General features: G+C 39.5%; 4 protein-coding genes across 5 annotated transcripts; 3 read left to right on the top strand and 1 right to left on the bottom strand.

Annotated features, from left to right (window-relative positions):
* Window positions 1–15,627: 15,627 nt before the first annotated feature.
* Window positions 15,628–29,170, top strand: LOC108666677. Of its 2 annotated transcripts, none has more exons than XM_018153596.2 (3): window positions 15,628–15,662; window positions 26,817–26,848; window positions 27,209–29,170. In XM_018153596.2, the coding sequence occupies exons 1-3, from the start codon at window positions 15,637–15,639 to the stop codon at window positions 28,930–28,932; spliced, it is 1,782 nt and encodes a 593-aa protein (XP_018009085.1). In that variant the 5' UTR covers window positions 15,628–15,636; the 3' UTR covers window positions 28,933–29,170. The 2 variants fall into 2 exon arrangements, with proteins under 2 accessions (XP_018009085.1, XP_018009084.1); XM_018153595.2 differs by lacking the exon at window positions 15,628–15,662 and adding an exon at window positions 18,316–18,480.
* A 27,508-nt stretch (window positions 29,171–56,678) lies between these two features.
* LOC108666668 lies at window positions 56,679–122,276 on the top strand. Its single transcript, XM_047883128.1, has 19 exons — window positions 56,679–56,845; window positions 71,929–72,107; window positions 87,330–87,498; window positions 88,038–88,171; window positions 90,517–90,738; window positions 91,389–91,901; window positions 96,541–96,801; window positions 98,597–98,666; window positions 99,464–99,726; window positions 100,138–100,374; window positions 100,627–100,830; window positions 101,286–101,497; window positions 102,389–102,523; window positions 103,179–103,335; window positions 104,127–104,340; window positions 105,297–105,394; window positions 105,724–105,846; window positions 110,184–110,428; window positions 119,485–122,276. Exons 2-19 carry the CDS (start codon window positions 71,939–71,941, stop codon window positions 120,076–120,078), a joined length of 4,020 nt encoding a protein of 1,339 aa, XP_047739084.1. The 5' UTR covers window positions 56,679–56,845; window positions 71,929–71,938; the 3' UTR covers window positions 120,079–122,276.
* A 3,911-nt stretch (window positions 122,277–126,187) lies between these two features.
* Window positions 126,188–265,039, top strand: LOC108666666 (putative neural-cadherin 2). Its single transcript, XM_047883127.1, has 29 exons — window positions 126,188–126,300; window positions 165,634–165,707; window positions 197,221–197,340; window positions 201,709–201,827; window positions 219,504–219,677; window positions 220,121–220,876; window positions 225,350–225,527; window positions 226,190–226,423; window positions 227,742–227,905; window positions 240,984–241,340; window positions 244,260–244,436; window positions 245,011–245,199; window positions 248,208–248,421; window positions 249,821–250,065; window positions 250,939–251,108; window positions 251,366–251,519; window positions 251,814–252,032; window positions 252,370–253,145; window positions 253,415–253,832; window positions 254,085–254,660; window positions 254,950–255,044; window positions 255,441–255,596; window positions 258,224–258,412; window positions 259,156–259,646; window positions 260,561–260,750; window positions 261,245–261,354; window positions 261,821–261,949; window positions 263,628–263,849; window positions 264,762–265,039. Exons 2-29 carry the CDS (start codon window positions 165,650–165,652, stop codon window positions 264,968–264,970), a joined length of 7,089 nt encoding a protein of 2,362 aa, XP_047739083.1. The 5' UTR covers window positions 126,188–126,300; window positions 165,634–165,649; the 3' UTR covers window positions 264,971–265,039.
* Window positions 265,040–274,383: 9,344 nt separating this feature from the next.
* Window positions 274,384–276,124, bottom strand: LOC108666665 (the record flags this gene model as incomplete). The annotated part of the gene is made up of 4 exons (XM_018153583.2): window positions 274,384–274,572; window positions 274,978–275,241; window positions 275,483–275,734; window positions 275,984–276,124. Coding segments are annotated over 4 exons (665 nt in total), but the record flags the coding sequence as incomplete, so codon positions are not given.
* Window positions 276,125–276,406: the final 282 nt, after the last annotated feature.

The raw sequence follows: 276,406 nt of genomic DNA, 5'->3' as shown, positions 1-276,406 counted from the left end.
GCTGTGTGTGGTGCTGTGTGTGGTGCTGTGTGTGGTGTTGTGTGTGGTGTTGTGTGTGGTGCTGTGGTGCTGTGTGTGGTGGTGGATTGTACTTGGAGGATCACTACCTCCTTCAAATTATCGATTTCTCGCACCTCCTAAAATATTTACAGTACGTACGATTGCTCTGAAGATTTCACATAAATAACAGATTCGGTGAATTTACTTCATACTATACCGGTACTATCTTCACAATAGAAATTTATTTTACCACTTTTCTCAACGTTTTTTTTCCGTTGACATCCGAATAAATGTCATCTTTGTCATATAAATGACTTAGCATTTACCCCAATGTATCTTATATTATTATTTATTACGATGAAGGCTTGTATTGGAACCAAATATCCGATCCGTTGCCTCCTTCATGTAATATTAAAGACCAGCCCGGGCACGGTGTCACGGGTGCCGGGAGATAAGTGTCACGCATGGATACGTTGATGCCAAGCACGGACACGTGTCATATTGATTAATACAAGCGCATGTTACGTGATAATTGATGACAAACGTAGAGATGCATCTATTTGATTGTTATACCAAACGATGAAATATTTTTTCGTGATATGTCTGATGCGAATAATGTCTTTGAATAATCGAATTAGCGATTTTTCGTTGGTATGGTTAACATGACACAAGTATTATCAAGCCTAATAAAATTGATAACAAACAAGGCAGTGAGACTCACCTGTACGAAGGCGCTGGTGCGTTTTTTTTAAGTTTCTCTTCAGCGTTATAACCTCGATGGCGTAACTCAAACTCTCATAAGAACAAAGTCTGCCACTCTTATGGAAAAAGCTATGAAAATAGCCACTCTCACTGCACCACTCTTCGTTTGCAACTCGTATTAACGAATCACTAAGTTTTCTATCTAATTCTTATAATGTTCCAAATTTTCACTAGGATCACGTAGCGCTTTTCTATCACCACTTCCAGGTTACTGCTCTAGCTTGGTCTACTCTTAGTTGAAAGTCTTCCATGAAACTCTTGGTTGGAACTCTTAGTTGAAACTCTTAGTTGAAAGCCTTCGTTGAAACTCTTGGTTGGAACTCTTAGTTGAAACTCTTAGTTGAAAGTCTTCGATGAAACTTTTGGTTGGAACTCTTAGTTGAAGCTCTTAGTTGAAAGCCTTCGTTGAAACTCTTGGTTGGAACTCTTAGTTGAAACTCTTAGTTGAAAGCCTTCGTTGAAACTCTTGGTTGGAACTCTTAGTTGAAGCTCTTAGTTGAAAGCCTTCGTTGAAACTCTTGGTTGGAACTCTTAGTTGAAACTCTTAATTGAAAGCCTTCGTTGAAACTCTTGGTTGGAACTCTTTTATTTGAAACTCTTAGTTGAAAGCCTTCGTTGAAACTCTTGGTTGGAACTCTTAGTTGAAGCTCTTAGTTGAAAGCCTTCGTTGAAACTCTTGGTTGGAACTCTTAGTTGAGACTCTTAGTTAAACTCTTAGTTGAAACTCTTGGTTGAAACTCTTACATGAAACTTTTATTTGAAATTCTTAGTTGAAACTCTTAGTTGAAACTCTTAGTTGAAACTCTTAGTTGAAACTCTTAGTTAAAATTCTTATTTGAAATTCTTAGTTTTAACTCTTAGTTGAAACTCTTAGTTAAAACTCTTATTTGAAATTCTTAGTTCTAACTCTTAGTTGAAAACGGCGCTTGAAAGTTTCAGTAAGTAAAGCAGTTGTTTTGGTCAGAAAGGGAATCTGCAAAGAGGCACGGACATAACAGATCAGATCATTGAAAAGCTTAAAAATCATTTGGATTAAAAACATCTGAAAAGAAATTATTTAAAAAAATGACGAAAAGACGAAGGCAAACAGTATTAGGACAAAAACTTTAGAACAAATAAGATTTCCAGCTGAAGGAATGGTATTCATAGTAAAAGACTTTTATAAGATTTTAAAATTAGCACGAAAATCCAAATTGATCAACAAAAGGAACTCGTAAAGGAGTTAGCGAACATCCTGACAGCGTGGGAGAGTGAATGTGTAGGACAAAACTTGCTAGGTATTCACTTTGCTAAATAATTCAAAATAGTGATGAATGCACAAAATATATTGACGATAATCAAGCAATTTGCGGAAGGAATTCAGGAGATTATCTGAATAAAATCATTTTAACCATAAAAAATTAGGCGAGGTAAAGGTGTCGTCCGTCGCTCATACGTACACGACTGGACAAGCGAACGTGAGGAGAAATTTGAAACGTTTGGAAATAATTTGATGAATAACACAGCATCACATTCATTTCATCAGCCACACGAAGCATCACATTTATTACTTCAGCGCCATAGAGCATCACATTTATTTAATCAGCCCCATCACATATATTGCATCAGCCATATGAAGCATCACATTCATTTCTTCAGTCACACAGAGAATCACATTTATTTCATCAGCGACACGAAGCATCACATTTATTTCATCAGCGACACGAAGCATCACATTTATTTCATCAGCGACACGAAGCATCACATACATTTAATCAGCGACACGAAGCATCACATTTATTTCTTCAGCTCCATAGAGCATCACATTTATTTCATCAGCTACACGAAACATTACATTTATTCCATCACCTTAGCAAAAAGACCGAGGCTTCTATTTTCACGGGAAATGCCGAACGGTTTCCGATGGCGTGATAAAATCCGATAAAAATCAAAAGACGCCGCATGATATTTCTATGTTTGTTCGTTGTCAAATAATGCTTTCGTGGAGATCGGGATAAAAAAATGCAAGGCTATGTTCCTTGAACCTAATGTTTTCAAACACACGATAAACATTAAATTGTTCCTTATCGGTGCTTGCATTTGTGTATTGTTCAAAACTAGAGGCTGCTGCACACTGCAAATGTTTTGATAACATGAATCAGTCTTGCTGTGACGCTAGTCTTACCAACATGTATCAGTCTTACAGTGCCATGTGTGATATGTCTTACTTGAATTATTTTTATTCTATTTGTCGTGAAGTTAAGGTGAAGAGAGGACAGCATTTATATGCCCATGACATCCAGCATGCATAGAGCTTTTCAGGCTTCTTATAATATATGAAAAGTACGTAAAACCTAGACTGTGCAAAATAATCTTCGGTGGCGCCTTTTACATAAAAATTGTTGAATGTGGTCATTTTGAGAATGCATGAGAATGCAATAATTGCTACTTAGAATTAACTGCCAAATATCATCAGCCTCGAGAGAAAATGACAGTTTTGGATAAATTTTGTCGAGCTACAGTTTAGTGACAGTTTTATTCATGATTGAACCTGCAACTTAATGAGCTACAGTTTAGTGACAGTTTTATTCATGATTGAACCTGCAACTTAATGAGCTACAGTTTAGTGACAGTTTTATTCATGATTGAACCTGCAACTTGACGAGATTGCATGGGTCTCTGTTGCAGCTTTATAGCCTGTTTTTCAAATCGTAAAAATGATTGCGCAACGGCTAAATGAATAATTTTTTTTACTCGTTTACACGAGCATTAAATTAAATTCCTTTTTGAGAAATTTCTTCATTGCAAAATAAGTTATGTTTTTTTTTATTTGAGAATTTACACATAATTTAATAAATATTCAGGGCGAAAATAGCATATAAATCTGTTTAACAATAGTATAGAAAGATTTTAAAATATTTATGACATGCACAGAGCTAAGCGTCATGCTCTGTAGCAATAAAATATGAAACAGGAAGGGTTGCAAGTTCTTCTCCAATTGCAGCTTGAACTATCCGTCTGATACCGACATAAAAAAAGTAGTATAAAAAACAGACAAATAATATCACATTTGTTTGCATTGTTTCAATCAAACTGCATAACACCGATTCACAATAAATGCTTCCAAGGCACTATAAACTTCAGATTTTTCTTTATCCTTGCTTTTTCAACAGAACTTAACTTCACAAGTTCGAACAGTCACTTTTTAAGTTTTCTTGCCTTCAAAATACTAAATTGTGTTCCAATTGGCTGCATCTCAATTGATCTGCATTCATGCGGTTTTTTTCAAGTTACAAAGTGTGTTGACATACATACTGACATACATATACACACATACTTTGTATACGCCTTTTAAGTACACTCGCATAAATCCAACCATTTTAAACTTTTTATGAACAAAATGTGTAAGGCAATACGCGACCAATGTGCCTACGAGACAGGTAATTTTTCAGAATTTTTATAATTTTTCCTTGAATTTTGTAATATTTTACGAGTAATTTCAACGATTTACGATGCATGAGCTCCCCAGTTAGTTGTCTAACAAATTTTGCATGAAAGAAATAATTCTTTATCGAATAATAAGACATACGTGAAACTGAATTTTTTTTGGTGGAACAATTAATCATATAAGATGATTGACACTCGATTACCCGCCATGATCGCATAATTCACAATCATGGATGACAACACTTAAAAACTCTCGATAATCATTAAACTTACGACCATTGAAGAACTTACGATCAACGTAGGACTTACTACCATCGAAAAGCAATTCGTGAGTGAAGCGACCTCACATGGCTGCCCGGGGCATGGCTGCCCATACATGCACGGCAAGGCGTTGTCGGACCATCACGGGCCGTCGGTCCGATCAGTTCTGCGCCACCCAAAAAGAGTGGACACGAATTGGCCATTCTGGAAGGGACCTCTAGGAACAACCACCATGCAATATGGCGGGAACTCGTAAAGAGAAGACAATGCGGCGGCAACCCGCAAAGAGAAGACAATGCGGTGGCAACCCGCAAAGAGAAGACAATGCGGCGGCAACCCGCAAAGAGAAGACAATGCGGCGGCGGCAACCCACCGAACTGTAACACGACTTCGGCGGCTACAGCTGACACAAGCCTCGCTTGCAGTGACTCTAAGCGATATTACGGACGACGCAAAGGTCTTATATAGACGGAAGCCCCAGTCCCCTACCCTCCCTACCTGAATAAAAAAATACCAGAAGCACGCAAGCAGTTCTTACATGGGACTGAGCCACAGTAGGACTGCAGATGCTGCTACTGCAAGCAGTTCTTACATGGGACTGAGCCACAGTAGGACTGCAGATGCTGTGACTGCAAGCAGTTCTTACATGGGACTGAGCCACAGTAGGACTGCAGATGCTGCGACTGCAAGCAGTTCTTACATGGGACTGAGCCACAGTAGGACTGCAGATGCTGCGACTGCAAGCAGTTCTTCCGTGGGACTGAGCCACAGTAGGACTGCAGATGCTGCGACTGCAAGCAGTTCTTCCGTGGGACTGAGCCACAGTAGGACTGCAGATGCTGCGACTGCAAGCAGTTCTTCCGTGGGACTGAGCCACAGTAGGACTGCAGATGCTGCGACTGCAAGCAGTTCTTCCGTGGGACTGAGCCACAGTAGGACTGCAGGTGCTGCGACTGCAAGCAGTTCTTCCGTGGGACTGGGCCACAGTAGGACTGCATATGCTGTGACTGCAAGCAGTTCTTCCGTGGGACTGGGCCACAGTAGGACTGCATATGCTGCGACTGCAAATGACAACTAATCAAAGGGTTCAATTGATCAAATGAATTACAAGTGATTTTGAATGCCTTATCAGATATTCATCAGTTGGACCAGCTGGATGTCCTCAATGCGACAAGCTGATGTCCTCAATGCGGACAGCTGATGTCCTCAGTGCGACAAGCTGATGTCCTCAGTGCGACAAGCTGATGTCCTCAGCGCGACAAGATGATGCCCTCAGTGCGACAAGCTTATTTGCGGCAAGCTGATGTCCTCAGTGCGGCAAGCTGATGTCCTCAGTGCGGCAAGCTGATGTCCTCAGTGCGGCAAGCTGATGTCCTCAGTGCGGCATGCAGACAAACGACGCCATTGCTTCCGTTTTATTTTTAATTTTAGTTGTACATAAGTGGACGATCAGAGACCGCACTCGCTTTCAGATTTCGAGACCAACGTTTTCTTAAACCTCTCCCCCCTCTCCCCTCCAGCGCTGCAGGCTCTGCACGCAGTCCAGCTCCCTCATTCCGTTCATCCCTGACGTAAATTTTCCCTTCACACCTGCACTCCCCTCACCCCTGCACTCCCCTCATTCCCCTAGCAGAGGGACGCTCGACCTTGACAGGCTGAGGGGTGCCTGTAGCTCCAAACTCGTCATTAATGATCGCAAGTGTTACGATGATCGTAAGTGTTACGATGATCGTAAGTGTTACGATGATCGTAAGTGTTACAATGCTAGTAAGTGTTCCGATTGTTACGATGATCGTAAGTGTTACGACAATAGTAAGTGTTACGATGATCATACACGATTCTATAAATTCTATTATTATTCGATAATTTCTTTTAAATTATTATCATGACAATTTTTTTGTCATAATTTATCTCAATATTTCTGCAAAAAATTATTCATTCTAATCACATTTAATAATGAATTTGCCGTAGAAATTACTATCAAAAGTAACGTAACTCCCGGAAGCCGTTGAAGTTACGGTCGTCGCACTTGTGACAACAACTTGCGATCCCTGTAAATACCCGCGAATTTGTACGTTAATTTACAAAATGTTTACAATTTCGTTCAATCATGAAACAATGTCCAATCAGGAAACAATGTCCAATTATGAGTTATTCGCAATTAAAATATATTTTAAATTGGGATAAATTTCCTAACGTGCACTATTTACGTTTTTTATTTATCGTTTCATCCATTCGCTATTGCCTTCAAATTATTTTGTAATTTTGCAATACGGATTTTAGCTCGCCACCAGGTGAAGGCTTCACGTAAATCATTGCTTCATAAAAAAAACTAGCAAATCATGAAAAAAAGTTAGAAATGTTTCATCGGCATAAAACCGTTTTGTCTATTTTGGTAAAATTGAAATTCATATTTTATTAAATATTGTTCACAAAAATTATAGAAAAATGTGACGGGAGAAAAGACGCAAATTGCTTTAAATATCCCAAGAATATTAGTCAACAATTTCAGTTCTCAACATGAATGTGGGCCACGAACCCTGTTAAAATTTGTCGTCTACCAGCCGTCAGCCGCCAGTGTTTTTTTCATAGGCATAATGTAAGATAGTGTTACCATAAATACAGAAACGATATATAATTTGATATACAAGAAATAAAGAGCAAAATAAGCGCATTAATTTCGGCTCGAGACAGAGAGCTTGCAATCACGAGACCGAGGGGAGAAGGCAGGGCAGGAGGGGGAGAGGGGAGTGCTTGGCAACAGGGGACTTCGACCCCTCTTCCTGCCGCCCCCCATTCAAGCCTCCTCCATCCCCTTCCATCCCCTTCCATTTCCACATTGGGAAGGGAGGGGAGCTGCAGGGAGCGCATGTCTAGCATAATGAACTGATGCTTGACTCCGAGAATCGCACTTGAATGGTAAACTCTAAATTCAATAAAGCTGTCCTAGCGAGACATGGCGTAGACGGGGCTGGACCTCAGATCTTCGTTTCGGTGGTCTTAAATTGTACGAGGGCCGTAAATTCCAGTTGAAGTTTTGCCTTGTGATAGAGGGACAGATAAGAAAAGACCATGTTTCTCATTGAGCCACGTCGTAACCTGTCCTCAACAGGACATTGTCGTAGCCTGCATTCAACAGGACTTTGTCGTAACCTGCCCTCAACAGGACTTTGTCGTAACCTGCCCTCAACAGGGCTTTGTCGTAACCTGCCCTCAACAGGGCTTTGTCGTAACCTTCACTCAACAGGGCTTTGTCGTAACCTGCCCTCAAGAGGGCTTTGTCGTAACCTGCCCTAAACAGGGCTTTGTCTCAAGAGGGCTTTGTCGTAACCTGCCCTAAACAGGGCTTTGTCGTAACCTGCCCTCAAGAGGGCTTTGTCGTAACCTGCTCTCAAGAGGGCTTTGTCGTAACCTGCCCTAAACAGGGCCATGTCATAATCTGCTCATAACGAAGCCATATCGTGACTTTCCCTCAACATCGGAATGTTGTAACTTGCAACCTCTCAACAGCTAGTGCCATGTTTTTTTTGGTGTAATGCCACAACATGCCCAGCCGAGCTGCCGGTTGGGATCTTGTTGCAGTAGTTTCCGGTCTTTATACGACTGAAAATTCTTCTCAATAATTCCTCAATTTCTTATCATATATTGAAACATTTATTGCGTACGTCTGTGGATGTTAACCCCTATGACACAATAGATTTGATTGGTGACTGAATTGAGGGCGGTTAAAAGTTTGCTCCGGTTTGCATGGAGTGAACGTTTTTACGTACGCTTTTTAGCGCATTTTCTCATTTATGGGAAAAATGCATTATTGTGCTCGCCAAGTCCGTCCGTCCGTCTGTCTGTTTGTCCGTCCGTCCGTGACCTCAAATTTTCGTCGACGAGAAAATGCGCTCTTTGTCACTCACTGCAGTGAGTACTGAGTTATATTTTTTGCTAGCTAATGATGATGGTATTTGCCTAGAACTTTAAATCACTAGATGATATTCTATTATTTTTTGTATTTATTATTCAACTTTACAAAGTGTGGGTGGGGCCTTAATATTAATAATATAATAATAATATAATAATATAATAATGATAATTATTATGCCTCGCATAATAATTTCAATTCCGTTTTTCAGATATAGTATAATAAATGAAAATAACGGCACTTTTAACTCTCAAAGACCAGTCCGACTTATGTTTTATATTTAAATTTGATATTATATTGGCCAAGTTCTTCTATTATGTCGTTTCAGTTTCCGTTTGATCAATGAACTTCGCCTTCACCTTGATATGTGAATTGAGACTATAACTGTGAGAAAACTATATATATGCACATATATATAGATCAGTAACAGCAGTACAGCAGCAGCACGAAAGCTTCAGTTTGCGCATTGCAATAAGACTTACCGACTAACGGCTAATACCAATTTGGTCTAGGCGCGATAAAGGAAGAAATAAGATATGGAAGAAATAAACGCACATATCAACAATCGCTTGTGTATAATAAATATGTTGCTGGCGTTATAAGTATTAAGTTCATCGTATATGTTAACCCACCCATCATCATGAAAGAACCTCAATATAATACGTACGGTGTTCGAATCATTGAAAGATTTAAGTTGGTACACATTTTTCCGTTCCGCCGTTTGGATATCAAATTTGAATGCGAAACTGAATTGACAATTATTGCACGGAATATTCATACTTCGATAATTAATCTAGCTTCTGAATACTCATATCGACGGCACGTGTCATGAGTAAGTGCGAATAAATTAGATGACATGCCTGCGAATTAACTCATCTTCATGCACGCAAACTTTGTTAATAACAGATACGGTTTATTATGTAAAAGCTGTGCCCTGCCCTGAGCGGTTCATGGCTGGCCGACCATAAAACGGCTTTAATTATTGTATCTTGAACACCTGGAGTTACTCATGTCAACATGTATTGACCTCTCAGGTAGGAATAGCATAGAGACGCACAGAACTCTGACCGTTTGCTGGCGTGGTCATGAGTCGTGCGTAATTGATACGAAGTCGTGACAGTGCGTTGCGCTTACGGTGCGTTTGCGTACCCCGCACTTACTGCGCGTCTGCGTACGCCGCGAGTAAAAAATATTCATATTTAATGCGTATATCGCTAATTTATTATCCACATATATCCTGTATGAAGCCCAGCAGCACCCACAACACGTATAACATTACGCTATTTATCCAATAGAGCTGTAAGGCAAAACAGCTCATAGCCTTCAGTGCAGGATTTCTTTTAACATTTCTTTTTTTAACGTAACTTTAAGAAGAAATTTAAGATCTCGTTGCTCTGAGGAACGTACGTGAGGCACAGCACAACATGGCGTTGATTGTTGGACAATAAATTGCATTTTGCCGAGGTTTTATTGACGCTGAACTTGCCCTGCCCTTTTGAGTGTTTTTAAATGAACTGAACACCCTGACACTTGAGACACGTCTGGTGTATGAAACACTCCTGGTGTATGCAACACTTCGCATGGTGTATGCAACACTTCGCATGGTGTATGCAACACTTCACATGGTGTATGCAACACTCCTGGTGTATGCAACACTTCACATGGTGTATACAACACTCCTGGTGTATGCAACACTTCACATGGTGCATGCAACACTTCACATGGTGTATGCAACACTTCACATGGTGTATGCAACACTTCACATGGCGTATGCTACACTTCGCATGGTGTATGCAACACTTCACATGGTGTATGCAACACTGCCGGTATATGCAACACTTCACATGGTGTATGCAACACTTCTGGTGTTAACACTTCACATGGTGTATGCAACACTTCACATGGTGTATGCAACACTTCACATGGTGTATGCAACACTTCGCATGGTGTATGCAACACTTCACACTGTTACACGGCCTGCGTGTAACAGGCCGTGTAGCAGGTCGTGTAGCAGGCCGTGTAGCAGGCCAGGCCCCCGGTAACCAAGACGTCCGCAGTTCTGTTGCTAACGGCTCCTGTGACGCCAACAATCGCGCCCAAACAAGTCGCCCTCAGCGCCCGCGTCTCACAGGGAGACAATTTACCCTCGTTTTTGTATTCGTTTTGTTATAGAAAATATCTTTGTTTTGTTATAGAAAATATCTTTGTTTTGTTATAGAAAATATCTAATTTGTGGAGTCCAAACGTGGATCCTGGTGCAGGTTCCTGTCAAATGTTGCTTTCAAAGATTCCTACGCCGTTTGTAAATTTTGATGTTCGAAATTGATTTAAAAGTTCATAATAGATAAATAAAATCATTGTTAATTGAGATCGTCGTTCGAAGAAATTCATGAACTAAACTATCGATGCAGCTGAATTAGGGACATCATGTAAACAAAGAACTTAAAATTTTCCAATAACTATAGCCCTTGAATTCTCCAAGGGGAACTAACTATCGTCTTCGAGTATCAAGGAACTAAGTAGCATCTTCAAGGCAACCAATATAAACCAATATGCCTGAGTATAATTATTTATTTATTATTTTCAGCGAAAAGCCACGCATACCAAGGCGATGCTGCTATCAAATTTCCTACAAAATATCAAATATCTGACAATTTGGTCAATATTTCAGCAAAAATTGCCGCAAATCACAAGCATCGATGATTTTATTATCATCGTAGGACACATGCTGGTTGAAGATCCCACTTTCTTCGTAGGACTTGACACTACACTATTTATAATAGAGATTTAATTATTTATTTAATTTAACTATCAGTTTTGATTAAAATATTATGTATAACTAAATAATTTAATTTAACATTAATTATTTAATTTAATTGAGTAATGAAAATCCACGATAAAATCTAAGCCACTATTTCATCACTGCACCGGCCACACTCCCAATGAAGCTGGCAACTGAACGCTTCTCAGATGCAGGCTGGCAGTAACTGAAAGCTCATTTAGATATCCTACTCATTTCGGTCTTCTAGTTGTACTTGAACAATGAACAGTCGTGCAATAGTGCAGAATTTTTAATATACAAGCAATGTCCTTCTATGAGCCATTCACTCATTAGTCAACTCGTTCACCATTCATTCAGTTACTAACTCGCTCGCCACTGACTCATTCAATAAATCGTTCAACATCCACTTATTTCTTTACTCGTTCGCCTTTCAGTCATTATTTTACTCGTTCGCCATTGACTCATTTACTAAAAAGTTCACAATCGACTCATTCATCATTATTTCGATTGAAATTTCAGTAATCGCTGCTATCCCGAAGGTTGCTGTCGTAGAGACGTCAAGCAACGCTTCAGAATATTACAAATTTAAGCCAATAATTTGTACGTGACTTAATGCGCTCGAACGAGTCGCGTTCAAGTCAAACGAGCCTCAGCAACACATGCCCCGCCCCACGACCAATCACCGGCCAGGGATTTAAACTGACGTTGTTACAGCCGAGGTGGAGGCGTTGGGAAGTCGTGGGGGGACTCGTTGCGCGGGTCAAAGGTCGTCATAAGTTCTTAAAACATCACTGAATTCCTTAACTAATGGCAATACGTGGAACCGAGTGTATAGAAGAGCAATCTAGAAACAATTATTGCATTCTCAACTTACCTTTTAAGCTACGAGCGTTCTGCGGGATAAATGTGCATCACAATAGACTCGATGCTAAACCTCAGACATTATTCATTTTTCTGGCGGCCAGAACGCGGGTGAGGGGAGTCCCAGCATTGTCCCTACGTGTCGTTGGTTACAGCCCCTAAGTCGCCGACGTCGCTTCGATGTTTCGTTGCCATGCAGATCCTAACTCAAAGCTTGCTCTGTGTCAACACAAAACTCTCTGCCGAGAGCGGTCGTTGTGCACAAGATTTTCCTCTAGACTCTCTTCAAATTTTAACGAATTTTGTTTCCTCACTTTCAGGTACAGGCTGCTAGCACTTGAGGCAACTTAAGCTCCTCGTTATTAAATTCGCAATCAGATTTTTGGCGCGTAACCGAAGTGTTCGCAAGAATTGAGCAGCTTGACAACAGCAGCGGCTGCGAGTTTGTGGTGCTATTCAAACCCCAATAATTCCTCCACCGTCGCACTTGAGTTCTTTTAACTCTAACTAGAATGTTGAACTTGCTAAGCAATTATATATTTTAGATATTTGGGCGAGATTTTTTTCACCATTACCTCGAAAAAATCGTGCTATTGTTATTCAGGTTTAGCTTTTGTTTGTCATTGTGAAAACATTTCAGTTCTTAAGAGATCCAAAGTTTAAGATAAATATTTCATAAAATTTTTATCTATTTCAAGCGTACCGTACCAGCAACAATCTAAAGAAAATAACCTCGAAGGTCAGCATTTCCGACATTTATCGAGCTTCTTCGTTTTTCTTTTGTATGGACCCGTTACCCATAAGTCTGCAAATAATGATTTCAAATACTAAGAAGTATTCTAATATTCAGGATTCAACGCGCATTTACCTGTTTTGCATCATTTAAATTCTTCATCGTACCTTAGATAAAAAGCATTTTGATATTAGTTTCTGATAAATATAGATCCGTTATATATTCACTTGTAAGGGTAACGTCCAGAGAGGCCTCGAAAAAAGATAGTTCGGATAAGTGTCAGTTCGGTTGCTATCGGTCGCTATTACGTACAGGAATAATCAGACGTTATCAAATAGGGATGAAAATTAGAATCGATTGTGTATTTTTCTAAGCCGTGACACCCTTGTGGAGATGAGGATGAAATAATCCTTCCTAATCCAAATCGAATAACATAGAAATTTTACTTTTTATAAGCACTGTGGACAAAATCTTGCCTCCATTCAAAAGTCTGTACAATTTATACCGCGCATAATATGAATGAGTTTCAGTTGAGTAAACTGAAACGACCATCAGAGTCATCAAAATTTGAATTAATCATTCAATATATTACATTAAATATAATTAAATTTGAATTTATCAATTTGATTAAGAAACGAGTATTCCTTTCTTAAATCTGGAGGCCATAAATTTCTGAAATTTCAATGATAATTAATTTATTTGCTTCTGTCAGTCATCGAAATCTCGGGCTTGAGGATTCAGCTTGCGTTCTTGACGAGCACACTGTCACCTTTTGGTACACTGCTGCAATTTGCTCCTGTTAATTATTTTCGTTGCAATATTCATAGCGACATTAAATCAGAAGCGAAGGGGAGATAGCTGGGTTCATTCTTGGCTTGTCACGACAAGATTAGAACGCCCAGGAAGCAATTTGGACTGAAGAAACCTGCCCAGAGACAGCAGAGCAGCCCGCGCTTGTGGCAACATCGGTGGCCTGGCAACAGATCCAATCAGGGCGCGCAAATGAGGTGTGAGATGAACATGACTGATAGAATACACGGCACGCAAGCCCGACGTTTCCAATTCTTTTCTGATCTGATGTTCATAATTTTATGCCTGAGCTGCCATGCATTGTTCTTTCCCGCGGCAAGTTAATGCGGTAAAAAACACTCATGAGATCGATGGTTTGTACAATGGTTTGCAGAAAACTAGACCATACCAAGCCATCGAATTCATAGTTAATATGTTTCGATATTCAAAAATCTTAAGTTGGAGTCAAATGATCATTATCAAGTGTCATTTCTCTGTTGCTTGACATGCTATATATCTTTTTTAGGTTAAAAGTAATCTTTTACGCATCCGTCCCACCATAATTTAAACTCATTTTTCGAATCATCTGATCATGTCAATTAATTTTGTTAATATTTAGAAAATTGTTAATATGAATGAACCGGTCTAATTTCTTCTAAGTGAAGAAAGAATTCTCGTAAGTTAATTTTATACAAGGATTTTTAATGGTTTCAAGCTAATTTTAACATAAATCATGCACCCAGCGTTGAACAGTTGAATTTCTCCGATGATAGGTCGTATTTAAGTTTAAATTTTCATGTAATCATTAACCAATCATTTATTGGTTGAAAACAGTTAGGTCACTACTGGGCAAAGGAATACATTGATTCCTATAATCCACGGGAAAAATTATCACGCCCTGAATTGTGTAATTACTTGGACAACAATAGCAGGCGGTTTTAATCAATGTGTCAATTCTGAATCGGCTCATGTATCTATGAAATTAACTTTCAGTCGATAAGTTCCACAAGAAGCATGTAATGATAATCTTCATGGCATTCGCTGTCGTTAATGATACAATGATTCACAGGTGTGCCATGATACTAAAATGACTCTGTGTTTGTATATTTCTTGCGTTTACACTTACAAACAATATTGAAGAGAAATAAAAATTTCATGCTTAATTTTATCACGAGGAAGCTTTGCAATGACTAGTTAGTTGCACGGTAAGTGGAACATGTTACAAATTATCGCCTTCTACTCCATTAACGAATGATTCTTTTCCTGTTACTTGATTTCATCAGATTGTGATATAACGAGATAACCCTGGCATTCATGTCTAACAACCCAACAGATCCTGAGTGCCCATAAAAGAGACGATCGCTCCGCAATAAATTTCAGTCCTCGTCTGGACACCGGACGAGTTGGTTGTAGGAGCTTTCGCGTCCAGGTAAGGCAGGGGTTCACTCACCCCGCACTAGGCAGAACTTAGGGTGAAATAGAATAAATAGACCTTGATGATAGTTGATCATAATCTCGCGCGCTGGATTTGTGATATCTACTGCTATATCACTAGCTTGATGCAAATATATCCATTGAAATAAAAAAGGATAGTTTAGGACTTTCATTCCAATATAATAAATAGGCCTGCTCATTGATGACCTTTTCCAAATTCCACACTGCAATTTTGCATAGCCTTGTATGTATTTCAAGAAAGTTTGATTTGGATCTTTGTGATTGGTACCAAATATTTATAAATAATATTTTTAACAATCTCTAATGGTCACTTTAATAATCATTATTACTACTTTGAGTCCCATTCTATTGGTATTACAATCTTTATTATTATAATCTTTATTATTGATAAATTATATTGTCACTTTAATAATCTTAATTACCACCTTGAGTCCCATTCTATGGGTGAGTTAACTTTCATTAAAAATAATAATATTAAATAATAAACAATAATATAATTATAAAATTATATTAAATTATAATGATAAACGATAAATAAATTATGATAAATTATGTTAATTAATCGTAATTTTGTAATCGTTGAGCAGGAATCTTGTTCCGTGCCGCGGCTCTGCGACCTCCAGCATGCGCGCGCTGCCGAGCTGCCGTCGCTGGATGGCGTCCGCCGTCAAGGCGATTTGGTAAGCCATTAATTACGCCTATACTTTTACTAATAATTAGAAAAATTAAAATCAAGATTTTTCAGTTAATCGGAAACTCTTATAATAATAATAATTGGAAAAATTAAAAATAAAATCGAAATTTTCAGTTATTCGAAAACTCTTAAATTTTCGTGGAATGTTGAAATTAATTTTCAGTGAAATTTCTAACGTCAATTCGCGTTGTTTCCTTAATGACAAATTCGCGTTTCTCTACTATAAAGAAATGTGATAGAAAAATTATGAAGTTTTTGCGTAGATAATTTCAAATTTCTCGGTGATAGTCAAGCTCTAAACTTTATTATTTATTAGGTTGCGGATACATAACATATGAACGCTTCTTTAAAGGATTAATCAGTATTCATATAATGTCGGACCGCACTTCGAATTTTGCGTCAAATCTTACATATAAGTTCTAATATTTTTAAAAATATATACCGCATGCATTGTAACTTAATGTTGAATCTAAACCTTTTGCATAAAATATTTTCTTGTTTTAAAAATGTTAAAATTGCCCCCTGTCGTAATTTGTTTGGTGTTTTCTTGTATCGTCATTTGTTTTAAAAATATTGCAATTTTTAAAATATCTATATACATGACAATTTTCGTAAGATATTTAGCTCAAGTTTTAAAATTCGGTTAAATGCCGAGTCACAATAAAGAAATTTCCGAATTCTAAACAATTTTTTATTAATTTTAAATATTGAACCTCGACTTTTGCTTCTTTCAAATGGCTGAACCGCAATTTTTCTTAAATGTTAATTTAAAGATGAACATGAATTTGTGTTCTCCGTTAAAGGTGACCTCTTAATTCCCATTTTTTTTTAATTTTGAACTTCTATTAAATTTTTAGTTACGTGTTAAAATAAATTTTTCATTATATGCTGAATGCAGGACGTAAATCTTCATTACTATTTAAATCTTGAATTCCATCTAATTACAAATCCAGTAAATGTTGAACCCCATTTCCAAATAAATAATTATTTTCGAACAATTGATTTTTATTTCATAAATTTATTTTAAATTAATTTAAAATAAATAATGATTTTCGAACAATTGACTTTTATTTCATAAATTTAATTTAAAATTGACTCTACGCTAAATTTTGAACTTCGATTTACATTCATGAACATAGATTTAAAGTCCATGATAAAATAGAAATCTTTATTTTCATTTAAGCTAAATTTGGACACTCAATACTCATGTTTCGTTTCATAATGATTAACAATTTTTATTTTATTTGTTTTAGAGAGATTTAATACATTCTTTAAAACTTCCTAAATGTAAAACTTGAACTTTTAAATTTTCGCCTCAAGTTCAACATCTAAATTTTTTATTGATTTCTAAATAAGTGAACTTACACTTGTTGTTTTCTGTCAACTATTAAACTGTGGATATATGTACATATGCCCAACAACAACTCTTCTAACTTTCGCTAGATGTCTTGCTTCAACTTCTAGATTTTTGTTTGGTTCCAAAACTCAACTCTTCAATTTTCGCCAGCTATATTTATATTCAAAGATTCAATTTTCACTAGATGCCAAAATTCAACTAATTTTTGGCTGGATGTTTAATTTCATTTTTCACCTTTCGATGGATACCTAACTTCAACTTCTCAAAGTTCGCTAGCTTTCGAACTTAACTATCAAACTTTCGTTAGAAGTCCAAATTCGTTTATTTATTTTCCTTAATTAAAATGTTCAACTTCAAGCATTCAACTTCACATGTGTCTATTCTCAATCATTTAACCATCGCAGGATGTCATAATTCGGTTATTAAACTTTCGTTAAGTGCCTAATTTCGATTTTTCGACCTTTGCTTGATGGGTAGCTTCAATTTGGGTAGAATTTTCAGACACTGAAATTTTCAGACTAACTTCAATTTTTTTCAGGCTAACTTCAATTTTCAGACACTGAATTTACATTAATTATCGGTTTCCGTCACGAGTTTTTGATTAACGCTCAGTCTCGATATGTTTTTTTTTGTGGTACGTTTTGATCATAAATTTTCATTTTTAATTGAAAATTCATTCTCAATACTAATTTTTTTCGGTTGATGTCGAAACTTTTTTGTTTGTACTCGTCTAATTTAAAATTTACTTCTAAGTGTAGCGCATTGTCCATAGTATATCATTCAACAACTATTACAAGAGATACAGCTGAAATATTGCGAATTCTGAACCCTGTCTAAATTTCATGTCTTGCATTGAGTGTAAAATTGGGTAGAAGGTTTTATATATCAAAATTGGGGAGGTTAAGATATGAATGGCTCTACCCCCATTTGTTTTGTGTTTTGTTGTATCGTCATTTGCTTGTTTTTGCCAATTGTTTTTGATGTCATGTTAATTGGTTTTGAATATACCAAGCCGTATAAGATAAAAAAAAAATTATTGATCTTCTTGATATTGTTCAACTTTATTTTATTAACCGTTTTTCGCGGTGGCGTGAAAGACGGCAGCGTAAAGTAAAATAGTAAATTTGTATAGTAAATTGCGTAAGTATTCGTACTTTAAGGCGAGTCAATAGTTAGTAACGAGTGCTGCCCCTGAACGAGCGGGAGTTTTTAAAGCATTTTACCCGTCCGCTGGTGCGGCCTAGGATGGACCGGCCCTTGCCCTGTCAGTCGCAGTCGAGTTGCGAAGTGGTGTGGATGTCGATGCGCTAGTCGTCCAGCTATCACACAACTGAAACTTCCGTATCTCTTACATCACTCAAGTTATTCAGCGTGTTTAAACGAATATTAAATAATACAACATGGAACTACTGTCACCACCTCACACTCCTGATTCTCCAAAAGCAAGGTTCGTATTTGTATTACAGATTTAGGCGGGAGTAGGTCAGCCTTGACGTTGACTTGAATAATAATTACCGGTAAAAAATTAACCCGTGAATTCCTGCCGCTTGCGGTCTTTCTTTCGCTGTCATGGTCAACTGTATTTTTATGTAGTATTCTCAATTTACAGTACAGAGTTCTTGCTGACTGATTACATCGTGCAGCCTTGGACATTATCGATACCGTTCAAGTGCTTGCGTGTGAAGCAGAGTGCTTGTAGCACATACTGATTGCTTGCTAGCGGCAGCAACTTGGCAGGCTTCTGCGTGCCGCTGCAACTAACTTCTCGTGCTTGCATGTTGCTCGTGCCTCAGCTTAAATATTTATTGGGGCACGCGATCGCCAGCGTTTGTGCGCTGCTTAAAACTTTGTTTGAGTTTGTAGTTAATCTTTTTGTGAGTTTTATTCATATGACTAAGCGTCTGTCGGTCTGTGTCTTGAGCCGTAAGGCATGCGGTGGTTTGTTTTCTATTCAAAGTTGTTGAAGTGCTGCTCAAGAGGTTATTTGGTTACCAACACTAGAACAAATCCACGTTGTATTTCCAAGTACTTTTTTTGTTGTTGTAATCGCCAATGATTACATTGTGGAATTGTGGTAATGCTCCTAGAAATTCAAAATTTATTAACTCTCCATGCAATGCTCCTGATGACATGCAAAATTTATGTTGGAGGAATTTGCTGCTTAGTTCGGAGATGTGGAGGTGTTTGGAAATTTGTCCTCAAGTTGTAGCTTATTCAAGTCCTATTGTTCTAGTAATATTACAATCGAGCTTAGAAGTATTATAAAAATATTTCTAAAGGAACGCGTTTGCACTATCTTTCAAATTTCTTTTGTTCACAACTCTCACTGTCTGTCATCTGCTTCATCTGATTTATACGTTCTGTGTGATTGCATTCCGCATAGTCATTCATAATTGGCATTGCTGCGTGCTTTAGTATTGCTTCTTGCTTTAGTATTGCTTCATGCTTTAGTATTGCTTCGTGCTTTAGTATTGCTGATCTGTATTGTCCTCGCACCAAATTATTGGGTTGGCGGCCGTTGGCCGAAATCAATTCCTGCAAGCTTGATCCACATTGCATTGATGGAGAAGCCATCAATCTTCCACATTAGCACTTTCTGTTTTAGAAAGTCTAGTCTGCTGTCCTGGGGTAATTGCTGAGTTGCAGTCGCCATGCATGGCAGAGTTGCGATCACCTCAGAACTTACGATCATCTCGAGAACTTTGAGACACTGAGTTTAGACGTCGTACATTTTGTGACACTGAGCTCCCATGCAGATACTTATAAGAGTTGAGACGTCGTACATTTTGTGACACTGAGTTCCCAGATACTCATATGAGTTGAGACGTCGCACATTTTGTGACACTGAGCTCCCATGCAGATACTTATAAGAGTTGAGACGTCGTACATTTTGTGATACTGAGCTCCCAGATACTCGTACGAGCAGAGACGTCGTATATTCGATGTAGAATACTGGTTTGACACAGCGATGGCTGTCGTGAAACTCTAATTTGCATTTATCGTGGCACTTTGGACACAATCCTTTTGCTAAATACGATGACAGGGTTAGTCGTGGATGGTACCGAGGTTTTTAGTCGCTGTGATTCACACGGTTTAGCTACGGCATCCGCAGCTCACGGAGCTATACTTCACATTCCCACTTCTTTACTATACGACATGAAAATAAAAAATTGCCGCAATTGCCCAAGCCTAGCATTAATTTCGCCAACTACCGGTCCACTCCAGTATCAATTTATTGTGAATCATCGAGTCAATTTGTGAAACTTGAAGTTGCAAAGATCAAACCATCGGCCCACTCGAGGTGTGCAGTAGCGATTTATCTGACGCCTTCGATTGATAGGTTAATGACATTTTTGGTGACTAACTTCATGGCTACTCCATCGATACTCGACGCTATTATTCGACATAGAGCACAGAGAGCAAACCAATATAAACGTAAAGTACTGAATATTTGTTCTTTTTTAGTCTACAATATTTTTTTTCTGGATTATTGAAATTCTTGCTTGAGTGTGGCACCCTGTGACAGAAAACTCACTTGGTTCTATTTATCCGGAAAATTAAATAAATAACTACATTTTTCGGTCTCAGCTTGTGCAATTATAATGGCGATTGCACCAAAAAATCTCGTATGTGTTCCACGTTTTTGCTCAGCTGCCCAAGGGCTCTGCACGCACACGAGCTAGGTTCTTCCCAAGAGCATTTCCCCAACTGAATCGTTCCCATAATCAGTTCAGTGTAGCAATAAAGACACATTGTTTCGTGCTAATTAAACACTTGGTACATCGTGTCGCCGTGTAGAGGCATGAACAAAAAAACGTCACTTTCACTCATGAAATCAACAATAACACATTCAAGTATATCGGTGAAAATCATGCTAGAATAATGTGGTCTTCTGCAGATCGATTAGCAATCATAAAGTAGGGAACGATAAACATGATGAGATAATGAGAAGATGAAAGCCATTGTCTGTGTTAACAATTACTATGTATATTTGGTAAATGCTATTCCGAGCGCAAAGCAGGTGTTTGCACGGCTGCTTGCCGTGACCTAGCTTGCAAGTATCTTCGGTGATAACATTAATGATGTACTGATAACATAAATGATGTACTGCAGTGGCGTCGTTAGGCCTATGTTAGGTGGCTTCAGCCTCCCTGAAGTTTTCTTGAACCCCCTATACAAATTGATATTTATTCGTAATTTTTTTACAATGAAATATGTAAGAATTCAGTATAATAAAGTCTGAATATAAATTTAAATAAATAATTGTACAATCGGTAATTATTAACTTATACATGATCATAAATCTTAGGGGCCTTAGTCCTCCTGTCCTTAGTGCACTAGCATCACTTATTGCTAGTGCACTGCGTTGCTCATCATGAAACGTTACTACCCTCCTCATCCCCTCACATCATCAACCAAGAAGTGATACATATTTAATTTCCTTGCTTCTAACTCTTTTGTCTAGTTTAATAGTGAAAAGAATTTAATTACTAGTACTATTTACTAGTAATAATTACTAGTGCTATTTACTAATAATAATTACTAGTAATGAGAGTTTTTTGTCACTAGTTTACTAGTAACGTCAAGTTTACTTATGAGTTCGCAATCGAGCGATCTTTGTTGGGCGACTCCGATCAAGCAGTGAATTCTTGATCGCCAAGGTCATCTGCCTGCGTCGATTTTTTTCCGTTGTAAAATGTTAAATCTTGATCGTATATCAGAGATCTAAAGATTTGTTGAATAGATCGTTCTCGATCGTGCGATTCATTTCACAGATCGTGATCGATTGTATTTTATAGCTAATGATCTATAGTATGATTTATTATAGAAATTTTGATCGATCGTTTCATAGATCGTTTCACGATTAATTTCATCGTGTAACATAACGTGCTTCAGTACATTAATGTCATGCTTCAGTACATTGATGTCATGCTTCAGTACATTGATGTCATGCTTCAGTACATTNGATGTCATGTTACAGTACATTGATGTCATGTTACAGTACATTGATGCCATGCTTCAGTACATTGATGTCATGTCACAGTACATTGATGTCATGTTAGAGTACAGTGTAGCATGAGCTGTAGCAGTGATGTACCCTTCCGCTGCCACTCTACGTCTCGTTTGTAATTGGATTCGGTCGCTCGTCTCGAACTACCTCGCTTCTTATATATATTCAATTCGTAATTTTTCCCATGTTTGCTTCTGTCTTAAGCTACTCAATTAATTGATGATAGGCCGAAATTTTGTTCAGTCAGCTTCCATAAAATTAATTTCAAGTGCCATGATCACAGTTATGACATCTGGGACATTAATCTCGTTCAGAATTTCCACCTTCAGCTAGTTAATCTAATATAGCAGCTGCGTTCTACGTTAAGCATAATTGAACTGCGATTTTTAATATCCAATTAAACATCCGTTTCTTAATATTAGAATGTAGCGAATGGCCATAGTGCTTTTTCACAAATTTGTAACAGTCATTTCAATTGTCTCGTGAATTAAATAATTCGTTATATAATGATGGCATTACTGGGATCATTAGTGCATTGATGGGATCGGATCCCCCATTAAAATATCCTGCTATTCTAATGACATTCACAATGTTTATTGTTATTAACGACGGGCAGTTTACCGCTCGTGTATTTCGTACCACACATAAAACACATGGTACATCGCATCGTCGTGTGGACGCTAGCCAACTCGTCTAGACACCTTATATCATGCCAAACTTCCACCTCAAATCACGCATAAATATTGCACTTGAATCTAGCCAATTAATCAGGACGTCGGTGTCGTTTGATTTCGCCCATATTGCAGAGCTCGTGCATCCCTTGTATCCTGACTTGGCAGATAATGATTGTTCGTTGTTCATGTTTCTCCATCACGCTTCTCGTCTTTGCCTCTTCCGGGTACGGTGACTTTGCGGAACTGAAGCAAGGAAGAGATTAATAATTAACAGAAATTTTTAAACATTTCAATTTTCTAATTAATAAAAATTAAGTATCGATTTTCAGCTCGTCACACTTTTGGATAAAATGTTGTATTCTTTTCCGAGTAATTTGGAAATTTTTTGTTCCTACGATCTTCTTGATGGAGAACTTATATTTGAAGTTCTTGATCAATTATATTTGACTCGTAATAACGAGAGGCAATATTATGGAACCTTCTTGAACATGCAATATTCCAGAGATCAACCAAAAAATTTGTTTATTCTTCTCACAACAGAAGATCAAACCTGCAAATTTTTTCGCGAGGTTATTATCTCCACGTATTTCATACGTTTTATTCTACATCTCCTTCTATTTCCAATACCACATTTCTCCGTATAATATTTTCCACCCGTATGTTTAATGGCGCAAGTTCCTGTGGAAAAATTTAAATCTCTGCTTTGCAGCGACCACTGACTGATTGAATCATGTACCCTGATTACCTTTTATGGTATGGATGCTTGTGCTCCAGGCTCGTTATAAAAACTCGAAAAACCAGTTTGTGGACGCGTCAAAATAATGCAAGGCACACGCGACCCAAGGTTATGTCCACAGTTGAAGTCTATTTTAGCTCTCACTTCATAACTGTGAAGGAGACCATGGAAATAATTCAAGTTTTTCTTCCTAAAAAGTGAAGTATGATTGTTGAAGGCCAAACTTTCAATCTATTTATTTGCAATAAAACTTTACCCAATTTGTTTGAGACTTGATAAGTATATGCATGATTGTTAGGCAAAATTTATGATGATTGAAGTAAATTAGTCACATGACATGTGCTTGCAAGAATTTTCTGTAATTTTTTCATGTTACAGCTTATATTATATACCGAAATGAGGTAATAAAATGTTGGAAGTTAACTCGAATGCAGTGCTTAACATTGCAATCTTGAATGCTGGTCGATAAAATAATATCGATTCTTAAATTTTTCCTTTATATTTCACGCACATAACCTTTTTCGTTATTAAAACTGTCACGGGAAAACCAATGAAATGCTCGCAATTCCATCATGTGGGAAATACTCGAAACTTTTTCGAAAGAGTTTCGAAATAACTGGGAAATTTTCCCCTTGGTAATGACTGCTCGAAACTCTTCTCAATGTTAACAGAATGCAAGAAATTTTTCGGTATATCATAATAGTTTTAGAACTATCCCTCATCAGACTGGGAAGGTCGATATATTATTTCCTGCGGTAATGGAATACTCAGTAAGACTTCTCTATTAGTAATCTAAAGACGACCATACAACATTTATTATTGGGGCTTTCTGATACCATAACTTGCAACACCAATTCTGAAGATCATAACAATAACAAGGAACCCTATATATCAGGCTGCATGAAATTCCACAAAGCCTGTTGCGTTACCGTAGAACAGCGTGAGTGCTGGTCAGTCTCTGCATTGTCGTCTCCGTAACGACTTTCGTTGCAGACAGGTCGTCTCTGTAACGACGACTTGCGTTACCGACAAGTCGTCTCTGCAACGACTTACGTTGCGGACAAGTCGCGTCAAAATGTTGCTAGCTTCCCCACTTAATTGCCTCCTCAACCACCCTCGCGTCTCGATCACTAAAATCGACCACTCGGACTTCGTTTATTGATACATCCGCCTTACTGCCGCAAGATAGTTAACGGCAAATTCTTCCAATGGAATTAATAATAATCATTACCATTTTTTGATGATTTTTGATAATTTTTAACCCACTTCTGGGGTTAAAATATGTTTTCAACTTTTTGATCGATTGAAATTTTAATACCTGTAACTCATCATGCCATAATTTTAGGCTTAAAATTTATTTAGCAGATGAATTAGCTGCTGGCCACGCTATCCTACTTACGACTTTCATTGTTTATCACACTTTAAAATTTCTCCACTGGATGGCAATTAAACATTCTCAAAAAAAACTTTATTATACATATAATATATTATAAAACCTGAATAACCTTTATTTATCATAATTTTTCATTTTCCGGATTGGTATTCTTTCCAGAGGACTGCGTAAATTTAATTTATTTTTTTTTCATACAAACACGCAATCCATTTTATACAACACTTCTCTTTAACTTCACTTCTTGTCTGTTTGTTTGTTTGTCTGTCTGTCTGTCTGCTACAAATCTTGTAATCGAAATTTAATACATTTCTACTTATCCTATCGATCTGAAATTTTGAACACTTGTGTAAAGTTGGAGACAATGCATGAATCAAATGTCAAAATAAATTATTTTAAAAATTAAAAAAAAATTCAAAATTAAAAAAATTGAAAAAATAATTTTGTCAGCTCCAAATCTTATAACTGATATTTGACACACTTTTACCTGTCTAATTGATCTGAAATTTTGCACACTTGTGTGAAGTCAGAGGCAATGCATGAATCAATTAACAGAATAAATATTTTTGAAAAAATGTATATATTAAAAAAATTATATATATATTAAAAAAATTGAAAAGTTAATTTTTTTAATTTTTGAAAATTAGATGAGAAATTCATTATACATTTGTAAGATTGGAGATACTGGATTCTTTTTAAGTGTTGTCTTTAAAAAGTAATTTTTAACGTATATTATTATCAAACAAAATGCAGTCCTATAGAATATATTTTAAAAACAAATTTGTTCCACTATTCGTTAAAATGTTCAGAAATCGTCAAAAGAAATGGGCTAGTTTGAGGTTCACTTTACACATAACAAACTCATTGTTTTTGCGTTATGCTTAATAATTCAAATATAACTTTTCAGACAATTGTTGAGGAATATGTAAAGTGTTTTGTATGAGTATCTTTTGTAAGCTGATAGTGATACGTAAAGCCTACGGCTGCTTTGGGCATACGTGGCTCGAGTGATGCAAGATCTCGCTCATATCAAGATTGTTTTTCAACTTTTGAGAAAGTTTTTCAATTTTATATTTTTATCTTGGGACCTTCTCACAAATATGAGCAACTAAGTTGGACTTTGAATTTGTTCATATTAATTTTTTTCCGAATTCGCATTCATAGGTTCAAAGGAAGACACTTTGATAGAACATTTATTGATGCAATTCCATCCGCTGGTTTGCCAACGAAATTGAGCGAAATGTTACATCACGAAGACACATTGTAAAGAAAGTTGCGATGCAAGTCTACAATAACTTGATGCTTTCTGTAGCCAAAAGAATCCTTTAATGTGATCTGCACATTCCCAGTCAGTTACTCAGCCTTCAATTAATCTCAAGAAGCGTCGCATGTCAAGCAAATGGCCTGCAAAATTAACGTGCCCTCCATAATGGTGCCGGTGATCGCTCTGAACCGGACAGATAAATGGCTTATTTTATGACCATTTATTTCCTGGGTAAAATAGAATCTTAACCAGAAATACAAAGCTTGGGTTTTCAAAGCATGAAAGTGAGCGAAAATACAAGATTTCTGGCGAGCAGTATTTCTCCCTGCGTTAACTGCACATGAAAAAGGAGTCGCGTAAAGAGAGTAGACTTGCTTGCAGTGGCATGCATTTAAATTTATGAGGTTAAGATGGTGATCAGCAGTAGTCAATCCTGACGAAAGCTTATTCTTTAATGTTACTTCAATTTTGTACTCCTTTTACGTTTTTTTTAGTTAACACTGTTTTCAAAATATTTTATTTTTCCCATTGTACTACAAGACAGGATTTGTCCATTCTGAATGCACACTCGGAGAAAGACAACTGGTCCACTTCTTATCAAATCCTGCTATAATATGCAAAAGTTAAAACGCATCAAATGAGTACTCATTGCCGCGCGAATTGTAAATAATGGCCCTTAATTTAACGGTTCTCATTTTTCTTGCGCAGGAGAGATGTCAAAGGCTTCTTGTCATCTAATAGTGAGTACTTCATATGTATGCTGAATATTTTGTTAATTTTTTCTCTGATCGTAATCAACACTACTATACAAATTATTTAATATATTTGGGAACCGTAGTCGGAATCTTTCAAAATTGTTTATGTATGTAATCATCGTGCTGCACGGTAAATAATATTGAAAATAATACGATCGTCATGAACTACAACCATTGTTTCCTAATGCCATAAGCAGGCTCATTTATTACACTGTACGTAGTTACGTTTGAAGAAGTATCTTTTTCATTTCTCCTGCTTATTAATTAGTAACTTTTTCTATTTTAAGTGTGAGTGTGAAAATTTACATCGTCCATAATTAATGGTCATGCCTCTACCTTCCGCAGGTTGTCTGAGTGGGTCATGTCTCGTACCCCTTAAGAAGCGTAAGCACGTGCTGGCGAACTCCTACGACGATGCCCCATCACAAACGTGCCCAACTATGACACCGTCACCTAACTCACCCGCTCTTTTACCAAGTTGTAATTCACCTCCTCTAACTCCCCCTACTAGTGAAAAAACTCATCCATACTCCATCCCACGTACAAGTGTCCCCTCTGTTTTGTCAGAGGGAAGCATTCAACACTGCAGCACCAGACTTGATTATGGTCCTGATAGTGGAAGGGGCGAGCTTCGAACACCGTTGCAGGGTAGTCGGAATATCCCTGAGTACATACCGAATTTGGAGGATTTACCTAAGGACTGTACAACTAAGTATTCGAGCCATCGAATTCTGCATCACGTTCAGCCTATTCAAGATAGCGCTGTTAATCTGACTAATTATCCATTGAGCCCGAATCCTTGTGGATATGGAGGAAACTCTCTTCTTGATCGACATGACACGGAATTTTATAGATATCAAGATGCCTACAACTCGGTGAGTATTGAAATCGGTCGGCGATGCCAAGAAGACCGTAATCCTTCATGTTTCATAAACGACGCAAGTAGTTCCTCGTACATAACTTTAGAGCGTCACAACGTTACTGGTTTCACTTCAAGCGAATATCAATTGCCCATTCAGGACGCCGCACGAGATGAATTAGGACGTAAGATCATGCCACATATCTCAAGTTTTGATCATAATTCAGGTCAAAGCAAAATCAAAAGTGGATTTTCTTCGGTTCCGGCAAGGTCTCCTATGCTAGGACCATGTTACATAGAGCTCGACCTAACAAATGACGGCCATGGAGAACAAGTTCATCAGCAAGATTATTCTCATCAAAGACCGAGCAGTGGCCCACTGTCCCCTCCCAGTCTCTCAACACACTCTTCTCATAACGAGTATGTAGACGATCAGAGACGACATCATGCCACCTACTCTGCAGCCGATACACGAACCCCTGAGTATACCGAGTCGAGTGCAACCTCATACCAAGCACCTCAACGGATTCATCATATGTCAGCAGATGATGGTCGAATCTCCAAAACACCTGTTGCAACTACTCAAGCTTCGCTCAACTATTCTGATAGTCTGAAGAACTCCATGTCATCTAAAATGTTGTCCCAAAAGCCAGGAGAGTCAAATGGGACAAAGAAACCCAAGAAGAATAAGTTTTGCTACTTCATTGCCGGTAAGCCTTTGGAGGACATAACATCAGGTCCTATACCTCAAGGCACGCCTGCCTCTGACGCAGAAACCAACTTTAAAGTTCACTCCACAAACGTTGCCGAGTTATCGGAAGTCTTCAATGAATTAGATTCTTGTGATCGACACTATTGCCATGCCCGCATGGCGGTCACCAAAGACACGTCAATAAGTCCCGAGAATTCTAGAGACGATGTCTCCCCCAACGTGGCCAGTCCAGGAGAAAAGTCCCTGAATGCTGCTCAGTACATGCCACATATCAAAGATTCGACATTTTCCGCTACTGCCAGGAAAAAGAAGCCGCGTTGCAGTCTGTGTCTGAATCACAACAAGTCTGTCGACTTGAGGGGACACAAAGATGTTTGCGAGTTCCGAAACTGTACTTGTGATTATTGTATAATTACAAAAAAACGAAGAGAGGCTTACAAAATCCAACAGAATCTCAACAGAAGGCAAGACAGGGAACGTCAAAACTTTGAAAGATAGAGGGAAAACAACATTCATCTCCTTGAGTCTGAACATTTAGTGCGAGGCGCGGTCTTATTTCGCTGACAACACTCGGGGTTTTTTTCATTCATTATAAATTGATGAGCTCGTGACATTGAGGTTCTGTTTTTCTCTCTTATGATACATGTACTAGAGGAGTTGAAATTCAGGAAATGAAAGTTGCAAATCACTTTATGTTGAGTATTTACTACATTAATTGCTTGCTAACTTCATTTGAAAGCGGATGGTTTGAATACCTCATTTCGTTTTGAAAATATTCGTCCTTTTTTGTTTTAGAGGCATGCAGTGATCATTTCTCATGCTCTTGCATTATATCTGTATGATTGTTCTTCACAGATAACCCACCGTCCTTGCTCTCATAAGTAGAAGGTATTTTCCAGGCATGTAGCACAAATTTGTACCAGTTGCATGAAATCAGTTAATAACTGTTGGAGATTAGTTCCGTGTGAGTTGTAGCACAATAGAGCTACCATTTTATTTGTAACGACCTCAGGAATGGTAACTATTGTTATTTACCTGATGAAAACTACTGTTAATATTTACATCTCTGACTAAAATAGGTTTTGGAATAAATTTTTTTATTCACGGTTAAAAATTAGTTAAAACTGCTATTATCCCAAATGAATTTACTAATTTTCTTTTGTTTTGCTGGCTTATCTATTTCCTGATTGGAAGGATACTAAAAAGGATATCCCAACTGAACGATAAAGCGTGAGATTAATAATTGAGGTCAAAGGCCTTGTTATATCGATGACAAAGCTAGAACTGATTTGGAAGATGACACTGGGAGCGTGCTTTGGCACATCCCTCGTCTCTAAAAGCAATAACGCTTGCACGCTGAAGCTCAAGCAAAGCACGCGTGATGTTATAGTGTTGTATCTAGTGGTAGAAATTTAACCGTTGGAATTGATTTTTGGAGAGACACCTTGAGAAAGGATTTTTTGCTAAAAATTACTTATAGATCTACTTTTCCGCAACGAGTACATTTAAGAAACGGATTTCGGTCATTGCGCCTGCACGAAAAAAGGAACCCTTCCGTATATTCCTGCGCTAACTTTAAGTCGCTCCTTCAGAAACTGTGTGAAAAATGAGTGAGATATCGTCGAAATAGCAGTGCAATTTTTGGGTATTGCTGACCCTTTTAGTTTGGGCAAAAGGGCGAATCAGTGCTACGTGGAGTGTGTCCTTGTTTTGACAGTATGGCTCATATAGTTTTCTGAATGCGCTCTTTGGACATGATATTCCCTTGAGTTATTTAGTCTTCTAATTTTAATCCGTTGAGTATTGTTGCGCTAATAAATTTAATATTGTTTATTATACTTACAAGCCCGTGATCCCGGCTCAGGCAGAATGCTCGAGTGCCTCCTGCCCCTGTAGCGCTCTGTACAGTGGAATAATTTTTGGATGAAGTTCATGAAAATTTGATTTTCTCTGTTGGTATTTTGGCTAGAGTTAATCGTTTGAATTGTGTAATGGATTTTATTTACCATTTATATTCAGAATTTCCTGTTACAATTTGAATTTCTGCTTCGTCTTACTTATTAAAAAGCGTAACGTTGAGCTGATATATTAGATTTGTTCCCCATTGTGGATCAAAGCCCGTAATTTAGAAGTTTATACTGTAATATATTTATGCTTCGTATTATTTCCGTTTAATTGTGAATTAGAGTGTGTGTCTGTGTACCATTTTTCATAATTTTTGTATGTGGTTGCGTACATACCTATGCATTTGATAGTACATTTGTAAGTGCAATACACGCCTATAGAATATTAATCATTATTCACAGAACCTCAACTTGTAATTTTAAACTACTAAAATTTTTCGGGTGTGTGAACTGAAACTAAAAACTATTTGAATGAGGTGGCTTTGTTATCTGCTGTATTGCTTATCTTTGTTATCATTATTTGATGGTGTTCAAAATATCTCGAGCTTGATTATCATGATAATTTTGAGGATAAACGCTTAGATTTCTCATTAGAGACAACCTTTTTTATTCATTTTTTGGAATTTTTCAATTGTGCGATTCATGCTACATAAATGAATTCTTGTAATTTAGCAAGAAAAGTTTGTTCATCCTAAGGTTTCATATTCCTGAATCATGAAATGCTGTTGATACCTGATCTGTAAATTTTCTCGTAGAAAAATCTTAATTAGATCAGATTTTGATGCCGGTAAGAATACCATTCGTGAGGGCATACACCTTCACCGGCAACGCTGTCAAGATGGTTGTGATTAGAGCATAAGCAAACGGCTGTCCTGGCTTCGTGGTTGAGGTGCATATACACGGGAAAGTTTTAGACGATAGTTCCAGCGATGAATACTTTCTCTTTATAGTTTTGCCGGTGTCATTCGAGTTGACGAGGAACGTATTAGCTAAACAATATTTTTGCCTCTACAAGCACCAGTAAGTAGTATTTTTGCTTCTACAGTTTTCATTAGAATTGAAGACGTAGAAGAAAATCGAACGTGACATTAAAGGCGAGTTTGGAGAGGCTTTTGATGAAGTGGTTGGTGAAATTGTTGCAACTCTAGCTGAGCATATGATAATTATAATCATTCTCGATAAACGTATAAGTGAAAGACTGGATAGTACAGAGAGATAATTTCGAGCTTCATTGACTTCCGTTAACGCACGGAGATACACAGATGCCCACAGAGCGGCAGTTCCAGCCTATCAAAGGCCGCTTGCTGGTGCAAAGCTCAAACTATTTTGACTGCAAGCGCCTGCTCCTTGCTACTTTCCTTCAAAAAAAGAAATTAGCCTAATATTCGAAGTGCGTAGAATTTGCCCCTATTACTATCGGTTAGAACTTTCCCGTGTACAAGCACCTGACTGCAGTGTCCGGTTCAGTTGTTGCCGAACCTGTAACTCGTCGTTAGCAGGATCGTTGCTTAGAATTACCTTCATCGAGAAAATCTTTTTAGAAATATTCTAGCTCAACTGTCAGCGATGTTCTCTTCCTCTGAAATCGTAAATTAATGTATGGTAGCAACTGTAGTTTCGAGAACTTTGAGTACCTATAGTAAACACTGTATATGTATAAAAAAAATAATAGGGGCAGATAAGTAGTTTGGTGTTTACTTTGAACTTCTTTGCAACGAACTGTAAATTGATGTAATGTAAACAACATAAGAACAACATCTACGCTGTACTGATGCTGAACTTATTAATATGTGCGAGGAATATTTCATGTAGCATTCAACATGTATGTTGCAGATGATTTCATGCCAAGATGGTTTGAAATAATGAAGACCTTCGGAATTTCTGAGAAATTTATGTTCTTAGGAATTGATTTATTTCGTGTGAACTATACGCTTCTGTAAGCTCTCATAACAACTAAGTTTGCTTCTACGCTTGACCATTTTTTTCATCATTCGAAACCTGAAACATACCACTAATATAGCAACCAAACATTTACGCATGTAATTTCTTATCGCTCCGCATCCAGGCGCTTTTCGTATTTTTTACATTTTATTTAAAGTCACGATTGTGTTTCTGACCCAAATAATTGGATGGAACTACCTCGATTAATTATTTGTCAAAATTTTCATTTTTGAATCGATGAATTTCTCATGTCAATGAAAGCCCGTGTTAATAATCGTGTTGTTGAAGAAGCTTATAATGTAGTAGATTGGTTGAGACATTATTAGCTTAATTGAAATTATAGTAAATTAGTGGTGTTGTTCTTTGTCTACAACGAATTTAAATCCTGAGTTCCGTCGGCGCCGCCGTTTCTGTTTTTACGCTAATAATAATTAAATGCTAGAAATGGAAATGATTTAAATCCACTAAAATGAGTAATCCCACGGAAAATGAGTAATCCCACAGAAGCTGAGTAATCATACTGGAAATATAATTAATTTTAAATCCTCTCCTTGGGTGATGATCGCACATGTATGTCAATAGTCAATTCAAAGTTATTGTGCTTTTGATCGAAAAAGTGTAATAGATTTTTATACATCAAACCATAGATTTCGCACCGATCAGTTTCTAGTCTCATTCAAATTATCTTCTATTTTGTGTCAGATGTCAATTTTCGCGGTCACATTGATTAGCTCCAGTTCAGTATGTTATTCGTTATTACTCTTATAATTTGAAGACTATCTCATAAGTTCTCGTTTTTATTTAGTACCTGTAACTACCTTCTAGTTGGAATTAACAAGTACTCGTAACTATCGAGCACTATGAACTACCGCTTCATCTGGCAGGACGTTTCTATAAAGCGTCCATGTCTTTTTATTACAGGCAATGTTCAGTTAGACTTTTTCTATGCAATTGCCGTGAACTGGTAACGTAGGTAATTTGTATAGAATAACCATGTAGTTAAGCAGATAGTTCTAAGTTGTGTTAAAGATTTATATTTTACTTATTAAGTTTTCCTCTGATCTTAAATCGGAAATTAATAGCTGTCTTGTGATTATTTTTCAACATTCTTTCTTATGGCCTGAAAAATTTGTTTGAGAAATAATTTTTAAGTCGTTTTTCTGATGAACTTAAGGATTTATTTTCACTAACCATCGTTTGCGTAAAACTTGGCTAAAATCTAAGGCCAACAAAAATTTTTACGCACTGATATAAATAAAAAATTTTGCTTACTCCTGCGCGAATAATATCCAGTTCAGCTTTGCATGGCTTGGTAGCACAAGATTATGATTATTGCTTTCGTATGCCAGTAGTAGGTTAACGTGTAATTCTAGGCGAACACTCCAGTGAAGTCTTGTTGAAGGTTGACATGACACTGCCATTTTGTTTCTTGCACTCCTCTTGTGTTGGTTAAAGTAAAAAAATTACAAATTTCAGCGTCTACTTTGTTTCCTTCATTTTTGATCTTCGTATTTGGCGAATTGCTACTATACTCTACAATATTCAGGCAGGAAAACATTGCATTTTCTTGAAAATTTTATATTGCTGCGACTGATATAAGTGAAATAAAAATCGCGTATTTTTGAAGCTAGAACAATTAGAGCAAATTAAAGACTTGATTACGAACTGTTCGTTTTTCTGGACCTTTAAAAATTGCGTTTTTTAAGCAACAACAATTAGAGCCAATTAAAGGCTTGATTACAAACTGTTCATTTTTTAACCATTTTTTTTGAAGCTACAACAATTAAGGCTAATTAAATACTTGATTACGAACTGTTCGTTTTTCTGGATAATGTAGCCTCAATTAACGATGACTTTGTTGAACGTTTCCACTTATGCTCCGGTGAACCAAGACTGGAATCTGCTTCCAGAGTCAAAATATCTCAATTTGTTTAATGTTCGTTGATTCATTGATGATTATAGGCTCACAGTCAACAAAAATGATGATAACAGATGACAGCTGTCATGAAGGTCATTGTCAGTGTGACTGCGCGTCACTATTGACATTTAAGAGGAGCGTGTCGGTCAAAATCGAAAATTTTGGCTTTTCTGGTTTTTAGGCTCATCATTTAAAAGTCCAGGTACTGCGCACTTCAAGACCAAAGTCATGCTTGTGCGTTCATTATTTCGCTCACGACCTGCTTTTCTGCAAGCACAAAATTCTGGAAATGAACACAAATGATTGGAATTTTTGAATTCCTATCTCTCGGAATATTTCTCTTTCATCTCTCTCATTATTCTTGCTGCTAAACGACAACAATGAGCCATTGTGTTTATGATGACATCCTCGTTTACGAGTGATAGGCTTTTGCAAAGCCGGATATCCAGAGCCATGCAGTGGATAAAATCTATACCTTCAATGGTCACAAGGTTTCGGTTTTTGAACTCTCCTGAAAACTTGAAAATTTTTTTTTACTGCTGATACTCATATGATTTTCAAGTTGCAGCATTGAGAGATATACCATTCGATTCGTAAAAAAATTTTCTAGAGTTCATCCGGTCATTTTTTCGATTTCTTTTTTGTTTTGATTTTTTGATAAAAGAAGTGGGGAGAGGTCAAAATCGAAAATAAATAAGAAAATAAAACAACTAAAAAATTTGAAAAAATTACCGGATTATCTTTAGATATGGTCTTTACGCATCGAATGATATATCCCTCAATGTTGTAGCTTGAAAATCCTAGGAGGAGACCGATTTTTGCTGTACCCCATTTTTTGCCGTTTTCTATGAATTTCACGTTTTCTCTAATTTTTTAGAAGAATTTCCATGAAAAAAGTCATTGATTCCTATTTTACATATGTGTAAAAAATTCCATAATGATCCGTCTGTAAATAAAATTTTTTTAACGATATGCTCTCCTTAAAACAAGTCCCTGGCTTAGTGGGGATCAATTTTGTGTAAATCAAGAATCAGTGAAAGATTCCTATCACCTTTCTTCAGTGGCCAATGATTGGAGTAACACCGAGCAAAATTTATAGCTTAAAAATAAGTAATCTATAGGCAGCAAAAGAATTTCAAAATAGTGCAATTGACGAGCATTTACAAGTTGAATAAAAAATTATTAAATTTCACATATTTTGCACAATTATTCGTTATTTAGATATAATTTAAAAAAAAAATCGAATTTAGCTCATATGTTTCTCAATTTAGGCCGTCAACTTCATATATATTACATGTTTCATCGCTGAACACAAGTTGCATTATAAATAAAGCAATATTTTGTAAGGAGCTTCATGTTACTACTGGTACGGATAGGAGTAAACACTTTAATTGCAATTCAACACTCTTGACCCCCTCACAGACCTGAGTGTCGTTTGACTCTCAGTAGAGAGTTTCTTATGAGAACCTGCTGCTGTTGTAGTTATGAGGCACTTGCTGCCACTGCGTTTATGAGGTACTTTCTGCCACTGCTGATATTGGGCACTTGCTGCAACTGCTGTTGTTGTTATGAGGCTCTTAACATAACATAACATGAGGCATAACAGCATAACTGCTGTTATGCGATGTATATGAGGCTCTTGCTACAACTGCTGTTATGAGAAACTCGCTGCAACTGTTGTTATGAGGCACTTGCTGCCGCTGCTGTTATGAGGCATTTGCTGTAACTGCTGTTATGAGGCACTTGCTGCCACTGCTGTTATGAAGCACTTGCTGCAACTGCTGTTATGAGGTACTCGCTGCAATTGCTGTTATGAGGCATTTGCTGCAACTGCTGTTATGAGGCACTTGCTGCCACTGCTGTTATGAAGCACTTGCTGCAACTGCTGTTATGAGGCACTTGCTGCAACTGCTGTTATGAGGCACTTGCTGCAACTGCTGTTATGAGGCACTTGCTGCAACTGCTGTTATGAGGCACTTGCTGCAACTGCTGTTATGAGGCACTTGCTGCAACTGCTGTTATGAGGTACTCGCTGCAATTGCTGTTATGAGGCATTTGCTGCAACTGCTGTTATGAGGCACTCGCTACAACTGCTGTTTTGAGGCACCTGCTACAACTGCTGTTTTGAGGCACCTGCTACAACTGCTGTTTTGAGGCACCCGCTACAACTGCTGTTATGAGGCACTCGCTACAACTGCTGTTTTGAGGCACCTGCTACAACTGCTGTTTTGAGGCACCTGCTACAACTGCTGTTTTGAGGCACCTGCTACAACTGCTGTTTTGAGGCACCTGCTACAACTGCTGTTTTGAGGCACCTGCTACAACTGCTGTTTTGAGGCACCTGCTACAACTGCTGTTTTGAGGCACCTGCTACAACTGCTGTTTTGAGGCACCTGCTACAACTGCTGTTTTGAGGCACCTGCTACAACTGCTGTTTTGAGGCACCTGCTACAACTGCTGTTTTGAGGCACCTGCTACAACTGCTGTTTTGAGGCACCTGCTACAACTGCTGTTTTGAGGCACCTGCTACAACTGCTGTTTTGAGGCACCTGCTACAACTGCTGTTTTGAGGCACCTGCTACAACTGCTGTTTTGAGGCACCTGCTACAACTGCTGTTTTGAGGCACCTGCTACAACTGCTGTTTTGAGGCACCTGCTACAACTGCTGTTTTGAGGCACCTGCTACAACTGCTGTTTTGAGGCACCTGCTACAACTGCTGTTTTGAGGCACTTGCAGCAGTTGCTGTTCATCAACACTCACTGTAATAAGTTTCCACTGTCCGGTGTCAATAAGGCGTGAATCAGCATTCGAAGGCTTTTCATATATAACATAATTACGTTGTGGTGGCAGGTTTCCGTTAGGGAATGTTGGCTTATCGCCGTATTTTAGATACCTGGCCACCTTGCCGATTTCGACCAGTATTTTCCCAATTGGTCTTGGGATTCGAACCCCCAATTCACTGCACTAATCTAGATTATCATAACCACCCGACTACCCCGACCTCATGTCTCTATATGGGCCCAGATTAGATGGCTATGACCCGCAACGTTTGTACATAGGTGCCAACATTATGTAAAATCATGTTACTGATTATGTTATCATGGTTAGTTTTGAGTTCAAGGTTCAATATGGCCCCCAATGTTTTGTTTCGGTGACCGTTCACTGCAGATTGTTGTTACATCTACTCAATTGAAGGACAAGAAGAACGCGATAGAAATATAATTACAAAATAAATAAGTAAATATGAATAAGTAAAGTCGCTGTAATATCAATTGAATTTTTCTATCAAGTATATAATGCACAATATAATATGCGCAACAATAATTATTTGGGACCGTGCGTCTAAGTTTTCAGAGATGGGTTCATTTTTGCCCATTTTTTGAATTTTGATTGGCCACCGAGGCCATCGTGAAACCTAAGGCTTGAAAAGGGTTCTTCTCTGAATAATTCAAATCCCTGACACGAATCTGTGACTGCAGTCTGCTGACGTTCTACCAACGTCTTCTATGAGACAGCCCGACCAACGTACCAGGCTCTGTGGTAAACAATTTAGCACAAACACCAGACACACCCAGCGTCACTGGTCACAACCTAGCAGCACCCCGCTATCCTGGTTAACCCCACACATCCCCCGTTATTGCCCTGCATTATTAAGCATATATCTTTTTTGCATCAGCTTCCTCCAATCATCAATGTTTGCTCCCCAGCAACACCCAGCATCCCCCAGCTGCTCCCCAGCAACACCCAGCGTCCCCGGCTGCTCCCCAGCAACACCCAGTGTNCTGTTGCACGTCACTCTTCTTTGTCAGAAGTTTGCTGCCGCACGTCACTCCTCTTTGTCAGAAGTTTGCTGTTGCACGTCACTCTTCTTTGTCAGAAGTTTGCTGTTGCACGTCACTCCTCTTTGTCAGGAGTTTGCTGCCGCACGTCATTCCTCTTTGTCAGAAGTTTGCAGCTACACGTCATTTTTATTCTTTGAGAGTTAACTGCTTCGTCTCGATTCTGTTTGTCAGAAATTGACTTCAGCTGAAACTTTATCATGCACTTTCACACATACATTCTCGATCATCTCAATGTGTGTACGATGTGTGTACAATGTGCGTAATTTGTACAAAGTGTAAACTTTGCGTGTACTTTGCTTCAAGTTTACTAATGACAGTCGAAAACTAGTGAAGTTTTCGTGAAGGAAATTATTGTTCTGTCTGGACGAGTGCTAAGTGTTGTCAAACTGAGGCTCAAACTTTCGACCACTCGCAGTGTCAAGTGGCGGCCTTGACACTTCGAGATTTCGAGGCCTTCAATTATGATTTCTGGTAAATTGTAAGGCCCTGAATTAAATTGTATCCTCCTAAGTCAAAATTAATTACTTTCTACCGACAACTTTTGAGTATTTTTCTTGACTCCTGAGTTTTGAGTCATTTATTATATTTATATTTCATTTTGAGTGATAAAATAATATCCTCGCTATAACTATATGCAGCTACACAATTTTCTCGTGCCAGACAATGATTAACATTAAATATGATGGCCTTTGTAGGTTTGCCCGAATTCCGCGTCCGCCCGTCTCGCGTATATGTAGATATGTCCGACCTTCAAATGTTTAATTCTTCTTTCATCTTTAACCTCCTGCATTACAGTCCATTGAGCGCTCAGCCTCTCTTTCACTCCCCAACCACACAAGTCCCCCCTCACAATCCTCCTCTCTGCCCCTCCCGATGGGGTAGCTTCGTATAGCAACAACGACGCCTGTGCAACGCATCGAAATTCAGAGCAAACTTCTGCCTGAGTTTCACCTCCGACCGGCAAAAAGTCAGGCTGATAAAAGCGTAGTCTTTTTTGCTTTGGTACGGATTTCTGAGTGAATTAGCTCACTCATAATATTTATTTAATAATATATTTATATTTAATATATTGCATATGTTAAACATAAATATTTAGTATATTTCTATGTACAAAAATTATATATTTTCAAGGGGAATTTCCGAAGCTTTTTCCTAAGTTTGAAAAATACGTAAACTTTTCTCTAAAGTTTATATTTTTTATTCTGTGTTTTGGATTGAATTGCAACTTGCAAAAATCAATTAATGATCTTCGCCTTCGAGAAGCCCGGCCAAAAATGTGAATGACGTGTTACTTAATACGCACGATTTAGTTATCAGAATTTTTATAAATTTCTACGGACGATATAACTAGTTGAATGGCTTATAACATTGTTATACGCCATATGTGAGATTTTACATTTAGATTTTGATATGTAAATAACAACAACATTTCTATTTCACCGCATGTGACAAGCTTCTGGATGAATGTTGCACGTCACACTGTTAATCCTGCTACAATGTTTCTCGTAGTGATTTTACTCATCGTCTGATTTCATTAATGAAAAATGCAACGAACATTCGATTCACCTTTTTTATAGTTGTGAGGTCAGACATTATGTTCGCCAGTATTTAATGTCATTCATTTTCATTCCATTACATTAACAATTGTTGGTTCCACGGGGACAATTTCTCCTGCATTATGGTAATATTAGGCGAACTTTTAAGCCCCATGCATGTATTGTTTCATAAGAAGAGCCTGCATTCATAAGAATTGTTAATTGTGATATTTATGATCATGCAGTAATATTTTCTTGGATCGTTATTCATTTATTTATTTTAACAAATTATTTTTCAACCGCAGAGGCTGGTCGAAAATATCTACGGTAATTGAGACGAATATTTAACTACACAAACAATGACAATCCGAAATTAATTTTTTTATGCACATCGCTGACGATGTAAGAAGAAAAAAATCATTATAAGCAAAACCAGCACACTAAGTTCTTGTTTGAGTGATCAATCAAATTTATTTCGTTATCGCATATTGATTCTATCCTTGTTGCCGATATGGGTCATATGACATTTTGGTCCTACCAAACCCGACATGAATAAATTCAACCGTTTAGACTCTAGCGGATGAAACTCCTTTAGCGAGTCTCCTAGAATTGGACTGCATTTGGAATTGGATTCTAATCTGTATAATCATTCTCGACGCGCTTCAATTACTGGTAATTATCACCAGATTAATCACTATTATTAATCGCTCATGCTTTTCTTGACTATTATACATACTCCTATGATACAGGCAGCTCGGTCTGTCTGTCCTTCTTTTCTGCCCTGACTTTTTTTTGTCTCTGTTCTTCAGTAGCTTTATCTCTGCTCTACAACTGCTCAATCTCCCGCGTTGCTTTTGCATTGTCGTTGTTTGATCGTTCTACACTTATTCTTCCTTGCCATGGCCTTTATTTCATCCTAGCGTTATTTAACTTATCCCTACGAATGTTCTATCACATGCTCTACCACAGTTACACATCTGCCCTGAAACTGCCCCAAGTCTGCCCTACCAAAGCTGTATCTTGTCTATACAAATGTTATATCTCTTCTTCACCTGTTTAACTCTCTTTATCTATCTATTTCGTTCATACAACTGCTTTATCTTTTTTCCCTAACATTTGTTCCACTTCTGTCATACAATTGCACTAGCTTTCCCTTAAAACTACTCAATTCCTGCCTAACAACTTCTCTATCCTTCCCTACCAACTGCTCCATCTTTTTAGCGCTTTTTCTCATTTATGGGAAAATACACTATTGTGCTCGCCATGTCCGTCTGTCCGTCCATCTGTCTGTCCGTCCGTCTGTCTGTCCGTCCGTGACCTCAAGTTTTCGTCGACGAGAAAATGCGCGCTCTGTCACTCACTGCTGTGAGTACTGAGTTATATTTTTTCTACCACTGCTCGACTGCAATCCTGCCACTGATTCGTCGTTGGCTAAACCAGCCTTACCTTTCTTTATCTAATATTATACTACACCAAAATTGCTTACGTTATGCTTGAAGCTTTGAATTTAGCGTATTTAACATTTTAATATTCCATATTTGCCGACTTCTCCTCAGCTGATCGCATATTTGCCCTTTTATAGGTTTCTAATTCATTCTTTGATTAATTTTTGGCAAGCCACATGCTTTACCATCTCGTACTTCCGTATATCATTTTCGCCGACCGTATCTCTATCTCTAAAAAATATAACTCAGTACTCACTGCAGTGAGTGACAGAGAGCGCATTTTCTCGTCGACGCAAACGTGAAATCACGGACGGACAGACGGACAAACGGACGAACGGACATGACGAGCATAATAGCGCCTTTTTCCATAAATGAGAAAATGCGCTAAAAATATAAAAAATACCAATCTTTTGGATGCAAATAATTTGACAGTCTGAAAATTAGTAACCTCATGTTTGGTAGTTTTAGAATTACAAATCTCTTATTTGACAGTCTCATAATTTGTTTTCACATGCTTGAGTCTCATGATATAGCTCTCATGTTTGGGTGTCTCAAATAATACTAAAATAATGTTTGACAGTCCCATAATTTGGAATATCAATTACGACAGTCTCATTATTAAAAACTTTTCTATTAACAATCTTATATATTATTAATTCATGTTTTAATTAAAATACATTAATATAAGTAATTATTTACTTTAATTTAATTAATTAATTTAAATCAAATGTATCATAATTACTCATCTCATACTTAACTGTCTCATGTTATTTAATCTCAAATTTGACATTCTTTTAATTACTAATCTCATGTTTGACAGAATGGAACTTGCTTATCTGGTGTTTAGGAGGCTCGTCATAAATAATATCGAGCTCAACAGGCTCAGAACTACTGGTATATTTTTTGGCTGTCTTATAATTGAAAATCCTATGTTTGGTAGTTTATTATTACGAATCTCATGCGATGTGTATAACAAATTATGATTTCACGAAATGAGAAAAAATATCAAGTAATTCACACAAACGGTCGTTGAAAGCATTTTCAGTTTCTTCAGAAAAATATGGGAAATTACTAATAATTTTTCTTGGGTTTATTTTATTAATTAACTTTAGATTTCCTTTGCTTTACTTCAATGGTTAACTAAAGATTTCCTTTGCTTTAATTTATTAATAATTCTGGGATTTCGTTGGCTCTAATATATTAATTAACTGGTGATTTTAGCATTTTATTGATACTGAAACCGATGGTACTAATTAAATAATGATTCGGAAACATATTAACTTTAGCAAATGATACTATAACTAATCTAAAGTCTCACAGTCTAAGTATATCTCTAAGTCTCAGAATATTTATTCTCACGACTCATGGTCTCATAATCACTCAACTCATGCTGTATGGTCTACAATTGCATATGCTAGCTCCGAAACTATCCACCATATCCACGCGTATCCACCATTCTCCGATATGTTCCCTCTATCCCGCCTCTCAAAAATATTTCAACCATAAAGGGAATTCAAGTCTATCTTAACACCCAACGTTATAACAGAGCATAATTTCAACCTCATTATATTCTATCATAGTACAGTCGTCGCTATTTCTCGTGTAATTTACAACCGCCTCACCAGTTCAAGCAACTCGTGCAGACACAGCAACAGACGTCGTCGTAATTCATTTTGCTTTCGAGGTCGAACGCTGCGACTTTTTTTCACCAATGTTTGTTCTGCCTCCGGCAAGCGCTCCAGCTGACTGCATCGACCAGCTGTTGCTGGGCGAGTGGTCTTCCCCTTCGCTCCTCCCCCACTTAACCTCCCCCATCTTACGTGGGTTTTAATCATCCCCCTCCATGAGAGGGGGGAGGCTGGCTGGGTGTTCCGGTGATCCTTCCACCCACATCCCTCAGGCGCCTCTGTTTCAGTACCTCATTAAGAAATGATCGCCAGCTGTGCTTTTGCAGGAATAATATTTTACGGGTTATTCCAGCATGAAATGCTATAAATGTTTATAAATATTCAGCCAATAAAAATACGAGTTTTGATATTCGAAATTATTCTGGAATTAATGAACGAAATTTTTTAGGAACTGAGGAGAAGATTTCTGAATGTGTCCCCAAAAACTATGCTATCATGAATAAAAAACTGCGCATTGTAAATTTCAAATGTTTTCTTCAGTATATAAAACCAATTAAACAGCTATATGAGAAAACAACACGAGTTTTCCAGGCTGAGTTAAACTTAAACCTATTTTTACTTCCCAGAAAACCCATCATGAAAATCGTCCAGACCTGAAATTTATTAGTAACCTTATGAAGATTCAGAAAGATTTCTTCGTGCAATGCATTAATTATTCGGCAGATATTCGCCGACTATCATTTCTTATATTAAAACAGCTCCAAGTTCTTACATTTATTATGAGATAAAACCGTGCAATTTTGGGATAATGCCATAAAATAAACTATCTCATATACAATCCCCGCCCATGCATGTCTCATAATATAAGCCTGTATTATTTATCCATGTTTGGTACATTAGTCTGCACGGCGAGTAAAGTAACTTCTCGTTTCCATGTACATTATTGAGATATTTTCCAGCCTTGGTTGGGTCTGTTGCCATGCGTGCTTTGACCCCGAAACTGTTACTCAACTCACGCTCCGTTCACATCGCTTGTTCATCGATAGCTAAACCCTAAAATGAAGAATGATTATTCAGCATTCATCATTCATTTCACAACAATATAATATTTCAAATGGCCAAGAATTACTTTTAGTTCATAAGTAACTGTGATTTTCTTCAAGAAGAAAATTAGGTAAACCAACGTTTCTAGCAGTCATTGTTGCCACGCAAGCCGCTCAAGCGGCGGTGAAATAAACGTAGCGGAACAGAGCTGTAATTTATTCACAACCCAACAAGATATTGGGTCAAACTTAGCCTTGAGTTGCAGTTGTGTTGCGAGGGAAGAACTGATGAATTTGAGCTACTTAACGGGCCAAAGTTCTCGTTAAAGTTTACCTCATTATATAAGTTTGTCATGGAATTAACTATAAAAATAAATTTATTATGCTTTTAGTTTATTAGAAAATGCGCTTGATGGAGCTATTTGAAACGCTTCCTAAGTAAAATAACTTCGCTGATGAACTCCAAAGATAAAATTATATTATTAAAGTAATTTAGATAAACTCTCTAGCTTGTTGTCATGCGAAACAGACATCATCCCTTATTATTAGTTACCTTGCGTATTTTAAATGAAGACGGTAATGCCGATAACAATCGATGCACATATTTCCGACGACATCATTAGATGTGTAGTTTAAGACAGTGAAGTTTAAATAATCTTTGTTTAAATCCTTTGCTTCCGCTCTAAAACCGACGAAATTAATTAACCAAAATGCTAGAGGGACGAGGTTGTTATCTTTAAGAGACATTTTCCGGCGAAATCCAGATTGCCTGCGATTGTTGCTATGCTGGATCCTGAACTTCCGAATTCTTTAAAAAAACGCACCCGGGGTAATAAGTCGTGTCACCATCGTGAGTTTGTTTTTCAGTTCAATGATGAGTTTGGGTTCGAAAATGGCTACGATAATCGTAATATTTTACGATGCTGCCCAAATCCTATCTCACCAATGCATTTAGCTAACCGAGCAAAAAGCGATTATTTGCGTAAATTTACAATTTACTGGTCATCATAATACAGAATTATAGAATTTGTAATTGTAATTAGGAATTCTTATTCCTATTCAAAATTTCATAGGAATTCTTATTCCCATTCTAAATTCGCATAGGAATTTTTATTCCTTATTCGAAATATTTACATAATTTGTTTTTTTAAATGACCGAGAATATCGAGTGCACGTGCAGATGAAACTTTGCGTTGCGGTGAAAAATGTCGAAAAGTATCAAATTGTGAAGAAATGTCTGGCAAAATACCTTGGATGATTTTTCTGGAAGATTTTGGGAGGGGGTGTTCCAGCCTGTGCTTGTTGCCAGGCAGACAGACAGGGGCGCTCGACTCACCCCTCACACCCCTCACCTCACCCCTCACCCCTTTCACACCGGCCCTCGCAAGCACAAAGAGAGCGTGAGGGCAAGGTCAACGAGAACGAGCCCTCGTGAGTGGGTGGAGCATAACCTGCTTCCTGGGGAAGAGGGGAAACCGAGGGATGTTTTATGAGGGGAGCAGACAGGGGTTGTCTCATCGGATTGTGTCTTTAATTGCCGATGTCTTAAATTCGATGTTGACTTTTCTTCTATTTATTTTGCGGCTTGCTAGTTAACATGAAATGAATTAAAACGAAGAAGCACAAGACACGATATAATTTAAACTTTAAATGAAGTGGAATTTGTAATGTATTTTTATTGCTCGTCGCATCTCTCAGAATAGAAATTTGTGGAAAGACCAGCAGTTGATTTCGTATAACAAAGAAAAAATACTAAATCTAAATCTTCCATTAATGCATTCGAATATCAATAAAAACCGTAGAAACTTATCACAAGAAAGCGCTTGACGATAAATGGGTCGCCGTTTATGGTGAAAAGCCGGCGCCTTCGTATCTAACGGAAGCAGAAAACTCGTACATTAACGAGGAGGTCGAATAATGAGGGCCATGCGGGGTATTTACGACCAGGCGCTTGGAGACAGCGGCCGGCGCACGAAAATTACCCAGACAGCCAAAACGAACGAGAATCATGCGTCAGACGCCCGTGCGATGTACGACCAAATTACGGGAGAACGAACACGCAATGTATCCGGGGCAAGAAATGAACAAGAATCTGAAACAGATAAATAACTGAACCCTGTATTTGTGGCTTGCTCAATGCAGCAGTTGAAAGGTTTTTGTGAAGAAGGATTTGAAATAGATTATAAAATAGTGGCTGTAAATAAATTTTTAAAATGTCAAGAAAATTGGTTACTATGCGCAAATCGTTTAAAATCATAAATTCTTGCTTGAATCTAAACGAGTTTTGATCAACAATATTGGCTAAAAATTCCCATATAGAATGCAAGATGAAATATTATATTGTAATATTCAAGCTGCGGTATCGTATCTACGTTATTGGATCAACTACAGCCTGCACTCGGCATAGAAAGGAAAAAATCCAGCCCTCACATAGTCTGTCTTCTTGCAATTCGCCGCCAGTGACGGAACAAAATGGACAAGTCTACGATGGAAATTCGAATAAAGTATCGTCTGCCGAGCAACATTTCTCGTGTTAAAATCCACCATCAGATTGCTCTTGATGAGCAGCAAGATCTATTTGCGAGCTGTCCTGATGCCAACGAAATTTCCTAATCTATTTCGGACTGGCAGAAGGATCAAGAAAAAGTTCACTAGTCATGCTAAAAAGTTCAGGAGTAACTACGGAAAATTGATGCTGTGTCGAACAAATTATTTCGACAACTGGACGAGTATAATCAGTTATGGGGAGAAGACTACGTAAATAAAAAACTTTGTCCGGAGGCTGAATCGCTTTCGAAAAGCTTTCATGCAGCACTGACCATGCCAATGAAATTAAAAAAAGTTATAGGCGAATGTGTAGAGAAACTTGAACGAAGATCATAGCATGCAGTGCAAAACATCGCGCCTTTGCATTACGAAATGCTGTCCAGAAACAATGAGAACGCAACCTCGACTTCAAACGCGACGTGCTTCGACGCGTTCACGTCAACGTTACAGTAAGAGGAACTACTCACCGACAAGATACTGAGCGACGCTATCAAACGAATCCTGGAAGTTTTCTCAGAAAAAGAAGCATTGTCTGTAAAAGGAAATTTCAGCCGCAATACACCTTTGTATGAAGCATGAGCAATATATTAATTACAAAGAAAATCTGTAAATTAACCGACGAGTGGGTTGCATCTGTTTTTCCGGCCAACTACAAAATTGGGAATCATTTTTAGCTAGTAAATGCAATTTGAAATTTGTCCCCTAAATAAATTTGATTGACGTCGCCAAAAAATTGTTGAGACGCATTGAACGTACAGAAAAACTCAGGGATATTTTATCTGATTTGGTGCAATGTTTTTCATGAAAAGAAAGCTATCTCGAGTTTTGTCAAATGGCAGCGCAGAATAAATAAATTTATATTAAAGCATTAAATATAAATTCTGCTTTCAGGCTGATCAAAACGTAGACTAAGCCATAAATTCTTATAAAATTTGAATCTAGGGTTTGATTGGTGTAAAATAATAATTGACAATATGACGGCAATCGATTCTCCAATCATGATGGTATGCCTCGTAATGTGGGACGTTTTTTATCCGGTCTCCGTAGAAAATAAAATCATTCTAGGATAGACTATATTCTTTATTCGTTGGCATGGTCACTTTGATGAGTGGTATAAATTGATGGTTAAATACGTATATGTGTCTGGTCTGCAAAATATTGGTTTCTATTTATCTAATTACTACAATAAACAATTGGATAGTTGTATTACAAGGCCGAGGTAGTTCAGTTGATGAAATAATGAAATGTATTGTATGTATTTAGTTTGAATTAAATTGCGTTAAGTTCAATGTGGTTCGTTTGATTCAAACTTTCAGTGCATTATTTTCTCATGAAATATTCAAGATAAAGCTTTATGAAATTATTTGTATATATTATAAAAGTTCATCTATGCATTGAAAACTAAAATTTCTCAGGCAATAATTTTCTCACTTATCAATTCTTCGTATACCATATATTTACTTGTAGTAACTTCCAAAATTTTGAAGGCTGGCGGAATGCAAACAAATTTTTAAAATATTGCTGACAGATTGAACATAAAAAACGAATATAGGCGGACGATTAATACATGCACCGGCGACTGGACATTTTGTCTGTAGTGAACGACCTGTATTTGTCTACACCTGCTGCTATTCCTACACCAGTTTCGCTATTTCGATCGTGAATTTCTGTCACAAAATTCTATGCAGGGCAGTCCTATATTGTGCAGGACCCTCCGATACATGATCAAACATATAAAATAAGATCTATGCAATGAATCGTTTCTTATTATCTTTGGTCACCGTTTCGTAGGCGATAACCTACTGCGGTAATTTAGCAAGTATGTAGCAAAAAAAATAACGCTAATTTTAGTTGGTTCTATTTAGTGCATGATAGCCATTTGAAAAAAACAATGAATTCATCAAAAAAATTAAAATGTTAGCCAAGAAACTTTCTTCAACTGACGTTGCCAATAAATGCACATAATAAAAACAAGAAATGAATAATATTTTTAAATTATTGCAATTACGATCCGCCTGCTAATAATTTTGGCATGGGCGTATCATCCTTCATGAGGTGATGTCGTTGACTGCTTTAATGCAAGCCGGCCGATGACGGCTGCCGCTATCGACACCGCATCGCCAGTCTCCTGCGCGGCGATCCATACGCGCACGCCGAACAATCGACCTGCGGCTTCCGTTGTGTACATTTGTTGCGCATGCGTAACCGCGCATTGCGTAGAGCCTGCGTTACGAAGCCTAAACAGAGGATGAACATTGAGCACTCCAGCGGCCAGCACTGAACTTCCGACAGTCATTATCGCGATTATATATAATTATCATTACTTATTGTCCGGTTCGCGTGGTTTTGAGTAATGAAGGATTATCATTATACATGTTATAATGGTTGGCTTTATTAAATAAAGCATGCTTAGATGCAACTTTGGTGTGTTAATTTTCTATTGAAAAGCTGATTAAATTCTCACGGAAACTATCAATTAAAATTTTCAAACAGATGGTAGTTGTTTTGAAAAGATTTTTGCAAAAAAATAGCCAACGATGCCAAAATAAATAAATCTTTTACCTACTTCTCAAAGGTCGAGCCTACAATTTTTAAATCGATTTCGGACACCGATACATGGCACAGCTTGGCGTGAAGGCGCACAGCAGATGGAGGAGGATGGGCAAGTAGATTCCCTGAACGATAAGTCCCCGGATCTTCGACCAGTTTGGTGCAGAAGTTACACGAAGTAGTTACAATGAACGCTGATTTACACAGCGCACAATTATTGTAATCACTCTCCAGAGAGGACATTATCTAACCATGAATAACATCCTTTTATCTTTATAGCTGAAAAAAGAACCAATATTAAAATTATAATCATTTTTTTATAATTATTGAATAACAATGCATACAAAATTTGAGCCCATAAATGATAAAATTCCTTTCTATCTCCCAAATATTTATTGGACGGTATATTTTGAACGTGGTTTTTATTGAAAATCTCACGCAAAAATTATTTTCACCTTGCCCGTGCCTACTTTCCTGGAAGCTTCGAATGCTAAGTTATTGCAGTGTTGGAAGGGCAGCCACAGCAAATTTTTCACAGTCCCGTCATTCAAGTTGGGGCTTGGTTCACGGAAGACGTAAAGTTTATGCAATTTTAACTGTAGCACCGTGTAAGACAACGAGTCCATGCTGTACGATATGCGTGCTTGCAGTTGGTTCACGCTGCTCGAAAGCTGGCATTTCAGTCAATAATGAAGTGCACTGGCCGAAACCGAGGTCGATGGCCGGCGTTAAGATCCTTGCATCGATCGCCTGGTATAAAGAAGGGTTGAAATGAAGGGCTACATACCGAACTAAATCGATAGTCTAACCATTTATGCTTTTAATATTCCTATATAGATGTCATACAAGATATAGATATAGAATATAACTATATGTATATGTATATAGTTGTACATTCAGTATACCGTTCAATTTATTAACGTTGTTTTGCAGTTCGTAACTTACTTTAAAATGTTTTTTCTTGCTACGAATTTTTAATAATAAGTTATAATAATCGCGAGCAAACTTTCAGTATCAACAAATATGATTAAATGTGTCAGAGAAAGCTGTTTCTGACGCTACGAACAACGTATAACTTGCAACATCGTTCATTCTTAAACTACCACGATACATATTGCGAGCTAAAACCACCGATGTTGCGGACATAAACCGACTCAACCACAACATTTGAACCAAGTATCATCGAAAGATATCCTACATTTGCAGAACTCTGACTGAGTTAACGCAGTAAGTAGGCATTAGTAATTGAGTATTGCGTATGGCAGTACAAGAACGTCTTGGCACGCGCCATGCATGCATCACCAGCCTTTTTGTGCGCCTTGGTCGATGAGCGTAAAACTTTTTACTGTCATCAGAACTATCATGTATATCATTCAGATTAGAACTTAGTAACTTTCCAGCCATGTTATAACATCCTTCTTCAAATTAATTTCTGAACATTATTTCTCCGCAAATTTACCTACAGCGCTAGACGTTTTAATTTTTTTCTGTAAATCCCGATTAGTTTTAGACGATTTTTAATTTCAGTGACAGAAGACAGAAAAAAAGTTTAGTTTGGAATTGGGCTTCATAACTGAAAAAAAGGTGTATGCACTCTGTAGGTTTTGTGGGTTAATTCAATTAGATTTTGCTCAAATTTCATGTTTAAAGGTATAAATCACAGAAATTGTTCCATTAGGTGCACGACATTCACACCACGTTCACACGTTACGTACTCTAGATTAAGTATCGCTAAGTGCTAAAATTTCAAACATAATCTAATTTCAATGACGGTGTTAGTTATCAACTGTTAGAGCAATCCGATACCAGTTAACTGATCAAATGCAATCGGCAATTTTGTGATGTTCCGTTCCAGAATTTCCCTTCTGTAATAGTGATCAAATGTGAACAGATACAAAAATTCGAACGGAAAATTTAAAGAAAATTACCGAGAAGATTCTTACACTTGTACTTCATTAACGCATGTAATTAATTTACCTCTAGCAGCAAACGATATTAATATGAAATTTTAAGTACAAATTTTGAAGTCGCTGCAACTATTATTGCTTTTTAACATTCTTAGGTAATCGTCTCCAATATCTCGTGTATAGAAGCGATGTATGGCTACGTCTTATCCATGGTCGGCAATCTATGAGGTACAAATCCATATTTGCAATTTTTTAACCAATCTTTGCTTGACGAAGAGCTAGCCTAGCTTATATATTGTGTTCCAGTAGTGTATTGAAATACGGAAACAATTTTTTTTATCATTGAAGCTGGATTTATTCCGCTGGCGAAATGATGTTACATAATACCCAACTTATTGGTACGGTTCAGGTATTTAATTATGAATTAATTGCTAGCTCTAGTAACTTAACGAATTCTTGCTCATCGATTGGACCGACGTCTTTTTCTGCCGAACAAAGACATCGTAAAAAACATTCCTCCTGCACGTACCAGTATTGCATGATCTCATGGATCATCCAATACTTTTGTCTTACTTTGTTGATGCAATTACATTTTCATGCACGAAATGTTGCCTTTGTCTGTGCCCCATCTTTAGAATTATTCAAATGAATGGGCCGTTATAGTGACTGTACAATGTATGTAAATTAGGTTTTCTTATATATTGTGTGTTGGTTTGTGACCATATGTATTATGCATGTAGTTCATGGCTCGACCAATACTCTCAATTCTTAGTTGAGCAGTGGATGTGAAACTTGATTTGTAAAATTAATTTTCAATTTATGAATCAACTACATTGATTAGCCGCCAGCTTTGTTAGAAAATTATCGTTGCCTGAATATGAGTTAGAATATTAATCTCGCATATTGATATGTTGATTTACATGTTCTCTTAAATACCGTTCAAATGATGAAAATAAGATGAATAGGAGTACCTAAAATATCATCTTATGTAAGAGTTAACAATCGAAAGTTGACATTCCTATATAGCGTGTCATACACTTACTCTCAAAACCTGCGGCTGCAGGTTCCTACACCTGCTGCTGCACGTACCTACACCTGCTGCTGCAGGTTCCTACACCTGCTGCTACAGGTTCCCACACATGATGCTGCAGGTTCCTACACCTGCTGCTGCAGGTTACCACACATGATGCTGCAGGTTCCTACACCTGCTGCTGCAGGTTACCACACATGATGCTGCAGGTTCCTACACCTGCTGCTGCAGGTTACCACACATGATGCTGCAGGTTCCTACACCTGCTGCTACAGGTTCCTACACCTGCCGCAGCAGGTTCCTACTCTGCTACAGGTTCGTACACCTGCTACAGGTTCCTACACCTGCTGCAGGTTCCTACACCTGCTGCAGGTGCTGCTGTGGCGTAGTCCAGAATCGACGTCAGTAGATTTCACACAAATGGAAGCAATCTACCGTAATTTCATAAGTACTAAATTTTTAAACCAAGTTTTCGCAGGGTAGAAAAACAATAGATCTAAAGAAGACGCTAATTAACGAGAGAAGTCACACGTGTGTTTCTTAACAGTTAATATTGCAGAGTTCAGAAGACGATCTGTAATAATGCAACAGCCACGCTCGCGCGCAGTGCTCGGTATTGATTTATAAGGCCTCGATTCGAGGACCACTTTAACTCCTCGAAGTTGCTCTGTACTCGGAGAAAAATGTCACATACTTACTCAATAAATAATGTCACCCGTTTGCTTGAATCGGAAATTCACTAAAAACTTGCAAAGAAATTCCACAAAGATTCATACTATCTTAGTAGCAAAAATTTCGGAGTGCAGCTCCATCGTCAGTTCGAAAATTATGGAACATAGATAAATCAGTAATGAGTACAGTCAAGATAACTCGAGAAGCAATTCATTTCTACTATATTTCTATCCATTATTTGGCCATATTTACTACCATGCATTTGAGCAATAATCAATCGACTAAAGTGAGTCAGGACGACTCATTTCGTTGAGGGCAAGGCCAGGCTTTGAAAACCTCTTTCGACGGTAATAAATTCACAAGGATCATAAACTTAAGTTCCACGTTATTGACTAGCTAGTTAAATCAATAGCGGAAAATTATTATTCGGCCAATTAATTGAGTCAATTCGCACACAATTACTGAAACTTTATAGCGTCGGGATACGCTTTGAATGTCCACCAATTTTATTTTCTCGGCATTTTCTCCAATGCAAATTTACCAATTAATAATTTTAGTTTTTTCTTTTAGTACAATGAGCCTTTTCAGTTCCTAATTCAGTTCAGAGGGGTAAGGTATATGCTTCCTGTGATTCAGTTGAGTTCTGGATTCATTTCTATTGCTGAATCAGTTGTATTCAACTCAGCCTGTCACTTCAATGAACTGATTCAGTTCCATCATCCATTCAATTCAAGACAAAATGCATCGCATAATTTCAGTCGTCACTAACACCACTCACGAATAAAAGCAAAAAACCAAAACACTAGCTCTACAACTCCCAAACTAATGGATTATTCATACGGAACAATTTTAATGTTTAAATCATGCATGATTCTTCCATGAATACCTCATCTGACTCCGCTTATACTCAGCTTGCTTTGAATGATACATGACTGCCTGAGAATATTGAGCCTTCTGTTTCTGCAGCAAGGATTCGTTGGGTGCAGGGTCATGCACGACATGAATCGTTGGGTGCAGGGTCGTTCACAAGAATCGTTGGGTGCAGGGTCGTGCACGACAGGAATCGTTGGGTGCAGGGTCGTGCACGACATGAATCGTTGGGTGCAGGGTCGTTCACAAGAATCGTTGGGTGCAGGGTCGTGCACGACAGGAATCGTTGGGTGCAGGGTCGTGCACGACATGANTCTGTCTCTTATACACATCTAGATGTGTATAAGAGACAGGTGCAGGGTCATGCACGACAGGAATCGTTGGGTGCAGGGTCGTGCACGACAGGAATCGTTGGCTGCAGGGTCGTGCACGACAGGAATCGCTTCGTAAATTGCAAATTCGTTCGTTCGATCTTCATGATTCATGGATGAGACAAGAAGTCTCTATTATGCTGCATGTGAGTAATGCAACGAGAAGATTATGCTGAAAAGTTTATTGATCACAATGATGGTAGGGAATCTGCCACTCGAACACGTCATATTTCAGTCTGGGCCCAAGGCGTTCATGGAAAAAAATATTGTATCGTGAAGGAATTGCCTTGATATGACATTATTGGATTTCGAATGCAACCATCGACCCTTGTTAATATCACTTCACCAATCAGTTAAGATTAAAGGGGTGAGTGTGAGAGGGAGTATGAGGGGAGCGTGTGAGGGAGAGTGTGAGGAGGAGTGTGAGGAGGAGTGCGAGGAGAAGTGTGGAGGGGGAGTGTGAGGAGTGAGTGTAAAAGAAGAGTGTGAGGGGAGTGTGAGAGAAGAATGTGAGGAATGAGTGTGTGGAGAGAGTGTGAGGAGTGAGTGTGAGGAGTGAGTGTGAGAGGAGAGTGTGACTGTAATAACAGTTAACTCATCAGGAACCCACGTCATTCGGTACCAGGGCGATTACTCATCAGCGAAGACTCATCGACTACATATTACTCTTACAGGTCTGGCAGTCCAGCTTGCGTCAACAGCCTGACATCACAAAAACTTTATTGTTCTGAGCAAAATGTATACGATTTGATTGTTTCTTCTTTATTTTTTTAAAGGAATTTTCATTAATGACAACGGTTCCCAGTAGTATATGTATTGGCTTGCCGATAGTTTTTGTACCGGCTTCAAAAATTTTCTGGTACATGCCGGAAAGGAGGTATCGGAGTCAATTTTTAAGTACCTATACACAGTATTGGTATTTCTGAGGATGCAACTTTCCGGTGATGGTGTCATTATCAGCTTGGAGATGATATTGATAGTGGTAGAAAGTATGGGTTACAAGTCAACAGTGATAGTGGGTTATAAGTATCCTATGTCATTTAATCGAATGTAATTCACTCAGAACTATGAAGACGATGCGATAGTTTGTCTGCTTTTGGACATAGCGATGCGATCTGTTGCTACTTCGTTGCTAAGTATAAGTATATCGTGGTTTGAAAATATTAGTAATAAATTATAAATTTTGGAAATTATTTGGATTGAGCTAAATGTAATTTAGCACTGACAGAAATCCTATGACTTTGATTTGTTACTAGCGCGAAAAATGTCGTCATTGAACGCGTAAGGTTATATGCAGCAAGTGCTTATGGCAGGCTTGTGCTCCTAGAGTTCTGCTCGTTATTTTGGATTGGTTAAATAGACGGTTCGTTTCATAATAAATTTAAAAAAGGTCATACAATAGCTTGGTGAAATGACATGGCTTCACCAAAAATCTAGATGTGTTACCCAAATGCTCAAAATAAATGCATATTAAGCATGAAACGTTGAGAATAATTCGAGTTTTTTTTAGTTATCGAAGCGGTTTTTTTACCAGAAAATTCTCCATAATGAGAAATTTTCATACCGTGAACAATGCTGGCTTACCAATAATAGACCCAACGGAACTTATTGTAAAAATTAAAGAACTATGTTACTTCATATTACCATTGCTGTTATATTTTTGTTTGTGATGCAGTCACGATCCTGGAAGGGTAATGTCACGTCTAGGATAACGCGAAGCCTATAAAGATTTTTCTGTCCAGGAAGGTGATTCGTTACCTCGTAGACGTCATTCAATTGATCCATAAATATGAGGTCACGATTGTGATAATTGCTGCCCATGTCGTCGAGCCGTGGAGCGCAGCCTTGGTGCACCAGAGATAAATTTGTGCCATGGCAATTTGGGCTCATGTTATGGAACCCAATAAAGATTTTTTTCATGTATCGGGTTTGGTTGTTTAATTAAATTTTACCTTTAATCAATTTCAGATGGTAATTAATGAATCAGAATGTACGAATATATTTCCTAAATTTGTCTGGTAAAAATTGAATTGTATTTAAAATGTGCCGAAAATAGTTACAGATGAAGTTAGTTAAACAATAGTAATTGACTAATTGTTTACCCAATTAGCCAATTACGTTTCTCCCTTAAACCCCATTGATCGGATAACGAACTTTTCTTTGGTCATTGACTCGTACTGTAGGTTTTTGTGGCGGTTTCTTGGGACATGAGACCAGTTTGGTCGTCCTAAATAAGCCTTGACGTCGTCCAGCATCTGGCAGCCATTCAACCGACTAACGAACACACGCAAGCAACTCAAAGTTCTTACCTTTATGCGACTGGTACGCACGAATAACGAACATACGCAAGCAACTCTAAGTTCTTACCTTCATGCGACTGGTACGCATGACTAAAGAACACACACAAGCAACTCTAAAGTTCTTACCTTTGCGTTCTTACCTTACTGGAACGCACGACTAACGAACACACGCAAGCAACTCTAAAGTTCTTTCTTACCTTCATGCGACTGGCACGCACGACTAACGAACATACGCAAGCAACTCTAAGTTCTTACCTTCATGCGACTGGCACGCACGACTAACGAACACACGCAAGCAACTCTAAGTTCTTACTTTTATGGACTGGAACGCACGACTAACGAACACACGCAAGCAACTCTAAGTTCTTACCTTCATGCGACTGGTACGCACGACTAACGAACACACGCAAGCAACTCTAAGTTCTTACCTTTGGCTTTATGCGACTGGTACGCACGACTAACGAACACACGCAAGCAACTCTAGTTTTGCCTTCATGAGACTGGTACGCACGACTAACGAACTAAGTTCTTACCTTCTTGCGACTGGTACGATGACTATAAACGAACACACGCAAGCAACTCTAAGTTCTTTCCTTCATGCGACTGGTACGCACGAATAACGAACATACGCAAGCATTTCTAAGTTCTTACCTTCAAGCGACTGACGCACAAATAAGACACTCGGAACTTCCAGGGAGCGTTCCACGTACACGTACAGGTTCAGTCAGTGTGTTGGAGAACGTCGTGCGGTGAAGTGTGTGACGATCTGAAGTGTGCAGTGCCGCAGGCCTCAACTGTTCCCAACAAGCTGTCAATAATAGAGAATTCGTGAAAAAGCTTTATGTAAAACATGTTTGAATAGTGTTTTCCTACAGCTTCCAGAAATCCTTCTACTCTACTTCATCAGGTAAATATTCCCGAACTGCCAAATATCTCCGGCATTGCTGGCTCCCGACAGGCTCCATGCTGAACTACCGCTTTCAAATTGACAAAAAATACCCCATTATTCGTGGATTTCTCTTACACAGCCTCAAATCATTTAAGTTATTTCAAAATTGTACTATTAAATAATTTTATTGGAAATTTTGGTGTAGTTCACGTTATTTTTATTCGAACATTTACGATAGCTATTCGGACCGTGGCTCAGTATCGGCACAGGGAAGCGTTGAAATTTCTGAAGGTGACGTAGCCGCCTAAGCTTACGGACAAGAAGGACTTATGATCCGCGGCTCACTGGTCATATTGCCGCAGCTATTTTCAGCTGCGGGACTTTTCTACTTATCTCAATTGTTTCGCTTTTGTTACCTCTTCAGACCCTGAAAGCGAAATACTGAAGTACAGGGTTACGCTAAATGCAGATAAGGAGTAACAATTATGCTTGGAAGAATATAAACGCGTTTTATTAATCAATGTGAAAACATCAAATAACAATTAATGTTCTTATAATTTCTAAGCTTGAATCTTCTGACCAATCAAAATCCCGATCATCAATTATACTCGCCTGCCGCGCTACTCATGCCCGAACATTCATCGTGTACACTGGGTCCTGATGAGAATGCCGCTAGTGAGCTCTGGGCAGCGTGCGACCTTGATTCTAGCCTCCAAGAATGTCGTCGTACGGGAACGCACGTATTGTATGAACGCATGGGTGCGGAGTGCGTACGCACAAAAAATGTAGAAACAAACCCCACGCCCGCCCAAAAAAAGGGTATGTAAAATTATTTTAAAAACTTTTTCGTTTAACTTTGACTTTTCCCTATTAATTGTATTTGGTCTCCGGAACATTTTCGATGAAGTTATGATGAATTTGCTTGGTGTTTTTTTTCGCTTTCAAATTATTAATGAACTAGCCATTTCAGTTGACTAACCATTTTTTTCGCTTTAAAATTCTAGGTGAACTTGCCATTTCAGTTGAATAATCATATAAATAACTTCCGGCAAGCGCAAGAGTTATGTCACGAATATTTGTCTCGTTATGTCACGAATGAGAACGAACATACGTTACCCGCATAAATAAAAAAGAATAAATTATGATAAAAATAATAAAAATTCCGCAATGATTGCAATAAATGCCCCTGTGGGCTGTGGTTCATACAGTAATTGATATATTCCTAAACCCTTATGTTATTTTCAAATTCCCTAATGATATTAAAACGATCATCGGTTCCAAATAGTATCGCTTGCATGAATGAACGAATGACGCTACGCATGTCAAGCTTAAAATTCCCATTCCATTTATTAAAACTTGAGATCTTCACGCGTGTTCTGCCAAGACGCGTGTGCTGCCAAGACGCGTGTGCTGCCAAGACGCGTGTGCTGCCAAGACGCGTGTGCTGCCAAGACGCGTGTGCTGCCAAGACGCGTGTGCTGCCAAGATGCTGTCAAGCGTGCATGCTGTTAAGTGCTGATGATCGTGAATGGCAGGCGAAGGAAGGTTCATCCTCGCTGCATCCTCCACCGCTCCTATCATGGAAGCATCCTTCTGACGCGGAAGGCTGTTACCTTCCCCTTACTCCGACCCCTCCAGGTTATATATTACAAGTTGTGGCCGTTTTTTGCACAAACTTGTGAAAAAAATCTTCCAAGACGAGATTTGAGTTTTTTCCTGAATAAAATTAGTTTCGTGCTTTTGCTGCACTCAAGCAGAAGAATTTGGATTCTGTCCCTTTCATAAAAAGATTAAAAGGCATCTCTGACCATAGTACTAATAGAAATAGAATAGAAATTTCGACTTACTTATTATTGTTATGATTAAAATATGCGAGTATAGCATTATAATTTAAGTATAAGATTGGAGTATCTTCCCTTTGAGGTCCTCTTAGCAATATTGTTTGAACACAACACGCGTGGTCATACTATCATATCTGTGGTCATACTATCATAAATAGTTGGTAGTTTAAAACTCCATTAGTCAAACACCGACGGCTTTTCAAGCTAAATCCAGCATCACAGACGAGAAGCCGGCCGCTATTACGTGCCCTGAAGCGACTTTTGATGGTTCGCTCCCCTATACACATTGGACCAGCCTGCGGCCTTCATACCCAGCCCTCGATCGAGGACGTGATGGTTGCTTGCCAAATCTGGCTTGGTGCGAAGGAGTCAGGATTTTGTCAAGGTTGAGATGACGATCTTGAGACTGACTTGCAAATTACTCTTTATATTCATTGCCTTTCGTAAAAAATCTTGAAGGATAATCTGTAATTTTAATATCATGCTTCTAGTAATTTTCATCCAAATCAAACATTTAATTGCGACCAAAATTGTTCGATTTTGCCTTCTGCAGGAAATATGTATATATCATCTCAGATTCATATTTTTTATCAACTCCCTAAAATCAGTTTATATCATAGCTTTTCCTGATGGAATATGTATTAATTTTTCAATTTGAATGTATAGTCATTTGCTCATAGTTTGCGTACATAGAAATGCTAGCATTTAGAGATGTAGCTGCGCCGAATTTAGACGTAGCTTTGCCGCCCAGCTGCGCCTCGAAAGAGTGTTTATTTCTGCTACGCTGCAGGTGTTTTTGCGGCTGTCTATGTACTGACTATGTATTGTTAGATAGACCTCAATGCAGCTTATTCAGGTGGATCTAAAATAAGCCCGAAGATAAACTTGAAAACTGAGGAATTATTAATTTTCGATCAAACAGCTTTTTTGGTTGATGTTTACATGTTTACTTCCTCCAAGATGATTTTTGATTAGTTGGTTCTCCATATTAAGTAACAGAACGCTTAACTTAGTTGTAAATTTTAATTAATTTTCCTTATTCCTTCCGTAGTTGGCAGTGTAACCCCTGCTCCATTTTGGCAATGCCGATAAAAAGTATACTTCAAGCTCGTAGATTCAGTATCGTTCCACGGCAGGTTCATTGTTAGATACTTCGATTTAATACGCCGTATGTAACTGTTCATATATGTAGGTATTGATCTTACCTAATTCCACGCTGCTAACTCATGTTACCGTCAGTAGACAATGATACGAAAAACATCATTCAAAATTAACCTTCGTGAAATCACGCTTAAGGAGAAATAGCCTGCGTCCTATTCCTGCCAAATTTCCAGATTAATTTTTTGAATCACAAGCTTCTTGAAACCTACAATAATTGTAGGTTTCGAATCACAAGCTTCTTGAAACCTACAATTAAAGGGAAACTTTAGTAATAAATGTTCAACCCCATCACTAATTTAGTCTTAAATTTTCCGGCTCGCATCTGTGATAAGAAAACTTTCCCGTATACATGTAATACGAAAACTTCTGGTATCTATGATACAAAAATTTCCCGGTATCTGTGATTACAGAAATTTTTTACGTGTACGTACCCGGTGAAGTTGCAGGATTTCCGTTGATGTTCCAGGAATGATGCGGTGCATGACGTGGCGGCAAAGCTGCATTATTAAACTGGTAACGCTGATCGTACGTTTCGTAATGCTTGTGCATCCGCGTTGCACGGTGACGGCGGAGATGGCTTGGAAGTTGAACGGGAAACGTTGGATGAATGTACAGCATTGGTAAAGCATACATTCGGATGAATGTACAGCATTGAAGCACTAACAACTACTCTAAATTGAAAAAATATGATTTCGTCCTCACGCATTTTAATTAAGAGCTAAAACTTGGCTTTGCGAGCCAACATTTACTGTTGAATTAATAATCGCCCTAAATTTTGATGGGAAATTGCTAATAAATACCATTCAGATTATTTGTTCAATCAATATATACTGCTGACGAATAGTTATCATTCATTCATTGAATGTTATAATGTCGTTTAACTATGTCAGCTAAAAGAGCCAACTCATAACGCTTGTTGATAACAGGTAATGATGTCTTTTTATTATGCTTAATTATTAATAAGATCTTTTTAGCGCATTTTCTCATTTATGGAAAAAAGGCGCTATTGTGCTCGTCATGTACGTCCGTCTGTCTGTCCGTGACTTCACGTTTTCGTCGACGAGAAAATGCGCTCTCTGTCACTCACTGCAGTGAGTACTGAGTTATATTTTTTAACTATGAGCAAAGCCCGTGCAGTGCAGCTGGCGCTCGTTTATGAAGCTCTTGGAATGTTTAACAAATATCAAGCGTTGCGCAAGTTGTCGTCCGTATTTAGTCACTTCCAGAATGTAGTAAAACAATGGTGCTTGCTTGCCAAGTATTTTTGTTCTATCAAGGCAAGCATCTTGCTCTTTGTATAGCTTTTCTGAACTACTTGTATGTTTCTTTCTATTAGTGCATAAAAGATGGAGCTCTTTTATACCGTAATGTGAGTTGCATCGCTAATGGATCTCTACATCTTGAAGGTAAATACACTAGCAATGAATAATTGTCTCTGCAGAATACTTGCAGTAAGAATATGAAGCTATCGATATATACTGGATCGTCAAATTCGCAACATTATAAGTTTGTAACTAATGATGGTTCAATTTTTGCGTGTACGATTATAATTATTCGCACTGGACCGGATGGCATATCCAATGACGTTTATAAGCCGAAACAAAATATTTATTCGATGTATCAATAAGTTAGGCGTTGCGAGGTGAGGCTGGTGTTAATTCGACACCATCACCTTGTATGGAATACCATATATACGTTTTTTAGATTTTTGGGCGTGGTAAATCCTTGAAATTATTGTCATTTAATGTCAATTCTCGTCATGATTATCCTTACGCTAGAGTATTTACATAATTTTGATCGCCTTACTACATGCCGTTAAGAAAAATGTCGACGAGGCAAGCTCGTTTCTGTTAATTATTGTTGTTAAGCGACATTGGTTTTATTTGGGAAGCTACACCCCGATTTGTAAGGTGGGATCCGGTTGTAGCGCGGAAGGGGGGGGGTTGGGGAGGGGGTTAGGCTTGTGTTCCCAACCGCGTAACCTGGAGTTTGGATTGCAGCACGGAGATAAGTTGTAATGTGATGCCCTTGTATTAAACGATTTCGTTAGGTATGCTACATATAAACTGGAACATATCGACGTAGCAGTTGAAAATTAGCTGCTTAATTATCAGTTGGAAAATAGCTTAGTATCAGTCGGTAATGATCAGAAAGGCTAGGAAGTACACCAACATTTTAAGTGGATCACGAATTTAAGACGCTCTCTATACGAACTACAACGGAAAAATTCGCTGCGTTATAGTCATGTTTACGATTATAAATAAGGGAAACTCATTTAATTGGTCTTTGCGTTTACAACACTAAAGTTCTGAGTCTTAAAATGAGATTAGGAAGGTTCGTTTCAGGCGCTTACTGATTCTTATGGTAAATGAGCGAACGTTGTGCTTGGTAAGCTTTGTATGATTAGCAGCGCCGCTGGACGCAATATTTATGATGCGCGAGCGCCGTCAATACTAGAAATTTCATTGTTTTGGCCGTATATCCCAGACAATTCATTGAATCTGTATGTAATTCAATAAGAAAAAAGGTATTGTGTTTTTGTGGCACTAAATTTTATACCATTTTCGAGTCAACTCATCTTTTTAAAGTTAAAATAATTACTTTTCAGTCTAGCAAATAAAAACTGAGGTGGTTGCGCTTAGGTAAAAAAGAACGGATGTGGTTTCGTGCAACTGACGTTGCTAGTGTGACGTCACGCATGTTCATGCGGAACGTTATACTCGTCACGCTTGCGTTATTCGTGCTATATTCAGCCGTGAATAACCTTGTTCAATGAGACCGTGTGCTTGACGCCGGATACGGTTTAGTTTCACATTTTTGTGATGGATTTTGTCCTCATTTTATTGTGTATGTATATTATGATCGTTGCTGCCGGTTTTAGGCGAGGTTACTCTTTGTGAGTTGACCGCTGTCCTTCGAACCGCTCACGGCTGTGCAATATCCCTAACAAAATTTAGAGTCGCCCCAGCTTCTGGTAATCCAAATCAGAAGCTGGCGCGTCTGTAAATTTTCACTGTGTAACAAAATTTAGAGTCGCCCCAGCTTCTGGTAATCCAAATCAGAAGCTGCTGCGTCTGTACGGTACATTTTCACTGGGAAGCGCTTGTGCCGATGTGCCAGGGCTGTACTATGGTGAATCTGCTGTTCCCATTAATAAAGGTGCCGTGCTGGTGCTATGAAGTTGCTTTTGGTACTGTGCTAGTGCTGTAACGGTGCTTATGGTGCTACTGTGCGTTTTTTTGCAAGTGGTTCCGGTGCTGTACGTGCATACCGTAGGCAAGAAATTATGATATTGTGGAATTGTTTTCGTTGCTGTGTAATTGGTTGTGTTACTAAAGCATTTTTTAGCTGTGCATGCGCTATGCAATTGTTTTTTTTCCTGATCGTAAGGTGTGCAAGTGGTCCTGTTGCTGCGAGTGTGTTGCATGAATGTTAATGGTGCTGTACAATTTATGCTGTCCTTGTCGGTACATTTTTGTAGTGCCTTTCGTGATGTAATACGCGGAAATTTTCAGACCATGGCATGAGCAGTTCCTGTTTTTAATTATATTGCTCCCACTACACATGCCGAACATATCGCAATAGTAGCTGGTGATGGTATCGCACGTATTTTGCGAATTTATGGATTGGAATACACATAGTATTCTGTACACATGCCCCTAGTCAGAATCAAGTACAATACCAACGATACTATATCGTCTATGTCTCGCAGTGACATTACTTAGTTCTTAATAAAAGAAGACACTGAGACGATACGTGCGGTATTGTCTTGGTGCCTTCAGTTACCGCAGCTGGCAAAAATGACTGCACTCCAGCTCAGCACGATTTATCGTCCTCGTATCGCCAGCTATCGCACTGATGCAATAAGTGTCCATCGATTGTTATGACCTCAGGATAAACTGCGGCAAGCTGTTAATTTAAGCTCGTGCTTTTGAACGCGGAACGAGCGGACCTTTCCAGAAAATCAATGACGTTCATAGACACTCTTTGATGTTCTCAGAACGCACTGACGTTCTCATGAATGCCCTTGCGTTCCCAGAAACACATTAACGTTCCTACAGGTTCTAAAAAATGCACGGTTTTAAGGAACCCACCGAAATTGCGAGAGACGCGCTTAAGTTCTCTTTGACAAGCTGACGTACTAAATGATGTGCTGATGTAGCCATGAACCCGATGACGTTTACAAAAATGCTGCGAATTTCTCAGGAACGCGAAAACGTTCACAGAAACCCGATATGTTCCCACGTTTGCGCTGATATTCCAAAGAGTGCGCTGACGTTTCATGTACGGCCTTGACATTTTCCGGAAATCTTTGATGTTTTCGAAACGAGCTGACGTTCTATTGAGTATGATGGCGTTCCCAAAAACTTACTGAAGATCCCTTCCAGGAATGTGCAGGCGTTCCCAGAGAGACGCTGGGTTTCCGTGGGTCGTGCTGACATTTCAAAAACCGCGCTGACAATCCCGTTCCTTTGATTTCGCTGCCGTCACGTGGAATGCGCTCCAATTCCTGCGATTGCTCTGCCGTCTCATGAAATGCGCTGCCTTCTCAATTTAGGAATGCGTTCCTATTCCTAAAATTGCTCTGCCGGCGCATGGAATGCGCTCCAATTCCTATGATTGCTCTGCCGTCTCATGGAATGCGTTCCTATTCCTAAAATTGCTCTGCCGGCGCATGGAATGCACTGCCTTCTCAATTTAGGAATGCGTTCCTATTCCCACTATTGCGCTGTCGTCTCGTGGAATGCTGGCTGCAGCAAAACTGTTGATTGTTTTCGCGGCGTCAGGACAAGTCAGTTGTTGTCTGCGGCGTCCGCCCTTCGTTTGTTTGTTTCCTGACCTCCGTGAACCTCAGCCAGTTACGCTGAACCTTGCGATGTGTGAGCCGTTAACCTGGCATGAGGTAACCTGTTACCGTCCATGAGGACAAGTTGGTGACCTGTTACCGTCCATGAGGACAAGTTGGTGACCTGATACCGTCCATGAGGACAAGTTGGTGACCTGATACCGCCCATGAGGACAAGTTGGTGACCTGATACCGCCCATGAGGACAAGTTGGTGACCTGATACCGTCCATGAGGACAAGTTGGTGACCTGTTACCGCTCATGACGACAAGTTTGTAATCTGTCATCGTTCATAAGGACAACTTGAACTGTTGCCGAAAAGCGAACTTTGATTCTCAATATGAATTCGTAATTCTTGAAAACAGAATTTTTTACTCTATCGGGAATTCTGGCGCATTATTTCTGGGAATTTATTTTTATTATTTATTCTGGCGCATTATTATCGGGAATATTTTGAAGGTTGGCTAATTTGTTAACTTTATTAATAAGTGGCGAGCGGGACCGCCCCTCGGCACCAGTCGAATCCGGAAACAATCGCCTGTCGAATTTTTTTGGTAACGGCGAGGTAATCTCTTCCGCTTCGTACACCCGGAGAAATGAGTGCGACTTTGTCCAATTAGCGATGCACTTTTTGCCTTTGCGGGTGTCATCTTGATTTATTTTGAACTAGAAAAATGGCAGATCAGTTCTACACGTAGAATGTGTGTCAGTACTTGGACAGTATAGTGTGACCTATATATTTTTCTGAATGTGACCGTGAACTGAGATATTGTTCTCATTTTACAGCGATTCCATTGCATTGAAAGCCGTGCCGGAATGTTGATCTACTCTTGATAAATCAATCTTAGTTTGAGTTTGTTTTCTCCTCGTGTTCAATCCTGTTCATGAATTTCTGGAGTATTAACTCTTTCATGCACGTAATTTTTCTTCATAATTGTCGGAAAATGCAAATGTTTGCAATATGATGAATTTCTGGAGTATTAACTCTCTCTTGTAGAGATCATTTATAATCTTCCTTCATAATTCCCCGAAAATATAAATGTTTGCAATAAATGTTTACAAATATATGCAGCTCAACCATACATTTGTGAGATAATTGCCTAAAAGACTTTAAGAAGACCTTTTCGAGTCAAGTTTTTGAACTTGAACACAACTTCGTTCGACAGTTAACATATAAGGAACTTGGCCGTGTGCCCCCCTCCCCCCGCCCCCCGGCAAAGCAACTGGAGCTTGTCTGCTGCGAAGGCCGGCGGAGATACTCGCACACCGTGAGCGTGACTGGCACACCGCTGATACTTTAACGATCCTTCCCATGTTAATTAAACGATTCATGTTACTTTAACGAATCTAATAACATAGATAATAAAATTGACGACAAATAAAGAACCAGTGGAACGGGCAATTTCGAGCAGCAATTTCTAGAATGAATGCGTAATTACTTGCGTTCCTAAGAACAAGAAGCAGCGCGGTAATTTGCCGTCACTGTCGCCTGCTCGTTAAATGCTCGGTCGAATGGCGACAGCGGCGCAAGGCCGTGACTTCGGCGTCACTGCGTGAGTTTGTTGACCTTTAGTTCGGCGTATACGCCTACATACGTGACTATAAACCATGCCGGCGTGCGTATACGCGATGCCGGTGTGCGTATACGCGATACCGGCGTGCGTATACGCGATACTGGCGTGCCTATACGTGATGCCGGCGTGCGTACATCCAAGAACAATGTGCACTATTGCTATTCCGACGTGCGTTATCTCACGTATATATGCGCATGTGTACAAACGACGTGCGTACTCGTAAGAACGACGTGCGTGCGCGCGATGGTGACGTGCCCGTACGTTGCGTGCGGGGTCACGCGAGATGCGTATTGGTCGCGCGTGCCAACGACACGCGCGCTTGTCACGCGTTTTCATCCTCCAGCACCAGAACCTTGTCTTCTTCTTCTTAATTTAAGCCTTTTTTACGTGTCATTCTTTCATTCACTCTCTTACGCTGGCCTATCTTGTTACGAATATACCTACAATTATTTTGTGGTCAAAGATACTTGCAGATAAGAGACACATTTGTAGGCTGGAGACATTAGAATATTCTGGGGACTTGCTAACACGCAATACTTGCATTTTCCAAATAGAGTTTGGCGGTTCGAGATTCTAGGTGATTCGAGTTATAGTATTTGATATTAATCGATGAGACTGATCAATATTAGTGACTTAAGAGAATGGCGACCCAGTCGGCTGTCAGAGACTGACGAGTCTGTCTGCAGTCAGAGATTGGCGAATCAATCGACAGTCAAAGACTGGCGAATCAGTCGGCAGTCAGAGACTAGCGAATCAGTCAGCAGTCAGAGACTAGCGAATCAGTCCGCAGTCAGAGACTAGCGAATCAGTCGGCAGTCAGAGACTAGCGAATCAATCGGCAGTCAGAGACTGGCGAATCAGTCGGCAGTCAGTGACTGGCGAATCAGTCGGCAGTCAGAGACTAGCGAATCAGTCGGCAGTCAGAGACTAGCGAATCAGTCCGCAGTCAGAGACTGGCGAATCCTGTCTCTTATACACATCTAGATGTGTATAAGAGACAGGTATAACTGATGCCAGATGATGCACTGTATATTGAATACTCGATGATTTATCTGCATTTCTTCACAATACTTAATGACATCTGTGCGCACGAGAATAATTTTCGATGTCGATATTGAGAAGTCAATCATACATCGTTTCTCTTTTCAGTACCTATGGCCTTTCTGTTGAGTTGTACAACAATAAATAATCTGTCTGTACATAGGACACAAAATTTGATGGCCTCTGTGTACACCAATACAATACAGACTATACAGGCCACCCTTGTGTACCAGGAATGAAAGAAACTGTACCTGCCATCCTAGGTTGTTTGTTTGCAACCACGACACCATACATGAAAACCTCTCTGTATGTTTTGCTTGAATTTTACCCACATATTGCTACAATAATTTATATTTGTTTCTATTGCAGCGCTCTCTAGGAGAGTATAAGAGCCAATTAAACACAGCGTCGTCGCCAAGGGGGTGTACCAAGGCTATTACCAATTAAATTCTAATTTAAAATATCTTGTATCTAACATAAAGATATCTGATCTAAATTGTATATGAGATCTTTGCAGCAATAGCAGCAAGTCTTGTTGTAGCCCGAGCGTATATCATTGCAGAACGCTTACTTCATGGACTTGGAAGTCAACATATGAAGAATTAAAGTGCGTAGAGAGTGAAAGTCGAAGATAATAAATGCATTACCAAAGCATCGAAGTTGCGTACTAAGTGGCTGTCGAAGGTAGGAAATGTGTTATTATTGCAGCGTATGCCTTGATTGCCGCAGCGCACGTGATGTGAGCTGAACACATCGTTGGTTTTGAGGTTGAGGCGATGTGTACAAGAGGGGAGAGGATGTGTTCGTTGGAGGGATGTAAAATGTTGGTTGTGATGTGATGGGGGTGATGGTGCACGAAGTGGTCTAATATATGCATTCCGCACCTTCCAGAACTCCGTCCGCGGTCCTTAATTATGCTGCCGGCGATGCTGCTGCTGCTGTCACTGCTGCTGCTGCCAGTGCTGCTGCTGCCATTGCTGCTGCTGTCAGTACAGATACCAGTACTGATATTAATGCTACTTCTGACAGCATTCCAATTTCAACTAGTCACAGCTTCCACGTCTACTAAGTCAATTTGTACGCGTTCGATCTGGCAGCACTATCCCCAATTCAAATTTGATCGAGCTCTACTTTAATTTTTATAGTTAGTCAAGTATTTCTTTATTACTCTGTGAATTCTGTTAAGAGCATATGCATTTCGTCCTTTTTTGTCGACGAGACGAGAAGCTCTGTACGTAAATAATAAGTCCTGTACCTAGTAATCGATGTGTTCTATCTTCTAAAAAATATTGTGACAAAATGAGTTCCAATCTTCTATTAACATCAAATAAATTGCAATCAACCGGTGACAACAGTTTGTTAGTAGCGTTGTAGTTCATTTATGATTGATAGACGATACTTATGCATGAATCGTTAGATGCGGCAGGCTCGTATGCGAAATGTTAATGACAGAGACTGAAATTATCATATAAATTAATTATCTAACCATGTCTGTACTCGGCCTCTAAAAGCAATTTGGTGATCACACTCTGCAAACACTGGCAATGGCAACGTCTCTTAAGCTCACTGGTCATTACAAGTAAGGGCGGCTTTAGTTTCCGTCAGTACATGACTGCCACAACTGACCCCGTTTACAAGCACATTGGAACTCGTATAGGTATGAATTAGACGCGATAGTTTGAAGTACATCATATATTATAATAATATATATAAATGTACATTATGAAGGAAAGGCTTAAAGCTGCAAAATTATTCTGGCAGCCATACATCGCCTACGCTGACCATGGATGTAACTGCAATGATGTGTGACCTAAGCAGCCAAATGTCGCTATATCTTTCCATTTGACCCCATCGTCGCTCATTGAAAATCGATTATTTAATTTTTTATGCTTAATCCGCACGTTTTGAATGCCTTGTTTTGTCTCTTATCGCTCTGGAATGTTTTTATCTGTCTCGTACCACAATAGATTGTCTGGTAAAGAAATTCCTCACCTATCGCTGGTATTTCAGTCCAGACCCCGGCCACGATAGCTGAAATCCACGACTGGGAATTAGCCGTCTGATAGTGGTACTTATATAAGTATTTGTATCGTGATTGTTTGGTAATTTTCCATTGTTCTAAATGTCTTCAAACTATTCTCACATGCTCACTGCTGTTGGAGTTCCGCGGGTTGTTTAAATCGATCGGCTCTCTAAAAAATTAGCGAAACGGCGAAGATACGCGAAAAATTCATCAAACGGCGAAGATACGCGAATAATTCATCAAACGGCGAAGATACGCGAATATTCAGCCCAATACAGCGAGGCATTATATATACTGTATTGTTAGGTAACGACTCGTCTTTTGTCTTTCATGTAAAGATAAATGATATCCACGACACAATTTATAAAGTTCTGGGTGCAACCGTTTTCCCTATTTATAACGTTATTTCGAGAAATAAAGTGGGTAGATATCGCATTTTTTTCTCCGGACATTTCACTGCTTGTCTCGTTGTCCCGGGCTCATACTTCCAAAAAAAGTTAAGAGATCGTAAGTTCATCAACCAATCATTGACGGCCTTTCAAGCAAAATCCACCAATCATAGACAAGAAGGCCATACTTTCAAAACTCGCTAAATCAACGTAAGTACTTGCGCTTTATTTTCTTGTCTATGATTGGTGGATTTTGCTTGAAAGGCCGTCAATAATGAAAATGATTCCGAGACGCATGAGTTCAACGTCTCGGCACGTCACACGGACCGACTTACAGTGCTGGTAAGTATATCCGTTTTCTAGAGCGGTCCATAGATTGCTATATGTCTCTGATCAATGTTGCGTGGCGAGCTCCTATTTCATTGGATGATAGTCACGTTTAACGCTACGGAGATCGCCGTAATATCATCGTAACTGGATATGGACATCATCCACTGGGTTCTCGATCTGACCGGTTTCCGGTCTCAAGGTTGACTTCATACTCACGTCAACTGATTGCGATTCTTAACCTTGCATTGCTTGCCCGCATTGTCTATCACTTTTGGAGGGGGATTGAGTTCGATATATTGTAAGTTCATCGGAATGTGCTTGGTATTGAAAGTACGTTAGAGTTTTGGAATTTAAGAAGGTTATTCTCTTATGGCTTAGCGATATGCATTGCCGTATATATTGGAGAAGGATTTTAATTTTTTTGCAATTTGAACATATTCATACATGTGCCAACATAGAATTGTAAATCTTGTAAGAATTATGACAAAACCCCAAGGCTTTTTCACTTGGCCCAAGCAGCCAAACTCGCAGTCGCCCCGGAATATGAAAGTGCAGGAAACTTCTCATAGTTTCCTCGAAATTTTAACGAACGCATTGTTCGACTGAGAAGGTCAATGTCACTATTTATATTGAAAAAAAATCGAGTTTTTGTTTCAGTTTTCAGCCAAGAATTTCCTGAGAGTTGGTTAGCGATGTTTTATCTATCTAGCCTTTGTACCGAATGGCTTCGCGAAGTCATTCAGTTTTGTTGCGGTGTGGATGTTTCTTTTAAAGATTCAATCTATCTCGAAATGTCTAATAAATAATTATTGCCGAAGCATGAATATTAACCGAGATGAAGAATAAAAATAACGCCATTGTGCGCGAATGATTACTTACGATAGAAGTTTAGCTGTCCGGCAATGCAGATATAGAGCGGATGTTATTATATCTTCACGATTCCAAAGGCAAGAAAAATCTCAATTTCAGCTTGCCTTGGAAGAGCTGATTGAAAAAATGCAAAAAGTATTTCCTACCACAAGAAAGCATTGGTATTGTTCGCCAACATTTTTCGCAGTTTACGGATAAATTTTCAAAAGTTTCCCCATATGTAAGATGGTTTTTAATGAGTTATTGGAATGGAATTGAACTAAATAAAGAAAGAACGATCAAACTCAAATTAAATGAAAAATATGTTGAATACAAATTATTTTACTAAAATTGAACAAAAATTTGAATCAAATTTGGGACTAAATATTAAATTCGCATTGCAAACGGAGGTTATAAAATATTTTGGAGCTAAAAATTGTATGCTCTACGAATCTCTCTTTCCTCTCTAACTACTCTTCTAAAAATGTTTCTAGAGGGTCCTATGGCCTTCTCCTTTTTCCTTCGCATTCCTAGATATGGGTGGTCGAAAGTGCCGCGTAATTGAAGTATGATTTACAGTGGGGGGAAATAAATATTCGTACACTTGAAAAATCGTATTTTAATGTATGTAAGTACACAAACTTAACAGGAAAAGTGATTTAAATTATGTATAGAGACGCAAAGTATTCAAAAATACTATCAAAAGAAATTAAATCTCAATGCAACAAAAAACAATGCAATCTCTATACATAATATAAATCACTTCTCCTGTTCAGTTTGTGTACTTACATACATTGAAATACGATTTTTCAAGTGTACGAATATTTATTTCCCCCCACTGTAAGTCTTCAAATATCCTTTTTAGCGCATTTTCTCATTCATGGAAAAAAGGCGCTATTGTGCTCGCCATATCTGTCTGTCTGTCCGTCCGTGACTTCACGTTTTCGTCGACGAGAAAATGCGCTCTCTGTCACTCACTGCAGGGAGTACTGAGTTATATTTTTTATGGTCTACCCTTTTAAAGAATATTTTCTCTCCCCTCCCTCAGAAGCTGCCATATGGCTGGGCTGGCCCCCAGGGGTGCTGGGGGGTCGTGGGTGCTGCTGATGGCGGCGACCCTGGGGGTGTGCACGGCCCACGTCGCCCTCACCTTCCCTCCTGCCAGGGACTACGACCTCGACTTCCTGGATAACAGCCGCACGCAGGGCCCCTGTGGCATGCCCAAGGGTGAGTGGGGCATGCACAAGGGTGAGTGTGGCATGGTGAGTGTGGCATGCCCAAGGGTGAGTGGGGCATGTAATAGACGGAACACGTCCAACGTTACATCCGACGACGACTCGGAGACGGAGGACGACGAAGGCGGCGCATCAGCGTGACCTTGGACTACGACGTCCTAAACTCATCATAAGGTCATAAGGTCATGCCCAAGGGTGAGTGTGGCATGTTGAGTGTGGCATGGTGGGTGTGGCATGCCCAAGGGTGAGTGTGGCATGGTGAGTGTGGCATGCCCAAGGGTGAGTAGGGCATGATGAGTGTGATGCCCAAGGGTGAGTGTGGCATGCCCAAGGGTGAGTGTGGCATGAGCAAGGGTGAGTATGGCGTGCCCAAGGGTGAGTGTGGCATGAGCAAGGGTGAGTGTGGCGTGCCCAAGGGTGAGTGTGGCGTGCCCAAGGGTGAGTTTGGCATGCCCAAGGGTGAGTGTGGCATGCCCAAGGGTGAGTGTGGCATGCCCAAAGGTGAATGTGGCATGCCAATGGGTGAGTGGGGCATGCCCAAAGGTGAATGTGGCATGCCAATGGGTGAGTGACGTGCGTCTTATCATAATAACTGGGCAGACCTTCTGTTTATAGAGATACCTTGACTTCATTGTGTTCTCTGTGAACTGTGTTTTGTGTTTCGTATGTGTGTTCTGTCATCTGTGTGTCTTGTGTAAGCTGTGTATCTTCTAAATACTACGTGTCTATGGTGTATAATGATCTCTTTCCATCTAGCTCGTCTATCATAAGATCTATTAGAAATCATGTGTTTGTTGCATAATGTATATCGTGTACGATACCATCATGCATTACTTATTTCTGTGTTACTGGTAATCATTATGTGTGTCCATGGTGTATCTATAATAAATTATCAAGGCGGCATTTCTTTATTTTGTATTATAGGTCACCTTTTACTGATTCGCAAATGAAGATTAATACGGGTGTCTCTGATTGGTCAATAGCATATTGCTTTTAAAGTCATATATATAATTCATAGTGTTAAAGGCACGTGTGGATTATATTTGGAGGTTTTTAAAATAATACTGATGGTCTGCATCTTATCTAATATTATTGCGAAGCACCTTATAACAAAATATCGTTGTTGCGTTAATGAAAATAGCTGCGTTTTCTCTCAGCTCATTTGACTCACTCTCAGCTCACTTGACTCACTCTCAGCTCACTTGACTCACTCTCAGCTCACTTGACTCACTCTCAGCTCACTTGACTCACTCTCAGTGTGCTTACGAACGCGTGGCTTACGAACGCGTGGCTTACGAACGTGTGTGCTTACGAACGCGTGTGCTTACGAACGCGGGTGCTTACGAACGCGGGTGCTTACGAACGTGTATGCTTACGAACGTGTATGCTTACGAACGCGTGTGATCACGAACGTGTTTGCGTAACAGTGCAACGGGAACGAAGAGCGGCGCTCAATGCAGATGGTGTCCTGAATTCAACTCGCTGACACATTTACAGCAGCCTAATTCCACAAGAACGTAGTTCAATATAAAATGCAAATTTATTTTTTATTTTTTTATTGCTATTATGCAGCAGCATGATATTTTGAGTAAGAATCTACGCTTGCTTGAAAATTTCCGAAGATTGTACACCTGTAAAAAACAAAAACCTTAATTGCACGGGAAGACTTAATGATAACTGCAAGCTGATCGATACGCTGGTATATATACGCATCCTGACGGTACGGAATTTGACGCATTTCAACGCACAAGCAACGCTGTCTATCACACGCCGCTGACGCAACATCACGACGTAATCCAGCGACGTTCTCACACGTACGATAATGCACGTTAGTTGCAGAGCATCGCAAGAATGTCTCGCGTGTCTAGTAATTGTCGTCTCACGTACACGCCTTGAACTACCAAAGTGTTCATTTGTAGACTTTCTTACTATCACAAGTCGCTCTCTCTATTGCTATGCCTCAGCGACTCTAAGAGAAATAGACGTTGTGTGCGCCTATTGCATTTCATTTTATTAGATCTGTTATAATTTATTATATATTTTTATATTGTAGCTTTCATGCTCAATGTATTAGTTTCTAGTTTTTTATACCTATTGCATTTCCTTCTATAATTAGTAGATATGTTATATTGTATTATATTTTTCTATTGGAGTTTTCATGCTCAATGTATTAGTTTCTAATTTTTTATGCCTATTGCATTTCCTTCTATATTAGATGTGTTATAGTGTATATCATATCGTATATCTTCCTATTGTAGCTTTCATGCTCACTGTATTAATTTCTAGTTTTTTTTATACCTATTGCATTTCCTTCTACATTAGATCTGTTATAGTGTATATCATATCGTATATCTTCCTATTGTAGTTTCATGCTCACTGTATTAGTTTCTAACTTTTTACAGATGAATTGAGAAGACGAATGGAGCGCTGCTCTGTATAAGTAAATCATTACTGGGCTTTCATCCATCTAGATTTCATTTAATATGACATACAATATAAAGGTGATCGAGGGCGTTAGTATTCAGAAGATAGGTTTCTAATTTTGAGTCTTTACCACAACACTGATTTCGTGGGTTTATGTTCATCGAATCGCGAATTAAAATCTCTGTTATGTCCTGATTTTATTTGTAATTAGTTAATTCGACCGGCTTTGTTCGGGCTTCCTTATCTCCAATCCCTTGCTTCTTCCCTTTCCTTCCATCATTACCTCCTTTCCTTCAATCCTTACCTCGCTTTCCTCCCTTTCCTTTAATCCTTTCATCCTTATCCGCTAATCCATTCTTATTCTCTCACTTTTCTGCCATCATAATACTTTTTTAACTTGATCGCCTATAATCAAGGAAAGTTGAATATGATCCATTCTAACCCCATTTTGGAAGCTGCAGCCACTAATATTACATTAGTAGCTGCATTTAATGCCAAGAAACTCGGCATTAATTTTAATATAACAATTTTGAATGGCCGTTTGCTATGCCTGGTGGTGGCATGTATAGGAAGTTAGGAACCAGCACAATCCCGCTAATGGCTGACGATTATTTATCAGAAGGAAATAAACTTAATAATAATAATATAGCGGTTTCAGCGTTTAATAGGCCGTAGGCCTGTCGCCAATTCTTAACATCGCAGAACATTCACAGCATTTTGCGGTCTCGAACTCACAAATCACTGCTACAATTCTGCTGTGCTTAACCGCCCGGCCTCCTTGCCGATTCTGACCAGAAACTGGCGCACAGAGCTGGGATCGAACCCGCACCTCTCTGCTCCAATCTTGGTACTCTGAACTTTAACCACTGGGCCACCCTGCCCTAAACTTCTCAGATATTAAGACCTCATTCTGAATCCAGTCATCCTTAATCCCATAATCTCTAATCCCATTGTTAATTTTCAAAGTAATGTGCTGTCTATAATAGAGAGATCCTTCAGAGCCCTGATTCAGCGTAGAATTTTAATTTTACTTGAAAGCGAAACAATTAGAATGTATGTATGAGAAAAGTAAAAATACATAAAATTAAAAAAAATTAGAATCTCACTTTTCTTCTCTTGTCTGTTATGCCTCATAATTCCACAATAAAATTTAAAATTTTAGATATTGTTGTACCTCGGCACGATAATTATTGCGGATACGAACGTAAATACCACTTCTCTATATACTCAAGGGGCCAGGCTTTACACAAACTCGCCAAAAAACGTCCACAAATGTATTATACGGTAGTTGCTTCAGTCTTATATTCTACTTATTTCTTTATTTACTTATTCATTTAATGAATATTTGGCTGTTGCCATTACGTTCCTAGTCAAAACTTTTCGACTCTTCTTGTTTGATCGAGTCATCCTTTTTTTCCTCGATCCACTTTTATCTGCTGTAGGATTTATTCCGAATTTATTTACGAATAAGAAGTGGGACGGTTAGTTCTTGCGCCGTAGTGAACGATGACAAGTTAATTAACCATTGATGCAGGATTAACTAGATAACCATGGAAGCAACTGATCAGTTGCTGCAACTGCCATGTCATGCGTACGATCCCTGGCTGGGACATGAAGCTGGCTTGGCCTTGTCCTCTTCACACTAGGCCCTGTGTCTTTCACTCTAAGCCGCATCACTTTCGTTCCGACGAACCCTGTCCACTTCACTTCTCCACAGGGTGTCATTATCACTCCTCCGATCCCTATCCCTTTTAACCCTTCGGACCATATAGTCTTTTTCACTACTCCAGGTCTTCGCATTCGTTCCTTCAGGCCTTCTCTTCACTCCTACAGGCCTTACTCTTCACTCCTACGGGCCTTCCCCTTCACTCCTACAGGCCTTCCCCTTCACTCCTACATGCAGGCCTTCTCTTCACTCTTACAGGCCTTCCCTTCAGTCCTGCAGGCCTTACCCTTCACGCCTCCAGGCATAACCCTTCACTCCTCCAGGCCTTCCCCTTCACTCCTACCGGTCTTCCCTTCAGTTCTGCAGGCCTTACCCTTCACTCCTCCAGGCTTACCCTTCGCTCCTTCAGGCCTTTCTCTTTACTCATCCAGGACTTTCCCTTCACTCCTTTATGCCTTACCCTTTAATGCTCAAGGCCTTCCCATTCTCATTTTCAAGGCATGTCCTCTTCATTTTGCTGTGCTGTATTATATAGTATGCTTCAAGACCTGTGTGTGGTGAAGTTGAGTATGTGGACTTCGCAGTGTTTGTTCGTGTTTATCGATTAAGTTTACTGTCTGTGTGTTTTGTATGGTTGCAGTGCGCGCTCTGAGCTGTGCTCGCAATGTTTGTTGTTATTCTGAACATTGAGGTCTCAAACAAAGGTGTTGCTTGCTTCTACCTGGTGATAGTGGAGATGAGCCACACGATTAGAAATTATGCTGTAAGTTGGCTCTCGAAATTCCACTGTAAGTTAGCTCATGAAATTCTCTAGGATAACACTCCCAATCGGCTTCATCGGCAAAGTAATGAACAGCTTTGGTTCCGTCATGGAAAGGGATACTTCCTGCTGATATTAGACTCGGGTTTCTGCTCTGATGATTGCTATGGTATTTTGCATAGTTTTTATCCTGTGACGTGTCCCGGCCCTTAATGTATCATCATAAATTTGGAGTTCAGACTGGTTTTCATGTTCGTCGTGGACATTCGGGTACACTTCTCCTGTCTTCTGCAGTGAATACAGTACCTTACCTACTGCTTCAGCCTACCTCTTGTAGTTCAACTCTTTCATCCCGCTGTTCCTAGACTTGAAGGCTTCCTGGTTCGCTTTCAATTGCACCCACCGTGAATGGTCTGCAATGCACCAACCGTGAATGGGGTCCATAGCTGGCAGCAGTATACTCGCGGAGTAGGTGCACGGAGGCGCTATAGAGCGTTCGCCCACTATAGAGTGCGTCTATAGAACATCAGCTTCACGTCCTTGTTGGGAATGTACGCAATATTATCATCTGTCGCAAGCTACTTGCACCTATTGAAGCTATTTGGTCACAAAACGTGACCTCGGTGCTCATCATCAATCCGAGGCTGCGAACGAGTTGGTCCTCAATTACTGCGCAGTCTGAGGTCAGGTACCACATTGGATAATCTGATAATCATCCACCTATGCCTCGCTACCATTAGCAAGAAGAAGGCAACCGCATTGTGCATCAGCAGCCCCCACTGAGAGCAGTAGTTCTGTTCGAATGCTCTCCGGGACCTGGCGGCGAGGACGACCAGCCTGCCAGGAGTTCAGGCCGGCGGAAAACTGAAGAGATAGCGTTGCCTGGGACAGCGACTTCTAAAACTACTAAGAAAAAAGACAACGGGCTGTTGCTGATGTACGTGTTTTAGCTCTGTGCATTTGGTTATCGTTACCGTGTGAGCTGTGTGCGTTGGTTGTCGTTTGTGTGTTTGTTGCTATGTATATTTTTACAATGTACATTTGTTGTTATGTATGTTAGTTGCTATGTATGTTTATAGCTATGTATTTTTGTAGCTATGTATGTTTGTTGCTATGTATGTTTGTAGCTATGTAGGTTTGCAGCTATATATGTTTGTAACTATGTATTTTTGTTGTTGTGTGATGTGTGCCTTCCTTGCAGTGAGCTGTGTGTTGGCTGTTGTGTGCTGTGTAGTGTAATTGCATCACTGCAGGAGAGCAGATGCGCTGTTGTCCTTGGCGATGCAACCTCTCGCTGGGAGAACTTCCTTCACTTCTCCCCCCCCCCTTCCTTGCTCCTCCAGCCCCTCTTCCTCCACTCCCTTCTTCTTCAGCCCAACCCTCCCCCCCAACTTGCTGATTGAATATAGCTAGAAGGCGTGATATAATTTTGCTGGGAGATATGGATGAATATTGCTGCGAGATATGGATGAATATTGCTGAGAGATATGCATGAATATTGCTGGGAGATATGGCATAATTTTCTGTAATACAGGGCTGAATGGTGATGAAGAAAAGGCAGTCGTTAGTGGAATTGATTGCTGCATACTCCTGACATACATACAGCTGAAATGGGATTGAATACATTGCTATTAGGCAAAACTCAACGATTTTTGAATTATTCACTAACTTATAAATGTTATAATGAATAACTGGACCAATACTGACGTCATGATACTGTCGAATGATGTCAGCTGTACACTCCGTCAAGAGGTTGTGTGATTACACACAGCGCGTGTATGTATGGCACTTGTATACAACACATGTGCATGTGTGAGACAAACAGTTACAAAGGCTCTGGTATGACACAATTCGGCGTGTGAAGTAGTGTGTCACAGCAACGTCTTGCACGTAGCAGAAATGACGCTCAATAACAATGTGTTTCGTTGCGTTGTCTGTTGTCACGAAATGCTCGCTGTTTAATTTGCACCTCGTCTCTGTTGTATCCTGGTCGTCCAAGTAGAATATACGCTGTATAATTCTGTTTGTATAAACATAAGCTGTGTAATTCGTACTTCGTCTCTGTTGCATTGTCCCTGTAAGTTCAATAATTTTTAAAGAGCTCGGAGTTTGTTTGCAATCATCTATACCAGTTAAGCTCAGTATCAAACCGTTTTGTCTCAACAAGAGAATTTACATGCAATCTACAACCAACCAAGCAATTATCACTCTAGGTTTATCATTTTTATTAATTCTTGCAACTTACGATCACCGTAGCCAGTATTCGAGTATGCAGTCCCTCTCCTTTCTTACAGGCATTCAGTCGTCGGTAGATTCAATAAAATATATCATTTTCATTGTGCAACCAATGGGCATTTGCCAAAATGTTTTAGTTTTCATTTAAATCACATGACATGACTTTTACCAATATTTTGTTTTCTATAATATATTTATTATTTAACAAGCGATTATAGTGATTATACTGTTGCCAAAAATAGTGTGATTGCAGTATAAGCGAATGGCATTGACCCTATCATTATATTCACTATTCACGTGAGTGGGCCTCCCCTTATCATTATATTCACTATTCACGTGAGTGGGCCTNTGGGCCTTCCCATATCATTATATTCATTATTTATGTGAGTAGGCCTCACCCTATCATTATATTCACTATTATGAGCATTTAACTCCTGGAAGGCGCAGCGTCAACGCGCCACGCGCTGCGCTCGCATGTTTTAAAATAATGACCGCGTTAAATATTGAGCACATTCAATGACAGAGTTGTGCTTAAAAACGTTCATGTGCTAGAATTCAATGCAATATTATTTGATTAATAGCTTTTAATTTCTTTTAAATTGAAGTTCATATGATGTGCTCCCAGTGAATTTTCAGTGAAATTTAATGGGTTCGGTTCTTGGATCACCTCCGCAATTTGGCTCAATATTCAGGAATTTTTCACCAAGGCTGCACAAATGTACAAAGTTGTCTTCACGCGAGTTATTAACCGCGGCATGAGGCACGGCGGCTTTCTTAAGTTCAACATCTAAGTTTGAATTGAAATAACTGTTCGTCGAAATAGACGACCTAAATAATATTAAACTTCTCTGGTCCACAAGTTTAGATTAACTTACTATTGAGTTCTCAGTTAAGATTGACCACCTAGTAAGGCTTGTTAGAAATCAACGTCGCATCATCGTCGGCCAAACCTTGTCCTCCTAAAATCAGTTTTCATTCAAATTAAACCTCACACGCGGCCATAACGAACTGGTATATTGATTCTCCAAGTCCCAATTTGTAATTTAGTGAAGACCAATTGACAGTATTAATTGCGTTAAACTTGAACAAGATTTAGATGTTTGTATTATCGTATTTTACTTGATCGGCGAGCTGAGAAATAAAGTATGACGCTTCACAGTCAAGCTGCTCCTTCTCAATTGCTCCTGCTGTTGAAATAACTAATCAGATGCAAGCTTGAATAATTCAATACTACAGACCACGCCACGACCATCTGGCTCTCTTGCAGACTTTCCGCCATGACATGCAGTCTGGCTCTCCTACAGACTATGCCAAAAGCATCTACCTTGAAATATGCAAACGGATACCAGGTGAACCGTGCAGACGATCATGACGTGAACCGTGCAGACGATCATGACATGAACCATGCAGACAATCATGACGTGAACCATGCAGACGATCATGACGTGAACCGTGCAGACAATCATGACGTGAACCGTGCTCGCACGTGAAGGGTCATGACAACTCATCATATCACATGACAAGGTTGCTGGAAACGACTCTATAGAAAACAATGCACATTAACAACCGCAAAAATTTGTCGGAAATGGAAAGTTTAAGCTCGAGCTCTGCTGCAACAAAAATATGGTATTTTATCGTCGATTGCCTCTCGGGGTCGGATGTTGCGTGACCGTTGATTGTTGACCAGACGGTGCACTGTTGATAAGGATTGCGCAGCGTTGATAAGGAATGCGGAACGTTGATGAGGAATGCGCAGCGTTGAAAAGGGATGCGTAGCGTTGATAATTCTGGCCAAGCTTTACGCCCAAACTTGACTATGATGAACTTGGGTGATCTCGGTCTCTGCTCTCACGCGTTAATTATTTTTTATAGGCGCAAAAAGTGACCGATTAAGCGCGTTATGTAATAGAAAGTATTGCGATTAGCTCGTGAACGAAAACTTTCGGATGCTTCTTAAATTTTAGGAGTTTAATTAAAAAAAATAAGATTTGATCAATGGTAAGAGTTCAATAGCGAGAGATTTCGGTTATGTATGTTGTCATATATCTTTAATAATCTTTAATAATAGGGTCTGTATAGCTTGAACTGCTCAAATCTTATTGTAGGAATTAAAGTAAACCTGCTTGAATTTTTGGCCTCAATGGTTCAATGACCGTTGCAGTGATTGCTTCTAAGGACATCGTACAGCCTAAAAGGCTGCGGTAGTTTGTTAGGGAAGGCAACCCCTGCCATTTTCGTCTGCAATAAGTGGATACCCGCGATCCCAATTCGTCGGTTCAGGTTAATTTGTAAGAGGGATGTTTACTCAGAAGGAGAGAAAGTGCATTTAACATCTTAGGTCTAGTTGAACTAACGAACCAAGTTTAAATTCTATATTCATTTCATGTTCTATTGGAATAAAATTATGATTAAGTCGAACGCCTTCAGAGTTCAGAATGAGTAAAGTTAAACCATAGAACTGATTTCTTACGCTGCATACGTGCGACCTGCGTCTATATTGAATGTCTCGCTGTCTGAGCTCAATAGTATTGAGTTCACTTCGTTATAACACCAGCTGTGATCAACCAAACTGCGCACCATCTGTCGGTTAGAACTACCGACAACAGAAGCCCAACTCTCTTTCCAGTGACCGCTTGACGAAGCTAAAAAATGGAATTTCAAGATGCGCATGGTTGAGGTGAAACCCCGTAACCGCGCTGCGACAACTCTCCCTATGAATGCATGTTGGGAACCTCGGGGTGCTGGCGTCCGCCGTAGGAATAGCATATAAGTGCTGGGACTGTTTGCCCCCTGCCGAGGTTATCAGGACCGAGGTATTGCAAGTGTTTGTGGTGGTCCCGCTTGAGTGACCAGGAAGGATGTGCGATGGAAACGAAAGTCCCAAACGTCAACTAGAGAAGTCCCAAACGTCAACTATTGAAAATTTATGTGTAAAGTTACCGTTTAAGCGTTTGCTGCGATATAAAGTTAATGTATACTTGTTTCATTCGTTTCATCGATGTAATTTTACTATGAATTTATTCTCAATACTATTGAAGCTTTGCCAAGACAATAACGCTTGAGCTAAATACGCGAACTCTTGTTTACCGATTCGGGTAAAGTTGATGATAATAATTAATATTTTCTTGCCTCGTATTCGTAATTCCATTTAATTCGAACGCATGGCATGGAGAAAGCAAATGGATGCTTAGTGGAGTAGCCATAGGCTGGTGGCCACTAGGAGGCTGACCGACCACTCGTGAGAGTGGAGTAGCCATGAGGCTGGTGGCCACTAGGAGGCTGACCGACCACTCGTGAGAGTGGAGTAACCATAGGCTGGTGGCCACTAGGAGGCTGACCGACCACTCGTGAGCTGTCTCTTATACACATCTAGATGTGTATAAGAGACAGGCCATAGGCTGGTGGCCACTAGGAGGCTGACCGACCACTCGTGAGAGTGGAGTAGCCATAAGCTGGTGGCCACTATAGGAGGCTGACCGACCACTCGTGTGAGCGAGTTACAGAAGTATTTCGATCTGACCATTGTGAACGCTTAATGAGAATGATGAGGTTGATAAGAATGATACAGATGAAGAGAGTGATATGGATGATAATGTATATGAAACGCATGAAGAGGATGAGATAGAGTCCGACAATGTAAGTAATAGTGGTGATGCGGATTAAAAATAATATGATGAACACCAATGATGGGAATAATCTGAATTAGAAGTATGATTTGGATGATACAGATAAGTGAGATACTATGGGCAATGCAACGATAATGATATAGTGATGGATATAGATTATTATGGATGACATAGTAGATGATTATGGCAATATAAGTGATACAGATGAGAAAGTGTTTCTATTACGATAATTAACGCAGCATTTCGACGTTTTACGGTGCATGCCGCTTTAATAACGGCGTCATAACGACGTGTGACAGCGCATTTTCCCACGCACTCCGTCTTGCCTGCGTCGCGTGCTGTTTACTGTTGTGCTTGTGCTGTTTACTGTTGTGCTTGTGTTGTTTACTGTTGTGCTTGTGCTGTTTACTGTTGTGCTTGTGCTGTTTACTGTTGTGCTTGTGCTGTTTACTGTTGTGCTTGTGCTGTTTACTGTTGTGCTTGCTCTGTTTACTGTTGTGCTTGCTCTGTTTACTGTTGTTCTCGCTCTGTTTACTGCTGTGCTTGCTCTGTTTACTGTTGTGCTTAATTTGTTTACTGTTATGTTGGCTTCATTTACTGTTGTGATATTGTGAAACTAATGTGTCGTTTACTGCCTTATTTTCTAACCTGTTCACGTTGCTGTTAATTATTGTTTACGCTTCCCTCGTTTGGAAAAAGACGATTAAAAAGCTAAGCGTGAAATTTAAACAAAGACAAATAATTCTTTACGACAGGAGATACTCGCAAGTTAATTGATTAACCTGACATGAATAAGGACGAGGACAATAATAATTATAATAGTTATACGATAGACAACCAATAATAGTGACGCAAGTACGGAAACTAAGATTATGAGCTTACGAGTTACTAGATAAGCCGGTGAGTCCAGACCCTAGAAAGAAATGCGAATTTAGAATTAGAGCATCAGAAGTATGGCCCCTGGGGCCATACTTACAAAACTCGCTAAGTGAACGTAAGTACTTGCGCTCTATTTTCTTGTCTATGATTGGTGGATTTTGCTTGAAAGGCCGTCAATGATTGACTGATGAACTTACGATCTCTTAAATTTTTTTGAAAGTATAGGCACAGCTTGACCGCGGACTACGAAGTCCTAAACTCATCATTAGAAAAACAACTAGCAATTATTGCGGATTATCCGCAATAATTGTATATTCTATTCTATTTAGCCCAAATTCTATCTAGTATATAGAGATACCGGTACTATATTCTATCGATCTAGATAGTATATTCTATCTATTTAGCACAGCAGTAAATAATGGGACAAGACTTTATTGCTCTCGTATCACGTCTCGAAGATCGCCTTCCCAGAATGGGACGAAATAATCAACATATCTTCTTATAAACTGGGCACGTAAGTGAGTAAGATACAAATAAAGTTATCTTTTAAAAAAGGTTGAACTATTCCCTGACCGTTCTGAAATTTTAATTTACCTGTATTATTTAGAATATATGCTATTATTACTACGAAATTCAGCTGTTTTTAAATCGTTATTTTTCACTCGTTATAGTGTGCCAGCCGTCTTTAGAAATGCCACACCAGCTTTAAAAGTTGTCACCTACTTTAATTCTCTACCGGGCGTTGTAAAAATGTATTTAATATGGACGTTTAGTGATGTTTTTGAACAATTCGCAATTCTCATATCGTCCGCACTGTAAGTTATGCTCGGGTTACAGCTGCTTAAGTTGTAAGTGCAATTCACGTGATCGATTGTCTTCAAGTCGTGGAAGTAAACACGAAATTCGGAACGTGTCCTTGTAGTGCGTGCAGCAGTGCGTGCATGTATTGAGTTAGTGCCTGTATTGCCTCAGTGCGTGTAGCAATGCGTGTATTGAGTTAGTATGTATTAGTTAGACTCTCTGGCTTCGTTAGTTATTGTATGTTTATTTGTTACTGTATGTCTTCGTATGTATGTTTTATTTGATTATATGTGATCGTTTGTTAGTGTGCGTGTTCATGTGTGTACGTGTCTGCATGCGTGCATGTGTTTTCTCGTGTTGGTGTTTGAATGTTAGTGAAAATACGATAGTATGGAAGCTACAACCTTGCCCTCTGCGATCTCGCCTGTCAATGCAGTCATTATACATATGAGATTGTTATACATATACAAGAAGTTTATTAGATCGTGCAGGAATGCCAAGCAAGGATGTATAGGGAGGCATGATTGCATGTACTTGCTGATCGAGCTCAGCCTTGCTTGCCCTTTACGCCCGTGATCTTGTCACCCGTGTGGAAATCTAGAGCTTTCTTCTCTTACCACTACGTACTCCCCCAACTCTCATTACTCTTACTTTCTTCAGTTTTATTGGCAATATCAATTACAATGATGCGTTATCAATTAAATAATAACTCTATGTATGCCTATAAACTAAATTCGAAATAATATATTATATTCAGTATTCGTAGAACATATATGTATGTTCTACGAGTATGTACCGGTATGTCATATGTATGCCATGTATTAACGGAGCCGTTTCAGACTGGGGCCATACTTTTAACTCGCAAGTTAACATAAATACTTACGCTCTATTTTCTTGTCTAAGATTGGTGGATTTTGCTTGAAAGGGCGTCAATGATTGGCTGATGAACTTACGATCTCTTAACTATTTTTGAAAGTATGGGCCCTGCGAGCATCAGTGCGCATGCAGTGGCGTGCCACATGGAAGCGTTCTTGGTCCTATTTTGTTCGTCGCTTTTATAAACGATCTACCAGAAGCAGTGTCCAGCGTGTGCCATGTATGCCGACGACACAAAAGTTTATTATACAGTGAAGAATGCGTCAAATAAAGCGCAATTACAAGATGATCTTGACAGCTTAGTTAACTGGGCTGATACGTGGCAGCTGCGGTTTAATGCTGACAAGTGTAAAGTACTTCACCTCGGGAAGAACAATGAACAGCAAGATTACAGTATGAGAAGACATGGTTGCAACGAGAGAATAATGATTGAAAAGTCTAGTGTGGAAAAAGATCTCGGAGTTTACGTCGACAACGAGCTGAAAATTTCTAAGCATGTTGAAACGCAAGCTAACACATCCAACAAACTTCTTGGACTAATCAGACGCTCATACGAGTTCCTAGAAGCAGAAGCGATGAAGCAGTTGTTTGTTGCCGTCGTGCGCCCTAATCTAGAGTTTGGAAACGTTGTGTGGTCACCGAGATTTGAAAAGGACAGAAATTTAGTAGAGAGTGTTCAAAGTCGTGCAACAAGGATAATTCCGGGCATGAAGGGCAAGTCATATGAAGGAAGATTGAAGATTATGAAGCTTCCAAGCCTCAGTTATCGACGTCTGCGTGGGGACCTCATTGAAGCATACAAGTATACTCATGGTCTATACAAGGTCCCAGAAGGATTACTAGAATTTGAAACAAGAACCAACACCAGAGGCCACAACTATAAACTAAAAAAAATACTGCGCTGCAGCTTCTCCACGCGACAAAATTTCTTCTCGCTTCGAATCACCGACTTGTGGAACGGCCTTTCCGATTACGTCGTTGGCGCTCCAAGTATGAACGCGTTCAAGAACAGACTAGATAAAGCTATGAAGAAATATATATTTAGACTTGAAGTGCCTGGCACCATATCGAACCCGGTGGAAGACTAGTATATATTTCAAACTATCGTCAGGCCTGAAAAGATCCGGTCAAATGACACGATTTTAGATCTTCTGTGAAGAAGGCATGAAAAGTAAAAGAATCGGCAACAGGCCATATCAGGCATAGGTACTCTTCAGCGCCGGCATCACTATGTTATGTTATGTAGTTGAGAAAGAATCTTTTAAACGCGCTAATTCTTCGTTTGCTTTGTGTAAACAAACGAGAAAGTTTGAAAATCAATTCTTTACAACGACGTTCACCCTAGCTAATTCATGGATTCGGTAGAAATTATATCTAAACTTGATTTGGTGCTGAAAACATGTAATTATACATTAACTGACGGCTCTGGCATGCACAAGCTTCTTCAACTTTTTTGCCTAACGTACGATGTTGTGAATATTATATGAGAATGTGTCAAGCAGGGTTCTCGTTTAGAAATATTTTGAGCGTTTGTGCCATCAGAAAATAAAGAAAATACCGTTCATTCTTTTACTGTGCGATTACAGGTTTTGCCCAGTAAAAGACAGTTTTCCATACTGCATGATGCCGGATTTTTAATTCATTGGGTGACCGCATGGCCTTTGATCATTTATGAACAATCGTTTATTAATGGGTTCGTTTCAGGATTAAAATTCATTAAGTAAATCGTTACTTCTCTGAATAAATGCTCTTATTATATTTAATGTTTGTTGTTTTGACCCACACTCTTCAAGCAAAAGGCATGTGTTCAGAAGGGGTCTAACAGAAGGGTCTATTTGCAGGCAACAAGACCACCATGCTGGTCCAGGGGTCTAACTGAACGGTCTGTTTGCAGGCAACAAGACCACCATGCTGGTGCAGGGGTCTAACTGAACGGTCTGTTTGCAGGCAACAAGACCACCATGCTGGTGCAGGGGTCTACATTCGACGTGACGTGGCATCTGGCATACCCTCATCAAGGGGGCTACCGCATCGAGCTGCTAGACCAGCAGCAGCGCGTCGTCGCAGACCTCACCAACAGCGACGGCGAGACCCTGCTAGTCCAGGGAGACCCTACGTGAGTCCAAGGCTTTGGCATGTTACGAAAATTTTAAATTTTGTTCGATATTTTTTTACCTTTTTTGCTTTCGTCCATACGATTTAAGATAATTATTATATTACCATTATTGGCTCCTGAAAGAATATTGTAATGCCTTTATTGGCTCTGGAAATGGATTAAATGGCAACTTTATGCATTTGTTGTCTTGCAAAAACTGACGTGTGAAAAATTATCATTAAATTCGCAATAATTTGAAGTTAAGAAAAAGTGTTCGTTCTGTGTTTGTGTGAAAAATGAAGCACTTGATTGCTTACGTCAACTCTATGACACACCTAGTCCCATGACACACCTAGTCCCATGACACACCTAGCCCCATGACACACCTAGCCCCACGACACACCTAGCCCCACGTCAGCTTCTGATTTGGATTACCAGAAGCTGGGGCGACTCTAAATTTTGTTAGGGTTGACACACCTAGTCCCATGACACACCTAGTCCCATAGTCCCACGACACATCATGCCCCATACGCCGCCTTCATCACGGCCGTATACCGCAGGGCGCAGACACAGCGCGTGACGCTGCCCCAGGACACGCTGTGCAGCGGCTGCGTGCTGCGTCTGCTGCGGCAAGCGGCCGAGTGGGGGCCGCGGTACCAGTTCTGGTCCTGCGCTGATGTTGACATCGTCAAGCGTGGGTATTAGGGGTAGGGTAGGGTATTAGGGGTATTTAAATATAAATACCCTATTAGGAGTAGGGTATTAGGGGTAGGGTATAAGGGGTAGGGTATAAGGGGTCGGGTATTAGGGTATTTAAATATAAATACCCTATTAGAGGTACAGTATTAAGGGTATTTGAATGTAAATACCCTATTAGGGGTAGGATATAAGGGGTCGGGTATTAGGGGTAAGATTTTAGGGGTAGGGTATTAGGGGTATTTAAATAAAAATGACCTATTAGGGGGAGGGTATTAGGAGTAGGGAGGCTGATCAAGGGGTAAATATGAGGAAGGTGGGTGGTGAAATGGGAAGGTAATGATGATAGTTGAGAGAGGAGGGCGATGGTTAGGAGGGAAGATGAATTAAAAATGTGGTAATTCAGTGACACTAGTAGGGCTGGAAGCGAGATTGTCGTTGGTTTCAATTTGTTTCTTTTTAGTCTATGGTCTTGTAATAAATTTTGAAATCTCCTCTAGATTATAAAGGCTCTAGAATTGTCCATGTAGACATGATTTACTTCATGTTGATGCTGAATGTGCTATCATCAGGCATCATCGAATAACTTGAGGCAGCGTTTCTTGATACGCGATGATGCTGTAAAACATTCCATATGACAATCATTATGGCTGTCATGACTGCATACTTATTATGCTGACGCTCTGTCAACCTAACACAAACTCGCTTACTCGAACTCTACTCGTTTTCTTTCTTATCGCTCATTTTAACCAACATTTCTTCATATTCATTCATTCAACATGGGTGTTGGTAAAATGATGTTAAAGGCTATCTATATCTTAAAGGCTATATATATTCTTACAGGCTATATCTGTAATTGATCTATATAATTGATCACCTGCCTGTTCGAATATTGCAGGCTGAGGACGACAGCCATCACGTTAATCAAAAGCATTAACCTCTACTTGAACTTTACCCTCTACTTGAACTTTAACCTCTTGAACTTTAACCTCTACTTGAACTTTTACCTCTACTTGAACTTTTACCTCTACTTGAGCTTTAACCTCTACCCAAACTTTAGCTTCTACTTGAACTTTAACCTCTACTTGAACTCTAACCTCTACTTGAACTTAGTACATGCCAAATCAACCAACATTTTATTTAAATATAATAACTTCATAAATTGTTCAGCCATTCGTTTGTAACGAACTCGTTCTCTTTCATGCTGCCTACAGGCGATAATTCTTCCCAAGAACAATCCAGTGAGTAACAGGAGTGTTTAATGTAAATAATTTTGTTTACTTTAAACTTCACGGTGACCAGTTTTTTCAACGCACCATCAGTCATTTAGAATGAATATGTATAGAATATTTCCACCTATACATGACACAAATACAAATATTTGCTGATGATAAGTGCCCGACGACTGCCAATAGTCGCCAATTTCAACGAAACCGTTTAAACAACTTGTTTTTTCAACATTTTCATTCTAACAAATTTGAGAAAAAACTCGGTCATATAATCACAAACTAACGCTGGGCCTCGGTCATAATGCCGAGTCATCCACCGAGCTAGAATTAATGGTCAAAATTAGGCGCGTTGATTCGTTGATATTAACGTACCTACTCGTAGATTAAATACCGTAGGCGTTGCGAGTAAAAAACCTAGGTGCATCTGTTCGTTTAAATCTCGCTTTCACTGCTGTATAAAATTTGATTGTCAATTTATAGAAATTTAAAATAAAATTGTCGATTTCATTTGTCGTTGGAATGAGAGCAAAGCTGTCGAACACAAACCTAGCTTTTAAACCTGCTCTGGAGCCATCGTCTATATACTCTCGATATGCAATTAAAGTATCCTCTACAATTGGCCTGAGAAAATTTACGAAATGCGCTCATCTTTTTTTCGATTATTAACACTATCTCGTACCACTGTACCAAGGAGAAAATTCATTAAAAATATAATTAGTTTGCCCACATTATAATCTAACCGTAAAATTCCAGCCAAGAAAACAAAAAAAAAAAATTGTAAATTTTGTAGGCGTTTTGACCTAGTATATAACATAACGCATTTCAACTTGTTTACTTCCTTTTCAGCAATATTAACTTGTTTAACTTTTGTAAAAGAATTTCAACTTGTTTTGGCTTACTACAGGCCGCTTAATGCGATATCATAACGCAATTTCAACTTGTATTGGCTTACTACAGGCCGCTTAATGCGATATCATAAAGCAATTTCAACTTGTTTTGGCTTGCTACAGGCCGCTTAATGCGATATCATAACGCAATTTTAACTTGTATTGCTTGCTGCAGGCCGCTTAATGCGATATCATAACGCAATTTCAACTTGTATTGCTTGCTACAGGCCGCTTAATGCGAGAGAAGTGCAGCAAGAACGGCATCTACATGGTGGACAAGTGCCGCTGTAACCCAGGCTACTACGGCGCCTCTTGCCAGTACTACAACGAGTGCGAGACTGACGCAGACTGTGGTACTTATGGCAAATGTGTTGACATCGACGCTACTTCCTATCCCAAGAAGCAGTGCTACTGTCAACAGGGCCGCTTCGGCAGCAAGTGCAGTAAATGTGAGTCATGAGTGCAGTAAATGTGAGTCACGAGTGCAGTAAATGTGAGTCATGAGTGCAGTAAATGTGAGTCACGGGACTCTGGGTGAATACACGAGTAATATGTTCAATGTTACCCATGTTCAATATTATACAATAATATGTTCAATAATAATATGTTGTTAATATATTCAATATTACCCAATAATATGTTCATGGGTAATATGTTCAAGGAGTGACACATTTTCTGCACAGACCAATTGTTCTTTATCTGGCCAAACAGGGTAAGCATGACCCACAGAAAAGTAATAAGTTTTTCGCTATTATGACAAAGCCTCGCCCATTTTTGTGAGTGATATGTTAGGTATCATAATCATTATCCTGATGATTTGTGAACGTTGTTCAGGAGTACTCGACGTTCTTGACGCTATTTTTAATTAACATTTCTTCATCTTCAATTGTTCATTTAAGTCAAGATAGGATTTTGATTGAAAAATGTTATAAAAAATTACTCGATATATTTCATCCTGTAAACCTCATTTACTTACTAAGACATTTTTCATTTCGCTGCCTCAGAATACTATAAATTACTGGCCGGTTAACATGGGTGCGTCCTCATGCGTCCTTCACATTATTTTGATACCTGACTGAAACAGTTTACATTTTTCCAGCCTCGCTTCTGCGCCAGGCGAACCAAGTTAACCTGAACATGTTCGTAAAGAAAGAACTTGGCCCTCGGCTGGTGATGTACTATCGCTTCGTCAAGAACCCTGACCAGACGGACCAGATAGAGGTAGCACTGGTAGGTAATGGTACCTCGTACATAGCAGTGGGCTGGAGACCTAGCAGTGTTACCACCACATGCCGACAATTCCCTTACATCGCTGGGGATGTTGGGGGGACCATGTGGAAGCAGCAGGACGCCGCGCTGTTGGATGCGATACAGAAGAAGAAAAACGAAACGTCTACTAAATCTGGACCAGCAACTGCTCCTGAACCCGAACCCGAGTCGGAAAGTGAACCCGAACCCGAAAGTGAACCTGCGTCCGGCACTACTAGTCAGCCGGAACCCGAACCTGAGCCTACCAGTAGTCCGAAAGAACCGAAACCAGAACCGACCACGGGAACCACGACTGAACGCGCGACTCAGGGCGACGTCACCGAGAAACCCCGCAGCCTGTCAGGTATGTGCCTCTTCCCCTTAACTTCCCCGCTACTTCCCCTTGACTTTCCCGCGACTTTCCCGCGACCTCCCCGCGACTTTCCCGCGACTTTCCTGCGACTTTCCCGCGACCTCCCCGCGACTTTCCCGCGACTTTCCTGCGACTTTCCCGCGACCTCCCCGCGACTTCCCCGCGACTTTCTCTTGACTTCCCCGCGACTTCCCCGCGTATGTTAGTACTTGAGGCTTGCATGTCACGGGCGTGGGGATTAGGCTGGTAATACTTTAATGTGCATGTGCTCTCTTTATATCAGCTACACTCCTCATAAACCCTAGTGTGGTCACCAGTTTCGCTGCTACCTTATTGAAGTCGCAGTAACTGTCATTGAAGTAACTTTGATCGTGGTAAATATTATTGCAGTAATTAAAGGACCTGGCTTTAAATTTGGTATCAGTGGAAAACATTGCACTAATTAATAGGTTCTGTCGGTATGGTGTCCATTTTTGCTCTAAGTAAATTTGCCGGCTTCTTAACCAACCTTAACCCATGCTCTCATAATCCATCATATAAATCTAATGTTAAGGTTATTTATACATGGAATTAAGCGTGCGTATTCAATAAAAAAATGCATTTATCTCATAAAACAATTTGTATGCACACAGTTCCTATTATGTTTGTAGCATCTAAGCTTGTTGACGATTACAATACTGTTAAGGTATAGCCATCAGATTTGAACGTGTGTATTATACTCATACGCACTATATTTGAACATATGTACTGCATAACTATGTTAATCTATAGCTGATACAAAAGCCAGCTGTCTTAGTTGAGTAACCATCTCTTCAATGCCCGAATTCGCAAGTTACAAGCCAAGTCTTCGTTAATGCTTCAATTATTGTTTGTAATTATTACAATTATTGCGCATTGTAATATAGCTTCATTATGCGGGATGTGGACGCCTCATCGCGTAGATGTTGCCAACGCCAGGTGGATCTGACGAAGAGTTACGCAAAAATTGTCATCAAATCTTTCTTATTTATTGACTTCGTATGGAAGATGTTATTTCCAAAGGATGTTTTCAGCTCAAACCATATACCGTACACGTGAAAAACATTATTTATGGTTTTATGGTTCCGTTTAAGCAGCCATGCTGAGGTTAACTTGACATTCTTGCTGCAATTTTCGCCCCTAACTGAGGCGTCTGTGAGCCTCTGTGGCCACAATTAGAATGTCCACCAACTTCCCGCAACCCGAACACCCACTAACTTACCGCAACCAATAGAATTTCCACCAAATCCACACATCCCGTTCAACGACCTACCCAGGATTTGAAACAACTCAGCGTCCTTCCATCCCTAGACCTCCTGCGTCCTTCCATCCTCTGACCTCCTGCGTCCTTCCATCCTCTGACCTCATGCGTCCTTCCATCCTCTGACCTCCTGCGTCCTTCCATCCTCTGTCCTCCTGCGTCCTTCCATCCTCTGACCTCATGCGTCCTTCCATCCTCTGACATCCTACGTCCTTCCATCCTCTGACCTCCTGCGTCTTCCATCCTCTGACCTCCTGCGTCCTTCCATCCTCTGTCCTCCTGCGTCCTTCCATCCTCTGACCTCATGCGTCCTTCCATCCTCTGACATCCTGCGTCCTTCCATCCTCTGACCTCCTGCGTCTTCCATCCTCTGACCTGCGTCCTTCCATCCTCTGACCTCCTGCGTCCTTCCATCCTCTGACCTCCTGCGTCCTTCCATCCTCTGACCTCCTGCGTCCTTCCATCCTCTGAACCATTGCGTACAACATTTCTGTCACGTAGAGAAGTCCTATGGATGCTCACGATGTTTTAATTTTGGTCGACAAGCGATGTAATGGTCATGGCGAAATACTATGACCTGCCCTGATAACTTTTGTCTATATTTTCTTATGTAACAATTTGGGATATTCATGATAGTTACAGCAGCTCCTGCATACGTTTGGCTGCTGCTTGTTGTGTTCTCAGTTAACAACGCCACGAACTCATGTCCCCATCTCTCCGGCATTTGCCTCTGTTCTCCAGCTGTTAGTTCTGCCTATGCCTTCCTGTTAGTTCTGCATATGCTTTCCTGTTAGTTCTGCCTATTTTTCCTTGTTAGTTCTGTTCCTGACTCCTTGTTAGTTCTGTCCTTGTATCCCTATTCTATCATATCTACATTTTTCAATTCTATACAATCCCTATCTCTCCATCAGCCGCTAGTCCTATTCTTCATCAGTTTTGTCCTAGCAGTTCTAGTTCTGGCATCATGCTTCATCACTGAACATGCTATGGAGAACAGCGCTGTGCACGAGCGAGCGTTACTTCCAGGTTCTCGCATGTACTGTAATATTTTTCTCGCGCTTTATGAGGCGCATGCTCCATCTTAACTTTTTTCTCTAATGTAGTTTTACTGCCTGGCCGCCCACAGAAGAAAAACTCATTTATTCGAGAACTTTTCTCGGGGTGGAACATTATACCCACATTTTAGATAGAATTGGGTATTCTTTTTCCTTCATTGTATTTCTAATTATAACCCTTTTCTGTATTCTACTTTTTTATCATTCTCAACAAGCACTTAATGTCAACTGCAACACATAGCAATGCCTAAATTTCACACCATCGTAACGTAAATATACTTTAATCACCCATATGCCTCTGCACTGAAGTACTTACGTTGTTACTGTCATCTAATTTATTTCATTGCCACATTTCTATCATGACAACCTGTATAAGAATTTTTAAAATATTTTTAAATTTTTATAACATTTTTGAAAGTTTTTGAGGCCTGAATCAAGTTAATTAGATGACGCTCCCTTAAGTAACCAGCCTATATATATACAGTAATTTTGGGTTTAAGCGTGCTAGCTTTGATGACCACAGCTTCTGTTAAAACTAATAAATGTTTCCATCTTAGTCCAAATAAGCTATATCAAGCACTTCAAAGCAGAGATCATCCCAACAGAGGAATATTACAGACTCCAGGACCAGATGAGAGACCAGCAGAGGCGCTGAAGGCCGACCCGGATATTTCCACAACATGTTGCACTGAACGTTCTACTCGTAGAGGTTTTGGGAAGTGGAACAAGTCCCGGCAGGCTGGAAGGAGGGACATCTCGTAAAAAATTTCAAAAATGGAGACTTCAGCCAATGCGGGAATTACATAGGCATCACTTTTGTCCAAGTGGCGATCAGGGTTCTCAAAAAGGGCGAACTGAATGTCCCAACGGAATTTATGATTCGGGACCGCCTGGCAAGCTTCCGACAAGACCAATTTTTTAAAGGCCAAGCGACTCTTCAGATCATCGTAGAACAGTCCATCGAGTGGAACTAGCCTCTATACGTCAATTCTGTAGACCACGTGAAGGGATTCGGCATGCAGTGTGGACCGAGAGACGCTGCGTGTGGGAACTGCTGTGACACTATACCGCATCTCAAGGAAAATCGTCAACCTCATGCGTAACTCATATGACAGACTGAGATGCCGAATATTGCGTGAAGGGACAGAGAATAAGAAGCTTTGAGATGAAGGCGAAGGTCAGGCCCAATTGTAAGCTTTCACTTTTTCTTCATGATCGCAGAAATTCAGTGGAAACAATTGGCTTGTCAGACGATACTTGAATAATGTTGATACTTGGATTTTTGGTCCGAATTCATCTGCGACCGGCCTGGGACCAACTATATTACTGTATAGATGTGATTTTAATCCAAATTTTGCATACTGCCGCATTTTCATAAATTCAATAATATTCAAACTTCAGACAATTCTTCGCCGCGTTTTCTTCCGCCTTTTCATTACCGTCACCATCCTTTTTCACTTTCTGTCGCTGCTTCAATTGTCCCAGTTGAATTCGAGAAAGACATTTTCAACTTTTCTGCAGCGATTTTTGTGCCTTCTTGCCAACTTCCTACCCTCAAGTTCTATAAGAAGCGCACAAGTTTACACTAATTCTACCTTTTTTTACATCCGCTGCTTGTACCACAGCTGCGACTGGACCCCAAGCTGCTTCTACTGCTGCCACTAGACGTAGTAGCGAACCTTCTTCGCTTCTTTCCCCTAATCCTGAATTCACTGCTGTGGCTCCTATGATTCCTCCTTTCTTTACGATCACATCCCAGACAAAAATGACGAGTACTCTGACGTCTGCTGGAACTCCTATGACATCTTCTGGTACTTCTCAGATGTATCCTATCACCACTCCGACATCTTCTAGCACTCCTATAACGTTTTATAACACCTCTTTGACGTCTTCTAGCACCCCTATGACGTCCTCTAGCACTCCTATAATGTCTTCTAGTGCCTCTATAGCGCCTTCTAGTGCTCCTACAGCGTCTTCTAGTACTCTTTTGATGTCATCCACCACATATCTATCCACCACCTCTTCAACATCTTCGACTACGACAACCACTAATCCTGCTTTGACCAGCGATGGGACTACTTCTACCACACCCACTACAACACCTACAACCACACCCGCTACAACACCTACAACCACACCCACTACAACACCGACAACCACACCCACTACAACCACTACAACACCTACAACAACTCCCACTACAACTCTACAACCACACCCACTACAACACCTACAACCACACCCACTACAACACCTACATCTACTACTACTTCTCTCCCTATCACATCAACTACAGCGGGGGTGTCTACCTCCTCTTCGTCGTCTACCAGACTGCCCTCGACGTATTCTACAACTACCAGCACGCCTACAACAACGACGTATTCTACATCTACCAGTACACCTACAACAACAACGTATTCTACCTCTACCAGGCAGCCCACAACTACATATAGCACATCTACAACCACGCCTTATACCACTACTTCTACTACCGCGTTCCCTACAACCAGCACATCAACATCGTCTACAACAACCGAGCGTAGGAGACAGAATAAAGGTGAGGAGCTTCGACCCACGTCTTTCTCTGAGTGACGTCGGACCTCAAGCTTGATAGCTACTGGCTCGTGATTATTTTAGTATTTTTATAAATTTTATGCTTTTGTGACAAATCCGTCAGAAGATTGATCAATAAATGTGCTTATGTTTTAATATTGTATTATCACTGTTCACGCAATTGATGTTCAAAAACTTGCATAATCTAATCTAATGGCAGGACGCTATTATAGTAGAGAAAGACGTCCTGTAGTCTCGTCTGATTGGTACTGTTATGAATGTCTGTTATTTTTTAATTTAATAAAAGCGCTTCCTTTTGTTGTATTTATTCGAGCTGCTATAGATGCCTACCTGCCATGTATTTATTTTTACGTCGAGTGTCTGCATGGAACGTTAATTAATTAAATGTATAATATTGAGTTCATTTATTTCTCACCGCTATCATTCACGCAATTTAATTCGATGACACCCTGTAAAGTTAGAAATTTTCTTACGTAGATTTGAAATATACGTAATGTTCTTACGTAGATTTGAAATATACGTAATGTTCTTGAGTAGATTTGAAATGTACGTAATGTTCTTGAGTAGATCTGAAATCTACGTAATGTTCTTACGTAGATTTGAAATATACGTAATGTTCTTGAGTAGATTTGAAATATACGTAATGTTCTTGAGTAGATCTGAAATCTACGTAATGTTCTTACGTAGATTTGAAATCTACGTAAGTTCTTAAGTAGATTGGAAATATACGAAATTTTCTTACGTAGATCTGAAATCTACCTAATGTTCTTACGTAGATTTCTAAAGCCTATCCTGGTACTCAAAGAAATGAGTGAGACTGTCCCAAAAGCGATGCACCTTTTGCCTTGTGTCAGTCATCCCGATCGAAGTACGTCTCACTGCTGCGTCCGCCCTCTGGTGTAAGAAAGTGTTTCACTAGTTGCACAATATAAACCATACATTTTTATGAGGGATGAGTCAGTCAACGTGTTTTGTTATTTTAATTATTTTCTTTTTGTTTTCGTATTTTTAATTAATTTGTTATTATTTATTTGCTGTGCTACTTTATGTTACGTCACGCGCCATATATGATGGCTTGTCTGCCACTTTACGATGTACAATTTTTAGACCGTTAGTTCACTTGTTAATATGATTGGTAATAAATTGATCCATTTTATTAAGTTCTATTGTGATACATTCTTCTATTTCTTATTTCTTTAGATTGCGTTTTTGCAATGTACACGAATTGGGACATTTTTCGTTTGCCGCATTACCGGTTTTAATTTTGTTTTAATGTAGGATTTGTATTTTTATTTGTTCGAACATTTCTTTGTGGTTATTTTTGTTGTGCATTACATAAGAAATGATTTAATGACGTACAATTTAATAAACAATTAACTCCTCGCATTATCCTGCTCACTCACGTACAGTATCCTATCCCTGTACACGGTCCTATATTAACTCCATTTTGCTCACTTCTTCTCCATGCTTTCTTTTCTTGCTTGTTGCTCCTGTTTTTGTTAGCATGTTCAAAACTTGTATGCGCTTTATTGCACAATTTTTGCTGTGTTTTCTCTGCCTGTCTTGAGTGATTAATCAATTAGAAAACTTTTAAAAGTCTGTAATATTTTATTGGTTCACATTTTCAAGGATTTTGACTCGGCAACAGGCAAGTCGGTCTTGATTGAATTATTTCTGAATTACTATATTATTTTTCCTATTAAGTATATTATAGGTATTATTTCATGACATATTTTTCATAAAATAAAAAATAACTTTATGGTTGCCGCCATGTACAGACCGCCTGTCAGGGCTGCTGGTGCCCAACAACAGAGGCAGGAGGAGTGTCATCCAGCAACGCAGGCTGTCGTGAGTACATCTCGTATTTGTATTAATGATACTATAATGCATTTAGATAATTACTGACACCTTCGATTAATTCATTCGATCGTTTCCAATGTGCATAGTAAGTTATTTATACCTCCAATTGATCCGTTCATTTATAATGCGTATAACAAATTGATTGCTTCTACGTATAGCGTATAGAAAATATTGATATTTTCATTCAATCCTTTCATTTATAATCCTTATTGGTTATTTAAACGTTGAAATAATCCATTCATTTTTATATTCTTTCAAATTTTCAATTAACACATTTATTCATAATGTGTGTTGGAAATTATTGAAAGCTTCGAAATATACATTAATTATCCGTAGATAAATTCATTATCCGTTTAAACATAAAAATCCTTGGCTAGTGAACGACTGCCGACCGGATTGGTACTCATACTCGGTTCATTCTAATAAATATTATGTCACTTGAGAATTTTAAATATGTCTTTTCATCAGGCATGTTAGCATATTGCAATGTGAATATATTGGAACATACATAAAAAAATCCATTCAATTAGAGTGCACGGATTAGCATGAAGAGAAGTTTAGACAAAATTAGTCCCCGTGTTGCATGCATGGGGTTCTTACATGACGTTAATTGGTAAATTGTATTGTTGGTACTTTTAAACTCGCGTTATTACAAAACAAAAGTCGTATTACAGATGCTGGTGTTTAATAAAAAGCATATGAATGAAAGGCTCTCCTCGGAATATTAATGTTTATAAATCTTTCCGTGAATTTTCTGTTACGATTCTATGAATTATTTTGAGCAGACGAAGCAGGCGGTTCGCAGTCCCGCTACTCAAGTCGGGCGGCAACGAAACTGTCTCCGGGGAAGTGGTTACCTCCACTCAAGCAGAGCCTGAGCCTGAATCAAAGGCTGAACCTGGATCGAAGGCTGAACCCAATGCCAAGGCTGAGCCTGAGCCTGAAGCCGAGGCTGAGCCAAAGTCTGAGGCTGACTCTAAAGCTGAGCCTGAGCCTGAAGCTGAACCCAAAGCTTCAGCCGAGATCGGCGCTAATGCCAAGATGGATAGTAAGTGTCTCTTTCTTATTTTGATCTCTCACTCTCAGTAATTATCTCTATTTGTTTTATCTTGGAACCACATTTCGGCTTGCTTTCTATATCCTTGAAAATCGTAATTTTAAAAGAACCAAAGGAAATTTCTAAAAGAACTAATTAATGTCAAGTTTATTTCTTCTTAAAATTAAAATAAAAATTGCTCGTGCTCTAATACCGATGATAGTGTTCGAAGAACTTTACATAAGGGGTGATGTTCATAAATTCAACTTGTGTGATTATACTAACAAATTTAGAATATGGGCAAATTTGAAACTCTACATTATTCATGAAAATCATGAATACCTCCGTGGTATTGAAATGGTATCTGAGTAATGCCGTGGTATCCCCATGACATTACTCAGTACCATCCCTACACATCCCCAGGGTTGTCAGGAGATACCCCGTGGGTGCCGCGGGATGCGGGACTGCACGCTATGGACTGCACCGACATCGTGGTGGGTACCGCACACGGTAACAGTTACCGTGTCATGGATTACTACACCAGGGACCGGTCTACTCCCCGGCCCGACTCCTTTTGGGGAGGAGAAGACAGCATCACGGCGGCCCTGGGCTGGGAGCAGGACGGCGTCACCACCATCGTCTTCCGCAAGCCTGTCCTGGGTACGATAGATACTAATGCTGGTAGTGTAATAATATTTATATCATCATCTATTATTTTTAATTACCTTACTTTTACGTCAAGCCCGTGTGAATAATGTAACATTTATATCACTATCTATTATTTTTAATTACATTTGTTTTACGTCAAGCCCGTTACTGCTAGCAGATCTTAAAGTAACATTTATATCATCACCTATTATTTTTAATTGCTGGGATGTATTTATTACGACTCACCCCTCACCCCACCTGCAGCCACACACCCCAGCGACCAGGCCATAGAGAAGGGCCCCATGCACGTGATCTGGGCCCTGGGCCAGGAGCCGGGACGCTACGTACACAGCCCCCCGTCAGGTCTCGAGAAGGGGGCGCCCTCCGTCCCCGACTTCTACAGGAGGGATGAACTCAAGTACCACGGCCGGGGTGACCAGAGGGGCACGCTCACCATGGAACTCCTGGGTACGTTGTAGGGGTACTTGATGGGGTACTAGAATGAACCCCCACAACGTACCCTTTCTAGTACCCATTCTAGTACCCCCACAGTTATAGTTCTCTGAGGATACTAGAAGGGGTACGTTATGGGGTACTAAATGGGTACTTGATGGGGTAGGTTATAGGGGTACCTAAAGGGGCACGTTGTTGGGGTACTAGATGGGGTACGTAATGGGGGTACTAGAATGGGTACTTGATGGGGTAGGTTATAGGGGTACCTAAAGGGGCACGTTGTTGGGGTACGTAAAGGGGTACGTTATGGGCGTACTTGATGGGGTAGGTTGTGGGGGTACCTGAAGGGGTACGTTATGCGGGTACTGGAAGGGGCACGTTATTGACGGATGGCTTGTAACTCATCCACAAACAAAATCTCTCAATCATACAACAATTTTAAAATTATTAACCACCTCTAAATCCTCCAGGGGATACAGCCTCCCGCGCCCCCGGGGCCCAGACCGTGGACTGGTGTGGGGGACAGTTCGGGTCCCCCGCGGGGTGCTCGGTGCGGGACAACACCTGCAAGTACCACGCGCGGTGGGAGTACCTGGAGGGGGAGGACCTGGTGCGGTACTCCGTCACGTCCTCGGCCCCCCAACGCTGGACCGGCATCGGCTTCAGCGACAACACCAAGATGGTAGATAACTGGTAGATGAAGGTAGATAACTGGGTGGTAGATGAGGATAGATAACTGCACGGTAGATGAGGGTAGATAACTGGACGGTAGATGAGGGTAGATAACTGGTAGATGAGGGTAGATAACTGGTAGATGAGGGTAGATAACTGGATGGTAGATGAGGTGGACGGTAGATGAGGGTAGGTAACTGGACGGTTGATGAGGGTAGATAACTGGGTGGTAGATGAGGGTAGACAACTGGGTGGTAGATGAGGGTAGATAACTGCACGGTAGATGAGGGTAGATAACTGGATGATATATGAGGGTAGATAACTGGATGATATATGAGCTGTCTCTTATACACATCTAGATGTGTATAAGAGACAGGGGTAGCCAAGTNTATTAACACAACACGATAATTTCTCGCCCAAGTTACATCGTCGCCATATTTTTTTATAACAATGCATCAGTCACGAGCATTCAAGAGAGCGAGTCATAAGCTCCTGCTTTCAGCCTGTATTCTTGCCGTGTTGTTAATTTCACATTTAGAAAATAGTTTATTATAATGAACGCTATATAATGTGCTTTTATTAACAACTATTTATAATGTAGGATTGTCAGTGACCACTAATTCTTTTCAATGTGCGCTTTGGTTCTATCTTTTGATCAATACCTTGGTATATAAACTTTTTATGGTTTCTTTGGCCTTATCATCTTCCTATTCCTTTGTCCCTTCACTCACGAATTTTATTACCCTGACCTGATCACTTTCTCTTTGTATTTTCCAAACGCTATTGTATTCCACTAACATTTCTCCCCTCATTTTCTTCCCTCTTTACCCTCACGCTCTCGCTCCTCCCAATTCGGTCTCCGGTGACCCACCACCGCGTCGTGGACACCCCACACCCCCAGCAGATTTCCCCCAGCCACGGGTCAGGACCCCAGTTCCCCGTGACTTACGCCACTCAGTACGGGTCATCCCCGTCCTTCGGGAAGCTGTCCATCTCCTCGCACGGGTCCTCGTCGGGCCCGGACAACATGACCCAAGTTGATGGCCCCACAGAACATTTCCTCAGAGAAGGACATGCTTTACTTATACAAAAATGAATAACATTTATTCTTTTCGTAGTGAATGTTATGTGTTTATTACTTGTAAACTCTTTTGATTTTGTGTTGATGAATATTGCTAATCGTTACATTTCATTTGAAAGTTCGTTTAATCCAAAGTCTTGTTTTCGATTTATAAATTTTTGGGTCACGACACCTTTTCAATAATGTCTAAAAATGTATAAGTTCTACTTTAATGTGCATTTTAAATAACTCTCCGAAACTAACGTATCATACTAACAGACGTTTTACACTACTGGGACAAGATGTGTATAAGAGACAGTCTTTGTACTGGTGACACTTATCTTCGTCTCCGTGCTCACTTATCTTTGTACTGGTGACACTTATCTTCGTCTCCGTGCTCACTTATCTCTGTACTGGTGACACTTATCTTCGTCTCCGTGCTCACTTATCTATGTCTTGGTTACACGTATCTTCGTCTCCGTGCTCACTTATCTATGTCTTGGTTACACGTATCTTCGTCTCCTATTTTACGATTAATACTGCTAAGCGCAAAGCAAAACATGACTCATGAGTATCATCAATGCACGTGTGCTAACAACGTACCCTAACTCACACGTATCTCGTGCCCCAGGACCTAGCGTTCAGCGACAGCACGTGCCTGTACCTCGTATACCCTGTAGGAGGAGGACCTTTCGTCGCCAAGAGCAAGCTCCTCAAGAAACACGACGCGACGCCGCTCTTCTCCACCGAGCGCGTCTGTATTAGGTCCTGCAAGCCGAAGGGCGCAGGTATGTGATTACTGATGTAAATGTAAATATTCTCATGCAAATGTAAATATTTTATTTAAATGTATGAATATTCTGAAGCAAATGTAAATATTACTGATGCAAATGCATGAATATGCTCTAACATACTTTTTTGAGAGAGTAAATATTATTATCTTATAATATCTCACCTTGTATCAGCAGAGAGTAAACCTTATTGTAAGGGTATTTGTATCCCGCTATTAAATGAGCCACGTTATCAAGCGCGTCAATTATGTAATTGTGAACATAGCAAATGTGCGCGCGAAGGCCGTAGGCCTCCGACTTGGTCGCGCTGATTTGAACCATAGCTGATAATTCCTTTTGAGGCTCTCTTCCATCTCAGACCTTTACGATTTTGATCCATTGTACAATTTTGTAGACAAATTTTGGATATCTCCGCCTACAAGATTGATTTGCACCTTGTAATACAGTTTTCGAAATTTTCCAATCAGAAGCACTGATTTCCATCGCTTGACTTACCTTGAGATTAAGCCGAGCCAAGTAGCGAATGCCAAACGGACCTACTGCGAAGCCCAGGTTCTTTTGAGCACTATCATCGTTTATCATTTATCATCGTTTTTTTTTGTTGTTGTTGCATTTTTCAGGACAAATTTTTGTTAATGTCCTTAGGTAATTAAATGCTGAACGCAGCTGATAAATTGTGATGTCTGTAATGTATAATGTCTGTAACGTGTGATGTCTGTAACATCTGATGTCTATAATGTTTATTGTCTGTAATGTGTATTGTCTATAATATCTGTTTTATACGTCAGGAGACTTGGCTGGTACTGGTATCGTGTATACTACCACACCACGACCACCGCAGCTGCAGTACGAGGTTGACGTACTCCTGACGGGGTACCACAACTTCAGGGTTCCTGGTCAGGAAACTGAGAACTTTAGGACGCTGGCTAAAGATATAAAGGGCAAGATCATTGACAGCTTCCAGAAGCTGCAAGGATTCCAGGAAATGGATATTGCATCATTGTGAGAATTGATTGATATATTGAAAATTTATGTTGGTGATGTGCGTGGACTAGACTTTTCCATTTTTATTTCTTTTGCAACAAATATGAAAATTTATTTTAGTGATGTCCGTTGAATAAATTTTTTATTTTTATTTCTTATGCAACAAATATAGATTTAAGCGATAAGAAACTTCTCCACCGATCATAAAATCTTGAACTCAAGTGAAATACTGGTACATCTTGAATGCCTAACATCATTTTTTTGAGTAATCACAATATGTGTCTCGGTAGTCTTGCTGCACGGTAAAATGGTTGCAAGGCTTCAAGATTTGGGTAGGTCGAGTGTTATTTATTTATTATCCAATTATTTATAACTATAACTAATTTTGACACACTCACGATCTATGGAGGCTCGGGGCTGTCCCTTATATTTACGGATGTAGCGGCACATAAAATAATAAAATATTGCGCTCTTGAATGAATAATATATAATAATATATAATAATGAATAATATTTTAATGGCAGCGCAAATGACTGTTGATTTCTTTTGAGTTAGAGATATTTCTTCAGAACAATATATAATAGTTAGAGAATAATATACCTCTGCACATCTTCGTGTATATTTTGTGTGAGAAGATTAGGTTTTATAGTTGATGTTTTAATTACAATTAGGTTTTACAGTTCAATAGATTAAGGGTTCTTTATCGGAAATAATAACTTTACTCTTTTATTAGCAAAAGAAATAACTCAGTTTGCAATAATAACTCTGTTTAGCGTATTACATCTTATTATTAGTAAAATTATTTTTTTACGAAGCCACATTATTTTGATATGCATTATTTGTTGAAAATTTGTCATCATGGTATGCACCAATTCCTCGCTGCGCCAACCATTAACTTGGTTAATTCCGGTACCATTGACTCAATTAACTGCTCAACCATTAAACTTGGTGGCTGAAATGGTGCCTATTTCAGGACGCCAATGGCTAATGGGACTGTGAAGGCTGAGATCAAGTTGCTGCTCGACAAGAATGAGCACATGAAGGGGGGCGACCTCAAACCTCTTGTTGAAGGTGGGTCGTAGTTTACGTCCACCCTGAACTCAAAGGTGGAAAAAATAGGATTTTCTGTTATGATTTGCTCTATATTATTTCTAAGTATCTATAGGTTTTCATTTTCTAGACTTTTAAGATGTCACTTCATCAGGGTCTTAGTGAACCGCTTAAAATTGCCTGCCGTTTTTGTCCGCGCCATGAACTGCTTTAAGGTCAAGTTTCGGCGAGAGTTTTGCCGCTATTTATTAAGTTGGCCAAAAACATTAATACAGATTTTTTAGCATAGCAATAACTTATCTATCATTAATTCAATTAGCTTAATAATCATAAATTTTTAAACGTTGCAGACGAAACGAGCGGCAATGCGAAGGCGTCGAAGGTCTACGAGATCATCCACCGCGCCGTGGCTAACGGAACCCTCGGCGACCTGCCTGTAGACCCGAGCTACCTGCGCGTCAACCAGCTCCTAGGTACCAATCTACTCCCCCACCAGGTTCCTCTTCCCCCTAATTCCCCAGCTATGGGCCCGGTCACTGACAAGGATGATGAACCGGGTTCCCGACCGGTGAACCCGGTCTCTGGTACTGACAAGGATTACGAACCGGGTTCCCGACCAGCGAACCCGGTCTCTGGTACTGAAAAGGATTACGAACCGGGTTCCCGACCAGTGAACCCGGTCTCTGGTACTGACAAGGATGAAAAACCGGGTTCCCGACCAGTGAACTCAGTCTTTGGTATTGACAAGGATGAAAAATCAGTTCAACGTCCGGTGAACCCGGTCTCTGGTACTGACAAGGATTACGAACCGGGTTCCCGACCAATGAATCCGGTCTCTGGTACTGACAAGAATGACGAACTAGTTCCACGACCAGTAACCACAACTGTAGCAGGATCGTCGACGGTGATTCGCTCGGACATGGCCGGCGTTCCGACTGTGCCATCATTTGCAGCGTCCTCTCCTTCAGGTCTTTACAACAACCTCAAAGTGGACTTCAACCAAGCAAGCAGCCCGAGAACAAATTTAAAAAGTTCTGCTGGTTCTGCCTACCCCTTTATTGTTAACAATCCTTTCCCCAGCAAAGTTCAACCGGTCGGACCTTCACTGGGAAACTCTCCCAGCCGGACCAGCTTCCAGTACGAACCGGCGCCCCAAGCTGAGCCAGGACCTCGTCTTCAGCAATCCCCTTTCCAGTTTCCTGGCAATTCAGACGATTCCTCGAATGCTGGTACCACGAACGCCTCCAATCTTCTCCCCACGTACCAACGGACTAAGGGTACCACAGGTACACTTGAAGACACGAGGTACAACAAGCCCGTCTTCTGGGGCACCCAGCCAGGCAGGAACTGAAGATGGAAGACTTTCTATCTAAATATATATGTTATCTTTCAACTTCCTATAACCTACAGTTATAGAAAGTTTTAGATTCAAGTCCATTGGTATTGTTAAGTACCATTTAGACTGATGGTAGTCATGGTACTCCTCTTCCTAATCCAACATCACTAGCAATCATCGCAATCACTTCGGGCTTGAATTCGGATTTTGGCAACGTTTCGTAGCAAAATTGATCATGTTCAGCTTGCCCAATAAGATCGGCTGGAATTGCACGCAAATATATTGGATGCTAGTGTGAAAGCGGGCGTTACTCATAAAAGCGTTATAATAAATATACGTTATGCTATCACCAATTAATTTTTTGAATAGCGGCATTATTACTCATTGCCGACATTATTTCAGAATATTGAGATATTGAAAGGATTCCTATTTTTTGAGCGTTTAAATTGAATACTTTTCTTTTTTATTGAATTTGACTGCGATATGAAGACAAGTTAGAAACGAATTAAGTTGAGACGTCACAAATGTTTGTACTAAATAAGAAATTGAACTGTGTTTCAATTTCTTTATTTACTGCCTTTTATCCTTACTCCCGTTTCTTTTTAAATTATAAGAATCCTTACAAAATATTCTTGGGAATAATCAACTACGTTTTTCAATTAAATTTGCGTTGGTATCTAATGACAGTGCACCCAGCACACCTAATGTCAGGGTGGCTCGGATACCACATTCATTTGTATGTTGCACACCACAATTTTTGGTCATCATCTAACTCAGTTTCCTGTGTGTTTGTGTATGATGTTCGTGAATTAGTGCATCTCACACTAACCCTCTTAAAAGTGCCGAGGAATGTGAAGTAATGGGACTGTTTTTCTTAGTCTTTTCCTTAACATTTTGTAGATGTCGCTTAATTCGACTATTCTCTTTTAAACTGAAGAAATTATGTTCATCAATGGTCTTATTTTATGCTCTTTATTATCAACTTTTTTATATTTCATGTTCAATAAATCTTCTTTCGCTTACCTTTTGTTTGGAATTGGTCTACGTTTTTACTAAGCTCTTAAAATGCTAACTAACTTGATGTTCGTTTTGGTGCATCATTGTTTGAATATCCGTTATCTTGATACAAATTACAGCAGTAATTTTCCCTCAGTTCAGTCATGCTGGTAAACATTCAAGCTGCTCGCCCTGCCATGTTCTGCTCCTCCAACCAACATTCATTGCATTTCAGCAATCAAATCTCAATGCCTTTTATTCAATCGTTTCACTTGGAATAAAAAAATTTGGAAATGTAGAAAATTTCTAATTTTTTCATGTGTTGAAGATTCTCTGGACGTTGAAACGGTCGTTAAAGTCCCAGACATTTGCATTCCTGCGTACCCATTATCAAGAAGGTACGTTAACTCGTGTATACCTCACCAGAACTCGGGTATTTTGTGGCCGACTGTGGTTCTTCTGCTACCTCTTTTTTTCTTCATTTCTCCCACCATCTTTGAAATTTATCATATTCTGTAATTTATATTAGATTTATACCTAATCTACAAACAACATGTGAGCGAGCGAATGTCGTTTTTTTATTTCTAAATTAACTATTTATTTTATTTTAATGTTATGACTTGAGTTTGTGTGAATATTATTACGCATTTGTTTTTGCCACGGATTGACTGGCTAGTTCATGCTGGCTTCAACTGTACACATAGTATAATCAACGCTGCACCATAAGGATGATGTCACTACGCATTCCCGGCATGCAGCACCGCTTATTTTTTAAGTTACAATCTACGCTGGCCTCTGATGGCGATCACTCGGCAATCCCAAAGCCCATTTGCTTGCTGGAGCCATCAGTCAGCTTGCCCAATGATATCTTCCGAGATCGTAAAATATTAGATAATGTTGAAAGCAGTAATGATCGTCCGAGACCATATGAGTGCAAGTCGAGGTTTCACGTTAATGATTTAGTGGATTAACTTGCGACTCGGACGTTACTAATCTCCCCCTCCCTCTTCCTATAGTTAGAAACTAGTGTCGGCGATGGTCGACCACTATAACCCCCTCTGAACCACCTAGCGTTTGAACGTGTGTCACCACTCTCATAAGGTCCCTGTAAGCAGGTTTTACTTTTAGACTGCATCAACGCTCGCATTTTTCACCCTCAAGGCAATTGACGTTGAAACAACGTTGATTACGAATTGAATCCGTTTTAAACTTTAATCCAACGTTATTCGAGCATCTGATGCCTGTTGGGCGCTCGATCCTTGCTTTGTTCCGCCTTGTACATAATCGCAAATTCCAAGCACTGCGGCAGGCTCAGTTTGCTTTGGTTTGACGTCGTGGTAAACGGACGCTGCCTGACAAAAATACTGAAAGACATTTTTCTTCTGAAGTGACTTCTTCTCAATGAAATTATATCTCCGAACCGATGATTTGTAGAGGTTTTTGAGCCTTAATATAAACATATCAAACTGCTAGCGTCCTCTACTCTTACGTGCCATGAAAATAAAATATCATGAAAATTAAGCTTGACTAGCCTCTAAATTCATTGATCGATTGTCTGTCAGCTTTATGAATCTTAGATCTTCTCGAATAGTTTTATTACCATGTTCATATCTAAACTAAATTTTTTATACGTTGTGGAAAGTGTGTATCAACTCGTTGATATTATTGAGAACGTAGGTTCTTGTTCTATTGCATGGTTGTTGTGCTCCGAAATGAAGTGACTTCTGCTCTGAAAGAAAGAAGCAAATATTTATCAAGTTCAAATTATGTTATTGAAAATCAAATGCTCCGGACTGCATTCATTGCCCATGTTTTTTGTGTCACTTTTTTTCCTGAACCGACATTGCCATAGCAGTGTTTGCTGATGCCGCCCCTATATAGGAGCTACAGGAACTAAGTTCTCATCGCCAAGGGGTTCTGCGTGAACCCTATGTTGAACCATACGCCTGAACCCTATGTTGAACCCTACGCCTGAACCTTATGTTGAACCTTGCGCGTGAACTATGTATCGAACCCTTACTTACTCTCCCTGACCTATAGTGACTGCAGCCCTAGCTAAGCTTCAGCACAATCCTTACGCTCTCTGTCGCTTAATATTATTGATGCTTATGTATAAATGCTGCATAAAACTTTACCTGACTGCGTCAAACCATGTGATTGGCCTTAGCATTACCCTGATATTTATTCTCAAGCCCCAATTGACCCCAGTGATCAGCCCTGGCCCTTGTCCCCTAACCCCATCACACTAGTCATCCCTGACTTGTCCCTTATCACACCCCGGTCACTCCTAACCATTATCCCAAATAATCCCCATCACACCAATGCCATCGCGAAGCGTTATTTTCACGTTTCATATCCCCTTGAATCTGGTCCTCTGACCACTCCCTGCTTCCCCCTAACCCTAGATACTCCCCGGTCACCCCTGACCCTAACCACACCCCGGTCACCCCTAACCCTAATCCCTGTCATGGGCCGCAGTGTCAAGCCCGTCGCGTCAGACGGACTCCGGTCGGTCAGAGGCGGAACCCAGCGTCAGCGTCGCCGGCATCAGCGGCGGCGGCGGCGGCGGCGGGATGACGGCGGCCCAGTTCTTGGAGAATAACAAGACGTGGATCATCGTCGGGGTGGTGTGTATCCTCATCATCCTCGCCATCATCCAAGCCATCGTCACCATCACCAGGATAAAGAAGAGGCGGGGTGGCAACCCGGCCCCTAAGAGCAAGGTGAGTGTTGCCCTAACAAAATTTAGAGTCGCCCCAGCTTCCGGTAATCCAAATCAGAAGCTGCCGCGTCTGTAAATTTTCACTGAGTGTTTACTATAGGACTGCATTACAAGTGCTTCACTGAATGCTTTACCATACTATGGATCTTGGTATGGGTTTTAGAATAAATTAAATGCTACTGTGGTCGACATGCGGTCTTTTACCTTAATTTAAATCGATACGCGGAGCAACCTCGGAACTCGCTTCGCCTGATGTTTTATTCTATTCCATATTACACGCAAACAAATGTTTATGTACCGTCGATATCACATCAAGAATTGATATAAGAATTCGCGGCAGACGGTATGAACGTTTTAACTCTTCAGACGAGTAACATAACAACCGCAGCGAACTTGTATATAAACAATATATATGTGTAAGGCGTGCGTTTGTAAATATGTGTGTTCATACACGCACGTATAAATATGTGTGTTTATACATGCGGCTACCGGGATGTTTGCTTCATACATTTTACGTGAACGCAAATAAGCTGTGGCTGCCGTGACCTCATCCTTGATGTATCTACGAATCCAAAGTTAATTCTTCTCATCATTGAATCATATACTTAGAGAAATGAAATAAAAAATACATAATATATACAATTTGTGCAAATAATTATGCATTTTTTGCCGGTGTCCCCGTGATCCTAACCTAGTTTGGCCTGACAATAGGGCGGATTAGTGCAACATTCTTTCATTTCACGTGCTGTATGTTGGTAAGAAAGTGCGTCAATATTTTGACAATGTGACGCATTCATTTTTCTTACAGGTTTTATGATTATAATATGTGTAATATTGTATTGTGTGTAATATTGTATTGTGTGTGTTTGTACAACAAAGTTGTTCATGCAGCACACAACACAGGTCCAGAGTGTGATGATCACTTCACACTACACTGACATGACCATTCAGCAATTGTCTGTTCCTGCTATGTCCGAAACACGTACCAAGGATACTACGGATTGCAGTAAAAATGCTCAACCGAAGAATGATATGTTGCTCTCAAATCGCCGCTAGTTTGATTTTGAAAAAGACAGTCAAATGCATTGTTTAATACATTTATTTTCATGGAAAAACTAATTTTACATATTTAAATAGTAAAATAATGGATCAATCATTCTAACTTCCAAGTTAATGATCATTAGATAGTTTTCATACTTGACTGTAGCTCTCCTATTTATTTTCTGCTTACAAGATCTTGTCTCCACTATACTTACGTTCGCCTTTCAACCTCGTTATCTTGACTTTCTGGAAGACATTTCTCCTGCCCGACGTTGTTGTCGACCGCTCTGTGAAAATATTTTAATGTATTCATAATAATAATATATACGAATATATTTAATATATCCATACATATTAATATATTTTAATACATATAATTTTATGGTATTCCTGCGGTATTGAAAAAATCATCATGGTAAGCGTACTTTAACTAAGTGTTAATCAGCTAATGTATGTAAAAGATATTTATTAGTTTAGTTATAATTCAATCATATAGATAGCCAAACCTGCGTTCTTATAAATACCCGCTACAAATGTTAATTGAATTCTATTTGTTTCTAGTCTCTAGAATTTGTTGGACAAGTTTCTAGAGCCGTAATTTCTGTGCAGGTTGAACCGTCAAGTAGGCAGGCTGACGCAATGTCATCATTAGCAGCATTTTAGGCCCGTACAGTTCCAGGTGATTGTCTTGTCTCGTTATTTGTGGCGCTTTGCTACTGCACACTCAACGTCGCTACCTGTTCCTGCTAGATGATATATAGGTGCTAGTACATGCTTGTCATATGACACATGCGCCTCTGATTGTCATATGACAGATGCGCCTCTGCTTGTCATTTGTCACATGAGCCTCTGCTGGTAATTTGTCACATGAGCCTCTGCTTGTCATTTGTCACACGCGCCTCTGATTGTCATTTGTCACATGAGCCTCTGCTTGTCATTTGCAACATAAGCTTCTGCTTGTCATTTGTCACTTGTCACGCGCGCCTCTGCTTGTCATTTCCCGCATGTTCACTTCATTCGTCATTTGCTTCGTTGGTCAAAGTATTTTCGTGAACCCTACTGTTAGTGGAGTGGGTGGAAATTTAAAACATCTACACCACTGTCACATTTCAGTCTCATGCACTCTTGCCAGACTTCATTCCTAAGCTTAATTATTTGAACTCTATCAATTCGCGAATGTGACAGGTTCCAGACGAATACCTGTTTGCCAGACTTCATTCATCGCGCTCGCGTCAATTTCATGCATCACGCTTGTGTCAAACTTCATTCATTGCACGTGTGCCTGATTTCAGCCATATGCGCCATTCATGTATTAGATATTTTATTCATTGCCAGTGAGTTGCATTAGATTAGAGCCACGTGTATGCCAAATTTCATTCATGGGTCGTGAGCAAGATTTCGGTTGTCCGCATAAAGCATTTTGGTAGAAATCCATGTGCGCGTCACATTGCACTCATCGATGTACCTACAAGATTTCACTCATCCGTGTGCATGTCAAATTTCACTCATCTGCGTATGTCAGATTTCACTCATCCACTCATGGCATGCACACTCATCCGTGTGCATGTCAGATCTCAGTCTCCTAGCGCATGTGCATTAACAAATCAAGCGTCTAACGGCCAAATAGATAGCATGTAGTGTTCTGTAAGTCGTACTCGATTTGTTGTCTTCATGGTGTTCGTAGTGGATTAAAGCGTCGCAAGACCAAGTGTCCTGCAGTTCCCTGTTAAAGCTCCTTAATATCATGCAACTTTTCACTGATCAACGTACCAGTTATCCTGCACCATGCAGATCCACTGAAATTGATGCAATTAGAGAACGATCATTGAGGTAACTCATAACTTCATGAAATACAAAATTTACATATCACGTCTACTTCAGTGGCAGGTAGCGACGTAGAGTGTGCCACTGGCTCGTAGATTGTGTGCCAGCGTCCCCTAGTTAGTTAATTTTTCAAGTATTTGAGTTGTTCAACTGTGGGTAAAATTTACTCGAATGATGGCTGCCAATGTGTTGCTTTTTTTAAATTCCTCTCGAGCTTTAGAAATGTTTCAATCAATCGAGTTCCAAAGTTGTTTGCTTGTCCATGAACTAACTTCCCACCAACCCTCCCTCTTCGACTAATTAGCTGTTCAACAGACACCTCAACACAACTACCCAGCAGTCCTGATATATGGCGAGCGATCACATCATCACCTTAACCTCCCCTTGCGTGTCGTTAACTGGGAACTATAAATTTCGTTCTCGTTGCCCGTTAGAAGTGGGAAGATTTCGGGCCCATTTTTTTGCTCCCTTCCATTTGCTTGTTAATTTTTATTTATTAGTACTTAATACCGCTATAACTCCTCGGAAAATATGCGTGAATTTTTTTACAACTTCCATCATGAAATATCAGCCTTTGCCTTTAATTTGAACCCTGTTTCGTTAAAACGTTTTGCATCCAGATAGAAACAAGCTTGAATTAACTACAGAAGTATTATAAATTTGTTTGTCAATTTATTACAAGGGCCTAAATTGCCCGAATGTGGTTGGACATAAGACTATCTGGCTACACTTTGCTGCCGCCCAATTGTTGTTCAACTTTTATGGCCGTTGTCACTGCCGCGCGACGACTAAAGCGGTTCATGATCGTCGATCGGGTGAATTCCGGGAAAAGCGGCCGATCGCCTTAGCCACGCCTTTAATCGCCCCTCCCATCCTTCCGTCGCCGCTGACATGACGTTAATTCTTAACTGCAAATGACAGAAACGATATTCTATTTGAAAATGTTTTTAGCCTTGCCGGACATTGTTTTTACACCCCGTGCTTGCTATTTTCTATTGTGTTTTTTTTTTAATTTTCAAATAAGTTTGTGGGAGACTCAATATTTGATGGGCTGTATACAAATAATATAACGCTTCATATTGCTATATTCTGTCAGAGGAAATAAATTAGCATTTATTGTATTCCATGGAGAGCCGCTGAATAATTTCTCGGTGGCACTGCAATGAGATTTGTGGCGTCTGAAATACAGAAAGAATCCTGCCCCAGCGCCGTCTTGAGACGCGCGCTTTGTCTGTGTTGATTGAGTTGCCGTGGTGTGTGTGTACTGACAGGGTTTGATGTCTCCACACAGATTACAATGTGTGCACACAGCGGCGCAATTCGTGCGCATAAGGCGTGATGTGTACGCTTTAGGCGCGATTTTTTGCACACATGGCAGAATTTATAAACTTATAGGGTGCAATGTGTGCACATATACGGTGCAATGTGTCCACACAGAGTGCAATGTGCACTCACAATGCGTGCACACAGGGCGCGATGTGTGCATGTTTGGTGCAGTGTGTGCACCCAGGACGCCATTTTGAACACAATATTCATTTTCAGAGGCGATACGACATGAAAAATAAAACCTATACTGCCACTCCAAAATGTTAGACGAAACACTTCACGTGTGCTGCTCGCCCAAAAAATTACTTTCAGCTTTCTTTCGACTTCCCGATAGCCAACGGTCCTCTAACCCATCCTCAGCCCCTGTGTGGCGGAGAAAAGTTGCGTGTATAACATTCACACAAGCAATACACGCTGATGGTACACGAACACTTGTGTGGTCGTGTGTAATTTCGCACTGTCGTGTGCCACAACAATGCTAATGTAGCACAAGGAAGATCGTGACAAACGTACCGTCCAGCCGAGATGCAGTCTTATTATTATTTATTTTTGTTCAGCAGAAAGATCTGGATATCAGTCTTGTCTCTTTTCTGAAAGATTTATTCGATTCACGTTGAATCTGTTAGTGGTCCACGGCAATATAATATCGTATGATGGCGAATAAAGTAGTCTGATGACGTATGAAGTACGCAGTAGAATTGCCTATGAAGGATTATGGCTTGGACCAAGCATTGAATATCTGAGCCAAATGATGAATGTGAAGTCTTGGCATTTATTATTCGTACCTTTAGTGCACATCTAACATTCCAGACGATGAATGAAAATGTAGACGGTAATAAAATAATGATAGATCCGGATAAGTTATTACTAAATGGCTGGAATTAAATGACTAATCGTTGTTGCTAACAATTAAATTAATCGCTGATGGCAAGCGGTAATCGTAGAAGCTGACTTGTTTATTGTAGACTGTAATAAATTATAAGTAAATGCGTACAAGTTGATTATGAACGAGATGCAATTATAGTAGACGCGCTGTAATTGATCGAGGAAAAGAAATGATAACTCAAATGAAGATGGTGTGGTTGAACACAGTGCGTGGCGGTTGAACACTGTGCGTGATGGTTGAACACAGTGCGTGATGGTTGAACACAGTGCGTGATGGTTGAACACAGTGCGTGATGGTTGAACACAGTGCGTGATGGTTGAACACATTTTGTGGTGGTTGGACACTGTGTGTGAAGTAGCGTGTGGTGTGGGGCATAATCAAACGCGTGAAAAGACCACACTGGGGATGATCGTCTCCTCTAAAGTTTTATTAATGGAAAAATAGTTTTAATGCCAGCTAATAATCAAACTAAAGTGAGTTATTTACTTGGAAAAATTGAATTAAGTGCCAAAGAATTAGGATAAACTGACGCTACTATCGAGCGACAACTGCATGTATATATGAACCTTTAATGAGTACATACACATTATATATAGGGATAGCGTGTATAGAGATGGCTTGTATAGATTGAGCGTGTATAGAGTTAGCGTATAGCGTATATAGAGTTAGCGTGTATAGAGTTAGCGTATAGCGTATATATAGATAGCATGTATAGAGTTAGAGTGCATAGAGTTAGCGTGCAGAGGTCCAGTATATGTGCAGTATATGTCACCGCGATGATGGTGGAGCGTCCGCTTCTATCTTTTCACTGCTCATGTGCTGCATGCTCTAATGTTATTCCTACGGAGATGAAAGTTCTTGTGATGCACGCCTAAGCTCAGCCGACGCGGCTTAAGGCAGTTTGTTCATTAGCTGGAAAATTATTTTTAAATGTTAGTTTGTATGGTAAAAACCATCAGGCTTTGATACCGTCTTTTCAAACTCGCCACTTTAAACTGATTTTGACTGCAAACTAATGATTTTTTTCTCGTTACAGTTACACTGTTGCCATATTAACACAACACGATAATTTCTCGCCCAAGTTACATCGTCGCCATATTTTTTTATAACAATGCATCAGTCACGAGCATTCAAGAGAGCGAGTCATAAGCTCCTGCTTTCAGCCTGTATTCTTGCCGTGTTGTTAATTTCACATTTAGAAAATAGTTTATTATAATGAACGCTATATAATGTGCTTTTATTAACAACTATTTATAATGTAGGATTGTCAGTGACCACTAATTCTTTTCAATGTGCGCTTTGGTTCTATCTTTTGATCAATACCTTGGTATATAAACTTTTTATGGTTTCTTTGGCCTTATCATCTTCCTATTCCTTTGTCCCTTCACTCACGAATTTTATTACCCTGACCTGATCACTTTCTCTTTGTATTTTCCAAACGCTATTGTATTCCACTAACATTTCTCCCCTCATTTTCTTCCCTCTTTACCCTCACGCTCTCGCTCCTCCCAATTCGGTCTCCGGTGACCCACCACCGCGTCGTGGACACCCCACACCCCCAGCAGATTTCCCCCAGCCACGGGTCAGGACCCCAGTTCCCCGTGACTTACGCCACTCAGTACGGGTCATCCCCGTCCTTCGGGAAGCTGTCCATCTCCTCGCACGGGTCCTCGTCGGGCCCGGACAACATGACCCAAGTTGATGGCCCCACAGAACATTTCCTCAGAGAAGGACATGCTTTACTTATACAAAAATGAATAACATTTATTCTTTTCGTAGTGAATGTTATGTGTTTATTACTTGTAAACTCTTTTGATTTTGTGTTGATGAATATTGCTAATCGTTACATTTCATTTGAAAGTTCGTTTAATCCAAAGTCTTGTTTTCGATTTATAAATTTTTGGGTCACGACACCTTTTCAATAATGTCTAAAAATGTATAAGTTCTACTTTAATGTGCATTTTAAATAACTCTCCGAAACTAACGTATCATACTAACAGACGTTTTACACTACTGGGACATGAATAACATTGCCGGGGCATTAATCGTGTGAATGAGAGTATTCAATGATGAACTTATTGATCAGTTGTTTCTGATTGAGAAAATAATTTGATTATCTTCAAAGAAAGTCTTGCCTGCACATGACATAAGCGTACTGACATAGCTGCTTCCATGCACTATTTTACCACATAAATACCATATCTACCTTTAAGCGTCTACTTCGAACCTACGTCTAGTGAAGGCAGTTAAGTTATAGTGCTCACTTATAGCGGTGTAACATAATCCTTAGCTTCTGGTAACTAGTGCGGGGTGTTTAGGGAAGTTATAATCGCGTGTTATTTATAAAAGAACAATCACTAAGTTGTACAAAATATGTATAAGTATTACTATTATCCTCAAATCATAGCTTGCAATTAATTGCATAGACCATCTATTGCTAATATGTATGTACACATTATTTGTAAGACAGAAAATAACGCTTCGTAATTCTATGATTTGAGACCAAGTCACTAATATTGGGACGGTGGGACCAAGCTGGAATTGCATTAGTTGCAAATTAAAATTGCACTTTAGAGTTGCAAATTAAAGCTCGTGGTTAAGTTAAGTAGTTTTTGTTGTTGTCGCAATTATTGTATCTATTATTGACGAGCGATCGTAAATAAGATATTAAATTATTGAACTTTACTTCATTCATGCTGTCTTGGGATGCTTTAGAAGGTGAGTAATTGTGGGTAATTCTCGTTCGTTCATTTACAAAGTTTTCCGATATTTGAATAGAATGCGAATTGTTTTATCTCTAATCTACATGATGTGAATTTCGCTCCTGAATCATGTTATGAACTGAATCATGATGTGAATTTCGCATGTTAAGCAGCTTTCGCTGCTTAACATGCATGAAGTTTTTTGTAACAAATTCGAACCTTAGCAAGCATATCGCTGGAGCAATGCCGCTATTTCCTGTAGCACTGGAGAAAACGAACGCTGATTCTATCTGTGTCTTAAATATCACTGGAAAGGCATTGTCATGAATTATTATAAATTTTCCGTTGCTGATCATCCATTACATGAGTTAGTTGATTAACGATTCATAGAATAACCGATTCTATACACATAGACTTACTATATTTACGCTATATGCGCTATGAGACTTACTATACTTGAGAATATTATAGACAAAGTTCTACATGTAAGAAATTTAATTGTGTGCATGTGTATGTCTTGATTATTAATGTATTTGAAGTAGGTATTACCTTGAGTATTTTTATTATCGCATCTGCAGTGCATTAAGCCTTTTACTGACGAAATCTGGTAAATTTTTTGGCACGCTTATGTCTCCGTATGGCCGCTGATGGTTCTGCTCTGATTTTGAACTGAGCAGACGTGTCAATTATTGTTACCTGACAAATATATTAATTCTACTCCACCTTAATCGGGATTAATTCGGCAGTAGTGGCTTGGAATTTTAATTCAAGTGGCCCGAATTTTGTGTGGTCTGTCTGATTTTTGTGTCTTTTGAGACTTTTGTTTTCTAATTAATTTTTTGCAGTGTATAATTTTTTTATTAGTATCCTCGTCTTCATTTGCTTTGGACTCACTTTTTGTTCCCTTATTTATTTAATTCTTTATTTCCTTGTCATTTATAACTTCGTAGAACAATACTTTATTATGTGTGAGGTATTCCTTGTCTCTTTTCTGCACCGTATTTTTCATTTAATTACATGTGACTTTTTATATTCATCTTGAAAGCAGTTATCAATTTTCCCTTCGTCTTAGAATTATTCCGCCTCATTCCCGAGCTTTAGTGTTTTAAAACTGTAAAGAAAATTAAATTAAAGTAAAATTTTCACGCGTCTTTCGTATATAAAGTTTTAAAACTGGAAAGAAAACTACGTACAAGTAAAATTTTCGCGTGTCATCCATGTATGAATTATACCTCGAGCCAATATCATGTTATACATCGCATTTTCTTTATTGCGCAGGGTCCCTTGATCACCAACTCTGGCTTCAAGGACTACAGTCGCGGCAACCTCAACTACGCTTATGAGAATTTCGAAACTGAAGAAAACGGCCTCAACGGCCGCAGAATTTCTGGCAACGGCACCTCAGGGGGCCGGGGATACAACGGCCGCTCAAACGGGGGGCCTCATCCCTATCCGGGGCGTGGGGGAAGCCCTATGCGTGAAACCCGCGAGAACCACAACCACCACAACAACACAAACGGTTACCACGACACATACTCCAGCAACAACCGCTCGCACAAGTCCAGTCATGGTGGTAACATGCCCCTGCAGCACTACACTGCACCTGCCAGCAACACGGCCCTCTCAGACACACGGTCCCTACAGCGGCCTCGTCAGGGCCCAGTCCCACGGGACCGCGGGTGGTCTACCAGCGGGACGCAAGACCCTAGGACCACGTACTCCCTGCCCCGGGGTGCCCACGCTGCCCCTGGTGCTGGGTATGACCGTAACCCCATGGCTGAGAATACCCCCGACTTCTATTACCTTCCATCGCAGCGCAAATACTCGGGGGAGGTCGTAAGGGTCTACGTAGATTACAACAAAGCCAAGTAGGCTAAAACGCGATCATTTATTCGATTCTATATCAAATTTCCGTGCGAGTCTCATTAAGGAATACTTCTCTGGGCTATTGTAACAAGGAATACTTCTCTGGGATATTGTAACATAATTATATTTGAAGTGCAATACAATTTTTAACAAGTGGTACCATCAGGACCCTTCTTCGGTTGAGTGATTATCGTGACTAATATCGAACAGCGTTTAAAAATGAGTCGGTAACGTTAAAAGTGTTTTGCATTATAGGTCAGCTATGAGCTAACCAAGTACCAACGTATGGCAATGCCATTTAATTATGTGCCAGCGCTGCGCTTGGCTCAAAATAATCCACTTGTAAATGGGTTCTCAGCAATTATTTCAGTTCGCTGACAACATCTTACCTAATGATATACCGGCCCAGAGTCTCTCAAGCGTCCGTCCGTACAGTAGTTTATAATCGTAATCTAATCAAGTAGGTTTTAGACATTTACGTCTCTGCTCAAGATAAGTGCGCTTATTGTACCATTTTCTAGCCAACTAAAATGCGTCCAACTGCTGCGATAGACATCCGTATCTCGCGTGCCCGTATCTCGTTATGACGCGTCTAAAGGTTAATTATTACTTTGTTTTCATGATAATCATTGAAACTGCTGTGAATTTCCCCTCTAATTGAAGGATCAACGGTTGAAAACCCAGTCGATCAGCAAATGATATTAAAATTATTGACCATAAAATGATATTAAGAAAGAAAGCAAATTTTAGCCGCCAAGCGAAATGATAATTTCGTGCAATGGAAAGGCTGCTGTGAGAAGCCTGCACCACTGACTAGAACAGGTGAAGTATTTATATCGTCAAATCGGAGTGCTGCTTTATTATTCAAAGCTGTTGTAATATTAAATGTAAAGTAATGAATAGGTCCTTAACGACTTAGCTGTAAAACTGACTTGCTTATTATTATTTCGAGGAATTTACGTAGCAATGTTTTTACTAAATGAATTCAGCGTTAATCGTGGGAGGTGTAGCAGCGTTAATTGTGGCAAGTGAAGCAGCGGTAATTGTGGCAAATATAACAACGTTTGCAATAGCCCCCTGTAAGCCCGCGCACTGGGGATGTATGATGAAAATCATATTTTTTTTAAATCAGTAGTTTTCAATCCTTAATTATAGACAATTTCCCTTCAGTACACTAACTAGTGTATTGCCTGAAGCTCCCAGAGAACTTCATCCATTACTCAGATCCCTGAGGCTATTCACTGGCGATGATGAGGACCTCAAGTGCGTAAGTTGACATTCGTTACGCATCATGAGTCTGCGACACTACCTTATTGAAAATTATGGTCGCACCTGCGCCGAACTTATATAGCAACGGTTTTTGCATTGGTAGTTACTCTTGCGTGGATAAAATCGTGATTATAAACTCGTCGATTCGTTAAAAAGAATAGCTTGTTGTCCATTAATTCTCGTGGAACTTGTCCATTTGTCAAAAATCCGCACGAAAATAATTGAAATGGATGGAATGAGGATTGTTTTTTGAACTTATTTACATCGCTTTGAATTTATTCGACTCAATGATATGGAAACTTTTGGAATAAAATTGTACATAATAAGTTTTTCTACAAAATTTTTAATGGGAATAACATTAATTAAGCGTAGCAAGCAAGGGGTCAGAGAAGCGTTAAGTTGTTCGAGGGGAGACGAGGGTAGAACAACGATTGTTCAGAAAATACGCTTGAATCCGTCCGGTGCATGTATTCTATTGTTCAGTTCTGTATATCATTCGCTATCTGTTATTATATTTAGAATTCTGCCTTCATTATTTTATCAGTCTTTAGTGACGTAAGATTGTGAATAAATAGCTTTTGAGTCTTGCTTTGTGATTATTGATCAGCAATTAGAGCTGTGCAATAATTGTTTCATGACCTTTGCTACGTGATTATTGTTTGGTAATTATTGCATGGTGATTATTGTTCAGTGAATATTGTCTGCTAATGATTGCTTAATGATCATTGCTGAATAATTTTTGCCTCGCCATTTTTACCTGTTGATTTTGTTGAATGGCCATTGCTCTTCGATTTTTGTATGGTGATTTCGACACAATTTGCCCCAAAAAGAAGAATTAGGAGAGCACGAATAATGATAAGCTGGATAATTATGCAAGTCTCTTAGGTCAATGCTGTAAAATATATATTTAAATCTAAATAAATGTTTTTTTTCAATCTCTGCCGTCACCCTTGTTCATATGTCTTTTATTGTTACTAAAAATCTATAGAGAAACCAAAGGATTTGCATGCGCGTCCTTCAGTATCGTAAAATTTCATTCTGGGTTGGAAACGTGTGTCGTTTGGGATGGCGAACTTTTTTTTTCGTAGAGGATTGCAGAAATTCCTCTGCGGTTTTTAAAATGGATAGGATAGCAAACATTTCGCATTGAGCAAACTTTTAGTAAGAAATTTCAAACGTGTCGATAGGCACGATAGATAAGGCATCAATGAAGATGAGAAAGTTGTCAATTTTCTTAATTGTTTTTCGTGGACTTGCATTATAGGAAAGTTTCAATTTGCTGCTCACTGATTCGTATTGTATGCTTTTCCTTCCGAAAAGGCGATTAGATGTAGACCTGACGATACTCGTACTTCCATACGTTATCCCAAGCTAACGCCACGTATTCATTGGGATTTATTAATGCAATTTATTGCGCTTGATGATTGTACATAAAAATGAGATAGACTGCATTTATCACAATAGTAATGATTGGCTAATTACAGTTATGTTATTTTCATTAAGTTATATGCTAGCTAAGTGCCGTAAAGCACGAAATAAAATTCTGGTCTGTTATATATTAATGCCTGGATCCTTGAAGCTGCGGTAGCGGTAGTATATTTTCGTTGGAGTCATTAGTTTGCTTCGAAGATTATTCACAGAAAATATTCGTTATTCTAGCTAAGTCATCGAGCGTCGTTATTCCTCCACAATTTAGTGAAGTAATTTATAACGAGTCCAAGAGGACAAATTAATTGCTCGTTAATATCTCATTATTAGCGCTTATCGAGAGTACGTAAAAAATTAATAGTTTACCGCGTGGAAGGTGATATGTGATATTTATAGTTATTTTATTAATCCCATGGAAGATTTTTCTGAACTCGTGACTAATTATCGCGGGCGGTTTATCGACGGCCAAACATCGGCCAAGCTTACCTTGACATGTACGGTGCCCTGTAGATTGACATAATTGATATATAGTCAATTGCAAACCCGTCTTTTTTGTCTGCTTCCAAACTTCGTACAGGATGCCTGCATGTAATGGTGATCTCTGCTAAAATCAAATTATAAAGTTGTCCACATGAAGATTGCGCTTTCGTTTTCGCATCAGCGTAGATACACACTGCCTATTTATGTATTACGTAATTAAAATGATGAAATAATCATACTCTAGGTGCTAGTAAAGTTATATTCAATTTTCCAGTATAAATGAATATATTGCGACTTACATGGAAACCAATCCGAAGATCCTCGAACTTATGGCATGCTGATCAGGGTTCAAAAACCAAGGTCAGGTTCCAAAGACAATGAAGAGTGTAGTGGAAGAAAAAAGAACTTAAAACGACATAAATATGAAGAGGTAATACAGCAATAAGATACCTCGCTAACAATTCCGCCTGTAGCTGAGCGCCCATTGCTTGAAATTATCACGGCTATCTTGCCCTTAATTGTGCTCTCTCGTATCAATAAACTGCATGGTTAGACGCATCTCCTATGTCTCTGTCGTCGCAAGGTGCATGCCCAATGGTTACATACCTTGGGCTCGAGCGCGTAATGCGAATGAAAATACTTGTCGTTTCATTTCGAAAGAATTTAATTTGCTCTGCTAAGAAACCATCATTAACTTCGGTCATTTTCGTTTTGCTTGTCAATGAAAAAGTAAATATTGAAAATTACCGCCATCAGTGGGTGCTGGCACTTGAGCGCCAATCATTTGTTTTGACCCCACAGTAAACATTACAATCATCTTGATTTTTCATTAGCATAAATAATTTTGTATTTTCTCAAGAATTATATACGAAAAGTCAAACATATACAGAGAAGTTTCATTGAAATTTCGAGCTTCTCCGGACTCATTCTTACTCACAACTTCAGCTCATTGGGTAGAGGTTCTTGTTTTCTCGTTTGATTTAAAATTTTTTTATAGTTTAATACTCAAAAAAGATGCCCCGATAAACATTCGTATGAAAGTTTAATCCAAAACACAATTAGTACAACGTCTCAACATTCGGTAATGTTGAGACGGTAATTAGAGATTGGCGAATTATTTCAATAATATTTCATGAAATACGAACTAAAGGAAATCCACAATTCGAAAAACGCCAAGAGTCTGGGCAAAAATTGAAGAAGAGGTTCCTTGCAATGCTTCCTTCAAATGCTTGCAGCGTTCAGGGGAGCTGCAAGTAATCAAACAATCCACAAGGGCTCGAGTCTCCCCGAGTTGCTGAACCGTTGCTTTTCAGGATACACGCAGAACTGTAACAAGTTTAAATTTTAGAGTCTGGCTATATCCTAGTAAAGTTCTTTCACCCACAATATTATAGTTGGCCACTGAAAATTAATCATGTGAAATGGAGTAGGAAAAAGTATTGGAATTGTTACTCTTAACTTCAATGCTGGGGGACTTTGATAAGCAATAAATTTGGAGGACATGAAAAAGGACATGAAAATTAGGCTAAAATCGTACAAATTTTACTTAGAGGCGAGCGTTTCTTTGCATGATACATCCTGCGGCTGGTCTCTTTACAAAACTTGAAAGGCTCCAGCATAGAACCGTTAAGAAACGAGATCGATCGAGGAGGTGTTCGACAGATTTGCTGGTCAGCTTTACTACGTTGGAATAGGAGATTCAGGGTCAATATATTAAATGATAAATATTTTTATTTGATCGTTTTGCGACATCGCCTCAATACTGTGAACGCGTGTTTTTGTAACGAGTATTTTTCAATCGGCCTGGGACATAACTCAAATAAATTTTGTATTGTTTTATTCCGAGTTGATACTCGATCTTCAAAAAACGATTCTACGCATTAAGTGACAGCAGCAAAATCAAATTTAAATTTGATTTTTGTAATTACTGCATGCAAGTGACGCATTCATATATTGGTCAAACGAATAATTTTTTCAAGTGATCGCTTATACTTTAACCGGAATGATTATCCCGAAAATAGTCGGTTTCGTTATATAAGAAATAACGCCGTTGAATTAATTTAATTGGTTAATCTTAAACAATTTTACTTCGCTTTTACTGCGTTTTCCGGGGCCCCAATAACATGTTCAACAATATATCGTTGGAAAGCTGTTATGCAATCTGTGCAAGTAACAAAGCATTTTATCAAACTTTAATGCATGATCAGGAGCATCTTTAAAAATAATGACACCCACTTTTTCTTTATATTGAATGAGAAAACATTAACGTCAATTTTTGTGTTGTGGTTTAACCCAAAGGATTGTGCAGACAAGCAAACACAAATTATTTGTACGCGTTTGAAATCGATGGGTTTTCTCAAAGAGAAAGAAAGACAAATGAATTTGAGTTGTGTTCGTCTTAATAAAACCTTAGAAAATTTTGTTCACCGAGCGCGCATTGGTTTGACAATTATGAATGAATTTCGGTGCATATAAGATCCAAAATGCGATCTATGTTCAAAATGTTAACAACAAATAAGAAATTAGCAGCATTGTAGAGAAGACGGCTTCAACAATTGAACCTAGACTTTAGAAACGCCAATGAAATTTAGCTGAATTGATGGGGCAAAGTTCTCTCGCAAGATGTTATGCATGAAAAACGTCACAATGAGACATTCTGCATGATTGATCTGCCCGATCTTCATTATTTTTAAATGCAGACACGCAGTAAATGCGGAAATCTCACCTGGGCGAACGTCACACCGAACTGTTCCTTATGATTGGTCTCTTAGAATAAACTTCATCAATTCAGGTTCAACGCAAAAATAACAAATACTGTTAATAGTATCTACTGGATATTGCTTAATTTTGCTGCTTCGTTGAGGAAATAAAGTTCAAAATTTCGACTGCATTCAGTAATTTCGTGATGCCATGACATTCATTGTGCCGGTGGCCGGCGTGCAAGAAGGATGTGTGTGCAGTGTGTGTCTTAGCCGATCGAGCTCGCCGCGCGATCTCCTTACGGCTTAACCTGTGCTGGAGGCGTTTCTCCGAACACATTTTGACACTTCGGTGAGTAAATAAGTTTTTTCTACTTTTTAGTCACCGTTTATTACAACATCGACCATTATTGTAACTAATTGCAGGCGCACTAGTTTGAAAATTCCGATTTTCCTACGCTACGCGATTGTCGCTTCAGTTCAGACAAATTAGACATCAACATCTTACTTCATCGTCGAGCAATTAAACGCTATGTTATTTTTATGAAGGAAACTTGTTGCGTTAATTGTGAAAATGTTTGAGTTTCTCTTGTAGATCGACCAGCACCCAAAACTCTGTTGGTGTAATCTTATTTACCGCGCGATTATAGAATCCCGTAATCCCGATTGCATAGTTTGAGCTGAAACGTTGAAATTTACGGATATTTAATAGCTGACGCTGGCGAAAGTCAGCTTTCAGTGTGATAAATTATATCAACAGTATTTTGTTGATCAATTCACTAATTTCCCTTCACTAATATTGAACTGCATATAGTTTCAATGCCGCAACCAGGAACGTGAAGAATTAGAAAATTCAAAGGCTCATTTTCACATCTACTTCCACGCTCCCACCATTTCTCTAATTTTAATTCTGCAGTTCACCCAGGCCGCAATTTAAGAATTGAATTACAAGGCAGTCCTGCTTCACGATGGGTTCTGCTCAAGCGAGGTTCAGTGGCGCGTGTCATCAAACTAAATAAATGTCTTAGGTGTGATCCGCAGCTTAGCTCGTCCTAAATCACTCAAAGCCGCCGCCTCGGGTGCCTTCTTTGATCAGAAGCGCCTTCCTCATCCAATTGCTGTGCGGCTCTGCCAGTGAACCTCAACTTGCCCGGTGACAGAGCACGGCCCCTGATTATCTCCTTTAATCTTCATAGCGTGCAAACCTTGCCAAATTCATCGTACTACTTGCTGGAAGCTGAACCGTTCGCGGACTATGAAGTCATTATTGGCAATTTTTTTTGCAAGCTATCTAGCCTCATTGAGGATTTTAGTCTTACTGGTTGCATTAGTTTGCTTCAACCGCAAGCTGACCAAGAATTTAAGCAGACTAATTTAGTTCACCAAGAAACGGACTAGCAAATTTAGCAACGACACCGCTGCGGCATTGAATCTAATCCATGAGACTCTTATTCATTAATCGTTCATGTCACTTTCACTACCCTCATGAAAATCGGAGGGCATTGATCTTCGTGACGAGTAGAAGCCAATACTCCACTTTCGAAGACAGGAATTTTTATTTGAATAGCACTTTCTTAAGAATTTCCTAATGCTATTTATATCGATAACTGTATATTGGCCGCGTCAATCTATGCATAAGAACAGTTCAGGGGGTCTGCAGCCTGTGCGGTTAGGATTAAGCCGTACCATGTTTAACTTCCCTTGGTAACATGACTGCGCCGACAAGCTTTATCTTCAGTTTAGTACAAGTACTTACCGAAATTTATAATCTAGAAACGCGGCCAATCCTGTTAACTTTCTAGACTACACTGATTGTCCTGCTGTCCCGCACACAGACATCGGCAACTTACGTGGTTTACTTGCATTTTATTTCTGGTCGTCCAATGTAAGATAATGTGTAATATTAGCTAATATATTTTATAGAAGTGTTTTATAAATGTGAGAGTGAATAACGTGCAGCAAACTAGAACGGAAGAACGCAGAATCGGTTTTACTGCGCAAACATTCTGGAGTGAGTTGTTTCAAACTAGTATGCCTTATCCTGGTGTGGCTGGTGACGTGGTGTAGCTGGTGACGTAGTGTAGCTGGTGACGTGGTGTAGCTGGTGACGTGTTGTAGCTGGTGACGTGTTGTAGCTGGTGACGTGTTGTAGCTGGTGACGTGCTATTTAAAAACCTAATACTATTATTGAGAGCCTTCTCGGTTGTTGTAAATTCTGATCCTAACAGGGAGGTTTCATGCCGGGTGCAGACCGATTTATTCAATATCACCAATTTATTTTCCAACAAGAATTGGTACCATTCATGCTAAATTTCTTGTTCATGTCTTAGCTGAAAACGCGCGAACAACGAAGTCTAGCTAAGATTACTGCGTTTTCTTTTTATTCAGCGCTAGACAATTGTGAACTACTTCCTGCTCTAATTCTTTAATATTATTCGAATTTCTTCGTATCCACATTATAATCCAGTGTTTCGAGTTTTCTATAAATCGCATTGTATCCAGCGACTTATTTCTATAAGCATTTAGTTCAAATGAGGGAAATGAAGTGCATCCAGTGACCCCACCCTTCTTGCTATTGAATTTTTTGGTTTAATTCTGACAATAACAGCCGCTGACACTGGAAAACACATCCTATTTAATACGTACGTTCCGTAGAACAGCCGCCAGAATAAAGAACGACATGCTCGTAGCTGTCTGATTTGACTTCGTGAAGTAGAACCTTATTAGTAGAAAGAGAGCCGCTGGCTTACGTGGTTAGAGTCATGGGCAGCACCTGTAAAAAAATTGGTCCGCAGCCAAATTTTTTTCGGATTAAAACACACGAACAGCTATCGTTTCAGCACACTGGTGCCCACTTCAGAACTTCCAAACTCCTCTTAACTAAGAAATGCAATGCTTCGATAATAGTGATGCAGGGCTTCGATAATGGAGGAAATGTTCACGTTAAATAAATATCATTATATTTAAATGGTCTTAGCAAGTACCTTATTGGCTCTATTGGGGCTTTTTTTCTGGGCCAAAGAGCGAGTCTACTTAAATTTGATCGTCAATTACACAACTTCAAGTTCGTCACTAACCACTGACTTCTTTAGCTACCATTAAGCCTGCTGAACGAAGTACTAAAGCCTTCGCCGAACAGGCGGTCTTTGAGAAGAGTTCGAAATTAGTAAAAAAAACTCCATCTCCATCCCGAGCAATTGGAGATAGATATACGTGGGAGTTGAACTTCCACAACAGAGAAGTAAGTTGGGATGACGGATATCAAATTTGACTGGAATAAAAGTTGGACGAAATAGTTCTGCATTTGAGACACAGAGCCCGAGCGTTCGTTGCATACTGCAATGAAAAGGAACTGCCTGCGTCCGCTTATTATTTTCTCGGCAAAAATGATAAATTGATGAATTCATCATTTGATGAATTATTTTCTTTTAACAGTGTTAATTTCGATAGATTTAGTAAATTATTTTCATTTAGGTGTTATTTTCTGTTTATTTTTTTTTTTCTTTTCTTAATAGTGTACATTTCGAAGCCTTAGTGAATTTTGTTCTTTTAATAGTGTTATTTTTGCTTGACTTGGTGAATTATTTTCTTTTAATAGTACAAAGCTTGTTTTCCGAAGATTTGGCTTCATGTGTTAGATCGAAACGTGACTGAATTCGACATTTTTTCACGAGTTTTGATGGAGAATTTAAATTTAAAGAAATTCTAAAAAATTCATGTCTTCATTAAGAATATTCTGGAGGCAGCTCCGTCGTCGGTTCAAGCGTACTCGAATAAAAAGAATAAATTGATACGATTGAAATGAACAGGCGTTACAAACTGAATTTATCAATTATACACAGCTCAATGAGCAACTATTATATTCATAACTCTAGATACAGTATATAAGAAATAAAGGCGGCATTCAAAATAAGTTCCGGTTTAAAAGTATAAGAATTACGTAAAATAAGATATTTAGAGAGTAAAAAAAATGTAAATTGACGATAAAACCCGCTTGCCGGAAACGCCGTTGTGGTAGCTATAATTTTAAAGTTACTATCGAATACACGGAGGCTTCATTTCTCTTAGTGAATACGTACAAACAAATGAGGGGGATGCGCTAGTGAATATCCAGTTCGTTAACTCCCCCTTTGTGCTCCGCCAGTCCAGCATAGAAATTGCGTGATGTCATCACAAATAGTGCTGCTGTGTATTGCAGTTAACTGTATATTTATTTACTGGAGGCGATCGTCAAGGGAAAAGTTCATTTATATATGAAAGGACCGCCTTGAAAAAGGTACAAACCATGCATGAAGATGGACATTTGGAAGGTATTTCATGAATATATTTTTCAACAATTTCTCAATTTATCAATTATGTAAATAAAAAGGAATCAACGTTCCATTTATTACCCTCGAGAACAACTTGTTTGTGTCATCTAGACGCAAATTTTAACTATGGCTTTTTTTAACACTAGCTGTGACGGAAACCTATTTAGAGGAAAGAAATTGCACAAAAATCTTAATTCAGAATGCAAAGCACGAAATGAAGGGCTCATCCCAATCACGTAATTAATGCTTGAAAGCAATTCCCCTTGGAACGATATAAACAGAAGCGAAGAACAGGTAAGCATGAATTTTTGAAAAACAGACGTCGCTAAACGGTCATAAAATTTAGTAACTTGCTATCGAGAAATTGCCATAAAATTGTAAACTCGAGCTTAACAGTAAAGTTGCTTTTGTGAAGAAAACTTGGGTAATCCAAGACACAGGATAAATAGAGCTCAAAATAAGATTTTTTGCTAGGATAATCAGTTGTGTTGTTTACTGCATCCTGCATCCCAAATATCGATGCATTGCGGTTCTTAATCAAATGGTCTTGGGCAGTTGTCAACTGCACCCCGCTTTGCTGAAAACTGTCGAGTTCGTACCAAAACAGAATCAAATGCGGGAAAGTTTTTGCCATAGGTTCCGTCTAGGACTTTCCAACCACGTAAATCCGCCGCTCTCTCTTCACTTTCGGCTCTTCTTCTCGAACCCGAATCATTCAGCCACGCGAGTGTCGTTCCTTAATTTATTGTGGCGGCGGTCTCAGTATTTGGTTCGTTTCAATGTCTACTTTGGTAATAGTAAACTGCGCACCGGTGTGCAGAAGTGGCTGCTAATCTGGTGTTGAAAGAGTAGGAGGAATTATGAGCTTTCGTCCTCGTTGATCCGCGTATGTTTAATGTTATTTTAAGTTTTTTATTAAATCAATTGGAACGTTAGTGGTATAGGTCAAGATTGCAACCGATGTCAATTACAAATTTATTTGTTATTGCACTTTGGAAGTAGTTGACGCTATTTGTTATTTTTTTACCGCAAATACATTCATGTAACGAATGACATTGACTTATGTGTGCAAGTAATTTCTAGAATAAGCACAGATTCTTCTAAATGTTTTTTTTTCGTTTAATTAGCTGTGTGCGTATTTAGTTAAGCGTATATTATATTAATCTCTTAGAATGTATACTTTTTACATTATAATTTATTGAATTAACTTGTCAAATTTTATCGAATTTTAGTTTTTCTTTTATATCTATTCTTCTTCTATTATTTCATTTCGTATAATTTTATCAAATTTAGTTCGTTGCACGCTTATCAAATTTTAGTTCTTCGAATAAATTTGTGTTTAGGTTTCGGAAACACTTCGAGTGTTTCTGGGACGTTTATCCAAATTTATTATTACAACATTCATTTTTTGCTTAGATTATTCAATTTTGACTCATAAATAGAAGAATATCGGATCCGTTTCAGTGAAAGCTTGGCGGATTGGGTCTGAAGGCTTTAATTTAAATATCCATCGTAATTTTTTATCACAAATGTTCATCCTAATAAATGGTTTTTGATCTAAAATAACTGAGAACGCGGGTGAGCTAAACGAACAGCGCCAAAAAATGCCCAGCTTTTCCCTGCTTTGGTTCTGTCGACAAACATGCCCGAATTATGCAATCAGAAATGCAAACTTTACCCGCCGCGAATTTTTTGTTGAAAGTTTTTGGCAGAACGCAAATAGACTTTGACTTGAAAGCGACACCGAATTGGCGACTTCAATTTGATCAATTGGGAGAAAATATGTAATGCATAGGACATGATACTTGACTGTTCGCTTTAATGCCTCTATTGGAACTGATCCTTAACTTTACCTCTGAATCGCCTTCTTAAAACTGTCCTTCAACTACATATCTGATCAATTTCTTGCAGGGGTGCGCCGGATTAACATGGGTTCAAATGTACGGGTCGCTTATTAATAAATATCAAATTTATTACAGGCTGAAATATTTCAGTGTGTAACTACTGTAATTATTCGAGTGATACCAAAACCATTATCTGCTCAAGTTACCTGACCAATTAGATGCAAGAAAAGTATTGGCGAATGTTAATATACAGTGGGGGGAAATAAATATTCGTACACTTGAAAAATCGTATTTTAATGTATGTAAGTACACAAACTGAACAGGAGAAGTGATTTATATTATGTATAGAGGCGCATTGTATTCAAAAATAGCATCAATAGAAATTAAATCTCAATGCAACAAAAATTAATGCAACATGTTAACTTCTTCGGGTGAAAAAAGTATTCGTACAAAACAATAAATCCGCATTCTTTTAATTTAATACTTGGTTGAATACCCTTTATTCAGCTCAACAGATACCAGTCTATTTCTATACGTCTCGACCAATGATTTGCAGATGCTGACTTTTGAGATTTAATTTCTTTTGATAGTATTGTTGAATACTATGCGTCTCTATACATAATTTAAATCACTTTTCCTGTTAAGTTTGTGTACTTACATACATTAAAATACGATTTTTCAAGTGTACGAATATTTATTTCCCCCCACTGTATCCGTAAAAAATCGGCTATAAAAATTATGATCCGTGATATTGATAAATTCTAATTTTCCATATACTGTAGTCTGAAAAAATGAACTGCCGCACGATATCAATTAAGAAATCGAAGATTTAAACTGTTCTAGTTTAGTAATGCATTAGCTTTGCCTCTCAGCAGCAACATTTTAGGATTACTATTGGTATAGCTATTGGTGTTCAAATGCTGGTATATTTAGTTAACCTGAAGAGGGTCCTATAAAATAAAATTCCGCAGCCGGATCTGATCGCCGCAAACGTCCCTATTTTATCAAGTCCCTTTTCTACTTCAAATCGATTAGGAGTAGGAAGTGGACTTAAAGCCCACTTCCTACTTCAAGACTTGCAGTGCTCCCGTTAGCAAGGCCTAAACAAGTTCACAAAAAATTAAACTTCATGCCGTTCACCATAAATTTTAAGTTTGCAGTCTCGCGCGACATTTTTTCGTCCAAGTAAGTCATTTATATTTTTACCAGTGCGAGTGCCACCGATTTTTTTTCTTCGTCAAACTTGGGACTGAGTTTTGAAATAAATTCCATGAATTTTTAGGTACACTAGCCATTTCTTGGACAGGACGTTGCCAGTTTCAGTGAAGCTCTCAAAAAATTCTAGAGTTTTCGAGTCCTTGTTTTTTCGTATTTGTTATCGAATCTAAAGTTTTTTGCAGAGCCTAAAAGTATGAGCTCATGACTGACGTAATGAGATGCAATGTTATAGGCCCTAGAAATAGTCAATTTAATTATTGGTGGGCATACGAATATTTACTATACGAATATTTACTTTTTCTGCCTCAAACATACAGAGGAATGAAATATTCACGTATGTAAACTATGAAGAAGAATATCTTCATTATTTAAAATGTATGGTAGGTAAATCTTAAAACACTAATCACTGTTACAATGAAAGCACTAGGCATTATATTGATGCTGATGCTATAGGTAACTATAGTTGCCTATAACGTTCTGATTCAAAGTCAACAAGGCCAATGTTAAGTTAATTTTAATCATGTTTAGGTTGCTACATTGTAATGCAGACGTTATCACGCGTAACTAGTTGATTACATAGAATAGAATAGAAGTGTCGGCACTGAAGAAATAGGCCCATGGACTGTTGCCGATTCTTGAATTTTTCGTGACTTGATTCACAAGGGATCCGGCCTTTGGAACCCGATCTTTCCATAACTGACGATTGATTGAGATAGCTGCTGGACTTATTGCCTGGTCCGTAATTTGCTAGGCATTTTAAGACCGAACATATGCTCCTGCATTATAGCTTCGTCTAGTCTGTTCTTGCAGGCGTTCATATACTCGGAGCGTCAACGATGCTATCAGGGAGGCTGTTCCACATGTCGGTGACTCGAAGCGAGAAGAAAATGTTGTACTATCATACGCTAGATCACATGTTCCATTGAAGATACGATCACATGTACTTTCGCATCCACGATCACATTTACGTTCGCATGTCAGATCAGATGACCGATCCGTTCTTGAATATCGGAACACAACCTGGTAGAGCAGCTCGTGCTAGTCGCTGCCCTCTCCCACAAACTGAGTGGATCTTTAGCCGACATTTTGTATGCTCCAGTTAAATTGTTTCGAGTCCTTTAACATTTAAATTTAAAGATTTTAATTTGCTCTAGCCTCAAAATCAATAGTGTGTTTTCTATGGGCACTGATACATGTACACTTGTACAGTTCCAATTTTTTATACTGTGTCCCTGTAGAGCAATTTTATTTAGTTGTTAGGTTTTCCCTCGTCACAGTTTTGCTGAAAGTGGAAGCTTTTAGTGGATTGAAGGTGGTTTCAGAGCATCGGTCTTGTCGAGCTTTGATATCAAGAATGCAGGGGTGGATAGCATCCATGAAACGGCTGCAAGTTCTTGACGGAAGGAAGAGCTATTAAATTTCGGAAAAATTTTGAACTATATTTTGTAGTTTTTAGTCAATTGACTTTTCGAATGATCTCTCAGCTATCAGCGAAGTGATCACTAGTTTAAAATAATGTATATTTTTGAAAGAGTTTGCTAGTTCGTGTTTGCTACATTGAAACTACATATTTATTTTGCTCGATCATCTCTATCTTCTTCCTATTTCGAGTAATAATTTTTTCTTAGTTTAAATAGAGATTACCTGTTGATTTTTCCAGGTGTATTGAGATTTAAAATTTATTATGGTATGTAACATTTGCGATATTCATAGTAACACGCATAGACAATCAAAATATCCGAGAAGAATCAGGATATGGCTTTGTCACTGACCGTTTTCTCCGAACATCTGGTTTTAGCTAAAGAATCGAGATTTCACGCAAATTCAGCCAGCGGAAGTCATTTGCCATGTCGATGTTATATTTGTTTTGATATTTGCTTCCAGTCGTTGTGATGCCTTGGTTGAATAATTCTTATGCTGATCATTTACGGTACCAACGTTTAGTGAGAAGTTGATTGGCAACTACGAATCACGAGTGACATCAAATGAGCTGGCCCAAATGAGGGCGGATGCGCGATAATCAGAGGCGGCGATCCATTGTGGCCTGGGACTGCTACGTCCGAAACAAATACTAAGGATACTAAGAAGTCGGTACTCATATCCTCGTAAGAGTTCAGCAACTTCTCCGTACAGGCTAAGTAATCTTGCACGCTAGTATTAAAAAGGTAGCACCAACAAGCTGGAAAGCCACCCATTTTATCAGTTTCCTTAACGTTAGAGGGTGTCTCAAAAATCGATATCCACACAGTGGATAAGTATCGGAAGGCATAAACTTTTGTGTTCAATGCCTTCACGAAATTCATCATCAAGTTGAGCTTGCTTTTAATGAGTATGTATTACGCACCTTATTCTTGTTCATGTACGAACTTTTCTCATTGACGGGGGCCAAAACAATCGTCCAATGCACACTGAACTGTAATTGAGACCCACAGGTCTGCATGCCCCAAATTTGAAGCCAGTATTCCCCCAATTATAAGGGGAGCGTCTGGGTCAAATTTTATCTCGGTTATTTACAGACGGATCGATTCGAAATTGGGTACACGTATGTAAAACGGTATTCTAAGACTTTTTTTCGTGTGAATTTTTCGAAAAAATTAAATAAAACGAAAAATTCTTGGAAAACGGCCAAAAAGAGGGTACTTTAGAAATCCTATCTCCTCCTAGGATTTTTAAGCTACAGCATCGAAACGCATATCATTCGATGCGTAAAGACCATATCTAAAAACTTCACTTGGCGGTTTTTTTGTGGAGCACAAAAACATTTTTGTGGGTGTGGGAGCATTTTTTCCGATATTTTTCGATTTTCCCCCCGCCCTCCCCCACTTTTGCAAAATAAAATCCGAACTATAACGAAATTTCAAAGACGACTAAATGACGTTTGTAGATATTTCTATTCCAAATCGAATGGTATATGTCTCATTGATGTAGCTTTAAAACTCTAGGAGATAGGTTTGCCGTGAGAGAAGTTTTCAGCTTTGGCAACTTTTCAATAGAGCCAAAAAACCGCTGCGCGGCGGTTACCGAAAGTAAGCGTCAACTCACTTCAAAGTCAGTCATCGGTGCATAGAGCCACTAAATGAACACCATCCCGCGTGCTGTCTGTGAGGTTACTGAGCTCTAGCCGAGTGGAGAGCACATTTTATCGTTAATTTCCCCCTTTGGAATTACTGAAGGCCCCAACCCCCTTCCCTCCTTTCGGGATCTGTCGTGAACGCATAAATCAACGTACAGAGATGGTTCTAGTACCGTTTGATGCGGCAGAAAGTATGCTTTAAGATGAGTATAAGAACCGGAAAATTTCATAATTGGCCGCATAACGTCAGACGATCCCCTTTATGGTACCCGGCCGGGTAATTTCCGCCTTAACTTTACTGAAGAGGCCCGGACACCTCCCCCCCCCCTTACGGGATCTGTCGCGAATGCATAAATCAACGTATAGAGATGGTTCTAGTACTGTCCGATGCGTAAGAAAGTAAGCTTTAAGATGAGCCTAAAAACCGGAAAAGCCGAAATTTCGACCTTTGTACCCAGACGCTCCCCTTAAAAAGGAATGCGTATTGTGTGCTGAACTCATTTTGTGTTGGTGTGGAATATTAAAATAATAATGTTATTACTTATTAAAGGTGTATAATAACTAATTTGGTGTTATTATTAGTATATTTTGTGTGTTTTATGAAGTTGGAAAGTATAATTTGAAAATCAATCTCTGAGTTTGAAATCTACAATCGCGGTACGATAAATAATGAGATCAACTTGACCTTTTTCGTGAATGTAGCCGCGGACAAATTTGAATTACTGTACAGGCAGACCCTGACCCTGAGAAGAATTTTAAATCTTGATTTTGTAATATAATTACTTTCGAAAAGTTCTATGAATTAATTGACAAGTCTCACCCACTTGGGCCAATTTCTGCCTTGTTTGCAGCGTTGTTGCCTGACCTAATGGGCAATTTTCTAATGGAAATGCAGCCACAGGAGCAGCAATGAGCGTCCGCTTGCGGTCAATTAATGAGCAAACTTTACCTAAGCCGTGATTAAAAACGCTAATCTTTGCTAAGATTGGTGCTGCGTTTTGCTTATTTTTGCTGCTGAAACGGAATTATTGTGCTGAATTTTGTGAGGTCTTGGTAAAATTCTATTGAAAATAATTTTTTTATTAAATAATCTTTTGTATTTGCGTTGAACTTTTTTTTGCCTCAAGTTGACGTACAACTGTTCTGAAAAACGGCGGAAAAACGCATGCAGGAATCAAATTAGTGAATGAAGCGAGCTCTCAAAATGTAGACAAAATTAATTAATCTCTGTAGTTAACAAAGCTATTGGCACAAGGTTCTTGTTCCCAAAGCCAACAGCAAGTATTATTTCTTTTAATTTGAGTTCAATCCTAGATTTTATTTCAGTTTCCTAAACAAATTTTATTTCAAGCCTAATATGTCCTGCCGTGTTTTTTGCCTTATTCACTTTAGCGACGGTGACTCGGTAATCGGCTCGATCTTGATTTTTCATGTTCATTCATGGCGATGCATATTTTAAGCGAAAATGAAACTATATTAGTGATTCTTGATAAATCACATGAATTTAAAAATATGAACGATCTTTCAATTGTACACATGTACAATTAACTTGTAAAGGAACCTTGTGCAGAAAAGATGAATTATTTGTATGAATGAGAGATAGGCCAAATGAAACCCTGGTCCTCGCGCTCATTAACACAAATTATTTACCCAACTTAATCAGTGAAAATTTGTGAGGCCGCTTTTAATTTCTGAGCAACTGATTGTGTTAAATTTATTTCATGCCATTATCGAGGCTCCATCCGTCTCTGTCAAAAAGAATTCCAAGTAGTGAAAGTTTTCACAAAAACTGTCTGTTTATAAGCACCCCGATTTCAAATTGAAGCTGAACCAGGTCTGGCCAATGAATGGCTTTTGAAGTGCTGCGGGCAAATCGTTAATTTTTCGACACAGTTAGCATGCTTGGTATTTCACAACTTTCACCGCGCGGTTCCAATTCAGGAATTTATACTTTGGAAGCAAATACTCTGATTGGTCCTCGGCTGTAAAAGCGTAACATTTCTTCCAAATCAATATCCTGGCTAATTGAAACTGGTTAATTTTTTCCTCGATATTTTCAGGGAATCGGAAGCTCATTACGATTGCGATCATTGGGCGGTATAAGATGAGGGAAAAGGATCGCTTCTTGAGTACATGTCTTCGTAAATGGGACTTTTTTAATGGAAAGTGTCACTCAAATAGAGTACTCGATGAGTCTTCGTATTAATACTCGCCAGAAAATGTTAAATTTTTTATTTTATTGGTAAGTAAGCTCTTGAATTATATGGCAGTCGCATTTCCAGTTGATTATATGATATCGAAATTATGTTTGATTCACCACCACTTTTATGGCCTGTGCTGTAGGATATTATCTAGTCAAGCCATCGGCTTTTATACGTTTGCATGAATAATTAGCATCTTTTATCTATGCAAAGTTCAATAACATGGATTTACAAGGTGAAAATGCAAGCAGAAAATACCAGTTTTTACTTGTAGTCACATTTACAATCTCTTAATTGTTCTTGAACGGAAATGAAATGCGAACTGATTTTTAAAACTACGTAATGTAAGGAATTCGTTTCTGTGATTGTGTAGGTTGTTCAGAAAGAGAACATTTTCCCTATTTTGTAGCGGTTTCTGTAAGTAAATCATTCGAAAGTTGAGTACAAAGAGAGTGCAAGTCGAAGCTTTAAATGGATAACATTGAAGAACATAGAGACGCGCATCAAAGTTAACAAAAGAGAGCACACCAAAGTTAGTGCTTCAACCCAGCATTACGAGCCGCCAGTCATGGATTCGAAAAGAATTTTTTCCCTGGCGAACACAGCGTCAAGGAAAATACTACGAGGACTCAGATGAGTTGTTGTTTCCTCCTCTTCACACCAAGCCGGAATTGACGACATTTAATGAAAGCGTTGCACAAAAATGCTTGTGCCCTACGGACGACACTTGTGTCCCCATGTTAAGTGCTGCCAAGCTCGAAGAGTTCGAAAGCTGATGCAGTAAATATACAAGGGATTTTAGAGAGCGTATCCATCATACCTATCGCACGTAAACGTAGATAGTGATTATATGGAACTCGATTTTTCCGCCGTTAATTAAATTAGCGGAATAGTCTCCTCGACTGAATTGTGCCGATTTGTGGTGCCATTCAACACAGTAGCTTTCACTAACCCAATTCAGGGGCCTTACTTTGAATAGCATTTTATTTTCGCTACTCCTAAAAATTCCTGACTTTATTGCCGATTATCTTCAATTTATGTCAATCTCTTTCATTCTCTTATAATTTTGCGTGAAAAGTAAGCATTTTTTATCCATGCGAAGTTCAATAGTTCTGCTTGCCTCTTAACAAGGTAATCATCATTATTCCTTAATTCCTGCCATTGCCCTACCATTTCTGCCATTGGATTTTCTTTCTACCATTGCATTCATGTCTGCCTTCCTTGGTTTCATTCCATTTAATTTAAGTCATTTTATTTGATTTCTACCTTCCTAACCCATTTGTGTCATTTTTTAATATCTGCAATATAATTTAACTTTTGATATTCATTTCATTGCACGAGGCGCATGTAATCACTTCAACATGCCGGTATTCCGTTTATTTGTTAACAAATAAGCCGTGCGACGTTATTGCACAAAATAGCCGAGCTAGAATTCTTTTAATTGCCCAACTTTCCTGAAATGTTCAAATGTCGACACAATATCCCAAGAAAATTTTAACTTGAAGCGGCGATGCCTAAAACGGCCTCGATCGTTTAACTGCAATTAATTTACTTTCTCTTGCGAATAAAATGTTCCTAAATTTTTAGAGCGTAATTTGACTTGCTGATGTGATGCATGAGTCAGAAATTACTTCCCAGTTCACTGAATGTGCTTGAATTTATACAAGCGCTTACATCTCGGGTCGCTAGCGTCGGCTGTACGGCGGCCTCTTGTTGGCGTGCCGAAATACGTGTTAGATATTTTTAATAGGAAATGCTTATGTACACGCAATGTTTGGAGTCCATTTTAACGAGCTTCACGTGTGAGCAATTACAAACTGGTGTTCGAAAATTCGTCGTGCGTCAACGCTAAAATTATGTTTCAAAAGCTTCTTTGTTGTTTTTTGATTTATGAGCCGAGTTTTGGAAATGAACTAGCTTGTTTTTTTTTTGCATTTTATTTTTGTTTATCTGTTGGCTAACGCTTCAAAAATGTTCAAGGACAACGTAGATTTGAAGAGACCCTTGATATTTCCATTGATCGTCCAGATTACAAGAAATGAGTGAAGTCTAAATTGGATACGCCCAACAGAAATTACAAGACGCCCATATCATTAAAATTCACGAATCAGTAATGAAGTTTTAAACAAATTTATCCGTTTATCCCTTATTTTATAATCAATCCCGGATGACTAAGGGTCATTTGCCTAAGATCCATCAAGCTCCTTTGCGAGGCCCGTTCCAAATACACTGGGGGAGAATCAATGCAAATAAGAAGTTTTAATAAATATATTATAGAATGATTTAAAGTGATACAGTGAACTTCAAGTGTTCCAACATACATCAAAAAATATCGCATGTATTATAAATTCGGATAAAGTATAGTATTGAAGCGAGTAAATCGTTAGATAATACTTTATCTTTATTGTTATATTCCTCATATAGTTCCATTAATAGCGCCATATTTTTCCGCTCTCTTCGGCATGTCAGAATTCATTACTGATATTACAAAAAACGCATCAATTGAGCATCGAACGGAGCCAATTGTTATGGAGCGCAGCCTGTTATAAGCTCCTTACCAGCAACCTGTTACAAGTTTCTTATCAGCAGCCTGTTATATGTTATAAGCACCTTATATACCAGCAGCCTATAATAAGCTTCTAACCAGCAGCCTGTTATAATCCCCTTACCAGCAGCCTGTTATAAGCCCCTTACCAGCAGCCTGTTATAAGCCCCTTACCAGCAGCCTGTTATAAGCCCCTTACCAGCAGCCTGATGAAAGCTCGTTACCAGCAGCCTGTTATAAGCCCCTTACCAGCAGCATTTTATAAGCTCCTTACCAGCACTGAACGCAGTTTCCCGGTGGCCCGAAAGGCAGCGTTTAATGGTATAAAACACGACACATGTCTGGTACTAAGCGATAATCTTTACTGTGGCTAAACGAACCAAATTACTATATAGCAATAATCGAACCCAAATATGGCACTATACGATCCTATTTATCGGAACTATACGAACCCTATCACTGGCACTAAACACAGCCCATCACTGTCATTAAACGAGACCAATTACTGACTATTAATTGAAGAAATATGTTTTCCTTATGTTCGCGTCCCATATCAGCGTCGCTTCTTTGTTCCGTTCGTACCAGGAGTGCCATCGACGGAGTGGGTTTTACTGATGCCGTCCTTAAGCAACATTTTTACTGCCACCGTTTACCTGCGATGAAGATTGTGAGCCAGCATCAGCAAAATTGCTCGTAAAATTTTAGAACAATGAAAAATTCATATTTATCTGCTCAAGAATTCAAATCTGCAATTGAGACATAAAAAGACACCTCGCTAAGACACTTTTTTACAGCTCTGATGGCTTATCTTCGCCCATAAAAATAACAGTAAGAAAGAAGGCATCGAGAGCATTTGCATACTTGCTCAGTGTTTGGAATTGTCAGCGGCAGAGGACGCGGCCGCGATGTCGCTTCCGACCTCGGCAGGAACAATGAACAAGATTATAGTGTGAAAAGACATGGTTGCAACGAGAGAGCAATGATTGAAAAGTCTGCCATGGAAAAAGATTTGCGAGTTTATGTAAAGAGGAGTTGAACTTTTCTAGTCATATTGAAAAACAAGTTGAATAATCCAATAAACAGCTTGGTCTGATTAGACGCTCATACGAGTTCCTAGATGCCAAAACGATGAAGGTATTGTTTGTCGCTGTCATGCGCCCGAATATGAAGTTAGAAACACCATGTGGCATTTTAGTCGGGAGTGTTCAAAGACGTGCAACAAGGATAATGCCAGGTTTTCGAAGGGCAAGTACGTCTTATGAAGAAAGATAATAGATTATGAAACTTCCAAGTCTCGGTTATCGATTCCTGCGTGGTGACCTTATTGGAATGGACAAGTACAGGGTCATCAATATTTAGCGTTACATTGTTTTTCAAAATCAATACACTCGCAAAACAGTCGAATGTGTCGTATGGAACCATGTCGACTGTTCTCCGGAAGGACGGCCTAAAGTTGTCCCCATTCAAGCATGTAAAAAAAACAACTGTCTGCTCAAGTTGTTGACAAACGCCTCCAAAGATCCAAGATTCTTCTTTCCCGCATTCATGATGGCACGCTGCCAAACCTCGTTTTCAGTGATGAGAAGATATTCAATGTTGAACACCACTTCAACTCCCAAAATGATCGAATTTGGTCGAAGAATGGGACGAAGGATCCCGTGTGGTGACTAGGAAGCAATGCCCGACCTCAGTGATGGTCTGGGCAGCCGTAACAGAGTCCTCAAGGAGTCCCCTCTTTTTTGTTGACAAAGGGGTGAAATTGAATCAGAAGAACTATCGAGATGCCATCCTTGTTGGTGCATTGTTGCCCTGGGCACGAAAGCACTTCAAAAACGTCCCTGGTCGTTCCAGCAGGACTCTGCACCATCCCATGGGGCCAAATCGACTCAGGAGTGGCTGTCCGAGAATGTTCCCCCACTACATTACCAAATATGAATGGCCCCCATCGTCACCCGATCTCAATCCTCTGGATTTTGGGATCTGGTCATACCTTGAGAACAAGTCCACCATAGCCGTTTGGACGCCCTAGAGGTCAAACTGCTGAAGGAGTGGGCCAAAATCCCGCAGAGTGTCATTCGTGACTCGTGTAAGGCTTTCTCTAAGCGTCTACAACTCGTTATTGATGCAGATGGTGGACATGTTGAATGAAATTGTGGGAATTGTATCTCTGAACGTCTGCCTACATAAATACATTTTCAAACATTCACAATTGTGTTTCATTTCGTAGTTCTAACCACTCAAAGTTGTAACGCTAAATATTCATGACCCTGTATAATCACGGCATATACAAGGTCCCAGGAGCATTACCAAAATTTGAAACAAGAACCAACACCAGGAGCGACAGTTATAAGCTAAATAATATACGTTTAAAAATTACTTTTTAAAGACAACACTTCTGAAGAATCCAGTGTCTCCAATGTTAAAGATGTAAAATGAATTTCTCATTTTATTTCCGAATATTAAAAATATAATTTTTCATTGTTTGTATATACAATTTTTGTTCTCAAAATTATTTATTCTATCAATTGATTCACGCATTGCCTCCGACTTCACACAATTCTGCAAAATTTCAGATCAATTGGACAGGTAAAAGTGTGTCAAACATCAGTTATAAGATTTGTAGCTTACAAAATTATTTGTTGAATTTTTTTAATATTGAAAAAAAATTTTATTATTTAAATAATTTATTTTGTCATTTGATTCATGCATTGTCTCCAGCTTTACGCAAGTGTGCAAAATTTCAGATCGATAGGATAAGTAGAAGTGTGTTAAATTTCGATTATAAGATTTGTAGCAGACAGACAAAAAGACACACACAAACAAGAAGTGATGTTAAAGAAAAGTGTTGTAAAAAAAAACATTTTTCCCGCTTCGAGTCACCGGCATGTGGAACAGCCTCACTGATGATATTGTTGACATTCCGAGTATGAACGCGTTGGAGAATAAACTAGACTATCTATGCAATGCAAAAGTATATGTTCGGTTTTGAAATGCCTAGCAAACTACGGAACTAGGAAAAGTCCAATGATTATGTAAACCAACGTCAGTTGAGAATATTTTGTCATAAGGCCAGTTTTTAAATCAGTGAATCAGTCACTTTAAATCAGTCACGAAAAGTACAAGAATCGGCGACAGGCCTAATCAGGCCTATTTCTTCAACGCCGAAGTTGTTATGCGATGCCTTTAATGAAAAGGCAATACGCTGTCGATAACACTCAGTTTGAAACAAAATCAGTAACTTTGATGCGTTTTCATGAACTGATTTGTCAGCTGGCGTAGTGTTTAGTGACAAAACTGGCCGCCTGATTAACAAAGTGGCGTCTATTATTATTAATTTGCATTTTGCACTCGAAGTTGCGACGAGGGTTTCTTCTCAATTTACTTTAGATTCGGTTCATTGCTAACGTACCGCCGAGTAGGAGGAGGAGTCTTTTCAAGCTCAGCATCGTTTAAAGTCTGATATATTCCTGGAGAAATATTTATTTTTATTTTGCATTTTCTTTGGTTTAGTCGTCAGAATTTCAGTTTGGCCTCGCTGTGTCTGAACACTAAGCAAACCATTATTTCTGAAGCATCACATTCAGGTGTTTTTGCGCTGCCGGGAAATTGCATGGCTGCATAACATAACGCTTGTCTCATGGAATCGACGGGCGTTGTTCCCGTCTCGGCGATCCCGTTGCAATCACCTAAATTAGCTCCGTAAATTTAATCCAAATTTAGTGGCGCCCATTCTTTACTTAGCAGGTGAGAGATTCTCGGGGGAATGGCCGGCCTCGATGGTTTTATAACTTCGATTTCACCATCAGAAAAAGATCACAAGTTTGATGGCGAATGATTCTTTGAACACAGGAAGTTCGGCCTGAGAAATGATTATAGTTGTGGAGCTTTAGTGTTTTCCACAATATAAATTTGACAGTCCAAAATTATTTAATTTCGTAATTTTATCATATTCTTAGAGCTTCTAATTTTCTAGAGCATTACAATTGTGGAGTGTAAGTTATTTTTCTTAGAATTAACGAAAGCGGCTGAATTTGTCTGGTTTCAGACGCTCAAGCTCTGAATCAAGCATTTTCTTCATCTTGATGTTGAAAAATTTCTCTAATTTTATTACTTATCCATATTAGCTCGAGTCCATTTTAATATTACAGAAACGTCAGTATTTATCTAAACCATATAGTGTTATCAGTGTGACGTAAACTTAATGCAACAAAGCAATTCAGCTTAAACCTTGTGAACCGTCAAATTTATTTCTAATTTATCGAATTTACATTAAACTATTTTAAGGTAAACAAAATACTATTCATTCCAAATCTTGTTCATACTGACTCTCTTTTGCAAGGGGCGTAATATTCACGGAGCAGCGCAGCTCTGCTTTAGAGAACGGGAACAGATGATTCATCACATGATGATGCATGATTGTACTAGTGTGAACGCCAGCGCTTTGCTCAGCGCTAGAGTGCCAACGCGCTTTGAGTTGTAGCGACGCTTGGTAGCTCTAGCAGCCGTAACACTAAAGGTGATTATTTATTGAAGAAAAGTGGTTACCCCAATGGCTCGACGAAAAACTCCACATCGAACTAAAAATATATACATATAATAGCATGAGCATGCCCCGGGATAAAGTATTCGATCAATAAAAACAGCGTAAAAGTTTTACGATCGCACAAGTATGGGCTCCTTTCCTTGCTGCTGTTGCCAGGCCATCACTGTTGTTTTGAAGGCATCAGGTCGGTGGCAGCAGCGGCCTCCTAGGTGAGTGAGTTCCATAACCTGGTACCGGAAGGGAAGAATGAATGGCGGTATACATCAGTTCTTGCGTGCGGCACTATGAGCTTCTGATGGTGACCTCTGGTGGTTCTGACAGCGGGCTGAAGCCTACCAGGTGGGACGTTCATGTCCACCAGCTTATGCATGAATTTTACATCATGTTGTCTCTGCACGCTACTTTTCTCTGCACGATCGGCTCGAAGCCTAATTTTGTTACCACTGGTGAAGCACTTGACTGTGGGCTGAAGTCTCCGATGAAACGTCTTAGGGAGATGCGCTGGACAGGCTCCAGTGAAGACACAAAGCCATGTTGGTGTGGGTCCCACACGCACGATCGTATTCCAGGATCGATGCGTATTCCTGCTCTTATAACAGTGGGTCTGGACGTTCGTGGTGCATCCCTTCAGATTTCGGTGGGTGAAGGCGCTTATCTTTGTGGCCTTTGCTTCGACAGACCACACATGGTTCACCTAACGCAAGTTGTTTGTGATGGTAGTACTGAGGTGTTTGGCGTCCTCGAAGGATCCCAGGGCATGGCCGTGCAGGATATAGCTGGAGAGTATCGGGAACCTCTTTCTTGTTACTGTAAGGAGATGGCACTTCTAGACTTTGAACGCGATCTGCCAAGTGAGTTTCCAGACTTCCAGCTTGTTGAGGTCATCCTGCACGAGAGCAACGTCGTGTGGTTTAGTAATGTGGAAGTAAAGAAGGGTGTCGTCTGCAGAGTCCGACCTTTACTTGGATTCCGTCACATAAGATTCCGGCCCATTTGGTGACTGACGTCCGCTGGGCTTGCTTTCAATTGGCAGTAACGAACTCCTGTGAACAGTGACTTGTTAAAAAGGGCCGCCAATTCAGGTGCCAGTTCAGCGGCCGTCTCTCTGAGAAGTCGAAATTGGATCTTGTCTGGGCCGGCGGCTTTCCTGGAGTTCAGACGGGAAAGGAGTTTCCCGACTCCAGTTGTGGCCACAGAAGTGTCTGGAATGTTTGGGTGCGGGCTGTGGCCCAGGGTTGGCAAGCGTGAGAGATCTTCTTTGGCGAAGGCATTACAAAATTGATCGTCGAGGATGCCCGCTTTTGCCCTACCGCCGCCGTACATCAGTCCGTCTCGCTTCAGTGGCGCGCCGCCCATCGTGTCGCATCGCTTGCTCATGACAAGACCCCAGAGGTTGCTACTTTCGTCCTATTCCACAGAGCGCTTGACATACTGCTGGTTGCACTGTCTCTTGTGGCGACGTGCTTCTTTCTTCAAATCTTTGAAGCGCTCGAAGTCTTCTTCCCTGTTAGTTGACTTTGCCTATCTCCAAGCCCTGTAATTGCGACGAGAAATCCTTGTAATGACGGGGTAATGTCGTGAACGCGTTTAGAGGACACGACGCGAATGCTCTTCTAGTCCCACAACGCTAAGGCAATTGCAATTGATAGAACGACTCCCAACAATCATGTCATTTGCTGCGTCTAAATCATTCTCGATGTTTCGTCTTGATTGTACGTATCTATATTGCGTCCGGATATTACTTCTCGATATTGCGTTCTGATATTGCGTGCGACGCTCCGAACGCTCCAGGTTTGCCCTCGGACTCCAATCTTGTGATTGCAGCGGAAATTTTCCGGCTGCTCAATTGACTGTCAGGGTTCACTGTAACTGAACATTTTGCTGGCTTTGAGTCTGTGCGTTTGCTCTCAATTTACTGCCACCTTCTTAAACTTCAGAGAAATTCGATTACGCGTTCTTGCAAATTTGCTACGTCAGGGCCAGATCGTTATTGTTGTATCTTTTGTAACTATGCAAACTTATTCACATATTATTAATTACTGATAGTTTTCACTATACTCAGGGTTTTATGATCATGGAGCAAGAGTCCTATCTTATATAGGACCTTGACTGAATATGAAGATTTATTCTAGAAAATCAAGTAATAATAATAAGTTCGCTAATAGTAATAATAAATAATAGTGACAAATAATAATAATAAATAATAAGTTCACTATGTCTCTACGAAGCATGAAACAAATTAGTATATTCTCAAAAGACGCATTCTATTTAATATTACTCGTATATATGTTAAATCTTTACATGAACTACCTTAATTACAAAATTTCAACAACTTCATATTTACTTGAGATGTTGCAGTTCTGAACGATATTTCAAATATCCTTGAAAATTGAACTTCTCTAACACTAATAATAAAATGAAACGTCAAATGAAACTTTATCGGCAAAACGATGAATTTTAGGTATCCGATCGTTTTTTATCTCCATTGCTGGAATCATTGATGATCTCAATAAACTGAACGGCTATTGTAACCCTTAATTCTTGCTGAGGTTGCATCCTCAGATGATCTTTATAATTGACTCATAAACGACAATTAACTTGAAAAATCCTATCTAGATTAGAATTTCCTGCTTTGTAGACACGCGCTGATGGAAATTTGTTGTAGCAATGAGAAGTCAACCTATGATCGAAGTCGAACACTCGGCTTTCTTCTCCCTACCCTCCTCACTTTAAATATAATAATTCACCAGACTACCTTATTAATTTCAAAGATAAATTTATTGAATTATGAACATTTTATTGCGAAATAAGAGCCGTGTTATGCGCTGCTAAATCTGTCATTGGCCGTTCATCAGTGTGCAGCAGCGCTTTAGCGTATATGATGTTAATTAATACGTTTGTGTTGTATCGTACATGATATTAATTAAAGGCATATGTATGCTAACTCATATGATGTTAATTTAAACGGTCTAGCATTCAGCACTGCCCAGCAGGCGTTGGAGAGAGAGCATTTGCCGCATTGTTTTCATTTGTAGCCTAATTTTTATTTATTTTGTGCCTCTGGATAAAAAAGTCGTAATTTTCATTATTAATAAACAAAGTTGAATTCTTAACTGTTTTGATGGTTATTCAATTAAAAATGTTCTCGTATATTATGTGCATTCTGTTTTGAATTTCACGAAAAGATTTAGAGGAATCGGGAAAACAATTAAACATATTTCAGTGAGAAATTAATGTTTTTTGTTTCATGTTTAATCAAACCTTGAAGCGTCCTCTCAGATTGCCTGTCTTGTCAGACAAGGATTGAACTGTAACCTCTAGGCTAAGTTTCTTCATACATGGTTTAGCTTGTAAATTCTATCATAATCAAAAGTGTCTCAGTTTTCCTTTCCTCAGTTCATGTCTTAAAATTTGAGCTGATCATAACAGCCTTGAGCTGATGATAACAATCGGCAAGTGATTATGACAATCTTAAGCTAATGATAACAATCTTGAGCTGATGATAACAATCTTGAGCTGATGATAACAATCTTGAGCTGATGATAACAATCTTGAGCTGATGATAACAATCTTGAGCTGATGATAACAACCTCGAGCTGATGATAACAACCTCGAGCTGATAACAATCTTGAGCTAATGACGACAATCTTGCGCTGCTGATGACAATCTTGAGCTGATGATAACAATCTTGAGCTAAGGATGACAATCTTGAGCTGATGAGACAATCTTGAGCTGATCATAACAGCCTTGAGCTGATGATAACAATCGGCAAGTGATTATGACAATCTTAAGCTAATAACAATCTTGAGCTGATGATAACAATCTTGAGCTGATGATGACAATCTTGAGCTGATGATGACAATCTTAAGCTGATGATAACAATCTTGAGCTGATGATGACAATCTTGCGCTGATGGTACGTATTGTGAGCTGGCTGCTTGAATAAAGCCGTTGGTTATCCTGCTTTGAATTGAGCGCTGCTTTTGAATTGAGTTATGTTGCGCGGGTTGGCAATCTTGTTCCCCACAGAAATGTTCGAGTTGAATTTCGCTCCCTGTTGACAAATAAGATTTGCATTCACCAGCAAACTCACGACGTGCTGCTCCTGCAGCTAGCTCAGCCTCATAGCCTCGCCCCGACACTGAGAATTTGAAAAGGAAGCTGTGAATTTTGAGAATAAAATTCAAAAAGCGAACAGTAACATGAGTCACATCAAAAGGTAAATGGTCATGAATGTGAATAATTTAAATGTGGTTTGATAGGCAATTTATAGAGAAAGCCGGCCAAAAGTCCACTGCCACATACAGAATTGTAAACAGATATGTACAGGCTCCACATTTAATTGTATTGGTGATCACTGCACGCGCCTGCCTGCGTGCCACGCGTCCACTCATGCCGGTCACTGTACGCACCTGCATGCGTGATACATTCCCACTCAACAATTGATGATGGAATGCTTCAGCCGCTGAAATGCTTCAGCCGCACTTCATCATGCATGCTAACACCTCCCGACTATCCCCGCCTTTGTAAGACTTGCGCTTTTTGGCTTCTGCTATCCAGTTCACTTTGCTTGTGTCACTTGGCCTTTCTGCAGTGAAATATTAATTTGTACAGTTTATATTCAGCTATGAAGAACTATGCAATTGACTTTAAAATTTAATAATTTGTTTATTTCATATCAGTATAACACGCCTCAATATATGATGAGATCCATCATGAAATAGTATATTTGGCGATGGTAATGTATAACAAACTCATTATAATAAAATGAAGGTTTGGTCGTCCATTGTTGTCTTGATCATTATTGGTGATACTTTAATGTCATGTTAGCTGTACTTTTTACATCATTCCAAGACTATATTATGGAGTCGACAAAAAAAGCGTTGTAATCGACCTGCATTTTGATTATTCTGTTCGTGTTTCACTCTTGTCTTTAGTAACTTTTTTGTCGTCAATATCTTTTGTCTCTAAGCACCACCATTCATTCTGTCAAAATATTCTAAAATGGAAATTCTTAGTAGATTTGTAATATTTTCAATGAAAAATTTTCGGAGTACAGCTCTATTATCAGTTCCCAAATAAAGTAATAAAAGTATTTTCACTTGATACCACTGAGTTTGCACGGTAAGGATTAAAAGCTTGAAAGGCAAAGTAATCTTAGAAACAATCCCTAAACCATTCGAACCTACTAGAAAGTTCAGTCAGAGAATATATCAATCGAATATTATTTAAGGGTCTACATTTCTCAAATCTGGAGCTCCATAGCCGGAAGTAAAGTTTCAAAATGCCTTTCGGATGCCGGTATGTAGCACTTCTCAGTGTTTAAGCGCACAAATGAATGAATAGGCTGCACAATTAGGTTTCCAGTACGGGCAGGGCGGCCCAGTGGTTACAGTTCAAAGAACCAAAATTGGAGCTGGGAGTTTCGGGTTCGATCCCAGCTGAGTGCGAAAGTTCTGGTATAAAGTTGGCGAGGTGGCTGGGCGGTTAAGCATAATGGATATTGGAACAGTGAGCTGCATGTTCGAGACCCACAACATGGTGTGAATATTCTATGATGTTATGAATAGGCGACAGGTCTAACTGCCTAATCAACGCTGACACTTCTTAACCATAACATGAATCCTACTCCCGTGTTCAGCAAATCTTATTCATACGTTGGAGAAATCTTTCAATATAGAAGCATTTGAATTATTAAAATTTTATTATTTTCGTACGTATAACAATTGCGGTTCGAAAATGAGTCGAGACAAATCTGTTTCGTGCTCATCAATAATTCATGTCACCAGAAACCGTTGCAGGGGTTCATGCCTCCACAAACCGTTGCAGGGGTTCATGCCTCCACAAACCGTTGCAGGGGTTCATGCCACCAGAAACCGTTGCAGAGGGACTCAGGACCGACGACTCTCCCTCGAGTGATGAGCTCAAAAGTCTGTGATGCCAAGGCTCCCCTTTGAGATCGTTCGTTTATCAGGCAGGCACAGGTTAGGTACACTGGCTTTTGTTATCATCCCTATCAAGAATTATCTCCGTATTAGTGCCGTCTGAACTTCGGCCGTCCTTAAACCGCCTGTAATTTTCAGTTTGTCCACCTCCTTTGAAGTCCTGCTTCGTAAGGCTTTGTGTCGCTACCAAGGATCGCTCATCGCTTCCTGTCGATTGATGGCTTCAAAGCCAGAAATTAAACTACTGTCTAAGCTTTGCTAACGTCTGTTCTCATCTCACTGAATTAGAATATTAGCGTTAATTTTGGAAACATCGGTATCGCTAAGAATTTTTTGGGGGTATATATACGTGAAATATAAGAGTACCAATGGATTTTATAAGATTTTTATATTGTTTCAGGAAACTGTGTTCCTCTGTGCGCTCTCTTTGAGCGCAACTTGTGTTCTTTCCATGAGGAACATTGAATTCTTTTGAATTCTTAAATGTCGAGTTGATTATTCAAGCAAGCAAGATAACACTTAATGAAGTCTTCGTAGCAATATAATCGTTGATTATTAAATAGTTGGCGCCAGCTTCTGAATTGGTTTTATTCATTGAGTTAGGTCATCGCCGCACTCGATTCAATTTTTTTATAAATCATTTGTATTCTTTCACTTATTTGGAGCAGACGTGAAGAATCTCCTTCTACATTGCAAGTGAATGTGATGCATTTATGGTTTTATTGAAAGATAAGATCTACCAGTAGGTAATTTCTCGTTCATGGCTCTAAGTCACTTCTGATGCAATTTCGTTTACAAGCGCCATGTACTAGGCCGTAGTTTCACGATCCAACACAGAGAAAGGCTCTGGAGTTGAGACGTGGTTTCACTGCCGATGTGAGCTAAGGGAACACACGGGATTTATTACTGTGCTTATAATTTGTTTTCTAATATTATAGTTTTTATGAATCATTTTTATTATGCCTTTCTTCACGATCATTAGTCTAATGTTTCTAAAATATTTATTTTTAGGTGAGCCCCAGCAATATTACGGCGAAGTTTTAAATTAGGGTTCATTCACAACATATTGCAGATTTTTCAAACTTAGAAAAAATTTATCAAAACTGCGCGTGCGGTACTCGCGATAAAGTCATTTATGAAGTCTCCCGTTCCTTTCTGCATTATTCAGTCGATATTATTTCATATTACTTCTATCTTCCTCTCTTCTTCTTCCTTTTCCTCATATCTTCATGTTTCACGACACGAAGTTTCACGACACGAAGTTTCACGACGCGAAGTTTCACGACACGAAGTTTCACGACACGAAGTTTCACGACACGAAGTTTCACGACACGAAAGTTTCACGACACGAAAGTTTCACGACACGAAAGTTTTACGACACGAAAGTTTCACGACACGAAAGTTTCACGACACGTATGTCGACACAGTCGAATATGTCGACACAGTCGAATATGTCAACTCAGTCGAATATGTCGATTCAGTTGAATATGTCGACTCAGTCGACATATTCATACCGACTTATCAGTCGACATATATGTAAATACATGAATTGGTGAGAAAAGGACGAACTTAAAATTTAATTCTGACGGAGGTAATTCACAGTGCAAAATCGCTTCCGATTACTCACTGCTATTATTTTCATGCCACTACCGAGTTTCAAATCGTAGAAGAACATAAAAAAAAATTTATTTTACATGCGGAGTAATTTGAATATTTGTATTAAATTTTGAAATTAATGTAATTTTCACCTCGTCAATACTGATTTCAATGTTAGTGCGTCAATAAATCAATTATGTAACAGCTGGATTTGATGAAAAAAATTTAATATTCTGTGAAAGATTGTACTTCGGTCAGACTAGGTTCTTAAAGATTGGGTTATTTATCATCTTATGTTATGAAGTATAAAAACTTTATATCATGATAAATATCTTGGTTTTATATTTATTTAAATGCATGCATTCGTTTTACTAATTTAAATGACTATATACCTAAGGTTGCCGCCATTCACCCTTTCCTAAAGCCATGGGCATGGCCAAAAATTTTCTTATATATTCAAGCGTTGCCCTGTTTTTTTCACTAGATTTTGGTCGCCGGTGTCAGGTTGGCTTTATGGCTTGAATTTTATGGTCTATTGATTATTTAAACCCGTGATGACATTGGACGATATTCTAACGCTGCGTGGCTCGTCCATTGTTGCGCGGATGACGGCTGATGATTTAGTGAGCAAATACAGTAAATTCCGAAAACAAATTTAAAAACCATTTAATATTACTAATTACGCAAATAATGAAACCTTTTGAACTGTTAGAATCGGCAAAAAATAAAAAATCTGTTCTTGATAATACCGCGCTGTTTATTCCGTTACATTAGTTCACGATTGTGGGAAATATTTGTGTAGTTAATTATTCAACTTTCTCTCTTATGAAGATTTATAAGTCAACCTTCTTGTTTTTTCTACTCCATCTCTTCTAAGTTCTACTATTCCCTTTCTACTAAAATAATTAATAATTCATCAAAAACTATTTCATTTATTCCGAGATGAGGAATTTTTATCTCTTCTCATATATATTCATAAACGTTGTTGGCAATGCGCATCAGCGTACGTCGGAATTATATCTTGTAACTACGCACTATATCAGATTGGCCGAACAACAAGGGACGAGTTATCGTTCCGGGAACTGCTTGCCTGTCCACCTCATTCATCTGCTGGCCTTCACGCTGAACGATGCTATTTACTTGGTTACGAAAGCGATTTTAGGATTTTTACTTTCCCTTTGAGGTTTTTGATTTGATGATTTTGGAATCTTTGAATATTTTTTATTGTGAAACTTTGACCAAATAACACGTATAGTTTGAATCCATGTTAAAATTTTAGCCTGATAAGTTATTTTAATCGTCGTTTACGAATTCCGATTAATTTCTTGCTATGAAATATGTAATGGGCTGTATACATCCATTTGCATCTTTCTAAAAAATTTTTGCACTTGACTAAAAACTGAACATTAACCAGTGCATTACCGACAGCAGATGTGGCAAAGACAATTTGCTCCTGAATAATAAAAATCTTTTTTTTTGCGCAGAAGCGTGCAACAATCGATAATTTTTACATGAGCTGCCGAGTTATTCTTTCATTTTCTCCTAGTGAAGTTTTCTAATGCAGGAGAAGAAGGCTAGAATGAAATTAACATTAATTTCTAACAATATTATTAACAAAAATAAGTCTTGCCAAGCAGCGAAACAGCAGCTACCGAGATGGATATGGAACCACTGATGTCTTGAGAAGATAATTGAACTCGCTTTATTTGATGGTTGGTGGACTAAAAGACTAAAAGTTTCTTCAAAGCGTTACCAAACGTCGTGAAAAATCGACGCAACACGACTTTTGAACGCAATGGTAAAAACACAATAATCACAAGGAAAACATAGACATTTTATCTTGTGGAATTAGGATGACGCATGCGTAACTGCGTGTATGCACGGTTCTCGTTTCGTCACTTCCACAAGACTCCGTCGTTTCGTCACTTCCACAACACTCCTTCATTTCGTCACTTCCACAACACTCCATTTCGTCACTTCCACAAGACTCCGTCGTTTCGTCACTTCCACAACACTCCTTCATTTCGGCACTTCCATAACACTCCATTTCGTCACTTCCACTACACTCCGTCACAGCTATTCGCTCACAAAATCGAGTGGACATATCGAAAACGACAGCACTTATTTTCAAAATCCTGTGGTCCTCAAGCCAATAAGTCGTCCCTCTTACTAAACTCCTCGCAGTTTTCGAGTGAAGCTTAGTTCGACGTTCCAGGAATCGTATAGGGAAGTGTGTGGTGATCCAGCTTCTGGCCATTCCAATTTAGCGCTCCCAGCAAGCGTGACGCCACCAAATGGATAGAAGCCACTCGGTCGCCCGAAGCGGCCACTAAGAACATATCAAGTTAGGCAGCCGTCTATCTATATAAGATCTGAACAATCATAGCTGTTATCCTCAATCAGATGGCGGATTCTACGTCACGCCAGCCATCGCTCAGATTAGTCAGAGGCAGACGCCGCATTAGAAGCATCCAATAATACCTCGAAGCAATACCAATAATACCTCGCTTCTCGATTGCCTCGAGAAGCCATGTAATTATACCTCGTTACCTCGTTATTTCAACGATGAACACGTCAAGCATGGTTCACCCGTGAATCATGAAATTTACGTGAATATTGAACAGGAAAAACCACCAACCTGGTTTTCTAGAACAGAATTTGTAACCTCAGCTAATGGACCAAACCTCCAGCTATCGTCAAATTGCAATACAAAGTTAGAGCACGTGAAATTGCTGTAGATTCGTCCAGTGAACGTGCGAATTAAAAACTTTACCATCATCAAGCCTTTGATGACATTTGATCTCTTTAATAATAATTTGCCCGATATTTCATCAAGTATTTGTTTTGGATAGTTGACATTTTTCATGTCGCCCGCCCAAATAAGTTGATACACAATTTACACTTTTTCACTTTTACCCGAAATAAAAGACTCCTAAATTGTCACTAGTTACAAATGAAATCACTAGTGAAAATCACTAGTTACATATGAATATATTCAACAGTATACACTTCTGTTCGACATGTGTAGGCTATCTATCTCATTTTCCTTTCTATGGAATTCAAAGTTTTTTCATGTCGACAAATTCCAATTGTTTCCAAAAAACCGACCTATAAATATATAAAAATATAAGCAACAGAATACGTAACTTTTAGCCCTTTTGCCTGACAAGAAAATTCGATAAGTGAGCAATCATGAAGAAAATTTTGAAGGCACGTAAGTAAAAAATTTTATTCTAGTCGAAAAGTTTTCATTTTTTTCCCGGCTATTTACGCGTGGTAATTTTAAGCTCGCTACTCGCGCGCTGACGCTGTAAACTTGTCTCGCTAACTCGACGTCTCAAATTGCTGCTCGCTTTTTGCACGCCATTTATCAAGCACGTCGAACACCGGATACTCGTTCACTGTCAACACAGCCTCGCATAAACCCATCTGCAGCCTTAAACAAATTCAGCCACTACAGCCTAACCGAAACTCAGCCTCAACAGCCTCTCTAACAAACTCAGCAACTACGGCCTCACACAAATTCAGCCTCAACAGCCTCACACAAATTCAGCCTTTCAGCTGCCTCAAACAAATTCAGCCTTTACAGCCTCAAACAAATTCAGCCTTTACAGCCTCAAACAAATTCAGCCTTTACAGCCTCAACAAAATTTAGCCTTTACAGCTTCAGATAAATTTAGCCTCCTCACTAAAGCTCAGCTCCTACAGCCTCACATACACTCAGCTTTCACAGCCTCACACACATCAGCCTCTACAGCCTCAAAAACGTAGCCTCTATAACCTAACTCACATCATCCTCTCCAGTCTGAATGATGAAGCCTCACACAAACTCAGCCTCAGCTGCCACACATAAACTCTGCTTGTAACCTCACGCCCACTCAGCCTTCAACCTCACACGCATTCTGCGTCTCCAGCTTCACAAAAATTCAGCCTTTACAACTTCAGCCAAATTTCGAGAAGCAGATGAAGTGACACTGCGACTAAAAAGGTTCTTAATCGTATATTTCTGAGGTCCATAATTCATATCACAAAAGTTGTAACTATCCTACATATCGTTTATGTATACGTTGATTTACCTAATTCTTTGCGTCCTAGATTCAAGTATAGAAGCAAACGAGAATTTAATGCTGCAGGGAGACGTGCGTTCTAGAACTAATCACTAATAATTCCTCCATATTTAATTTGCCAAGTCCTAGCAGGACTTAGAACTTCAATACAAGCTGTCAACAATAGCTTGCTCACCACTGACCTTTGATGGACACCGATAATCCTTTAAAGATTAATTCAGGAAGTCTTACATCATTAACCGCAGATCTTTGTAGAGAAAACTGTCATATAAATTGAACAGAAATCGCATAATGTTTTTATTACAACACTTTTCTTTAACTTCTCTTCTTGTTGTTTGTCTGTCTGCTATAAATCTTAAAATCGATATTTAACACCCTTCTACCAATCCAATCGATCTGAAATTTTGCACACTTGCGTAAAGTCAGAGACAATGCTTGAAGTAAGTGACAGAATCAATAATTTGGAAATAAAAAAATTCAATAGTAAAGGAGATTTTAAAAATATTTCTTTTATATATGAAAATAAAATAAGAAATTCATTGTACAAGTGTAACAAAGGAGACACCGGCCTTTTTGGAACTGTTGTCTTTAAAAAGTAATTTTTAAACGCATATTATTGATAGTGATATAGTTAGATTCGTAAGTAACGAGATACCGGCTGCTTGATAGTAATCATCCGTAATAACCGTAGTGGTAATAACCAATTTATAACCGCAACAATCTTGTTTCTTAGTGGAGGATACTTGTGACTTTATTATTCGTATTTTGTGTTATTCTAACTGCATCTACTTCTCGATAGTGTGTTGTAGCCGATTCTTATTCGTAATATTCGTGATAGTCTCTTAACTACGATTTTATTAGAGAAAAAATTCAGCAGGATAGTCAGCTATTCACGTCTTTTCGGGCCGCCGTGCATGAGGCACTTTAGAAGCTAGGTTATTTATTGCATAAGTCATCCGAATTTTTAAAGTATCAGAAGCCCGTCTCAGTTGTCTAATGGGCAAAAAATAATAGAAATTTTGCGTCTGAATCTTGAAACTTCGAAGATTTTTAATGATAATTTAAGCTCCGCTTCCAGTGCTTTTCATCAAACTTTCGGGAATTCCTAAGTTGATCACGACTTCAAATCTGGACTTCTTGGACGTCGCATTTCGGAAATAAGGAGCTCTGTATGAAGCTGAATATTATTTAAATATTTTCTATCAAAGTTTAGAATATGGTGAGAAAATGTGTGAAAGAGTCCTTTGTCTCAAATTCTTGATTTATTTTTCATTAAGACAGAAATTTGTTTCTAAATTATATCGTATTTGGCTGCACACCTTGGGATATTCTATTGGATTTACATTGACTTTTCTATTATGGCCAAGGTTGGCACGCAACTCATTACTGCCTTTACCTCATTACTGCCCTTACCTCATTACTGCACTTACCTCTTTACCGCCCTTACCTCATTACTGCCCTTACCTCATTACTGCACTTACCTCATTACGGCCCTTACCTCATTACCGCCCTTACCTCATTACTGCACTTACCTCATTACTGCCTCACCTCATTACTGCACTTACCTCATTACTGCCCTTACCTCATTACTGCCCTTACCTCATTACGGCCCTTACCTCATTACTGCCCTTACCTCATTACGGCCCTTACCTCATTACGGCCCTTACCTCATTACTGCTCACACCTCATTACTTACCTCATTACCGCTCACACCTCATTACTTACCTTATTACCGCTCACAACTCATTACTTACCTTATTACCGCTCACAACTCATTACTTACCTCATTACCGCTCACGCAATTTTTGCGCCTGTAACCGTGTAACAAACTCATTAACATTCCTTTTTGCTTAATTTGGTCTTCTTTATACGCTTAGTTTTTTTAACTTAAAGCATATCTTCCTGCTACTTCAGTAGACGTGTTACTTGAGATAGTGGATCTAATGGTTTAATAATGGATGTACATTATTCTTTATAGCATAATGACGTATTGTTTTTTAATTAGTGCTGCAAATAAATGAAATAACGCTCAATTACATTAGCACAGGGCGGAGGTTACTTTTCTCAGGCATTAAAAGATGTGATCACGACTGGAATAAATAATCGTTTAATGAATGCGTATGGTGACCTCGATGAACCACTCCCACATTGTTGTTGCGTCCTGCGTTTGATTAGTTAATGGAGTCTGCGTGTATAATTCAACTCCTGCCAAACTCTTCGCGCAACGTTTAATATCCTGCCTTCCTGTGTGCAGAATCAAGTTGAAGTCTGTAGTGTTTATTCAGATTCAATTATCACAAGTTCCATTATTCTGCTCCAGTGATGCAAGCCTAGCAGTTGGCAAATTTATTCAAATTAACAACTGTCCCTGATGTTTATTAAGTTGCAAGCTGATTTTTTCAAGTGTTCGAAACGAAATATTTCATAGAATATAGAAATTTACTTTCTAAGGAAATTTTTTGTAAACGGCTAATTTTGTTGCACTAGTATTTGCAAAAGAAGCTTGGAGGTGGCGCTAATATTTTGTAAATATCAAAAAAGACAAAATTATGATTGTAAGATGCCTCGATAAAAGTATCACAGCTAGGGAAAAGCCATCAATCGGCAACGTAAAAAATGTAGGAACAAAGGAAGTGTAAATGAATCTAGATGAATGGTTAGAATTATCTATAAATGATGAATTACAACAAATTCATTTATGTAGCATCCCGTTCTACCAAAAAAAATACGGTTCAGGCTACTTGAAAATCTGCACAGTAGTCTCTATGCGCCTGAATACGGAAGTAGATGAAAATTTTTTCAGACGGCAAGACGGATGTGAGCTGTCATTAAATACTTAAATGGAACGAAGTCTGGAGGAGTGTGAGCATCACTGGTCGCTCGAAATGTCTAATATTAACCATAATATTATGACTTATTGAATGAGGATATCGTGTATAATCGCGTTCAACATGCTTTCATGAGTTATCCTCTTGATGCAGCAAATCAGAAAGTTTAACGATAATACGCTCTTTATTTAGTAATTTAAGTATTGATATCCTCCATGTAAATTTTCTCTTTTCATTCATCGTACTTTTTAGCGCATTTTCTCATTTATGAAAAAAATGCAATATTGAGCTCGCCATGTCCGTCTTTCCGTCCGTCTGTCTATCCGTCCGTGACATCATGTTTTCGTCGACGAGAAAATGCGCTCTCTGTCACTCGATGCAGTGAGTACTGAGTTATATTTTTTTACAGTTCTTGAAGTTATGATGGACTTTTCCAATGATAATATAATGAACTTAGGTAGCATTTTCTCTGCTTTTAAAATCTTGATGAAACGTAATATTGCAGTTGCTTTCAAGAAAGTTAAGTAAAATTTATCCCCTTGACGCTAATTAGAATGTCGTCTGTAATTGCTTTGAAAATAATAGAAATGTAATAGTATTTCTTGTAAATAATTTAAAAATAATTGCGTTAAATGTGATGGCGAACATTTATTGTATAGTGTTGCACCCAAACCTCATCTAGGTTGCTTACGAAATAGATTATCGATTGCATCGCATGGAAAGCAACAAGATGCCCTGTTCAGTTGTGCATTAAAGGAAAGTTTTTTTAGCCCAATATTTTAATACCTTTTTCTAAAGTTTCAAATACTTACAGAAATTTTAGTCTGCAGACGCGCTTCTGTGGGGCGAAAAATAAACGAGTGTTTTAAGTGGTTTTTGCCAGGCTCATTAGTCGAACGATAACGAGCGGGCGTTCTAGACCCCGATGTGAGTTTGGACAGATGCAAACGAAGTTTCCGGAGTGTATACATCACCTGAATTCTTTGAGCTCCTTCGACTGCAGTTCATGAAGTCATTGCCTTTCATTACATTAGAGTTACACCGTTCTGGAGCAACCTCGATATCTGGTTACATTATTCACGCCGAATCTGAACGCGCATGTCGACGCTTCTTAAAACCTTTAACTCCAGAATAGGATCCTGTAACTCCGGTTAATTTTACCTCACAATGTAGAATTGGAGAAGCGTCAGTAGATTGTGGTTGTAATTTCGTCATCTGGGAACCATAATCACACTGATTCGTTGCCCAGAATTATTTTTTTTCTCTGATGAAAATATCAACATTATTTACGCCCATATCTAAAAAAATTACACCATTGCATCAACGCATGCATATCGTAGATTTTTATTGGTTCCTCGGTACATCTAGTGCCTACATTCGCTCTAAAGCAACCATATCTCCTCAACATCAGTATTGTTTTACCTACTAGCAAAATTTTATCTTAGATGACAAACAACGTTTCCCACTTGGTAAAGGAGCTTTTAGAATCAATCGCTAAGCTCTAGCGCTGATGAATTATCCGATATTAATTTCCATACTGGCGTGAAATTGACTGCCTCCATCAGAGGAGAAACGGCAAGACTTATTGGTCGCTGAGAACCGCTTAGAACTTCACTGCTCAAAGACAGGTTCATTTAACTTCCTGACTATCCGTATTCTTTCAATATTTCAGTCTTCATTAGTTGCAGCTGTGGAGAGTTTGGTCCTTTGCTACGTGCAGTTTATTGCGCAAGCTTATTATAGTCTGAGAAGTCAGTACTTACGTTTTTTATTAATAATGAGCCGATTTCTGATTTCTTTCCCTACCAACAGCAAGTTGCCGGATATTAGACGCCCTTTCGCTTTACTTTTTGCCCAACTGCTTATCAGTAAACATTGGCTCGGGCAAAACATTTCCCTCGTTATATGACCTACGGAGAAGGCTGCCTTCGCTAAAAACTGCCCGCCTCTACTTGGGCGATTAAATGGTTTTCCGCACGCCCGAAAACCTCGAAAAGCGCTTAACCGTTAATTTCGAATTTAACGTTTTTTTTATTTTTGGGGTCGTATTTCAAGTAATGTTTCTCAAAAATTCTTTATTGTGGTGTAAATTTTTAAAATTTTCTTGTCGAGACATGTTGCTTCTCGGTATTCAATTTGAAGTTCATATGTTAATTATAAAGCAATTAAAGACTTGGCATAGACGCTGAGGATACTACACTGGTTTTACTTCTGCAAAAACCCTCGTCTCAGCCGCCCTCACACTCTACACGCACATAAGCTTGTCCTCGCGCTAAGCGCAGCATCATGCGAGGCCTATAGCTATATCGCACGCCTAAGGCCGTCCAGCTCTGATTTGATATATGCAATATTCATATGTCAGTGGTTATATATCATTCACATTGAAATTTGAGAATATAATTCGATTTCAACAGCTTCCTTACATTTTTTTCATTTCTGAGCCCTATAGCGTTGATAGTGGGATGAATGAGGAGACTGCAGTCACAACCCTAACTAGTCACTGGTAATAGCGACATTAGTATCTAGTACACTAGTAGGTTTAGTCCAACAGTGTAATATGGGCATAAACATTTATTGGGATAGAACCAATAATTATTAATACAGCAGCTTTTACCGACATCTTTCCGTTGATTGAATTAGGAGCTTGGAGAGAGGGGAGAAGAAGGCTCACCTTCTATTGTGGAGGTGACGTTGCCGTTTGTCATGTAGAAGATTAAGGCTCCTGTAAACAATATATAACTTCATATTCCGGATTAAGTAAATAACTTTATTGCAAAACACACTTCTCATTGCTTCCTCCAACCTCTGGTGAGTCGTTGATCCGGAATGCTAACTATATTTATATTGCAATTATTGGAGCCGCGTCTGAGGCTCGCCTGCACCTCGTAAGTCTTTGCGGCTAACACACCTTGTGAGGTATATTAGCTTCGCCTGCTATATATGCTTCCCTCGCACTCTTGTATGAGTATAACGTGTAAGGTGTATTGGTTTCGCCTGCTGCTTTCCTCGCAGGCTGTAGGGTAAAGCTCGTATTGCATCATCTTTCATGTGATTTTACTCGAAATTCATTCATTATTTCGAAGTTGTTCGGCGCCATTTTAGTTTATGCTTTTCCATCTTTTCAGATGAAAAGTCAGTTTGGCCAGCACGTGGATTGCACGTACTATAGTGGATGGATTTGTGCAATACAGTGATTTTAATTGAAGACTATCAGTGACCAAATGTCTCTATTCGATCATGCAGGTTGAGTTGGTGTGTCGGTGACCTCCACAACGTTAGTCTGCGTATAACTTGTGGAATGTGTAACATGATCGCGTCCTCGTACACTTATCAACGTGTAAGCTCAGTATCCTACACTCGCTCGTATTTAGTATCGCTGGTGCGCAAGTTAGCTCAGCCGTCGTAACTTTGCTCATCCATCCCAGCCTTAGGGGCTGTCGCCCGTGGGAGACTCGCGTGTAAGTGATCAGGATTAGTGAAACATATCCTCTGGCGCAGCAATGATGTCATGGTTATAACACTGTTGGTCAATGAAAATATCTGTTGGTTAGAGGCAGTCTCTGTGTTGTTCATTAACAACATCTCTGTTGGTTAAACTCTTTATTTCTAGTAGGGGTATTATTGGCTCGTGATTTTCATGCTTTGAGAGAACTTCGTTGCAGTACATCGATAGTGGTTTTTACTTTCTCGTTTGGGTGAATGACTGATCATATTTTCAAATGTTTATCTATAATACCTGATTATGCTTTGCCACAATAATGTAAAATAACTTGGGGGGGGGGGTAACACCTCCCAATTCTATATAAAGTAACTGATTATTGTTGCCCACACTTATCTATATTAACTGATTATACTTTTCCACATTCATCGAGAATAACATGTTACAGCTTCAAAAGTTGCTTACATTGTGACTATCATTTTTTATATTTTTGGCTTATGAGTTTGGTTGGTTTGAACGCATGTTCAATACCTCGGTTCCTTCACTGTTCTCAGTCCAGCATTACTCAGTCGAATATCCATACAAATAAACTTAATTGCACGCTTATTTCGTTGCTATATTCGCTAACAATCCATAGGCCGAGCTCTAATCGTATTTCCCTTTTAACGTTCCTTGAGAGCGCGGCGAAATCTTGGAGATTTTTAACAATTCTAGGCAGTCATTTCCATCTTGCCTTTACTCTAGACTTCTTAGCTGTCATGACTTGCCAATTGATTAACTGGATTAGTTGTAACGATAGAAATTACAATTGATTACTTATTACCTATTGAAGTACTAAAATGTTAGTATAAAATTATAGGAGCTAATAGCCTTTATCAACGCACGATTATTCAAAAATTAGACACAAGCACATTTGTTTGATGGGAAACCTTTTTGTTTTTCTCAAGTCAACAACGAATTATCGATTATGTCCCTGCTAATAGTCGTAGCGTATTCCTTATCATATTCACAACCTCGACAAGTTACCGATGGTGAAGCATGGTTGCGGTGCTTCACATTGTCAAGGCAAACGGAGACGAATGCTCTGCTGTTGTCAGTTGTCAGCCACTCAGCGTCTCCACTTTAATAGCCTCATCCTTGAGCTGAACTCAATCCTGTGGTCCAGTGAACCATTCCAATCTTGATGCATGTCCTCAATAAATTCTCTATAATTGAAGTGATGTTCAACTGCTTATTTAGTGGACGTAGGTCGTAAAAAATTCAACTTTTACGTGTAGTTAAACTTAATTTAAATTTGATTTACGTCTAATTCATTCATTGAATAATTTATTCAGAAGAAAGTAAATGCGTCCACGTAATGGAAAAAATGTGAAGAAGCTCGATCTTCTTGTCCTCTATTCCGTCCAGATAACTTCTCCGTCGATGCGTTCAATTCAGGATAATTCATTGCATCATAAGTTTCAAGATTTAATATAATTTACATTCACACAGTTCGGATTTATTTTATTCTGTTTTATAATGAATTAGATCTGAATTTATTTAGAATATCTTTGTTCTAATGATTACCTCATACGCAGCAGACTATAATTTACTGGAAAGAACAACCAATACCTTAAATTGAACTTGACCTGCATTCTACCTGACCTTCATTCATACTGGCCTTCCTTCCTAGTGGCCTTCATTCCTAGTGACCTTCATTCCTAGTGGCCTTCATTCCTAGTGGCCTTCATTCCTAGTGGCCTTCATTCCTAGTGGCCTTCATTCCTTGTGGCCTTCTTCCCTAGTGACCTTCATTCCTAGTGATCTTCGATCCTAGTTATGAAGGTTTATCATTTTCATCTACATTAATTGTCTACGATTCTCATGCAACTAATTTTATCTTGAACTTTATTGAAAGTCACTTCAGTCATTCGCTTCTATTTATTTATTTGTTTTTTTTTTCTATATTCGTTTCTGAGTATTTGAAAAAGGATTTATATATAATTATTAGTAATGATTTGTGAGAGGTAACTTTTAACCCCATTCTATCACACGTAACCAATGTCTTACCATACCTGTATTCTGTTCGTCTTCTCAGGTGACAACGGACCAAGATGGCCGCGAACTTCTTGGTACCGCTCTTGATACCGCTGGGCGAGGAGCTCTTTAACGGTGAGAAACTTCGGAACTTTTAAAATTAAGTATAAAATAGCCTGGGCTTTTGAAATATTTGAACATTCGGCCATTATACAGTATATGAACGGATCATCCCCACACTCAGGTATGGAATATATCTATTCATTACTTATCTATTTCTAGAGCTGGTGATTTCGGCTGCATGAATCCTCTCCTATATCTAATCGTTAACAGAAGTGCGCGGAATGTTCTTCTTTTAGAAAATAATTTTTGAATGCAGGAAACTTTAAAAATAGAAACAATTTTCCTTCTATTAACTTTATCTGAACATTATAACAGCTGCGAATTGAAAATGCGCCACTGAGCCAAAACCAAGCAGTGGCAAAGCACCGCATCTTTGGTCCTTAGCCGATGTGCAGGGAATGCCTCTAGTCAAACTATGCAACATCTCCTTCCAAGACTTCCACTATACCATGCCCTAAAACCAACACTCCTCAAAATTCATAGTGCCTCCCTTTCCCAAAATTCCCAATAAGTATGAAGCTTTCTGGTGCCACATACATGTTTAATGTTAAAATTCCTATCCGGTTGACACGAGAACCTTTATCAGTTATGAGATTTTACGATTCGAATCTTCTTTGAGATATTCAAGATCGAATTCTTCTTGTTACATGCGTGTCTTTTTAGCGCATTTTCTCATTTATGAAAAAATGCACTATTGTGCTCGCCATGTCCCTCTGTCTGTCCGTCCGTGACTTTATGTTTTCGTCGACGAGAAAATGCGCTCTCTGCCACTCAGTGCAATGAGTACTGAGTTACATTTTTTGTGTCATTATCTGGAAAATTTAGTTGTTCTTAATATAATTGATGCCAAAAATGAAGTATTTCTATAGTTTCACTCACTTGAAATCCACGATAGAAACTCGGCGAAAGTTTGTATCTACGGTGAAAGTTGACCGTAGCAGAATAACTGGAAGTCGGAGCAAAGTTTTGGTACAATCGTCGCTCAAAAATCATTGGGAATTCGACTTCCGGCACGTGTTGAAATTAGTCTGTTGCTTTACTAGGTTTATACTTTATTTACTTTGCATTTTAATTTTTAAATCTTCCGCTCTAATAGCGTATTTTATTAGTATATATTTTTTAACAAGTTTGGTTCGATAAGTGTACTTTTCGTTAGTAAGCGCTCCGTGGCAGTTGCAACGGAGTAACATCGACAACCGCGGTAGCGTCGTCGATTGAATTCATCTGCGCTCAGTTTCGTCTGGTTGGTGATCTGCACTGTAGAATAATTTTTTATCGTTACTTTTTTTATTAGAAGTAGCAGTATCTTTATGATGCTCACATGAGTAACATGACCATCGCTCCATCCGATATTCGTATCATTTTGAAATATCGCTGTACCCCCTCGAATTCATTTTCTATGGGTTGCGTTTTACCTATTCACTATGGCGGACTGTTTAATAAAATATTTTGAGGCTTCAGAGGTTCTTGAGTGCACGGACCTGGGTAGCTGTTGTTGTTGTAATTGCCCATCCTGGTAGTGGCGACTAGGGAAGGGGGGTGATAGGTCAGTTTTTCCGGGCACTCGGTGCCACTGGTAGTTCTACGACCATCACTGGCTCGCTGACCCGCCAGAACCATTTTGATTGCATTACACAACACCCTGGACAAGCCAGGTACTCATTTATTAACCAGAGTTGGATGAATGGCTGAGTTGACCATGAGCTGAGCTTCCCGGCAGAACTTGCCTCAGTGGGACTCGAACCCGGGCGCTGGGTGCGAGAGACTGAGTCTCTCACCACTGCACCACCACAGCTTTGGGTAGCTCGATCAAGGGTGCTGCAATTACAAAGATTGAACGAGATTTTTTTAATTCTTTCATGAGACGAACTTTCGTCTTACAAACAAATTGCCATGTTGAACTGATAATTAGTTCTTGGAGACAAATAATCACTGACAGTCTAGTGTGTGGCCAATTAGAGACTCATTCTGCTGCTCTGCAAGTTGAATTGCTGACAGCAAACGTGACCTCAGACAGTAGACGTAACCTCGGGCAGTAGACGTGACCTCGGGCAGTAGATGTGACCTTGGGCAGTAGATGTGACCTCGGGCAGTAGATGTGACTTCGGCAGTAGATGTGACCTCGGGCAGTAGATGCGACCTTGGGCAGTAGACGTGACCTCGGGCAGTAGACGTGACCTCGGGCAGTAGAGGTGACCTCGGGCAGTAGACGTGACCTCGGGTAGTAGACGTGACCTCGGGCAGTAGACGTGACCTCAGGCAGTAGACGTGACCTCAGGCAGTAGACTTTGATGTCGCACTCAGCCTCAGTCTTAGCATAATTAGTAACTCGAGGTTGAAGACTCGCAATAGGAAGAGTGGATTTAAATTTTTATTTTAAAATTTATATCTCATAACACCGTGGCTAATGTTACTTTATTTTTTCCAATAGCTGCAGAATTATAGGAATTCAATATAAACTATACCAAAATGAACATTAAACGAGATTCGTTTACTTACTTCATGCAAGGCATTCCTAAAAGCCTCTCCTTTGTTCTCTGGACAGCCTTAGGGGCTTCAGTTTCTTCTTGCATAATCTGTAACGTCGTTGATTTGACGCAACATAACATAATTGAAGAGGTTATCATACGCGAACTGAAATTAGTGGGTGTCGTTTTCGCGCTGAACTGAAAAGGTAATTAATCATGAACTGTGAAGGTTATTATTTGAGAACTGATGTGAAGAATTTAATATTTTTAAAATAAACTGGCGAAATAATTTCATGCTAACTTAACAGGAAAAGTTATTTTTTCTGAACTTCTCAATTAAACTCCCCGGTCAGCATGTTTGTTCGCATTCACTATGAATTCTTTTTCTTAAAAGTCAGCATCGTGCTTGCAAAATATGAAATAAATCATAATAATTTTCTTGTATTGTAATCATCAGTTCATAATGCTATTAGATGCTCACCTCGCATTACAATCCCGGAATTGACGGCTCTCTCCCCAAAAAGCCATTTTGAATCCTGTCAATAAAACTCCACGGAGATTACAACTGAGGTTTAATTTACTTTCAATTATTAATGAATGTGTCAGCTACCACGTCAACATATATAATAACCAAAAATAGCCTCAATTAGTAACGTATGATGTGTATTTTGCACACTAATTCAAGTTTTTTATAATTTAGCGTGAAAATTTTAATGAATAAGTTCGATAATATTTTTGTAAATTTTATAGTGTTTATATGGTTTTATAGTATAGCTCTATAATTAAGCTGAATATTTTTCGCAAAAGAGTACAACTTCCAAGGCTCATTTTCTCTTGCACTAATTAAAAAATAGCATATAATCATGCTGATCTAATTGCATTAATGGTCCCTCAGGGGGGGACTTCCCCCCCTGAGGGACCTAGGGGGATTGTTCGCGCTCCTAGGGGGATTGTTCCTGAGCGCTCCCCGCTGAGCTCGCGGTGTCTGACTGCAGGTCTCAGTTGTGGGGTTGAGTTATTATGTAGGTAGGATTCCTTACATTTCCCTCCTCTGTCTCTCTCGTGCGGACGGCCGACGTCCCGTGTAAGCGACCTCTTGTTCCAGTGTCTTCGTTTCTGTTGCTTTTCACCTGTCCCTCCTTGTCACTTCGTCTCTTTGAGATGCTAACGCTGCTTCCTTCGAGCCAGCTTCAGCGAGCTGGACAATTGAGACCTACCGCCCCTTGTAGCGATGATTAATTTGAGATATTGAATAACTGAGACCTTCCGCCTCGTTGGCGATGCGACATTTTGACCTCCGGTGCGAAATAGCTTGATAGCTGAAGCGTTAGCAAACTATTATACTACCACTACTACTACTTGCATTTATGGCATCATTTAACGTTGCGTTGTGTCATGCAGACTACCCAAAACTACACATGCCTGTCACTGGACGGATATTCTTTTATATTAATAGGTATCGACGGACTCGTGCTTGTGCCCAGCAGCTGCTCTCAGTGTCGAGTGTGACGCGGTGAAGGAAGGTGGATGCCGCTCCTGCCCATGGGTATCTTGAGAGGTTTGCCTCTCCACGGTATTTATGGATCATGTTTTAAAAATTTTTGTGCCTGAAGATGACTTCCGATTCCTGATGAGCTGCCGTAAAATAATAAATTCAAGGGCAAATCGGGTTACTAATTTTTGAAGCGCTGAATTTTTAAGTGGGTCCGAAAAATTACCTCATTAAAAATACAATGTACAAAAAATCTGAACTCACTTTGGAATGAACAATTAACGATTTTATTCTTCCTAAATTGCACGCACCTATCATTTAGACCATTAGAACAATTGATTGTATTTATATAATTCCCTAAAGATTTATTCTTCTTGAGCGGGCATTTAAATATCATTATCAACCGATATTGGCGCTCAAATTCTTATTTACAATCGTTTGGTATTACATCCACTTCGAATGTTTGGAACCTTAACTGCCGACACGTACAAATAATTAGCAGAATTGTCCAAATTGATGTTTTACACCCAAATTATTTTTAAATCAAGTTTTAGAGGCCATTTGTTCCCTCGTTAAGGCAGTGTTTAATAAAAACCTAAATCTAAAAAAATTTCTGCAATTTGGTGAACTGACCTCACTGGTCGTTGCTGTACTACGGGCTCGAAAAAAACTGTCTTATTTGCATGACTTATTACACCTTTGTAGCATTTTCAATTACAATGTGCGTGCTTAGGTGAATTTTTTACCAATTTTAGTTGAGATAAAGCCGTTTAAGTGGCTTCGATACCGTATCCGGCGGAGTCACGGTAATGATTCAACTTGAAGCTAAATGTGGGACTCTTTTTTTATTATAAGTATCCCTCTGAGGGTTCTGTTGGCCTTTGTTCTTACAATATTCAGTTATACTGAGAATTCGATATTGGGTTCGACTGGCTTAAGGTTTTTTATATCAAATTTTTTGCTTCTCTTCATATCACACGCACACATCTATTTAATATTTTAAATTAATTTTAGTTGTAATTTCTTCTGCCATTCGAAGTCTGTATATTAGGCTACTAATCAAAACTTTACACACACGAAAACACGTGCAAAAAATTTCCCGACCTTTTCTTCGCGATTTGAATTGTTGATATAATATAATATATACGCAATATATATAATATATACGCAATTATGCATTCATAAATAGGAAGCTTCTCTGCTGCACATATTCTTCAAAAAATAACCTAAAAAATATTCAATTCTATTGAAAAATAATTAAATTCATACTTTCATTTTTAATGGGAATTTGAAACGATGTTATATCTATTAAAAATTTACTTGAACTAATATTGATAGAAAGAAAATGATTCATATGCGCCTAACTCTTTGTATAAAATATGAGTCGTCTTTGCTCTCAAATCCTACTAAGGATTTAATTAGGATACATAAATTTATAATTATGATGGTGAAATGTGAGTCCTGTTATTTGTTTGGATGTAATTCATACAGACATCGCGTGTTATTCGGAACAAAAAAACTCTGTCAATATTTCGTTGATCGCAATTTGATTTGCACGACCGTACTTTTCTTGCGTGCAACCGTTCTTTTCTTGCGTGCAACCGTTCTTTTCTTGCGTGCGACCGTACTTTTCTTGCGTGCGACCGTACTTTTCTTGCGCGCGACCGTACTTTTATATATGCGTGCGACCGTACTTTTCTTGCGTGCGCCGTACTTTTGTTGCGTGCGACCGTACTTTTCTTGTGTGCGACCGTTTTTTTCTTGCGTGCGACCGTACTTTTATTGCGTGCGGCCTTACTTTTCTTGCGTGCGAATGTCCTTTTCTTGCGTGCGACCGTACTTTTCTTGCGTGCGACCGCACTTTTCTTGCGTGCGACCGTACTTTTCTTGCGTGTGACCTTACTTTTCTTGCGTGCGACCGTACTTTTCTTGCATGTGCCGTAATTTTCTTGCGTGCGACCGTACTTTTCTTGCGTGCGACCGTACTTTTCTTGCATGCGCCGTACTTTTCTTGCATGCGACCGCACTTTTCTTGCGTGCGACCGTACTTTTCTTGCGTGCGACCGTACTTTTATATATGCGTGCGACCGCACTTTTCTTGCGTGCGACCGTACTTTTCTTGCGTGCGACCGTACTTTTCTTGCGTGCGACCGCACTTTTCTTGCGTGCGACCGTACTTTTCTTGCGTGCGACCGTACTTTTATATATGCGTGCGACCGCACTTTTCTTGCGTGCGACCGCACTTTTCTTGCGTGCGACCGTACTTTTCTTGCGTGCGACCGTACTTTTATATATGCGTGCGACCGCACTTTTCTTGCGTGCGACCGTACTTTTCTTGCGTGCGACCGTACTTTTCTTGCGTGCGACCGTACTTTTATATATGCGTGCGACCGCACTTTTCTTGCGTGCGACCGTACTTTTCTTGCATGCGACCGTACTTTTCTTGCGTGCGACCGCACTTTTCTTGCGTGCGACCGTACTTTTCTTGCATGCGACCGTACTTTTCTTGCGTGCGACCGCACTTTTCTTGCGTGCGACCGTACTTTTCTTGCATGCGACCGTACTTTTCTTGCGTGCGACCGCACTTTTCTTGCGTGCGACCGTACTTTTCTTGCATGCGACCGTACTTTTCTTGCGTGCGACCGCACTTTTCTTGCGGTCTTGACCGTACTTTCTTTACGGGATCTACTTTCCTTTGTGGGTTGTTATTTCATTTTTGTTATCGTAATTTCCTTCCTGAAATTTTACTTTACTCTGCGGTATTTAACTTTATTTCGCATTACCGTACTATCATTTAAGGGACCGTGCATTCCATTGTGAGATTTTAATGTGTCATGAGATATCGGATTCTCCTTTGTGAGATTACATTCCCATCAGCTGGGTCGTATTTCCGTTTGTGAGATAATTTCTTTCATTAATCCTCGCCGTGTTAACCAGAAACATAGGAATCCTATATCCTAACTTGCGTGAATTTCACCTATTCTGGCAGAACGAAGGGTTCCATTCCTCCGTCACCCCATACATGGTCATCCCAAAGAATAGAATTGTTTTTTCTCCTGCACGAAACTTTGCGTCTTCTGAATGGACTTCCCGCCGACACTCCCGATGTGATCGAGACTCGAGTTGCCGCTGTCACAGTTACAAATCACTGCCGACTTATGGCCGGTTGATGAATGGCCGACGGTTGGCCAGCGATGAAACGGCTTCAGTTTTTCATAGTGATACGCGATTCAAGCTACCCCCTTCTGTATTTCCAAATGTGGGTGTAAAGGAAGATTTTAGCGGGATTGATATGACTTTTATACTCTTCTCATGCATTGCAGTGCTCATATTTATGGTAGTCGTTGGCCGTACCCGCTTCCATACAATCCGAATAAAATCACTATTGAAATACTACTTCTATATCAATAGAAATACTTTGGCATTTCCGAGTGCATTTGCGGTCGATGTTGTCTGATGCTAATTTGGCGCCGATTTTTACCACGCTAAGGCATCAGCAACGAGTAATGCTAAATCGTATATATCGAGTATATCTCGTTGATTACTGACCATAACAGCGTAAGAAAGAGCACAGCTTGGAATTTATTACTGCCTTTAGGTGCTTAGAATTATCCTCATTTTCAAAATTTGATTCTTCGGCTTTAGGGGGCCTTGCAAACCTTGTTTTAATTTACTACATCGAATGATACAAGTTAACCGGTGAATACATACATGTATAGCGTTTCAACTGAACTTCCTGCGAGTGAGATATAACTTTCGACATATCCTGTCATTACTGCTTTCGATTCTATTAAAAGATACTCCTGGGATATACTACGGAATAGTTAGTGCAAAAATGAGCGAGGATCTGAAGATTGCCGAGTTTTTTTCTGCGTTAGAGCTCGCTTCATCAACCGCTGAATTTTAAATAATATACATATTTTCTAACTCGATTTAATTTCGGTATCTGGTTTGCTCGCATCGAGACGACTTAGTACGGGAGCTCGAGTTTCATGTATCAGCGTAGCGAGGACGTTTCCGATAATTGATGATGTAAACACATCCTATATGAAGTCACAGAAAAACTTTATTTTGGCCAACGCACAGTTCAGACTTTACCTTAGTTTTCACCTTAATTTTGAGGAAGTGTGAGCTATTTTGCTTCTCTAATATAGTTTTTTTGGCACCATGTACGAAGAATCTTACCGTTTCTCACTAAGTCACTTTTGTTTTGATTGTTTCAAAGCTCTCGAATTTGTTATCAGTGCTGGATTGATCAGCACGGCCTTTAGGCTAGTAAAATATAATCGTATAGATTTATAGTGAAATATTTAATTAGCAGCCCGTCAATACCGCTGACCATCCGTCGGCCCGCTGGACAAAGGTTTTTTTCAAACGTGACTAGTCTGCTGACTGTATATCAATAATCATGTCTCTTTCTAGTGCAGAAATCATCAAACTTTATTCTACACAAATTTGAATAACGAAAATTTCTTAGATTGTATTCGACGCAGATGCCTTATAACTTCAGCCTCAGGTTTTTCGATGGTAACTTTTGGTATTCAAATGTATTTTTTTTCAATTGATGTGCAGGGTGAATCACGGAAATTTTCTATTTCGTATTTCGCACCAAGCAGCCAGATGTTTTAGGAAAAGGGCGTGGAGTATTTAATATAAAAACAAGGTCGTGAAGTTTAGTGTCCCGCCTTTTCAGTTGCCACTGTGCATTGGACAAGTGAGCGGCGCACGTTTGTTGTCGCGGCGTACTTTTCTAATTACCGTTTCATTATCGCTACTCACCGAATATTTCGTTCTCGGTTCTCTATTCGTCCTGCAGGTCGGGTTCCTAATCGGAAATCGATTGTTACGTGGGTGAACACATTTAGGGCAAGTGAAAGTGTTTTTTTATTACCACGTTTTTCTTAGCTCGCTTTCGTGTCTGTGATGATCAAATCTTGCAATCGATATTTCACCAACTTTCCCATTTATAGCTAGCGCTCTGAAACTTTTAGGGAAGCTCAGCTCCCGATAACAATACAATAATCAATAATTTGTTGCACGTTTCCAGGCGTATAAATTCTAAAGGAACTCACAAGCAGGGTAAGACCAAGAGAATGAAAGCAAACAGAGATCAGTAGCTGCCGAAAAATTATTTTCTACTTTTGAGTCCACATGAAAAACGTGGTCTTTGAAAATTTTTTTTATACATTTTTATGATGTTATCTTAGATCAGTGGTTTACAACGACAGTTCTGGGACCCTACCCCATTGGAAAAACAACATGTACGCAGAACCATCGCCAAATGTCCGTCAATATGATTCGGCAATTTGAACAGAACTTCACAAATAGACTAACTTCATGCATTGACAATGGGAACCGTTATTTGTCCGAGGTCATCTTTTGAACTAAGTGGTACAAAATTTAGGTAAATTTTTCTTTTCAATTAAATTCACATTCTAATATATCCTAAATATGTCTTTTTTATTGAGCTGTAAAATCAGGAAGTTTCCGTGAATCGCCGTGTACCTAAGAATAGATTTTGTGATGATCTTTTGAAGATGCATCTTCGCTTATGGTAAAAAAAACTTCGAAAAGCGGAATGGTTTACATGCATCTTGAATTCACAGTTAGTTTTCACCTTCCATTAATTGATTTACTCGTATACAGCTCATTATGGTTAGCAAAAATCGAAAGCTAGATCAACCATCTGTCAGGAATTGGGGTTACCACTGTCTGTACCAAACCCCACTGGGGTTTTGTTAACCACCTGCCGCTAGTTGGGTTTTATTTGGAGTTATGCGTTTTATTGGCAAATTGGGCTTTAATTTTATTTATCTATTTTATTTATTTTTATTTATTTATTTACCATAGTGTAATTCAAGCATTCAATTGAAATCTTTTGCTTTGATTTGACACTTTGAAAATTTCTGCGACCAAAAAAAAAAGTATTTTATTCATTTGATAATAACGGACAATGGTGTCATTTCTTCTGTTGATTATTGAACAAGTTCATGAAACTGACGTTAATAATTCCTCATAGTAATAATATATATTAGTTTCCAAATAAATTAATTGTTGATGTTGAGTAGTTGACACTATTCAATGGATTAATTTGGACATCATCAATTATAGTAAGATGTTTCAAGTAAAAAGTTAAATTATTCTAGCGAACGCTCGCGTATAATCAGAATTCACCTTCATCGTTAGGTTCACGGCCAAAATTAATTTTTTCTTTACCACCGCGACGTTCTTAGGAAAAAAATTTCCTAATCGGAATCATAGAAGAACGGTGGATAAAAAAAAACAAATATTGCAACCAGATAACCCGATACCGCTATCAAACAAATGTCGCAAATATGAGCAAATCTGAATTAGAAAACTGTAAACGAATTTTTCGATTAGGGTTAAAGGCCTGAAATCTGAACCTTTTCGAACTCTGTGGGACAAGCGTTAATATCTTATAGCTCGTTGCTGGATCCGGGCCGAGGAATGTGTCCGAAATCAGAGGTCAAAGCAGAGGGTTTGTCGTTAACGACGGCCTGAGGGCAGCGGCTTCTTGCACAGATTGGTTGATGATCGCATTTGGTGCCAAGTGTATATTCAAATGACATAGATTATCTCGTGACTTGACTGATATTGATTTTTATTATTTGAAATGTCCAGATTATTAGAATCCGAATGTTTAGAAAGGGAATTGACGACCATGTCCGGTTTAATTGCAGGCACTTTCGTGCTACCGTTGATTCATCCCCAACATGCTGCGTTCGGAAGAAAGACTGCGTTATTTGAAAAATATTTCACTAATATTGAATATTTTTTGCAAAATAGCCCATCACGAGTAAAATTCAAGCTGAATGTTTCCTGCGCCAGTATTGACTTCTAAAACTTATTGTTTGTAGTGGTGGTTATTTAAAAAAAATCACATTATGAAACATGCATTTCAATGCAAAGATATGCCTATGTTGTAGAAGACATTTTTTTTTAAATTAATCAGTGTTGCCAGCAGTCGTTGCGACAGGCTGGCGGCAAAAAAAAACATTTAGCTCATGTCCTTTGAATGCGACGTTCAAATTACCTGTCGGTTACGTTCGAATTTTGTCTTCGCGTTTACGTTTAAGTTTTTCATGTCGCGGATTACGTGCGGTTTTTGTTTACCAATGGATTAGATAATTGTTGATAATTCTCGTTTTGTTTTCGTTGAGAAGAATTTAGCAGGGATATTGTTTTTGTGGGTATTCAGAGGCTGAGATGGAAAGCTCCAATTAATAAGTTTGGTTCCGCTCCAAATGCTGAAAGCCAATATTGTAACCGTCATGAACTTTGGTGCCCTAAACTTTACGTTTGATTTCGACTTGGGAGCTCGAAATTGCCCGACCAACTTATTGAATATTATGGGCGAGTTATCGCTGTCCAAATATTACAATTACTAAAACGTCGCTGATGTACAGAAAATCACATTATTGCTGATCAATTTAAGAAAGTTTTATAAATGAATACCATTGAAGCAGCCAATGGCTGGATATTAAATTAAATATACAATTAGATTTTTTGATCTAGATTTTTGTTTAAAAATATTGTAGTTAATTTTCAGTTTGAAAGCTAACATTAGTAGGGTGTACGCTGAAAAGAGTGTGACCAGAGCTTTGTTGGTTAATTATATATATAATAATGGCTCTTTTATTTATACTTAGTTGAAATATTAATTTATCTTAAATTTATTAGAAGCTACATCAAAATTACTTTAATTTTCTTCCATTGAAGTTGCAATGTACTACAGATTCTTAGTGAATTTCTCAATGCAGTTTTATCCCATAGTATTTAATACGAATTTATTCTGTCTGTAGAGCTATTATATTCTGCCATCTGGGGCACCCCTGTGGCTTACTCAACGCTTAATTAATTCTTGACGACTTCCCCGAACGCTTTTGATTTCCTTTTAGAAGTTAAACGCTCGTAATTGCTGACATGTAACGGTATTTTTGATACGTAGTCTTAAACAATCTGGGGCCATACTTTGAAAAATCGCTAAGTGAACTTAAGTACTTACGCTCTATTTTCTTGTCTATGATTGGTGGATTTTGCTTGAAAGGCCGTCAATGATTGGTTGATGAACTTACGATCTTTTAACTTTTTTTTAAAAGTATGGGCCCTGATCAGACGATTTTTGGCACCGCAATTGAAAACTTCGAAAGTTAGTGATGGTGAAGGCCGTTTGGGCCGTTAGTAGACGAGGCATTTTCTAGGGTAACAATAGAGCTCTGCGCTGTGCCCTGACTGGACGAATTAGAGCCGGCATAGTGCGGCCATACAAAAGACGTGGGATGTTTTTCAACAGAATTTAAAGGGAATTTATATTTTGTCTCTAAATCGCATTTCTTGATTTGTGCAATTCCGCGGAAGCAGATAGTGCCAACGTGGCAGGAATTCTGGGTCAGGTTGGGAATTCATTGAATGGTAATGGTTTTGGTCATTAAAATTATTCAGGCTATTCATTTCAAGTATACCGGTAGCAACAAAGTAACGTATAACTCAGGTGCAGATTTTCTTCTTTCATTACCCATCACCGGATAATTAAGTACAGTACCGGTATTAATATTTCTGTTGAGTCAGAAGCTAATATAAACCTTGTTGAAAAAGTGGGCAGTCAGATATTTAAAATTTGAAATCTTATTTGGCATCGCCAGATAGGGTTTTCAATATATTCTACATATATCCTCAAATAATAAATTGCAAATCGCATTGGCGGGTCGGGAACGATCGAGGAGTCCTATATAACCGGGTAAAACTCTCTACAAACGTTTAGTGTTTTCCGTTCCGCGCTTTAGGTCTTCATCAATTGTGGGATTCAATTCTTTCTTGTTTTACTATCTGGTGCGCACTACGCTACGCAATTGTACAATATCAGTCAACCAAAAATACTTGCGAATACGGCACTGAAATGAACAGCATCTCCTGCCTAGTAGTGATCCAGTTGTGACAGAGACGTAGTCCCTCTGTAGTGTCATGGTTACTCGAGGCTATTTACATGAGGATTATTATTCATAAAGATTTTTACATGCGGCCTTTTCATCTTCTCGCTGCCGATGCAGCTGTAAAGATTTCAATCTATTATCTTAGGAATTATATAAAAAGTGAGAAGATTATATCCAAAGTGAGTTATAAATCGGTATTGCGAATGCATTCGAAGTCTCTCGAATGTAACAGTCTTGACATGTCATTTTTTACTTATAACCATTGATCAGAAATCATGGAGTTATCATTATTTTGTAGCCACGGAAGGTGAGAGCCGAACGAGGTGAAGCTCAGAGAATTCTACTCGTGTACATGTATATGCATTTTGCATTCATAGGGTCTGACCGTGAGCACGGTGTTCGTGAAATTCCGGGGAAGAATCCGGCGTTGAACGCCGAAAATATTTTCATTTTTAAAAAAGTTCTTTTGTCTTGTTGTACCCAGGAGTCAGAGTTTCTGTTTTTAAAGTCAGAAAGCCGTTAGACTAGATAGCCGCTGCATCTGAACTCGTGCTGCGTGCGTGTGCTGGAACTATAGTTCAAACGTGGCCACGATAGTTGGCCACGTTTGCGACGATAAGTAGTTTACAAATAAGTATTTAATAATGAGAAGTTTGTTACAATAAAAAAATGTTGCTTTTGCTATAAATGTACAATTGTAAATTTCGCGTATGTGCGTAGCAAAATGTACATACTTTACATTGTAAATTTTGTCACTGTTAGCTAAATTTCATGCTTTCAGAACGAAGAGCACAAAACGAACGCAATATTTGAACACATTTAACATGCGGGTTACGTTAAAATTCATCATAAATCAACTAAATCAATTTGAAATTTCAAGTAACTAAACATGGCTTGCACATACCCTGGCATTTGATCAGGTTCTACCAATTCCCTGCGCAGACTTCGATCCTTTCCTGCGCGCTCAAATGCCTTGGAGGCAAATTTTTTAGAATTTTTCTCAAGAATTTTCTCTGCAGATGCGGCCACTTGTTGGCTTATAAATATTCAAAGAGACCGAGCCGGCCCGCGTCATGCCCAACTCTGAAAAAATTGAATTATTTTTTTCGCTTTTTGAGCTGAGGAGGCGCCTGTAAAGTTCAAGTTTTGGGTTCAAATTTTTGAGTTTTCAGTAGGTTCCTTGGGTCAGCCCTAAAATTCCTTACGTCTTATTTATCGCGCTTCTTTGAGATTTAGGTAAGTATTATTTATATGCCGTTATTTAAATCATTTTTATTATTTGCGTAGGATTTTTGTTTTTGTATCAAATCAGACAAAAATTTCCTGAATTTACGGTGAATTTCAGTCATTTTACGCAATTTCAAGTAACTAGAAATTGCGTTTTTGCTATATGTGGTACTACATTCGGCAGTTTACCATGAAGCGTTGAAATATAAGCTAATAATTCCTGTCAGATGTTAACTTAAACTATTGATTCATTGTTTTTTAAGCTAGAAAATTAGTTAGTTCCATTAATAAAGCTCTATTTTAAGGACGTGGCAGTAGGCCGATTTTGTCTGAATGGCTGGAATTTTGCATTGGAAATTTGTACTTTTTTGCTTTGACCCCCAAAAAATGCCACTTCAAACCTTCATGGGAACCGTCTCGAAATTAATATATCCAAGTGACTTCAAATGACTTTTCGTATACGACGATCAAATTTTATCTCATTCAATATATTTTTAGCCGTAATCCACACTTTATTAAAATTTGTTCAGAACTCTGCGCACGTTAATTTGTAGGATGCTAATCAAAGCTAAATCTCAGTGCCACGCTAATTGATGTTTAAATCTTTGTTATCGGTCAAAAGCCAATTGCAAAATTTTCGTGCAAAATTGGGCAGCTTCCCTTCACCGCAATTTCCGAACCAAATCCTTCTTAGGGTTTGGCCCTTGATAAAGCGCTGGTTTCTTGTGAGCCGCTGGCCTCTATCAGGCCTCATTTTTCTGGTTTCGAATTTTGTAAGCTGCTTTTCACCTAAAATCGCGCTAGACGTGATCAATGGCCGCTAGATTGCTTAATGCATTCATATGCAACGCAATCTCGAATGCCCTCTTGATGAAGTAGCTATCGGTCTCCGATCCTCATTTGAATGCCGGCTATCATAATCGTAATTGATGGTAAAGAGAAATTAGCATTAAGCGCAGTTATTGCAATCTGGTAATTTCAGAGCACTGCATTTAGGGCCATTATTCCCACTGCTCTCGCTAATTGATATTTAACCGTTGAATGTATTCCAAAATTGGAACTTTTTCTTAGAGACACCTGAATTTTTTCAGGGGTCAGCATATCTACGATGTGCAAATTATTGTAATCTTGGACCTACGTTTAAATTTTTTGTTAGTCTAGATGAAGCCTGGCATCGTAAATATGAGTACATGGGGCTGATCGATGGCATATCCATAATACTTATCCTATCGCGATATCATTAAGAAATTTAATTTATATCGGTGGAATCCTGTGAAATTTACTAACGAAGAGAAAGATTTCACGATGAAAATGTGATTTTTTCTTTACATGTGTACATTTTTTTCCAAAAAGGAAAATCTTGAAATTTCTTAATATTTCAAACCATGACTTGCACGAGAGTTTTGTGATGAATGTGAGTTTGGAAATGATTCTCTTTAATCATGGAATTCAAGTTTTAGAATTATTTTCAGGATTCTGGACGATGAGGTTTGAGATTACCGGATTCAGGATGACGGTATTTGAAATAACGAGATTTCGAAATTGCAAGTTCCATCTATCTTGGGCAACGTCACTCATATAGAAAAATATTTACAACTGAAAGCCCGTAAAACCTTAATTATGAAAATATGTGAAGAAAACTTTCAACGTTTAATCTGATAATTTGTTCAAAAATTTAAGGCTCATGTTGTAGAATGATTTGCGTTTTTTTTATAATTATTGAAATGGTCTATAAAATTTTCGCTTCGTCTTATTGTGAGACAGAAAAACACGAAGTAAATTAATTATTTTGACCATTATGAGAATTGTTGGCCATTACATGGGGTTGGAAGTCACTCAGTTGAATGCACTAATTTCGAGGTTGCATTAAATTACACGCATTAGAATTGGAAGCCTTGCATTGCACATGGTACGAAAAACGTGTATCTATACCGGCCACAAAACGTACAGAGTGCATTGCACTCGACGCTATGCCGGCTATAAATTGCACCCCGTGGAATACTGACTATGAATTAATGTTAGTACAATGCACCTAGTATAATGCTTACTGTGTGCAACATACAATACACATAGTTGCACCAAGTGCAATACACGAGCCTTTAACCGCTCACTTCTCAGATCATCCGCGAATCAAGAGCGGCCGTGCATAGGCCGTACTAGGCCGTTTCTCAGGCGGCATCCAATCTTTACCTTTTCTCGACGCTAAGAAGCGATGGCTGCAGACACTCCTTTGTCTCCCGCCGCTCGACAATCCCGTCTGATTTTTTCGACCTCGTCGTTTTGTTCTCGGCGGCAATTTTCTCCAGTCACGGGAATTCGTTGAGCTGTAACCGCATGTTTGCTAAGCAAATGACTCCCTCGATACCATCCCTGCTCAGGTGAAACTCGTATAGTCGTTATTTCGCCGGCGATTTATTGAGTTTTAGTCGGCCATCAGTTTCAATAGGCGTTTAATTTGACGATCTATCGCCACATCAGAATGGTTAGCCTATCGAGCATGCAGGCCACCTTTCTTAAAACGGATAAATCCGTCAAGACAAATGATGTTGAAATAACAGTGATTACGTGTTGATTTCTTTGAAACAACGGTTCATCAACGTCATACAACGTAAAAGGGCGTCGGGATGTTAGGTCTATTTTAAGGTGCCCTGCACTGCAGTTAGTTACTGAACCGAAATGCAGACACTGCACTGAGTTGTTACTGCACTGAGGTGCTGTTGCATTGTTCAGTTAATACACCTAGGGTTTGTCACTCTCCCTGTTACGTAAACACTAATATTCCCCTGTACAATAATTGCACCTTACCAAGTTCTGCCTCGAGTTGCTTCTAATTATCGGCAAAAGCTGCGTGACTCAGCACATTCCATCAACTCTTAATGAGCGCTTGTCATAGGCGGTGCTTAAAGCAATCACTCACATTGTTTAATCACCTGGCACTAGTTCACGTACGTTGCACTTGTATATGTCAATTGGACGAGTTGCAGAGTTAGCGTAACTTACTGGGTGTGTCTTGGTAAGCAAAAGTTCCTCAGGATTACCGTGACCTGTGCGACTCATCTTCGTTAATGTCATTATTGTCAACAAAGTCATTATTCTTCTCATGTTGCTTATTGTCAAGCGTGAGCCCTAGCGAATGAGAGCTTAATGAATTTCGGTACTAGTATAAAAGGTAAGATAATAAAAATTATAAAGACACCTAATGGAAGAACTTTTATTCATACGTCGAAAGAACATCGGCCAATAAAAACCAAAAATGAGTAGATGTATTTGCTCTGCAGAAAAATTTGCGGAAATTATGATAGGTACTGAAATTAGAGGTTTCCTATAATGATATTTGGATTTACGAGTCACTGATGCAATAATGCGTCTCTCTCTCTTGATCTCACCCTGAGAACGTGTTCACTGTGCATGATAATTTAGAAGTATATATAAAGAACAAGAAACGTGGGTATAAAATCTTAGTTGTCAGGTTGGGTCCAATGGTTGGGTGTATTCTTATGTGCATGGGGCGAGTACAGGTATGAAATTTTAGAAATCTACCCAAGAATTGGTTCAAGTTATACTTGAAACGCAACGAATGTGTCACTATAACAATCCCGGCAGGACAATAAATGAAATTACTAACCTGTCATTATCCTTTTAGGGGACCATTGAAAGAGTTAGATTAGAGAGCTATAAGAATGGAAAAATAAAAATAGTATTAGGTGTATTTGTTCGTAGAAGAAGTGTCAAATAAGAGCAAACAGGCGTGCAAAGTTATATCCAAGCTCTAAGACTAAAATTTAAATTCATTCAAGCACAAAAGCTTCATGGAATCATCGAAATCCAATCGAGTTCAACCTCTGGCGTGAATCCAGTGCAATAAAGACTTAAACGAACGAATGCGCGAACATGCAATCAATACTTATGAAGCAAATTGTAAACACACTCGCACAATCTCAAATTAAGTTGAAGAAAAGCAAGAGTTAACGTGGCTTGTAATAAAGTTAAAGCCGAAGGTCGTCACAGGGGCAAGGTTAAGGTAATAATAATTCTGATTGAGCTAATGATCGACGATTTCGTCTCCTAACACGCGTCTAACGACAAGTGTACTGACAATCGACCGTTACTTGATAATAAATTTTAACAGGCGTACTAGTTATTTATAAAAATTTGTTCATCTTAACATTTTTTCACTTAGTTCCTTAATTTAATTATTGTTAAATTTTATTTCCGAATCAATACAATTTCGTATTATTCAATAGATGTAAATAGACAAAATAACTTCGAATTTATTTAGATCTAGTTTTAAAAATTATTGAGCAAAAATATTTTTCTGAAAATTAAATTTCTTTTTATGTATACTTTATTTTCTACTGCAAAAAACGCTTTTCTTTTCCTTTTATTTAAGAAGTGCGAACACAGACCCTTATTTAAGATTCAGTAATTAATTCATAATCCCCGTTCGTGAACTCAATAGTAAATTTTCCTCAATTAAAACTAATGTGTACAGACAACGACATCTTGTGAAGAAATATTTAGTATATCCTTAATCTGCACAGTTATGGCGAAAAATAACTACCAGCTAACTAGGTTATATATTCACCGACAGAGTAGTTGTACCTTTGTATTTTATTTATTTCCAGTATGCTAATTAACTTTTTTATAATAATCACCACAAAACAAGTCATCATCCTAATGGTCTCTATTTGTTATAAGCGAGCAATCATAATCTTCAATTCTCAACAAAGCTCCTGCTGTAATCTATAAATTTCCGGGCAAAAGTTAATATTCTAATAAATTTGAAGAAGTCGCTTGATTGCAGCAATAAACCGTAAATTTAGAGCAATGTTCCACAATTTTTGCGGCCGAACTTTTAATGTCGCACTCCTCTGCCTGGTCAACTAATTAAGCTGCGCTGATGCTGCTAATCACCGTGACGTATGGCGTGCTGTCTTACTACCGGGCAGGGGTCGCGTGAATGTTGTTAGTGCGCGCGAGTTACGCTAGTATGAATGTTTCTGTGAATGTGAATCACGTGATCGTGCGATCATACAAACGTATGACTTTAGTTGTATGTTATATATGTTATATGCATACCAACCTATAACGTTAGTTATATGTTGGTATATACCGTGTGTTTATATATACGGTCATTTGTAATGAATATTTTAGTTAGAGAGATGAATCGGAATTCTTACTTTTCCATAATTTTTGAGGGCATTTTAAATCGAAGCTTAGGTTTTTATGGAAGAGTTACTGCCCTTCTTCAAGAGTTCGATGGGCTTCCAGATTAAATTCGAAGTAAAGAACTTGAATTAATGTCCAGATCAGTTACGATCCGAAGTTTTATTCAAGCTCGCTTCAGCCGCTCCAAAATTTGTTCTAAAGTCCAATAAAATGTCAATCGGATTAGAACTTTTGTTCACCGCAGCGACTCGGCCGCGTTCCACTTGCAAGCTCGTAAGCGACGTTAGTTCCCTCCTACGGTTCTCACTACCGACAAAGTTATAATTATATTATCGATAATTGTAACAGGGTTCTTGGGTTATTTTGATTTATAGTCAAGCTAAATTTTAACAGTTAATACGATAAGTTTTATTTTGAGGCCACTTCCAGAGAGGATTTCTTACAGAGTTCACCTTGTATGAATAAGCACTGGGTCTAAGTTGAAGGTTCAGGCAGGCCTCTGTGTTACTTTTTTGGTAAACAACTAAGAAAAATACAAACATTCGTTTGAATGTTCCTCTATTAGGAATACTATGGGTCTTTTTTGCATATCCTACGCTGGTTCACGCTTGATTTGATACTTTTCATTTTTGAAGCATAAAAATATTCTTGCTGTGTTTTGGAACTTTCTACAGCGTGCCTGAAATTATGCGCCGGTCAATTCATCGACTTGTAGCGTCTGGGACCGCTGAGGCTAAATTCAAGGAAGGTGCCAAGGCTGTCTTGCTGCTCACAGCTGCCAAGGTTGTGTTGCTGCTCACAGCTGCCTGCCAAGGTTGTGTTGCTGCTCACAGCTGCTAAGGCTGGGTTGCTGCTCACAGCTGCCAAGGTTGTGTTGCTGCTTACAGCTGCCTTATATATGTTGCTGCTCACAGCTGCCAAGGTTGTCTTGCTGCTCACAGCTGCCAAGGTTGTGTTGATGCTCACAGCTGCCAAGGTCGTCTTGCTGCTCACAGATGCCAAGGCTGTTTTGCTGCTCACAGCTGCCAAGGTTGTCTTGCTGCTCACAGCTGCCAAGGCTGTGTTTGCTGCTCACAGCTGCCAAGGTTGGGTTGCTACTCACAGCTACCAAGGCTGTGTTTGCTGCTCACAGCTGCCAAGGCTGTGTTTGCTGCTCACACCTGCCAAGGCTGTGTTGCTGCTCATAGCTGCCAAGGTTGGGTTGCTACTCACAGCTGCCAAGGCTGTGTTGCTCCGTGTTGCTGCTCACAGCTGCCAAGGCTGTTACTCTTCCTAAGCTATGGGCACCGACATGCCGGTTAAATTACTTGGAATACCGTTGAAATTTATTGGAATGCCGCGGAACTCTTCGTGATTATATTGAAACTCGTACAAATTCTATTCAGATATTATATAAACCCGTTGATGTTCTCGTGTATGGAACAAGGTTAAGGGGCAGTTGAAATTCAGTTTCATCATACTCTGATAAGACTTTTACCCTAACCTAAACCATTAAAAAGCGTACTAAATGCATGGCGCTTGCTTCAAAAACCTAATTTTAGCCATGATGGCATCTGACGTTCACTAGACATTGACTCATTACCTTACTCGCATTTTTCCGACTTAATAGTTCGTATTAGGTAAACTTTACGATAGAATCAAAGGTCATTTGCACAATATTGAAGAGAAGCTATGAAGCAGACCGCAAACCTCGACGACATACCGTCGGCCATCCTGTAAGATTTCAATTGTGCAAGTTCAAGGTTCCCTCAGTCGAGCACAAACTTTCGCAATGATTTAGACCATTCATGATCGGTATCTGAATTATATAAAGTAAGATAATAATTAAGGTTTAATATTTATTCACGGTTTCATCAATGGAGCTTAGAGTTTTGTGATAATTTCGGACATTCATTGTCGGTATTTGAATTGTGTTTTTAAATAAGTTTACAATACTAGTTTAATATTAGTCAAGGGCTCAACAATGGACCACAAACTTTTGTTTGTGCTCTATTCTTTGTTTCAATTTCGAACATTATGATCGGTATAATAATTGCATTAAATAAATTATTTATGCAAGTTAATTATAATCTCAGCGCAGCCGAGGCAGCCAAAACTAGCTGCAACAGGTTCGATCGCTCGCCCTGCTGCTACTTCTCACGGGAAAGGTTAAAAAAGGTTTAAACGCTTAAAGGTTAAAACCAAGACTTGGACTCTAAAAATATGCATCTGATCACAACGAGGCAGCCTCGCGTGCATCTGCTTCAATGTTTGGCATAGTGACTTTGAATAGCGTTCAATTGCTCACTGTTACGTTAAATAGCTAAACTTGGTAACTTTTGTTATCGTTCACATGCTCATTATTTCTCTATATGAATGCGACTTATTTTAATTAATTTGACACTACGTTTTGTCGACTTGACCTTGAATGGCTGACAATACCTGATTAAAAGACTTTGATTAGATCGATTGAATTGGAAGTTTCGATGCGAAATATTTATTAGTGAAAGTGAGTACAATATATGCGTCATGACTTCAGTGATCAGCTCTGTGGAAATTAAAAATTTTCGAAACAATTTTAGCTCACAATTTTTACGCAAATAATGTGCTTACTGAGTATGCTTTTACCGCATAATAAATATACATTACAATGATAGAATTTTATCTGTATGCTTCAGACTTGATTGCGTTCCAGCAATGAATGACTACGCCAAAAGTGTCGATAGCTTTAGTGAAATATTATACGTTAATGAAGATGCAACGCGGGTGCTTGTTTCCACGAAAATAACTGAAAACATCCGCGAATAATGCATTACTTATTGGAAATTATGGAAATTGTGAAGATTGCACTTATTCCTAACCATTCATTAAACACACGTGTACTGATTGCTTTTATTTCACGATGGTAATTGACGACGCTTTTTTCTATTAAAGCCGAGTTATCGGTGGCCAATCATTCGCCTAAAAGTCAGCAGTGATGGGTAATTGGTAGCTCGGTTTTGCAAATTATACGATCGTGTTTTGTACAGCACAACGTGCAGCATTGAGGGTGCTTGTTGGTGACCTTTTTAATTTCCTTTTTAGCACATTTTCTCATTTATGAAAAAATGCACTATTGTGATCGCCATGTCCGTCTGTCCGTCCGTTTGTCTGTCCGTCCGTGACTTCACGTTTTCGTCGACGAGAAAATACGCTCCCTGTCACTCACCGCAATAACATAATTGTAACAGGGCTGGGTGCAGTATATGGTAATATTTTTTAAGATAGTTCCTATATTAATTTGGTATGATCAACTAGCGACTCTAGATTTTCACGGACAATTTGGGCCTATCAAGCCAAATGTAAACGAGGCGGTCTCAACCTGCATGAATTACGCGTAGCAACTCGAAGCGGCAGCGCCAAGCTCGCTTCCGGGCTACTATCTCGAAGATCTTTACGATGTTCGTAAGTCGTACGAGGAGATGAGTTGTGCGATGACCGCAATTTATATGGTGATCACTATTAATGAGAAGATCGCAAATTACGCGAGGATCGTAAGTTACGCGAGGATCGCAAGTTACGCGAGGATCACAAGATACGCGATTTTTGTGAGGTAATGCTTAATTTTTTCCTTTTATTTTTTTGTACATGTGCACTTATGATGACTTGCACGTGCGTTGGATGTCTCCGATTAATGAGATAATTTCATGAATCTCCGTAATTAATTCAATATAATAAATATTGTTCTGAGAATTTTTCACACATAAGAACGATGTTCTGTTCCTGACAAAAAATGCTATTTAATGATTGTCTTCAGTTTATATCCGATGTGGACCGGCCACAGTTTTGCCTGGAATGGAATTAATCTGGAATGCAATTCCCAGAACAAAGGCTCCTCATTTAGGAATGATACCGCAGCCTTTGATCTACACGAACCTACATGCGCAGAAATGAACGAGTTGGGATGGCTCACTTGGATAAGCCCATTGAAAGCTCTAGAAGCAATCCACTCTAATGGATCTTTTTGACTCGCTTCTCTTGCATGACTCAATTTTGTATGTAACATTTGATTCACCTGATGAATAATTCTAAAATGGGTGATAGTCTTGCCACAGAGAACTACGATTTTCGTTCAAACGCTGGATGTGAAGTGAGCAATACCGACTCTAAGTTTTTTCTGAGTGTAACCAAGATGGCATTAGTAAAACAAAGGTTTTCTCAGTCACGAATATCGCTTCGGTCACGAATACATCACAGCCTACCGCACAGCTCTTCCCTGATGGTGAATATGTTTAGCGAGTTTCTCCAGAGCCGCCAAATGAACTGATAAAATATTAATGATTGTTTCCATGACGACGAACGCGATCCACTTGATCGTGTGAGCCACCGCATGCCGGGTATGCTATGTCCGAGTTTCATTATCGTATCTATTATTATTATAAACAAACTGTGATGATGAATAATGTATGGCATATAAGTAATGTTGTAACAATTATCGGCGTACTGTCTGTGGCCAACTATCAGCCAGCGTTTATGATGTTTCGAGAATACTATTGATAAAATGAAATGATAGAACATCATATTATATACGACGTTTCGACAGTACTACTTATAAAATAAAATGATAGAACACCATATTTTATATGATGTTTCGGTAATACTATTATTTGTTCAGCACTTTTCAATGAACTTTGAACCTTAGGTTTTTGATTAATGAAATCCAGTTCTATAGCATTATTGTGAACCAATGATTACTCTATAAATAAGGCTTTTTTAACGTGTCGAGTAATTGGCATGTTCAAAAATCTAGGCGCTGTGATGCGTCTGCCTGACACTTCTGATTCATTGATCACTTCAGACTTTCGCACTTGGTTCACTTGAAGAAATTGTAATTGCAGGGACAGTTTCTAAGAGAAGGCAAAATTTGATCGAATGGTCAATTCTTACATTTATTTGCGTGAATGTCGAGCGTCGGCTGCCATTTCTGACATCGTAAAATATTACTATTCGTCAGTGCATACTAAGTTTAGCCGGCATTTCGGTGTGGATGAGAACGACAACAATTGGTGCAAGTGATGAAGAAGTACTCTGATATTTTAACATCATGTAAAATGTTGCGTTTATTGATGGATGGATTTCTGTACTGCAAATTCGTGAGATTGTATATTTCTTTGACTAACCACTCCTACAGAAATCTCCTAAACCTTAAAATTATGCTTTTTACTTTGAATGAAACTGTACAATTCAAAAGAAAATTTAATTAATATGAGAAGCTAGGAGCATCTATCTCGGAACTAATTTGTGAAGCACGTGTGTTGAAATTGACTAGAAATGAAGAAATTAGTATAGGTGGTTGAGGATTGTCGAACAAACCTTTTTCTATTAGCTCTGAATTTTGATTAATTCCATGCAACGTACTGTATAATTCATCTGCATAGGAAGTTTACACGTGAATAGAAACAGAACTTCCCGAGTGAATAATTGCATTGAATCATTAAAAGAAATTATAAAAATAGTTTTATTATAGATGTACAAACGACAGTCGACTCCGATATTGGGCAAGGTGATCAATAAATACTATTACTATGCGTGTGACACGCACAGGTGGACGCCCTTCAAGGCGTCCGCATGAGACACGTTCGTGTGTCTCATTTTGGCGTGAAGTGTCTGCTCATTCCATTCGGTGTCTGCACGAGTAGCGTTCGTGCGTCTCATTTGGCGTGGTCTGCTCATTCCATTGCCAGGTCATTCCATTTGATGTCTGCACGTGTTGCGTTCGCGTGTCTCATTTTGGCATGAAGTGTCTGCCCATTCCATTCGATGTGTACACAATATACAGGATGTTTGTGGAACATTCATTCTACTCCGGTTTCGTGCGCGATACGTTAGTTTGTGCAACTGCAAACTAAAGTTAGTATTCGTTTTACTCATTGTCGAGTTACTTAATAATTCGTCGACAGCCTTGACACTTATTACTTCTTGACACCTTAAGGGGACCGACCTAGCTAAAATTTTCAATTTTGACGTTTTTCGGTTTTTGTGCTCATCTGAAAGCTGGAATTCTGCTCTTTCCAATGGTACCACTGCCATCGCTGTACGCCAATATTTACGTTAATGACGTCTCTTTAAAGGGAAGCGGGTGGGAGAGTTCTTTAAGAAATTAGATATAAATTAATTAGCTGATGAAATCTTTGAATATAGTTTCTACTTGAGTTGTGCTGCAGTTACATGCTTAGTCTCATCTTAAAGCTGACATTCTGAGCTTTCCAACGATACTACTGCCATCTATATACGGCAATATTGACGCAGATGGCCCGCCTTTATTTGGGGGCGGGGGGTGGAGTTCTTAAGTAAATAGACGATAGAAAATTACAGCAGCAAGACTACATATCTGGGTGCATCTGTCATCTGAGCTCAGTTACCCTCCTAGCTTTGAACGGAGAGGTGCGCTACAAGTTGCTGCTTGCATCCTTGAGTGGACTAAGCTACAGAAGCCTGTACTTTGGTATCCATGCTACATTGAATGCCTATTTCGAGGCGCACGGGACTTTGTCGCGCCGTCCTGAAAAATTTGAAAAGTTCAACTTACTGTCACGGAAAACCTATCTCCTCCTACAGTTTTTAAGCTACAGCAATGAGACATATACCGTTCGATTCGTAAAGACCAGGCCTATCGACTCTAACATCACTTTTTTGAATTTCGGTCTGGTTCGTTTTTTATATGGGGAAGAAGGGGGGGGAGGGGTGAAAAATGTAAAAAATGGGAAAAAAACGTCATAAAAACAAAACTAGGTGGAAAATGAAAAAAGTGATGTTAGAGTCGATAGATATGGTCTTTACGAATCGAATGATACGTGTCTCGATGTTGTAGGATGATATTTGTGGGAGGAGATAGATTTTCTGAAGTACCCCTTTTTAGCCGTTTTCTATGAATTTCACGTTTTCTATCAATTTTTTCGAAAAATTCATAGGAGCAAAATGTTTTTTTTTTACATTTTACGTATGTATGTGAAGTTTCATGACAATCGGATAATAACTGTAGAAGTTTTCCGTATGCTAGGTCGGTCCCCTTAAATAGGTGATTGCAGCGTAATTTTCAGCTCCCATTCAAATGGCGAACAATTTTCCGTTGAAAATAATTCAGCGTTACGAAATATAAATAATTAATTTTTTATCAGAGATGGCGTTCAGCCAGTTCTGTCATCTTAGATTAGCTGCTGCCCATAGCGGCTCTCTCGTCTGCCCGTATAAGTACAGTGCTAAATAACCGATGCTTATAATAAGCCTCGAATTCATGCCTTATGTTTGAAAAGTTGTTCACTGGTATTGGAATTTTGGTGAGCGTTGATTAAATCTCCTTTGTTTTCTCTATAATCTTACCTGAATATGCTGAACATTCTATTCTTGAACGGTTCCACACGAACTTGGGTGGGAATGATAGCCTAATGCTGTGCATAATGTATTAGTGCTTGATAAATTCCAACATGTGTACATTTTTTATCATGATGTACCAACATTTGCCGTGCTGCGTTCTCCTGTGAAATTATCAGTATCATATTCTCTAATTTTGTGTCCTTATGTCATTTATGATTTACTATTATTATAGAAATCAATAGTACTTACTGCACCTAACCTCGGATATCATCTCTTTTATTGTGACTCCTAACAGCAAATGATTTATCACGTTAAATTGCATATGCTTTGTGAATATGTCAATTACCTTACCTGATAAATATATCGTATGTATGATACTGACCAGTATTATTGGGACGTATACCATCCCTGTTTCACGTTGGCGGTCAACAAATAAGAGTTCCAGCAAGCCAATTGTCTTGTGCATCGAGGAGACTCGAACAAAAGCTAATTTCAATGAGTTATTGGTCCCCGTAATTTGTGATGAAAGTGGAATATATAATACTTGACCCCTGGTTCTGATCTGCGAAGAGGTTATGGCAACAGGGGGCTGATTATGCAAGACCGCCTGAATGACAACATCTCCATGTTGACTTTCAACATACCACACCGTGCCATCCATCGCTTCAGTGGACTTGGGAATTAATAAGAAGTCATGTTCTAGTGAAATGTTTCTTTTCTTCTCGCGTAATAGGTCATGAATTCCATGTTCTATATAAACACGCAGAAGATGACAGAATTTATCGTATAATTTATATTCAAATCATGTGTGTGTTTCAACACTAACCTATATAATACTGCATCCTAATTGTGAAGGAATTGCTTGAACCAATAAGTGTGTACTTCATAAAGGTTTATCTCAGATACGGTGCGTGTAATAAATTTATAATACGGTTAATATAGTAATAAATTTGAGTCAATATTTTCTTGTGTGAACGGATAGCAAGTTAAGAACCAAGTTGTGTCTTAATGCTAAATAAATTATCGACTGCATGTAACAAGCTGCTGTGAAGAATTAACTTCACAGTTGGTACTGGTGCTAACTACGAAAGTCTGATGTGCTTAAACATTTTAAATGTATTAAAAATTACAGATGCATTATAATTATGCACTTAGAAAAAAAATTATATCAATATTTCATTGAAATTATGCCCGCAGAAGAAAGTTTAGGAATAGTTTCAATGGTTGCATATAAACTGCCCATATGAATGTAGTCGAAGTGAGTCTCCGCGTAGCACCTGGTGAATATTCAGTTGAAAACTTGATCTGAAGCTTACTCATCAATATCATGGATCCAGCCACTATACTACGCCTCATCACCAACAGCACATGGATCAGTGAGTATCAGAAGAGTAATGAGTGTGGGTATTCCTCGCGTGTAATATGAATGAGAGGTGAACAAACGAGTCTCAAATTAGTGAGTGAACATTTCGGGGTTGCTGATCATACTTTTTTCGCAAAATTGCTCTAAATTTTCTTGGATTACAAGTTGAAAATCTAGCAAGTTTTTGCACAAATTTATTTCGCTGTCATTCAGCCGTGAGAAAATTTTTCCGCATTGGGTTTCATCTGGTTTCACTAAACTAGTATTTAGAGTGTCCCGATTTGATAGTAAAATTAGCACTTATTTTCTTGCAGTCTTTTAAAATCCTTATTAATTCCATTAAACATTTCTCGACCAGCTGGCGAAGAAATGCCATCATTGTAAAAACTTAGACTCTTAATTTTTGTAACTCTTCCTTTAAATTTAATAAGTTCTCTTAATTTTTCTTTTAACCTCTTTGAGAATATTTCCTAGAAAACTTCAGACTGTGATTTCCTTAGAAAATATGACCTTGAAAGTCAAGATATCCATCAGATTAATGCGGCAAGCAGGATTTATTTGAACCAGAAATGGTACTTATTATTTATATTCAGTGAAAGGCACATGCAAATGCGCCTTGAATTATTTAATGATATAATAATGGAGATAAACTCGAAAATGGTTCAAACTGAATTTGATCTTTAGGATATTTAATGAGAAGATCCTATGTCACAGCAAGTATTAAGAGGTCAACGAGTAAATCATGTTGGTCGAGTAAATAATGGAAGAAAAATAAGGTAAATATCTTAAATTAATGTATATAAATATCTTGTATATAAAAATAATATACGTTTAAAAATTACTTTTTAAAGACAACACTTCTAAAGAATCCAGTGTTTCCAATGTTATAGAATATAGATGTACAAATAATTTCTAATTTTATTTCGAATATATAATTTTTTCAAAATTATTTATTCTGTCAATTGATTCATGTATTGCCTCCGACTTCACCCAAGTGTGCAAAATTTCAGATCAATTGGACAGGTAGAAGTGTGTCAAATATCAGTTATAAGATTTGTAGCTGACAAAATTATTTTGTCATTTTTTTAATATTGAAAAAAAAAATTTGTTTAATTTTCAAAATTATTTATTGTGTCAATTGATTCATTCATTGTCTCCAACTTTACGCAAGTGTGCAAAATTTCAGATCGATTAGACAGGTAGAAGTGTGTTAAATATCGATATAAGATTTGTGGTAGACAAACAAACAAACAACAAGAAGTGAAGTTAAAGAGAAGTGTTGTAATAAATGATAAAATAAGATAATAACATCGGCTGGGCGTTGACTGTAACACTTGCAATCACAGAGCAGTGAGAAATGAAAGTTATTATATTGGAAAATAAAACTAAATATAATAAATTTTTTTTAACAGAATCGTGGTAATATTAAAACCTTGAATCGCGTTGTAATCGCGCATAAACTGTATTTAATTGTTGGCAACTCACTACGATCAATTTCATCGCGTTTTGGTCAATTTTAAGAATGCTTTATTTAAATCCTGACCGGCATATTAATGAATAATATCCGCTCAATTCATCTTTTGAAGATCCGGCTTTGAATTCCTAAATACATTAACCACAGGTTAGAACTGCCTCATTTAACACTAATTATGTACTTAGCAGTTAAGCGCGCAGATCACAGCAAGACTCGAGATATTAATTAATCAGTCTCCCCTGACGGCGCGAGCTTTGAAGACGTCAAGAAGCCTCGGCAGAGTTTGCCAGCCAAACAACCAGGCCTTCAGTACACGAGTCCTCGGCCGTATATGGCACTAGTTACGGGCGCCTACATAGTGACGCTAGTTACAGGCACCTACATAGTGGCACTAGTTATGGGCGCCTACACAGTGAAGCTAGTTACGGGCACCTACATATAGTGACGCTAGTTACAGACGCCTACATAGTGACGCTAGTTACAGACGCCTACATAGTGACGCTAGTTACGGGCGCCTACATAGTGACGCTAGTTACGGGCACCTACATAGTGACGCTAGTTACAGACGCCTACATAGTGACGCTAGTTACGGGCGCCTACATAGTGACGCTAGTTACGGGCGCCTACATAGTGTCGCTAGTTACGGGCGCCTACATAGTGACGCTAGTTACGGGCACCTACATATTGATGCTAGTTACAGGCGCCTACATAGTGATGCTAGTTACAGGCACCTACATAGTGACCCTAGTTACGGGCGCCATCATAGTGACGCTAATAAGGGGTGCTGACACGGTGGTGCTAGTATCAGTTTTACCTTTTATCTAAATTGGAACGTTTTACCTAAATTGAAACCTTACACTTGCGTGTGAATTTTTACTTTTCAGCAGTTGAGTTTATAGAAATGTAGTGTATATATTTTATTTTAATGGTATTATTTGTAGCTATGCTATTGCTTGAATATTAGTTGGATGTTATTTATTTACTACCTCAAGATTTCGCTGCTTCCTCACGATATGAAAAAATAACTTGGGCAGTGATTGTTCGTGAACGAACGTATACTCAATTTTTTCAACCATGAATAGCTTAATTTTGCGACGTTCTTATCGTGGGCTCGTTAATCGTGGTATCAAATTGGGCTGTTGTTCTATTCAATTTGTTCCTTTAGGCGGGCGTTTGCGGTAGGCGACACGGCTTTTCCATCAACTTGCCTTGCCCTGCGTGTTGTTGTAGCGCCGCTACTGCAAAGCTGGTCCCGCATCCAGCCATCCTAGTGACAAGAGATGTAGTCTCTGCTCGGATAATGCAGGAACCTTCATGTGATTTGCCTTGCAGCCAGGAATGGCAATTATTTAAAGACAATAGGGTAGAATTAGATCAAGAATATGAGTAAGCCTTTTATATGAAACGGATGCAGCACTGCGATGTATGAGAATATTATGGGCGATATGGAGTCTTAATAGTCTTTGAATCACCCCTCCTCCCCTCTTCTCTGAACCACCCTCCTCTCTTCTCTGAACCACCGTCCCCTCATCTCTGAACCACCCTCCCCTCATCTCTGAACCGCCGCGTGTACTGTATTATTCAGCGCGTGTTACTCTACTACATCCTTAGCGCTCTTTTGTAGGTGAGCATAACACAGACAATTACATTGAATTAAAAAAAGCTCGGGAATTTTCCTTGATCATAATATTAATAATCAATGTAAAATTTTGTTTGGCGGAGATAATCTATCTCAATTTCATAACAAATCCCCCTACACTTTTTATGATTAAAACGAATATATCAGTTATAATTGAAACGAATACATTAACACGAAACCAAGAAACATTAATTATTTCATCTCTGTGTGCATTGCTTACATCGTATGAATGAATGTTATAATTTCTCTAGTTCCGTGGACCGTTTTCAACGAGCAGCGTTCAGGTGATTTTATTTGAACAAATTTACAATAATGCTTCGTTATCCCATATTTTTCTGTGTAAATATCTAACGATGTGTTGCCTAATGTTATGACGATATATGCTAACAAGATTTCCTGTTTTGTTTCAGTGTCGCAGTTGATGGGAGAGGAGGAGGTTCGCTTCGAGCGCTCCCTGTACTCATTGACCCTGCCGGAAGACCACGACATGGGTGCCGTCATGACCTTGCGGGCGCAAGCTATCAACACAGGTTAGTTCTCAAGCTCATGACCACCATACTCTCCTCCAGGCTATAGTTGACTTCAGTGGGGGTTTTAAGGTCATTTTGAGTCACTGATCATCGACTTTTGAGAATCGTCACAGGTTATTATATGTTACGAAAAACTCTAGAATATCGTTTGTGGTCACTGCCCTAACAAAATTCAAGTACAGCTTAGCAGAGAATCGCTACACTCGGCTTGAAGTATTCTGGGTCTGCTTGGCCATCTGATCAAAATCAGCTTCTGATCAGAATCTACTCTCTGACTTCACTATCAACTGAAAGTGTAAGAAAGGTTGGCCGAGCCCAGGAATGCCGGGCTTGCAAGCTGCCCAGAGCTAGGCTGCCCTCTAAACCCATGCAGAGCCGGTGCGGATATAGAGCGTCTGATTTACGTGCTCATAGGCTGCCCCAACTTAGCTAATGTGTGATGAAATTTCGCTACAAGTTTCATTTAATTAAACATTTTTAATTCGCTATCAAAACCTAGACAACTTGTAGCCCGTTTCCATTTTCATATTATTGAATGGCAATTTAAGCTCACCGTGAATCTATTCAACGTTCAAGTGCAATCTTTGGATTCGACGAGCTCCTAGGCGGATTGATGCTGGCGACTCGCCTGTTCTCTGAACAGCATGAGACTCGCCTGTTGTTTTCCGGGCAGCCTTAGACTCGCCTCTTATTCTCTGCAAAGCCTGAGACTCGCCTGCTCTACTCTGGCCCGCTTGAGACTTGCTTGTTATTCTCTGTGAAGCTTGAGACTCAACTATTGTTCTCTGGGCAGCCTGAGACTCGCCTGTTGTTCTTTGGCAGGCTGAGACTCGCCTGTTGTTTCTGGGTAGCCTGTGCCTCATCGAGAAATTGTAAGCAATTATCGAGCTACCTCTGAGCTCGGCAGAAGATTGCGCAACTGAATCCTGTAAAATTGATAACAATATTTTCTCTAAATGAACCGGGACAACTGGACGAAACAAGAAATTCCCCGAAAAAAATAACGGGACAGAAGGAAAAAATTGTCCCGTTATAAATGTATGAAGCGAGGCAACACCAGTTTCCCGAATTTAAAACTTGTATCCCGGTTATTATAAAACGATATTGAACAGATGTAAAACGAGACGTAACGCAACGAGACGAGGCATGTCTTGAATATTCCAGACAAAGCGAGAAAATATTTCATTAGGATAGGAAACAAGACGACACGCCGAAAGCTCTGATCAAGGAAAAAACAAGTAAGCCCTGGATTTTTAATGGACAGTTGCCAGTCTTGGGCAAATTTGGCGACACTTGGCTGTCAAACCAACTATGCAGTTGAATTATAGGGCGGAATTAACGATGTATAGCTGTATATTGAGTGAATAATTTGCAGTTTGGCCTTTAATTGCACCTGACAAGAACGGTACGAGTCATGGACGAGTTCGGTACAAGTTGAGGCGCATTATGAAGCTGTGTCAAAGGTCCTAGTGAAAGTGGTAATTAGGAATTTTTTAAGAGCAAATAACAGGCCAGAATTCACCAAAGCGTAGACCAGGACAATATTTAGAGCAAACTTTGCGACAAAATTTACAAGGTCAACGATGGCAACTGTTGCGCATAAGTTGACACCTACTTCGTGCAACTGTGTTGAGTTCAAAGGCTGAAGAAACATCAACCCGGCCAAAACAGAGACTCTGATGTTGGCTTCATTGAATTTGATAGCCAAGAGCCAAATAAAATTTTAGTTTAATACGTCTTACATTATTATCTCTGTAAACTAAAGCCCATGTTTACATCCCTGCAAAGCTGAAAGCATTGATGAAAGCAACAACAGCGGTAGCCTACCGCAGATGTGAGTAATTAGTCTTTGTCAAGTAGGAAATTAACGCACCTCTTTCTGCTCTCTGAACTTTTTCGTTTGACAGCTCGATATTTATTCGCCAAATATTGATTAAAAGTAGCGCAACTATTTCACAGGCAGATGTCCGTTCCGTATTTTTTTAAGTTATCTACTGGCCGCTACTCGCTATTAACCCGTGGAGCTGGCAGTACCTCTGTACACGAGGCCACTAGCCCGAAAATTGCATGGTGGCGGTGAGAACTGACCAAACTGGCGGCCACAACAGTCCCCGTGTAATTAGTCATACGTCAACCTTATGAGTCAGTCGTTTAGGAGCGTTAGGACGGGCTGTCTCTAGCATTTCAAATTAGCTCACATTTGCGAGATAGGCTATATATTCTACCGTTTTACCTACTCATAGTAAAATACCTTAAAGTTGTAAACGGATCAAATGTGTTTCAGATAACGTCTGGAACACATTATTATTCAAACTTTATATTGAGGATTAACTAGTACGTCTAGTAATGTCTCGCTAAGCAAGATTTAAATTCCGGTAAGTTTTAAAACTCCTCTTTTTTTAAACCCCCTTGACTTATTTTTCTCTGGACGTCTCGTTACGATACCGTCACGGAATTCCCACAGAACGGTGAAAATCGTCCCTATTTTTATCGCTAATCGGGATAAAGCTTCTCATCGTCTCGTCCCGTATTGAAAATGGTACCAAACGCAGGAGTCTACTTGGTATTTCTTTACCATTTTGGCATTGCCTTGCTCTCCACACAACGACGCTTGACTCATCAGTCATCAGCTGGTGTTAATTATTTGGAAAATATCGGAGGCAAATTATTCTAAATTTACTTGTGTACAGAAATATGTTCGATGGAGTGCTAGTAAGTTCATTCGGCTTTGTCCCCCGCTGAATTTTTCGATGAATTTAACTTTATTGTTGTATCTCAGTGTCTTATTCTTCTCAGCTGTTGACACTTCGTTCACTATTCTTGGTTTTTCATTATCATCTTCTACTCCACAATTGATCACCATTTCTCGAACCTGACAACATGCGACCCATGCTGGCTCACAGGTCCGCTATATGCATTATTCATGAATTCATCCATTCACTGCCTGCTACATTTTCAGAGCTGCCTCTGGGGCGTCTGAGATATCCTGACTGGTTTGCAGGTTCAAAGTTGTCATGTTCGGAATAGGTTACGTGGCTGCCATGTCTAAAATAGCTTACTTGTTCAGAATTGCTCTAGCAAGAAATCATGTTCAGAATTTATATAGTGAGAAGTAATGTTCAGAATTGCTCTAGTGAGCTGTCATGTTCAGAATACCTTTCGTGAGCTGTCATGTTCAGACTTTTTCTAGTAAGAAGTCATGTTCGGAATTTATATAGTGAGAAGTAATGTTCAGAATTGCTCTAGTGAGCTGTCATGTTCAGACTTTTTCTAGTAAGAAGTCATGTTCGGAATTGCTTACAAAAATTATTGTTCAAAATAGGCGAAGTCAACATTTCCCTATATTATTTGCGGACAACTAAAGAGTCGTGATCGTAACGGTAGAACAGACTCCTGGGTTCAGAAGAGCAGTCCTACGTACCTAGCCGTAGAAATGAGCAGTCACGCAACGAAGATAGTATATCATTTCTGACACATTCACGCATTCATTCATCAGTACTGATGAGCTACAGCATACCGCGGAAATCCGCGTGGCGTGAGTGGTGGGGACAACTTCCGACCAAACTTAAGTTTGAGTTCGGCGCTTATTGAGATCAAACTTTAGACACTAAGAATTTAACACAAGAGGGAGCTGAAATGTTGCGAAGTGGGCCATATCGACTTGATTCCTAATAAATGAAAATCATAGCCTACTAAATTGCAGTGGATCAACCATTTGTAAGGGAAATTACCGGGCTGGTTCCGTGTAACGAAGAAGTGTGACCATACAGTAAGTGTATATAAATTTATAATTCCTCTAAGAGTATTGCTAACAACTTCCTTTTATTAAGTTCGTTTTTTCCACCGCCAGTGATAGAATATTTTTGGTCCCTGTCTACGAGCGTACGCGATGTGTTCAATAAAACGTACGATAATATTGAGTTCGTATTTTAATTTCGCTTTATTCTAACGGATCAACTTCTCGATGGTGTCTCTCTCACTTGTCAGTAGTTTAATGTATGTTTGTGTAATTATATGCTATGACTTTTTCATTATTTTTTAACTTTTATAGTGTTGAGTGAAGATTCATCTCGCATCCTGTTCATTGATGTGAGATGAATGATTTGATCTATGATTAAGAGAATTGTTTGTACGAGAAGCTAGGTTTGTGATGATTATTAAACTCCTTATCTATTTACGACCAAAAATTAATTTCACGTCAACACCACGCGTTTTAGATTGAACGAACGATTGATTTTTCTGTGACGATCTGTGAATTTTCTTATGACAAATTAATCGCTTCAGGGCGTTATAAGGGTATGTGCTGCTCGAATCTTTAGGTCATTCCGGCTGCGGCTGTAATATATTTCGTATTTCTGTGGGTTCCAGACGCGGACGTTGTGTACAGTATTGCTGGACCCCCGAAACCTAACGGGCATTTCTCCGTGGACTCCAAGACCGGCGAGCTGCTGCTGGTCTCCCCTCTGGACTACGAGAACAAAAAGCAGGTTTGTTTGGGTGCAGTGTTTAATTACACGTTTTTTGAGTGCATTGTTCGCGGGCAGGGACATGGGTACAGTGTTTCTTGACGGGTGTGACAATATCCTGGACCTGTACGTGAGCTCAGAGTAATGATAAAGTCATAATTCATCGGATATCATCGTGAAAGGTAGGTGGCAGATAGGGTTGAGCTTGCGTTCGTTCAGAACAGGAGGGTCAGAACCGATGGTTATACGCTCCAGAGCCCTGGTGATCCCTCTCCGTGAGTACTGCTGCCAGCTTTGAGCAGCTGCTGCTGCTCCGTGAGTACGGCTTCAGTAGTGAAAGCAGTCCATGAATCTTCACGTCTACGATTCTTCACGTCTAAACTAACGAGGGAGGCTGGAGCCACTTGGTCTGCACTCATAACAGAAGAGACAGAATAGTAACGTCAAATGAACAATTGGTAAATGATAACATTAATAGCTGCTTTTAAAATGAGAATATAATAGTAAAAAGTGTACAATTGCACGATAATTATCTCGTTGCGTGGCGGGGTCGTGGCTGTTAATACCGATGAAGGCATTGGATGCAGGATATTTCAACTTAATGACTTTCAAAATGCAACTAGAATCGTTCATGGGCGCAATCACAAACCATCCGTCTCTGCCTCACCACCCTTCCATCTCTGCCTCACCACCCTTCCATCTCTGCCTCACCACCCTTCCATCTCTCTCATCAGCAGGAAGCAAGCAGCAGCATTGTGATTTAGCTTGCCCTACTGAAGGGCGTGAGCGGTAATTATGTTCCTTGCTTACATGTTCTATTATGGAGTGTTTCTATGGAGTGCTTGAATGGAGAGCCAAGAGTATGAGCTGGTGTTCCTCGCTCATGTAGAGTGCTCATGTAGAGTGCTCGTGTAGAGTGCTCATGTAGAGTGCTCGTATAGAGTGCTCATATAGAGTGCTCATGTAGAGTGCTCGTATAGAGTGCTCATATAGAGTGCTCATGTAGAGTGCTCATGTAGAGTGCTCATGTAGAGTGCTCATGTAGAGTGNGTGCTCCTATAGGGTGCTCCTGTAGGGTGCTCCTGTAGGGTGCTCCTGTAGGGTGCTCCTGTAGGGTGCTCCTGTAGGGTGCTCCTGTAGGGTGCTCCTGTAGGGTGCTCCTGTAGGGTGCTCATATAGAGTGCTCCTGTAGGGTGCTCCTGTAGGGTGCTCCTGTAGGGTGCTCCTGTAGGGTGCTCCTGTAGGGTGCTCATATAGAGTGCTCCTGTAGGGTGCTCCTGTAGGGTGCTCCTGGAGGGTGCTCCTGTAGGGTGCTCATATAGAGTGCTCATATAGAGTGCTCATAGCAAGTCCACATCTGTGCATTATCGGCTCCCAATCTAGGAACCTCTGACTATGGGAAAGCGATTGCACGGAGTTTACAGAGCATACGGTTTGTGTATAGGGCCGAGAAGAACTACAAAAGTTTAATACTGCACAATATTGTTCATTACCATATTATGTTATTGAGCATGAACTGTCCAGAAACACAAAAGGAATACTGTCTAAGAAGTCCAGATACTGGCTGGCTGGTTTGGAGCCCCCGCTAAAAAAATTTTAAAGCATCCAGGTAATTCCATAACTTTTCAGGGTAATGTTTGTTTACCCTATACTCGTATTTTAATACAACTCCCTGCTACAGCTGCAGTCGAAAACAGGAATTTTAAATTACAATCCAAAGAATTTATCGCTCATTGTACTTCTATCGCGCTTGCTCTCGCGCGCTGCATCGCATATGCAACACCAAGAACTTTTCACTGCTTTGCATCCCACCAAAATATTCATGTTTCTTCCCGTTTGATTCAACCTGTGTTTGTTGATACAAACTTAAATGGCTGAAACGCATAATTTATTTGCAGGGTCTACTTCCTGCATTTTGCAAGATCCTATTTTATTGACTTTGTCCTCAATTTTGACTAAATTTGTGGTTATAATCCCGTTATACTGGCTTATTGTTACTTATTTTCATCCCTCGACGTTTTGTTGCGGTGGTTCGGAGGTACGGGGCTGTCAGAGTAGCAATATATACCCCGCTCTGACGTCCTCATTTACTGCCGTCACTAGACTAGCTTGTCGCAACGTGGTCGAATATTCCTTGCTGCGTACAATATACATGTGGCGTCGTTCAATATTCCTTGGAGTATCCAATACATCTAGCGTCGTCCAATATTCCTTGCATGGTCCAATATTTGTCGCGTCGTAAAAATATTTCTTGATTGCATCGTCCAATATTCCTTGCATGGTCATTATTTGTCGCGACGTTATCCAATAGTAGACGCAACTTAGTCCACAGTTTGATCAGTGAATGTTACGCCTAGAAAACAATATTATTCGTATAATATTTTTCACTGCACTGCGTTTTTGTACCGTCACTGCAACTCTCGTCACTGCGAATTGAATGAAAGCACCGAGCCTTTGATGCTCCCTCGCTCCTGATGGACTGTAGCGGCAACTAATTTCGGCGAGACGAAGACAATGGAAATCTTCTTCGAAATGCCGTGCCGAGATCGTCAGCGAGCGCCGAACTTCGTATTGTAGGTCGTGCACTGGCAAGCAAACGGCGATTGATGGAGCTCTTAAGGTATTGTTCTATAAATGTCTATTGTGTGCTCGACTATGTGTATTAATCGTCTCGTCTAATGCCATTGTTCGTCTCGGGAATAATGCTACATACGTGTACGCGTTTTGCGGTATGACCGGTTTTATCTGTACCAGCCATGTGCGTAAAAATTGCAAGTGGCTACCCAGGTTGGGAAATTCTTGCATTTCCGGAATTTATTCGTCATTCTGCGACTGAAATTTAATCTATGTTCTAATTCAGAATTTTCTTTTATTAATGGCAAAACTGTGTCTCAGAACATCGTATCATCGCTCATTGATCGTGGAAATCGTTCACACCATGACTTTTTCACAGAAATTCCGAACTGTAACGTAGATGTTAATAGAAAGTGAATGAAAGGAGAATTTAATAACATCATTGAAGCTGATTCATCGGTTCAGGTCCCTAAAATCAAGCCATGGTGAAGACGAACGTACCTTGTAGTCTCATATCCTGAATTCCAATAGAAAAAATCAGGAAAATCCCCTCAATAAAGACGCCTAAACAACCTATTACTTTCAGACTGTCTCACGATATTTGTGGCAGATGAGATGAATTGATATACGATACGTGTGATAGATGAAGATGAATTTAACAATTGACTCACGTTATATAACGTAAATAAACTCGGTAATATTATGGCTTGATTTTTACTTGTGACTGAGAAATGAGGTATACGACGTGCAAAGCTCGCTTCAATTCACTCATTCTGGACTGCCTTGTGACATATTCAGCGCCGCGGCCTCGAGGGAAATATTGCCGGCAGCTTACGCAAATTCCGCGCCCTGCACGCAGCGCGTTGTCGGAGACTGCGTGCCTCAAAAACCTTTGTAGAGTGCCAACATTATTGTGGCAGGTGAGCACATGTTCATGCTTGACATGTTGTACGCCTCACTGAAATACAGGCACATGTTCATGCTTGACATGTTGTATACCTCACTAAAATAAGGGCTCATGTTCATGCTTAACATGTTGTACGCCTCACTGAAATAAAGGCAAATGTTCATGCTTGGCATGTTGTAGGCCTCACTGAAATAAGGGCACATGTTCATGCTTGACAAGTACACCTCACTGAAATATAGGCGCATGTTTAAGCTTGAAATGTTGTACGCCTCATTGAAATAGAGGCACATGTTCATGCTTGACATGCTGCACGCCTCCCTGAAATACAGGCACATGTTAATGCTTGACAAGTACGCCGACTTGGTCGAAACATGTGTAGGCTGTGTACTTGCCGCCTCGCTGAATATTCACTTAAGGCACTTGTCTTAAACGCCATTATACTTTAGCCGTGGTATTTGTTCTAGAAAATTGTGAACCTTCGTTGCATGGGCTTTTATGTGCACGTTGTTATGATAATATTTGGCATGACTAATATTTAATACAAATTGGTTACATGTTACAATTTGTTACAAAAGGAAACAACTATTTAAACTCTTCAAAAATGATGAAAATGTAGCACTTTATTAAACATCGATTTTGGAAAAGATCGAGAAGCTCTGATCACTGAATTTCGCTGCCAACAGAGATTCATATTACTATAGTATGATATTATGCTTTTCATATCTTTATAGATATGAAAAGAATATATTCATCAAATGAATATAGTATGATCTTTATATGATAATGATTTTCAAGATGTGCCATCGTTAACATTTCCTATTTTATGTCATCCAATCGTAAACAGTAATTCAATTGAAAGTGACATCTAATGAAAATGTTAATTGTATTTAACAAATTTCAAAGTTAGTAATAGACTAATAGTTATTTGATGAATCAATAAAGTCCTGCAATACCTCAGTTACACTGTGCCTCAATAGCACTTTAATTCTACTGTACATCTACCATTGGACTTTAATTCTAATGTACATCTGCCATAGCACTTTAATTCTACTGCACATGTGCCATATTACTTTAATTCTACTGTACATCTGCTATAGCACTTTAATTCTACTGTACATCTACCATAGCACTTTAATTCTANTCTACCGTACCGTACATCTGCCCTAGCACTTTAATTCTACCGTACATCTGTCATAGTGGAATCGGTCATCAAGTTGAACCTTGCACGCCATGGCACTCACTGATAAGCATTCGCCTACTTCAATTCGTTTTCTCCTGTCGGGCGTTGTAGGTGAAACTTTTGATTAAACTCAGATTAGTAAGTAGAACTTCCACGATAATATGGCGTTGCTAATGGGATCTTGAACCTTTGGTGTGGAAAGAAGCATGAGAAATAGAATTATATTTTAGTGATTTTAGCCGCGCCACATTCCGTGCAGCAAGACGTCGGAAAGTCTGTTAACGATTTTGTAAAGATGTAAATATTAATTATATTCATAGCATACTGGTTGATAACCCTCTTGAAGCGTTTATGTTTCAATCAATCTGGGGGAAAAAATCCTTTATACATTTGTATATCGAACCGAATTTTACATCAATTGAAATCAGAAGCTAAAATCACAATTCTTTTACCCCATGTCACTTGCATGACTTTTATTTAAATCGAACTCATTGAGACACTTGAATTGACAGGAAAAGTCTGTGACTCGAGGCCTCAGTTGCCATAAATCAAGTTGTGGGCAACAATGAACAGCCAGGCGTCTGTGGCTCGTAGACAAACGGACCAAAATACTTCAGAACTTCATCGACTTTAGCAGCGAAACACAAACCCTGTGAAGCCGAGTTTCTTCCGGCAAAGATTTCCAGGTCTAGTGCCGCATTGTATCAAGTTACCCTGAAAAGTTACGTCGCATCAAGTTGCTCTGCAAAGTTACGTCGCATCTTAAAATCGAGTTCTGAAGCACGTCTAGTGGTGTTGAAAATTAACGCCAAAGTTGTCACCGGCTCACCGCCGTTCATTTATTGGACATCCCGGAAGCTCGACATATTTCCGACATGCTCCGAGTGCGCGGCCACTTCTCGTCGCTGCTTCATCAGTCCCCGAGTGTTGTTCAACTTCATCAGAGTTTAGTTCAAGTTCTTTCAAGTTTTCTGCAAGTTTATACTACTTTTGTCCAAGTGCATCTAAGTGTTTTTCAAGTTGTGCATCTTTAGACGAAGAGCTCTCGTGTTGGCCACGCAGGCTGGACGCATTGTCGGCGCCGCACAATGCAGACACCCACGTAACGACGCGAGCTCTACGGCCTCAGGACTGCAGGCGTCTCCGGCAGCTGCATCTCTGCACTGAATTATTTCTTCCGCATCCATGCATTTTCGTCCGCTTCTATTTAACTTTTTTATTTTATTAAACTTTAAACTGAATTTAATTGTCCATCATGTAAATATATTCATGAATTTGTGCGATTCCATTCATCTCTAATTTATATTAAAAGTTTATTTTTAATTACTTTCCTTCAAGTGATACATTTATTAAGGAATTATTTCTCAATTATTTCTTTTAGGCTTATTTTTGAAGTTTAATTCCATTTTGGAAATGAAGTTTTGGTATTCGTTGTTCACTTTGGGGACCCTCAGAAATCCGTTACATTCTGCCTGAAATTAATAAGTAAATAAGGCCTCGTTCTAACACGCGCATTTCTCCAAAATTCAAATCTCAAAATTTACGCCTCTTAGTCTCATCTTCTGATGAAGAACACTAGGCGTTCAAATTTTTCAAGACCGTTAATATCTCTTTATTAAAATGAATAGGAAATTTATTTTATCTATCGAGCTCGCAAATATACCAACAGTTTGCAATTATCCTTTATATTCGTAAAATTATACGCCTATATCCATGCCGCTGTTGCTCCCACGCTCCGAGCAGCGCTGCAGAACATTTCCGTATGAATGAACGGCAAAGATTTATCTTTACCTCTAAAGATTTGTAAGAAAAATGTTCCAAAGTTGATTTTTTGCAAAGGCGAGAAAATCAATCAACTAATACCGAAATTGAAAACCCGTATTAATAAAATTGTTTGCACAAGTTAGAATATGTACAAGTAAAAATATGTATAAGTTAGAATATGTACAAGTTAGAATATGTACAAGTTAGAATATGTGCAAGTTAGAATATTATATGTACAAGTTAGAATATGTACAAGTTAGAATATGTACAAGTTAGAATATGTACAAGTTAGAGTCTGCTATATTCTAGTCAATAAATTGTCGAGATTTACACGATGTTCCTTCTGAAGGAGAAACTTCACGTAGTCAATTAGCAAACTCATCTTCCCGGTTGAATTTTGCTCAACCGGAAACTTTTTTCCAGCTGAGCCACCATTTAATTGAATTTTCTTCCGAAGAACTAAATTTTAATAGAACTTATAAAAAGTCGGTGGATTTCAGGTCTTCCGTAAAAGGGGGAGATCTGAGGCTGGGAGATTCGGACATGAATTTTTATATTAGGCTTATGTTGTAGCGAGTTTATTTAATGCTAGATTTGATGCCAGTCGCATATATGAATATCTCAGTCTCATTAATCAGATTTTATGGTAACGGTTAGGCTTGAGCTTTACACGAGTATAGTTTTAGCCTATACTTATCTCTTCAACTTCATGTTCACATCAGTATGAGCACAAAAAATCCATTTTGAAAATAAATTTCCCTTTTCATTTTATAAAATTAAAATTTTTATCATATGAAGAGCGAAAGTTATATTAATTATAAAATTATTTCCTCGCACACCTGACGGCATTGAATTGAATTAATTTCTTGATCATCGAAACTCGAGTCAAAAATAAATGCAAGTTCGAGACAATCGTGCAGATTGGTTCAGCAATCAGGAACAATATCGCAATAAAAACGTGCTCAAGGATACGGCCATGAATTTAATCAGCATCTTGCGCGGTTGTGAGAAAATCTCATAATATTATTTTCTGGAAGACGTAGTGTTTCCGCACTGAGAGAAGCAGTGAACAATACAGCGTGAGTGCAGTGTCTAAAACTTCAATAGCTTGTAAATAATCAGTCTGAATGTAAATTACTCTGCTTGAACTTTGTCTGCATTCACTTCGCCTACAATAATCACTTGGCATGCATGCAATCACTCTCCATGTAAAAAATCCACTCTGCGTGCGCGTGGATGACTGTAACAAGTCCTCATGTTCCCCCTCCCCCACGTGGATGACTGTAACACGTCCTCATGTTCCCCCTCCATCACGTGGATGACTGTAACACGTCCTCATGTTCCCCCTCCCCCACGTGGATGACTGTAACACGTCCTCATGTTCCCCCCTCCCCCACGTGGATGACTGTAACACGTCCTCATGTTCCCCCTCCCTCACGTGGATGACTGTAACGATTCAAACATAATTGAAAATGTCACCCACCTGGCGGACAATGCAATCTTGATTGCATCTTTGTTTATTGATGAAATCTAAATACTTGATTGGTTCCATTTACAGCGGTGAATTTCCTCGTTTAAACTATGGAATTGTCAAAACTTTCGTATCGTATGTCTTCGCTAGGTGGCTCGAGTTCCGTTACTAATTATGAGTAGGTTGAGCGCGATAATTGATAGTATTCATAATTTATTTAGGTTGTTAATCGAATAAGTAATTAGACCCTCGTCTGAATAATTAGTAATTAGGCCCTCGAGTTTTCGTCTGAATTTATCAATTATTGATGCCCTCTTCTTAGGAAAATTTTTCCCACCATCATTAGTTTTTGTTGTTCATTAGCGATTACAATTAGTTCATTTTCGTCTTTTAGTTTATATTGTATTCAGTTCGTCGTATTCAGTTCCGTAGTTTAAGTAGCAGTCGATTTCTCCAGGTTCCATTCATTCATTACCGAGCATTTAATTGAATCACGCAACCTATCATGTTAAAATATCGATTATTCATAAACGAGCCTCCGCCCAGGAAACATAGCCTACTTAATCCGCCTAATTTTCAACTTGAGCAGGCATAGCAGCACATGTGCATTAGATTTTAACTATAAGGAGCTTCCTAAGTTTCCTTTTTTTTTGTTTTCCCCCCTATCGTTTTGTTTGTGTAAATCATGCTAGCTATTCTTCACTTAATTTGCGCTCTGCAACTACAATTTTACGGTACTCCAGATAAATTTGATCAATCACTTAATCACGCTTAATTATTGATCGCCTAAATTTAAACGGCATTGTAGGTTATAGTCTCTCGTATTACCTGTGAAATATCCTTATCTGTGACCGACGCTAAATTCTTCACTTTTCTCTACCCTCAACGCCAAGTCTTGCAAGTCCTTATCTATTCTTTTCAATGTTCAGTTTAGCGTGCCATCATTTAACTGATTTCCTCGCATTTCAAATTTACACACTTCCAATTAGCTGAATCACTGGCATGGATCCAAATATTAGGATCTGTACTTGTCTAAGTTCATACTTTTATTTTCATTTTATTCATAAGCTTATCATATCCCCTTTTATTGGTAGTTTTATCCCGTTAATTGGGGTACCTCTTTACCTCTGCCTTGCAGTGGAGTCTGCAATGCTGTGCCGTTAGGAATTTTTTTTTGTCAACCGTACAATTATTGCACCTTGCAAGATTTCATCCAAATAATCGGTAAACACTCACGCATTTGATTTTTATATTCCTGTTGAAGTCTGGACTCCGCAACCTACACTGAACCAGCTAATTATTTCCACGCTCTTAATAAACATTAACAGATTTTCTTCCCGCTTCATTTCATTCAATCGTGTGAGACAATAAATGCAATAATTTACTAAAATGATGTTGTAACTATGAACATATTTAGATAAAAGTGACAATAATAGTAATAATTCACTAAAATGGTGTTGTAATTTTAAACATATTTAGATAAAGGTGACAATAAAAGTAATAATTCACTAAAATGATGTTGTAATAATTATTATGAACACATTTATATAAGATTTCCCTGCATGAGGTCATGGATTACGAGTCGAGTAACAGGGCCAAACTTTTGCACCAGAAAGGGAGAATATACAAATTTATTCAAGTTTATTGATTTCCATGAATTATTTTCATTGCAATTGTTCTACTTATGAAAATGTGGGCAATGTAAATGAACATAGGCATAGTACTATTCTAAAATCGTGATGTATAACTGAAAATATAAGTCAAATAAACTCTGAATATTGCAGGACTTTTTGAATTCGCTTCATTGCGACTTGAAAACTTTTGGGAGAAATGGCGATTGCATTTGCTGATGTGAAAGAATGCGATTTGTTCATTGTTAATTTAATAAATAATATATAAATCCATTAATCACGTTCGTTCAATAACTCAAATTGGTTTACATTCGATCCTCTGGCTAATGCTGTGCCAAGGAAATTGAAAATATTATTGGACACAAATATATCGTTTTATAACAATGACACCATATTTTTATAACAATATCATTGGTCACCAATATATCGTTTTATAACAACGTCACCATCTTTTTATAACAATATCATTGGTCACCAATATATCGTTTATAACAGTGACACCATCTTTTTATAACAATGGTCACCAATATATCGTTTTATAACAACGTCACCATCTTTTTATAACAATATCATTGGTCACCAATATATCGTTTATAACAGTGACACCATCTTTTTATAACAATATCATTGGTCATCAATATATAGTTTTATATTAAGAATACATCTTTTATAACAATGTCATTGGTCATCAATATATCGTTTTATAACAATATCATTGGACACCAATATATCGTTTCATAACAATATCATTGGTCATCAATATATCGTTTTATAACAATATCATTGGTCATCAATATATCGTTTTATAACAATATCATTGGACACCAATATATCGTTTCATAACAATATCATTGGACAGCAATATATCGTTTATAACAATATTATTCGACACCAATATATCGTTTCATAACAATATCATTGGACAGCAATATATAGTTTATAACAATATTATTCGACACCAATATATCGTTTCATAACAATATCATTCGACACCAATATATCGTTTTATAGCAATATCATTGGTCAAAAATATGTCGTTTTATAACAATCGTATAAACGATTTGCCTCGATCACGCCTAGTACAGCTCACTAGCTGTAGCATGCAGTAAGCCTGTGACGCGTATTTCTCGAAGTAACTTTAGTGCGAGTACGCAGTTTTATGAAGGATAACGGCTGCATGTCCGCACATTCCATTATTTGCTGTAGCTAGTAAAGTAGCGCTGCAGCGCTACTCTGATTTGTTATCATTAGTGTCGTGTATATGTCCACGTTCATATATTTGAGCAATTGGTAATTCTTCAATGCAAAGTTATTTAACGCACCATCCTGTTTATTTGGGACAAAAATAAGCTATACATTTTGATGTTTGTATTATTAGGGACTTTATTGAAGTCATGTTCATTTATAATTAGTACGTGCACATCACGAAGATTTGTTTGTATTGATTTTCCGATTTTATCCCCGCGGTTCGACCGAGAAAAAATGAGATTCAACTAAGTTTATTTTTCAAGTGTTCCTGCCTGGCCTGTTTGTGGTGGATTTTATTATTCTAAATAGGATACTAATTCAGCGTAGGTGGATGGACTCCTTCCAAAACGAAATAATCAGAACGAACAGCGACGAACTGTTGACCTATAAGTATAGGATTCACCAATTCCAATCAACGGATAAAATCTGAATTATTTCCTACAGAAGGCCTTTTTGTCCTGCGTTCTATCAGTTTTTGACCGACGTCTCGTGGATTATCAACGGAAATAAGTGACATCCTGACGTGCTATTAGTTGCTCGCTATACAAATACGCATTCCAACACGTTGCTGGCATGACCAACACAATTGATTGTCGTTATTTCAGCGTTGTGATTGTTCACCGTGCACGAAGTAAGAGGATAAACTAAGTTTAAATGCGAAGGAATCTTTGATCAAAATCTCTGACTAGCATAGCTGCTTATGAAAAAGGAGGTTTAAGCTTGTAAATGTGTTCTAAATTAAATTGAAATGTTATCGTACAAAAATGAGGTATGTATGATTATGAAAGTTTCTTGATTACTTGATATGTGCAAACTCTCTTAGTTTTGAAGAACTGGTTATCGTATGTTTGCAGACCTTCTACCTTGCACATTTCAATCCATCGATCACTTGAATTTCAGCGATGTACTTCAATTACTGCTCTGTTGTGCAACTAATTGTAAATTGCGTAACAGCGTTCGCTATATGATTGTTGCGTAGCGCCGAGATTCGCAGTGATCCATGTTTGCCAGATTTGCGAGCAATGTTTGAAATGCGATAATATCGCCACGTCGTGTGCGTATTGTCACGTCGTGTGCGTATTGTTACGTCGTGTGCGTATTGTCACGTCGTGTGCGTATTGTCACGTCGTGTGCGTATTGTCACGTCGTGTGCGTATTGTCAAGTCGTGTGCGTATTGCCACGTAGTGTGCGTATTGTCACGTCGTGTGCGTATTGTCACGTCGTGTGCGTATTGTCACGTCGTGTGCGTATTGTCACGTCGTGTGCGTATTGTCACGTCGTGTGCGTATTGTAACGTCGTGTTCGAATGGCCACGGCATGCACATACTGCCACGTTGGCCGGTGATGACGCGATCTCTAATTCCTATTTATTATATAACTTGTAGATCGTTCATTATAAGGAACTTCCCCTCTACCGTTGCTCGGTGCTGTGTGGATACAAACGCACGATGTTGGGTCTTAAGTCTCCAAGTCTTGAGTCTCCAAGTCTAATACTGAAGTTTACCTATTTTATGTGTTGTTCTCTCCGATAAATTGAGAGCTTCATTGTTTCAGGATATACGTTACTAACTCAGCGCAACTCGCGAAGTTGATCAACACAATTTGTTGTTATAAACGTAGAGGTTATTTGGTTGTCCGCTATTCATGGCCGATTCGTATTGCCAGAGGCAGATGAAATGTGATATTTTTTGGTGATATAAGCTATAAACGGTATAATAGATTTGCTACAAACTGGCAAACATGCCCAGTAGAATATTTATTCAAAATCATTTATTTTTATGACAATAAAGCAATGACCTATTTGTAGTAAGCTTAGTACCGTAGCAAGGTTAGTAATTCTATCCTGAAAATAATTTTTCTTTTGTGACGAAAATTATCGTTAACCTGTGGCTACCGATATCGTGGTAAGCAGCTTCGTTGTTTAATGCGCATTCTTTTAATCGACGAGTCCAAAATGATTATCCAAGATAGAAGAATTAATTGATATTTTTAATGATTGTCAAATGAAAGTAATTAGTTAAGATATAATTGCTGGGCTGTCTTGTTCTGAGCTGTCAGTTATTGTTATTGCTGTTAAGGGTGGGCATGTGGTGGATGATATCAAGTGATTTATGATGCACATTTGTATGGTTTTTCTGAAGCCAAGTCTCAAGTTTTTCCTCGGAGAAGTTGCAGCACGTTACCGGAGTGTCGAGACATGCCTGTGACTGTCATTTGTTTGTTTGACAATAAAGTATTAACTATGCTATAAGTCTGTTTTTTTACATTAAATAAGAAAAGTCTTTAAAGAAAAAGAAAAAGTCTTCTATTAATAATAGAATTTTTTCATTTAATAAATAAGAATAATAATTTTAAAAAATAATAATAATTGTAATAAATAATAATAATAATTGCAATAAATAATAATGAGAATTTTAATAAATAGCATAAATAGCAATAATAATTTTCATTTAATAAATAATGGAAGTCTCTTCATTGAATAATAGCGGTCTCTAAGTTTGTCTTTTTTGACATTGAATAAGAGAAGGCAAACAATAGGAGAAGTGGTAATCCTCGTTATTTTGTTTTTATGAACGTTTAGAATTCACATTCAAGAGTTTGGATTTGTGGAATCGTCTTTTACTATACAAGCGTTTATTGAGGTCCAAGAAAAGTACTTAATGTATAGCTAGCTGGACGGACCTGGGTGACTTAAGCAATATAACTCTAGGGCGAGGCAAACAATAATATAATTGCAGTTGGCAGAGTTTTCATTATACCCCTGCACTGACGCCGCTAATAGGCATGGCCGTCAACAATTAAGCAGCAATTTATGACTTCATGGCAATCGACAGCAATAATATACCTGCCATCTATAACATCACGAACAATGACAGCTGAAAAAGCCGCTCATTGAGGCCGGTATAAGCCAAATTCCGAGAGATAGGCAACGATGTATAGCAGTTCTTCTGTGGCTTCTATGACTCGTGTCCTACGATTAGAAACATATTAGGACGATTCGTGTCCTAATATGTTTTTCTTTATAAGTTAATGACGTAATTAATCTTAGTTGTATTTTCCTTTTCACAGCAGTGTTGTTAATTTAAAAATTTCGTTCATTTCGATTTATTTATCCTACAATGTCCGTGAGAATAAAGTGTACATGTGACTGGTATTTATGCAGTATTGGAACGTTCTGCGCTGGAGTACTGTAACTTCCTGCCCTGATGTAACGTAATTCACTGTTGTGACGTATTATAGCGTACGTTATAACATTCAAGCAGCGCATTATTGAAACCGCTGATTTTGGAGGAAATTGACGGTGTGGCTCCCCAAGCTTTAGAGGCTCTCTAACTTTTATTCTCATTCCCTACTCTGGAAATGCCAGTTTTTTTACATCCTCCCCGCCTCAATAGAACGAAAAATATTACACCAATTCATTTGGACATTCTATTAATGTTTCCTTAATATTTCCTGAAGCCTTATAGCTAGGACCATGGATTGAGGAGAATTTAAAGAAAGAAAAATAACGGTAAATTTATTTCCTTATTTTATGAACCAATTACAGATGGTGAGACTACGGTATTCAGATGAGCAATCTCGTAAAATGTATATAAAGCATAAAAAACTCCAAAGATGCTTGTTACATTATTACAATTTTATTTAGGGGAGCATTGATGAGACGGATTGAAGTGTTGCAGTGGAGACCCATCCCACTCACCCGTTACACGTTAACATTACACTTAACCCGTCGCAATGATCTAGCCCGCTAACCTGTCACACTCATCCATTACACTGAACCGCCCCATTCCCCCGTAACACTACACTATTACACTGACCCGTCCCTCTGGTCCATTGTAATGACTCGTCTCACTGAGCCGTTGTATTAATCCATAACACTGACCCACCCCACTGAACCGTCCCACTGACCCGTTGCACTAATCAATTACATTGACCCGTCCCTCTGATCTGACCCATTACAATGACCCGTCCCACTGACCCGTTCCAATGTTCAGAGAGTATAGAGTCGGCGTGCTCACTACGCTACCATTCCAAATTTTAAGTGTTTGAAGCGCCTTTAGATATGAAAATGTTAAGTAAGCAATGTAGAAAATGCGGCTCTGTTAGACTTCATACCAGTTCCGTTAAGTTTCTTACGCTAAAATTATTCGGTAAACAAACGTCATCGCAATGAGACCAAAATATAACAATGTCGAAGGTAAAATTGCTCTCTCTTACTCAAAGAATCTACTACTGGTCGCGAACTTGCAACCTCCTGCATCAATCATGCCCTTCTTAACCATTCGGCCGCCCACCATTTAATGGCTTAATCTCGAGTCCAAATGGCAAACCGCCTCAGCCGCCCACCATTTATTGGTTTAATCTCCAGTCCTAATGGCAAACCGCCTCAGCCGCCCATCATTTAATGGCTCAATCTCCAGTCTAAATGGCAAACCGCCTCAGCCGCCCACCATTTATTGGTTTAATCTCCAGTCCTAATGGCAATCCGCCTCAGCCGCCCATCATTTAATGGCTCAATCTCCAGTCTAAATGGCAAACCGCCTCAGCCGCCCACCATTTATTGGTTTAATCTCCAGTCCTAATGGCAATCCGCCTCAGTCACCTGCCATTTAATGGCTCAACCTTCAGTCCAAATGGCAATCCGCCTCAGTCACCTGCCATTTAATGGCTCAACCTTCAGTCCAAATGGCAATCCGCCTCAGCCGCCCGCCGTTTAAAGGCTCTATTTCTAGTCCAAATGGCAAACGGCCTCAGCATATGGACCTCGGCAAACCGCAAACGATTAGTTGAATAACTCGCTCCAAACAAAGTTCTGGCTGTTCAATTATCCAATGGGGTATCGTGGCCGGCGGGTATCGTACAAGCTGTTCGCGTCGTGGCCGCCACAAGCTGCTCGCGTCGTGGCCGCCACAAGCTGCCAGCGTCGTGGCCGCCACAAGCTGCCAGCGTCGTGGCCGCCACAAGCTGCCAGCGTCGTGGCCGCCACAAGCTGCCAGCGTCGTGGCCGCCACAAGCTGCCAGCGTCGTGGCCGCCACAAGCTGCCAGCGTCGTGGCCGCCACAAGCTGCCAGCGTCGTGGCCGCCACAAGCTGCCAGCGTCGTGGCCGCCACAAGCTGCCAGCGTCGTGGCCGCCACAAGCTGCCAGCGTCGTGGCCGCCACAAGCTGCCAGCGTCGTGGCCGCCACAAGCTGCCAGCGTCGTGGCCGCCACAAGCTGCCAGCGTCGTGGCCGCCACAAGCTGCCAGCGTCGTGGCCGCCACAAGCTGCCAGCGTCGTGGCCGCCACAAGCTGCCAGCGTCGTGGCCGCCACAAGCTGCCAGCGTCGTGGCCGCCACAAGCTGCCAGCGTCGTGGCCGCCACAAGCTGCCAGCGTCGTGGCCGCCACAAGCTGCCAGCGTCGTGGCCGCCACAAGCTGCCAGCGTCGTGGCCGCCACAAGCTGCCAGCGTCGTGGCCGCCACAAGCTGCCAGCGTCGTGGCCGCCACAAGCTGCCAGCGTTGTGGCCGCCACAAGCTGCTCGCATCGTGGCCGCCACAAGCTGCTCGCGTTGTGGCCGCCACAAGCTGTTCGCGTTGTGGCCGCCACAAGCTGCCAGCGTCGTGGCCGCCACAAGCTGTTCGCCTCGGTAATCGCCGGTCCTGAACTCGGCATGCACGCTGCATAATTGAGTGGGAGTTTGTGCATGGACTGTGTGTACCCTCGTCCCTAATTGCCCTTATAATTGCTTGAGAGTTTGCCCTCGCACTGCCAGAGGGAGTCTGAGGGTAGCCATGCCCGTTTGCGTTGTTTTGGAAATATCTCGCTGAATAAATCCATCAAAATATAACTTCATGAACGTAAAAGGTGTTTACGATTTGCATGCCTAAAAATTTTCACTTTAAATACTGTATTCGGAGTCTCCTTAGTTTATTTTAAGTTTTTCTCGTGTTTTGTCAGCTCATTTTACTTGTATTGTGCGCTATTCTCACTTCCGAAATTTGAATACGTATTTGTTTCTTATTATAACAGGAATAATATAATTTTGTTCCTTCTTATGCTCGTGAGGCGAAACACTTTGATACATTTATTTTTCTTACACTGATACTATAACTTGATATTTAAAAATTGCAGTAAATATTTTTATATACTTATTATATTAAAAAGCGTCAAGAGTACAAGGCTCTGCAATGTTATTTGTACGCACAGATTACCACCTGTTCGGTCGAATTTCTCGCTTAAAGTCTCAAGTTATGATTCCCTGTCATTAATTGGACCGCAAGCTCGAGTCATAGTCTAAAAATATTAATGAACTTAATACCCCTTAATTACCTGACACTCTTCCTTTAATTATAAGGACGTTCGTTGTGACGCCAGCCCTCACATTTACTTATCGCTTTCTACCCTCAAATATTCCCTTAATTATGAGGGTAGAGTAGCCCTCGGCGACAGCTTCTCGTCCATCTGCTAAATTACGTTAATTTATGGCTGTAATTACAATTTAATTGCGCAGCTTCATCTCCTATTTCAATAATTAACATGTAGAATCAATATCACTGACTTTGAATGAAATTCATAGTTTATAAATGACGTGTTTGTCACTCATCCTGCAATTATAAGTGACGCATTCTTGTTTATGAATCGTGAAAACGTTATTAATGACTCACTCTCAGTTATGACTTAATGACTAGTTTATAGTTATTCTAACGACTATTCATTATCTTCGTCATTAATATTGTCACGGATAGGTAGCCCTAACAGATTTTCTACATTCGGTGGCAATTATTCCTTACATATTTTTAGGGATCGTTATTTTTAATTAAATAATTCTGAACAAGTTTACTATAAGCCTATGTTAATAACTAACCCATTAACCTAACCTATGAAACTTTCTATAGGCAATAACATAGTGAATAACGTTGAGAGCGTGCCGTCTCTTGCAGCACGTAGTGACGGTACGTGCTGGGCTACGTCACGGAGCGGGCGTGTGGAGCGACGTGCCCGTACACGTCGACGTGATCGACGTGAACGACAACGCACCGCACTTCGTGACGACGTTGTACGAAGCCCAGATTACAGAGGAGGACGACAGACATCTGCCCAGACGTCTGCTTACGGTGAGGCACGATGTACGGTGAGTTGCGATACTGGTATCGCTGTTCGCGGTAAATAAAGTTACTGGTATCGCTGTTCGCGGTAAATAAAGTTACTGGTATCGCTGTTCGCGGTAAATAATGTTACTGGTATCGTTTTTTACTGTGATGAAAGTCACAGTAATCACTGTTAATTGTAAGAGTGATTAAAGTGACTCTTGAGTCCAGATTATGTGCACATTGGACGTAGCTGTCGTCACTGCTTATAGTTAAATAAATTTCTTAAATTGTAACTTTAACATTTTCAACTTATCTTGTGTTTTAATTGGATGACAGTCCTGGCTTAAAATAATGCTCGCTTCTGTATTAATTTAATAACTGATCTGTTACCTAATAATAATATAATTCTGTGTCTCAGATATTTTATTAAGTGAAAACTTTTTAACGAGGAAAGTATCGGCTCACAGGTGCAAGCTATCGATCAAGACGAGGGTAAATGGGGGACCATAACCTACTCTCTGTCGTTGCTACCTGACGAGGAAGACCCATCGGCGGGAGGAGACGTGCCGTCCTTCATGTCGCAAGTCCACACGTCCCTCACTCACATGTCTCTAGCACACAGTCCCCCCTCACACATGAAATCCTTCGTATCCAAAAATCCAAATATTGCCGACAAATTTTCAGATCCGACAAAAACTTCGTTGCCATTTCTTCTGAACGCCTCCCAAGATTCGCTAGAACCTAAACTAGCTTCGAGCGGTCGTAGTCGCGATGACAACGAATATTCCGGTCGGCGATCCCGACGATACCAGATGAAGAAAGTGGCCATGAATACCATAGCGAACGCTCGTGATATGCACTATGGGAACCTAAGTCGCAACTCTACACAAGAAGCGTTTCAAAGTCGCGGACCATCACGACCCGGTCGGCAATCTTCTAGAGCAGCTCGTGTCGTCAGAGAGGACGACTCAGCAAACGCCTTGTGGCAATCCAGGTTGAAAAGATACTATCACAGGCAGGCAAAATTACGGGGATTTGCTTCTGGAGTGCGTCCAAATGTGAGCTGGAATGGTTCCTGGAGTGCAGCCGAATCGTTGAGCAGTTTACGCGGAGGGAATTTGTCGCCGCGTTTTGCAAGGAACGAGTCGGTGGTCTGGACTTCTGGCGACCCGAAGCCTGCCTTCATGATCGATCCTTCGACCGGGGATCTCAGCGTGCTTACGGTAAGAAAATGTGGGTCATCTGTGAATTTCTTAATTTAATTTATTATTCTTCAAATACCATATGAAAATTACACCTTTTTAGCCCTGTTACACATACTACACTAAACGACATTTTATCCGGACGACAGAGGACATTTTATCCAGCAGGGTTCTTTGTTGTTTAGCATTCTGTTTCGCCCCAAAATCAATCCTATAAATATAATTTTTCACCAACGTATTTCCATAGGCTTGGATCCCTCAAAAAATATTAAAACTATGACGACACAATTTGACTGTGACAAGAATATCGACATAAACATCAAAATTTTTAAAATTTATATCCAAGCTAAATTTAAAATTTTAGGAAGTATCCGGTGCTTACTCGCCGTAACCGAGCTGCGGCCGGCTAAGCCCTTGGCAAACTCTGCCCTCCATGTAGTCCACAAGACCATTAGCGAATTACCTTCCTTGCATTATTCCAGCCCGAAATATTCATGTAATTGACACAGCAGAGTGTCGAACTCGAGTCATGGCGCTGCACTCGCTGTCCAATACTACAATTACTGCAAGATTGAAAGTCACCCGCGGCGTATGAGCGGCCGTGCTAAACCCCACAGTTGTCCGACCGTAGTAAGACGAAATTTTTCATAGTGAGCTGCAAAACCATGAAATGTTCGTTACCGAGGACATTCATTTGATGATCAACACTACGCAATGTCGATCCTTATGGTCCAGTGACCATTTTTTTCTGCTTGGATGTCTTGGAAGTAAGCCTTTGTCCCGACGATGACTCATACCCGCATGTGACTTCAGAAGGGCGATACACTTTTTGCTTTAGCGTGGGTCATCCTGACCCAATTATTCTTAACAAAAGGGCGTACCAGAGCAGCGTTTGGTTAAGACCAGTGCTGTTGATAAAAAATTCTCATAATTTGTACAATATGACCCATTAATTTCTCTGAGTATAGCCACATAATACTTCCATTAAACCCCTCTAACACTTCGATCTCGCTAATGTAATCTTGCTATTGCATTGACTTTATTTCGTGAGGAATGATGCATCTATAATGTTTTTTCGTATTTTAGATTTAAACAATTTAAATTCTGCACATACTGCATAAGTTTTAAACGTCTTTTAGTATTGCTATGATTGTTTGAAAAATTATACTACTAGACATAAATATCGCTACATATTTGAACTGAATTAATATTACAATTTACAACACAACTACAGCACCGTTCACTTGCATTCCCCCTTCCCCTGAGTATTTTTATTCTGACGAGATCATTTCCTGAGCGCAACCCTCCCAAAAACTCCCTCTAATTTGAAAAGTTTTCTTTTTTAGAGGAAACTTTTACTTCATTGTTATTAAAATAATACGCGAGCTGGTCGACTCTATCGAGGCAGTTTAACGCTGGAACTCGAACGTCGCTGACTGAGACTCGGTGAGTGATCTGTTTTGAACGTTGCTGACTGAGACAGTCAGTTAAGTGACGTTAAATCGTAAACTGTAACTGACAATTTCATTCATTATCTTGTTAGCTGTATAGCTTCTGTTATTCTCGAGGCTTCTCGATCAAGACTTGACACCTGTTATCGGTACCTGTCTTGCTTCGCCGCACGCGAATAACCTTTACTGGCATTGCCTGACATTTAACTTCAATTAGAATTGAACATACTTGATATTAGGTTTGTATATAAGGTCAGACGTAACGCAACATTGATGACATCTTCGATGCCCCGTCTTTTATTTATAATTCGCGGAGTTACGTGATTTATCATTGACTAAGAGGATGATGTGTATTTATGATGACAACCAGTAAGATGCTTTTACGATGGAATGATGTGTAACAATGATGTGTTGCAATGATGCCTGACGATGATGTACCGTCATCCTGGAAATAAAAAGTATCAGAATACATCGAGGCGTATTACTCCTTTGGGATTCATTCCAGCCGACACGCTTCGCGGAGTTCATTTGTTGCTGAACAAGTCAGGCGTAATTTGTGCCGACGCTCGTGTAGATGGAACGGTCTTGGAAAACTGGAACACTGGCAGCTCGTTATTAAAATTATTTTTATAGTAACTACTCGGCATATTTTAGTATATTGGACTTTAGAATGCATTGTTTCTGTTATTACAAAGCTAACAGAGAAGAGGCTTTTCTAGTCACTCAAGTAGAAGTGCGGCACTTGATTTATATTATAGTTCCTTGTAAATAGAGTTGAATGCAGTGGGTAAGAAAATGGTTTATTCGATAGTTTTGGTTCTAATTAAATACCGAATGCTGGTTCCTGACGAAATTCTATTTTAGCAAACATTTTTCGTCAAACAATTAGTTGGAATGAAGCCACTCCCCCGTAATTTTGGAGATTTATTTAATATTAAAGCCTTTATTGTAATTTAACGCAATATTAACGCCGCCATTATTATAAGAATAAGTGAAAATCTTTGTTCGTAGTTTCGATGTGAGCTTTGAGCAGATGCTTTAATTACATTCAATAGTTCCTGGCGAATCATTTTTATGTTTCTGAAACTTCAAACTTCCTGCAAACACGCGGATATTAATTTTTTCCATCAAATTTTTAAATGGAAGTCTAGGAACAGACTATAATAAGACTTACACGACAACGATGTTCGTTTTTCTGATCGTTTACTGCGTTGTTGGCGATACATGGACCTCTGTCTTGCTGGAATTTTGAAATCGCGTCGCCATTGCAGTCTAAAAGCACTGCGTGAACTATTGTCTGAAAATACGTCTCTCTCATATAATTAATCCACTTCTCAGTGAATTGGTTTCACTTCTGCGACCATATCCCAGGGAAGCTTTCCAAATAAAGGCCATATTTCCAAATAAAGGCCGTATTCGACTAGTAGCTTGTTTCTGTCTTAACTAGATTTTGGTTTTGTCTCCGTAAACATTTCCTTCCTAGATCTCATCCCACTCCTTTCGACTCGTTTCTGCAAACTTTATGCGATTTTACGCGTATTAGTTTTTTCTTATGATCCCTTGAACCGTCCCTGATCACTTGAACCGTCCTGGGTTGCGTGAAGACTCGTCAACGGTGTTGTCACTTAACTCAGTCGTACTGTCCTTTTAATCGAGCCTCGAATTACAGCTTAACTACGCACCGAGCTATCACTTGTCCAGCTGTCGTGGCCGCTGAACGTTAACAATCTCATCATCTGAAGTTTGCTGACGTTTGAGTACTCTTGCATTTTCAAACAATAGCTTAACACATCCTAGGATCTGAGTATCTAAGCAAAATCTCGTTATGACTTGCAATACGTAATCTAATATCGTGCATTCATTTTCATCTTCAAATCATATGCACCTTTTATCAATAAACCAAGACCTTATTATGAACTTAATAACTTTAATGGCATTGACTATGAGGTCGGCTTAGGAACGACCTCTAAGTTATTGAAGCGAGAAACCTTGTAGTTATTTTCTTGCGAGGGCAGCTGTGGTTTATGAAGCTCTCTTATTTATTGCTCGCTTTTATTGCATTCAGCGCGCCCAAGGAATTGCGATTTTTTCATTATTTTAAACTAGACTTATTGGACGTTATCCCGGAGACCTTTCCGGTGCTTTTAATCTGCGCCATATTTATGTGTAAGATCTACTGCCTCTGAAGTAATCTGCTAAATTACTCAAAATATTTTCGCCTCTAAAATCTTATCGTGTTACAGTTCAGGGATTATCGTGTTACATGTAGTTCAGGGATTTAGATTTACAGCAGAATCTCAGTTTGACAACTGCAATGAATTACAATGCAATATTTTTGTACAGGATTAAAATTTAAAGAATGAACAAAATTACAGTTTAACATTACTGCACAGAAGCACAATACAAAATTACTCAAATGAAGTACGGTTAAACATAACTGCACAGAATCACAGTTCGACATCACTGCAGAGTATCAGTGTACCGTTACTGTACAGTGTACAGTTACTGTGCAGTGTACCGTTACTGTGCAGTGTACAGTTACTGTGCAGTGTACCGTTACTGTGCAGTGTACAGTTACTGTGCAGTGTACCGTTACTGTGCAATGTACCGTTACTGTGCAGTGTACCTTTACTGTACAGTGTACCGTTACTGTACAGTGTACCGTTACTGTACATTGTACCGTTACTGTATAGTGTACCGTTACTGTACAGTGTACCGTTGCTGTACATTGTACCGTTACTGTACAGTGTACCGTTACTGTACATTGTACCGTTACTGTACAGTGTACCGTTACTGTACAGTGTACAGCTACTGTACAGTGTACAGTTACTGTACAGTGTACCGTTACTGTACAGTGTACCGTTACTGTGCAGTGTACCGTTACTGTGCAGTGTACCTTTACTGTATAGTGTACCGTTACTGTACAATGTACCGTTACTGTACAGTGTACCGTTAATGTACATTGTACATTTGTACCCATACAGTACAGTGTTCCGTTACTGTACATTGTACCGTAACTGTAAAACATAAAGTTACGTTACAGCCGTTGGACCGTGACCCTCCTGATGGCCGTTCATCGTACCGCCTCAAAGTTACGGCCAGCGACGGTCAATCGGCGGCCGTTGCCATGGTGGTCATCAACGTTAAAGACATCAACGACAACGCGCCTGTTTTCCCCGCCCCTGTTGTCCACGTGTCTGTTGTCGAGAACTCCCCAGTTGGTGAGGATTATTTTCAATTTTTTCCTTCTTATATTTTCATTGTGATCATAATAATTGATAATATAAATTAATATAAAAATTCTGTAAATTAATAGAATTAATTCTACTAATAATTAGATTGATAATAAAATTTAATTGCTTTATTCGTTCGGCTGATATATTGTAGTATTTGCTCTATTAAACTTGAAGGATTTGAACTGGAAATTGTATGTTTGAACTTGTAAAGTATATCTGTTTGGGTGGCCAGAAGTTGCTCAGTTTCTTCATGGAAAAATCCTGTTCCTTGTCTAGTTTGATTTGCGGCCGAAGACAAAAGAATTCTTTTCTTGCCAGGGACTTGGTAGCGCCTTATTGTTCTCAAGCGAGAACTTTGCCTGCTATCTTATCAAGTCTCTTTTTCTTGTTGTTTTTTGAACATATAATTGTTGTTATTTTCGTTCATAGATACATTTCAGTTCGTCAATTTTGATTTGTACCGTGGTATTACTTCCTGTATTATTTTATTTGCTGGAAATTTTCCTGTCAATTTTTATTTAATTCTCACTGAATTCACAGTTGTAACTTGAGTTCTATTAAAATATTTCAACGTTTGATAGCAAATATTCTGCTTTATTTAAGGTAACGACTTAACCTCGATATAAAAAATAAGTTACGTCGTCCAGGATCCGTGGTCTCTGTGGTGACAGCAGACGACCATGACGACGTCACGGAGGGCGGGAACGCTCGAGTGACGTACTTCCTTCAGGAGAACGCAATCGACGCGACGTCGGGGGAGCCTTTGTTCGCAGTGGATGCCGTCAACGGGACCATCCAGACCCGCGGGCCCCCCCTCGACAGGGAGAAGACCGAGAGATACGCCTTGGTGCTGGTGGCCCGGGACGGAGGAGGCCTTGAGGGTGAGGCGTGGGTGCTGGTGGCCCGGGACGGAGGAGGCCTTGAGGGTGAGGCGCGGGTGCTGGTGGCCCGGGACGGAGGAGACCTTGAGGGTGAGACGCGGGTGCTGGTGGCCCGGGACGGAGGAGGCCTTGAGGGTGAGACGCGGGTGTTGGTGGCCCGGGACGGAGGAGGCCTTGAGGGTGAGACGCGGGTGCTGGTGGCCCGGGACGGAGGAGGCCTTGAGGGTGAGGCGTGGGTGTTGGTGGCCTGGGATGGAGGAGGCCTTGAGGGTGAGGCGGGGGAGCTGGTGGCCCGGGACGGAGGAGGCCTTGAGGGTAAGGGGCTGGTTTATTTGACGATTGAAATCCTAATTGATGTAATCAAATTAATTGATTGCTATTTATTTAAATTTATTCTTCCTGACTCGAAATTCTCGACAATATTTTTGGTATTCAAATAAAAAGAACTGTCCCCAAGTTCAAGAAGTTCTTTCGATTTAACTGAATTGACGGCCTGCTTCAACTTTTGATTAAGACAGCATCAAATGATGTTAATTACATTGTTTGCTCAATTTCTCACTATCTGATCTTCATTAATTGTTTTCTGAACTTTGCTGTTATAATCAAGGAACTTAGGTCGCAATTTCCATTCAAGTTGGGCAGTTCAGCATTCATATAATCGGCTCATTAATCGCAAGCTACGCACAAAAGACCTGCATTGTCCAGCGCCGGTCGCTAATTGGAAATTCTGCCGGGATGCGTCGTTCTGTGTCGCCTTTCAACATTAACCTTGTCATTCCTGCGATTTGTCGCCCTTCATCCCAACCCTTTCGAGAGTTAACAAGGAAGGGGTTAACAATGAAAGTGATACCAGAAACGAGTTAACTTTGATAAAAGTTAGACTAGAAGGAAGTTATCATAGGAGAAGGATAGCTTATAAGAATGTTATCTTAGTATAGGTTACCCTAGGAAAAGGTTAACTGAGAAGATGAACGCAGACAGGTGAATCAAAGGTAAACGATGATTTGATCACGGAAAGGAATTGCTCGATAGCGGTGGAAAGCGCTAACACCAAAGGATTAACAGGGACGGATAATTATTTAGATAGTGGACAATGAAATGTTCAAAAGCAGAACTTTGGAGATGAACCAAAAGTTAAATTCCTCACCGAGGGCTGCGCTGCAACAATTGACCCGCATCGAAACTGAGGGCGACTGAGGGTACTTTCCCTCAGCGTTAATTTCGTGCGATGGCACAGGTGACGTGATATTCGTGCCTCAGGTTCATGTGACGTGATATTCGTGTCCCAGGTTCCTATGACGTGATATTCGTGTCCCAGGTTCGTGCGAGGTGCTGGTGACGGTGGACGACGTGAACGACGTGTCGCCGCGGTGGACGAGGACGCGGTGGCTGCTGGAGGTGAAGGAGGGGCTGCCCTCAGGGTCCATCGTCGCGACCCTTACGTTCCGGGACCCTGACCTGACCAACCGCTTCGCTTTCCGGGTCAGTAATGTCACGGGGCAGTGATGTCACGGGGCAGTAATGTCACGGGGCAGTAATGTCACGGGGCAGTGATGTCACGGGGCAGTAATGTCACGGGGCAGTGATGTCACGGGGCAGCAATGTCACGGGGCAGCAATGTCACGGGGCAGTAATGTCACGGGGCAGTAATGTCACGGGCAGTAATGTCACGGGCCAGTAATGTTGTCACCTGTCAATATCATCGATATTGAATCAATTCCGAAATTCTTCTGTTCACTAACGGAACACTCTCATTATTTAACAGTCAAAAATATATTAAAGTTGTAAGTAATCATAAACTTGAAAAACTATGGAAACTTAAATTTTTCTGCACACATTCTATTGCTCCTCATTTATAAGTTTTCTTCGATATCTCTCATGAGAACCATCAACTTTGTTCCGGTGGGCGCCGGAGATCAAATATACTCGTATTATCTTTTTTTTGATTTTACATAATATTATCTGATGATGACTTATACAGTAAATAATTCATTTATTTGCATCTAACGAGCCTGATAAGCCTTTAAATTATCAAAAAGGATAATGCCACGAGTTTAGCCTCTATCATCGACCACTCGACCTGCGCTCGTCACTAGCAACCGTTACTGCCAACGCTGTGTCACGTTCGTTACTGCCAACGCTGTATCTCGTTCGTTACTGCCAACGCTGTATCGCGTTCGTTACTTCCAACGCTGTGTCGCGTTCGTTACTGCCAACGCTGTATTACGTTCGTTACAGCCAACGCTGTATCACGTTCGTTACTGCTAACGCTGTATCACGTTCGTTACTGCTGCCAACGCTGTATCGCGTTCGTTACTGCCAACGCTGTATCACGTTCGTTACTGCCAACGCTGTATCACGTTTGTTACAGCCAACGCTGTATGGTATTTTATTAACAACCTCTCAGTGATTAGTTCGAAGCATGATCAATTAATCAACAAGTAACTCCACTTAACATGTTTTATTGTAGCCAAAACATCACATCGTAATAGTCTATTGCAACTACACTCATTCATAAATATATATTTTTCATGAAGCAGCCTATGTTAAATTCTTTTGTAATTCAACGAAACCGGACTTTTAAATCATATACGTCTTATCGCCGGCCAACTAAACGGCTATATCAGGCCAGTTCTCAGGGGAGGAGGAGGAGGGGGGTCCTGGTGAGGGGGGTCCTGATGAGGGGGGGCGCTCGCTCCCCTGGGATCGCCACGCCTCAATAGCTTCCTGCGCTGAGCACACCTGAGGGACCGATTGTTGTGCCGGTGTGTTGTGCCATGTACAGTCGCTCTGTGTACAGTCGCTCTGTGTACAGTCGCTCTGTGTACAGTCGCGTTAAGTACATTTGTGTTGTGTGCAGTCACGCTGTGTGTAATGTATGAAGTTAACGTGCGTGAAGGCAGGAAATAACACGGCAGCACGGAACAGGCTTTATTGGAACCAACATAATGAACATCCAACGAGAACGAAGGCTTACGGAGCACGACTTCTACAACGTGCTTTATCTTGGCGGCAAATTATTAAGAATACAGGAAACTTGATATGCTACACTGTGCAAAATTGTGTTGTGTGCAATCGCAGCTGTGTACAGTCGCGTTGTGTACTGTCGCGCTGTATACAGTCGTGCTGTGCAAAATTGTGGTGTGTACAGTCGCACTGTGGACAGTCGCGCTATGTACAGTCGCACTGTGTACAGTCGCGCTGTGTACAGTCAAGCTGTGTAAAGTCGCACTGTGTACAGTCGCGCTGTGTACAGTCACGCTGTGTACAGTCAAGCTGTGTAAAGTCGCACTGTGTACAGTCGCACTGTGTACAGTCGCGCTCTGTACAGTCGCGCTGTGTACAGTCACGCTGTGTACAGTCGCGCTGTGTACAGTCGCGCTGTGTACACTTGATAAGTTATAACATCATAATCAGGACGTGATTGCAACTTTTCGTGCCCGCAACATAAGACACGTATTCAAGACGCTACCGTGCAATGAATATATATATATATTACTGCCAAATCGATATATATATTTTATTGACACGTATTCAAGACGCTAACGTGCAATGAATGGCTGTAAGGACCGTCAGCTCAATAGCCTAAATGCGTAAGGGAAATGCGTTTATTTTGAAAAGATAAGCTTATTTGATGATATGATTAATGGCAATCGATATTTTATTCGTTAATACATCATATTATATTATATAATATTATATTTTATTATATTTATATTATATTATATTATATTATATTATATTATATCAAATGACGCTGCTCCGAGAATCACTCTCTGCGACCACCACATTAGGCCATAATTATAGTTGCTAGAAGCTCAACTTATCGAGTGTATTACTAATGTGGGACACGTGTTTTTACTAAATGGGAAGTATTACTAATAAAGTATTACTAATATGGGACACGTGTTTTTACTAAATGGGAAGTATTACTAGTAAAGTATTACTAAATATGGGACACGTGTTTTATTACGGACACGTGTTTTATTAAGTGCACGCATTTTTTAACGGACGTAAGTTTTGTAACGACAGCGCATTGTGATACGTATACGTGTTTTATTATGTAAATGATTATTTTTTATAGCATTAATGCCATTTAACGCCGCCTCTCAAGTTGCAGTTTTTCTAGGCTTGGATAAATGATGTATCATAGTAAATTTCAAGAGAGCTGCATAACGATACGATTATATACTTCGCGTCAAAATACATATTTTTTCATGTAAACGACATTCTTTTGCCTAGTCAAATTCATCGGGGGTTTAAATTAATCGCGCGTAAATCCGACTTTTTCATCACTTGGGAAGTTGCATCAAACTTGTTTGGCTTAAATTGTTGAAAACTATAAGTTTTCTGACTCAGAATATTGAAAAATTCGACAACAGTGATACTTTGACTCATTACGCATTTTGTATACGGACGTATGTTATATAACGACCGCGCATTGTGATACGTACACGTGTTTTATTATGAAAAATATTTTACCGGACTTATGAGACACAATATGAATCGTTCCAACACGTTCAACTGATTCACAGCAGCAAGAAGAAAAACTCCAGTCGTACGATGTCGTACGACTGGATTAAAGAGAGAGTCGTACGATGTCGTACGTCTGGCTAAAATGGAGAGTCGTACGGTGTCGTACGTCTGGATAAAAGAGAGAGTCGTACGATGTCGTACGTCTGGATTAAAGAGAGAGGCGTACGATGTCGTACGTCTGGATTAAAGAGAGAGCCGTACGATGTCGTACGTCTGGATTAAAGAGAGAGTCGTACGATTTCGTAGGACCAGATTAAAGAGAGTCGTACGATTTCGTACGACTGGATTAAAGAGAATCGTACGATTTCGTAGGACCGGATTAAAGAGAGTCGTACGATTTCGTACGACTGGATTAAGGGAGAGTCGTACGATTTTGTACGACTGGATTAAAGAGAGAGTCGTACGATGTCGCATGACTGGATTAAAGGGAGAGTCGTACGAGGCACAGGCGTACGTAAGAGGCACATTCTCAAATTGCGCGGTCGTAGATCCACAGCTCCCTAACTGAAGCGAGGTGTGGGAAAAGAGCGGAGTACCATAGGTATCGGCACTTGGCCTTATCCTCTTTCTTTTTCACATGTTGAAGGAAACTACGCCTCGACATCGTCATTTGCGACCAATAACAGGGGGATGATAACAATTGCAAACGGAACAACCAGCGAGAGGTTGCAAACAGGCCAGTCTGCAGTGTTTGACTGGACCAGACTGGAATATGAATGTTAAGAGTGAACAACATACAATTATACGGAACCAAGTTTGAAGTTCTGAGATACAGAGGTAGCGAAAATTCTGGATTGAACAGCACTACCTGGCCCTGGGTAGCATGGAGACTGAAATGATCTCGGAGTGTTGACGATTGTCCATGTCAGGTTTGGTAACCACATAGCGGCAATTACTGAAAGAGTAATATGACAGACTGTACATCTTGCGAACTTTCAGAACGACAGAAGCGGAACCGGTGTTCACACTCTTTAGAGCCCTTTCGATCCCTCTCCTTGAATACTGCTGCCAGCTCTGGACCCCGATCAGGGCTGGCGCAGTGCACAAATTGAAAGCGGTAAAGCGAGCCTTCATGTCCTGTACCAGCGGGATGGAAGAGCTGGACTACTAAGGTGGCTGGGATGCCTTGGTCTGTTCTTAATGCAGAGGAGACAGGAGAGGTGTGTCATTCTGCACACATTGAAAATAATCAACGGACTGGCCCCTGACCTTGAAAGTGCTATATCTTTATGCCATACCTCTACGAGGGAAGGAGGGAGACTTAGCAGGATACCATATTACGCAACAGAGCTGAGATTGGATTTCAATCTCGTTAGGAAGGACCCCTTTTCGTAGCGGGACCAAGGCTGTTTAAGCTCTTGTCAATGAAACTTTGAAGAGGGGATGGTCTTATTGAGACTTTAATTCATTGTCGACTGGACATGTTCATGGGTACAATCCCTGATCTTCCGTCTCTGCACCACTGCCGGCCGCAAGAAGCAAGCAGCAGTATCCTGCATCAGTCCCAACTGAGATCATCAACTGGCCCAACTGAGAGTCAGTATAGTTACGAGACCCATTTTGAGTGAAAAATAGCTTTCATGCATGGCTTCAAACGTGCAAAAAGTCCGGGTTTTGGATTGACGCCGTGGTTGATAGTTACATATCAAACCCGAACAGCTCGTAGGCGCTCCCATATTGCCCGATAGTGACTTGATGAAGTACAAAAGCTTAATGTACATAACCAATGCCCTCAGAAAAACTGTACTCGTCCCAGAACTAAAACGGCCCCGGTTCACGATCAACTACCACAAAACAACTGTGTACTATTTCCAAGTTATTAGATGGTGCCAATTTTTCCAGCTCTTTCCTGCCCAAGCTCTCATCACCGGAATTCAGTTCAATGGCCGAATGTATGAGATAAGAGATTTTCCCTTCAATGTTCAGATGCCTGCTGCCTCTTCGTGCTGAGCCCGGGAGTTCATTACTGGTTAATTAAGGAAGCCGAAATCCTGCACGTGATTCGCAAGCTCGATGACTGTGAGCTAGTCTGTATATGCGACTCACTGAACTCTACGGATCTTACAACGAACATTTAACTACCCTAAATCTTCGATAAAATATCAAATCTAAAAACTAAACGTAACATTTCTGACAAAAATTTCATGGATTTGAGCATCTTTTTAACGTAAGTGTGGAAGATTTAATTTCTATCTAATACTTTCGATCGTACAAATCAATATTTTTTATTGAATTTTGATATTATACATGGTTACTATTAAGATTTTCTGCGACCATTTATTACTGTTGGTTCAGTTCTAGAATGAAAAATATTTATAAACTCCCGTAACTTCTCACAAAGTAAAATTAGTTTATAATAACAGAACTTTGCGCTGAGTATGCTCAATTTTAAACGTGTATTTGTTTCATTCGCTACAGTATCGTGTTCATCCCCATACGAATTCGAAACGCCATTAGGCCAGCAAAGTATATGTGCGAGACTGTACAGTTTCGTGACTTCATTTTAGTGGATTGTAGTAAATTGAGTATCTTGTTCGGTGCACGAGGTCAAAATCAATATCCATGAAGTAAAATGCTCTTTTCCATTCTAGAACGACAATCTCTTCGCCTGTATTATATGCAAAAGAATCAACTAGTTAGATTGGTGTCGCACTGCCGGAACATTTACTATTCAGAGGTTAAGATAGCTCGAACTCTGTCATGCGAGGCCGATGAGGGGCTTGATGTCTATGATTGCTAATTATTTGAACTGTCTTCGTTTCGTTCAATCGCTCGAATGATATGAACACACGATGGTGCACGTCAGGTGCATAATTTTGCTCCATTACTTTAAACTATCTTCTAAATGCAGATATTATTAATGAAAATTAAGTTCAAAAACATCCCTAAAATTTCGTACCGATTGAAGATCAACTGCGAATCTTATTGATGCAAGTGCCAGTGAGTTTTTTTTTTATAAGTGAGAAATCCGACTGGTGAGCAAACATTCGAAATTAGTTGGTAATGTCGAGACTAAACCATGCTTTTCAGCAGCGAATTCTTCGCTTTGATTCCGTCGTAAATTGCAGACTAATGAGAAGGTAGATCTGTGCTAATCTAGCCTGCAGCTGGCTCGGTCCTCACGATAGCTCTCAGAAAGAACCACTGGCACGATCACCACGACTGTTCGTGGGATGTACCACTTTTCATGATCGTGACGATTGCATCTAAAAAGAATCAGCCGGAATGATTGCAATGATAGTTTTTGAGATGTACGACCTGTCACGCTTGTCATAAAAGCTCTAAAAAATATCCTGCCATGATCGTATTGACAGCTTTTGATAGGCATCAGCTGTCACGATTGTAACGATAGATCACGGAAGTTCCCAACATTCACGATTTTCACGACAGCCCTTGGGAAGCACCAACTGTCCCGATCTTCACGACAGCACCAACTGTCCCGATCTTCACTGCAGCACCAACTGTCCCGATCTTCACTGCAGCACCAACTGTCCCGATCTTCACTACAGCACCAACTGTCCCGACCTTCACTGCAGCACCAACTGTCCCGATCTTCACTACAGCACCAACTGTCCCGACCTTCACTGCAGCACCAACTGTCCCGACCTTCACTGCAGCACCAACTGTCCCGACCTTCACTGCAGCACCAACTGTCCCGACCTTCACTGCAGCACCAACTGTCCCGACCTTCACTGCAGCACCAACTGTCCCGACCTTCACTGCAGCACCAACTGTCCCGACCTTCACTGCAGCACCAACTGTCCCGACCTTCACTGCAGCACCAACTGTCCCGACCTTCACTGCAGCACCAACTGTCCCGATCTTCACTACAGCACCAACTGTCACGATAGTCACGACAGCACCAACTGTCATGATCGTCACGACAGCACCAACTGTCACGATAGTCACGACAGCACAAACTGTCACGATCTTCACGACAGCACTAACTGTCACTATCGTCACGACAGCACCAACTGTCACGATCGTCACGACAGCACCAACTGTTACGATCTTCACGACAGCACCAACTGTCACGATCGTTACGACAGCACCAACTGTCACAATCGTTACGACAGCTGTTAAGGGTTACCAGTTGTCACAGTTCTCGGTAAAGAAAAGCTTGATGTTACTTGCCGCTTCGGGGAGAAAATCAAGTGCAAATATCTACTTGATGATGACAACTGTTGATGCATTGCAGCTCTGAGGCGCATCGCTCGTTAGATTGGTGGCCAGCTTATCTTGCCTGTCACTAGTTTAGTACCAGGCAGGGCTAGTGAGGTGCACGTCAGTACCGTACATGTATTTAGTTAAGGGAACCGGCTCGGTCCACGAAAAACTTCTACATTTACCAATCGATCTTTCTGAAATTTCACACACGTACGTAAAAGGTAAAATAAAAAACAATTTGCTCGTATGAACTTTTCGCAAAAATGGAAGAAAACTTAAAATTAATAGAAAATTGCAAAGGAGGGGGTACTCACAAAAGTTTTTAACTTTGGCAAATCACACGCTACAATATCGAGACACATTTAATTTCGATTTGTAACAAAATTATCTAGCGGCTCTAGAGCCCCGATTACTGATTTTCCTCATAGTTTTTCTTTTAGGCGCGTTTTTTCATTTTTCCACATTTTTCAGCCCCCACTCCCACTCCTCCCCATATATAAGTCAAACCATGCACAAAAACAAAAATAGGCTCCTAGAGTCGCTAGGTATGGTTTTTATGAATCGAATGATATGTCTGTCATTGCTGTAGCTTAAATACTGTAGAAGTTATAAAGTTTTTAAGAAGGTGTTTTTTGGATATTTAAATTGTTCAAGTGAGCCAAATAAAGTAAAATTTGAGGAATATGCCAAAAAAATTTGATATTTTTGCCCAAGCTTCTCCATTGCCATTTATTTGCATTTAGGGTACCAGTACGCGTCTTAAGACTTATTCTTGTCCAGTTTAACGTGAATAATAAGCTATAAATGGGACTTTATTATATTTATATATATATATATATATATACTGTACATAAAATGTTCATTTTATACAAGTTTAGAACTGCATTTCGCAAAAATTATTGCATGCATAACCGTGGTACCGGTATTTGCTTTCTTGAACGCGCATCGCTTGTAGCTTTCAAACGAGTGCAAACACTTTGTAATTAACGAGAATAAGGATCTATGTATACAGATTTATTCAAAAGAAATCTCTGTTCATATTGTTAAAAAAGTTTCATTTTATATATTTTTAAAATTGCTTTACGCAAAAACTAGAGCACGCACATACACGAGGTTTGTTGCGTTAGACGAGCCTTTTCAGCAGCTACGAAATGAGCCAAGAAAACGGAGAAGCCAAAATATTAGATTTTTCACCAAGCCGGTCCTCTTAATTACATTGTTATATTGTTATATTCTTATATTATTGCATTCTTATATATTCCTATATTCTTATATTCTTATAATATGATTGCTGAAATTTGGAGGTCATTACTAGAAATCATTGAGATTTTGTCTTGATTCATTATCGCACTTGTTTTCAAAATTATATCCAACAATCCTTATTTATGCATTTTCTTGCTTATGAACATCACCCGAAGATCCGCAGATTTCAGATTTTCACCCGAAGATGTTAAGTGCGCTTACCCACAACATTTTCCTGCCCCTAAAATTCCTAAGCGTAATTATATTTAACCTCTCCATTAGTTCCGGATATGGCGAGTTCACTGCAAAGCCGGAGCAAAACCTGAAATCCGCACTCAAAAATAAATGCGGAAATATTTCTAATCTTCTCCGCAATTCTTTAGCTCATTGCGGGATTTAAATTTACCGTGAATTCCAAAAATTCATTCCGCTGCCGCTGGAGAAATCTCTTACGGCGGTGCTCACGTCGACTGCCTTAGCGTTTCTTGTTGAATTGTTTCATTAATTATGACAATTTCACAAATTAATGCTTTCGTTATTTTTATTAAGGTAAACTTTATTTTAACTCACTTCATATATTATCGTCTACTGACATCCACTTCGGTTTTCTTGCACTGGTTATTTTAGCGTTAATTTTTTTCTATTGCGCAAGGTATTTTAGCGTTAACTGACGTCTATTTTTCGAGGAAATTTTTCGAACGTTCAAATCTAAGTTGAAAAAGTTAACCGTTTATATCACTATAAATTAGTATATGTAGTATGTTTTGGACGCTGTGTTTACCAACGTTTATGAACTATCACGCTAACTGCCATGAACTCCCAATTACGTTGATTCTGAAATTCTGATGGATAACTTTTTCCCACTGCATTTCTCCCGCGTATTTTCAAGAGATGATTTTGATTTATAAAGAAATATTTATTCAAGAATGATCATTCGTCCTAAACATTTTTTCATGGATACTAATCATTCAGAATGATATTTATGTATTGGTAGAAATTTTCGTATGCATTGAAATTGCATATTCTTTTAAACTATTTCAATAGGAATTTAACACTTAACAAATTCTGTCGAAATATTTTATTTTGCTGACCACTAATTCGTGAATGGATTCAACATAGATGATATCACTAAAGAATTCTCAAAAAATGAAATGAAATCAGTTTGGTTACAACAGAGATCATTATTTCGTTGATAATACCGCCTAAAAGACCAAAATTTCGTCCATATTCTAATTAGGTTGGTAGTGCATGCCTCGGAATTGTAGGCCTTAACTCCCATATGCAGGACTTCATTTCCTGCGTGCATTCCTGAGCACAAAGCCGCTGCATACCTGAAGAAGCTCGACGATTTAAAGGATCTCAATTGAAGCTTAAAACATGAGACGTTTTAGACTTATTACTCCTAATGCCTTTGTTAATCTTCATGATGACCTGCTGAAGATGTCTGGTCTTTGCCTTATGTCGTAATAAGGCTTGGAGGTATTTTTTTTCTGTTAATCCACTGAACAAAGGATTTTACTCTGAATCAAGTAAACTGAGGCTTCTTACTCTCTGTCCAGTGAATGAGGCTTCTTACTCTCTGTCAAGTGAATGAGACTTCTTACTCTCTGTCAAGTGAATGAGGCTTCTTACTCTCTGTCAAGTGAATGAGGCTTCTTACTCTCTGTCAAGTGAATGAGGCTTCTTACTCTCTGTCAAGTGAATGAGACTTCTTACTCTCTGTCCAGTGAATGAGAGACTTCTTACTCTGTCCAGTGAATGAGACTTCTTACCCTCTGTCCAGTGAATGAGACTTCTTACTCTCTGTCCAGTGAATGAGAGACTTCTTACTCTCTGTCCAGTGAATGAGACTTCTTACTCTGTCCAGTGAATGAGACTTCTTACTCTCTGTCCAGTGAATGAGACTTCTTACTCTCTGTTCAGTGAATGAGACTTCTTACTCTCTGTCCAGTGAATGAGAGACTTCTTACTCTCTGTCCAGTGAATGAGACTTCTTACTCTCTGTCCACTGAATGAAACTTCTTACTCTCTGTCCAGTGAATGAGGCACCTTGCATTTAAACCAGTAATTCTCTTGCATTTGTTCCAGTAATCTTCAGAATTCTTGTTTTCAAAATCGTGATTTGAGACTTTTTTGGGTAAAACAAATTAACAAAAACTTCTTGTTTTTAAGCTGTGAGCAAAAACTTCTTGTTTTCAAAGCCATGAACGAAAAATGTGTGCTTGTTAGCTAATGAATAAAGGCTTCTTGCTTCCAGGCAATTTAATGAAGACTAAGGTTTTCATGTTTTTGTGAACAAATAACTTTTATTTTTTTAATTGATTTTTTTAAATAACCAAATTAATAATGAGCAACTCTATGGTCTAGGATCAAATATACCATACATGTTCATAATTTATATTGTCTGGGTCCTTCAGGCTCTTCCAAAATTTCAGGCTTGAATTTCAAGTCACTAGACTTTCTTCATACGCGACAAAAGAAAATAAGATTATTTTGACTCACAAAACAAAATAAATAAACGTTCGGTCGACATAAATGCGCGAATTCATAAAATTTATTCACTGATCCATATTACACTAATTCCTTTAACAACCCCCAAAAAATTACCATTTCCGTTCCGCCTTCACAACGCACAACAACCATACAACGTTCACCTTCCACATCTTTCGTCCGTCAATTATGAAATAAAATGTGACATTAAACTAAACAAATTCGAAGCACATATATAATTTCCCTTACTGGATCCACTCAATTTATTTTCCGCGCATGCACCGTGACACGAGGAGGCTCTTCAAACGACCCCGGCTGGTCTTTTCTCGTATGCGAGGTCAGCTATGCTTCAATTTTAACAGCGGTGCGCCCGAGCGATGCATCTGTGCCTTATTTTATGTATACAGCCTGAGTGATGAATATACGCCGCATTTTCCAGTCTAGACGTCCAGCTATGCTTCAATGCCGTATTTTCCGAGCCACGCAACGCCGCCTTACAACCGTACTTTTCGGTTGTAATTACAGCTGTACCGTATTTTTCGGTAATTCCTTCGAATTTTTCAATTTTGAATTTTGGTGAAGCGTATTTTTGCAGAGTGGGAAATTTTTTAAGTTATTCATTTATGCGATGCTTCAATATCAAGTTTTCAAAGCGCGTATATAAAAGCGCGTAGTATAAAATTTTTAGTTATAATTACAGTTTTGTATTAGCAATGCTTCTTAAAAGTTTCGAGGGTAACCTCAATACCGCATTTTATTAGCTATCTGTACAAGCGTTTCCTCAATATTTAAAACTGATGTTAGTCTAAACGATGCTCAATTGTGTCATTTTAAACGTTCTGTTTTCTATTGGCCTTTCAATGCCCTCATACTAATTGTATGTTATCTATATGTCCACGTGATGCTCATTCTTTCTGATAATTTTAGTCTTAAAAGACTTTCTTTTAAAACTATATTCGCCCAAGTCACGCTTTAATCAGGTATTCCAGCACTTTGCAACCAATTTATGTTCCAATATCGCCTTTCAAGAAAGTGCAGAAGCTTATTCGGTGCTAATTTCCCCGCATCTCGGTTACCATCACAATATCTCTTTGTGTGTTTTGGTTCAACGATATGCAAATACTTGTCTCTAAAACAAAAGCATGCCGAATGATTTAGCTTGCTTACATTACATGTCTTTTTAATAGCTTTAAGGCTAAGTCCTTGTTGGCTTGCTCTCGTAAAGTGGGAAGGATTTCAACTTGGCATATTTCTTCCACTTGCAATTTTATGTACCGAATGCAACAGAAGCTGTTAATTCAAAATTCTTATTATATTACTTTTTGTATCAATATCGTTGTATCAATTATATGCATCAATATTGTGGATAATATTAATCAGTGGACATTGATGAACAACGTTTTCTTCCTGGAAAAATTGCTTTGTTTAAAGAAAGGCAAACCACCCCCTGGACGATCCTGAACTTCGTTGGTGCTATAAAACACGTGAACTTCGCCGGACCTACAAAGAACGTGTCTCTCAAGCCAGAATTTTCACAGATTTTTTCAGGAGCTTTTCCAAGATTTAAGTCTCCTTCGAACTTCGAAAACGAACGCCACTCTTCTCCACGTCTCGTAGAAAACTAGAAAGACTTTGAAAGAGGGTAAATGATCTTTGCTGCGCTGACAGTAAATGATCTTTGCTGCACTGCTGACACAGTAAGACAGTAAATGGTCTTTGCTGCACTGCTGACCCAGTAAGACAGTAAATGATCTTTGCTGCTCAGCTGACGCAGTGAGACAGTAAATGGTCTTTGCTGCCGAAGCAGCAAAAGCACGAGTGAGATAATTGGTAAATTCAGTGAAACTGTGTATCTGAAAGTTTCTAATTTTACCTCTCACTTTTCTTTATCTTACGAATTCCATGAACCGTCTTTCGTTTCGTTCAGTGTCGAGTGTATATATGCGAGTTATTGAAAACAAATTGCTCGAGTAAAGAGCTGAAGGCTACGCACATCGGTTAAAATTTAAAAAAGTACTATAATTCCGTATGAGGTAATAATCAAACTCCCTAATTGTAAAATATTCATAATTTTTGTATAAATGAGCTCCTGGTAAAGTTGTTGTACTCTGGTATATGTTGTCAGGTTGTGCCGTTCAGCGGCCCTGGCTGGTCGCTGGTGGATGCCCTCGTTGTAGTCGACAACCGCACCAGAGGAGACCATCCTGCAGGCTCTGGTTCTAGTGGTTCGCCTGTTGGCATACATGATGGTAATCATGTTGGTGCCCACAATGGTTCACGTGACGGCACTCGTGATGGTTCTCATACTGGTGCCCACGATGGTTCACCTGACGGCACTCGTGATGGTTCTCATGCTGGTGAACCTGTTGAAGGGTCAGCTGGGGCTGGAGAACTGGTCCAGCTCATCACGCGCAGTCCTCTGGATTACGAGAACCCGGAGCACAGAGCTGGCTTGAGCTTCATCGTGCAGGTGTCCGATAACGTGAGTTTGGGTAGAAGTTGAGGCACGTTTTGAGGCTCAGAATTTATAAACTCTACTGAAATTCAAACTCTCTACTGGAATTCGAATCTTTAAAAATCAATTCTTAAGATATCACAAAGTATTCAACGCACAATTTTTTTTTTTTTTGAGTTTCACTGGATAATGAAATTGTATGCCCATGCATGGAATTCGTCACAGCCCATCTTGGTATGAAGATGCGCCGAAACTTTTTGTTTTTCTGACGAGTATTCGATCATATCTCTGAGGATATAGAGGCGATTAAAGGTTGAAAACATTTACATCAGTCCGCATGCTGATGTTATGTGTTGAAAATTGAGAGATCGCACTCCAATGTATTTAACCATATTTATTATGTTCTTTTTTTCTTAGTTTCGATTCATTCACAGCTGTAGGCAAACAATTTATAATTAGGAATATTAGGTGCTAGGAAAAAATTTTTTAACATTATCTATTTGCCGATTTCTTTCTATCAAAATTCCATGCTTCTATTGGATCTCGTTGTGCTATTTTGTTTCACCACGAAATGTTTTAGTGTGGATTGAATTGAATTAAAAAAACTACAGTGTATCATTAAGTTTTGGTTTTCTTTTAACCTAAAATGACATTTTAATGCCTGTCCATTGACTGGAAACGAGAAATTCTTGTTACCTATTATAAAGAAGTGCCGTCGTAATTCTTTCAAGCATAATTATTATTAAAAAAAATAAATCCTTTCACCCCGATCGAACTAATGTCCTTATTTACCCATAGCTTACCGTAATTCTGGCCGTAAAATTAACTCTGGATCTCATGAGAGGCGTCTATAAAAGACCCTTTAATTAATGTTTAATTCCGGGGATGATTTTAATACTGTACTTAAGAAGATCAAATTGCTGTAATCTCTAGCCAGTTCACCAGGCGCTCGACTTCTTCTCGTATAAACGACTTGTAATTAGTGCAGGCAGCAAGCCTCGCTTCAACAAACTCTAATGAGATCAAACTAAATGCCTGCCAGCTTATAATACCAGTAGTTATAATACCAGCAGTTACTTGAGTCTTGGCGGGCAGAGATTTTTTTGCATCTCTTTTTTGTATCGTTGCAATATTTCTGGATCAGGACTCATCTTACTGAAATATCAATATTTATGTATATATATTATTTGTAATGAAGGCAGTGCCAAAGTACAGGGTGCGGCGTGGGAACTTACTCTTTTAAAAAAATCACAAAGTAAAAAGTATTAAAGATAGCGTTTTAATTCTTTCTTTTTTACAAAGAGCTACATTTAAAGTTTCGTTGGGTTTACTTACAAGTTTAATTCTTGAATATTACATCTTGTAGGTGACCTCCATGCTGTTCAATACATTTTGTCAGACGAGATCGGAAGTTTCGCTCCACCTTCTCAAGCATGTCTGGACCAATGTCAGCAATAGCAACGCGAATGTTGTTCTTCAGTTCAGCTAGGGTCCTCGGACGATTGGTGTACACTAAGGATTTCAAGTATCCCCACAAAAAATAATCGCAGGGGGCTAAGTCCGGCGAGCGCGCTGGCCACTGGAGATCGCCCCTTAAGGAGATCACGCGTTGTGGAAAGTGTTCGCGCAAGAGAGCCATTGAAGCGCGTGCTGTGTGAGCCGTGGCCCCATCTTGTTGAAACCACACATTTCTTACACCAAGTTCATCAAGTTTTGGAAGGAAAAACTCTTGAATCATCTGAATGTACCGTTCAGAAGTGACTGTAACTGCCCTATCGTTCTCTTCAAAAAACCATGGGCCTATGATGCCAGTCCTGGATAAGGCACACCAAACAGTCACTCGTTATGCATGAAGGGGCTTCTCATGAAGTTCTCGGGGGTTCACACCACTCCAATATCGCATGTTTTGCTTATTCACACACCCTGACAGATGAAAATGTGCTTCATCACTAAAAAACACAAGTGCGTTGTTAGGCAAGTTTTCAACGATGGCTTCACATGCCCTTTGTCGTGAAACAAAATCACGTGGATTTAGTTTTTGCACCACTGCCAGTTTGTAAGGGTAGAATTTTAAGTCTTGGTGCAGAATTCGCCTAACTGTGCGATCGGAAATTCTAAGCGCAGATGCATGTTTTCGTGCGGATCGCTTAGGTGATTGCAAAACCGCCTGCCTTACTCTCTCGACATTTTCTGGCGTCCTAGTGGTTTTGGAAGGACCTGGTTTTTGTTTCCACACACTGCCTGTATTCATAAAAGTATTCACCCACTGAACGATTGATGTACGACCAGGAACACGACCAGTGGGCGCGACATTAAACTGCCTCCTAAACGCACGCTGGGTTGCAACGATAGACCGGCCACTAGAAAAGTACACAGAGACTGCGAACGCGCGCTCCTCTCTCGACCACTGCATGGTCGCAACTGAACTGAGTGGACGAAAAACTTCATAGCCCGCGCACCATATTGCGCATGGCGCCACCTTCCTAGGACTAATGGCCGCCACGTGGCGCGCAATTCAAATAAGTAAGTTCCCGCGCCGCACCCTGTATTTCACTCGCAGTTTAACTTTCAACATCGTTTAGGTTTGAGGTTATTTATTGAGTAGTTGACTCGTTGACTATTTTTCCAGTAGTTGACTATGAGTAGTTGACTAGTTGACCATTTGTTGCTTAGTTGACTATTTTTGAGAAGTTGACTATTTTTATAAGTAGTTGACTATTATTTGAGTAGATTACTCGTTGACTATTTTGCGATTGGTTAACTATTTTTCGAGCGCACGATATTAGCTATCTTGGAGGGCATTTAAATTCTAAATTATCTATGTTTGGTAGTTGAAAATGAGGAAAATAATTTTTATTTTCAAGTATGAGCAAATTTAGCGGACATATTATAAAATTCCAATTGTTTGCGGCAAATGGTGATGTTCTTAGGGTTGTGACCCGACAGGGCTTGGAAGGGTTCGACGACGAGACCCGTTGCTCGTCGGCACGGGTCGCGGTACGTGTGCTGGACGACAACGACCACCGGCCCGTCTTTGCCAACGTCGCCCGCACCGTCAGCGTCGCTGAGAACGTCGCGCTCGGCGACGTTCTCTTCATCGCCACCGCCTCCGACGCCGACCCGGTGAGCCGACGATGGATAACGGGCAGTAGCGGTGAGCCGGCGGTGGATAACGGGCAGTAACGGTTAGCCGGAGGCAGATAACGGGCAGTAGCGGTGAGCCGACGATTTTAACGGGCTGTAACTGTAAACCGGCGGCAGATAACGGGCAGTAGCGGTGAGCCGGCCTGTGGATAACGGGCAGTAGCGGTGAGCCGGCGGTGGATAACGGGCAGTAACGGTTAGCCGGAGGCAGATAACGGGCAGTAACGGTGAGCCTAAGGCAGATAACGGGCAGAAACTGTGAGCCGGTGGCAGATAACGGGCAGTAACGGTGAGCCGGAGGCAGATAACGGGCAGTAACGGTGAGCCGGAGGCAGATAACGGGCAGTAACGGTGAGCCGGAGGCAGATAACGGGCAGTAACGGTGAGCCGGTGGCAGATAACGGGCTGTAACGGTGATCCATCGATAGACACAATCATGACAAACAAATTCATTTCTTCGTTTCAATATTATCACAATATATTGAACTCAATATAACAATTAAATCCTTTTTGCAGCGATTTAATAGTTACTTTCTATATGTTGGGGGCGAAGGGGGCGAACGGAGCGCTGCGCTACAGCATTCACCCTTCGGGAGACCCGCACGGGCACTTCGCTGTGGACGGGCGCGGGGCCGTCCTGGTGGCCCGTCCACTGGACCGGGAGTCCGTGCCCCTCTACCTCCTGCGGGTCGAGGCCCGGGACGGCGGCCAACCATCCTTGTCCGCCCGGGCCACCGTCGTGGTAGGTTCTCGGTCTCAGAAATTTACTGCTATTAATATTATTATTATTCTACGAAGCATTTATCGTGGCTTCTGGTTCAAAAGAACTTCGAGGGCACGTCACACATAAGATTAATAGCAAGCGAAAAATAAATAGACTCGAGAAAGGATGGGAACGGATAAAATGACTACGCAATAGATTCATAGGCTCAACGTGGAGCTTTTATCGGCTTGGGTGCCTCGTTTGCGTTTTCTATTCATTGATCAGCCACACAACTCTGGGGTATTCCGTATTCTTCTTTACCGTAAATATCAAGGTTAAGAATAGTTTACAGTTTTGTATGTTAACACAACAGCAGCGTCGTGTCTATGGAATGTTGACTCTTCGGCTTGCGATGTGAAAGGTGCTATTCGTTCAGTTCATTAATTACCATTATTCGCCCAACTTAAAAAAATGGCTAGTTATAACCTAAATTATTGACGTGTTTCTTACTGGCAGAACAACATCTATGGTCTCTACTAGACCATAGACTGTGCAAGTGGTCTCCACTAGACCCACTCAAGGGGCTTGCCTTCCCGCCGGTTCACTACAGATTCTAGGTACACATGACATTGCCCTTCCATGCACAAATGCAAACTACACGATACTTGTTAATGACTTAACGCAAATGAAGTCACAAGATCGGAGCCGGAAGAAAACAGTCGGAAATAATCCCATCTAAATGATAAGCACAGCCGAAATAAAGGACTAACTGGGGCTTGTTAGGACCAACTCCTAAAACTCAAAATGATCCTCGATGGGAGGGAAATAAATCTTCATTATTCTTCGATAACACTCACTAATAACACTGAAATAAAGGAATAGCTTTGCGATTGAACTTCACTTTACACGGTTTCAGTTCCTAAATAAAAAACAAATTTGTAATTGGCCCATAGAAATTCAGGTAAAAAACCAAACGATTTTTACTTAATACCTGCCCACAGCGAAACACACCCCATATACCTTGCCTCAGCCCCATCATCCTCTTATATCCCAATACCATTCCTCACCCAACCAATTTCAAATAGCCATTTTCAAAATGTGAAAACTTGAAAAAAAATAATTTTGGTCCATCACATCACGTACAAGGTGACTTACTTGCCAATAACGCAGTTGGGGAAAGGGAGGCACAGTGAGACATGACAATTGTTTTAAATATTGAAAGATAATATTGAACAATAGTATAATATAGTAATAGCACACAAGTAAGTTCCTTGACTGACGTGGCTGAGATACGCGTTGCTCTGTCCGTTATTCTTCAATGAGCAATATTTTGTAAATTTGTCATGAAGTATGCCGCTAAATATTTTCCTTTGCTTTTAAATGTAATAACAGCGCCTATTATGTGAACTAATGCTTGACTGTGTGATAAATTGTTATATTATGCGTTCAAAATTATTTACTTGAGATAAATAGCAACTTGGTTCATTAATATGAAAATTGTAGTCGAATTATTGCAAAATGGTGGTTAGGGGTACAATTAATGGGACAGTTCGTTTAGGGCACTCTGGGACAGTGTCCACGTCCCAGGACCTTCCCATTCCTCAAGCCGTGACCATCCAATATGAAAAAGAAATTGATCGTTCGCCATCAAATATTTGTTGAAATAGATACCAGGCTCTTCGTCATATTCATCAGAAGAAAAATTGCGTATTTTACATATTTCATCAAAATCAGTAGAAGAAGAATTGGTGCTAGGGAGAAGTTCAAAAATTTTTTAAACCATTGCAGACAGAACCAAGGCTTCTTTAATAAGGTCTTGTTGCATTTGGTTTCACGAAGCTAATAACACATTTTTCAAGCTTAATAACAGAGCGAACAGATGTAAATGACGAATATGAAATATTTTACACGAGTCGTATATAAACGGAACAATTTTGTATATACTGGTGCAGCTAATGTTGTATCAGTCTGTATAGGAAGCATTAAAGCCATTCTTTGCAACCATAATAAATGCGTAATAATTAAAGGATCAAATTCTGACCTGAAATTGTACTATACCGGTAATTTTTATTATATCATGATTAGGTAAAGTGACCCAAAGTGCTCCACGGACTGTCCCACTGTACCCCGACCCGATAGACTGGGGGACATTTTACTATTTTTACTATTTCTAATCTATGTAGCAGTTATAATCAGTGCTTAGGTAGTTAGCAATTTGAGTAGCTAGCAATGTAACCAAGGATATTATTCTTAATTTTGTTTACCAGTTAGTGTTTTAAGAAGGAAAGTAATCGTGTTATTCTTCTCGTAATTTTTTTGCCCCCATTGTACCATTTTCACCTGTTGTAATGGGTCCAAAGAACATGAAAAACATATTTGCTACAGAAAAATTTAACTCTGACCTCTAAACTATCTCGCATGCTGACAAGCGCTATCACCAAGCAGCACCGGCTACGCGTTAATTAACCTGACAAAACTGACAGATTGGAGAAACGCCCGAAAGTTACGCTCAGTGAAGACAACTTATTTAACGTAACACCATAACCTATAACATAACCTACTGCAATCAATCTCAATCGACTCGACCACGACTTACATCGTTATCATTATCATCATGATCATCACCATCATTATCATTGCTTTTAAAATTTTAAAAATAAATAGGTAACCCAGAATTAAAATTCAATAAGCAAAATGCATTTATATCAAAACAAATCGCAAAAAAGTATTAATTTTCTATGTATTACTCTTAATGTTAATAATTTCCAGACTGTTAAGCACGTATATTTAAAATTTCCAATATTTTCTGGTTCACGTTTTGCCTAGAGGTACCGCACGCCAGTAAATAAAAGGTTTTGATGCTGTAATATAGAGCAGAACCGTTAGGCAGCAGAAGCGATCGCAATAAAGTGATACTGAAGGTCGGAGGAGTTGGTCTACCTGATGTATTAAATAAATCCATTCTATGACAGGTACAATCGATGCCGCTGAATATTGTGTCAAAAACCAGTTGATTGACCTGCCTTGCAATCCATCCTTTGCGACAGGTACAAGTGACAGACGTCAACGATTGTCCGCCTTCACTTTCTGGTTCTACCCACGTGCGCGTGGCATCTGTTGACGGCGCGTCAGTTTCTGTCAATTTTACCGTCAACGACGCAGACGACTGGACCCGCGGCAACGGACCGCCATTCCAGGCCTACGTTGACCCGAAGGCCGAGGAGGAAGTACAGAAACGGGTCGCTCTGACACTACTTTCTGGTGCGTAGTAATGAACTGTGAACTTTATTTGGTTAATGATTGTTTCAGGTGCGCGGAAACGAGCTGCGAGCTCTAGGTAATCCTTATCTGTTCGTGACACGGTGCTTGATGTGGTTCATCACGAGGTGTATTCCGACATTCACCATTCCTGCATTACAACATCCATGATTCCAACATTAGGCAATTTATTATTCCTCCTTTCCGTGATTTGCGATTCCCACATTCAACTATTCATGCTTGTTGCATTGCACAATTCATCCTTCATGCAGTGATTCTAAATTTCCATCTCCCGCGATTCATTCTTCCTGCATTCCCCATTAGCGATTACCGCAGTCTGTGATTAATAATTTACGCGACTCGTAAGTCTTACAGTCTGCCATTCCTGATTATAATATTTCAAAGTTCGAGATTCCTACAGTCCGCGAACCGCGACTCTTGCCTTCCAATGTTCGCGCTTCCTGCATTCCGCAATTCGTCGTTTACGGGATTCACGATTCCCGTATTCTGGAATTTGCGGCGCTATTTTTCGGTGTAGGCATTGAGGCAGCGCAATAAATTCGTGGACTTGGTTGTTTTTCCTGTGTTGCTCCGCGTTCCATTTTTCCCCAGATGATTGATGAGATTGATCGCAAAATGTTGTCCTGAGATTTACTGTGCACGGCGACGGAAGTTTATTGAGACTTAGGTCTCGGAGATACTTACGATGTCGTAAATTCAACAGAAGTTTGCAATCAGCTCCTGAATGAGATCTTGTGCTGTTTTTTTTACGTGAAGTTAGGACTATTGCAGTTATCATTGTGAATGCGATATCAAGTGCCGTTGTGTATAAGCCTAACAGTATGCATGCAATTCTCAGGGTCGACTCATTTCAGCCATTATGAGTACGGTATCGCGTTTTTTTCCAAGAACAACAAACAAGAATTATGCTGATTGTATACTAACCTGAAAAAACTATCCATTGTTCCTTGTTATCCCTGATAAATGAATCAAAAAATATTATTATATTCAAATTCTGAGGCATATTTATTATTGTAGATCGATTAAAGTAGAATATTTTAACAGGTGAATCGTGAGCATTGAACGTACAAAATTTTCACTAATATGATCTAAAGTGCAATCTAATATGTAAAAATTATTTGTACAATCATTTGTACAGATGTACATATATTTGTTCGTACTATGATCATCTAAAATACAATCTAATATGTACAAAATTATTCGTACAATTGTACATGATATTGTACGTACTAAGATGATCTGAAATGCAATTTAGAATGAAAAAAATTATTTGTACAATTATTTGTATAGATGTACATATAATTTTTTCGTACTAAGATGATCTATAATACAATCTTATATGTACAAAATTATTCAACATTTTGTTCACTCGTCGGAACAGAGACCACCGCAGCGGCTGACGAGGTGGACGTCATCAAAGCGACGTCCATCGTCAAGCTCGACGTCTCGCCCTTAAACCCATCCTCGGTGACGTCCCTCTACGACGAGCCGTCCCTCATCGTCCCTATTGTGCTTGTGGATGCTGGGACGCCCCGTCTCACGTCCACCGTCCCCGTGACCGTCACATTTACGTCCCGTGGTGGACGGGACGTTTTTCATCAGCACATCACCGTGTACGCAATACAGGTAACGGTCTAACGTGCGCCATAGAAGTGAGGGTCTACGCCAAGCGGACAAGGGTCTACGCCATACGGTCAAAAGTCTACGTCATATAGTTTAGGGTCTACGTACACCGTATAGGCCGGGGTATACGAGACTCACGCAAGGGCCTATGCCATGCAGTTTAGGGTCTACGTACACGTATAGGCCGGGACATACGAGATTCAGGCAAGGGTCTGTGCCATGCAGGCAAGGGCCCTTCCTCAACTTTCCGGTACGTAAACCCTATTTATTTTACTCAACTTGCTGCGACCCCACAGAAAAGAATAAACCCTAGAAAAGAATAAAAACTTTCAGGTGAGAAAACTTGGCGAGAAAAAATGCTCTGGGATTCGAGTTCGGATGGCAGTTGTGATGTTCTAGTCTGTGACCACGGGTAAGTTTGTTCAATGTTGCACTTAGAAAGTTAATGGACATCAAAGGAGCCCCAACCTAGGTTCAAATTTTCAATTGGATCATTTCGTTCATTTACATTTCTCGTAGGATAAAATTTTTTAGAGAGTCGCAAACTAATTTATTTCTTTATGCACCTTTTTGAATTTTATGGTATAAGTAATACAATAAAATTTTAGTTCCTAGGTATCTAAGTATTGTTTAATTTCTGAAGTTGTTTTAGCGACATCACTTGATATAATAAAATGTGTCAGGCCATGATGTGCCCATATTTTATTGGGTATCAAAGTATGTGAAAATATGTAACGAAACTTATTACCTATAGATGCTATATACGATATATATTATGTAAATGATATATATAACATATATGATACATATGACACATATGATATATATTATAGATATAACATATATGATATATATGATCCACTTCCTTCCCACCAGACAGAGGAGGCGGTAGCAGGAAGCAGGTTGCCTCTGGGGCGCGCCGTGGGGGACCCTCAGGTGCCGTCAAGGACGCGTTTTGGGTGGCCAACGTCCGTAGTTCCTGAGGGCTTCCTCGTGGACTCCTACAGCGGCCAACTCAGCCTTGACGCCTCCCAGCCTGAGGGAGAGTAAGCCTTCTTGCCTCCATGTGCATTTTATAGCGTATTTATTTCTCTATCATCTCGATATGTACATGTGTTGTCTTCTGTCGTTCATTTAGTCATTCATTTGGTTGTTCTGATTCTTGGATGTTGTAATTCTGTGGCATCGGTAGAACCGTTACTTCCCTTTGACAACAGCTATGAATATTAATTCATCCTATTCACGAATGAAAGCAATTTCTGCCGAAATGAATGATCCCGGCAATAATAAATTGTGTTATCAGGTACAATATCCTGGTGTCCGTAATACGGCCGTCTGACCGTCTAGCAAATGCTCACGTTGCCATCACATTGCGCACAATTGACAGTCAGACGGCTCTCCAGGCCATCGCCGTCGATTTTGCGGGTCCACCGTCATCACTTCTGTCTAAATCCAAGGTAGGTTTCCTAAAATATATCCTACGCTTGACTGTGAATGTTTGAGGATTCTGATAATTTATCAGTCACGAGGTTTGCAGTGGGTGTTGCGTGTGTCTTATGTTTCAAATGTACTTCTACGGTATACCTTCAGAATCAATGAAGACAATTTAAATTTAACTCACAAAAAGTTCATGAAATTAAATTAGATTCAGGTTTCGCCGCAATGTTTGAATACTTTCTTCAGAGTAGGCCAATTTAAATAGAAATAACTAGTGACAAGGTAGCGATCATACAATTCACTCGCCACTAAAGGGAACGTCGTTGCTGTCATCGTTGGTTCGAATCCTTGCTCGACCTGAAAAATCTAGGCCTACAAGCGATGCCACCTCATCTGTTGCTACGCCCGCGTCAGTTTCGGTGGTATCGCTGCAGTCGGTGAACGCTTCTGATGGTCAGTCCATCACTCGCGTGTGGTTCCACGCACCCTCGCTGGAGATTCTTCCTCTCCTCCTGCACTCGCGAAAAAATGAAGTTCGTCTATCAGGAATAGTTTATTTGTGAATCGAATGCTCATCTGAGAAACATTTATGAACCTGTTCCTCTTCTTTGGTTGAATAAAATATTTCTTATGGGAGAACAATCGACAAAATCGAGCAACGATAATCTTCATAAATAGCGAAGGTCGTTGTTAATTTGGAGTACCCTAAGGCGTAATTATTTAATTTAGAGCCTATACCTTTCTACGGAATCTTTCTAGTTTTCAATTTAGATGATCGCCGAGAAAACAAGGCTCGAGGTGATATCAATAAAAATAAGCGTAAGATATTTGTAATACTGAGTTAATCGGACCAAAATTTATCGTGGGCAGATGGAAGACACATTAGGGCTTACCATTCTTGGCCCTGGCGTCAACAGGGCTGCGGTTGAGGGCTGTGAGGGTCTTTTTCTAACGCACAACAAAGTCTCTGAAAAATTTGACCACCCACCACCGCCGTTCTCACGTTTTATGACCAACAAAAGTCGAATCAACCGAAGAAAGAGAGTATTCGACCGCGTTCATGACGTCTGGAAACGAAAATTTCAGTTATCGCCCAAAAACTCGTCAATTTCTTTCCACAGAAAACGATTACACCTCCGCAAGTTTCGGTCCCACGAAGAATGCGATTGCTGTTGCAACCCAAAGGTAGTTTTAGGGGAAGGAGTTCACTTGGTTGAGGCTGAAGACAAAACTTTTGTGGGTCCAGCACTGAGACTTGACCCTAACTGCCGATGTTTGGATTCGAGTAGCAAGTCCGAGGAAGTGACTGGTGAGACTCATCTCTTGGGACTCTTCTCTCCACATGACTACGAAGAAAATGCTACTGAAATTCGCAATCAATTCACTGACACTGAACATCCCTCGGACAACCTCTGGCAATCCACAGACACCCAACAATCTAAGGACACTCACCAATTGTCCACTGAAACCTTTAGTCAATCCATGCCCCACCACATGGAGGTGAAGTACCACAAGTCTTCACCTGAAGAAGAAGCTCCGCATGCCCATGCCATGATTAACGCAGGGTTACAATCCAGACTAAACGAGTGCATATCCAGTCCTTGTCTTAACGGCGGCCGCTGTCTCCCTACCTTCCCTGGCTTCAAGTGAGTTTCCCCCACCCGATTCAAGGTTCACTAGAAGTTGAAGGAGTGGTGTTTTCTAAGCTCTTCATGGGTTGTATGTGCTACAATCTCGAGTCATAAATAATACTCCTTTAGGGTAAATTTTCTGTAAAAGTATCAATTTCTGTTATTCACAACTAGTCATTTATAAAAACGTATTCTTGACTGTAAAAAACACTTAAGCCAAATGATACTACTACCTAATACTCGTGTACGCCAATTGATGGTCACTCTGTGTCTCGAGTTGGCAGGTGTGTGTGTCCGGAAGGCAGTCACGGTCCCAACTGTAAAATCCTGTCACGACACTTCTACCGTCAGACCAAAACTACTACTGTTTCTCTTCACCACCACAAAACCAAGCCCGGTTCTAACCGTCGCGACAAAACTGCTCCAGGTCCGGACAATGTGTCCGGATCATGGGTATGGCTGCCACCGTTGCAGACGTGTTCGAAGTTGAGCTTGAGTCTCAATCTGCTTACTGAATCCGACGACGTTCTCATTTTGTCAAGCACAACGGACAGAGGCTTGGAATCTGGAATAAAGCTCCAGCTGAAAAACGGGATTCCTGTTTTCGATTTGACCCTCGGAGGAATATCCGTGACACTCACCGCCAATGTCTCCGTCAACGACTTGAAGTGGCACAATATCGACATCTTCTGGAGGAATCGGGTATGAAGATGACAGGTAGTTTAGTTATAGATTTTAATCATTCGTATTTCTTTGATATAAAATGTAATCAGCCCTGAATGTTTTGGAGCAACTGTCTAAGACTCGGAGTTTATTTTTAAATGTTCATTGGCTTGCGCGAGGAATTTATTCTCAAGCATTGATATTACAATGAAACCTATTATTAGAAGAGACTAGTATTATACTAGAAACTTTTTTTTATCATTTTTTCATTCAAAATGTTGACCTTTTCAGCACGTGGAGATGGTGGTTGATAACTGCGTATTCCCGCAGCTACACTCGTTCTCTTCGAATTCGGCTAAGAAATCTCAATCTTACAATTCTCACTCTTCTTCGTCCCTACCTTTCGTACCTCAATCTCGCTTATCACATAGATTGAACCCTCTCGTCTCCAGCGACTCTCCTTACCATGTCGACCCTAGGCGTTCATCTTCTCCGAAGCTCCAGCCTTTCTCATTCTCCGACGCTTCAAGCTCACATTTTTCTAGCTCATTAAATTCTGAGCTTTCCTCTGAAAACAACATCCCATCTTCCGATCGTGGTTTAGTCATCATCGACCATCCTTACCTCGCTGCTGACCCGACATCACAAGCCGGAGATCAACCTTCCCCCGCCTCTGGTCAACCCCCAGCAATATCGTGGCGCCCTTTGCGCACATCGTGTCGCGTGAGCTCCGCAGTACCCGGCAACACGGCGACTCTGAACACGGCAGGGGCGCCTCTGCAGCTCGGCTTCAGGGCGTCCGTGTCGACGCTCTCAGACGACATGTCCTTCACGGGCTGCATTAGGAACTTGCGTGTCAACGGCAAGGTAGTTTAGACTTATATTTGCACGTTGCTTCGTAAAATATGAGAAGCGTTCCTCTAGTACGGAATGTAGGGATGAGAAGTGGGACGAAAAAATGAATTGATTCTAATACTTATATTCATTCGAAAGGGTCAAGTGTAGTCCTGGAGACCTTGAAGCCGCTTAAAATTGGACTTAGATGAGAACATTTCAGATGCACCACCTCAATTGGTTGCGATTTACCCTAAGATTTCATGCACACTAGTCCATGAATTTATATCATCCATTAAATAAACTTTCGATGTTTTTACAGCTGCAAGATCTTGGAAGATCATTACTCAGCAGCCAGTCGTGGCCAGGCTGCCGCACACAACTTTGTGACCTCGCCATTCGGCCTGCTAATTCCAGGTGGGCATTTGCGTAGATCAAGTATATCCTCTCCTGATTGCATGTATGTATTTAGTATAACATTAATCACTTACCGATTGAGATGCGCATTCAATATAATTTATATAATTAGCAACTATGATAGCATAATTACCTTGAAGGTTATCATTTTACAAAAATTTATTATTTTGAAAATTGTAAGCACTGGATAAGATTAATCACATGTTAATGCCATTACGCGATTAATAGCTTTTATTACCCTCATATTAATGAGGGTAGTAAACCGCAATCCCGAACCGCAATTCAATCTCAACCGCTATCTTATATCTCACATCAGCTGAACTACTATCCCATCTGAACCACCACCCTATTCGAACCACTACCTCAACTCACCACCAAATTTGTGCCACAACCAAGGTGCGACGAGACGCTCGGGGTGTGGCAGTGCTCGCCGGGGTGGCAGGCGCCAGAGTGCGGGGTGCCCACGCTGCCCACGCACTTCTCCAGCAGCGGCTTCGTGCAGGTGGCGCTGCTCTTCACGCCCCCTCCTGCCTTCACCGCCCTAGAGCTTAGGTCTGCACACGCTACACGTTCCGTTAATGTCAAGTTCCGTTAATTTTAATCTGTGCGTATTAAGATCATATTTTTTATGAAATTGAATCGTATTATTTATTGGTATCGATCATTTATTTTTTTACTCTCACTATGAATTTTATCCTCAGTTAATATAATTTTCAGTGTCAGTAACTAAAATCGTTTTCAGTAGTTTAGTAGATTTATAACTGCCTTCCAGAGAACAATCAATATTGACATTACTGCTGGGTCATAATAGTGGCATTTTGGCTTGTCACCCAGTTTTTCTCTGCTCTTTTCATAATCTATCCAACACGGAAGTGAATAGATCAGTTAGTATGTCTTCCGAAAGTGGATAGATTCTGTCCTTGCGAACAGTTGTCCGAGTTATAGACGCGGGATGGCCTGCGCGTTTTCCTATATAATCGACTTCTATGATGCAAACAATTGAACAATAAAATACATTTAGCATTAAACATCAGAGTTAATTGAAAATTCCATCCCATTATTGCACATGTCGCAGATGAGTGGAGTAAAATGTTTTATGCAACAATTCCGTTTCTAATTCATTTTTGTCTCTTTCTATTGGTAATTGAATGCTTCTCGAATAATAACTACTATCTGAGTAATTTCTATGAAATTTCTGTTTCATGACTCAACTTATACTGCAAAATGCAAAATTTGCTCCCCTTTTCTTATTAATGTTTGTCAAAATTTGTTTATTTATGTTATAAGCATGACGCCACATGCAGGAGTTGTTCGGGCACGATCCACGTAATCAATGTGTCGGAATATTACTTGGGCCTCAAAATTCATTTTTAGTGGGAGAATTATAATTTTTCAATAATTATTCAATTACTAATAACAATTGACCTTATTAGCATCAGTTCAATTCTCCGCTGACCAAGAAGCGCGCGTATTAGACACAACATACCGACGTTCCTTCACGGGTGTGTAGGAACACCTTATTAATCCTGTTTTAACCCTCTACCGCCTAACATGAGTAACCGTTGCAATATTGTCACAAGCCTACTTCTCAAAAAGGATACGTCCTAGTGAGCGCAAAATGACTTGCACTGATGGTTGCCGCCACGTACAACAACTTTAAAATGTTCTCTGTTGCGTACAAACATCCTTAGGTTGCTACACTCAATATAGTTTACGTATATATATAATTTCGTTTGAAAGTTCTGTTCTCGGAGAGTGGCATACGGCGGTAGAGGGTTAACATGGGAATAAAAAGACGCATAGAAGAAAACTCATTTACGCGGCACACGAATGCAATTGGACAAGAAGAAAACCACTTATTTCTATCTCGAGTGCCACAGCGTTGATACAAGTTGAACATACAGGCACCCCGTAAATCCAAATCGGCTCTCAAATACGTTGTGCATCACAAAATAATGGCCATATTTAACTTACACTGGAAACAGTCTTAAATTAAAGGCGATGCAAAGTAAATTGAACTTGTAAATGAAAATATGAACAACATCTATCCTAGGCCAAGAGCTGCTGCTTGGTTTTATATTGGCGTGAAGGCTGCTTTGATAAATTGATTTTTCGCTGGGTTGACATGCAGAGTGCCTCGCTTCCGAGGGCTGCTTCTTACGCGTCGCACAGGAAAAATTCGGTTTGGAGAATTATCCAACAAATTTCTATAACTTGCACAGCTGTTGATAAATACCTCCATATATCTTCAGGCGAATTATGTATGGAATGGATCACTTTAACAGTACGCAGCATTTTCTCGCATTTCCCACCATACACAAGTGATCAAATTCGTTCCTACAGCACCATACATTCTCCAACAAACACGAGCGCGCAGAATTCTCTATCATTCACCTGCGCTCAACATTCTCCAGTATTCACCAGCGATTATTACTGTCTACATTCATCAGTGCTCAACAATTTCCAACATTATGCTCTACAACCAAGTTGTATAGCGTTATACTTGCTAGCAGGTGGTGGTGTCTGCCGTGAGCCGATTCAAAGCCCAAACCATGAAACATCAATCAACTGTTAACAATTCTGACTGTTAGGTTCATCTAGTCGATCCAGCTGTCGTGGTGAATTAAGAATAAAAACTAGAGCATGTCATAACGAGATATTCAAGCAAACATGAACCCCATGTTAAAAATTTGAATTGAAACTGAATATTGAGAAGCTCAATTTTAATTTCTATACTACCGATGTTAGATATAGCAACGAATATCATTTAAGAAAGCACTTGGCAGTAAAAACTAAGAAAATTAATGCTAAACACGTTTAGGAGTGGGTATGTTCCTGTTACAAATAGAACATTATCCGTACACAATATAATGTGTGCTAATTCATAGCAAAGTAATACCAAAAATATATAAATTAATTTTTTGGAGATTGTTGATTCATCAATCGTCCGACTCTAGACTCTAAAATTTATCTCAGCGTGATAAATTTTACACCACAAATTTTCGATGGCTAGTTTGATTGCATCTACAAATCTGTTAAAAATCACTAGTATAAAGCATGAACATTAAATTCCTACTTCTTTCTACGGTATAATGTCTCGGAAATTCTTATTAAAGTCTCTGACACTATCCCGCGTCTCTGATACGCACGTATCTGTGACACTCTCGTCTCTGACACAGAATACGCACAAGGGTGCGCAGCAGTCTCGTCTTAGCTCTGCGCTCAGCCTCGGGCGCTGAGAACCTGGTCCTGGACTTGAGAGTCGGCCGACCCTGCCTCAGCCTCCAAACTCACGCCTCACACTACGTCTCAGTCTGCCTCGATGCCTCAGCGTCAGATGGTCTCTGGCACAACATCAAAGCTCATAGGTCAGTGACGCATTCCATTCAATTGATACCGTTTAGGTTAAAGACAACTTACTTTTGACTTGTTAGTTCACTCCAACTGTATTTGTATGCGTGTTATTGAACTTCAATTTTATCCATCGGTTCAAACTATGTACCACAATAATTAGACTGTGCATAATATATGCAATTTCACTTGTATAGTATGCATAAGCAGACATAGTCATGCAAACGTGAGAGATTCAATTATTCTCTTCACTGATTTTGCTCTCCGCCTGGAAGGTAAAGAGAATAAAAGTTAGAAGAAAGATGGATAAAAGCAACAAAATAAAAGGAAGTAAAGTGTTCCGTTTAAAATAATATAGTATCCAAACAGTGGCTCAAACTATTACAGTGTTAAGAAGGCGTAGATGATATATAGTTCAATTAGGATCATCAGGTTGGTAAATTGAAAAAAGGAAGTTGAATTGATTCACCGAAGTCCGAATTGTAGGTGTCGGCGGGCTTGATTCGGGACAATTTTTTCTCATCGTGTGTGCGATTTTAAGCCTCGAGAAAAGAACGAACTTAACTCAGATTGAGTATTTTTAGATCATTGTATAAATTTGTAAGAAATTCTTATAGAATAATTCTAAGCCTTATTCCTGTTGTCATTTTTTCAACTTCGCAATCGTAAAAATAAACTAAAGTTCCATCAAATTAATAAACTTTTTCATTGTAATCTACCAGCATATTATGTGATGAACTTATAGAATTGCAACCCGCAGGTACAGCAACACCCTTGAGCTCATCATGGATGAAGGGGAGGCTTATGCCAAGACTTCCACCCAACCTCTCCAAGCATACGAGCTCGCCTTGTCCTCTTCACCTTCAGCTCAACGTCGTCAGCGAGATGCTGTGGTCAGCAGCAGTGGTGCTGTGGTCAGCAGCAGTGGTGCTATGGTCAGCAGCAGTGGTGCTGTGGTCAGCAGCAGTGGTGTTGACATCGACCAAATCAATGTCGATAGATACGACAGACCTGAAGCCCTTAGTTACGGCCGAATCAATGTAGTTGGAAACGGCCAATCTGCAAAGAAATTTAAAGTGCCACTAAAGAATCAAGCATTCAGAACGCCGTATTTACCGTGGGCAAGAAACGGGGGCACTATGAAACGAGAATCTGATGATTCACGTCGAAGTAACAACCTCTCATCTCATGATGATATTCTACAAGATCTCATCACTGATTATCCAATGCTCTACAGCAACTTTAAAGCCGGTGCGTATCATGAGCGAATTTAATTTTTTTTTTTCATATCCTAACGAGTACGTCAATAATAATAATATAATAGCGGTTTCAGCGTTATTAGGCCGTAGGCCTGTCGCCGATTCTTAACATCGCAGAATATTCACAGCATTTTGCGGTCTCGAACTCGCAACTCACTGCTACAATTCTGCTGTGCTTAACCGCCCGGCCTCCTTGCCGATTCTGACCAGAAACTGGCGCACAGAGCTGGGATCGAACCCGGGCCTCTCTGCTCCAATCTTGGTACTCTGAACTTTAACCACTGGGCCACCCTGTTAAAATGTTAGATCATCAGCGTGTTTAGACCTTGGCAGTTAACTTTTCGGCTTCTTAGCATAGAAATGGTGTTTCAGTTCCATATCGTGATATGAAGCCATGAATGAATCAATGATGTTCATATACTCGTATTAACATATCTAGTATTTCCTTTTGAAGGTGATGATTTTCCCACCTGCTCTTGAATTTATGTAAATTAATGGTCATTTACCTTATCGGCTGCCACTGTTAGAAAAAAATATAACTCAGTACCCACTGCAGTGAGTGTCAGAGAGCGCATTTTCTCGTAGACGAAAGCGTGAAGTCACGGACAGACGGACAGACAGACGGACATGACGAGCACAATAGCGCCTTTTTTCCATTAATGAGAAAATGCGCTAAAAATGGTAAAAAAAACGGTCTTACCGGCATTCTAGTAACCGGCCGCCACGTGAAAATAAACCGTTTCGCTGTTTTTTTAGATGTTGTACTGGTTACTATAGTGTTAAATTTGAATAAAAACGGTCATACGGTGTTTTTTCACGTGTCGGCCGGCCACTAGAACGCCAGTGAGACCGTTCAACGGGGATTTTTCTTAAAGCGACATGATAACCGCAACTTCTACGTCACAGGCTGTCTGGACGATCTACACGTGGCAGGCTTCCCTATCTCCCTGAGCCCCTCGACCCCCGCCAGTGAACACCACCGCACGGAGGCGTCACATGGCGTCACGGAAGGCTGCTTGCCCCCCGACGTGTGTCTGAACGTGACCTGCCCTGACCCTTACACTTGTGTGGACGAGTGGAGGCAATACTCCTGCAGGTGAACTACGTAGTTAATTCTGACCGGACGAGTCCAGTCAGTACCACTATAACCACGTAAGATGTTCTGTATGAACGAGTCCAGCCAATACCGCTATAAGTAACGACGTAAGATGTTCTGTATGAACGAGTCCAGTCAATACCGCTACAAGTAACCATGTAAGATGTTCTGTATGAACGAGTCCAGTCAATACCACTATAATAAGTAACCACGTAAGATGTTCTGTATGAACGAGCGGAGACAATCCATGTATTAATTTTGTGTGCACGAGTCAATAGTCCAGCAGGCGAGCAACATCTTGAATTCTCTTTGAGCAAATAGAGACAATAGATACTTTGGTAGTTAAAAAAATGAGTTAATAAATTTCTTATTTAAAACAAGATAATCATTCCAAATCTCCAACTCTTTGACCTATAATTTGAGAATAATTTCTACTTGCTACCAGGAATATCAATAAATATATATTATTCTATTCGGGTATCTATGGCTTTCAGATGCATCCCGGGCTCTGTTCTCAGCGCCGACGGTTCCATTTGTTCCGACGTGGATGAGTGCGACTACTTTCCTTGCTTGCATGGCGGCACCTGTACCAATGTGCCACTAGGTGAACATATACGTCTGTGTACTAGTGTACATACATGTCAAGACGTTAGGATAATCTATGTCAGCTTGTATGCGCGAAATTTCTTCTTCTTAAGCCTTCATGTAGTTACATCTAGGTGAGCTTTTTTTTTTTGTTTTTTTTTTTTTTTTGTCTTGTTAGGCCATTACGTCTATTTAAACTTGCGACATTGTCTGTAGCATTGTTTCCACATATTATCAAGTCAGTTCTTGCGTTTAAGTAAGTTTGCATCCGTGTACCTAGATTTTGTCTAAAGCCCGTACAGGGTGCCTGCATCTTGTTAAACCTATGCTTAGTTCTAGGTACGTGAAACATAAGTACATAGTTCAACGTACAATGGACCTACTTCTTATAATAATAATAACTAAGATTATTATATCCAATTTATTATTGTAAACATTAATAATAATAATAATAATAATAGATTCTTATTACCGCCATGTCCCAGGCTACCGTTGTTCATGTCCCCCGTCGTTCACGGGCCTGAACTGCGACGTTAGAGTTGAGCGCGCGTCGTGGGGGGCGGGGGGCGCTGTGGTGCTGGCGACGCTCACCGCTGCCCTGGCGTTGCTTGCTGGTGACACTCTACACTCGGGGGCTACTTCCAGTGTTCCTGTTTCTTATACTTTCCCCATGTTCCTGTTTCTTCTACTTTCCCCATGTTCCTGTTACTTATACTTTCCCCATGTTCCTGTTTCTTATACTTTCCCCATGTTCCTGTTTCTTATACTTTCCCCATGTTCCTGTTTCTTATACTTTCCCCATGTTCCTGTTTCTTATACTTTCCCCATGTTCCTGTTTCTTATACTTTCCCCATGTTCCTGTTTCTTATACTTTCCCCATGTTCCTGTTTCTTATACTTTCCCCATGTTCCTGTTTCTTATACTTTCCCCATGTTCCTGTTTCTTATACTTTCCCCATGTTCCTGTTTCTTATACTTTCCCCATGTTCCTGTTTCTTATACTTTCCCCATGTTCCTGTTTCTTATACTTTCCCCATGTTCCTGTTTCTTATACTTTCCCCATGTTCCTGTTTCTTATACTTTCCCCATGTTCCTGTTTCTTATACTTTCCCCATGTTCCTGTTTCTTATACTTTCCCCATGTTCCTGTTTCTTATACTTTCCCCATGTTCCTGTTTCTTATACTTTCCCCATGTTCCTGTTTCTTATACTTTCCCCATGTTCCTGTTTCTTATACTTTCCCCATGTTCCTGTTTCTTATACTTTCCCCATGTTCCTGTTTCTTATACTTTCCCCATGTTCCTGTTTCTTATACTTTCCCCATGTTCCTGTTTCTTATACTTTCCCCATGTTCCTGTTTCTTATACTTTCCCCATGTTCCTGTTTCTTATACTTTCCCCATGTTCCTGTTTCTNCTCGTGTTGATACTGGGGTCTATTGCGGTGTCTCGTGTTGATACTGGGGTCTATTGCGGTGTCTCGTGTTGATACTGGGGTCTATTGCGGTGTCTCGTGTTGATACTGGGGTCTATTGTGGCGGCGGCTCGTGTTGATACTGGGGTCTATTGTGGCGGCTCGTGTTGATACTGGGGTCTATTGTGGCGGCTCGTGTTGTTTCTGTTGATTGTTGTGGTTTCTTTTATTTTTCCTCTTAATTATTGTGGCGTTTTGTCTTTTCTCCGTTGATTATTGTGGTATTTTTCTGTTGTTTATTTTGACCTCTTGTCTTGTTCCTAAGTAATATTATATGTATTGATTCATGTTTGATGTATTTATTGAGTTGTTCTGTTCATCTATTCAGAACGCAACATCTATTCAAGTTTTGTTCTGGGATCCTTGGTATTACTTTCATTCTTTTCTCTCATTATCTTATTTAAACAGTAGTTTGTTTAGTCGGTTTTCAGCATGTTGCTTCTCTTGTCCTGTTGTCAAATCCTCACCTATGTTCCAACAATGCCCCATTTCATTTACCTTTCTGCTTTTCAAATTCAATAAAAGATAATTGTAAGCAGGAACTATTTGATTCATATACACTTTAGATTATCTTTTCGCCTGAACGTTTTATTGACAATTCATCATATTTAATTTGTCAACAAATAAAAATCTTCATACCTGAAATAAAACCAATTCATCTATCTTTCAGAATATCTTCATTTCTTTGGCAGTAAAACCGTAGCAATAAATTTTCTAGAACCTTATTTCGAGAGGAAATGTACAGTAGCAAAAAATCGAGCTGAACATATATAATTCCATGAGAAATTTCGCAATAAAACCTAATTGTTTCTTTCCCCTCAGCACTATTCGCATGCGGGTTGCTTTTCTGGAAAAGCCGACGAAGAAGGATGAATTCAGAAGCCCTCTCTCCTCGTCTGACCCGCTCAGTGGAGCTCCCCACCATCACAGCCTCTTCACTCCCACCTCCTGCTGCCAAGGATGTCAGGCCGCAACTAAACCCCAGCAACTCCGAGAGCGAAGCTACATCATTTGGTGTCATTCTCAGAAATTCAGGCAAAGATCGTGAGTTAGCTGCGCTGTTTGAGGCGGCTTTTGAAGTTTATAACCTTGACATTAACTGATCAATCACTATTTGTTCATTATTCTCGAGATTTGTTATGAAAATTTCCAAAACTATGGCAATGTTGACAATTTTTGAAGCAACAGGACAATTTAGCAGCGGTTTTCCAATTTGCAGGTAACCAAATTTACAGAACATATTCTGATAAATAATTTAACACTCTTGGGAGTCTTACGCACGTGTTTATCATGCGATTTTTTCAAAATAAACTAAATTTTTCGAAAAAGACTACTAAGTTATATGGCTATGAAAGCATTTCATTGACGAATGGTTTTCGTCTTTAAAAAGGAATCTAACGTCCAATCTAACAAGGAATCTAACAAACCATAAATTGAATTAGCAAAATAATTTTCCAAATACCGAGATTGTTTTTCATAAAAATTCTAATCTCTGAAGCTCCATAACCTGTAAATGAATAAAAATTGAAAAATCCCATAACTTGGGCGCGACGGATAGGTTCCCATAAGTTCGTGTGCAAAATTACAGCGAAACCTGCGAGTGAGCAGTAGTTCGAAAGCTTCCAAGAGACTGCAAGACCGGCATAAATAAATCTCGAGAAATTGATCCAAAAAAGTTTGGAGCGATGTGCAAAGCACCAGTGAATTTCAACTTTAAATATACTTTTGACAGTTTTTTACGTACCTGCATAAATGGGTAAATTTTTATTAACTGTTGATTTATTTTCGTTATCAAGTCAACTAGTTACTCATATTGGTTTGCGTCAGGAGCGACAAGCTCGTCGAGTTTGCACCTTATTTCAATAAAATCATGCCGCTGTTTTTTAGTTAATCTTTACAAGGTTATTCAAGACGTTTCAGACAGTAAATCAGCAATAAATACTGATTTTTTTTCAGGTAAAAGCTTCCCAGTGGAGAAAGTCAAGACGGCAGTCGCGATGAGCGACGACTTGGTAACAAGTACACCGGACTTGGACGTTTCTTATAAGGCTCAAACTAAACGATCTTCTGGACGTAAACCGATAATTTTCAGTGGACGGTCCTCTAACAGCGCGATTGTAACTGCAACTGATATTGATAAGCCTGTGAGAAAGTGTGCAAGATAGCCCGTCTAACAACCGGGAGCTGCAAAACATCAAGACGTAATATGTGATGATATACGTCACTTCAAGTATACGTGCCATGTTAACAAGTTGTTTAATCTGAACCTTACTTCGAGAATGAAGTGACCTCACCCTGAACCTCGAGGTAAGTGTTGCACTGCAAGTTGGGCAATAGAGTTCTATCTGTCTGAAACGATTTAAATTCAACCCGTGCTTCTATGATAATGTGCTTGCGGCGGGGATTCACACGGGCTTCTTTCAAACCAGATACATGAACCTGTTAAACTTATCGCATATTTTGTTTACGTATAGTTCACATCGCTCATATGAACACGAATTGACATATATCTTGATGCATTTATTATTCTCTCAGGTTCAAGTTAGTTTACGCCACAATGGCTTTTCCGTTAGCGTATTGCTCTTGGATTGTCTAGTAATGGGCCCATAATCAATGGTCGCACACAGCTTAGCTCACAATCTTGTATGTATCCTACATCGGCGCCGTCTTACCCTTTCGCGGGCAAGCATTGATATATGCAAAAATTCAAATTTCTCAATTCATTGCAAGAATTTATGAACCATTCTAAAATATATATAATCGTGTTGATTTTCTGAAATTCAGCATAATAAGAGAGTAAATCGAGCATAATATAGGGGTAGAATCTATCAAATATGATCAAGACGCTAACAAAAATTGATATAATTTAAATTCAAATATGTAAATTTAATAGGGTAAATATCCAACTTCAACTTAATACTATTTCATCGCATTACTTTAAATAATTGAATAGATAATGATGCTACTTCCGTCTTTAAAAAAATGCGGAAGGAGCGTCAATTTCATGTTCCACTTTAAATTGTCATTTAAATGGTCACATTTTAATTGTTTAGCATAGTAGGGGATGATGCTATGTATGGAACGATAGTCAGATGATTGGTGATTGGCAGAAGCATGATAACTTAGAAGCAAAGACAAATTTATGGCTGTTGTGAGTTTTTACCGCATTTTCTCATCTACGGAAAAAAGGCGCTATTGTGCTCGTCATGTACGTCCGTCTGTCTTTCCGTCTGTTTGTCCGTCTGTCCGTCCGTCCGTGACCACGTTTTCGTCGATGATAAAATGCGCTTTCTATCACTCACTGCAGTGAGTGCTGAGTTATATTTTTTAATTCTTGGTTCACACCGTATTGCCGGGCACGTGCTAGTCACGATCCGTTCCCTGCCAGCGGGCCGTGGACTGAACTTATGTTCAGTTCCCAACGAACCGAACAAATGTTCACTTCAGCCGGACTGAACAGTTAAGTTACGGAACTACAGGTTCATTTACTGGACTGAACATTCATTCATGCTCCGAGGATGAACGAAATTTATCGCATGGAGGATGTATCATTGGCGGTTTGGCCATGAGAAATTTCTGTAACAACAAACCAACAACCTTCAGGCAACCCGACATAGCACGAGGCCTGGAAGAACACGTACGATCCGCGACCACTGAAATTTCAAACATCAACTGTTCAAGAAACCGCAGTAAAAAGAATGCGAGACACGAGAATTTTCAAGCAAGGATGCTAATTTATATTCTCATTAAGCGCAGAAAAATATCAAAGAGAGCCGCATATTGACTTTGTAATACTGAGAATAACTGAACTTAAATCATGGTTTATTCCCGGCACCAATATTACAGGTTCATATAAATACAAACATACAAGGAGTAGCGAAGAAATAGAAACAAGGAATACCAAAGATCGGAGGTCGAATTACGAAACCTGTTAACTGATTTTCGAAAATTACGATGATCATAAGTTAGTATAAAAAGGTTTTACAAGGAAGGTTTCACACTTGCAATTAGATGGTTTTGCTCCAGTTGGTTTAGGGACTGTTTGATTTAAGTTAAAGTGATTGTCATAGAGAATTATATAGCCTGTGAGCGACTTTCAACATAGGACTTTACTTCAGTAACATGGATACGGACAAAATTTTTTTGCCCCCCTCCACGTAACCCGTTTACCTACAGCTCGGTCTCTACCTACAGCTACACCCTAACCTTCGGAAGATAGCACCTTTATATTTATATCCTTCCCTAGGGGGGCGGGACAGATTGTTGTGGTGGGTTATGGGTTATGCCTATTGCTTGAACTATGCAGTGGGGGTCTGGGGGGCGAGAGTTCGCTTCCCCCACTGGGGGTTGGAGGTTTTTCAGAAGTTGCTACTTCGTCAGAAGTACCAGCCCGGGATTCGAACCTTCGACCTCCAGATCTATCCTACTAGCCCAAACCGACGCCTTTAACCACTACACCAAACTGTCCCGAGAGCGAGAAAGTTGGAACTTCTATTTGAATTGCGTAAAGTCAAGTAATGAATTGTGGATTGATTTCACACGTAGTGTAGCTACTCTTCAGCTCACAAAACGATGGTGTCGTATAAGCATTATTTGAAAGATGCTGCAATTGGAAATTAAAATTTAACAATAATTTAATCATTATTGAAAAATTATAATGCGATTTTTAGTCTTTAATTTGAGAGCTGGGGTTATTTTTCGCTATCAACGACAGGCCGCCATCTTTGATTCCCCGCCCTGGACGCCTATGACTCGCCTCCTCAGCAAGCGGAGGGGGGGGGAGGGTTAGGCCAGCCCCAACCCACCACCCACCACGCCTCCCCCCCCCCACGAGCTTGTAACTTGGCTCCCAAAAATTAAAGGAACCATAGGAAGTATTTCCGGTGAGTGGGATGGGTTCTGGAGGCTGTTGTTTGACATTTGTTTTCAAAGTCCTTAAGGCCTAAACTTTGCAGCCGCAAGCACCGCTTTGGCCAGCGCTTCAAGTGCTAGCTGATCAAATACTGATAACCTGTAGTAATGGCTTCTGTGTATTAATGAAGGTTCAATTGCCAATCGTCGATCAAATTGCTACATTTTAAAGAACATTTGGGGAATAAAAATATCCGAGCATAGTAGATTTTAAGTGAGCTATCACTGAAAATTCTCGATAAACTATAAAAAATTAACTATATTGAGAAATTTTAAAATCTACATGCTAATATATATATTTAAAATCTGCATGCTTTCTTGCTAAATATGCCAGGAAATTCCTTGGTGCGGAATTCCGTAGTTTAAAGTCTACGGAATTTGCTCCTGAAATTTAATTACTCCTGAAAATAAAATTAGGAATTTGCTCCTGAAAATAAAGTCGAACCTCCTCTGCTAGGCAACTATAGCGTCTGTTATAAATGACTTTCTAATAAGATTTGAATCGCATCACAATAAATTCAGAAAATATTGTAGCCCAGTTCAAGCCAAGTAAATTTCGTCAATCTAAGTAAATTGCCACGCATTGTGAAAAATTTTGATGCTGAAAAAGAATCTTGGTATGAAGCGTATATATTCAAAGTTGTCAAAGATTATAGAAGTAGCGATTATTACGGGCTTATTTCGTCAGTTTGGGGTCGACGCTTAAGTGAAAAGTTATAGGATTTAGCACCTCATCACCACGTGCTCCGTGCCTACGTATATAAAGTGACGTACCTGAAGTGCTAAAAAATCCATCGGTGAATCGCTGGTCAAGTGCTGCCACTATCGGTTTCTCTATACAAACTGCTTACAGTTTCATCTTCATTGCCATTAAAATTAATATTTCTTGGGACTGGTCCACACCCGCGCAAAAGTAGGTTGCCGGGGCCAAGGCAGTGGTCGCAGCCAGAGTGGGAACCGTGGGGCCAGATAGGACGATCGTAGCACATGCGACTCCTGCACGTGCCCACGCTCCTTGCGTCCAAAGGTCCTAACCCTGCTCAGGCTAGGCTTCCATGAGAGGCTGTACTCCGGGAGTCCAAAGGTAAACCGAGGCCAAAGATTATTCAAAAGTTAGTCTGTACAATCTGACTTGAAGTGTCGACGAATGCGGTGGAAAATAATATGGCCCGGAGCTTCATTTGCGCCCTGGAAATTGCTGCTGCGAGGTCAGGCAACGAATTGGCGAACAATTCTTCGCATAGGAGTGAAGTAAAGTAGGGGGCGAGATGTTAGTTTCACGTTAAATGTGCACGCTAAACTACTTCCAACGTCACCCTAGTCGTATGAAGCACAGAGCAAATGTGAATGTGAAATTTATGCCCATAATTTCTCAGAAATTATAATTATATCATAGTTTTTTGTTCGTTAACACAATTCCGAATACCCCTTTCATCAGAATACTAGTAAAGCTATTGCCGTTCTGAAAATTAAATACGTTTTTTCAGTGAACGCTGCGGATCGACCAGTATATTCAGAAAATCGAGAGAGATTTTTCAAATAGCGATGCACTTTTTGAGCTTTATACATAGTAGGTCATTTGGACACAGTTAAGCCTGGCAAAAATTTCGACAGTTATACATGCATAAAATGTGATTATTTGGAAGCTATGACCCATTCATTGCTCTGAATGTGATATGCGAGCTCGGTGCCTGCGCTTTGGGTAACCTGGTATATATGCTACTCACAAGAAGGTGATATACTTATGCAAGAACCATCAACATGTTAAGATCCAGACATAAAAGTATCAACCTATAATAAGGTTTACAAATGGCTTTAAAATGGGATAAAAGAGAAGCTGGTTTATGAGCGCCATATTTTAATGCTCTTAATTCAAAAGAAATAAAATTGCTGATCATCATATTCGTTCCGATAAGCCCATTTTTCGGGGTAATTTTAAATGCGCAATTAAATAACATATTTCATATTCAATCATGAAGACAATTTGTTTAGTTAAAATTTCGGCCACGAGCAATTAAATGTCTCCAACATGAATAAGATCATAACCAAAAATGAATTATTCCTAGTTACTGCTATTGAATTTCCAAATAGTATGAGGCGAGTTCAAACCTGTGGTGAATTTTAAGATTCGCTTGATTTCAGTATAGTATCATTATATACTGTTTAATATTGAATTTTATTTAAACCCCTCCAGTAATTACTGCAACTCCACTCATTGGCCACTGGAAGTATCAGAATTAGACATGATGTAAGTTAATTTTTAACAAAAAAGTGTGTGAACAGTAGGCAAGTAGCGAAATCTGAGACTCACTTTCAATAAATTAAGGCTTTAATGCCGACAAACAGTTCTTCAGTTCTTTAATACCAATAAAAATTCACTGCCCACCCATGTAAAAATAGTAAATGTGTCCGTCAAAATTCAGACCGAGTGTTAAGAGGAGCTTGAACCGATGTCGAAAGACGACGTTCCAGCAAACCTCTCTGTTTCCTTATAATTGTAAAAGTGCTAAACGATCCCTCAATGATCAATTTCTCTGAGGGGCAAGATCTTATTGACCCTAGTGCTTCACCAAACGCATCAGAGCCGACAATGACCGATTCGCAACTCAAACATTTCAGTGTAACTGAGATTATCGGTGAAGACGCAACTTCCCCATCCCAAGATGGCAACTCACCAGAATGAGGAGCGGTACGTCGGAAGCGCAAGAGTGCGCCTGCAACCATTGAAGAAATATTGGGAGATACAAAGAAGCGACCCAATACTGGAAAAATATAACTCAATACTCACTGCAGTGAGTGACAGAGAGCGCATTTTCTCGTCGACGAAAACGTGAAGTCACGGACAGACAGACAGACGGACGGACATGGCGAGCACTATAGCGCCTTTTTTCATAAATGAGAAAATGCGCTAATAATCTTAGCTTCCCTAGTGAAATAAACTCAAAGGAATTCCAATGTTGTTGGGTTGCACTTGCCCATCGCAACTGATCAACAAAATCCCTGGATGGTCCTCATCCGCCCAGCAGACGATGGCTCTAAACGGATGCTGACCTCACCAGAGCAGCTCTGCTCAGTATTGGAAGCACCGCCATATTCATCCATTAGAGGTGGGCAGTAGCGTGCTACATGTAGCGGTAGCGGTAGCGGCGCTACATTTAAAGCAATGTAGCGGTAGCGCCCGCTACATTTAAAGCATGTAGCGGTAGCAGCCACTACATTTCAAAGTAGCGCTGCCCAGCTCTGTCAACCATGTGTGGAAGATATACGAGTGAACCGCAGAAAAGGTTTGATTGCTGTCCAGCTATTTGATGGCAGTGAAGAGGATATTGATTCTCTTTTGCAAACGACTCGGCTTGGTCCATGGTATGTTAAGTGCCCCCAATCTAATCAAGAGAAAAATTGTTATGGAGTCATCACTCCTGTTGATATTGAAGCTGACATAACTTCTATGGAGAGGAGAGTTCAAGTGGAGGAGGAGAGTTCGTCATTCATTTATCATTTATTTTTTAATTTTACATTATTTATCTATCATTTATTTGTTATTTGTCATTTATCTATAATATATTTTTTATTTATCATTTATTTTTAATTTATTCGTTTTTTACTTATAATTTATTTATAATTTATTTGTCCAACTGGAATATATTCTGTAAAATTCTGCCTTTTGCTTGATTTATATTTTATACCATTCAAATCTATCAGTCACACCCATCTGCCCCACCCACCTGCAGTCAAAGTCTCAACCAAAATGTTTTACCAAATGTCTCTAAACCAATAGATAGCCTACAACAAGAGCTTTCTAATGGTACTGAAATCTTTGTAATTGGCTCAGAAGAAACCCAGGAATGATATTTTTCCGAAAAAGTGCCAAAAATTAGTCCATTTTGGAGACATAATTCAATAAAAGAAAAATTAATAACTTCTTCAATTTTATTTGTGTTCCACTTACATTTATATGGTAATTTTCTAAATTTTTGTCTCTTTTCAGCTGTATAATTTTCATTGGGATCAGAGGAAAAAAATTTTGTGCACTTACCTAGCAATAGCAGCGGAACGGCCGCGCACTCCAATACGAGCGGGCCGGCAGAAATAACTCCCATTTCCTTACAAAATAAGTGTCCCTTCCTTAACAAATAGCACTCTTGAGGGTCCTTCAAATTGCATGACCCTCCAGCTGCAGCGCTCCGTCCGTCTTGGAGGATGTAAATGACCAACAATTTCCTAGAATTCCAACATGGTTGAAATACTTCAATGTCATCATCACTGCTGGCTACTGTGCCGGGATTGCATTCCCGCTTCACGCTGCAGCTGCGGCCTTCAGGTGCACCGTGCAGGGGCAACCGAACCCAAAGTAACACTTGCATCTTCAATCAGATCTATGTCTCCCTCTAAAAGCTCATTATAAGTAAGAACTCGCATATGGTTGATCCCTCCGTGATCTACATCATAATTGGCCGCAAATATGAAGGGAGAAGCCAACCCTGTCGCGTCTGCTATCGCTGCACACGCTCAGGGCGGTAATTGAAGAAAGAAGAACAACACGACAAATATATTAGGGAAACTAAACAGAACGTATGAATATGTGATTTGCTACAAATAAGGCCCACAAAAAATTATCGGATGTCAAATCTCTTCAAATTATCAGGGAAAAGGAAAGATTGGAGTCGAGTACCCTAACAACCGAACAGCTAAAGACGCACGACCGTCCGACAGCAGAACCCGTAAGGAATCCCTATGAGGAGAGTTGACGTAGGAGAAAATAAAATAGTAAATTCAGCCTTCATTCTAAAAAATTTAACTCAGTACTCACTGCAGTGAGTGACAGAGAGCGCATTTTCTCGTCGACGAAAACTTGAGGTCACGGACGGACGGAAAGACGGACAGACAAACGGACATGGCGAGCACAATAGTGCATTTTTACCATAAATGAGAAAATGCGCTAAAAAACTATCTTTTCCGTATATGCGGAATAGAACCTAGAAACATAACAGCATTTCTCAAATTTCGATGTTTCCATTGTAAAACGCACATTTCAAGCGTTACTTTTTCAAAAGTTTGATAAATTTAAACAGCATAGGTGAAGTTTGACTTGACAGTATGTGATATAAGAAGTAGATAATCACTGAAAGGTATAGTTAAAACGTAAGATAATTGGCTGCTCGATTGACGGTGTCAGTGTCTCGACAATTTTTGAAGTAATAAATACTGAGATTAATCGGAACGTGTTTTTAGCGCATTTTCTCATTTATGGAAAAAATGCACTATTGTGCTCGCCATTTCCGTCTGTCCGTCCGTCCGTCTGTCTGTCTGTCTGTCCGTCCGTGACTTCATGTTTTCGTCGACGAGAAAATGCGCTCTCTGTCACTCGCTGCAGTGAGTACTGAGTTACATTTTTTTAAGATAGCTTTAGAGGTTCAATGCCTCTCGGACAATTTACGGCCGGTCTCCAAGATTTAGTGAACATAAAATATCTCTTATATTTACTTCCAGTTCGTTTGCAACTTATATGGTCACACGAGCCAAAAATTGCAGTGAACATATTTTTTTTATAAAAACTAAGCATATTTGAGCGAAACTCTGCATGAAAAAACATTCCTAATCACCTAAGATTACTAATCACCCAAATCACCTAAGTTAAGCGCGTGAAAAAATTTCCATTTTTTTTCCATTCGTGATTTTATATGGCTATACGGAAAGTGACGTTTTTCAGCGACCGATTGTCAAATTTGCAGCGAACATAAAATATTTTCCAAACTAATTAGCGCAGGTCGTTGAAACTTTGCATATGCATCAATTAGGATCTAAAGTGATGTTTACGTGGTGATAATTTTTTTCTATTTGGTCTTCGTTTACGACGCATAAGGCTATACGCGGAATCCATTACATACAAGTAATCGTAATATGTATGAAGCATTATCACTTTATTGCAGTTCACGTCGCAAACGAATGCATGATCGATAAAATGGTCACAACCTAAACATCACACTTAGGTGCTAATAAACGCATGTGCAAAGTTCCACCGAGCTGCATTCATTAGCTTGGGAGACATTTTGTGTTCATTGCAAATTTTACATTCGATCACAAGAATGCTGGTCGTTTGTACGTATAGCCTTATAACTCGCGAATGAAGACGTAGAATAGGAAATTTGTGCCCGAGCTATACATCACGGCCAGTACGCCAAATAAAAATGTCAACATAATGATGTACACAACGATATACATGGCACAACATCACAGGACTTGTCAAACTGTGTCATTCTGGTATGGCAGTCGATTGTTTTACGATGGTTCAATATATCTTGACACGCCGTGGGACGTTGCTAATATATATGAATATATTTCTAATTGCACTTATTTACATTGTTTTCGAAATTCATCAACACGCCTGTCATGAATCTTGATCACTACCACTTATGTGAATAATTGAAAATAATAATTGCATTATTTTTTAAAATTCAAAGTTTTTTTGCTAAATTGTAGTTGTGTGGATTGTCTATCTTATTTTTCAGCATACTATCCAATTATCCAACTAATTATCTAACCCATAACGTGTTAATTTTGACAATTTGCCTGAAAGGATCGCTTGTCGATAACGAAATGTCAATTATTATCTCATCTTCTAAGTACAACTAAAGTAAGATGCAACAAAGGAAAAGAATAAATCAAAGAAAATCAAGAATTTTATGCGTTTTGTAAAAGACAAAACATTCATTAACCAAATGATCATAATAGGTCAGGATACTGGCTGAATCATTATTTTCGTAGAGTTTGGCTTTCTTCTTCAGGTCAGCGCCCTCGCCGATAACAATGATGACCTCGCACAGCAACCATCACTCCAACTGCAATCATCAGCCCTCTGAAAAAAAAATTGAGAATCAATCAAGGACTACTACACACAGGACATGCATAGCCTATGTCCAGCCTCTGCTAGCAGAGGCGATCGCCTACACTATGAAAATGCTGTTGTTTTAGTGGCATCAACAAATGATATGCCCATAATTGTTTCATCAGCATTTTCATAGTGTAGGCGATCGCCTCTGCTAGCAGAGGCTGGACATAGGCTATGCATGTCCTGTGTGTAGTAGTCCTTGGAATCAATCCAAAATACTGTCCAAACAAACTGAGTTATTAAATAAATACGAATAATCGCCGTAGAGTAAATTAAATTTAGTGTTAATTTTTCTCTCATGCAGACTTCATTATTTATTTTGTTTAATATACTGCCTTAGTCAAAATTATTCAATTCTGTAGTAGCCATTACCGGCCCGGGAAAGAAGAACTTCTCCGGTAGCTGGGACGGTGACAGTCAGATCATAGGTAGGATCAGGGAACACATAATGGAGGTCCGCGGTAGGCATTCTGTAGTCTTTGTACTTCGTACAGTCGTTTCCAATGTAGGCGTAGTTGTGGGCGTTGAAGTAGGTTATCAGTCCACAAGGGTCGACGCGAGACAGAGACTCCCACGACACCTCACTCGTGTCCGGTAGTTGTCTTGATGTTATACTGAATGAGTTGAAATTCGGTGCTGCAAAATATGACATGCAAAAACATTAAAAATCTTGTATCAACTTGCTAAAACATGTACGATCTTCTAATCGCGTAAGCTGTCTTTCAATGCAACATATAATCAGTGGTACTCATTGCTGTTTTCATTAAAATGAAGAGGAATTAGCATGAATCAAGTACATTTAAGTTTTATTTTACGCCACTTTACATTCATGGTGCACAATTCATTTAAACTTCGTTACATTATTACAACCGCTCACCCTTTGCAGGAATGTTGCCCTGAGGAATGCCACATGAGCTGCTTGATACTCCTGTCTCCTTGAGCGTGTAGGGCGTGCACTCCGCAGTCCTGAAGGGTAGGAAGGCCTGGTTGGCTCCGTGGATCTCAATGCCCGAAGGATCGCCCTGCACTTCTATCACAAACGTCCTCGAGATCACGTTCTCAGACTCCCAACTCACGAAGATGCCGGAGCCGTTGAAGGCTGTCACTGTCAAGTTTGTGATCGAGGTTTCTGAAAATTTAAAGTGGTAAGATCAAATTTTATCTATTTTATTCAGGAGTTGAATATCAAAGCAAATTGCTGAAAAAATGCTGAAAATTGCTGAAAATACAGACTTTGCAAACCTTTCTGAATATAAAGCGTCATTAAGAATTTCTATTAGGTGTCATTGAAAAAAGTTTGTCATACGGTTAGAATTTTGCAGACCATTCGTAAATTTTTAGTTGAGAGATAATTAGATGAAATGTATGAACGATTTACCACTGAAAATGCAAGGAGAAAATAACTTGTCTGCTGTGAACATCACGACGCCCTCGGCCGCTTCGACACCGCAGGAGTAGGAACTGGAGATGCTCTGCACGTAGCCCGTACAGGTGTTGTCGAAGGCAAAGGTGTTTAGACCTGCGCCAGCAAGAGGGTGATCAGTCAACATCTGGTGAGACTAGTGACTAGGAGTAGCCAAGTCATATGAGACTTGTGACTATGAGTAGCCAAGTTAAATGAGACTTCTGACTTGGAGTAGCCAAGTAATATGAGACTCGTGACTAGGAGTAGCCAAGTTAAATGAGACTTCTGACTTGGAGTAGCCAAGTAATATGAGACTCGTGACTAGGAGTAGCCAAGTCATATGAGACTTGTGACTAGGAGTAGCCAAGTCATATGAGACTTGTGACTAGGAGTAGC

This window comes from Hyalella azteca, unplaced genomic scaffold, assembly GCF_000764305.2.
Source record: "Hyalella azteca isolate HAZT.00-mixed unplaced genomic scaffold, Hazt_2.0.2 contig12078, whole genome shotgun sequence".
In the NCBI taxonomy this organism is placed as follows: Eukaryota; Metazoa; Arthropoda; class Malacostraca; order Amphipoda; family Hyalellidae; genus Hyalella; species Hyalella azteca.
This window is presented reverse-complemented; position numbering and strand designations above follow the sequence as displayed.

Coding starts and splice junctions, on each gene's coding strand:
- LOC108666677 (XM_018153595.2), top strand. CDS start 18,434: ATGGAACTACTGTCACCACCTCACACTCCTGATTCTCCAAAAGCAAG. Junction 18,481..26,816: donor CCTGATTCTCCAAAAGCAAG/GTTCGTATTTGT, acceptor TTTCTTGCGCAG/GAGAGATGTCAAAGGCTTCT. Junction 26,849..27,208: donor AGGCTTCTTGTCATCTAATA/GTGAGTACTTCA, acceptor TACCTTCCGCAG/GTTGTCTGAGTGGGTCATGT.
- LOC108666668 (XM_047883128.1), top strand. CDS start 71,939: ATGGCTGGGCTGGCCCCCAGGGGTGCTGGGGGGTCGTGGGTGCTGCTG. Junction 72,108..87,329: donor CCCCTGTGGCATGCCCAAGG/GTGAGTGGGGCA, acceptor GTCTGTTTGCAG/GCAACAAGACCACCATGCTG. Junction 91,902..96,540: donor GAAACCCCGCAGCCTGTCAG/GTATGTGCCTCT, acceptor CATCAACTACAG/CGGGGGTGTCTACCTCCTCT.
- LOC108666666 (XM_047883127.1), top strand. CDS start 165,650: ATGGCCGCGAACTTCTTGGTACCGCTCTTGATACCGCTGGGCGAGGAG. Junction 254,661..254,949: donor ACTTGCGTGTCAACGGCAAG/GTAGTTTAGACT, acceptor ATGTTTTTACAG/CTGCAAGATCTTGGAAGATC. Junction 255,045..255,440: donor ATTCGGCCTGCTAATTCCAG/GTGGGCATTTGC, acceptor GCCACAACCAAG/GTGCGACGAGACGCTCGGGG.